Raw genomic sequence first — 278,340 nt, 5'->3', positions numbered from 1 at the left:
TATGACTTTAAGAGGTCTTATGAATAATGCATTATCCTAAAGCGTCCGCGTTCTTATCGTGGACGGAGAGCTGATTTTATTTTTATATTCACGAGGCGTTTGTGTGTCGCCATGGAAACGCCCTGCCCCGGGTCCATGCATAAAACACATATGGAAATGCCTATAAATATTTGGCGTGAATATGGATTCGCTGGGCTTTTCCTGTTTTTCCTTCCAGTGTTTATTTCACACATTTCAAAGCAAAGACGTCTGTAATGATACGAGTGTACAGAGAGTGGACTGTACTGCCCCATAGTGAGGAGGTTCCAGGTTTGATACTCAGACTGTATAAGGCCTTTCAGAGAGGCCTTCCTCAGTCTGACTGGGTTTCAGACAGGTGAAAAATTTGGCTGGGTGCTCCTTGAGGGTGCTCTTAGCGGGTACTGTTTGTGGGCACTTTGTGCTGGTGCACTTTGCAGGTGCTCTTTGTGGGTGCTGTTTGTGGATGCTCTTTGTAGGTGCTCTTTGTAGGTCCTCTTCGTCAGTGCTGTTTGCAGAGCTTTTTGCAAATGCTGTTCATGGGTGCTCTTTGTGGGTGTTGTTTGTAGGTGCTGTTTGCGGGCGCTCTCTGCGGTTGCTTTTTGTTGGTGCTGTTTGCAGGTGCTCTTTGTAGGTTTCATTGCGGGTGCTCTTTGTGGGTGCTCGTTGCAGGTGCTTTTTGTAGGTGCTGTTTGTAGGTGCTCTTTGTGAGTGCTGTTTGTAGGTGCTCTTTGTAGGTACTCTTTGTGAGTGCTGTTTGCAGGTGCTCTGTGCTGGTGCTGTTTGTGGGTGCTCTGTGCTGGTGCTGTTTGTGGGTGCTCATTGTAGGTGTTCTTTGTGGCTGCTCATTGTGGGTGCTCTGTGCGGGTGCTCTTTGGATTCAAGTCTATTTTAATATATTCTTTTTTTTCCAGACCTAGGTTTATTTTGTTTTCATCCCTGACAGTTTGAAGTGCTCTCTAGCGCCTCAGAGTGGTCACATGATGTTACTGCGACATGTGTGATCAGCTGATTTAAACAGGTTTTGGCTCTGTCTTCCTAACAGTGGAGGCAGGACGACAGCGCCATCTACAGTCTGACTTCTTCAGAACAGTATCCCAGGTGTGTGACAGTAAAGAGGCCCCTTGTCTGGGTTTATAGTTTGTGGATTTTAAACGGAGACTTACTGGAGACTCTACTTTATTCCAATATGATAATAAACAACTGAATAAAAATAAAATACAAAAATGGTGGTACATAATAATAAAAAATAAATGTAAACATGGAATTTGAAAATAAAGTGCTTGTATATTTGTCAGAAATATAATGGAGGCTACATCATAAAAATATTTTAGACGCTGAACTTGGCAAGAGGCTGCCATAAATATTTAATTCTCATATATTTCCAAGCTTCTCAAGTTACAAAGGGCAGGAAACGGCAGATGCAATCTAAATAAAACATTATATTTTAAAGGTGCATTATATAACTTTTCTGAGGGAGTCTCCATGGAGATATTATTACTTTGTCTATAATGTCCACAGTTTGGCTTTAAACTATCTCCATCTTGACTTTTAACCTGCAAACAAGCAGGTTACAAGTCAGATCTGGTCAAATTTCATTTAGCAATAATACACCATTTGAAATAAGTTTTAAAGTCATAATGTGGAATATTCTAGACCAAGCCATAGCATCTCCTAGCAGATAGCACACACTCCATTAGAAAAATTACTTAGTGCATAGTTTAATTTCTATTGACCGCACCCATAGACTGTATATATAAATGGATATAGCTAACCTGCTAGCCGCCAAATAGGAAGTGATCAACTCTGGCTCTGATTCACTTTCTATTGAAAAACTGTGGCCCCTCTCTCTGTAACTGCTGCTGTCAGACTCGTCATTTTGTTCTTAAAATGTTCGTATTAACCCGCTCTACATGATCCTGAGGTTTTTATTTTACTATTGTGTCATTAATAACAGAAAAATCAGCTGCCTTCTTTTCCCCGAGGTCGCTCCCATTAGCGTTAGCGTCATGTTTGACTGACAGTGTTGCGGGTGAAATGTAATGTTATGTTAATATAATGTTAACAACAGGTTTGATTGACAGCGTTGCTAACATCCTCGCTCCGGATTGGCTCTTTGGTTGCTATGATACCTTTTCAGGCATATTCACTTGTTCATGTAGCAAAGTCATTTATTTTTATGTCAAAAATGGAAATTGAAGAGTCTAAAGCTGAATAAGTAAAGTTGTTAGCTTTAGTTTGTTTCAGTTTCAGTTCACCAAAAGGAAGGGTGAAGCTACCTGGGGCACCACAGCTGTGTAAGCAAAAACACAGGATACGCCAAGGACATCTGCATTGTAAATTAGTAGCTGAAGCACTGGAGGACCAAACCAGTGTTCTGTCTGTGTAGCATTAAGGGCACAGTACTGTTTGTAGTAGCAGTAGTGGAGTATAATTTTTTAAAGGTCCTATATTACACAAAACTGCCTCTTGTGAGCTTTAAGTCACGTTATAAACATGTGTGAATGAAACAAAACACAACTCCACGTGTTTTGTGATGAGGAAACAACATAAGAATATGAGCCCTTTAAAGCAGCGATCTGTAGAGAAATCCCATTGCTTTATCCTCATCCTTCCATGAATCACTTTTATTGATGCTATCCAGAAAGTATGCGTTTGGGAATTGGGTGTTTGGACAGTAAGCTCTGTATTTCCTGTCTGGAGGGTGAAAAAACAAGCTCATAAATTCATGCTTGTAAAGTAAAATTAGTTCTGCTGTAGAATTTGTGAATCCAACTGCTCGTATTACCTTTTTTTTTTAAACCACACCTGTGTAACTATGATACTACACAACTTAAAGACTTTTCAAATCTTTTAACCATGTTCTAGTCGTTTCTTCTCATTGAGCCTCTGAAGTTGTATTTGGAGTGATTCATGTTTGAGTAATCTTTAATCGACTATTTTCAAGACGCCATTTTGTCGATCTACCCTCGTTTTCAGCTCCACCTGGACACGCCCACTGTGACGTACACACTTCCTTCTCCAGTTTTACTTCCTTAATCCGTGATACTCGTAGGATTCGGCAGCGTCACATAGTCTTTTTGGCACAAAAGAAAAAACAACGGGCTGCTCGCTAGTGTGATGTGCAGCTATCCATAGGGGGCGCCAACAGCATGCGGCGCTTTGTTGTGATGATGTTTACGGTGACGTCAGCTCCCATTGGACACCACCATTTTCTAACGCAAAAGTCAGCAGATCTGTTTCTTTTATTAAGTCGTTTTAGATTAATATTGTGATTTAAAATGTGCAAATTATAACATAATGATCCACAAAGACGGTGGAGCACTTTTGGTTGATTTGCCTAATCAGACTGATGCAGATGTTCTATATGTAACTCTGATGATAAAGGGTCTGCCACTTTTTTTTCCATGGAGCTGTTACTATTTGGCCTGTAATGTCCCACAGTATGGCATTAAACATATGCATCTCCATGAAAACAAGCAGGTGACGGCAACAAACCAATTACAGGTCAGATCTGAAGAGAGAGGCGACCCCACTCACACTAAGAATCCATATTTTAGCTATGAAAAAAAAAGTGAGATATTTCAATTAAAGCAATAACATCTCCATGGAGACAAGCAGGTAGCGTAGCCTCACCAGAAAAGTTTCATAGTGGCCATTTATTGAAAGAAACAAATTACTACACACGCAGGTTTATTTTTTGATAAGGAAACAACAACTATAATCTCACATTAATCTCCGCCTGTAATAATGAACTCTTTCTCCGTGTAGATTCCATTTTGCGCATCTTTCCTCCGTGGCCTCTGTCTCGTTTACAACAGCGAAGGATCTCAAAAGACAAAAGCGTTTCACCACACACTTTAACGCTCACTCTAATCCAATCAGACACCTCTCACAGCGGCGATAATCTGACCCAACCCCCAAAACCACATTATAACAGACATTCTATATCCCATACAACCCATCCTGTCCCATATGATCCTGCTGTTCACTTACACGGGAGGCGGGGGATGGGGGCTGGGATCAAGTCAGAGTTTGTTATTGTTTCATTTAACTTATGAATAAATATATGAAATTTAAGAATAAATATATGGAACAAAACAGCTAAATGATTACAATCAGGTGAAATTTATATTAACTGAGTGAAGTTAGCTGAGAGGTTACTTTGTTTGTTGAGGCTTATATACAAAAATTATATGTTTCAAATAGTACTCAGGTTAAAATATGATCCTGATTTTAGATAATTTTTGACGATTGATGAGTTTCATTTCAGTATTGTGTCAGTAAAATAAAATGTGAACATTAATAACAGACAAATCAGGCATCTCGAGCATCTTTCCCCGAGGTTGCTCCCGTTAGCGTTAGCAACGGGTTTGATTGACAGTGTTGCTAAGCGCCCACTCTCTACTAGGCCAACAATGTGGGTGTAAAGAGGCGTAACCTTCAGCATTGGCTCTTTGGTTGCTATGATACTGAATTCCAAATATGGAACTTGCCCCTCTAACTTTCTGCCTCAATGAGCTTCATTTGACTGGAGCTGACTGGTTAGCTTTAGTTTCTTTTCTTATAAAGACAGACACATAGCAAGTAAGATAATGGCACCTTTATTTGTCCCATAATGAGAAAATTCCATTGTGGATATAAGAATAAGTATGGTCCTAAAACAGACCCCTGAGGAACCCCACTTTTATTTTTTTCATTCAAATGTTTTTGGAAGGAATATTTACCCTACATGAATATTTAAATTGCACATACAAAATATCACAGCATATAATTATAATTTTAGACATTTAAAGTATTGCTGTAAATGACAATACATAGACACATTGTTTGTTTATTATTGTGCTTGTGGTAATTTGATTAAATGTAATTCCTGGATATTTCCTTCCTCCATTAATGTCTATGTGCACGTTCTCAGTGAGACGCTGATATGGATCTTGTTTGGCAGCGTGAAATGTGCTGATCTGCACCGACATGTTGAGTGACAGACCATTAAAGGAGGGGTGCCACTGTGTAATAGCCGCACATACAGAGATTGAATAAGCAACAATTTGTACACAAAGGAATTCAAAGTGCTTTACAGAAGAAGAAAATCACAATACAACAAATCAAAACATACATTTAATAAATAATCATCATGAAATAAACATTAAAACAGAAGAGAGCGGAATAAAACCCTTTCCGTCATACGCACAGCTAAACAGAACCGCTTGGAACCTGGATTTAAACATTCCAGGTTTTTGCTTCGTAAAACTAAAACGTTGATTCCCCAAGTTTAGTCCTGACTCTGCGCACCAGCAGGAGGCCGGTCCCTGAAGTCTAGTGGACTATTACTGTTATCCATTGACAACCCCAAAACACCACCCCCGTCTTTTAAATGAAACCTTTACAAATAAAACCAGACCGTTTTATCTTATAGAATACAATGCAAAATCTATACAGCCAGATCGACTCCATCTCTCCCATGTGTACTACTCTATGACCTCATTCGTGCGCTGCAGCCGGACACGAGCAGGAAGACATTAATGATGAAATACAGTTGTTGTGGTGATATTTCATTAAAAGCCGCATGTCTCGCTAAAAGCTCTTGAGCCCAGAAAGCCATACAAGCAGCAGTTTGATTTATTACACGGGCTCCATGTTGTACTGATTTAGTGACGGCTGATCGAATGTGGGCAGGATTCTCGGTTCCCCTGCGCTGGGCCATGTGTCTGCTGGTACACGTCTAAGGGAACTGAAAAATGTTGCATCGTCAAGTAATTTTTGAAATGGGGAAACTTAACTAGACTATATCTGTCTGTGTGACGTAACATAACAACAGAATAAATCCTACTTTAAAAGGACTTTAAAGTTCTTGAGTAGTGGCAGAGTTTCGGTAATCACATAACCTGATTTAGACAGTGCACTTCATAACACTGTAAGCATCTCAAGTACGTAGTTTGCTGGATCATTCCCATTTAGCCGTGTCACTCCAAGATAAAAATGTTTGAAAATTCCTTAATATAACTTAGAATAATATTATCATTGTTTCTGTACCATTCCTACAAATGGATAAATATATGTACTTAATATAGGGAACTGTTTCAAATCCTTAACTATTTCCCCTTTTAAGTTGTCAAGACTTTTTAAAAATATACTTTTTACAACATTAAATATCTTTAGTATGTTTAATTATGTCTATTATTTGCTAAGTTGCCTTGTTTTTTATTTTTGAAAACAATTATGTCTCCCTCTGCTGGTGACACCTGGGACTGAACAGTGTTGAAAAGGCTAATTAGCAGCAAGGTGAAATATGGATGTTTTATAGTTAAAACAATACAGGTAATGAATGACAAAGGTCCAGTGTAAAGGTTCACACACAAGTTCTTCTCTCAAACTGAAAACGCTCTGTTCCACCTTGTGATGTCATCATGTGGTAATACAGGAAGTGCTCCTCTGTGTTTTTAAACTCCATACACCTTCACTAGAATCATTTGGATAATTTCAGCCCTGAAATTGCTAATCTCTATTGAAATCAAAAGTAAAAGGAGCTGTTAACTTGAAAACTACCACTTCATGACATCACAAGGTGGAACAGAGCATTTTGAGCTTTGGAGATGTAGACAGACTAATAATAAAGTGTTACTCAAACATGTGTGAATGAAACGAAACACAACTCCAGGTCTGTTTTTGAGGAAGTAAGAGCATTATAACATGACTTAAAGCTACAAGAGTCACTTTTGTGTAATATTGGAGCTTCAAACCTAAAAACACTTCATTTTTTGATAGTACATTGTCTTTATAATCTTTACTTTTCACTATAGTGAGCAGAAACACTTCCAATAATTCTTAACTCTTCTAAGAAATTTTATAATCCAATAGTAAACAAGGGAACCCAGGGTCGGGTCGCCTACTTCCATTTTTCCAGGCTTTTTGCGTAATTTCTAAGTATAGCCCGTAATTCTGCTCTTGTCTCTCCCGTCTTCCTCTTTATCTCCGCTCTTCCTCTTGTGTCTTCTTCATCAGCTCTTCTGTCATTGTCTGGTGAAAGTGGGTCAACATGAAAGCTTTTGAGATGTGAGTGGGGCTACAGGGAGCTGGAATACTTGTTTTAATTTCACTCTCTCTCTCCAGTAGACCACTATCAGTGTAATCTTAGCTCGCTGGAAAAAAGTTCAAGGCTTTTAATGGCTCTGCCCTTTGTTAATCAAGTTAACTCCCTATGAGGTACTCAGTTGTTTTTTGTTTTTCTTTGTTTTTATCTATCAGTTATATAAAGAAGTAAATGTGTGACATCTTTTTACTTTTTTCTATATTTTGTAGAGTAATGTTTCAAGCCCAGTCAAACGTCATCGTCCAATCAGATTTGTTTTTTTAGTAACATTACAAATAAAAACTCATTCCTCTCACCTCAGATTAACAGAGTTTAGGCTTCAATCTGCAGAAATTCACCACGTTTTTCAACCCACTGTGATATTTTGTTATATCATTTTATCCTGATATGTACGGACCATGCTTGTCCCTGATTGGCTAATCCACCTGTCAGTCACACCCATTTGAAAACAGAGATTCACCAGTGACCTGACTCACATCTTCAGAAAGTACTGAAGAAGTGTGTGTTCTGGATCACAGACAAGCACTGTGTAACTTTTCTTGGTGGTTTTATTAGCAGGGGATGGGTGCTTAGCAACGCTGTCAATCAAACCTGTTGCTAAGGGGAGCAGGGGAGATTCACTGATGACCAGACTCACATCTTATTGACGTATCCCAGGAAACTTACTTGCAACTTCAACATTAAACTTGCGCTGTGTAACGTCTCTTGTGGAGAGTCAAACACGTACTTGTTTATCTCCATGGAGACAAGACCTAACGAGAGAAGTTACACAGTGCGTCTTTAAGATAATGTATAAGGACCTGTGTCGCTGGAGCCACCTGTCAGGAGTAGTGAGCTACTGCTGTACAGCGCTCAGGGACCCATCTCCAGATGTTAAGCTAATCTTTGAGGAGAACTGTGCATGTTTTTGGGTTGATGTGTTCAGAGTAAACCCACCTAGACACAGGGAGAACAAGCAAACTCTGCACAGAAAGGAGTCGAACACAGAACCTTCTTGCTGTGAGGCATGTGTACTAATCACTCAGCCACTGTACATTAAAAAAAAAGTAAGGTTTTGGGATTCAACTGTTATTATTGATTGTCTTATCTGAAAACACTGCACATTCAAAGTATACCAGTATTCCATAAATATATAAAACAGTACTTGTATATTTATGAATGTCCCTGTACTTGCACACAGCCGGAGCATTAGCAAGTGTCTGTTGTTGACTTTTCATTGCGTGCCATTTCCTCGCATTGATACCTGCAGCGTGGACACCCAGACCAAGGCAAAACGACAAAGCTCAGTTTGTTTCCAGTCAGGGCCACAGGGGAAGTCAACTTTTTACACAATACACCACAGTTTGACCACAATAACTAACTATTCTCCCTGTGTGAGAAGGACACGAATACTGCTACAGTCACAGCAGTACTACGTGTTCTTATGTAAAGGCTTTTTCTGACTGTGGCGCTTGATAAAAACATTACTTAAGAAGATTTAATTCTGTTATAATGTTGTATCGTCAGGAGAATAAACCTAGAGCTGTGTTTTGGGTTGTAACCATAGACTGTATCTATAAATGGACATAGCTAACCTGCTAGCCGCCGCATTCCTAACAGGAAGTCATCATAGGTAAACTTCCGGCTCCATCGACTCTGGCTCCAATTCACTTTCTATTGAAAAACTGTGGCCCCTCTCTCTGTAACTGCTGCTGCCAGACTTGTTATTTTGGTCTTAAAATGTTCATATTAACCCGCTCTACATCATCCTGGGTTTTTTTATTTCACTATTGTGTCTGTAAATCAAGATATGAACATTAATAACAGACAAATCATCTGCCTTCTTTCCCAGAGTTCGCTCCCACTAGCGTTAGCAACAGGTTTGATTAACAGCGTTGCTAAGTACCCACTTTTGGGGATATTACATTGACTTACGTTCACTTCCTAGAGTTTTATCGTAACCTTGTACTTACCAAACCTTAACCATGACCTCATATATTTATTTTTAAACCATGTTGTTGATCTGTTATTGAAGGAGTTAGACTTGTTCTAATCAAAACACAAATTACCTTCACTGTGCCGTTAGCAATTTGCGCAGCTACGTTCTGTTTTCAGGCTAATACAAACAAATTCACTTCTCAATGAGCTACGAAAGGCAGTTTTATCGCCCTCTACTGGCTTATGAGTATAGACACATTTCTTTCCATCCAATGTTTTGAGATATAAATGGTCCCACGTCATATTATAAGAAACACCAAAGCAAAAATACAGAATGATGTATATTTAAAGACATTTAAAGTAGTGTGAACAGAGGCCTTGGACTTAGCCTCTGCCCTGCTGTGATCTGCTGCTCCGACAGTCCGTCACTTATCATGAAAATCATCATTAGCCGAGCCTGAGAAGTGCTTCTGTGCTTTGAAGAGCGGCGCTAAATACAGATAATGTGTTCCTCAAGCTGCAGCGAGTTACAAGTGTAAAACGAGAGCTGCAGGGCCTCTTAACAGACACAAGAACAGAACTGAGGCTTTTGAGGGAAACTGAATTTAAAATATGTGTTTCGAGGTTTTTTGTACGATGTTTTGGGAGATTTCTGGGTCATACTTTTTTTTATATTTAACACTATACGTGCTATAAAAACAAAAAGTGTATTCTGTCAACTGGACATAAGTTTTAGAGTGAAGATGTTTCCATACACCACACTACACACTAAACACTACACACTAAACACTACACACTAAACACTACGCACAAAACACTAAACACTACACACTACACACTACACGCTCTATATGACGCATTGTACTCACCTCATTAGCAGAATGTAATGCGGTGTGCGGTAGCCTGGGATAATATGTAACTACCATAGACTGTATATATAAATGGACATAGCTAACCTGCTAGCCGCCACGTTCCAAACAGGAAGTGATCATGGGTGCGCTTCTGGCTCCCTCAACTCCAATTCACGTTCTATTGAAAAAACTGTAGCCCCTCTCTCTGTAACTGCTGCTGTCAGACTCGTTATTTTGGTCTTAAAATGTTCTTATTAACCCGCTCTACATGATCCTGGTGTTTTTATTTTACTACAGTAGTCCCTCACTATAACGCGGTTCACCTTTCGTGTGTGGAGAGGAGTTTTACAGCTGCAAAACATATATAATAACTGTAAAAAATAAAGCCGACTACTTCGCAGATTTCACCTATTGCGGGTTATTTTTAGAACGTAACCCCCGTAATAAACGAGGGGCCGCTGTATTGTGTCCGTAAATCAAGATATGAACATTAATAATAGACAAATCGTGCACCTTCTTTCGTTGAGGTCACTCCCGCTAGCGTTAGCAACAGTTTTGATTGACAGCATCACTAAACTCCCAGTCCTTGCTAAACCAGTGGTATGGACGCAACAACCTCGCTCAGGACTGGCTCTTCGGTTGCTATGATACTTGCCCTCGAACTGCTAGCCTCTATGGTAACTTCTTGTAATCACCTGTAGTTGCGTAGTACTCTGAGTAAAGTTATAGTTACATATATAGGACATTTGATAAGGCAGTAATTGTATAAAATGAACCGTTTTAGATTTTGGTTTCGTACAGCTGCGTTATAGGAAGATGTGGGATTACTGTGGTCTTACTTTGACCTATTTCTCCAATACCAAAAGGAACAGTTTAACATGCAGAGCCGACTGCTAATGTAAAGATTTGTAGTTCAACCCACATTTTTACTGCTGTTGTATCAGTGAGCAAGACACCTAACATAAAATTCCCCTGTTTTTTCGCAGTTGCAGCTGTCCTGTTCTACGAAAATCAGATGTTTGGGCCAAAATACTGTTAAAATAAGGTAAGTTGATATGTTGCAGTACCAGGATTGTCCAACAGGGGCTACCGCGATCTTTTGTGTTCAGTGCTGTATATTCGATTTGTTTATTACAGGTGTATCTGAAGTTTCCAAAATGCACAGTTTAATCTTCGGATGACACGCGTTTTCTTCTGTGTTTCCTAGGTAGTACTTCCTGAACACTACTCCCCCTGCTGGTCATGTCCGTACTCGCGTTTCCTATGTGCCATGTCAAGCTTATAGAGCCCCTTTAACTGGCAGGAGGGGAGTGGGCTGAGCCATAGGGGGAGGAGGCATCTTGCTTCTCTCATAAAGCCTGTGTATGTCAGAAGATAACCACATCGGGACTGAGAGGCAGAGGAGAGGGAGCGCGCTGCCGGACGGAAAGAGAGAGAGAGAAGAGAGAGAAAGAGAGAGGGAGAGAGAGAGAGGGGGTCAGGAACAGTGAATGAGTGAAGAATAGACAGAGCATTGTGTCGCCGGCCAAGACAGAACCCATGTCCGGACAAAGAGGTAGGTGTAAGCTGCTGCTGCTGTGAGATCGACATATATTTTTAATTAGTTTATACGAGTACAAACGAGATGATGATGAACACGAGAAGGTGAATGAGAGAAGAGAAGGGGTTGGAGGTTTGGACAGGTGGGCAAGCACAGTTTTTTAGTATTTGTAAGTAGTAGTAGTGATGGCAGCTGCAGTAGAAGTTGTAGTTGAAGCAGTGGTAGTAGTGGTTGTAGTAGTAGTACAGAATAATTCAAATTTCCCATATTCATTGGGGAAATACACAGTAATGTAAATATATATTCTTCTGATATACAGCCTGTGTAATCCTACTGACTGTGATGTTTTTGTTAAGAAATACAGTGTTTTGTTGTGGTTTACAGGCAGTAAAATGGGAGTAGTAGTAGTAGTAGTAGTAGTAACTTTCTGTGTTTTTTCATTTATATAATTTCCTAGAGTACATGTGGTAGAGACAGTTAAAGTTGTAGGCAGGTGTCAAGACTCTGTAGTACTACAGAGGGGCAGGTTCGACTGGACTATTATTGAAAGTAGATTAAATATATTGCGGGGAAAAGTTGTGGTAGTAGTAGTAATACTGGATGTAACTACTGTATCATGTAGTAATTTTGACATATAGTAATTGTAGTGGTTATTGAAGTAGTATTTCTAGTAGTAATTGTAGTAGCTATTGTAGTAGTTATTGTAGTAGTATTTGTAGTAATACTGTAAATTAAATTGGATTCTATCTGTTACACGAGTGATGCAAGTGTGAAGTTTTAGTACAACTGTAAAAGCAATAAAAGTAATATGTGGTAGCCAGAAGATATATTGAATACTGGCATGGACCTTCACTAGTAGTAGTAGTAGCAGTAGTAGTAGTAGTAGTAAATCATTGGCATATTTAATTAGATGATGTCAACATATTCTCTCAAATCTGTGTAAATTAATTCCATACCATAGTCACACTGCAGTACAGTGTGACTTTGGAGAGCAAGTGTAGTACTGGTATTACAGGAGACCCTGCGGACTAGAGAGGAGGAACGAGGAGAGACGGGGAGGGGGGCCCACATGGGGTAGAGAGAGGAGAGAGGGGGCAGAGAAAAGAGGGGGGTGACACGGGGTAGAGAAAGGGGCTAGACAGAAGAGGTAGAGAGAGGGGAGAGAGGGGAGAGAGGGGAGAGAGGGGAGAGAGGGGAGTGAGGGGAGTGACATGGGGTAGAAAGAGAGGAAGCAGAGGGAGGAGGTAGAGAAAGGGCAGAGAGAGGAGGTAGAGAGAGGAGAGAAGAGGGGTGGGGGTAGAGGGGTAGTTGCGTTGGGAGTCCCAGGTCAAAGTCATGTGATTTTAAAGCAGGGCGGGAAAACTTTTTGACACAAGGGCCCTCAGTGTGTGGAGGGACCTCAGTGTGTGGAGGGACCTCAGTGTGTGGAGGGACCTCAGTGTGTGCGTGTGTGTGTGTGGGGTGTGTGTGTGTGTGTGGGGGGGGGGGGGGGGGGTGGAGGGGCCTTGGTGTGTGAAGGGACCTCAGTGTGTGGAGGGACCCCAGTGTGTGGAGGGACCCCAGTGTGTGGAGGGACCCCAGTGTGTGGAGGGACCTCAGTGTGTGGAGGGACATCACTGTGTGCGTGTGTGTGTGTGTGTGTGTGCATGGGTGGGGGTGTGTGTGGGGGTGTGTGTGTGGAGGGGTCTTAGTGTATGTAGGGTCCTGGTTTATGTATTTTCAAGAGTGTTTAGACAATATTTGGAATAAAATGTATCTTCCCAGCTGGAGAAATTATGCAACATTGTGAGAAACGTTTGTCCTGTTTGACCTGATTTGAGCTTAGATTAACCCTGATGTGGACTTGGGTTAGTCCTGGATTTAGTCCTGGTTTAGTCCTGGTTTAGTCCTGGTTTAGTCCTGGTTTAGTCCTGGTTTAGTCCTGGTTTAGTCCTGGTTTAGTCCTGGTTTAGTCCTGGTTTATTCTTAGTTTATTTCTGGTTTAGTCTTGGTCTAGTCCAGGTCTAGTCCAGGTTTAGTTTAGGGTACCAGTTTGCATGTATAAACACAAAGATGCTGTTTTGAAAGTTGGCCATGTTGTACTTGTAGTATTTGTTGTACTTGTAGTAATATTTTTTGTAAAAAGATGCTGTTTGTTTTCTAAAAGTTTAAGTCAGTCATAATTTATAATATCTGAATTACACCCAGGAGCGGTGTGGCAGTAGTCGTAGTATTTGTGTCATATTTATTTTTTTGTTTGATTCGCTTTAGGTGACCCCTGACTGACACCTACTGGGGTCATTGAAGTATATTTATATAGATTTAGTAGTAGTAGTAGCAGTAGCAGTAGTAGTAAAAGTACTCCCTTTCAAAATCAAACCTACCCTCTGTGTGTTTTACCTCGGCCCTTTACTACACAACAGTAAAACTCTCATTGGTCTGCTGTTCACATCTTGGTCCACTGGGGTCACTTTAGTCCATGCTCCCCTCAGGGTCAGTAAACTCAGATGCCCTCCCCGTTTGGTCTCAGCCTGTGTACTTCCTGTGTCTTCATCATGTGAGGAGGAAGAAGAGGAGGAGGAGCTGGTTCCTCTTTAGAGAAAATGCAGACGATGGCAAAGTCTTTCAAGTCTGTTTATGACAAAAGAGACGAGAAAGATTAACCCTTTGTTTTACATTTAACGAAATACAACAATTTAACTGCAAAATGATAAGTTTGGCTTTTTACAGTTAAAGAAATGTTTGTTTTTGTTTAAAAGCTTGTCACATTTACATATTATAAATGACTATAAATGACATTATAACATGGTTGAAGCTCACAGGAGTCAGTTTTGTGTAATATAGGGCATTTAATGACAAATACTTGAATAGTGTGTGTGTCTAAGCTACAAATGAAATACTGAATTTGCCCTATAAACAAAGGCCTACAGATTCCTACAATGAATAGCTCCCAGTAAAAAACTAAATTGTCAATATCTTCCATCAGAATCGATCAATGCTTTTAGCTTCAATCAGCTAATTACTGCGTCACTAATGTAGCTCATGTGTTAGCGGCTTTGACAGTGAATGGAGTGAACACAGCCATAGTAACTCCATATAATATAGAGCCAGTGTAACTGTGAAATACGTCCCACACAGAGAGTGTGCATTTTCAGGTGCATTTTAAAGAGACAGTATCTGGTTATTAAATCAGACCTGTGCTTGTGTCTCTATAGTTCTCATCTCTGACACTTGTGGATCATTATGTTATAATTTACACATTTTAAATCACAATATTCATCTAAAACGACTTAATAAAAGAAACAAATCCACTGACTTCCGCGTTAGAAAACTGTGGTGTCCAGTGGGAGCTGACGTCGCCGTAAACGTCATCACAACAAAGCGCCACATGCTGGTGGCGCCCCCTATGGATAGCTGCACATCACACTAGCGAGCAGCACATTTTTTTTTACATTTTTACGAAAATGATCATGCAACGCTGGCAAATCCTACGAGTATCATCGATTGAGACAATAAAACTGGAGAAGGAAGTGCGTACGTCACAGTGGGAGTGTCCAGGTGGAGGTGAAAACGGGGGTTGATCCACAAAATGGTGTCTTAAAATAAATGATTAAAGATTACTCAAACATGAATCATTCAGAGGCTCAGTGAGAAGAAACGACTAGAACATGATTAAAGCTCTGAAAAATCCTGTTTGAAGAATAGGACTGATTTAAATGTGTATTGTGGAACTTTTCTTGTTAGTGGTCCACCACTGGCTCCATAGAGTGTTGTAACGGCAGGTGCAGGAGCGGACCAAGGAATGCAGACTCGGGGCAATTTTACAGTGTTTATTGCCTCCCGTGTGTTCATCAAACACACGGGAGGCAAACCAGGCGGGTGGAGTGGTGAGCAGGAACGGGGAAAACCAGGACCGGACGAGGACAGGTAGGGGAGGGGGAGAGCACACAGGGAGACAGAAAATGCAGGCATCATGACATAGAGGGGTTATTGCTTTGCTTGGAATGTTCCTCAGTATGGCATTAAACTAATCTACATTTTTTATTTTCTTACTTTCTTTCTGTGAGCGGGGCCGCCTTGCCACTCGAACTTGTAACTTCCTCTGGTAGCGCCACCTGCTTGTTTCCATGGAGATAGATACGTTTAATGCCTTATTGTGGAAACATCTTAGTTTTTGGGGTTTTTTTTACTCAAACTGGCTCAAAATTTGATGAAATCTTTATATTAAATGTCATTTAATTGTCATTACATTTTCAAGGCAGACAGTTGTACAATAGGTCACAATTTCACTAACCAATGTTAAAGAGTGTGTAGTTCAAACCTCACCTGCACTTGTGCCCTTTGGCAACACACTTCACTCACTTTGCTCTAGTCTTAGTACGTAGGCATTTAATTTGTGCCTTACTACCATTAATGCCATACTGTATAACATTTCAGACTTAAATAAAACTATTCTCATTGCTCAAAAATATCTTGGAAAAACATTAATTCTTATAACAAACTGGGACGCCTCTCCACAAATCTAACATGTAACTTGCCCCAGTGACGTGAATCCATAGTTTAAGCTTAAAGGCCTTTATACAAGTCTATTTATAGGCTGAAATGTTACGCAGTGGGGCTTTAACTGGTTTTATTGCTTTTACTTTTGCCTTACATTAGAAGCACGGCGGCTCCTGTATTGCATAATGAAGTCTTTATTGTTTCACCTGCTCTGGCTTAAGTTTCAGTCACAGCCTCTTACATTTCCCCTATGACACAAACATTACAACATTAACCACGGCTCGCTCGCATCAGCCCTGTTGTCGTCTGGTTTAAGTGAACACAAAAACACCACCTTAATCTCCACTGACTCATAGTGTGTCTGAGATTGAGAACGCTGACACCACAGACTGTGTAAAGAAGTGGACTGAGTGAGTGCGACGTCATCCATAGTGATCGGTTCAGTTATAAAAGCCAATTTGAGTCGTGTTCTGTATTTGGAATTCCGACCGTGAGTATCATAGCAACCAAAGAACCAATCCGGAGCGAGGTAACACCCCTTTCTCACTCGCACCGCTGGTTTAGCAGAATCGGCACTTAGCAACCCTGTCAATCAAACCTGTTGCTAACATTAACGGGAGTGACCTCGGGGAAAGACGGTGCCTGATTTGTCTGTTATTAATGTTCATATCTTAATTTACAGACACAATAGTGAAATAAAAACACCATGTAGAGCAGGTTAATACGAATATTTTAAGACCAAAATGTTGAGTTTGACAGCAGCAGTTACAGAGAGAGGAGCCACAGTTTTTCAATAAAAACTGAATTGGAGCCAGAGTCGAAGAAGCCAGTAGCACGCACATGATCACTTCCTGTTTGGGATGTGGTGGCTCGCAGGTTTGTTCTGTCTGTTTATATATACAGTCTATGGCAGACACAGTAGGATGTCTAGTCCTCGTAAGTACAGGGCTGTGCACAAATCAAACATTTGAAGCTTTATGAGCTCAGGGTTTATTTGAGCAGGAGGTGGAGAGTCGGTTGTGTCATAAAATCAAACACAGACAAATCTCGGCTCCTCAGCTTGTTAAATTTTAATGTATTTGATAAAGGAGTCCAACAAATTATGCATGTACACACTTAAAGAAGCACTGCGGAACTTTCCTGGTAGAAGGTGCAACACCAGTTTGTCTCCATGGCAACGGTGGAACGTAATGAAGTACAAATAGTAAATTACTATTTGCTATTGTATGTAATCATGTATAAATTTTGAGGTATCTGTACTTTACTTAAGTACGTTTTTAAACAGGAAAAGTAAAAGTATTTTTTGTATTATTGTGTGAGACCTGCAGAAAAGGCTGAGGGTTTGTTTTTAACATGTTCATAACTTGAACATATAAAAATATACAAATAAAAACAGAGAAAAAAAACTGTCGATTCAGCTCAAATCTTTATCAAAATCACCACATCTGGAGCTTTATAAGACTCAAAACCTGTGAGAAATACTTTTACATTTTTAAACGGATACTTCACTTTACTTTTACTCAAGTCGATTTTTTCATGTGAAACTTTTAATTTTACTTGATTATTTTTTTGCTCCGGTCTTTCTACTTTTACTTAAGTAACAGCGTGTAGTACTTGTTCCTCTGCTGAGTGATTGTGTATACTCATGGAGCTTGTTTCTAGTCTTAAACAGCACTTAATACCTATGGTTTTTTCCATCACTATTTCTACTTTCTACATTTATACACACACAGAAAATATCAAATATATGAAGTAAGATATATGGAATTATGTAGTAAAGAAGCAAAAGTAAGTATATTTTTATATTTTATGTTCAAATCCTCAAAATATCCACCCTTTGCTTTGTCGAAAAAATATTTAGTAGAGTTCTTTGCTACAAAACAAGGTCTTTGCACAGCAGCATCACTGTCTCAAAGCTAATGCTAACTTTTATTAAAAACATAAAATGCAAAATAAACCACCAACTGAAATGAAAAATGTATTAATGTAAAAGCTACTCAATTTTTTCTATATGTAGAATTCAATTTGTGGTGCTATTTTAATATTTTTCACCCTTAAGGTTAGCATTAGCATTAGCACTGACACAAACACAGAAGTTTTCACGTCATTTCTTTAATCTTTATTGTGTTATCAGAGCCATAAACCGTCCACTCCTTGTCCACTGTCTTATCTTACATATTTGTTCATTTTAGCAAGACTCAGCGAAAACTTCATAGAGATAAAACTGGACAGGACGTACGCTAATGCTAACGCTAAGGCTATCAGTGAGGATGAGGGCTCTGTTGTGCACACAGCCAGCTCCATAGACTTTCATATATTTGAGGTCTTTTGTGTGTATCTAAAATGTAGAAAGTTGTACAAAATAAATTATTAATATCGCTAAAAAGAAAAATACGCAAATGCAATGATTCATAAAAATAATTACACTTATCTTTTGACCAGGCGCTATTCCCACTTTCTTATTTAAGATTAGATTCTTTAGAGTATCACAAAAAATAGGGAGGACACGTACTCCGCTTATAAATTCTGCTACACTGCCCTAATTCCAATAACCAAAACCACGTGAGAGGTCAAAGGTCATCCCTCCTGCACATAAGTCAAAGGGTTCACTTGCAGTCGGCGATGTCATTTTGGACGTTTCACATGTTATTTCGCCGTGTCCTGACCACAAACACATGTCCATGTTTTGGTCCGGGCTCATAAACCTGGAGTTAAATCCTCTGAGCTCATGTTTTTGTGCCTGGACATGTGTTTTGGGCTGAGTGTGCCAACCCCGGCATCATCCGCGAGCGATCGGAACACGCTCCAACAAGACGATCTTTAGATGTGTGTTTGTCTCCATGGAAACTAATCACAGGTGGAAATAGAGTCAGCCATTCCTATCTGACACCTTATCAGGGAACTGGACCAGAAATTTGGACCCAGAAAAGAAAACAGCGGCAGTTTTTGTGTCGTAAATTTAAAAGATAATATGTGCTTTTATTTGGATGTCATAATTTTGTATATATTTTGTGTGGTGTTATGGGTAATGTTGTACTAGATCAGACCAGAAATCAGTCATGCAAACGTGGGAAGAGTACAGATTCTTCCTTGGACTTAGACTTTTACGTTGAAGTGGAGATGGAGAGTCTGAGGAGGCTTCTGGTTCTGCTGCTGGATTAGTTTTGCTGATAGTTTTGTGTTCTAACATTTAAATATCCAGTTGGAGTTGTGTTTTTGTTTCATTCACACAAGTTCAACACACATACCCTGCAGATTTAGGCTGAGTGTTTCTCCTGAACTGAAACACTCTGTTCCACCTTGTGATGTCATCATGTGGTAATACAGGAAGTGCTCCACTGTGTTTTTAAACTCCACACACCTTCACTAGAATCATTTGGATGATTTCAAGGCTGGAATTGCCAATCAAAGGTAAAAGAAGCTGTTAACTTGAAAACTACCACTTCATGACATCACAAGGTGGAAAAGAGCAACTTAGGTACAACTCCAGGTCTGTTTTTGAGGAGGAAACAGCATTAGAACATGGCATAAAGCTCACAAGAGTCCATTTTGTGTCATGTAGGACCTTTAAGTAGAGATATCAGTGCCATAATGGAGGCAGAGTGCAGTTTTCTTCCTGGGGGAGAGGAGATGGAGAGGCTGAAGAGGATTATGGTTCTGCTGCTGGAATAGTTCTAATGAGAAAATTGTGATGTTGTTTTATCAGCGGTTAATGTAAAGTACTGTACTCCATTTTGTTACTTAAGTAAAATTACAGATACAGAGGTAAAATGTTACTCAAGTAAAAGTATCAACATGAACAAAAATCTACTTTAGTAAACATATTTAAGTACTTGTTTAAAAATGTACTTTAAGAGTAAAAAGTAAAAGTATTTCAGTCAAGGGTTGCTCATTTGTTAAAGTGTAAATGTAGTGATACAGATACAAAAGTGAGGAGTACTTTGGTCAGCAGAAACAGTAGTAACAATCAATTTCTTAGTTTTTCTTCTAAATTTTGTGTATTTTTGTTTGCTCAAAGCCGAAGCTTGAACTGTAAAACTTTAGTCAGGATTTTTCGTACTTTTTTCCCCGCACTTTTTACTTTTCAGACTTGTTCAGAAATGTAGTGGAGTAAAAAGTACAGATACTGCTCTCAAATGTAGTGAAGTAAAAGTAAAAAGTATCCACTGTAAAATGCACTTAAGTAAAGTACAGATACCTAAAGATTCTACTTAAGTACAGCACTTTACTACTTGTACTTCATTACCTTCCACCACTGTGTGTTATAATGTAACAGTTAAAGCGACAGTACCCAACCTCTCCCTTGTAAATGAGTACTTGCCCATAGGATTGTATTTTAAAAGCGACACTGTGACAAAAATAAACTGCAAAATACAGTATTTGATCGATCACAAACCAGAATTAGGAATGAACCATGAAAGCTATGCACATTCTAAAAGTACATGCAAGTAAATACCAGCTCACAGTGGGTTTGTATTATGTACCAACAAGTTTTAAGGAGTTACTTCATATTATTTACCCCTTTTACTGCCAGAACTTTAATTTATCAGACAGCTATTTGGCACTTTAAATTTAGTATTTTTCTTGTTGTAACCTGCCACGCACTATATCAGAATTATACAAAGTGGATAAAGTGTCTTGCCCAAGGACACAACAGCAATGACAAGTCACAGCAAAACCTTTGAGTCAGTGTGTGAACTTCAGTGCTGCTGTATTCTCCCAGAACAGGTCAAATAGGCAGAAATCCTCCAGCAAAGGAAGTTCTCACCAAAACTAGGTCAAATTATAGACTGTATTTATAAACGGACATAGCTAACCCGCTAACCGCCGCGTTCCAAACGGGAAGTGATCATGTGTGCACTTCCGGCTCCATCGAGTCTGGCTCCAATTCACTTTCTATTAAAAAACTGTGGCCCCTCTCTCTGTAACTGCAGCTGTCAGACTCGTCATTTCACTATTGTGTCTGTAAATCAAGATATGAACATTAATAACAGACAAATCAAGCGCCTTCTTTCCTCGAGGTCGCTCCCAGGTTGGCAACAGGTTTGATTGACAGTGTTGCTAGGGCGTTACCTTCAACAGCCTCGCTCCGGATTGGCTCTTTGGTTGCTATGAGGTTGCTATGATACTCGCAGTCGGAATTCCAAGTAAAACTCGGCTCCAAATCGGCCTCTATAACAGCTGCTGCACTGCTGTCCGCCTCTTTATACAGTCTTTGGTTCATATACATTTGCTTGTTGTTGTGAGTCATTTGATTGGAGACAGTGACTTGAGTCTTGATCCCAGATGTTTTTTATGATCACGTAAACACAATCAAACCACTACACTGACAAACAGAAAGCAGGGATAGAACAAGCCAGAAGACATATGTGTGCCCAAACCATGTCTTTTTACACGTCCTGACACATGTCTCTTAAAAAAAAAAGAAAAAGAAAAAAAAAAAAAAACTGGCACAATTCCAGTTGTGCAATAAACCAGCTTGAACTGCTTGAAATTTCAAAATACCTGTATTTAAAGGGAAGGGCCTATGTGATGTTCTGATCTCGGTTCTAATGTTTCCTCTTCACAAACAGACCTGGAGTTGTGTTTTCTTTCACACACAGCACGCTCTGTTAAAACGCTGCCATTTTCGAAAATAATTTTACATTGAGGCTCTTGTGTCTTAACCCACACCTTCAGAGCGTGTCCTTAAAATCCCTTTGCCTCTGTCTGTAATCCTCTTATGGTTTATATAAAGGAGTTGGTGATGTGAGTTTTAATATTTTAGTTCGAAAAATTATATTGGAAGTCTACACTGTTTTGTTCTTTTCTTCAGCACCTTTTTATGCCAGATGCCCTGCCTGACATATGTCTTGCTATTTATCCAGGCTTTCGGCTGACAAAAAATAGGTCTAACCATTATTTCTGGGCTAATCTAATGATATCTTGTTTCATTCACATGTTTAACACATAAACCCTGCATATTTAGGCTGAGTTTTTCTCTCAGATGGAAAACACTCTGTTCCACCTTGTGATGTCATCAAGTGGTAATACAGGAAGTGCTCCACTGTGTTTTTAAACTCCACACACCTTCACTAGAATCATTTGGATCATTTCAGCCCTGGAATTGCCACATCTCTACTGAACTAAAGGTAAAAGGAGCCATTAACTTGAAAACTACCACTGCATGACATCACAAGGTGGAACAGAGCGTTTTGAGCTTTGGAGATGTAGACAGACTAATAATAAAGTGTTACTCAAACATGTGTGAAGGAAAACACAACTCCAGGTCTGTTTTTGAAGAGGTAACATTATAACATGTCTTAAAGCTCACAAGAGTCAATTTTGTGTAATATGGGACCTTTAGTACGTTGTCTTTATAATCTTTACTTTTCACTATAGCGAGCAAAAATCATTTACGGAGTCACAAGAGTAAGTTTTGCGTAATCCAGGATCTTTAAATCATTTTTCTGATTGGCATAGCAAACCCCATTGAGGAATGTTCTCCTCAAAAACATATGTAAACTAGCCAGGATCGGCTTCGGCTTGTCAAAACCTTTAATTAGATAATTAATGGAAGAAGAATAAACTAATGCTTGCTTTGAAGGCCTCATAGCAAAGCACGACATGTCTGCAAAACTGAAATATCCTGTTTGAATTTTACACAAGCTGCAATAAAAAAGTAAAATTTGACTTGAAATATTAGCTGAGCAGTTAGATCTCTGCTAATAATCTGCAGTAGGCTACATTTTGTGGTTCGTAGGTCATTGTGGTTCGTAGCCTTGCACTGTACAATCACAACCACAGCCTCATGTAGCTTAGCAACCACTGAATTAGCACTAGCATCCTTGAAAAGCTAAATCAGCACTATGTAACTTTTCTGATTGGAATCTGCAACCCGTTTGTGTCCATGGATATGTCATTGCTTGGCCTGGAACATTTCTCTCAATATAGGATTAAATTTATCTATGCAGCGTGCACGACTATTCTCCGCAGATCTGACCTGTAACATGGTGACATGGCGGCAGTCACTTTTCTCAATAGACGTAAACACATTTAAAGCCATACTGTGCAACATTCTTAGGTAAGTAGTAACATCCTAATGGAAATTGGCATAAAATGGTAGACCCTACTCCAGAAATGCTACGTAGTGTTCCTTTAAAGGTCCGATATTATGCAAAATGGACTCTTGTGAGCTTTTAGTCGTGTTTTTACGTCGTTATCTCCTCAAAAACATACCTGGAGTTGTGTTTTGTTGATGACATCACAAGGTAGAACATAGGGCATGGGTGTCCAAACTTTTTGTGAAGAGAGCCAAATTTGGTGTGGTGAAAATGCGTGGGGGCCGACCATTGGCCTGATCATTCTTTGAATCATTAATATTAAATGCAAACGAACTATTTATTTATTTTTTTTTACTTTTTATTGCAAATGGCGTTCACCTTTCACAATCAAAATTAATGATACACAGATTATAAATATGAAAAGCGAACATTTAAACTGTGGTTTTGATAATCACAATAAAATAAATTCATTGAGATTTTAGAATTTATTCACCTCAGAATTCGAACAAGTAACTGGCCTGCACTAATGTGAAGGGTGAAACTGAGATCTGGACTGTAGTAAAGCGTGAGAGTCAGTTAGTCTTGTCCTCGCACGTTTCTTATTAAAGCTCATAACCAAAAATGTCTTCTCACATAAATATGTCAAACCAAACAAACTCAGCACTTACGTAGCAAAGGTTTGAATTTCTTTAAACTTGTCTTTATCCAGTTGGCGATAAAAGTCAGTGAGAGCGTGGCCTCGGATTCTGCCATCTTCTGGTAAAATATAATATTGCTTGTACATTTGTATTTTAACACTGGTCAACAGTGCGAGGGGCCACACATAATTATTTTTATTCCAGAGGCTGGGGGCCAGTGGAAATTAGTACACAGGCCGCAAATGGCCCCCGGGCCGGACTTTGGGTATGCCTGACATAGGGTTTTCTGTTTGAGAGAATAACCCAGCTAAATGCTAAAACGTACACTTAAGTTAGCCTAGTTGCTGTACAGTTTTGTGTTTTGATCTACAGCGCTAAAAGGCTAAAAAGATTTCACAACTGCTAGCATTGTAAACGCAGCAGGATGTTTACGCTGGGTGGGTGAATCTGTTTTTACTGGGGAACATGTGCTCTAAACATGTGCTAGCCGCCCCCTAGCACTAATGCGCTAACATATACAAGACTATGGGGGTCCCGGGCATTCCACACCACTCAAGTCGAAAGGAACTCAGCATGGTACAAGTTAATAAGCTAACTTTAGCATTCTTTAGTACCTTATAAATCCATCACTAAAGAAAAAAAGTTTAATTAAAACCTTGTGTATTTAAACAACAGACGGACTGGGTTGAAACGCCCGGCCATTTCATAAACTGATATTGTTCAAGCAATAAACATGTCAGCGATAACTTTTATTTCTTTTTTAATGGCTTGGAACATGATTCAAATTCCACGTAGCCGTAAACAATGTGAAAGGTGAATCTATTGATAAACTAGAACTGGAGGAAGTAGATAATATGTATATAGCTCCATATAATTCTTTGCTTTCTATTGCGTAGCACGTAACCTACTAGCAATCTGTTTAACTGCTACTGACCCACGCAACAAAGCTATTTATAATTGGACTTTAATTTCAGTGTAATTGAATGTAATAAACCTAAGACTGAGTGAAATAAATGTGTCTGAAACATAGACTCTATATATAAACAGATGTAGCTAACCTGCTAGCTGTTGCGTACCAAATAGGAAGTAAGGGCGCACTTCCGGCTGTATCAACTTGTCTCATCCTTGCTCCGGATTGGCTGTTTGGTTGCTATGATACTTACGGTCAGAATTCCAAATATGGAACTCTGCTCCAAATTGGCTGCTATAACTGCTAGCCTCAATTAGCTTTCATTTAACTGGAGTCGAACGCTGTGGGTGACGTCAAACTCACTTAGTCCATTTCTTTATACAGCTTACGGTCTGAAACTTGGGCTAATTTGCAAGATTTTGATCAATCTCAATTTTTAGCTAGCTTATGAGCAGGCCCGTTGACAGATATTTGGGGCCCAGGGCAAGAGGCCTCATATGGGCCCCCCTCTAATTTAAATGAATAGGAAGAGGGTCCAATTCTGGGCCCGCGTTCCTACATCTGTTTCTATGTTTCTATTTAATACTATAAGCTTTTTGCACTGGTTCCAATGTGATTTTATACATGAAATGAAAACAAACCTAAACAAACCTAAAAGATAATTTGATTAATATAAAGGCAAATGAACAAGTACAAAACAAAAGTCAAAGATTATTAAAACAACATTCTATAGAAAACAGTCGTGCTTTCATTGATCTGGTATAATACATTATAGACTTAGTCGCAGAGCCAGAGATTTCACACATGAAACTTGAAAGCTCTGATGGGAAATGACCGGTACATGTCTCTTATAGTACAAAGTGCTGTGCTATAGTTTAAAGGCGTACGACTGGTCATGCGTTTGGTCAGATGTCGTCCTGTAAGTATTATCGTCACACTTATGAATTGCTTTGACCTTTTTAAAATGAACTACAAGGGCCTTTGTTCAGAAGTGGGTAGTACACAGTCACTTTTTTCAGTGGTAAAATTGTACTATTAAGAGCAGAGTTTTGCCATGACTGTAGGTAAAGTTTACAACAACTAACATGCTAACACACAGGCAGACAGTACAAAGCAAACTTATTTTGCTTATTTCTTTTGAGCTGCTTAAAGCTTACATTATATCTGTACTGAGGCAAGACCAAAGACTGTGTAAAGAAGTGGACTAAGTGAGTTTGACGTCACCCACAGCGTTCAGCTCCAGTCAAATGAAGCTCATCGAGGCTAGAGCAGTTATAGCGGCGAATTTGGAGCCAAGTTGCGACCGTGAGCATCATAGCAACCAAAGGGCCAATCTGGAGCAAGGCTGTTGAAGGTAACGCCTCTTTCCACTCGCACCACTGGTTTAGCACGGAGCAGGCAGTTAGCAAAGCTGTCAATCAAACTTAACGACACAGTCCAACACAATGTGGACACAACAGAGAAATAAAAATTTAGTTAAAACTAACATTTTAAAACCAAAATGACGAGCCTGACAGCAGCAGTTAGCGAGAGAGCGACCACAGTTTTTCAAGGTAAAGTGAATTGGAGCCAGAATCGATGGAGCGGGAAGCGCACCCATGCTCATCTCCTATTTGGAACGCGGTGGCTAGCATGCTAACTATATCTTTTTACGTATACAGTGAGTGGACAAGACAAGACGATTTAACTCAAACATATGGGAAAAATGTGTGCAGTGCCTTTGATACACAATTTTTTGTTTATTGTAGAGTGAAGGAGATTGTTTTAAAAAGAGAAACAGTGCCTTAATCTTGAGCTTTTCCCTTTATTGAAAAGCACTTGTAAACTCATCATTGTGAGTAATTAGGATGTTCTGAGTGAATAATGTAAGTGAGGAATAACTTTGTAGCACTGCAAACTGTTTAAAATGAACTAGCTCTGTTTTTTAAGACAGTAAAATCAGGTACAGCGCCTTAACTTCCTTCACACGTTAAAGACTGATATTGCAGAGTGAAGATAAGGAGATTGTTTTAAAAGGAGGAACAGTGGCTTAATCTTGAGCTTTGCCCTTTATTGGAAACCACCACAGCCCAAAGTAACACAATGACAGGATGCTCTGTTAACATGAACGTACTTCCTCCTACTTCTACTGCAGCCAGAGAAGCCACAGTGTGAACGATACTAGCCGAAGGTGACGGTGTGTGACCCTGTATGTGACCCTGGACGCTATCAGGGCGAGGCTATGTTATCTGTTTGTTGTTGTTGGATGAGAACCTTATAGAAACAGCTGCTTTTGAACGGGGTTGTGTTATTGCTATAATCAAACTTTAATGAACATCGGGATACGGCCTTTTCGAATAGCCAGTGATTAGCTTGGGTGTTTTTAATGGCAAGGTCTGTAAAAACATGTGCGTTTGGAGCAAAGTTCAGACTCTTGGAGAAAAACATCTGAATATTTTTGTGTTAAATGTAATGATAAAAAGTCAGTATTGTTTAAGCTCACATTGTGAATTAATATGGAAAAGATAAATAAGGCTGTAACTATAGCTAACCTGCGTTCCATATAGAAAATGATCATGGGCGCGCATCCGGCCCCATTGACTCTGGCTCCAATTCACTTTCTATTGAAAAACCATGGCCCCTCTCTCTGTAACTGCTGCTGTCAGACTCGTCGTTTTGGTCTTAAAATGTTCGTATTAACCCGCTCTACATGATCCTGGGGTTTTTATTTCACTTTTGTGTCCGTAAATCAAGACATGAACATTAATAATAGACAAATCAGATGCCCTTTTTCCCTGAGGTTGCCCCCGCTAGCGTTAGCAACAGGTTTGATTGACAGTGTTGCTAAGCACCCGCTACCTGATAAACTAGCGGTGCAGGTGGGAAAGGGGCGTTACTTTCAACAACCTCTCTCCGGATTGGCTCTTTGGTTGCTATGATACTCAGTTGTAATTCCAAATATGAAACTCTGAAGCTGAACACTGTGGGTGACGTCACACTCACTCAGTCCACTTCTTTACTTAGTCTATGGCCGTATCCCAAGCAAATCGAGATCATCTCCACAGGGACAAGCAGGTGGCGGACTCTGCATCAGAAAAGTTACACATTATGCCTTTAAGTGTTGTGAATATTGTATTTTTGGCGTCTCCAAACACCTGTTTTCTGGACAAACTTCTCAGTCTCTCTCATGAATCGCTGAAGCAAAAAAAAACACAACAAAAAAAACAGTTAAACTGCTCTGAGTGAAAGGCCTCACACATTTACAGGCAGATCAGGTCTGGAGCTGTTCTCTCCATCACACACTGCCTCCCCAGGGGACCTCTCTCTCTCCCCCCTCTGTCCCCCCTCTCTCCTATTCTCTCTCTCTGTCTGTATTTCCCTCCCTTCTGTTTTTTACCTAATCTCCCTCTCTTTCTCCCTATCTCTTCACTCTTTTCTTCTGTCCTTCCCTTTGCCTTCCCTTCTCCGTCTGTTTCTCTCTCTGTCTTAAACTCTCCTCTATATCTTTCTTCCCTCTTCTCCTCCCCTTCTGCCTCTCTAACCCCCTCTCTTTGTTTCCCTCTCTGCCCCTCTCTCCCTCTCTTTACCCCTTCCCTCTCTCTCTTTCTCCCCTCTCTCCTCTCTCTCCATCTCTCTCTCTTCACCCCTTTTTCCCATCCCATTTTCCTCTTCCTATTCCCCATTCCCTCTACTCCTCTCTCTCTCTCACCCCCCTTTCTTGTCACCATTCCTCCTGCTTTCCCCCCTCTCTCTCCTTTTTCTCCCCCTTCCCATTCTCTCTACCTCTCTCTCTCTTTTCCCATCCCTCCCTTTTTCCTCTGTCTCTCCTCTCCACTCTTTTCACCCATCCCTCCTTCTTTCGTCTCTTCTCCTCTCTCTTCTCCAATCTTTCTCTCTTCCCCCCTCTCCCTTTCTCTCTCTCTTCACCTATCCTCTCTTTCGTCTCACTTCTCAAATCCCTCTTTTTTCCTCTCTTTCTCCTGTCTCTCCTCCCATCTCTCCATCCCCCTCTCTCTCTTTTCACCCATTCCTCCCTCTTTTCTCTCTCCTCTCTCTTCTCTCATCTTTCCATCTCCCCCTCTCTCTTTCTCTCTCTCTCCTCTCTGTTCACCCATCTATCCCTCTTTCCTCTCTCTCCTCTTTCTCTCTTCTCCCATCTCTCCCTCTTTCCTCTCTCTTGTTCTTCCTCTCTCCTCTCTCTCTTCACCCATCCCTCTCTTGTTCCTCTCCCTCCTCTCACTTCTCCCATCTCTCCCTCTTTCCCAGTCTCTCTCTCTTTCTCCTCTCACTTCACCCTTCCCTCACTCTTTACTCTCTCTCCTCTCTTCACCCATCCCTCTCTTTCTCTCACTTCACCCATCCCTCCATCTTTCCTCTCTCCTCCCTTTTCCCATCGCTCCCTCTTTCCCAGTCTCCCTCTCTTTCTCCTCTCACTTCACCCATCCCTCCATCTGTCCTCTCTCTCTCCTCCCCTCTCTCTCCACCCCTCCCTCTCTTCCTCTTTTCTTCCATCCCATTCCCTCGTTAGCTCTCTCTCTCTCTCTCTCTCTCTCTCTCTCTCTCTCTCTCTCTCGCAGCAGCCAGGGGATCCCAGTCCGTCACGTATGACATCACAGCCTCCTCCAGGCAAACCGCTCCTAAACGAGGGGAGTCCCCACTTCTCTTTCCCCTCCCACTCCGCTCTTTTTTTTTTTAATCCCACAAGTAAACGAGTGCACGCGCTGTTACCCTGCGTCTCCATGGCAACGCCTCTCGGAAAGGAAATACCACTAGACTGCTTAAGGAGCCCCCAACACAATCTTGTTTTGTTTTTTTTGTTTGTTTTTTTTTCGTTTCGCTGTATATTTGTTCTGTCTTCTCCCTGACTGATTTTTTTCTTTCGCTCCATTGCTCTACTTTCTCTCAACCCCATACCCACCCACTTCTATCTCTCCCTCTCCCTCTCTCTTTCTCTCTCTCCCCTCTCTGTTCCTCTTCTCATCTGTCAGTTTAAGTTCATTGCCAGCTGAGGTAAGCCGCTCTTCCTCTCTCAAAACACATGCATTTGCCCCTTTAGATTTTGCAGTACTTTGAAGTAATTTTGCACTACTACTTCCACTACTATCTTGTGCACTCTTGGACTTTGCCTACTCATTCCTGCTGTAGTTAGTTCAGCGTGTTCTCTCCCGGCTTTTCATGTGTACTTTGTAGTGTGCAGGTTAGCAGTAGTTGGTAATGATCAAACTGGACTGTACTCAGTATTTGTTGTGTGTAACAGTGAGCGCGATTGTATCAGAGGCTGTTCTTTCAATGTTTCGCTGTCACACCCTATATCTATCAGTGTCAAGTTTAAACCGTGTCACGAGTGCCAGTGGAAAATTAAAGAGGCAGTAGGGAATACTTTGGAAAACTGTTGTGTAAATATTGCTTGATTGCATCTGAAGAGTAGAGTACAGCAGCGTGTTGTGAAGGTGTCATTTATAAAAGTATATTTACACTCCGCTGGTCTTTTTTTCCGTTGTGAGGTAACAGTTGCTCAGGTAGTACTATAATTTTCATCGTTCCTGCTCCAACTTGTGCGTGTTTGTGTGTCCTTGGGCAAAACACTTCCCCCACCTGATGGATATCTATATATTTATATGTGTGAATACGGTGTGTGTGGTGTTGGGGACAGATTGGGAGCTTCAAAAAGTTTTATTCTCTGTTTTTTAAAAAATATCATGATCTTTGACGTATTTTGGACTCACATTCAATCTTTCATGTTTATATAAAAAAAAACACACCTCTAAAACCATCTTCACCATTAAGTTCATAAAGAATCTACATGTGGCCAGGTATTGGACTAAACCAATGTAAAGGAAATATGGGGGTGCATAGTTATATCTAAGTGAGCATTATTTTGGTGGAGGGTTCACTTCCTGCTTGTGTCCATACAGATGCTGTTTGTCTGTGTTCTATAGAAATGGTAAATGGTCATATTTATAACACTTTTCCACTTTCAAGGCTTAAAGTGCTTTACATCAAGGAACCACTCACTCATTCACTCACACGTTCATACACCAGTGCACACAGACACTGGGGGCGAAGTGGGTTAAGTGTCTTGCCCAAGGACACAACAACAGTATTCATTTGTGAGATTTGAGCCGCAGACCTTCAGATCAGAGGATGACTGCTCCACTAAAAGTATCTTTAACAATAGAAAGATCTGTTAATATGTGTTAAGTTTAATGCCATACGATGAAGCTCTCTCTTTCTCCTCTCTCTCTTTACCCATCCCTTCCTGTTTCTTCTCTCCTCGCTCTCCACCTTTCCCTCTCTCTCCTCTCTCCTTCTCACTCTTTCGCCTCTCTTTACTCTTCCCTTTCTCTCTCTATTCTCTCTCATCTCCTCATCTCCCATGCCAACCTCTTTCTCTCTGTCTTTCTACTCTCTCCACCCTTCCCTCTTTCTCTCCTCTCTCTTCACCCTTCCCTCCCCCTTTCCTCTCTCTTTTCTCCCATCTCTCCCTCTCCCCCTCTCTCGCTTTCTCCTCTCTCTTTACCTTCCCCCCCTCTCTCTCTCTGTCTCTCCCTCCTCTCTCTGTCTCTCTCTCCCTTCTCTCTCTCTCTCCATCGTTCTCTCTCTCTGTCTCTCTCTCTTTCTCTCTCTCAGCCGTTCTCGCTCTGTCTCTTTCTCGCTCTCTCCACAGTTTTCTCTCTCACTCTCGCCTCCTCTCTCTCCACCGTTCTCTCTCTCTCCCTCCTCTCTCTCCACCGTTCTCTCTCCCTCCTCTCTCTCCACTGTTCTCTCTCTCCCTCCTCTCTCTCCACCGTTCTCTCTCCCTCCTCTCTCTCCACCGTTCTCTCTCCCTCCTCTCTCTCCACCGTTCTTTCTCCCTCCTCTCTCTCACCATTCTTTCACTCTCGCCTCCTCTCTCTCCATCGTTCTCTCTCTCCCTCCTCTCTCTCCACCGTTCTCTCTCCCTCCTCTCTCTCCACCATTCGCTCTCTCTCCCTCCACCTATTTTTAACAATAGAAACAACCGGATTTGATAAAAACATGATCTAAGTTTAATGCCAACACGAGAATAACTCCACGCAGACGATCACCTGCTATAAAAGTCCCGTAGTGCGGCTTTACTACATCGATACACATTTCCACATCACGTTTGTTTGCAGTAGTTTTCACGTTTCAGTCTATAAAACGCGGCCGATCTTGGGACAGGTCTGAAGCGGCTGCAGATACGACCTGGATCTGCAGCTCTGGCTCCAGATGTGATGATGTCATTGTCTTAAGACGTCTGGCTCTTCATCTCGAGGTGCCGCACTCCCTCTGTTGTTGTTTTGTTACCAAGGCCTACAGATGTATTTGAGGCTAATATGTGACTGAACTTATGCCAAAACTCCTCGAGGGTCTCATGTTATGTTAAAGGGGGTATTCCGTTACGTAACAACACAATTATTGAAACAATTTATGGAAATGGAGATGATTAGAGAGAAACAGATTGACGCATCTGGAAATAAAAATAAATCCTTCTGCGTTTGAAAAAGATGTTTATGTAAAGACAGAAGACAATACGTTTTATTGTGGAGGGACTAAGCGTGACTCAGTGTACACAGGTCAGCGGGGATTCAAACTGGCCACATCCTGTATAACAAGGTATTAGTTAAATCCCATTGACTCCTGTGCATCAAACGCACAATGGAAAATCAAACTGCACGTAACTGTTAGTCACACAATGAAACATACAGTACTCAGCATTTGTTATATTTATATTTTCAAATTGTTGCTGAAGTTTATCGTTTTACTTCCTGGTTGGACACGAGCAGCAGTTATGAGCACGTATGAGGTAGTTCTGTAACTGTTACCCATAGACTGTATATGTAAATGGGCGTTACAAATAGGAAGTGCGCTGCCGGCTCCATCAACTTTGGCTCCAATTCACTTTCTATTGAAAAACTGTGGCCCCTCTCTCTGTAACTGCTGCCGTCAGTCTCGTCATTTTGGTCTTAAAATGTTCAGTTTTTATTGCGCTATTGTGTCAAGCTAAACCAGCGTTGCAGGCAGGAAGCGGCGTTACCTTCAACAACCTCGCTCCTGATTGGTTTTTTGGTTGCTATGATACTTGTGGCTGGAATTCCAAATATGGAACTCCAAATTTGCTCTATAACTGCTAGCCTTGTGAATTATTCCTGCATTTTGGATGGAATTTTCAGTGTTCCTGTATTTTTGTACTTTTTTTTTTTTTTTTTTTTTCACAAACGGCCTCTTACCAGGTGTAAAACTTTGATAAATATTAACCAGAGGAACCATCCCGTCAAACCATCCCGTCAGAATTAGAACAACATTAAAAGCTTAAAGCAGATTTCGTTTTAACGTAGTATCTGTTTAGTATTTTATTCTTGCTTACAGGTAAAAATTTATGTTAGAAGTTTTTTGTGTGATCAGAAGATTTTCTTTGTTGATTTGTTAAATTATACTAAACATACATAATAATAAATATGTAGATGATATTGTCAAAAAGGAAAACCAGAAAAGGTAAAGGAGCAGAAGCAGAAGTAGTTGTACTAGTTGAAGAAATAGTGGGAAAAAAAACAAAGAAAAAAAACAAACCCAGATTGCATTAACCTGTAGTTTCTAGCCTGGCAAACCAGACATCTGACTTTCACCATACATTCCTAGTGGTTCTGGCTGACCAGGTAAGTTCCGGCAGTATTTGTATCGGCCGTAAATACATAAGTTTTGTCAGGTTTGAGTAATGCATGAACTTTCTTTTGTCCTTTTGTCTCATCTCTATTATCCTGTAGTAGTAGTATTAGTAGATTAGTCATTTTAGCAGCCATATTTGTTTTGATACAGATTCAGCTAGCGGCTAATCGCTAACTGTATTTTTACCTGGACAGTTACCTTTCTAATTAAAAACAAAAAATCTTTCATTTAGCAATAAAAGTAGAAGTAAGATTATGTAATTTGCCATTTCTGTCCCCCTATCCTGCTTCAAGAAATACTTTAGGCTAGCAGTAGCAGTAGCAGTAGCAGTAGTTGTAGTAGCAGTGGCAGTAGTAGTAGTAATAGTAGCAGTAGTAGTAGTAGTTGGTGGTGTGTAAACTTGCTAACCTGCATGTATTTTTTCTATTTCTCTGCCCCAGATCATAGTAGTCATATAATTGTAGTAGTAGTAGTAGTAGTAGTAGTAGTAGTAGTAGTAGTAGTAGTAGTAGTAGTAGTAGTAGTAGTAGTAGTAGTAGTAGTAGTAGTAGTAGTAGTAGTAGTAATAGTAGTAATAGTAGTAGTAGTAGTAGTAGTAGTAGTAGTAGTAGTAGTAGTAGTAGTAGTAGTCGTCATTTTGGTAGTAAGACTTTGAACAGTTATAACTTGGAGTGAAAGTGGCCTAGTAGAGTGTTCTCTTCTGATCTGAAGGTTGGCGGTTCGAATCCCGCTACTGCTGTGTCATTAGGCAAGACACCTAATGCCCCCTAGTATCTGCGTACACCATTTGATTGTAGTGTCTAGCAACTGTCCACTGTGTGTCCAAGCTGACCCTTCCTCTCTCTCCTCCCCCTCTCCTCCTGTCTGCCCTCTCTCCCTCCCTCCCTCCCTCCTCCCCCTCTCTTCCTGTCTGCTCCCGTCCCGCCCCCGCTCGCCTGACAGAGATGAAAGAGCGGAACCCCTGGCACACGCCCCTCACCATCTTCATCGCTGTCGTCGGCGTCATAGCCATCGTTGCCCTGGTGACCGTCGCTGTGCTGCAGAACAAGCCTCTCATCCCCAAGTATAAGGTAACACATCACAGGATTAGACAGAACAGAGGTCAAAGGTCCTATATTACACAAAATGGACTCTTATGAGCTTTAAGTCATGTTATAATGTTATTACTTCATCAAAAACAGACCTGGAGTTGTGTTTATTATTAGTCTGTCTACATCTCCAAAGCTCAAAATGCTCTGTTCCACCTTGTGATGTCATGAAGTGGTAGTTTTTAAGTTAACAGCTCCTTTCACCTTTAGTTCAGTAGAGTTGGGAATTCCAGAGCTGAAATCATTCAAATGATTCTAGTGAAGGTGTGTGGAGTTTAAAAACACAGTGGAGCACTTCCTGTATTAGCACTTGATGACATCACAAGGTGGAACAGAGTGTTTTTTTCAGTTTGAGAGAAGAACTCAGCCTAAAATATGCAGGGTTTGTGTGTTAAATGTCTGTGAATGAAACAAAACACAACTCCAGGTCTGTTTGTGATGAGGAAACAACATTAGAAGAGGGATAACAAAATAGTGTAATATGAGCTCTTTAAAGTAAACGCCCATAGTTGATTCTAGTTCCTGGTTGCTGTTCCTAATCTTGGATGATATGTGAAATAAAATCAGTGTTTACAAATGTATCTGACAACCACACAACAAAAAAAACAACTTAATAAAAGAAACAAATCCACTGACTTCTGCATTAGAAAACTGTGTTGTCCAGTGGGAGCTGACGTCGCCGTAAACATCATCACAACAAAGCGCCGAATGCTGTTGGCGCCCCCTATGGATAGCTGCACATCACACTAGTGAGCAGCCCGTTATTTTTTCATTTGTGCCAAAAAGACTATGTGACGCTACCGAATCCTACGAGTATCACGGATTAAGGAAGTAAAACTGGAGAGGAAGTGTGTACGTCACAGTGGGCGTGTCCAGGTGGAGGTGAAAATGGGGATAGATCGACAAAATGGCGTCTTGAAAATAGTCGATTAAAGATTACTCAAACATGAATCACTCCAAATACAACTTCAGAGGCTCAATGAGAAGAAACGACTGGAACATGGTTAAAAGATTTGACAAGAACAGTTTGTAGAATAGGTCTGATTTAAAACGTGCTCCTAGTTTCCAAATCAAAATTGTGTAATGTGTAAAACCTGATTTCACAAGGGTATGAATGTGAACTAACAGACCAAAGAACAAATCTTCACTTTCATTTTCCCCTCCACATCTTTCTAAATATTATTTTACACAAATGGAGTAATAACACCGTAAAGCCTCACTGTGGTTTGTTTAATGTCTCAGTGGAGCAGTAGCAATAGAACAGCATGGGAAAATACTGTAGGTTACACAATTCAGAAAACGTACAAGTCTAGTATGCAGCTTTCGTGGGAAGGGGTCCACCACCTGTTTGTCTCCATGGAAACGTTTTTGCTTCTTCTATAATGTTCCACAGTTTGGCTTTAAAGGTCCTATATTACACAAAACTGACTCTTGTGAGCTTTAAGTCATGTTATAATGATGATACTTCCTCAAAAACACACCTGGAGTTGTGTTTTGTTTCATTCACACATGTTTGAGTAACACTTTATTATTAGTCTGTCTACATCTCCAAAGCTCAAAACGCTCTGTTCCACCTTGTGATGTCATGAAGTGGTAGTTTTCAAGTTAACAGCTCCTTTTACCTTTAGTTCAGTAGAGATCAGCAATTCCAGGGCTGAAACCATCTAAATGATTCTAGTGAAGGTGTGTGGAGTTTAAAAACACAGTGGAGCACTTCCTGTATTACCACATGATGACATCACAAGGTGGAACAGAGTGTTTTCAGTTTGAGAACCCAGCCTAAATATGCAGGTTTTGTGTGTTAAACATATGCGAATGAAACAAAACACAACTCCAGGTCTGTTTTTGAGGAGTTAACAACATTATAACATGACTTAAAGCTACAAGAGTGCATTTTGTGTGATATTGGACCTTTAATAGAACTGGTAAAGTGATATTTCACATTTAAACCTTTCGTTGTATAATGCTATCTGTATCTGGGCAACACTTTATATCAAATCTTCTATGTTCTAAAGTTGATTTGGATTTGGAAACATATAAAATTCAAAATCCAGTTCATATTTTCTCTCTTACTCCTGATTCTGTTCACATCTGAGACTTGCGCTCGGTCAAATCTAAGGTGTAGCTGCCTAATGACCTCGAGATCAAAGCAAGTGGTACTTTTTAAAGCCCTCCTCTCTGGACGTGGATCACACACAGGACTCAGACTCCCACAGCTAAACACAGATACAGAACCAAAGTCCACTGCCCAAACATGGAGCTGGGGTAAAACAACCTGAACCTATGACTCTGTGTTCTAACTCACTCCCATATAAGGCCGAGCGAGCACTAATAGTTATAAAGATGATGTCGTCTTTCTGTGAGACGCATAAAATTATAGAAGCCAGTCTGGGATGGATCAAACTGTCAGAGCAAAACAGCACAAGTTAAACAAACCAACCATAGTCTGTATAAAGAAGTGACTAAGTGAGTGTGACGTCAACACAGCGTTCAGTCAAATGAAGCTAATTGAGGCTAGCAGTTATAGGGCAAGTATCATAGCAACCGAAGGAGCCAATCTAAAGCCAGGCTGTTGAAGGTAACGCCCCTTCCCGCCCACACCGTTGGTTTAGCAGGGAGCGGGCGCTTAGCAACGCTGTCAATCAAACCTGTTGCTAAAGCTAGCCGGAGCAACCTCAGGGAAAGAAGGCGCCTGATTTGACTGTTATTAATGTTCATTTTATGATTTACGGATACAATATTGAAATAAAAAACCCAGGATCATGTAGAGCGGGTTAATACAGAGAGGGGGGCCACGATTTTTCAATGTAAAGTGAATTAGAGCCAGAGTCGATGGAAGGGCAGCCCATGATCACTTCCTGTTTGGAACATGGCGGCTAGCAGGTTAGCTACGTTACAGAACTATATGATATAACATATATGATTATAACAGAACTGTATTTATATGTGCAGTCTGTGGGTACACTGTGTAACTTTTTTGTCTCTATGGAGATGTAACTGCTTTCTTTGCTAGAATATATCTGTAGCAGGTGACACCGCTAGGTCAAGTTACATGTCAGACCTGTGGAGAGGCGATATCTCTGCAAGGATTAATGTTTATCAAGGTATTTTGGGGGAAGAAAAAATGTGACTTATTTGGATAAGTTTAATGCCATACTGTGGGACATTTTAGGCAGTGCAGTGACATTTCCACGGAGACAAGCAAATTGTGGAATATGCACCAAAAAAGTTACATATTGCACATTTAAGTCATTTGGTTTGTTTTATCTGCAGTTTGATGAAGAAGATAAAAACTCAGCTCTGAAAGCTTAAAATCTACAGAAATTGAAATAATATCGATGTTGGACCTGTCGGCTGATCACACTTCAAATGCCTGATTTGCATATGATGCATGTGATTTGCATATGATGCATAGTACATTGTAACACTGGGGTTTCACATTTCAGATGTTGCTGTATTTTGGTTCGGAGCCTTTCAATGTGTTGTTTTTGTAATCCCACTTTAGTCATCTGACACTAATGATAAGAAAGTGATGATGTGAGTTTAAGAGGACCAGGAATACTTGAAACTACACAGTGACATCACTCTGGGGGGGTTCTACATGTATCTCTATTGGTGGAATGTTTAGCAGTTACCATGGAGACAGAATGCGCACAAAAGTTTTAAGATCATCTGAAAACTCAAGAAAAATACGAAATGGATTTAAACAGCACATTTTGAGGAGCCTGTGATTAACATGAGCGTTCACGGTCCTGTTTAGAAGTTTGATTTTACACAAAAAGGTGAGAGTGACTGACTGAAAAACTGTTGGCTAATGCTAATGCTAGCTGGTGACTGTAATGTTATTTGAGAGGGACTTGTTTAACAGCACAAATCAGCTCACCTGTTCAGCTCTTTCTGGTCAAATTGTGTTAAAACAAACCTCAGATTAAAGTCTAATAAAGCCTCTGACAGAGCAGTGCCTACAGTTAGCGTCACACCCCCATCTGCAAAGTATCAATAATAATGGGTTGCGTTATGTTATAAAATTCGATGATGTCATGAATTCAGATGGAGGGCGGGGTTTACATAACTCTATGGGAGATTCACTGTTTTTAGAGAAATGTCCAAACTTCTGATGCACAAATGTTGAACCTTCTCATCATTAGTTTGGGATCGGCTCCACAAACTCGTCATATTAATCTTACGGTTTAAAATCCTTTCTTCTGACGACACTCACGTATTTGGGGTTGAAAAATGGCTCCACTTTCTGAAGCGTCTGTAAAAAAACATGTCACTTTTGTTTATTTAAACCGCCAGAGATGACACTGAACGTTGTGCCAGTTTTTGTTCAGTTTTGTAGATTTCTGACCTGTTGTGATGTGGCGTGAAGCTTATATGACCTTTATTGAACCCTTTAGAGGACCTTTGATACTATCCTAGAATCAGGATGTGCGATGTGAGCATGCTAGTTGTTGTTAGCATTACCGTGACAGCAAAACTCATGTCTGAAAGTTGGGAAAAGTGAGGTTTTCCTTTTTGTGTCTAAATGAAATTAATCTTTTTTTTGTTTTGTTTTGTTGTCCTCAGTATGGGATCGTACTGGACGCTGGCTCCTCCCACACGGCCATGTACATTTACGAGTGGCCCGCGGAGAAGGACAACAACACAGGGAGGGTAGAGCAGACCCATTCCTGCAAAGTCAAAGGTACGAACATCCAAATTTATAACATGCACCAACAACATCTGCTTATTTATATAAAGCTGGGGTGTCCAAACATTTCTCATTAAGGACCACATATAAAAACACAGACAAAGCTAAGGGCCGACTGGGGGCCGTAGACTGGTCTCCAATACAGTGAATACTTCAAATCTGCGTTATTATTACAAGTCAGACTGAACCACTAGACTTTTATTCACGCTTACATCCTCAATGGGACACATTAAATACTTGATATGGGCTTGTTAAAGTAGATTTTTACAAATGCACAGTAAAAAGTACTGTTTAAAGTAATATGGGCCAATTCACCTGGAAGCTTGAGGACCTAGAAAAATTGGTCTGAGGGCCGCATTTGGCACCTGGGCCACAGTTTGGGCATGCCTGATTTAAAGGTTTGATCCACGTCTTTTACAAGTGCATCCTAATCTCATAATCTGTATATTAGATGAGAAAAGATTCAAGTTACTCCACATTAAACCAGCTTTGTACCTGTTGTTTAAATTTATAGCATCCTCTACTGTTTTCCACTGCAGTTTCAAGTACTATCCTCTAGGTACTGCCAAAGTTTGCAGCCTTATTTGAAAATAGAGGAGAACTGGTGTTTAGTTTCACTTTAAAGCCCCAGTACGTAACCTTTTTTGCCACAAACTAGACAAAAATGCTTGTTTTGTCAGTTTCATTTTGTTCATTGTACCTTACTCTGAGCAGGCTTGCATTAACACAAACCTGACTGGAGGACCTGCTTCTACTGCTCGTTTCATTGGAAATTGGCTATAATATTCCACAGTATTGCATAAAAAACATCTATTTCCCTGAGGAATGTTCCAAGGTGTGGTTTTAAGCATCTATTTCCATGGCATCATGCAGGTGACGTGCTGCCTCTGGGATGTCAATGCGGCTTTGAATGATACACACTGGGCGTACTTATTTCTAAAGAAACTCACTAAAATTTCACAATAATTCTTATTTAAAAAAAGCTGGGGTTTTCATTAGTAATTCTACAAGTATTAGCAAGGTATTACATAGTGTACATCGATATCTCAAAGCCGCTAACCACTCTTATGAAGGACAGATCTGAACCAAAGAAACAAAATAGTTTAAGAGGAGATTATTGTTTGGAAAGACAATCAATCTTTAAGGAGGAATGAGGCCTTAGACATCACCTATCTCCTATTTATAACTCCACCCTCACACCTAAATCATAAAACGGAAAACAACAGGGTTAGCCAGTATGCTAATAGCCAGTATGCTAATAGCTAGTTTGCTAATATCCAGTATGCTAATAGGTGTGAGAACATCCATTAGGGGCTTGAAGAATTATGTAAAATATGACTCAGACACCGTTCACACTTAGACTGAGCCAACAAACAGAAACTGTAAACAAACAGGTGTGTTAGCTTCAGCGTAGTTAGCTTCAGATAGATACACATGTGGACAAAACTGTTGGTAGCCTTCACAATGGTCACAGAAATAACTTGAATCTGACAAAAGTAATAATAAATAAAAAATCTATGAAATTTAACCAATGAAAGTTAGACATTGCTTTTCAACCACGCTTCAACAGAATTATAAAAAAAAATAATAATAATGAAACCGGCCTGGTTAAAAAACACCCTTAACTTAATATTTTGTTGCGTGTCCAGCAGTAATCTGACCATAAGCAGCCAAACGACTTCACTCTATAACGTTTTGTCCAGCTGACAGATTTAATTTTTCTTTTATTACATAACAAATATACTTAATTTTTATTTTATTTTATTTTATTTTAGTTTAGTTTTTTTTTTTTAATAAGGTGACAATAGATATGTACGTTTCACAGTAACCTGATGCCAAAGATTACATTTCGTCTTTGTAAATGTTTTTTTTCTTTTTCTTTGTGTTTCATTTTTTTTTTCTATTTTGATTTATTTTTTATTTAATTTATTTAATTTATTTTGTATTTATTTACTTATTTATTGTGTTTGGCTGTTCCCAATTTATTTCATTTCAAATTTTTTATTTCAAATTTTTAATTTATTTGAGCACAATTTGTCCTGCCCCAGTACACACACACACTATAAATCCAACCCTTGATATCAAAATGAGACTGTGGTGGACTATTTGCATGCTAATTATAAACCCTATGATATGATCCGAGAATCAGGAAGTGTGTTGTGAGCTTGCTAGTTATTGTCAGCAAAACTCACCTCTGAAAGATCTGAAAAATGAGTAATAACTCTGGACGACTGCAAATGATTTAAAATGAACCAGTTCTGTTGTAAAAATCAGGAGCAGCGTGTTTAATCTGTTGTTTCATAATTAATTTCAGATTGTAATGATTGTAATAGTTATATAATCTAATGACTCCTGAAGCAGTGTTTTGAGCTCATTACACAGATAGGAGTGTTGTTATGGTGCTGCCTTATCACGTACCACAGTTGCTATCTCTGTAACAGGCCATTCAGGTCGACTGAGCCCAAACACTGTAAAAACAACACCTCTGATGTGTTTCTGTTATGGGATGAGGTCAGAATGCCCCAGGACGAGGCAGGACACATTTTCAAAGACAAAATGCCTTTGTTCGTGTTTGGTATCAGATCCAAGGTTGGATCTTTGAGTCACTCCCATAGTCATATCCTGTAATGAGCTGGAGATTTAGAAAATACTTTGCAAATACCAAAATAAAATAACATTGAATTGTGGGAAATTTCATACCTGTTCGATGAGTTTAAATTCTTCTTACAGCGGTGGAAATTCTCAATTGAAGGAGCAGATATAGGAGAAGGAAAATACTCGACTGAAAGTAAAAGTATCACATGAAAAATCTACTTAAATAAAAGTGTTAAAGTGCATGTTTAAAAATGTACTTCAAGAGTAAAAAGTAAAAGTATTTCATGCAGGTTTTGAGTCTTATAAAGCTTCAAATTCAGCTGAATTTTGTTCAACAGAAACAACTGAATCTATATATTTTTTTCTATCGTGTTGAAATTAAACCCTCAGCCTTTTCTGCAGGTCTCAGACAATAATAAAAAATACTTTTACTTTTCAGTCCTGTTCAAAAATGTAGTGGAGTAGAAAGTACAAATACTGGTCTCAAATGTAGTGAAGTAAAAGTAAAGTACAGTACGCTTTTAATTAACATAAACAATTACCATAGACTGTATATATAAATAGACATAGCTAACCTGCTAACCTGGTGCACTTCTGGCTCCAATTCACTTTCTATTGAAAAACTGTGGCCCCTCTCTCTGTAACTGCTGCTGTCAGACTCGTCATTTTGCTCTTAAAATTTTCGTATTAACCCGCTCTACATGATCCTGTTTTTTTTTAATTTCACTATTGTGTCTGTAAATCAAGATATGAACATTAATAACAGACAAATCAGGCGCCTTCTTTCCCTGAGATCGCTCCCACTAACGTTAGCAACAGCTTTTATAAAAGAAAAGCTTGAATTATCTTAAACTGTGATATTTGAATCTTTGCATCTCATTTCTTACAGGTCCTGGCATCTCAAGTTACGCGTCAGATCCTAAAAAGGCGGGTCAGTCTCTGCAGGTGTGTATGAAGGAGGCCGAGAGGTTTGTGCCCAGTGAGAGACACGAGGAAACGCCGCTGTACCTGGGCGCCACGGCCGGGATGAGACTGCTCAAGTACGCTCCTCCCATATACTCCCATATATACAACAAGAACTGTAAAACTGTACAAAAATATACTCTGTCTGTGATCAATCTGAGCATTTATGTGAGTGTAGGTTAGGTGTTTTATTTTCAACAAAAAGGTGAGAGTGACTAAATGATAAACTGTTGGCTAATGCTGGCTAGTTTGTACCTGTAATGGTATTTGAGAGGGACTTGTTTATGGTTTGATCTGTTCTAATGTTGTTTCCTCATCACAAACAGACCTGGAGTTGTGTTTTGTTTCATTCACACGTTTAACGCACAAACCCTACATATTTCTTTTCTCAAACTGAAAACACTCTGTTCCACCTTGTGATGTCATCATGTGGTAATACAGGAAGTGCTCCACTGTGTTTTTATATTCGCCATACACTACTCTACTTTCTCTCACTAGAATCATTTGGAAAATTTCAGATCTGGAGTTGCCAATCTCTGCTGAACTAAAGATAAAAGGAGCTGTTAACTTGAAAACTACCACTTTATGACATCACGAGGTGGAACAGAGCATTTTGAGCTTTGGAGATATAGACAGACTAATAATAAAGTGTTACTCAAACATGTGTGAATGAAACAAAACACAATTCCTGGTACGTTTGTTTCACTCACACATGTTTAACACACAAACCCTACATATTTCTTTTCTCAAACTGAAAACACTCTGTTCCACCTTGTGATGTCATCATGTGGTAATACAGGAAGTGCTCCACTGTGTTTTTAAACTCCACACACCTTCACTAGAATCATTTAGATGAGATTTCAGTCCTGGAATTACCAATCTCTACTGAACTAAAGGTAAAAGGAGCTGTTCACTTGAAAGCTACCACTTCATGACATCACAAGGTGGAACAGAGCATTTTGAGCTTTGGAGATGTAGACAGACTAATGATAAAGTGTTACTCAAACATGTGCGAATGAAACAAAACACAACTCCAGGTCTGTTTTTGAGGAGGTAACAGCATTAGAACATGACTTAAAAATCATAAGAGTCAGTTTTGTGTAATATAGGACCTTTAAAACAAAGCTCAGATTAAAGTGTAATTTGGGTTACAGCACTTCAGACAGAGCAGTGCTTCTAGATAGCTGGTAAAACATTAACATCTTCATCAAAACAAGCAGGCAGCAGCTCAGATTCCCCGTCAGAAAAGTTACATAGTCCATCTTTGCTTTAAATATAAAAAAATATGCAGGACTGCAGCATAATTTCAACTCGTGATATCCTGAGTTTGCAGATTTTGTTCGGTGTTTGACACATTTCCACAGCTCTGGTCTGTGCTGTTCTCCCGATGGTAAACGCCGCTTCATATTAACATAGCTGTGACACAATACAATCGCATTTCCCCTTCTGCCTCCTCCGCCTGCCAAAACGTGATTTATTTTATTCCTATGTCGGCTCCACTGCGACACACAGCTCCACAGCCAATCCATTATGTTCAGAGGTTCAGTAGGTGGAAGAAGTACTCAGTTTTGTTACCTAAGTAAAAATAGCACATGAAAAAATCTATTTAAGTAAAAGTATTAAAGTACCCGGTTAAAAAACTGACTTAAAGAGTAAAAAGTAAAAGTATTTTGCGCAGGTTTTGAGTCTAATAAAGCTTCAAATGTAGTGATTTAGTTAAAGATTTAAGCAGAATTTTGTTCAACAGAAACAATTGAATCAGCCATTTTTTCTGTTTGTTTTTATTTGCATATTTTTTGTTTTATTTAAATTATGAATGTGTTCAAATTTAATCCTCAGCCTTTTCAGCAGGTCTCACACAATAATGAAAAATATTTTTACTTTTCAGTCTTGTTTAAAAATGTAGTAGAGTAGAAAGTACAGATGCTGCTCTCAGATGTAGTGAAGTAAAAGTCAAAAGTACACTCTGTAAAATGTGCTTCAGTAAAGTACAGATACCTAAAATGATATACTTTATTACTTGTACTTCGTTGCGTTCCACCGTTGGTTTGGACCTTTACAAACATGTTCTGAAATGCTTGAGATTCTTGTATTAGAGATTCTTGCAATACTGATTTTTTTTAAAAGTTTCTCCCAGTTTCTCTAACACTGCTCCCTCGTCAAAAACATGAGCAAAAACAGAGCTTTTAAATGTCATTCAAGCATGTTTGAGTAATACTTACGGTTAGTGGTAAAATTCTGTAGAAAGCTCCACCCACAAGCCTACGTCACTCATGCTCCTACAATTCTCCAGAAATATATAAAAATGTGATAAGAAACTGTTTAATAAACTCTTTAATACCCCATAGAAGTCAAATACTCCTCTTTAATACCCCATAGAAGTCAAATACCCCTCTTTAATACCCCATAGAAGTTAAATATCTTCTCTTTAATACCCCATAGAAGTAAAATACCTCCTCTTTAATACCCCATAGAAGTCAAATACCGCTCTTTAATGCCCCATAGAAGTTAAATATCTTCTCTTTAATACCCCATAGAAGTCAAATACCCCTCTTTAATACCCCATAGAAGTTAAATATCTTCTCTTTAATACCCCATAAAAGTAAAATACCTCCTCTTTAATACCCCATAGAAGTCAAATACCCCTCTTTAATACCCCATAGAAGTAAAATGCTCCTCTTTAATGCCCCATAGAAGTAAAATACCCCCTTTTGAATACCCCATAGAAGTAAAATACCCCCTTTTGAATACCCCATAGAAGTCAAATATCCCTCTTTTATACCCCATAGAAGTCAAATATCCCTCTTTTATACCCCATAGAAGTCAAATATCCCTGTTTTATACCCCATAGAAGTCAAATAAACCCTCTTTACTCCCTCTCTGAACAGATATAGCAAATCTACAATTACAACACTTGCATTTTTTCCAAAATGGAGGTCTAGATGTGAATATTTTGACCATATTTGTGTGTTTTCTCGCTGCAGTATTGAGAACAGCACAGCTTCAGATCAGGTGTTCCAGGCTGTGTCGGAGAGTCTGCAGAAGAGCCCGTTCTCGTTCCAGGGAGCGCGGATCCTCAGCGGACAGGAAGAGGGCGCCTTCGGGTGGGTCACCGTCAACTACCTGGACGACCGACTCAAACAGGTGTGTGCTGTGGACATGGACTGTTCAGGTGTTGTAACGTGAGCCAAATGGGACGTAGGTAAAGCAGGTTAAAAAAAAAAAAAAAAAAAAAAAAAGATATACAGTATTTTCCAGACTATAAGTCGCTCCGGAGTAAAAGTTGCACCAGCCAAAAAATGTGTAATAATGAAGAAAAAAACATATGCAGTTGTCCCTCACTATATCGCGGTTCACATTGTGTTAAGGGACTGTAGACCATTGTCAATCAATAAACAGCGAACTGAATATGTGTCTGGTATGTTAGAGTAAGATATTAACAGTTAATCAGATACCTAAAGCGTAAAAAACAAGCTAAACAAGTTTACTCTCAATCTCACTCCAAATCACTAAATCCACTGAATTCTTCTAAGCGCCATCTGAGTATAAATCGAACGCCAAACTATGAAAAAAGAGCAAGTTATAGTCCAGAAAATACAGTCGATTTCCTTGAATGGGATCCAGAACACACACTGAGGTAGCTGTGATTGACAGGTGGATAAGCCAATCAGGAACACACATCGGCTATCTGTACTAAAACAAATATGGCTGCTGAGGAAAAACAAAAGAAATAAAATTCTCACAGGGGGCTGAAAAACATGTCAGATTTCTGTAGAATCAATGAACGAAGAACTAAACTCTGTTAATCTGAGGTGAGATGAACGTGATTTTATTCGTAAATCATAGGTGACCAATGAGCTCCTTCGTTTCACACGTGTCACTGAGATAAACAAATATGATTGGACGATCACTTTTGACCCGGCTTGAATAAAAATACAAAGATATATCAGGCAATAGATTGACCCTACCTTGGGACAGACTGACAGATATGGAGAACAAGCGAAAACGAGTCGAGCAGGTAACCGCAGACGGAGAAATTTCAGGTCTTAACTCCTCCCTTAGAGCAGGACTTATGTAACTCATAGCAGTAAATCCTAGATCCTCAGCCCAGTTCCTTCAGACTGAAAATAACTTCCAGATGGCAGATGTCTCAATTTCAAAAACTTTACCCAGATGACTTCCTTTGAAACCTTACGGATCACTCCTGGATGAATAAGAGATTACACTAGAAAACATGGAAGACACGTCATGCTGTAGGTCGCCAGTATTTACACCATTACAACATTCACCCATCAGGAAATAACAAGAAGCCTCTTAAAACACTACATTACAGTCAGCATGAGTTCACTCGTCTGGACTAAACTGCTTCTGTAGCCTCATCTGCCCTGGGGTAGACCACCGGAAATGGCTGCCAATCTGTACCCATAGGTCAAAGGTCATACATAGGTGAGGTTTTAGTTGAATAAGTTACAAAGAGAAGGCTTTTCATCTGTGTTTCCAAAATAAAATTGTTGGTTCGATCCATTGGGAGAAATGGAGATATATATATATGGACCTCGTGTTAATACCCCATAGAATTAAAATACCTCCCCTTTAATACCCCATAGAAGTTACAAAGATGGAGATACATATGTTAGCAGAAGCTGTAGACGCCTCATAATGCATTTTCAGTTGTGTTTTGTTTCATTCATGTAAACATATTCAGTTTGCCTTCATCTCCATCCATCCATCCATCCATTTTCTTCCGCTTATCTGGGGCCGGGTCGCGGGGGCAGCAGTCTTGCCTTCATCTCAAGTGCTCAAAATGTTCTGTTCCACCTGATGATGTCATGAAGTGGTGCTCTCTATTTTACCTCGGGGAAAGAAGGCGTCTGATTTGTGTGTTATTAATGTTCATACCTTAATTTACAAACACAATAGTGAAATAAAAACCCCAGGATCATGTAGAGTGGGTTAATACGAACATTTAAGACCAAAATAACGAGTCTGACAGCAGCAGGGACAGATAATTGTGTACTTTTCATTTACTTAATCACCTTCCTCTTTCTGTCCCTGCAGGGGCTGGAGACCACAGGAGCGCTGGACCTGGGCGGCGCGTCCACTCAGATCAGTTTTGTCTCGGACGCTTTCGACGGCTCGGAATCTCCCAACAATTCTGTCAATTTCCGTCTCTATGGCAACGACTACAACCTGTACACCCACAGCTTCCTCTGCTACGGAAAAGACCAGGTCCTCCGCATGGCCCTCGCTCACCAGACAAAGGTACACCACAAGCTGGGATCTTAAATTCAGACTTACACTATGAGACAAAAGTTTGGACACATCGTTTCATTCAATGTCAGTGGGAGGTCAGTGAGAGGTCATTGGACGATCAGTAGGAGGTCAGTGGGCGACCGCGACAAAACGGTGAATGATATTTCAAAAAAACATAACACACCATCACTGTGATAATGGATATATTGTTGTTGCAAAAATGTTATTGTCCCTTTGACTCAGTGTTGACTATTACCTGTGAGCAATAATACACCTGCGGGTGCTTGGATACCGTTGTCAAGGCGGGGCGTGTGTGTATTATCATGTAAATACTCGAGCCTGATTTCCAAACATTGAGAATATTATGAGTTATTAATAATTTATCAAGTTTTAGACACATGTTTTGATGATTCTTTCTTTTAAATCACATGTGTCAAACTCAAGGCCCGGGAGCCAAATGCGGTGCGCCATGTCATTTTATGTGGCCCGTGCCGAGGTAAATTTAAATGTATGACTGTCTTAAAATGTCAGTTTATCAGGAGTTATGCAGTTACACAGATATGTTATTTATATCTTCGCAAATTTGAGACGAACCACTTTGCTGATGTGGCCCTCGCTGAAATTGAGTTTGACACCCCTGTTTTAAATCAATGTCTGCGTTGTTTTTTCTCTGGTTTTAAGTAACTCCATTTACTTTTTGCTTTATTTTTCATCTTTTGGGTCTTCACTACCCCTCCTCCTCCTCTGTTTGTGTCAAAACCATTTCCAAAAAGCATGAACTGTCCCTGTTTTGCACTCGTTCTTAATTCTATCCATTTACCTCTGCATCTTCTACCCTTCACACTTCAGACTTCAAACCTGCCCATGGTAATAAAAGGATGAAAAGTGCACATCAGACAGGCACTTCTCAAACGCACTGGAAATGGGTCTATAATGTAAAATGCCATTATGACCCTGAGCATATAATCCAATCCAAACCTGTTTCCACTGGACTCTAAGCTTCTGGCGCCAAGACATCAGCAGCTTTCACTCAGTTAGCCTCAGGTTTTTCACATTTGAATGGAGCCGGTTCTGTGTTAACCTCATGAGAAAGAAGAAAACTTTTGATTGACAACAGAAATGTGGTCCCGTTTCAAGCAAAAATGGACTCTCGTGAGCTTTAAATCATGTTATAATACTGTTAACTCCTCAAAAACATGCCTGGAGTTGTGTTTTATTTCGTTTGCACATGTTTGAATGGTTCGTTCCACCTTGTGATGTCATGAAGTGGTAGTTTTAACATTATAACATATCAGAAAATAGTGTAATAGGGGAACTTTAAGCATTATATTTGACAGAAAATGCACTTTATGCTAACTAAGGCTACACAATTGTTGAAAAATTTTAAAAATCATTGAAATTTGTGCGATTGTGATAAAAATTTCACAATGTATGAAGTTGCGTTGGTGTTAAATTAAAGAAACGTGAACATCTCCAGGAGCCTTGACATTTGACAGAGACTAAAATCTGAACTGATAAGCTAAAACAAGAATGTCATGTGCTTCAGAACAATTTGTGAAGGTCTAAACTACACGTACAGCAAGATTTTTTTTTTATTTGCAGAGGATGTTCCATCATCTAAAAAGTCTAAGTGCTGCGTTTGTGATTGAAAACTCAAATGCAGAGTTTGGATCCATTGTAATCTAATGCTAACGTGCTAAAAAACTGGACTAGCTAATCATATTTCAATAAGTAAAATTTGTTTATTCATTTGTCCTAGTTATTTATGTCCTTTGAACAGGCTCAACAAGCTAGCTACCTCGCTGTGTCTCAAAGCTAATGCTAACTTTGATTAAAAATATAAAATAAACTACCTATTAAAATTTTAATTGATGAATGTAAACACGACCAAGATGTTTTTAAATGTACAGTACTTTAGTTTGTGGTGTAGTAGTAGTAGCAGTAGTAGTAGGAGTAGTAGTAGTGGTAGTAGCAGTAGTAGTGGTAGTAGTAGTGGTAGTAGCTGTAGTAGTGGTAGTAGTGGTGGTAGTAGTAGTAGTAGTAATAGTGGTGGTAGTAGTAGTAGTAGTGATAATAGTAGTAGTAATAGTGGTGGTAGTAGTAGTAGTAGTAGTAGTAGTAGTAATAGTGGTGGTAGTAGTAGTAGTAGTAGTAGTAGTAGTAGTAGTAGTAGTAGTAGTAGGAGTAGGAGTAGGAGTAGGAGTAGTTTTACCTCATTTGTTAAGTCTTTAACATGTTAATGAGTTATGAACCCTCAAGTCACTCTCCACTGCCTGATCCTGACCCCTAATCTCTGACCCCTGGCCCCTAACCCACCTGCAGCTCCCAGTCCACTGTCTGATCTTTAAATATTTATTCATTTTACTTGACTCAGCAAAAACTTCATAGAGATAAAACTAAACAGGAAGTAGCGATGCTAACGCTAACAGTGAGCAGCTAATTGCATCCAGGTAATTCTACTCATATAATTTCTCTCTATTAAATGTTTGTTTCTTTCTCCTAGTCAGGCCCAGGATCCATTTCGGACCCGTGCTTCCACAACGGTTACAGCGAGTCAAAGAACTACATGACTTTATACAACTCTCCGTGTGTGTCTAAACGCAAGCCCGTCTCATCCCCCGCCGACTTCACTCATGTGGGAAAAGGAAACTTCTACCAGTGTCAGGAGCTCGTCAAAAGTGTCTTTGACTTCACACAGTGCAAGTACACGCAGTGCTCCTTCAACGGGGTCTACCAGCCAACACTGCAGGGGCCCTTTGGAGTAAGTATCACTCCACGTATTATTACTATTAGTAGTAGTAATGGTAGTAGTAGTGGTAGTGATTGTGGTAGTAGCAGCAGTCATACTATTTTGTGATGAACTTCTTGAACCTGAGTAGTAGTAGTAGTAGGGGTAGTAATAGTGGAAGTAGTAGTAATGGTAATAGTAGTAGTAGTTGTAGTAGTAGTAGTAGTAGTAATGGTAGTAATGGTAGTAGTAGTAGCAGTCATAGTAGAAGTAGTTGTAGTGGTAGAAGTAGTTGTAGTGGTAGTCATAGTAGTAGTAGTAGTAGTAATGGTAGTAGTAGTTGTAGTAGTAGCAGTAGTAGTAGTAGTAGTAGTGGTAGTCGTAGTAGTAGTAGTAGTAGTGGTAGTCGTAGTAGTAGTAGTAGTAGCAGTAGTAGTAGTAGTAATGGTACTAATGGTAGTCGTAGTAGTAGTACTTGTAGTAGTAGCAGTAGTAGTAGTAGTAGTAGTAGTAGTAGTAGTAGTAGTAGTAGTAATGGTAGCAGTAGAAGTAGTTGTAGTGGTAGTAGTAGCAGTAGTAATGGTAGTAGTAGTAGTAGCTGTAGTGGTAGTCGTAGTAGTAGTAGTAGTGGTAGTAGTAGTAATAGCAGTAGCAGTAGCAGTAGTAGTAGTAGTAGTAGTAATAAGTAGAATGAGTATCTGAATGGGTTTTCACGTCAGGTGACCACTGTTTGACCACATAATGCATCTCTATGGAGACAGTTACATGGCGGATCCTCATAAAAAACAGAAAAGTTACATAGTGCTCCTTTAATTAAATGTAGATTTTATTTTGCTAAATAACTATATTCACATCAGACCAGTCTTTTCTTCTCCACCGTCTTAAATCAACTTTTCGTCTCTATTCTAAACATAGACAGGGCCGTGTTCCTCTGATAAAAGACTGAAGTCTTATCCATCTCTGTTATCTCCTGAGACGGAGGGAAGAGGAGGGGACGACTAAAATACCCTGTGACCTCTGACCTTCCTGTCTGTCCCTTAGGATGGTTCTCAAAATGTGGTCCAGGGACTGCTGATAGATTAAACCTGCCAAATATACAACGTGTGTGTCTGTTATGGATGAAGTACCAAATGGTGAATACCTGCATTAAAATGTACTTTGACTGCCCAGAGCACTGCATTCTGAATACTTTGAATACTTTTACAGCAACTTACATTTAAATTACTGGGTAGAGACGTGACATAGGGCTAAAAACAGCTTTATATTTGTTTCGTTGTTTGTTCTACTTTTATTTATTACAAATTACAGAAGGAAAAATCTTATATGCCTCGTTAAAAGAGCTGAGTTTTATGTTTTTCTCGCTGATTCTGTGCAGTTTGAAGCCTAAATAGTGGGAATACTGCAAAGTAATGGTTTCTGAATACTGCCAAATGAAAAAGTAACTGTACCTGAATACAGATACTCATAATTAGTGCTCTGAACATGTATTCCTGGTACATGTACTGAGTTACTTTAAAAGTCCATATCTTTATCTTTACCGTGTTTAAATAGGTGGTGAGTTCTACTGGTTGACCTGGGTGTCTCCATACAGGTGTATTTGGTTGGCATGGAATGTTCCACAGTGTAACATTAACCCCTCTAACTTCTGACCCCTATTTACTTGATTATGGATGTTTTATTGCTAACAAAATAGACTGAAAAAATATTCATTATACTAGTGGTGTCACCACTCCACAGATCTCACCTGTTACTTAGGCCTGGTGGCGTCACCTAATGGAGAGATAGTTAAGAGAGAGAAGTTAAATGCCATACTCTGGAAAATTCCAGACAAAACTTTAAGATCTGTGTTGAGACAATTACATGGTAGAACCCTCTTTAAAAATAAAAATTAAACAAATTTGAAAAGTTACATAGTGCCACGTTAAGTAAATGTAGCTGGACCTCCTCTCTGTCCTTCAGACGTGTTTCCTCGGTGACCTCTGACCTCCTCTCTGACCTTCAGACGTGTTTCCTCGGTGACCTCTAACCTCCTCTCTGTCCTTCAGGCAGATTTCCTCTGTGACCTTTGACCTTCTCTCTGTCCCTCAGGCGTGTTTCCTCGGTGACCTCTGACCTCCTCTCTGTTCCTCAGGCAGATATCCTCTGTGACCTCTGACCTTCTGTCTGTCCCTAAGGCTGGTTTCCTTTATGACCTCTGACCTCTCTGTCCCTCAGGCCTTCTCTGCGTATTACTTCGTGATGAACTTCCTGAACCTGACTGATACTTCTGTGCCGCTGCAGAGTGTGAAAGAGGCTCTGGCTCGTTACTGCTCCACGCCCTGGGAAACGGTGAGGACACTACCAGCAGAAAAGTTACACAGTGTGACTTTAAAGGTCCTATATTACACAAAACTGACTCTTGTGAAGCTTTAAGTCATGTTATGAAGCTGTTACATACTCAAAAACAGAGCTGGAGTTTGAAACGTGTGAATGAAACAAAACACAACTCCAGGTCTGTTTGTGATGAGGAAACAGAACAAAGATCAGAGAATGGTGTCATATGGGCCCTTTAAGTTTTACAAATGGCTGCAAATTATGTAATAGTAATAATGCAGAGAACCACAAAACCCAAACCAGATTTCTATTTGAAATGTTTTAGTTGAGGGTAAAAGCTCTTCCCATTTAGCCACATAATTTCTACATTAAACGCTGCTGTTTATGTTATTGCGGTGGTTGAGTAACACACACATATACAGGAACCAGGTAACGCTAAGGTTTAAAACACATTCTACTAACTTATTTTTTTACTATTATTATTTATACATACAGTCTATGATACAGAGCCTGTTTGGACACACAATTTCCTTGACTCCTTCTTCTTCTTCTTGGTCTAATTTACAAACGTTTTTTTCTTGTCTCCACAGATAAAAAAGCAGCATCCTGGCATTAAGCTGAAGTACCTGGCGGAGTACTGTTTCTCGGGCACGTACATCCTCACTCTGCTCACCGAAGGATACAACTTCACCTCAGAGACGTTCTCCAAAATCAGGTTCATTAAACAGGTGAGTACAGCGCCCCCTCTGGCCCCTGGCTCACCAACACAGAGGACATCGGCTTCAAACGTGGACTCAGACAAAGGCGACTGGTTCATTTCAGTTTTAGTTTGGTTTACGTTTAGCTTTATGTGTAAACTTTACAGGTGTATTCATCTTAAAGTATCACATGAATATCACTGCTGTTTTTCATAAGGCCCAGATATACTGTTATTCTGAGGTAGTTTGAACAGCCCAATTTCATTGATTTTTTTTTTTTTTACTTTACGATGACCTGTGACCTCTGACCCTCCTCTCTGTCCCTTGGGTGGGTTTCCTCTGTGACCTCTGACCCTCCTCTCTGTCCCTCAGACCTCTGTGACCTCTGACCCTCCTCTCTGTCTCTCCAGCAGGTTTCCTGTGTGACCTCTGACCCTCCTCACTGTCCCTCAGACCTCTGTGACCTCTGACCCTCCTCTCTGTCTCTCCAGCGGGTTTCCTGTGTGACCTCTGACCCACCTCTCTGTTCCTCGGGTGGATTTCCTGTGTGACCTCTGACCCTTCTCACTGTCCCTCAGACCTCTGACCCTCCACTCTGTCCCTCAGACCTCTGTGACCTATGACCCTCTTCTCTGTCCCTCAGGCATGTTTCCTCTGTGACCTCTGACCCTCCTCTTTGTCCCTCAGACATGTTTCCTCTGTGACCGCTGACCCTCCTCTTTGTCCCTCAGGCATGTTTCCTCTGTGACCTATGACCCTCTTCTCTGTCCCTCAGGCATGTTTCCTCTGTGACCTCTGACCCTCCTCTTTGTCCCTCAGGCATGTTTCCTCTGTGACCTATGACCCTCTTCTCTGTCCCTCAGGCATGTTTCCTCTGTGACCTCTGACCCTCCTCTTTGTCCCTCAGGCATGTTTCCTCTGTGACCTCTGACCCTCCTCTTTGTCCCTCAGGCATGTTTCCTCTGTGACCTCTGACCCTCCTCTTTGTCCCTCAGGCATGTTTCCTCTGTGACCTCTGACCCTCCTCTCTGTCTCTCCAGCGGGTTTCCTCTGTGACCTCTGACCCTCCTCTCTGTCCCTCAGACCTCTATGACCTCTGACCCTCCTCTCTGTCCCTCAGACCTCTATGACCTCTGACCCTCCTCTCTGTCCCTCAGACCTCTGTGACCTCTGACCCTCCTCTCTGTCCCTCAGACCTCTGCACTTTCTCTTTATGTTTCATCATTTTATCAAACCCAAACCAGCTCAGTTGTTAAATGACGTCACATTCCTTCTCTGTTCTCAGTCTGATGTTAAAGTGTCACTGGCCTCTATGGCGCTGTTCTGCCATCTAGTGGATACTGGATGTGTTACATGTATTTTTTGGATTTCCAGATAATAAGGTTTATACATAAAGGATCATGACTACTACTTTAGTCTGTGTAAATTTCCTCTCAAAATGGTAAGAAATAATAAATATAATTATATAGTAAAATTACCATACGATATTGCTACATATTTTACCAATACAGTTATTCTTAAATTCAGTTCAATCTCTCCCCGTTTAATCCAAGAGTAGAAGAAGGTAAAAGATACTGCAATAAAAAACAAAAACAAAACTTAAGTAAATGTATCACATGAAAAAAGTAAGTAAACGTATTAAAGTCTCAGGTTTTGAGTCTAGTAAAGCTTCAAATGTAGTGATTTTGATAAAGATTTGAGCTGAATTTTGTTCAACAGAAACAATTGAATTTATATTTTTCTCTGTGTTTTTATTTGTATATTTTTGTTGCTCAAATTATGAACATGTTAAAAATAAACCCTGAGCCTTTTCTGCAGGTCTCACAAAATAATGAAAAATACTTTTACTTTTCAGTCCTGTTCAAAAATGTAGTGGAGTAGAAAGTACAAATACTGCTCTGAAATGTAGTGAAGTAAAAGTAAAAGTATCCACTGTAAAATGTGCTTAAGTAAAGTACAAATACCTAAGATGTGTACTTAAGAGCAGTACTGTACAGCAGTCTGTCTCCTCCCTGTCTCTTGCCTATCTCCTCCTTGTCTCCTCCTGTTTAACCCTGTCTCCTCCTTGTCTCCTCCTTGTCTCCTCCCTGTCTCCTCCTGTCTAACCCTGTCTCCTCCTGTTTAACCCTGTCTCCTCCTTGTCTCCTCCTGTTTAACCCTGTCTCCTCCTTGTCTCCTCCTGTTTATCCCTGTCTCCTCCTTGTCTCCTCCTCGTCTAACCCTGTCTCCTCCTTGTCTCCTCCTCGTCTCCTCCTGTCTAACCCTGTCTCCTCCTTGTCTCCTCCTGTCTAACCCTGTCTCCTCCTCGTCTCCTCTTGTCTAACCCTGTCTCCTCCTTGTCTCCTCCTCGTCTCCTCCTGTCTAACCCTGTCTCCTCCTTGTCTCCTCCTCGTCTCCTCCTGTCTAACCCTGTCTCCTCCTCGTCTCCTCTTGTCTAACCCTGTCTCCTCCTCGTCTCCTCCTCGTCTCCTCCTGTCTAACCCTGTCTCCTCCTTGTCTCTGTCCACAGATTAAAGGCAGTGACGCCGGCTGGACTCTGGGTTATATGTTAAACTTGACAAACATGATCCCGGCTGAAGCTCCGGACACGCCGCTCCTGCCTCACGCGGGATACGTCTCCGTCATCACCGTCATCGCTCTGGTCCTCTTCCTCCTCTTCGTCCTCAGTCTCCGCCCCCTTTGGCCTCGCTGCTCCCAAAAACCTCAGATCGTATAAAACCACTACTGTACACTGTAAAATCAAACGAGTTAGCTTTACTTAAAAACACTAAGTTGGCGATTGGCATATTTTTGTTTTATTCTTACTCATTAGTTTCAATTTATCTCAGATGGGTTGACTACATAAATTATTCAGTTGCTGTCGAATTGTTACAGTAAAATCATATATATATATATTTAATAGACAAACGTTTTTTTTAAAGGGAATTTTGTTCCAACTTTGTAAGCAACTCAGTACAAATCTGAATTTTGAATCATAACTGTAGACTGTATATATAAATGGACATAGCTAACCTGCTAGTTGCTGCGTGACAAATAAGAAGTGATCATGGGCGCGCTTCTGGCTCCATCGACTCTGGCTCCAATTCACTTTCTATTGAAAAACTGTGGCCCCTCTCTCTGTAACTGCAGCTGTCGGACTCGTCATTTTGATCTGAAAATGTTCGTATTAACCCGCTCTACATGATCCTGAGTTTTTTTTATTTCACTATTGTGTCTGTAAATCAAGATATGAAACATTAGTAACAGACAAATCACGTGCCTCTTTCCTCAATTTTGCTCCCGTTAGCATTAGCAACAGCTTTGATTGACAGTGTTGCTAAGCGCCCGCTCCCTGCTAAATCAGCCAGTGTGGGTGGAAAAGGGCGTTACCTTCAACAACCTCGCTCTTTGGTTGCTATGATACTCGCAGTCAGAATTCCAAATATGGAACTCTTCTCCAAATTCGCCGTTATAACTGCTCTAGCCTCGATGAGCTTCATTTGGAGCCGAACGCTGTGGGTGACGTCAAACTCACTTAATCCACTTCTATAAACAGTCTATGATCCTAACCAGATATTTCCAAAGAGTAAAATTAATTCAAAATAATGACTCAAAGAAACTATAAAAAATATAGTTCAAATAAAACAAAAAAAGAATTGGGAAATAAAGCCACAGTACATAACTTTTGAGCCAAAAAATAGACCAAAATGTTTTTTTGTTTTCATTTTAGTTGTGTTTATTGCACTGAAAAACATGCGTCCTTACTCTGAGAGGGCTTGCATCTCCACAAACCTGACTCTCTCCTCCTCCTGCTTGTTTCCATAGAAATGTAGTTCCTATGGCTATAATATTCCACAATATGGCATAAAACATATCTATGTTTATGGAGACTGTTCCATAGTGTTGTTATAACTTTCTATTTCCAGGAAAACAAGCAAGTTTTCAGACAACAGGTTTACAGAAAGTTACATATTGTAGCTTTGATTCAAATCCTATAACTTTATTTAAAATGTTACGACACCTTTTTTCTCTTAAAATTGATACAAAAATGCCCTGATTTATTGAGTTAACCCATCCTAAAACTGTGTCCGTAGTGATTTTTAAGTGGAGCTAACGTGTGCAGTTTTACAGTGTGGTCGTCCCTGCATGTGAGCGCAGTGAATGGACTTTATTATGACATTCCTCAAAGAAAAGTGTCAAAATAAAGGCATTTTATTTCCAGACTCCAGAATTCCAAGGTCAAAGTTCAGTGTGCAGCTGCCAGACCAATCCAGGGACTTTTATTTTGAAGGACAGTTTGATCCTGATTTCACTGAAGGACATTTGTTCTGTTACGTGTGCGTGTATGAGAGTGTGGCTGTAAATATTGTGTGTACCCAAACCAATGCATGTATGTGTCATGAAATACATAATATAATGTGAATAAATAAAGTAATCCAAGTTTATATAAAACACAGCTCTGGTCATGACTCAAACAGGAGAAAACGGGACTGTTGTGTTTGAAATGGTTTATTTAAGTTTATGTACAAAGATATTTACATTTAGAGAGTTTTTAAAGGTGTAATACGTAACTTTTCTGGTGGGGAGGTCTCCATGTTTGGTCTGGAATGTCCCGCTATGACGCTGAATGTATCCATCTTGCATTTGCTCAATAACATGGGTTTTTATTGACCTAAAAACTTGAATTCTTACAGTAAGTCAGCTCGCCTCTTCACAGATCTGATATGTAACTTGGGCCTATGGTGTCACCTGCTGTTTCCGTAAAGACAAGTAAATGTAATGACATACTGTGGAACATCCCAGGTAATATCTTCATGAGTTTACACAGTGTCACCTTTAAATATGAATATATACTTATGGACACCAGGGGGCAGTGCTGGCATGTGTCAAAACTTAATACACATTTCAAGTTAAGTTTGTTGGTTAAATCCTCATTTTTTATACAAAATTTTGAATACTTTTAAGACACTTGTAGACACACACAACTCAAAGTGTAGAATATAACTTAGAAGAACACAGCCTATAGAAAAAGTCATTTATTAAAGCCACAGTATGCAACTTTTTAGCCCCCAAAAAATAAATAAAATAAAAGCATGTTTGTTTTTTGTTTGTTTTTTATCTATTTGGTTCGCTCGCATCTCCACAAACCTGTCTCCTGCTGTGTTTCCATGGAAATCTTGTTCCTTTGGCTATAATATTCCACAGTATGACTTAAAACATCTCCATGGAGAATGTTTTATCTTTCCGTTTCCATGTAATCATGCAGATGACGTGCCAGCTGGAGAAAGTTACAAACTGTAGCTTTAACTATGCCTTTATCACATGGAGAAACAGAAACTTGGCCTGTCTGAATCGATTATGTTCACACTGGTCACTGGGGATGGGACGATATTAAAATTTAGATTAACGATTATTGTGGCGAAAATAATCACGATTAACGATATTATCACGATAATTAATTTGTTAACGTTCCGACGGCCCGGGCCCTTTACAGCAATGTACATACACTTCTGCGTCACCCACACAAACAATGCAATCACCACAGCGCTGACAGGAAAGACGTTTTTACAGAAAAGTCACAAAGTGTGAATCTGGACTTCACTTACCATTGAGCGCTCTGGTTCTGTCAAACATCAACATATTCACACAAAGTTGGTCTCATTCGTTCCGTAAAGGTCCAGAGAATATAATCCAGTCAAGAAATTATGTCCACAAAATAAGATCCTCCATGTCCAATCTGCTGCAGGAAAGTACTCCAAATATGAAATCTGCTCCGTCACTTATTTGCCTTTCTTTAGTCGATTTCAGGCATAATAAACTTCTGACAGCGCCAACTTTGTTCCCCAGTGCTAAACACATGTGTCAGTTTGTGATTGACACCAGTGTTGGCCAATAAGGTGGGGGTTGTGGGTTACTGCGGCCGCAGACAGCGAATCAGTGCTACAGATGACTGAAAGTTTACGCCCCACTCTTCCCCTTGTAGAATCAACCAATTACATCACACACATTTAGTGACGTTTTCCCCTTACAGCCAATGAGCAGCGGGACAGGATGATGTATCGCATGCCATGGTTTTCCGTAAACAGACGTACCCGGAAGAAAATGTGTACTCCTCAATGTAGCCGCCATGTTGCAGAAGTGGGACAGCGCTTGTCGCGCCGGAAGTGACGCAAGTGCCCGTCGACAAACACTGCAAACGATGCAATTAATTCACTTTGGGAATTGGACACGGCCGAAACCGAGTGGATGCAGAAATCTGTGCATAATGGCGCATTTTACGCACTGTTGTTTTGCGTTTTAAACATGACGAAACGGACAAAACAAAGGAAATATGCGATCGAGGACACTGTGGATGTTTGTACAAGTTAAACTAGAGGCATCTCGGACCTGGAGCGGTTCGTAGCAAAGAGTGAAGATCCCACAGTGGACTCAAGAGTAAAGAACCTTATTTTTGGATGGATCAGATGCTGTTCGCGATCGGTAAGCGTGGTTTATTCTGCTATCAGACAGAGATAAGCACAGAAGCTAACAAGTGTCATTGCTATGACAGAGGCCCCCTTGTGGGCAAACACCAGAACTAACATCTAAACGTTGTATTGAAACTGCAAACATGAGACAGTCTGGTGCCGTAAATGCGAATCGTGCGCGGTGATCACGATTATTAAAAAATGCCACGAACGATTAATTGCGGACCTTTTTAAAAAAAATCGCGATTAGTAATATTATCATATATCGTCCCATCCCTACTTGTCACAGCAACACTGTAAACTGAGTGTCACAGATTCCATAGTGGAATTTCTTCAGGAATTTTCCCCTTCAGCCTAAAAACAGGCTTCATACAGGAGCGCTTGACCACGATACTCCCGCAGACCCATGTTTACTGCAGGGTCAAATGCAGAACTTCATATAATACTAAAGTACATATTTACATCTTATCATACAGTAGTCAATGAGAGCCAGTATTGCACAATGTGGGATAACGCTGCCACCTAGAGGTCTAAAGACACTTTTACAAGCCTAGAAGGACTCATCAAAAGTTTTAAGTGATTTCTTCATACATTTGTTAGAATTTTTCACTATGTACATGTAACACAAACTAATATCGTAAGCCTGTATATGGTAAGTCTTGTGCAAGTATCAGGGCCAACTGGAACCATATTTTAAAATTTTGAAGGTAAATTAACTTTAAAGGGCACGTGTTACGAAAATTGTTCTAATGTTGTTTTCTCATCACAGACAGACCCGGAGTTGTGTTTTGCTTCATTCACACATGTTTTTTTAATGCACAAAACCTGCTTATTTAGGCTGTGTTCTTCTCTCAAACTACAAAAAACACTCTGTTCCACCTTGTGATGTCACTGAGTGGTGGTACAGAGCGTTTTGAGCTTTGGAGATGTAGACAGACTAATAATAAAGTGTTACTCAAACATGTGTGAATGAAACAAAACACAACTAAAGGTCTGTTTTTGAGGAGGTAACAGCATTATAACATGACTTAAAGCTCAAAAGAGTCCATTTTGTATAATTTAATGTAGAAGTATTGTCTTGAAACTTGGCTGAACCCTCAGTGAGTTTAGTCTGGACCTGCCCTTTGCTGGTTGTGTTATATCTGCACATGTGTTTTCCATATTCAAAGTCACGGGTGAGAGTTGCAAAATGGAACTGTCACCGCTTGTCTGTCACTGTTAAGTTATAGCATTAGGAAGTGAGGCCACCCAGCCTTTCCTAGAAACCCAACTTTAACCTCGTATCTGCAGGAATAAGGAACAAAAACATCTTTATCTGCATTTTAATCTGTTTTTCTGGTTTAGCCCATTTCTGTTAGTGTTGGCACCATACACTGTGTAAAGGAGTGGACTAAGTGAGTGTGACGTCATCCACAGCTGGTTTAGCAGGGACACAATAGTGAAATAAAAACCCCAGGATCATGTAGAGCAGGTTAATACGAACATTTTAAGACCAAAATGACGAGTCTGACAGCAGCAGATACAGAGAGAGGGGCCACAGTTTTTCAATAGAAAGTGAATTGGAGCCAGAGTCAATGAAGCGCACCCATGATCACTTCCTATTCCTATAAAATGAATAAATATTTAAAGATGAGGTGGGGGTCAGGGAGCTGTGGGTGGATGTCACTGATAACATGTTAAACACTGCCCAAATAAAATGAATACTTCTGTGTTTAGAAAGAGACATGTTTGTGTCCCAGTGCTAACGCTAATGCTAATTTTGAGGCATTATAAATATTAAAACACTACTACAAATTGAAGTATTCTACATATAGAAATAACTGGGTAGTCTTTATTTTAATTAATCTTAATTTGAATAGTTTGTTTACTTTATGTTTTCTGATTTTAATAGAAGTGAGCTAGCTTAGCGTGTTACTGTGCACAGAGCCTATTCTATACAAGTCATTTCGACACAAAAAAATGAAATACATGTCAACTTTTCCCTTTTAAAAATGTTAACAAGTCTTTGCAATCACAAAATCAAAATAATCGATATTAGGATCAGAAATTAAATGAAAAATGTGATGTTTTTTTTAAAAAGCGCACTGGGTCACTATCTGCCACCTGCTAGTCGCCATCTAGATGTTATTACTTTGCCTGGATTGTTTCACAGAACGGCATTTAACATATCTAACTCCGTGACGACAGGTTTGTGTTACGTTAATGAGCTAAAATAAACCCTCTATAAACGAATCGCTGGTATTGCACATTACAACATGAAATAAACATAAATAAACAGGCTGACACATGGTTTTAACACAGAACTGGATTAAAAGTAACAGGTAAATAACTGTAGAAAGAGTGACCTGGTTCACTACTGCATTATTTAAAGAATCTCATCTGACCAGAGGCTGCGGCAATGAAAAATCCAACATACAAAGAAAGACAAAGTATCGAAAAGGCCATTTTTAAAGGGCCCATGTTACACTATGCTCTGATCTCTGCTCTAATGTTGTTTCCTCGACACAAACAAACCTGGAGTTATGTTTTGTTTCATTCACACATGTTTAACACACAAAAACTGCACATTTAGGCTTTGTTCTTCTCTCAAACTGAAAACACTCTGTTCCACCTTGTGATGTCATCATGTTGTAATACTAGAAGAGCTTCACTTTGTTTTTATTTTCTCCATACATTACTCTACTCTCTCTCACTAGAATCATTTGAATGACTTCTGCTCTGGAATTACCGATCTCTACTGAACTAAAGGTAAAAGGAGCTGTTAACTTGAAAACTACCACTTCATGACATCACAAGGTGGAACGGAGCATTTTGAGCTTTGGAGATGTAGACAGACTAATAATAAAGTGTTACTCAAACATGTGTGAATGAAACAAAACACAACTCAAGGTATGATTTTGAGGAAGTAACAGTATTAGAACATGACTTAAAGCTACAAGAGTCAATTTTGTGTAATACAGGACCTTTTAAAGCTGCACTGTGTACCTTTCTGGTAGAGGATCTGTCTCCATGGAGATGTCATTGCTTTGCCAAAAATACACTGTACAGCCTTAAATCAAGCTTGCAGTTTTGTTTAGTTTTTTTCTTTCATGACGTGTATTTTTATTACTTATAAATACCTTAAAAAACAGCCGTTGTTACTGGTCAGATCTGTGAAGAGGCGACTCCGCTGACAGTAACTTAGCCTGGTGGGGTTACCTGCTTGTCTTCATGGAGATAGTTTAATGCCATACTGGGAGAACACTGCAGGAAAAGGCAATAATATCTGCACGGAGACAAACACGTGGCAGACCCTACACAAAAAGTCCCACAGTGTGGCTTTAAATATGGTTAATTACCCAGGCGACGCCAACGTGCCCCATGCGTTTTCATTTTAAATAATCCTAGAAGGTGCATTTAAAACACAGCCTTTTGTATGTCATCATCTGAGTTTTCCACCCAATCCATTCGCCGCCGTATAAGCCAAACTGCTGTCTTTCTTCATAGACGCCGCCTGCTCGGAGACAGAGGGGATTGTGGGTAGGATCGCGGGGAGCGGGTCGGCGGTGTACTGCGGCGTCTCGCTCAGGTGGTCCCGGTCTATGATGGTGGTGGTCTCCGGGTCGAGTTCGTGAACTTTTTCGTTGTAAAATCTTTGTCTTAACCTCCTCATGTGCGGCAGCTCACAGCACGTCTCCAGCATCACCAGGACGCAGATCAGACCCACCAGCAGGTACACTGACAAACAAAACACATACGCACTTTATTTATTTGTTGTCATGGAAATAAAGAAACAGTTTTGCATCTTTACACTTCAAACTTTTACCGTAAGTGTGAAATTATATGTAGAAATGTTATAATACAGCCCCTTAGAATTATAGGCTTTTATCTGACATTTTTGTTGAAATAGTTCACTACTACTACTACTACTACTACTACTACTCCAACTACTACTACTACTACTACTACTACTACTACTACTACTACTACTACTACTACTCCAACTACTACTACTACTCCAACTACTACTACTACTACTACTCCAACTACTCCAACTACTACTACTACTACTACTACTCCAACTACTACTACTACTCCAACTACTACTACTCCAACTACTACTACTACTACTACTCCAACTACTACTACTACTCCAACTACTCCTACTACTACTACTACTCCAACTACTACTACTACTACTACTACTACTCCAACTACTACTACTCCAACTACTACTACTACTACTACTCCAACTACTACTACTACTACTCCAACTACTACTACTACTACTACTACTCCAACTACTCCAACTACTACTACTCCAACTACTACTACTACTACTTCAACCACTCCTACTACTACTACTCCTACTACTCCTAATACTACTACTCCTATTCCTCCCACTACTCCTACTACTCCTACTACTACTACATAAAACACTTTCTGAAATAACTCCTTGTATTTACACTTTATTAAGGCTCATTAAAGGTCAAGATTTTGAAGGAAAATGTAAATGGAAAATTCATATGGTAAAAATTAAATTCAAGTTTATTTCTGTAGCACATTTAAAACGACTTGTGCTTTAGATAAAAGTCAACAAAAACAAATATACTTATAACATGATGCATAGGAACAGAACGTTAAAACACCTGTATTGTCTAGTATTAAATGCCAGGGAGAAGAGGTGGGTTTTCAGTCTAGTCTTACACTTACAGTGTTAAAGACTGAGTGGATCTGACAGGCAGAGGGCGCTGTTCCATAGTCTGGGCGCTACCACAGAAAAGGCTCTGTCACCTCTGGTCTTGAGTCTGGCTTTGGGCACAGCCGCCCTCAGGGCTCTGGGTGGAGGATAGGACTGTAGTAGTATTTCTGCAGTAGTAAAAATACTTTGGGAAATATAGCTTTATGAACTGCTGAATCCTATGTATTTCAGAGCATGTGTGTAAGGGACCAAACTGGACTGACACTAAAATGTCTCCTCAGATGAGTAACTGGCAGTGTTTTTACTACTGCAAAAACACTACTGCTACTACTACTACTACTGCTGCTACTACTTAAAACATAAAACTACGGAGGGACACCATCTGATTCATAGGACTTACTGAACTTAATTTGAACTAAGAAAGAAAACAGAGAGATGCGTGAGGGGAGATATGTTGTTTATGGAATAGAAATAGGAACATTTATGCCAGGAAACATGTGTTATGAAAGTAATTCAGTTTATGTTTATGAATGAAAATACACTCATGATACTTGTATTCACTGTGGTTTCTAATACTGCTTTTACACAGGCCCGTCAACATAAATTTGGGGGCCCTTTAATATAAATTAATGGGCAGAGTTTCCAATTCTGGGCCCCTATGACTCCAGGCCCCTATGACCCCCCTATGGGCCCGGGACAACAGACCAACTGTCAGATTTAGGGATGTGTGTTCACTTAGCAAACAAAGAAATAACCAATTACCAAACGAGCAGAGTCGAGATGTTCTGAGGAGCCGGACTCTGCCGTAATGAATAAAGTGAGTAATGTGTGGAGTTACTTAAGTCAACACGAGCCTGAGGGTGTAACACGGAGTACTACCACACCAATGGAAATATTATTACAGGCAGGACACAAACACACAAGTACAAATATAAGCACAAGTATAAGTACAAGAGATTTTGTGGAAATATTCAACAGGGACAGTATGTCTGGATAGAATGAACAGAAGTACAACACATTTAGATAAGGTAAACAGAAACATCTATATCATTACTACTACCTCAACCATACTACTACTACTACTACTACTACTACTACTACTACTACCTCAACCATACTACTACTACTACCTCTACTACCTCAACCATACTACTACTACCTCAACCATACTACTACTACTACTACTACTACTACTACTACCTCAACCATACTACTACTACTACCTCTACTACCTCAACCATACTACTACTACCTCAACCATACTACTACTACTACTACAGGGTTATGGTTTGGAGTTCGGGTAAATTCTTCAAAAACTTTATGAATTAACTCTTTTACCAATATGTTAAAAATAACATAATAAAATACATTTTAATGTAACTTTTTTTTTTCTTTACTACATAATTCCCTATATATTACTTCATATATTTGATGTTTTCTACGTGTATATAAAATGTAGAAAGTAGTAAAAATAAAGAAAAAAATAGTGTATGTAATGAGAGTTTATATAATATATATAAATATATTGATAATATGCTTTATTTTTACCCTCTGAGTGAATCTCTTTGAGTCATGACCCAGTATCTGAGAATCAGTGTTTTTGTTTTGAGTTTGTGAACTCAAGTGGTGTCAGTTCCACAAAGTGAAAGTCCCTCTTATTGTTCCAGAGCTACAGACTTCAGCAAACACAGAGTCCACAGAGAAACAGATACAGGCGTGGCATCATGGGATTTATCTGCTGTAAATCTGTGTCAACACCAAGGTTCAGATACTGTCAGCTCCTGTTTGGTATCGCTTTGTATTAGGGATGTCAAAAGTATCAAAAATCAGATATTAAAATGATATGGAAACTAGATACTCATTTTTCACAGGTATCGATACTAAAAAAGTCACATTCACAAGACAGAAGTGAACTTTTATAATGATGATCTGTATCTTTCACAAGTATAAGACACATAGACTAGTATACGCCCATGCCCTCTCTTCCCCTCCTCTCTTTCTTCTCTCCCTACATTCCTTCACACCCTTTCTTTCCTCCCCCTCTCCTCATCTACCCTCTATTCCTCCTCTTTCCTCTCATCTCCTTGCCTCGTCTCTCTTTCTCCCCATTGTTTTACCTCGTTCCTCTCCCACTATCTCACTCCTTTCTCTCTCTTCCTCTGTCATTCTCTCTCTCTCATCTCCACTTTCCTCCTTTCTCTCCCTCCCTCTCTCCATTCCTTTACCCACTCTCCTCCCTCCATCCTTTCCTCACATATATACGGCCATGGACCACTATGGAACCTACTGGACGACTGAGGGATTACACAGATATAAGACACATGGGAATAGAACACAAAGTACTCAGATTTAAAGTGTAAAAATCACAGTACATTGTCTTATTATCATTGTGGTATCAGTATCGAGTCTATTCCTTACTATCAAAATCAAGTTTGAACTCTTACTATTGTGACAACAGTAGTTTGATCTGTGTTTGTAGTCAAAACATAAGTACATAGTGGATAAATGGATCCTTTCTCATCCGTGGAGGAAGGGTAAATGCTTTATGTACAAAATACAACTCACAGTTTCATCATGTTATTGTTTGTTGGGATATGGAACCACAAATCTATTCAAATACCTGGAGCTAACTTGAGTTGGACTAGTGGACACTCATCGGTACTACAACGAGAAAATCCCTCCTGCTCAGAACGGACAGACGGGGAACCTACAGCTTTCACAAAGGTCAAATTTTGTGTCGATCTTTACCTATTTTCAAATCATTCACTTTTTCTCAGCTCAAAACCCATCTGTTGTCTTAAAAAACTCTCTTCGGCTACGCTCAATGTCCGCTGTAGCTAATGTCAAGCTCTGATTGGTTAGAGCGGTCATGTAGTACAGCATGAACGAGCCCAACTGTCATAAACGAGCCGCAGGTTTAGACCATGGTTCAGAAGCTCCTAGAAGCACAGACATTAGTATTTATAATTAATTAATTTATTCTTCCCTTGCCTCCTTCATGGCCGCTCTGCTCGCTCTCGTCGCTCAAAGTCTCATGGGGGGAGCTCAACTGTAAATGGTCCACTAAAGGCTAAACTCGCAGCACGGCCCATTGACTTCAGTGGGCCGTTATGTTTGGGCCCCGGGGCTTGTATGGAAACAAATAAAGAATTAACGAATGACGTAGATGACAAATCCTTGAATAGTCATAGTAATGCATCTCTGTTGTGCTCCAGTTCATATACAGGCATACTCATGTCCTACAACAGCTTTTCAAAACAGTAACTTCAGTGGGTTAAATGTTGATGGTTCTTAACTGTCTTAAAGGGCCAGTGTCGGTCTTAAAGGGCCAGTGTCGGTCTTAAAGGGCCAGTGTCGGTCTTAAAGGGCCAGTGCCTGTCTTAAAGGGTCACTGCCTGATTTGAATGTGTTCTGTAAATACTTTTCAAGTATTTACCATCGAGCCTGCTCGTCAGATCTCTGAAGCTAAGCAGGGCTGGGCAGAGCGAGGACCTGGATGGGAGACCGTTTGTGTCTATTTTTTATTAATAGTGATATGACCCGGATGCACTAGGGCCCAGCAAATCCATCCGCCTATAAAAGGGACGCCCGGTGCTGCTCCTCTGGCTCGACTCCACCTGGCCATGCCATCAGCCGATTGCCTACGCACTTTAGCACAATTTGCACATATTTATTGTAGCTTACCAAGTAAACGCTCCAGCAGAGAGCTTAAAACCTTTTCAGTTGTGTCTGCCCCGTAAAGTCATAAAGTATTCCTCTAAACGTTGTTTGTGCATTTTTGTAGTGCGCGCAAGATTCGGCCCTGTTTGCGCCAAGAATCCAGCATAGTGACCTAATTTTGTTTTTGTGAATGGGCGTGACGTAGAAACTGTACTTGCTGGTATGAGGCCGCTGGAGGGCGCATTGATTGGAAGCACGCTGGTGGACGTTGTGGCATTTGTGCGCGCGTTTCAAACGTGAGCGACGTTGTCTCGTGCACATGGTTTTCTTTCGTTTGGCGACCAATGCCTTCTTGTTCGGCTGTAGAGGTGTCGCTCCTTTGGGCGTCACCTGTTTCTTTTTGTAGTGTCGTGTGGAGCAGTTATGCTTTCACTGTTCGCGCAGTGTTCTCGGCGGCACGTCCGCAGGAGCTCGTGGGGTCGTCTGTGACAGATTGCCCTGTGAACCCGTTGGGTCAGGATATACTGAGTACATAAACCGCTGCAGAACCACGTGAAGAGCCAGGTTTTAGTGAATCAGAGTGAGCTCTGGTGAGTTAGGTGCCGTTAGAAGAGTGCATTGGTTTGCTTGGGACTGTGCACTAGTTTGAGTCTTCGCTTCATTTTACCCTGCATTTTCCCAGCTGTTTTTCTGTTTCTGATTGTGTGTTTTTTGGCCGAGGGTGGAGTCGGTCACGAGGAGCCCGTGGAGCGTGTGCACGCACCGTCACACGTGTGCCGCATTTTTCTTGTCTTCACCAGTGTATTAATGTGTGTATTGCAATGCTTCGTAGGCAGTTACTGTGTTTTGCTTGTTCCTTGTTTGGTTTTCTTGTCCTGTGTTTGCTCAGGCTGCAGCCCCGTGCACCTTTGTCCAGGCGTCCAGCCACAATGAGCTCTACGTGGGTTTGGACTGCATAGGTGCGTGTAGTTGGTAGTTGATAACTGTAAGTGCTAGTAAAATGTTTGGAATTTTGGATTTGTAAAATGGGCGTTTTGGATGGGCTATTTGTTTAGTGTGGACAGACATGAGGCAGTGTCCACCAGTAATCTGACCAGAACTGAAGCATTGGCTTGGATGAGCAGCCAGATATCTTCACTCGTAGAATGTTTTGTCCAGTTGACAGATTTAATTTTGGCTTTTACAGTGTCATTGTCACAAGTAGCAACAAAATGTCATTCAGAGCATTAAACAGAGGTGTGGCTCTAGTGCAGACAGTACAAGTCTAATATAGACTCAAGTACTGAAATGTACACATCACTATGGAGGTACTTACAGCAGATCCACTTGTATAAACTATAGATGAGTTTCTCTGGTAATAACACAAAATCTACAGGATCAACTTTTTCATCCAATCAGGCCCCACATCAACTTACTGAAACTATCCCAGACACTTGATTCTCTGTCATGGTGTATTTTTTAAAAGTGACAGAAATCACAAGTATAAGACAGAGAATGGGGAGTTGTTTCCTTGTACTTATGAGGAAACAGCTGCATGACCTGATCTCAGACAGTTGTTTCTGTGTCATTGCCAGGTTTCAGCGACCCAACCCGCATAAGAAAAAACGCCCAAAACCCTCAGACCATATGGCGTGCCCCACCCTCTCCTCTCACAGCTCCACCCCCTCCCGTCTCTCACACAAACACAAGCTCCACTTCAAACTAAAACATGTTTGTGACTAGGGTTTTTTATTTCACTATTGTGTCTGTAAATCAAGATATGAACATTAATGACAGATAAATCAGACACCTTCTTTCCCCAAGGTCGCTCCCGCTAGCGTTACCAGTGGGAAGCGGCATTACCTTCAACAGCCTTGCTCCGGATTGGCTCTTTGGTTTGCTCGTGATCGGAATTCCTAACTTAGTCTACCTCTTTACACAGTCTGTTATAAGACCCAAGTATTCCCAGAAGGACTCACCTGTGATTCCCAGCCTGTAGAGGTGCGGATGTGGGCGTCCTTGTTTATTATGAGTGGACCCAGGAACATAATCCCCCAGGCCGATGGTCGTCAAGGAGATGAAACAAAAATACACCGACTCCAGGAAGTTCCAGTCTTTTTCCATTGTCACAAATATCCAAGACGGGATGATCAGGAACAGTAACGTGAGCAGGATTCCCAAACAGGTCGCATGGATCAAAGCTAGGACGGATTTTGACATAGCCCAACGTCTGTGGAAGTAGGTGATGGGTTGCCGGGTAACAAAGACCATGATCCTTTGCACGACTGCAGACAGGAAGAGCAGGGTGACGGGGATCCCAAAAAGAGAGTAGAAGATGCAGAAGGCTTTTCCTTCATCGGAAAGAGGCACCGTGTGGCCATAACCTGCAATTACACCACCACAAATGACAGTTTAAGTACAGGAGAGGGTATTATTATGCATGCGGTTTCTATGGAGACAGAGAACTTAAATACAAAGACATAATTACATGCTGAAATATTTTAAAAGCACAATATGTAACTTTTTTAGCGGTGTGTGCCATCTTCTTGTCTGTATGGAGATTGTATTGCTTTCCGTGGAATACTTCGCAGTATGGCATTAAACTGATCTATCTCCATGGAGACAAGAACGTAACAGCACTATAGGTAAAGTTACACGTCAGATCTGTGGAGAGGCGACCCCACTCATAGTAAGAATGCATGTTTTTAAAGTATTTTTGAAGAATAAGACACTTGTAATAGGACAATAACAAAACAAGCTCAATAACTTTAAAGCCATACATTTCAGGCAGGCAAATAACATCTCCATGGAGACAAGCAGCTGGTGGACCCTGCATCAAAAAGTTACATAATGCAGCTTTGAATGTAATAAGAGTAAATGTAAATAGAGAACAAAAACAGTTTGAGTGTATATAAAGTTATAGTCTCATGTTATAATGTTGTTTCCTCCTCAAAAACAGACCTGGAGTTGTGTTTTGTTTCATTCACACATGTTTGAGTAACACTTTATTATTAGTCTGTCTACATCTCCAAAGCTCAAAATGCTCTGTTCCAACTTGTGATGTCATGAAGTGGTAGTTTTCACGTTAACAGCTCCTTTTAACTTTAGTTTAGTAGAGTTTGGCAATTCCTGGGCTGAAATGATCCTAATGATTCTAGTGAAGGTGTGTGTAGTTTAAAAACATGGTGGAGCACTTCCTGTATTACCACATGATGACATCACAAGGTGGAGCAGAGTGTTTTCAGTTTGAGAGAAGAACTCAGCCTAAATGTGCAGGGTTTGTGTGTTAAACATGTGTGAAGAAACAAAACACAACTCCAGGTCTGTTTGTGATGAGGAAACAACATTAGAACAGAGAAAATAGAGTAATATGTGCCCTTTTAAAGCAACAATGTAAAAATATGTTGGAATGTCATAACTTTTTGATGTTTTAGAGTCAAATATCTGTATTACTGAGCCATAAAGCTATAGAAGTTATAATTATCTCCTCCACTTATTACAGACTTCAGGCTCAAACATAACCCTGCATTTGTGTGAATTACAGAGCAACTAGGCGCAGTTAAGACAATAAAACGTGTCATGCAAACAGAGCTAACTTACATGGAAATACTGTCACTATCCGTACTGTAATACTTTCCAGAACTTTTGAAAATAACTTTTAAAGAGGTTTTTTGAAACATCCAGACCCTAGAAACTAGTAAAAATCCACTGACTTCCAAACTCGGCCTTGTAATGTAATAAGCTGTAGGTGTCACATTTGAAATAAACACAAAATTAGGTTAAGCTAACGAAAGTCTGGAGTGTGTCTTGGTTTAGAAGAGACGAGACTATTGGACCAAACCAGGACCAAACCAGGACAACGGAAACACAAGTCAAGTGACAGACAGTTCATGGAAATTTAGACTTGTACTAAAGCAGTAGTGGCATAGAAAAGTAACTGTTATAATAATAGGACTAAACCAGGTCTAAACCAGGTCTAAACCAGGACTAAACCAGGACTAAAGCAGGACTGAACCAGGACTAAACCAGGACTAAACCAGGTCTGAACCAGGACTAAACCAGGACTAAAGCAGGACTAAACCAGGGCCAAACCAGGACTGAACCAGGACTAAACCAGGACTAAACCAGGTCTGAACCAGGACTAAACCAGGATTAACCAGGTCTAAACCAGGACCAAACCAGGACCAAACTGGGACTAAACTGGGACTAAACTGGGACTAAACCGGGACTAAACCAGGACTAAAAATTGGGCTTAATCAAATCCAAACTTGGGCTAAACTCGGTGTAAACTGGGACAAAACGAAGACTGAACTTTAACTTAACCAGGAAATCAAGGAACTAATTAGATCCAAAACGTAATATTTAACCAAGACACGGGGCTAAACCAGGACTGAAACAGGTCTAAACTGGCCCGGTCAACTAAAAATACACACTTCTTCCTCTTCAATAGGCTCCTGTCTGTGTGGAAAAACAGAAAAAACACGTCTGGATTCCAGGACAGATCTAATCGGGACTAAACCACGTAGACGCCAAACCCAAATTACGCACGGGACGCACGGGACTCCCCAAACCTGCTCCTGTACCTGTCGTGGTCAGGACGGTGCTGGTGAAGAACAGAGATGAAATGAAGTCCCAGTTTTGATCCGAGTCGTTCCAGTGCACCGTCACCCCGTAGTTACTCGCCTCCAGGACCCGCGCCAGAAGCTTCTCCAGCCGCGCTTCATCCACGCACGGACTCGCGTTCAGAAACTCGCTCCGCGCGTCCTTCAGCTCCTGACGCAGCTCCTGTTCGTACGGCAACTCAATCGCGGAGAAAATCCCAGCTCCGACGATGAGATACAAAACATATCCAAGAACTAAAGCGGTGAAATTCAAGGCTGCGCGATGTCGCTCCACAAAACGAGCGCACCAGCCATTTGCGCCACAACTCATCACTTAAACTTTGACTCTGCGCAATAAGAACCCAGCTGCTGTGAAACAAAGCGTCTACTTTATAGAACTAAACACTAAACCGGGTCTGAATCGGGTCTAGGTCGACTAGGATCATCCGAGAACTGAACCAGCTCTTCAACTAAACTTCTGTGGCTCCTCGTCCTCTCCTCTTCCTCATTCCTCGCGTCTCATTGGTGCGAGCGCGCGGTGACGTTGCGCTTTTACCGGAGCAGGTAGACACGTGCGCACTTTCTCCTCGCTCTGCCCCCCCCTGTCTCTCTCTGTTTCTGTCTGTCTCTCTCCCCCTCTCGTTCTCTCTCTATGCCTATGTCCCCTTCTCTCTTCTCTTTCTCTCTTTCCTCTGTCTCTCTCTCCCTCTTGTTCTCTCTGTCTGTCTTCCTCTCTCTGCTTGCCTCTCTCTCTCCCTCTCGTTCTCTCTCTCTCCCTCTCGTTCTCTCTCTCTCCTCTCTTCCTCTGTCTCCCTCCCTCTCTCGCTCGTTCTCTCTCTGGCTGTCTGTCACCCTCTCTCGGCCTGTCTCTCCCTTCCTCTCGTTCTCTTTCTCTGTCTGTCTCCCTCTCTCTCTCCTCTCGTTCTCTGTCTCTCTCCCTCTCTCTGCCCTCTCTATCTCCTCTCGTTCTCTGTCTCTCTCCCTCTCTCTCTTCTCTCTCTGCCCTCTCTCTCTCCTCGTTCTCTGTCTCCCCCTCTCTTCTCTCTCTGCCCTCTCTCTCTCCTCTCGTTCTCTCTCTCCCTCCCCCTCTCTTCTCTCTGTCTCTCCATGCCCCCCCCTTTCCCTCCCCCTCTTTTCTCCCCCCTTCTCTCTCTCCTGTCTCCCACCCTCTTCTCTCTCTCCTGTCTCTGCCCCTCTTCTCTTCTTCCCTTCCTCTCTCTTTCCCTCTCTCTCTCTCTCTCTCTCCCTCCCTCCCCCTCTCTTCTCTCCCTCCCTCTCTTCTCTCTCTCTCATGTTCAAACTGGTCCAACAGGTTTTAAATGTTGAGAGTTGTACCAAAGGATTTGCGCTGAAACCCTGAGGTCAGGTTTCTCGTCGACTGAACTAAACACAGATTTAAACTGTTGTGTGAGCTTCAAAGCCTCGAGCCTTTTTACGCCGCCTTATTAGACCGTGTAGAATACATACAGTTTACTATCGTAGAAAGGTAAAGTGTCCTCATATTCCCACACCTTTAGGCACAGCACTTTTAAAGATCCTCAGCTGTATCTTAAATAATCCAATAAGTACAGAGTGACATAATGGAGATGAAGAGGACTTTACAGTATTGACACAGCACATAGGTGTGGCCTGTAAAATAGAAAAGTGGTGTGAGGCTGTGTACTTATGTGAACTCAAACTACCATTATATTTCAATTACATAGTAACATACAGTGATTCATATAAAGGAATGAAAAGCCACTGCACATGCGTAAAAGGCCCCATGGGGTTGGAATAGACTAGTGTTAATCAAGTACACGTGGAGCTATTAGTTTGGTTAAAATATAAGGCAAAGGTAGAAATAATAAAAATAGATATACATATTTTAAGTTTAATTAAGTAAAATATGAGCTGGCAATACTTCAATAGTCTTAGTCTGTCAGTCTTAGTCAACTGTCTGTTATTAGGTCTACTCTTTCTATGTTACATTAATGTGTCAATATGTATTTGATTATTTGACTACTCAATGTAATCAAGTGGCGTTGGTTTTTATTGTTATTTACATTAAAGAAGTCATTTTAGAATATCATCTTTATCAAACATCCTGGGTGTAATCTTTAGTTTAGCCACCAGAGGTCACCCAAGACTGTAGTTTCTCTATAGCAGCACAATGCTTCATATACAGTGTTTCATTTTTCTGCAGCTAAAACCTGGAACATTCTTCCTGAAGATGTGACACAGACCTCTACTTTAACAATGTTTAAATCCAGGCTCCAAACGGTTCTGTTTATCTGTGCATGTGACTGAAAGGGTTTTATTCTGCCTCTTCTCTTTTAATGTTCATTTTACTATGATTATTTATGTTTTGATTTGTTTGTATTAGGATTTTAATGTCTTTCTTATTCTGTAAAGCACATTTTTTATTGTTGTGTGCTATACAAGTTAAGTTTATTTGTATAGAATTAAATGCAGTATATGGGCATTCACAATAAGGACTAAACCAGGACCAAACTGGGACCAAACCGGGACTAAACAAGGGCTAAACCAGGAGTAAAACTTTACTAAACTAGATCTAAACCAGGGCTAAAGCGAGACTAAAGCAAGACTAAAGCAGGACTAAACCAGAATCTAAACCAGGATCTAAACCAGCACTAAACTAGGACTAAACCAGGGCTTAAACAAGACTATGAAGAAGACTATGGTGTTTATGAAAAATCATTTATTGATAGAACTTTAAAGAATTTACACAAATCAATGTGTCTTTGTGATAATTTAAAATGTACATCCAGGTACATTGAATAGATCAGGTACAAACAGGGAGGAGACAACGACCGGTGGTTTTGAGACTCTAGAAAGTGATGGCGTCATGCTTCCAGAAGAGGGCGCAAGAAACAGATTTTCCCTATTGATTTCATTGTACTTAGGCATGAAATATCCAAAAGGTAAAGGCACAAATGTTGAACGTGGGTATTTCTATTAATGATTAGACCAAAGACCTCACTGTGTCACAACAGAAACCATTTTAACAATATTCATTTGAGCTGCTCCTCATCTGTGTTAAATAATATTGGCCCATAGAACGTTGTGATGTGGAGTGAAACACAGCGATACTCTACAGTAATCTCCAAAGTATGAACCAGGGATGGCCAGTGGTGGAAGAAGTACTCAATTTTGTCACTTAAATAAAAGCATCAAATGAAAAAATCTACTTGAGTCAAAGTATTTAAGTACCTCTTTAAAACAGATACTGATTAAGTGTTGCTCATTTGTTAAGGTGTTAAATGTGATGAAGATTAAAAATGAGACAGTTTGGTCAACGGTAACAATATGAATCAATTTCTTAACTTTTCAGATGAATTTTGTGTTTATTTTTGTTTGTTCAAAGTCGAAGCTTGAACTCGAAAACTTTAGTCAGTCTGTCACCCCTGTGTTTAGAAAGAGACGTGTTTGTGTCTCAATGCTAACGCTAATGCTAATTTTGAAGCGTAACCATAGACTGTATATATAAATGGACATCGCTAACCTGCTAGTCGCCGCGTTCCAAGTATAAAGTGAGCATGGGAGCACTTCCGGCTTTATCGACTCTGGCGCCAGTTCACTTTACATTGAAAAAGTGTGACCCCTCTCTCTGTAACTGCTGCTGTCAGACTCGTCATTTTGGTCTTAATTTATTTCACTATTGTGTCTGTAAATCAAGATATGAACATTAATAACAGACAAATCAGGCGCCTTCTTTCCCTGAGGCCCACTAGCGTTAGCAACAGGTCACACTCACTTAGTCCACTTCTTTATACAGACTATGGGCATAACTGAAGTATTCTACATGCACAAATAATTGTGTTTATTTTAAGCTTTATTTTAATGAATTTTAATAGGTTGTTTATTTTGTTTTCACACTTTGATAAACGTGACTGTTAGCTTTGAGTTAGCTAGCTAGCATTCCACTGTGTACAGAGCCTATTACTTTGGTTGGAATATTCTGCAGTATGGCATTAAACTTATCCATCTTCAATGAGTCAAGGGAAACCACCAGGCCAAATTACGGGTCAAATCTGTGGAGAGGCGACACCGCTTACAGCTAAAATACATAAGGTCGTTTTCATCAATAAAAACACTTGTATTTGAATAAACAGAGGATGTTTAATGCCATATTGGGGAACTTCTTTTCTGTCAAAGTATTCACTTCTCCCACCACTTGAACCGTTAGTGCACATTTAAGAGGAATACATGTAGTTTGAATGACTGTGTTGCTATGTCGTTTTATTTGATTTACAAAAACATAATCTTGTGTTTTTATGAGATATAATTAATTTGATTTAATGCTTTAGGCCATTTTTAGACGATCATCAATGGATTTATTAGATCTTGACGTTTAAAAAAGTAGACAAAAATGTAAAAAGGGAAAAATACGCCCAGAGTCCAAGAGCGTTGTCCAAAATTCTGGTGTCGGGTTTACGCAGGTCAGAAATTTCAAAGCTGCTCCAAATCTCCATAAAATGAGCTCGTTCCTTCTCCGCTCCAGCCAAAGCAGCAGAAGAAGAATCAGTTATCTGAAAAACAGACAAAACAAAACACATGCGCCGGACACAACGTTTACGAGAGCGACGGGTTCAAATCGGGATATGGGCAAGACAAGAGGGGCTCAAAGTGTAGAAAGGACAGAACTACTAGTACTAAACCAGGACTAAACCAGGACTAAACCAGGACTAAACCAGGACTAAACCAGGACTAAACCAGGGCTAAACCAGGGCTAAACCAGGGCTAAACCAGGGCTAAACCAGGGCTAAACCAGGACTAAACCAGGACTAAACCAATGCTAAACCAGGGCTAAACCAGGGCTAAACCAGGGCTAAACCAGGGCTAAACCAGGGCTAAACCAGGACTAAACCAACGCTAAACCAGGGCTAAACCAGGGCTAAACCAGGGCTAAACCAGGGCTAAACCAGGATCTAAATCAGGATCTAAACCAGGGCTAAACCAGGGCTAAACCAGGGCTAAACCAGGGCTAAACCAGGGCTAAACCAGGGCTAAACCAACACTAAACCAGGATCTAAATCAGGATCTAAACCAGGACTAAACCAGGGCTAAACCAGGAGTAAACCAGGAGTGAACCCGGATTAAATCAGATGTAATCCAGGACTATACCAGCTCTAAACCAGGATTTGATAAAGTCTAAATGATAAGTGATGACTTTATCTGGACTAAGTCAGCCTAAAGCAGGACCAAACTTATGCAGTGATGTCTTTTAAAGTTATGATTCACTCTAATGCCATCAGTTCATTTCAAATGTGTGCAATTTTGACTGGTTCAGTCCTGGCTTAGTCCTGGCTTAGTCCTGGCTTAGTCCTGGTTTAGTCCTGGCTTAGTCCTGGCTTAGTCCTGGCTTAGTCCAGGTTAAGAATAGATTCTTGATTAAGTCTTGGTTAAGTGAAAGTTTTAGATTGGTTTTGGCATGGTGGTTTAGATACATTTTTATCACTCTAAGTTTCAGTGATTTGCCAAAGTAAATAACAATCCAAAACAAAACATTATAACTTTTGACAGGTCTAAAGTCCTCAAAATGGCACCTATTGAAAACTGAAATAGACGTAGTTAGGGATACACCAATCCAGCTTTTTCAGTTCCAGTAGCTTATCTGGACTTGACTATCTACAAATACAATATCAACAAATAACTGTGCTTTTAGAGAAAAAAATGTTTTCAGTCCCCACACTGGTAACTATTTACAAAATGGGTTAAATAGTTTCTTTTGTCATATAAGTAACCATAAAAAGGCTCCATATGAATAAAAATGTAAACATTATGAGATGTTCCTGAGCCTCCATCAGCCAGTAAACAGTCCTATTAAAACCAATTAAAGACTCAACCAGCACATCAGTGCATCCCTAGACGTAGTTTAACTTCTCTTTATTACACCATAGTCTTGAAGTACACATAGTAGTCTCACTTTAGACCTGCTTTGATCCAAGTTTTGTCTTAGTTTAGTCCTGTGGTTTGGATGAACCGTCTAGAACCTGAACTCTTGGATGGCACATATTTTATTGATTTCTCTTTGTTATTTGGACTAAGTGCAAAAACAAAGAATTATCATTTTACTTTATGAGAAAAAAGATGTCCACATATGAGGACATTCGTTCTACGTCATTTTGATAGAACGCAATAAAGTCACATTTGAATCATGATTTGCAAAAACCATTAATTGCCTGAACACAGCAACATTTTTTTCTGAGTAAAAACAAAATGAGAAGCAACAATTTTGCCGCTTGGAACAATGTGGCTCATCTGAAGTGCTGCTGACAGGAGCAGGAAGATATATGCCTTTAAAAAAGTCCATCTTGAATTTAAACTGTAATGTGTTATACTCTTCTGTCCCCACAAAATGACAGTATAATGACCTCATAAGTGGACAGCAGGACCTTGAACAGAAAAAAAAATCATATTGTGGCCTAGACAACCCATTATGTGGATGCCAGGCCCTAGGAGGATAAGTCAATTTATAAATGTTTGCGTCCTAGTTTACACCTATTTTTTATAAAAGTGTATTTTCGATGTGTTTTTCCAGGCTCAGCACTCCACATAAATGTTCATGTTTGGTTTATTCCCAGTAGACCAGTTTAGTCCTGGTACATCCTGGATTAGTCTCACATTTGTGCTGATTCTGTCCTGGTTTACTTTCTGTATCTTAATTAAACACAGTTTCAGAGTTGCTGGCTGTTCTGTGTAGTCTATGTGTTACCTCTGCACTCGTATCTCAGGTCGGAGAAAAGAGCTTGTTCTTGTGAAAACACGAACAGTCCCAGTCTCCCTCCAGACAAAGTGTGATCGTACACGGCCCCAGAGTCGGCCAAGATTAGCCTGCCATCGTACACCACGACCCTGCAAGAAAAAACAAGAGATATACAGCTATGTAGACCAACAATCTTACTTTTAACAGAAATCCATGAAATGTAAAGGTGCACTGTGTAACTTTTTCTGATAAGGGTTTCTCCATGGAGATGTTATAGCTTTGGCTGTATTGTTCCCATAGACTGCATATATAAATGGACATAGCTAACCTGCTAGCCGCCACGTTCCACACAGGAAGTGATCATGGGCGCACTCCCAGCTCCATTGACTCTGGCTCCAATTCACTTTCTATTGAAAAACTGTGGCCTCTCTCTCTGTAACTGCTGCTGTCAGACTCGTCATTTTGGTCTTAAAATGTTCGTATTAATCCGCTCTACATGATCCTGGGGTTTTTATTTCACTATTGTGTCTCTAAATCAAGATATGAACATTAATAACAGACCAATGAGGCACCTCCTTTCCCCGAGGTCACAGAAATCAAGAAATTATGCATGTTCCTCACATCTCCAAATTCAGTGAAGTACTTAACTTGGTTACTTAAGTAAAAGTACAGATACAGAGGTAAAAAGCTATTCAAGTAAAAGTATCACATAAAAAAAATCTTACCCATTTAAAAATGTACTTTAAAAGTAAAAAGTAAAAATACTTCACACAATTGTTGTTTGATAAATGTAGTGATACAGATTAAAAATGAGACATAGTAACAGTAACAATATGAATCAATTTCTTCATTTTTCTAGTGAGTTTTGTGTTTATTTTTGTTTCGTTAAAAGCCGATAACCCTTCAAAATCATATGAAAAGTACTTTTACTTTTCAGTCCAATTCAAAAATGTAATGGAGTAGAAAGTACAGATACTGCTCTCAAAAATAGTGACGTAAAAGTAAAAAGTATCCGCTGTGAAATGTACTTAAGTAGAATCTTAAGCTATCTGTATTTTACTTAAGTACAGTACTTTACTACTTGTACTTCATTACATTCCACCACTGTCCAAATTCCATTCAAGTATCGCACCATGACAACACACTATACCCATAATGCATCTCTGCGCAATTTCAACAGCTTAGCCTCTCTGTTAGAAATCCTTGACATTATTCTCCATCTGTGCTATAAAAACCAGTCGCTTGGGGCGTTTTTCTCGAGCACATTAGTGAGAAGTATCACACGGCTGCAGTAGATGTGGTTTTGTGGGTTTGTGGGTTTGTGAATTCCTGGCGCAAAAGTAAATTATTACACAGGCTTCCATGTAGCAAGTTCTAAAAGATTGATGATATCCCAGAGTCAAAGAACATCTGAGAGCTTCCTACGAGGACGACGGCATGTGATCTGAACAGATTTTTAGATGTTACGTTTCGTGTTGCTTGTCCCTTAAATAGTTATGAGCTCTGGCAGATGAACGCTGAGTACAAAATGAAAACGCATTGCCAATTTTTTATGATTTAAATTAGAAAAACACAAGTGCTCCGAGCAGAGAGACACATGTTTTAAAGATTTTGAATTCAGCACAGAGTAAAGTGGTAAAAGTTGATGTAGAGATGGCAGATTGGTATTTTGTTAAACATATGACATTTTGATAAGTAAAACAACTAAAGATAAGGTTGGGAAATACTGATTTAATAAACTTTTCAATTTGATTTAATTTTGTCTCATGAAAAACCACAGACTGTATAAAGAAGTGGACTAAGTGAGTCTGAAGTCACCCACAGCGTTCGGCTCCAGTCAAATGAAGCTCATCGAGACTAGAGCAGTTATAGCGGCCAATTTGGAGCAGAGTTGCATATCAAGAATTCTGACCGCGAGTATCATAGCAACAAAAAAGCCAATCTGGAGCGAAGCTGTTGAAGGTAATGCTTTTCTCGCCCACACCACTGGTTTAGCAGGGAGCGGGCACTTAGCAACGCTGTCAATCAAATCTGTTGCTTACGCTAACCTCGGGGAAAGAAGGCACCTGATTTGTCTGTTATTAATGTTCATATCTTGATTTACAGACACAAAAGTGAAAAACAAACCCCAGGATTGTATAGAGCGGGTTAATACGAACATTTCAAGGCCAAAATGATGAGTCTGACAGCAGCAGTTACAGAGAGAGGGGCCACAGTTTTTCAATAAAAAGTGAATTGGAGCCAGAGTAGATGAAGCCAGAAGTGCGGCCATGATCACTTCCTATTTGGAACGTGGCGGCTAGTGGGTTAGCTATGTCCATTTATGTTGCTCCTCTCTCTGTAACACGAAACTTGTTATTTTTGGTTTCTTGGTTTAGTTTATTTTTCTTTGTACACTTACATTTTTTAGTCAATTTTTGCTACTTTGCCTTTTACAATCCTGTTCATTAAATTACTTCTTTATTTTAACATTTTTCCATCTGGTTTTTGTTACCTCCCTGACCCTACACAAGCTGGGTTGTAACAATTTGAAACACTTAGATATAAAAATACTAGAAAAATATAAATCCTTTCCTTATTAAACTAAAGTTTCCAGGTTGAGAGCGTGTTTACCTGATGAAGCCAGTCTTGGGTCGGTGAATCAGGTGCATGCGATACGCTGTGAAGTACTTCCAGCCGATTTTATTTGGGTCGTGCCACAAAGTTTTGACCTGGAACAGAAACAGGGAGACTTTTCATGGAATCAAAGAGACAACAATGAGACTTGGGTATTTCCATTGATTTAGTGAAGATTCCTGAGCTAATTTTGTATTTTTTTTTAGATCTATTATTCAAGAGACTCGCTACATAAATAAGAAATAAGGGAAACATATCGGTGAAATACATTTGGGCTCTATATTACACAAAATTGACTCTTTAAATTGATGCTTTAAACCATGTTCTAATGCTGTTACCTCCTCAAAAACACACCTGGAGTTGTGTTTTGTTTCATTCACACATGTTTGAGTAACACTTTATTATTAGTCTGTCACATCTCCAAACCTTGTGATGTCACGAAGTGGTAGTTTTCAAGTTAACAGCTATATTTTACCTTTAGTTCAGCAGAGATTGGCAATTCTCTGTATCTTCTACCCCACCAACTCTTCGATAGATATATTTTTACTATATTTTATCTTATTCTACTTGTAAATGATATGCCAGTCTGTGTATTTGTGCTTTATACCACATACGTCTTTTGCTACTCCGTCCAAGCGATTTTCCTTCTAAGTCTTAGCCAAGTTGAACCCAAGGTATTTGAAGATTACATTTAATTATGCCACGTACAAGCCAATCAAAAATAAAAATAAAAATAAAGAGCTATGTCGACCAAAAATCTTACTTTAAACCAGGCGTCTCAAACTCGAATTATCTGGGGGCCGCAGGAGGAAGAGTCTGGGTGAAGTTGGGCCATATCAGGTATTCCACAAAAAAAACTTTGTTAAAATCTTCTCAAACGTCATCGCTGTTTAACATACATGAGGAAATATGTCAATTATTGTGGATTTTGCAGATATACATTGTTATTTGTTGAATCTTTTGTTACGGGAGTACACAGCGCAAGTGACACGAGTGTTTGGGGTTTATCGATTTGGTGGAACCTTCTACACACAACATGGTAACGCCACACTAACATTAAGCATTCATCTAGTCCTGTGGGCCACAAAATAGCGTCTTGTGGGCCGCAATTGGACACTGGGCCGCGAGTTTGAGACTCCTGCTTTAAACAGATCAAAATGCATGAAATGAAACATTGAAATAAAACAAATTTAAAAGGTGCACTGTAACTTTTGTGATCGATGTATGCCACCTGCTTTCTCTCCATGGAGATGTTATTGCTTTACCTGGATTGTTCCACAGTATGGCATTAAATATATCTATCTCACATTGATTTAATTACAAGTTAAAAGTTGAACCCAAGCATCTATTTGTTATCTGCTTTATTTCAGGTCTGTTTGTGATGAGGAAACAACATTAGAACAGAGATCAGAAAATAGCGTCAGAATATCGGCCCTTTAATTATATGACTCCCATAATGAGAGAATGCAGCAGTAGAAGTAAAATACCTGGTTCCTCGTGTTCCCCGTGTGCCAGAGCGCGTTCCTCAGATACTCCCCAGGCCCTGTAGTGGAGTTGACCAATTTGATGGAGAGTCCTGCTGTGCCGAACGCTTTTGAAGGTCTTTTCTCCCAGTACGCCTGAGAAATCTGCACTCACAAAAAAAATATCAGATCTGCTGAATACGAAAAATATAATACTAAAGTTGTATTTTTCATGACTGTTAGATATGCCTAAAGTAGCTAAGGCAGACATTTTTGTTTTGTTAAGTTTAAATAGTAGAATATGATAAGAAAACTGCACCCACCAAGCAATAACACACAAATCTGTTGAATAAACCCCATATATATTGTGCTAAAGTTGTATTTTTCATGATTGTTAGATATGTCTAAAGTAGCTAAATCTGTCATTTTTGTTTTGTAAAGTTGAAATAGTAGAAGATGGTAAGGAAATAAAAATATAACACCTGAGAAACCAGCACTCCCCAAACAGTAACAACAAAACTGCTGAATAAACCCCATATATATTGTGCTAACGTTGCATTTTTCATGACTGTTAGATATGCCTAAAGTAGCTAAGGCAACCATTTTTGTTTTATGTTTAAATAGTAGAATATGGTAAGTAACCTACACTCACTGAACAAAAATAAACAAATCTGCTGAATAAACCCCCTAAAGTAGCTAAAGCTACCATTTTTATTTTGTAAAGCTATAATAGAATAGTTAGAATATGGTAAGGAAGTAAATATATTACACCTGAGAAACCAGCACTCCCCAAATAATAACAAAACTGCTGAATAAACCCCATATATATTGTGATAGTCGAATGTTCATGCTGTTAGATATGTCTAAGTAGCTAAGACAGTCATTTTTGTTTTGTAAAGTTTAAATAGAGGAAGCAAAGTCAAAAATATTGGCAAAATTTTCATACATTTTAACACCATCCGGGGTTATAGAATACAGTGGGTCCTTGCTATATGGCGGTTCACCTTTAGCCCATTGTGAGACAGGTTAGTTTTACCCGACTGACGATGTGTTTTTGTAATCGTAATCCTTCAGTACTAGAGGATGCGCAGGTTCAGACATTTGGTGCATGTGCTTGACTAAGGCCTCTAAGTCAGAATCCCCCCTAAACGTGATGACACCGTAGCGCTGTGGATCTTTTGAGCGGTCAAGGATAGCCGCCCCTCTCCTATCTCGCACCTCGTGTGTGTGGAGAATTTGAGTTTGTGGAAATCACTTGCAGGCGCCCATGCTCAGTTTCTATTGGGAGTGCAGTGGATACAGTCTATGGTCCAGACCTGTTTCCACATGACCACATAGAAGCGTCGGCTGGACTGATATGAAAACACCACTCCAGCGTAGTCGTCGTCTCTGTCCGTGTTCACGTAAAAGGTCACACTGAAGTCCACTGCACTGAACCGGTCAAAACCTGTGGGAAAAAATATTTAATTATTGATAAATTCTTGTATCAAAATGACAGTAAACACCCATACACCACTTTTTAATACCTAAACCCATTTTTGCTGTAATAAATCATGAAGAACTAAATACAGCTAGTGAAGTGTTTTTGAAATAGCTTCTCTTATAATGTTAGAAAAGTCCTTTTAGTCGGCTCTGTTAACACTGATCTGTATTTCCATGAGGTATCTTGGGCATTTTTGACATAATATTTGAGTAATTTTAAATGTGGAAATGTGGAGTGTGATGTTTGAAATGAAAGAACAGGATAATGCATAGTTTCATTGCAAATGGAGGGATACTTGGATGTATTTTAATTGTTTGTAACCTGCCCGGGGACTGCAGATGGAAACTAAATCTGGTGTAAAGTATCTCTTCTTTTACGAGATTAACGTGTCTGCACATGGTCCCTGTTAAAATAAACCAAATAAACTAAACTAATAAGTCAGACTGCAGATGGTGCTGTCGTCCTGAAGCCCGACTACTTCAGGACAGTATCCCAGGTGTGTGAGAGTAAAAAGACCAAACTAAACCTTGGTCTGAAAAAAGCTATTGACATAAATTATCGGAAGACCAGATGAACCCATAGACTGCATAAAAGTTCACCATCTGCGACTCGTGATTGTGACGTCACCCACAGCGTTCAGCTCCAGTCAAATGAAGCTCATCGACGCTAGAGCAGTTATAGCGGTGAATTTGGTTTTGTCTGTTACTAATGTTCACATCTTGATTTGGAGACAGTTTTGAAATAAAAAGGATCATGTAGAGCGGGTTAATACGAACATTTTAAGATCAAAATGACGAGTCCGACAGCAGCAGTTACAGAGAGAGGAGCCACAGTTTTCCAGTGAATTGGACTCGATGGAGCCAGAATTCAAAACAATGTAATTAAGTTAAATGACTATTGTGAAATTGCTAAATTCATTGAATGAGTCAGATAATGAGATATTGGACTGTCTTTTTCTAATCTGCCCTGACGCTGTACAAAATCAGGTCTTTGATAAACTATTAACTTTGAATCAATTTGTAAATACATATACACTCTATACATTTGTTCCTACATATATTTTATTTACAAAAACATATATTTACTGTGAAAATGTCAGTATATCTGGACTTTTGAGTTTTAAAATGTAAAAATAGCCAACTGTCTTGTTTTTTGATTATACAAATATTCTGAAAATTGCACATTTTGCTACAATAGGAATTCATTATTTACTTTTATAGATTATTAATATGTTGTATTTTGCATTTTTATTCATTTATTTTCATACATGTATTTATTTAAAGCCAGACAGACAAACAAGTTAGGCATTTTTAAATACAACTATATAGGACCAAGACACATTAAGACAAGATGTAATGGGACAGTTTGAAGACAAGCCAAAAAATAATTAAAAAATAAACTATGAGTGAGTGTTTATGCATAGCGTGTGTGTTTTTATATCTTTACCTAAAGCAATACCAGGATCGGAGTTAGCAGTTTGCAGCAGCTCTCTGCCCTGACTCCTGATGAGCCACAGTGGATCGGATTGCGTGGTGCCTTTAGGATCCAACAAAACCACCTGGAATTTTCTGAAGTCCGTAAACCCGATGTCCTGGTTCAACGGACAGGCATCCAACGCATCGGGAATAGTGTCATTATCGAAGTCATCGAAGCAGGCGTCCCCACTGCCGTCTCCTACAGGAAACACACAGGCGATAAACAGTTAGCAGGAGTTAGCATAGCAATAAAAATATACTGCTGAATAGATTACACAGAACGTTATTTATGACATTTTGAAACTCGTGGGAGCTTTAGGTTTTGTATATTCGTGCTAAGAACATATTTTTTATCACTGAAGCATGAGCAGGGCAGATATGGACTCAGTGTTCCTGTATGTTAAATAAATCTGTCGTTAACGATATGTAATATGGATGTAGCTATAAGAAAATGTGTGTCAGGCAGGTAGGTCGCTTGTTAAAAAATGGAAAAAAAAAAAAAGGACAATGAATAACTTCTCCTTTTTATACTTTTGACAGTTTTAAATAATTAATAAGAGGTTGGCCACACGTGAAAAGTACTTAAGGTTAAGGTGGACTTTATTGACCCCATAGGGAAACAGGCTCTGTCTTGGCTAAAACTCCACAGACATAAAACTGGACAGGAAGTAGTGACGTTAACAGTGAGGTAGCCAGGCGTTGTTGTGTACAGAGCCTATTTGTCCACTGCATTTAACCCACTGGGACAACCTGTCAGGAGCAGGGGGACTCATCTCCAGATCTTGAGCTACCCTTGGTCTTAGTAGAGGATTTTGTGAATGTTTGGAGTTCTCGGTGAAAATGAACCCAGAACCTTCTTGTTGTGAAGCGAGTTTGTAATTGTGATCGGGAAAACTATAGCCACACGTACGATCCAAGGGTTTCAGAGTGAGGACAAACTGGAGCCATTGCCATAACAATTCATTCATCTGAAACATACTGTAATATTAAAACTGTGAAACTGAAACTGCAGAGTCAAAGGGAACTCCAGCCTAAAACGCTACGAAGGCATTAACATATTTTTAAGTAGACTGACTAGATTAGACTAGAAAAATTGCCACTCCCACCTGAATTGTTTGTTTTAACCAAGATTAGGGTTAAATAAAGATCTTAGTAGCCCTATATCTCCAACTCATTTTGTAAACAAGATAAAAAAAACATCTATCATCAAGTGTTTTCAAACGCTTAAAGAGCAATTAATACTCAATAGAAGTAAAATATTCCTAACATATTTGGATCACCATGTTACCTCTTCTTTGTTTTGAAAAAGTTTTACAAAATCTGTGGAAAACATTGTATTAACATGTCTTATAAGTTTCACTTTTGTTTTTAACGCTCTGAATCAAAAGTCCCTCACCCATCACAGCACTATCACATTACAATCTGTACATCACATCAGGTTTGTAAAGCTGTAGTGTATTGTTTTGTATCCTGTTTTAGTATATTTATGGAGAAATGTTGTGTGGGAGCATGGACGACGTAGGCTCAAACCATAAAACCTCTTCAAGCATGTTTTTTGACGAGGAAACAACATTATAACATGGTAGAACGCTCCAAAAAGTGGATTCTCCATACTACCCCCTTGTTACCCTACCATCTGAGTCTTGTTGGTCGCGGTTGGGCACCAGTCTGCAGTTGTCTCTGTCGTCAGGGATACCGTCATTGTCGTCGTCATGGTCACAGGCGTCGCCGCGGCCGTCCCGGTCCTGGTCGGCCTGGTTACTGTTGGACACGTAGGGGCAGTTGTCCAAAGAGTTCTGGTGTCCGTCCTCATCGATGTCTGCGTTATCGTCACACATGTCCCCCACTAGGTCATTATCTGAGTCCAGCTGGAAATACAAGATGTTAAGAGGATTTTAAAGTCACAGTATGTAACTTTTTAGCCTAAAAATATACTAAAACAAAACCTTACATTTATTTACATTTTTATTTTGGTTATGTTTATTCTACTGGAAAGCTTACTCTGAGCAGGTTTGCAGCTCCACAAACCTGACTCTTATTTGTCCTGGCCTCCTCCTGCTTGTTTCCATAGAAATGTTGTTCTTTTGGCTATAATATTCCACACTATGGCATAAAACGTAACTGTCTCTATGGAAAATGTATGAAATTTTCAAATGAACTGTCAGTTTCCTTAAAGCATAATCCATTTAATAGCAAAAAAAGTTTAGCATTTTATCCGTACAATTCGTTGCTTCAGATACATGATATATGTATCTGATATATTTGAGTCCTCCTCACCTGTAGGGGGTTGTGTAGCAGAGGGCAGTTGTCGCACTGGTCTCCCACTCCGTCCAAATCTGTGTCCCTCTGGTCTGTGTTGTAGATTAATGGACAGTTGTCACGCTCGTTCAACACTTCTGTAAAAACACAATACAGAAGAGACTTAGACTGGGAATGTACCACCAACTTTTATGTGCCGGAAGGTAAATCAAAATGGCCGACATTGAGTGAGAGAAATAAATAGTTTTACACACTGTATTTTATTAATATGTCTTCCTATTTGTGATATGAGTAACTAGTAATGTATTCCAGTAGCTGACTCTCTCATTTATTCACTATGGGACCACTGAGAGGAGCATTTTGAGCTTTGGAGATGTAATGACTAATAATAAAGTGTTACTCAAACATGTGTGAATGAAACAAAAAAAACTCCAGGTCTGTTTTTGAGGAGATAACAGCATTAGAACATAGTTTAAACATTACAAAAGTCCATTTTGCGTAATATAGGCCCTCCAAGAGTCAAGAGAACCTTTATTTGTCCTCCAAACTTCATTACTCAGTATAAAAAGTATTTTCGCCAAGTTTCATACCATCTCCATCTATATCTATGCTGCATGCGTCCCCCTCTCCATCCTCGTTAGTGTCAGTTTGCAGTGGGTTACTCTCAAAGGGACAGTTATCACATCTGTCCCCAATTCCATCCAGGTCTGAGTCGAACTGACGAGGATTGAACACCAGGGGGCAGTTGTCCTAAAACATGCATACATTTATATAGTATTATACAGTAGATTTACACAAAAATTGACCTTTTTTAATCTAAATGTCTCAATACGCACCCTTCCGTCCATAATCTCATCATTATCATCATCAGGGTCACAGGTGTCTCCCACTCCGTCGTTGTCCCAGTCTTCCTGTCCAGAGTTGGGGATTGTTGGGCAATTGTCCTGCAAAAAAAAAACAACACATAGCTGCTTATGAAATGACATACATTCTATTAAATAAATGTATAATAAATATTGATCACTGGGTTGAAAAACATGTCAGTAGATAACAAGGTACATAATAATATAGTAATAATAATAGACTTTAAAACAGCTCTGCTTGTGAACAAGTCTCCCCATGCCCTAGCACGAAAGTACGTCTCTCACATGTAAGTGCTACATGAACCATTTCACACTCTGAGGACTTCAGGGACCGGCCTCCTGCTGGTGCCCACAGTCAGGACTAAACCAGGACTACACCAAGACTAAACCAGGACTAAACCAGGATTAAACCAGGACTAAACAAAGACTAAATCAAGACGAAATCAGTTGAAACCAGACCTAAACGTGGAATAAACTTGGAATAAACGTGGAATAAACATGGACTAAAGCGGTACTAAACATGGACTATACCAGAACCAAACAAGGACTGACCCAGGACTAAACCAGGACTAAACCAGGACCAAACCAGGACTAAACAAGAACCCTTAATCGTTTAATTTAGAAAACAAAAGTCTATATAAATGTATAATTATATGAAAACAAATCATAAATGGTACCTTCTGACAGTGATAGGTAGCGTTCTGTTTGCAGGGGAGTTGTTGATTGGGCCAGCCGTCCAGATCTGAGTCCTCTCCACACACAAACCCATCTCCAGCAAAGCCCACGGCGCACACACATTTAAACAGCAGCTCTGAGGCCAGCCCCAGGTAAAAACAGTCTGCCGATCTGTGACAGCTGTGACTTCTATCTCTGCATGGATTATGAGGCTCACAAACCTACCAGGAAATAAGAGATTTTAAAGGTCCAATATTACACAAAATTAACTCTTGTGATTTTTAAGTCATGTTCTAATGCTGTTAGCTCCTCAAAAACAAACCTGGAGTTGTGTTTTGTTTCATTCAGGCACTTTATTATTAGTCTGTCTACATCTCCAAAGCTCAAAATGCTCTGTTCCACCTTGTGATGTCATGAAGTGGTAGTTTTCAGCTCCTTTTACCTTTAGTTCAGTAGAGATTGGGAATTCCAGGACTGAAATCATCCAAATGATTCTAGAGAAGGTGTGTGGAGTTTAAAAACACAGTGGAGCACTTCCTGTTTTACCACATGATGACATCAAAATAATAAGTCAGATTTGTAGAGTTTGTTGCTTCTACAGAAACCAGTGCTGTTTCTAAGTCCTTTGTGTTATTTCTTTTGTTTTTACTTGTAAGCTGAAATCTGGAATCAGACCATACAGCGTGCAGAAGACATCTCCTCTCATTCAAAACTAAATATTCTACTTCCTTTACCCCAGATTTACAGTTTGATGCTTTTGCTTTTATCCTGCAGAAATCAGCTCTGTTTCTCCGTGTTATTATTTTTTCCTTTTGCACTTGTAAACTGCCATGTTTTTTTGAGACTTGAGCTGAACATGTGTTAATCTGTCTGTCGGTGATGTCCATCAGAAATCAGGCCGACAGGTTATGTTTCAGATCATGACATCTTGTTGTTAAGTGCTGTAAAAGTGTGTGGTCTTGGCTGTGGCTAGGGACAGGTAACACGGGCAAAGACCAGAGCTGCAGATTCATCGCAATTGAACCTTAATTATTGTGTAAATAATAATAATATGCACGTTTTTTGTCCCAATGAACACAATTGTTTCTCCATATTACACCATTTTTATTTTTTTAATCTCTGTTCTGATGTTGTTTCCTCATCACAAACAGACCTGGAGTTGTTTTGTTTCATTCACACATGTTTGACACAAAAAAACCCTGCATATTTACTTCTTCTCTCAAACTGAAAACGCCCTGTTCCACCTTGTGATGTCATCATGTGGTAATACAGGAAGTGGTCCACTGTGTTTTTAAACTCCACACACCTTCACTAGAATCATTTGGATGATTTCAGTCCTGGAATTCCCAATCTCTACTGAACTAAAGGTAAAAGGAGCTGTTAACTTGAAAACTACCACTTCATGACATCACAAGGTGGAACAGAGCATTTTGAGATTTGGAAATGTAGACAGACTAATAATAAAGTGTTACTCAAACATGTGTGAATGAAACAAAACACAAATCCAGGTCTGTTTTTAAGGAGGTAACAACATTATAACATGGCTTAAAGTTCACGAGAGTCCATTTTGTGTAATATCGGTCCTTACAGTGAGTATGTACCTGTTTGTTGGTCTGAGCCTCTTTTATCCCCAGTCCAAACGGCTGAGTTCCTTTGTATCGAGGAGGACAGGGCAAACAGTAGAACCCAGGATCTGTGTTTATGCAGCCAACCACGCACAGTCCCTCCACTTCACACTGAGGGGAGACAAGGAAAACGTTATTCCCTGTTAATTATATTAGGTCAAATGGATACAGGCCTGTCACAATAATCACTTTATCAACTTATCATTCTATATGTGAAACTTGGAACAATATTTTTTGTTGGTGTCTATATTAATCGTGTGTATTTATTTATTTTTTTAGGCTGTATGATTAGATTTAAGACGTAAAAATTTGAATTAATAACTTCTATGACTCATTACAGACGCAAACTAACAATTTAAGTGTTTCATTCTGCTGTTTATTTAATGATTTCTAACAGTATCGTAGATTTAGAACAGTTTTTGTGGTGTAAATCTGCTCTTGATTTCCAATATTATCGTTTATCGTCTATATTTACTTCAGCGATATATCAAACTTCAAACTATGTGATTGTGACAGGTCTAGCTGGGCAAAAACATGTAAAAACTTTCTCTGTAAACATACTAAATTGTCTGCATTGTGCTTCATGAGTGATGGGTTCCCAATCATCTCCTGATAGTCTTTTCAGAGCAAAATCAAAATGGAGACTTCTTACAAACCCCGTCCCCCTTCGTGAGCCAAAATGGACTCCCTGTAGAGCCCCACTTTGGACACTGCTGCTCTACACAAAATTGTATTTCATCTTTTTGGCTGTGTTAAATTGAGTCAAAAACTTTATGCATAAAGTAAAGCCGTTTTCTATATTTTTCTAAACATGGCCCTTTTGCTGTTATGATGATCAATGTCATTAGAATATCTATTAAAACTAAGCATAGATTCAAACCATAAACTGTATAAAGAAGTGGACTAAGTGAGTGCGACGTCACCCACAGCGTTCGGCTCCAGTCAAATGAAGCTCATCGAGGCTAGAGCAGTTGTAGCGGACAATTTAGACCCAAGTTGCATATTAGAAATTCTGCACGTCAGTATTATAGCAACCAAAGAGCCAGTCCGGAGTGAGGCTGTTTAAGGTAACACCCTTTCCCACTGCGCTTAGCAACGCTGTCAATCAAGCCTGTTGCTAATGCTAACGGGAGTGACCTTGGGGGAAGAAGGCACCTGATTTGTCTGTTATTAATGTTCATATCTTGATTTACGGACACAATAGTGAAAACAATAGCAAAATAAAACCTCAGAATCATGTAGAGTGGGTCAATACGAACATTTTACGACCAAAATGACGAGTCTGACAGCAGCAGTTACAGAGAGAGGGGCCACAGTTTTTCAATAGAAAGTGAATTGGAGCCAGTCGATGGAGTTAGCTACGTCCATTTATATATACAGTCTATGAGGTAAATGGTCAAAATGTTTTACAAATCAACAGGACCAGAATTTGTCCATGAATGTCAGCTTGTTAAGATATATTTAAGTTTACCTCGTTTTCATCCTCACAGTGAGTCCCGTTTCCTTTGAGACCTGGGGGACATGGACCACACTCCCAGGATTCATCAGGGTGAAAGGTGCAGCTCACTCCAGGGAAACAGGGCCTATACTGCACACACACATCTGAAAACATGACACTGTATGAAGAGTAAAGTGGTAATATTGAAAATACTTTGAAAATAAAAGAAGTCTTAACTGTAGGGTTAGCAAGTTTATTCATTTTTTCCCCATAAAAGATAAAATACATAAAGTTGTTTGTTGAGGATATTTTATTATAAATATTTGCAGCCTTTGTCATTTTTTTCTTCAAATCAAATAGTGATTTTGATGTTTGCTGTCAGGGCGATATGACCAAAACACGGACCATGACTTTTTCCCCTCATTTCGATTTGTTTTAAATTTGTCTTATTGAAAATTATTGATCGATAAAACAATAAATAAACAATAAATAAAAATCTTCCTCCAAAGTTTAAATTCCAAACATGCTTTTAGTCCTCATCTCCACTGTCCATGTCTCCTCGCCTCCTCTCTCCTTATTTCTTATCTCCTCATCTTCTCTTCTTGTCTCCTCTCCTCCTCTCTCCTTGTCTTGTCTCTCCCGTCTCCGCTCTCCTCGTCTCCTCTCCTCCTCTCTCCTTGTCTACTCTCTCTTCATCTCCTTTCTCCTCACCTCCTCTCCCTGTCTCCTTCCTCCTTGTCTTCTCTCTCCTCCTCTCCTCTCCTGTCTCCTCCTTTCCTGGTCTCCTCACCTCCTCTCTCCTTATCTTGTCTCTCCTCCTCTCCTGTCTCCGCTCTCCTTGTCTCCTCTCTCTATGTCTCCTCTCCTTTCTCCTTGCCTCCTCTCTCACTGTCTCCCTCCTTGTCTTGTCTCTCCTCCTCTTCTTGTCTTCTCTCTCCTCCTCTCCTCTCTCCTCATCTCCTCCCTCCTTGTCTTCTTTCTCTTCCTCTCCTTTTCTGTCTCTTCTGTCGTCTGCTGTCTCCTCTTTCCTCTTCTCATCTCCTCTGGAGACCTCTCCAAAGACCCAAACTGATCACTGAGATTACAGCCCTACTTGCTATTAATTCCTCTGCCCTATATCCTGCTGTCGTAGCTGTGAAAACTACAATCTAGTTTATAAAGTCAATGAAAAACATGACACCTCCTTTAACACGTGTTTAAAATGAAAGCTTACCTATGGGACATGGCTGTGAGTTGCATGCCTGGTAGTCCACTGTATTCCCTACGCACTTTTTCCCTCCGTGTTTGGGGGCGGGGTCAGAGCACGCCCTCTCTCTACTGGACAGACCCCCTCCACATGAGAGAGAACATGGGGACCACTCCGACCAACCGCTCCAGCCTCCGGCAACTGTCATTTACACAGCAAGAAACCAGTGTTCACTAATGCATGAGTAAAAGGCAGATTTGAGCACACAGGGGTCTATATGAAAACACTATCATTTATGTGAGCTAGCCTGCACTTATGTTACTCACATTTTAGACTGTTTTTTTTTCTCCTGATTCGCTTGGCTAAAAGGGGGGCTTTGGGAATTTCTTGTGCAAACACTGTAGTATTAAAGCTGTACTATGTAACGTTTCTTGTGGAAGGTTTGTGCCTAGAATGTTTCACAATATGGCATTAATGGTAGACAGTCACATTTTTCATATAGCGCCTTTTCCACCTTCAAGCCACTCAAAGAACTTTACATCAAGAAACTGCACACACATTCATACAACAGTGTACACAGACACTGGGGACGAGGTGGGTTAAGCGTCTTGCCCAAGGACACAACGACAGCATTCATCAGTGAGAGCTGGAATTGCACCGCCAACCTGTGGGTCAGTGGACAAACGCGCTACCAACTGAGCTACTGTCGTTAGCTTAAACCTATCTAGCTCCACGGAGAGCGGCTGAAGCCATCACACCAAGTTACAGGTCAGATCTGTGGAGAGACAGCCTCACTCACACCAAGAATGCTACTTTTGCTAATGATAAGAACACTGTAATGGAATACATGTGTACATACTGTGAACAATCCCAGGCAAATCCACGGAGACAAGACAGGTGATGTACCTCCAGAAATGTTACATAATCCACCTTGAAACATAATATAATAAAGACTTTTCCTACATTTTCAAATAAAAAAGCAAAAAAAAAAAAAATCTATATTATTTTTGCTCTTGGTAAATGTAGATGCTAAAATTTTTATATAACGTTTTTCCACTTTCAAGGCTCAAAACACTTTACATCAAGCTATGTAGTATTAAAGCTCCACTAAGTAACTTTTCTGGTTGAAGTTCCGCTACCTGTTTGTGCCTAGAATGTTCCACAATACAGCATTAATGGTAGACAGTCACATTTATATATAGCGCTTTTTCCACCTTCAAGTCACTCAAAGTGCTTTAAATCACGAATACACACATTCACACACCAGTGTACACAGACACTGGGGGTGAGGGGGGTTAAGTGTCTTGCCCGAGGACACAACAACAGCTAGAATTGCCAACCTGTGGGTCAGTGGACAAACGCTCTACCAACTGAGCAACTGTCTTCCTTGATTTGAACTGATAATAGAAGAAATATGCCAACGATAGATAGTTTGGTAGGTAGGACTGGGTAAAGTACACAGATTTGTGAATATCTAATATTTTAAAGTATACTGTTGTTGACCTCCATGTTTTGGCAGTATAATAGTACAGTATGGTGTGTCATGTGTACTCACTCGGACACAGTGGTTTGGTGCAGGTCTCGCTCTCCCTCTCTGCTCCGCTGCAGCCTCTGCCCCCCCTCTGAGGCGGGGGGCTGTTACACAGACGCACCCGAGTCATGTTCCCCTCCCCACAGCTGACCGAGCAGGACGACCAGGGAGACCAGTGCCCCCAGCTGCCATCAGAGTGCACTGCAGGGGTTAAGAGGAATATGTGGTATAGTGTAACAGCAGTAGTAGCAGTAGTAATAGTAGTAGTAGTGATAGTAGGCAACCAGGGCGACCAGTGCCCCCGGCTGCCATCAGAGTGCACTGCAGGGGTTAAGAATAATAGGTGGCTTGGTGTAACAGTAATACTCGTAATAGTAGTTGTAGTAGTAATAGTGTGACCAAAGTGACCATCAGAGTGCACTGCAGGGATAGGAAGTATAAGAAAGAGTAGTAGCAGTGGTAATAGTAGAAATAGTAGTCGTAGTAGTAATAGTACTGGTAGCACTCGAGCAGTCGGTCAGCTGCCACTGTATAAATGTAACAGTAGCAATAGTAGTAGTATTAGCAGTAGTAGTAGTATTGATAGCTGTAAAAAAAGACCATTTATCTGCCAATGGTGGGTTTGGTGATTATAGGTAGTAACTGCACTTACAACATGAAGTACATAAAAATATAGTTGATATAGAAGATTAAGTAGTCAGAGGTGGTAGTAGTAGTAGTAGTAGTAGAAAGTATAGTACTATTTATCAACACAATCGCCAGGGAAACCAGTGATCTACTACAACAGAGCACATTAGAAGAGGTGGAAGTCGTAGCGTGCGGAGAGGGAAAAGTAGCAGTAGTTCATCATAATTACCGGACTCTCCTAATGTGGGACAAATGTGTTTTCCCCTGTGATCTTGGTGTTGTAGACGTCATACCAAAAATAGTACTTGCCACGGCAATTTGAATATGATACTAAGAATAATAGCAGTGGAAATGGTAAAAGACGTAGCAGTAGTAGTACAAAGGACATAAGTGGTCCCAAGTCAAATCAGTATAAACACAACTTGGACGTAGAACAAGCTGATTTTGAATGGAAAACCCTCACGAGCCAGAACAGTGAGAGTCTTCACTTTAGACTTTAAGTTTTAAATTCTGATCTCTATCTCTTTGTGCTTTTGCCATTCACATGTTTATATTCTCTGAGAAATATTACATTTGTTCCATGTTTTGTATAGTTAGAGACATTTGAGATGGTATCTTAATTTTGCGGTCAGACTTCAACAAAAACATAAGTCTGAGCAAGAACTTAAGTTAGTAATACACACATTCATTCACCAGTGTACGCAGACACTGGGGCGAGGCGGGTTATGTGCCTTGCCCGAGGACACAACGGCAGCATTCATGTGTGGGAGCTGGAATCAAATGAAGTTTATTGTCGAAAGCGGGATTCGAACCAGCAAACTTCAGATCATTGGACAAACTGTAGTAGCAAGTGTAGTACTAGTGGTAGTAGTAGCGAAACCAAGAAAAATATAAATTTTTACTGCCATAAGCTACTGAAAACTACATGACACAGGCCACACAAAAGTAGTAGTAAGTAGTAGTAGTAGCAGTTTTAGTAGTAGTGGTAATATTAGTTGTTGTAGTAGTAGTACTAGTAGTAGGATGAAAAGGAGTGAGCACAACACAGTTTACAAAGCACTCAACATGAAACAGATGCAAAAGAAGTAAAGAGTACAAGATTTAAGAAGTATTTGTGGTGTTAGAGGTGATGGTAATAGTAGTTATAGTAGTATTAGTAGTAGTAGTAGTACGTGGAGCATTAGAAAATCCCAGCTGCCATAGACACAGAACAGGGAAGGGAATGAAATGAGGAAGTGAAAGTAGTAGTAGTAGCAGTAGCAGCAGTAGTAATAGTAGTAGTAATAGCTAGCAGTAGTAATAGTAGTGGTTTTAGCAGTAGCAGTAGCAGTAGCAGTAGCAGTAGCAGTAGCAGTAGCAAACCAAAGATCCCAGCTGCCACATGACACAGGGAAGGGAAATGAGATGAGCAAGTAGACATAGAGGTAGTAATAGTAGTAGTAGCAGTAGCAGTAGCAGCAAACCAGGGATCCTAGCTGCCACACAACACAGGAAAAGGAAATAAGAAGGATAAGTAGACGTAGTAATAGTAATAATAGTAGTACATGTAGTAGCGTCTTACTTTTTCTATCACACTTGAGTAACATACAGCTGCGTGTTTGCACTGAAGGCCCAGAGCAGGTGGAGCTGATCCCGTTACAAGAGCGCCCCCTCTGTTGGCCCCCGCGACCGCAGGAAGCAGAGCAGTGAGTCCACTCAGACCAGGCCGTCCAGCCGTCTTCATTCTCTGCGCAGAAGTGTATTTGAACAATATTAGATTCAACTGAGATTCCTGAATTATAGGAGGAATGCAGGAGCTGATCCAGGTGACACTGGGAGTCTATATAAGTTTACAGAGTAGCTGATGCAATGAGGAGAAACTGCAGAAGGTCTTGGCTAATGCGGGGTATCTTCTGGTTATAGGGGGACTTATCAAAAAATTCTTTCCCATGTGCAATAAAACTACACTTCAGTCGAAAGATTTCCTATTTTTTCGCATACATTTTCCCCCCAAAATAAAAAAAATAATATTCATAGATTGTTAGCATCACCGGAGCCAATCAATTGACAATTATTATCCCCTGACATATCTTTACAGTCCACCAGAGGGCCCTGTGTCCTACTTTGGGGAGCAGCAAGTTAAATATTTTACAGTATTAACCTCATGAAATACATTAATTTAAAGTTGCACTACGTAACTTTTCTGCTTGTCTCCACTGAGTTGTTATTACTTCGCCTGCTTTGCTTGTATGGCATTAAACTTATCTATGGACGGAGATGCCACCAGGCCAAGTTACGTAAATAAATGCAAGATAGATCAGATTAATGCCATACTGTGGAACATTCCAGGCAAAGCAATAACTCCTTTTAGACAATCAGGTGACTGACCTCTCACCAAGAAAGTTACGTAATCCACCTTTACTAACATAGCCCCGCCCAGCAATTGTGAAATAAAAGAATCTGATTTTGCTTGAGACAGAGAGGACTGTAGTAGTAGTAATAATAGTAATAGTAGTAGTAGTCATAGTGGTAGTAGTAGTAATAATAATTAAAGGGTTGTGGGCAGAAGACTTTATTTTTCACAATACAATTTCACCTTGATGTACTTGTAAGTTTCTATGAGCTCAAAATACTACAGGAGTAAATAAATGCATACGTAAACAAAATAAATAAATAATAATAATAATAATGATAATAACTATAACTTACCAAGACACACGGGGCAGCACTGGTCTTCTAAAAACGTGGGAGAGACGCAGAACACCGGGGGGCACTCTTCCTGTTGGCAGACCACCTTTCCGTCCTGTCACAAAACAACGCATTTTACAGCCTCTCGTTACCGTGGTAATTAATATCTGCTCATTCAGAGCTCGTTACTCGGCTCCAGATGTTGTGCTAAATGCCTTTTTCCTTCCAGAGGTTTATAATGAGTTTTCTGACAAATATTGACGAGATCATGACAAAGAAAAACAGCTGTAATTGGAAAACAATAATTAAAATGATTGAGATTAAAGTAATTACATCATTTCTGCAGCTGCTGATGTCGGCAGTGATGCATGGAAGAATATGAAACGAAGGTTAATATGGTTCTTAGCATGTTTTTTTATCAAATTAATAGAGATTTAAATTATATTGTCAACTAAAGCAAAACAAATCAGTATTACGTCTATTTCAAAATGTTAAAGACGCACATTTTCAGATGAACATTCAGCCTGTTATCCCCACTGAGATATAATTTTTTTATCTTGAATGTTCTTCTGTATAGTATTAAATCTATCTATCTCCATGGAGACAAGCAGGTCATGCCATTGTTATTTCTTTATTTTCTTTGGAAAGTTCTTCAATATGGCCCTAAACCTATTTATCTCCATGGAGAAAAACAAGTTGCACTGCCAGGGGAAGATTCAGGTCAAATCTGTGGACACTAGAAGAATGCATGTTTTCCAAGGTATTGTTGAGCAAGTAAACAAAGATAAAGATATTTATGGATGATATGAACAGATGTGGAGGCTGGGTAGAGTCCACAGACTGTACAAAGACCGCTGGTTTAGCCGGGAGTGGGCACTTAGCAATGCTGTCAATCAAACCTGTTGCTAAAGCTAGCGGGAGAGACCTCAAGGAAAGAAGGGACCTCATTTTTTCATTTCTGTTATTAATGTTCATCTTGATTTACGGACACAATAGTGAAATAAAAAACCCAGGATGAAGATTTTAAGACCAAAATGATGAGTCTGACAGCAGCAGTTACAAAGAGGGGCCACACTTTTTCAATAGAAAGTGAATTGGAGCCAGAGACGATTGTCCCGGAAGCGCGCCTATGATCACTTCCTGTTTGGAACGCGGCGGCTAGCAGGTTAGCTATGTCCATTTATATATACAGTGTATGGTACAGACTCAGGATGGGGGCTCTGTCTCCAATTCAGGACCCCCATTCACTGGAGACAGGCGATGTTGCCGGGATATGTCTGTATAAATAGGGCTTCTGGGTAATGGTGGAGGTGTGGTGGAGGCGTGGTTGAGGCGTGGTGGAGGCGTGGTAGAGGCGTGGTTGAGGCGAGTTGTGGTTCGCTGGAGAGGAGCAGCAGGAGGAGGTGGAGGTGTGGTCCTGCTCCTGAATCTCAGTTAACTCATTTAAAAGGTGCACTATGGACCTTTTCTGGAAGGGCCACCACCTGCTTGTGACCATAAAATAATTTTGTCTAGAATAATCCATACTATAGCAGGTCAGGAGTTACAAGTCAGATCTGTGGAGAGATGACTCTGCTCATGTGAAAATGCGTATTTTTCTGTGTATTTTGGAGCAACTGGCCCAAGCAAAACAAATATTTTTAAGGCCATATGGTGGAACATTCCAGGCAAAGCAATAACATTTCCATGGCGACGGTGGCAGGGCCTCCACCCAAAATGTTACAAGATGCACCATTAAATAGAATAATGTGTTTGGCCCTAGACCCTTTTCAAAGATGAGAAAAGTGGAATTACTATTATGAACAAACATTTGCAGGGTTCCCAAAGCCTCATTCACTTTGCTTCACAAATATTTCCGGACAAAAGAAACAAAATGAAAAACTTGATTTTAATAAAAAAAATTGAAAAAAATCATATTTTAATATTTTGACCGGTTTCACCAGATCACAATATTTACTCTACAAATATGAACTGCCTAATAAAAAATCTGCCAATCCTTAATAGAATTTCAGCTAAATTATTCTGTTTTGATTTGCAAATATTTTTACCACTATCAACCGATTCTCAGGGATTTTTTTGACGAATATTTACATAACAATGAGACATAAAATGGCCGAAACGTTAATTAAACATCATGAATAACTTCACTTTGTGCCAAGATTCTTAAGACCATCAGAGAGGCATTCTCTTCTCCTCTCAAAATATTTACCAGCCAATAAAAGCAACTATAAAAATGGTCCAAACTTTAATAGAATTTGGTGGAATGAGTTTTTGATTTAGACTCTTTATACGAATAAACAAAGAGAAAGAGCAAAATTTTGATTTGGTTTAATTCAATTTGAAATGTTTTACAAACCAGAATACCAATATTTACAAGTACAAGTGGAAAAAAGGTGCACTATGTCATTTTTTCTATAGGAGGTTCCTTCTTGTTCCCATGGAGACATTGCTTTGACTAAAATGTTCCATAGTACGGCGATTAACTGTCTAAAGCACATGTGTCAAACTCAAGGCCCGCGGGCTAAATGTTGCCCTCCACATCATTTTATGTGACTCTGGACAGGGTAAATTAAAAGGTATGATGGTCTTAAAATGTCAATAAATCAGTTGGCACACAGTTACACAGCCAAATTTTTTTACATCTTTGCAAATCCACATGTAATATTTGTAACCAGAAGAAGTAATAAATACAGAAACACTTAATTAACAACTGGAAAAGTAGTTACATTTATTTTACATCTGGCCCTTTGACGGCAACCATTTTGCTGATGTGGCCCTCGGTGAAAATGGGTTTGACACCCCTGATCTAAACTATGTATCCCCATGGAGAAGAGTAAGATTCCCCAGGCCTAGTTACAGTTCAGATCTGTGGAGAGGTGGCACGCAAGAGTTTGTGTTCAAGTTGCATGTGAGATATAATTCAAGTTAGATACATTTAAAGCCATATTGTGGAATATTCCAGGCAAAGCAGTAACATCTCCATGGAAACAAGCAGAAAAGTAAACTACACCTCCACCAGAAAAGTTACACAGTGCAGCTTTAAACCACAGACTGTATACAGAAGTGGACTGAGTGAGTGTGACGTCACCCACAGCGTTCAGCCCCAGTCAAATGAAGCTCATCAAGGCTAGAGCAGTTATAGACGCGCACCCATGATGAAACGCGGTGGCTAGCAGGTTAGCTATGTCCATTTATGTATACAGTCTTTTGGTATGGACATAAAAAGTTGGTATTACCGAGCAGCCACAGTAGGTGCAGGGGTCTGGGTCCCACTCCTCTCCCTGGACATAGACTCTTCCATCTTTCAGACAGACATCCTCCCAGTTCAGACGTCCTCCCAGATCAGTGGACACCATGTTACTGACATTACGGTCATTACGGTCATTTGTGACATCAGTTCTATTGGGTTTATTCACATTCGTGCTGGTTGTGGTGATGGTGTTGGTGTTGTTCAGCTCTTCCAAAGTGAGACGGATTTCTTCATTCTCTTTGGTCTGAAATTCACCAAAAAACAGGAGGAAAATACTAAGTACAGCTGGGATCCCTGGTTTTCTATTATTGCTGTAACTACTGCTACTGCTGCTACTAATACTCCTACTGCTACTAGTATTACTACAACACAAAAGAAAATACATTATCAGTCAAATTTACATTTTAGTCTAAGATTATATGATATTTGGCTGAATTTTTGAAAGTTTTGTTAGCAAGGATATTAAAGGTATTGGTTCTTGTACACTTTTGGCCCATATACTTGTGTTATATTGTTATATTCCTGTATATTGTTTTGTAATGATCTGATATTTTGTGTTTGGTTCAGAGTTTACATCTCCCACATGTTAGTGCCATATGAACCATCTCACACTCTGAAGACGTCTGGGACCGGCCTCCTGCTGGTGCCCAGAGTCGGGACTAAATCGGGACTAAAAATGGGGAATCAGCATTTGAGTTTTGTGCAGCTAAAACATGGAACTGTCTTCCTGAAGATGTGAGACAGGCCTCTACTTTGACAATGTTTAAATCCAGGCTCCAAACGGTTCTGTTTATCTGTGCATATGAATGAAAAGGTTTTATTCTGCACTCTTCTCTTTTAATGTTAACTTTACAATGATTATTTGCCATTTATATTTTGATTTGTTGCATTGTGACCTTAATGTCTTTCTTATTCTGTAAAGCACTTTGAATTACTTTGTGTATGAATAATGCTCTACAAATAAACCTCGTCTTGTCTTGTCTTTACGTGTTGTTGTTAATATAACTGCTTTTGTTTGTGACACTTGGTTGCTATGCCGACACGTTGATTTGAAGGTTGTATTCATCATTTACTGGTCTGTTTTGGAGACTGGCTCTGCTGAGTTTAGACTGTTGTGGCTTTGCTTTTGTTTTGGCGTGAGTTATGGCAGACAGTATCCTTGTGTCCAGAAAATAAACAAGAAGAAGAAATTTTGGCGTGTTTCCTTATAGCAGAATGCCACAAAATTATCTGTATATTTGTTTTTTTTATGTGGAGCACTTTGGACAGCTGAAGTTTTCTAAATGTGCTATAGAAATACACTTAAATTCAACTGCCTATATACTATAATATATACATTTATGTCTTATTTTGTCCATGAATTCGGATCCTGTTCCTGTCTGACTCTGGACTCACCACTTTCTCCAGGTCTTCCAGAAGGTTGTTGGTGACCAGCCTCAGTCCGTGGATTTCAGTGATGATTCCGAGCAGATCATCACAGGGCTGTCTGCAAACCTCTGCCCCTTCCACTCCTGAAACTACAAACAAGGCTAATTTATCTGTGTAGCACAATTAGCATCCTCACTGTTAGCATCACTTCCTGTCCAGTTTTATCACTGAGGCTTTAGATGAGTCAGACTAAAATGAATAAATATTTAAAAATCAGACAGTGGACAGGGAGCTACAGGAGGATGTCACTGACAACATGTTAAACACTACACAAGTAGTTCATATTATTATTATTAATTCAATTAATATTTCACCAGAGACACTTCTGTGTTTGGAAAGAGACATGTTTGTGTGTCAGTGCTAATGCTAATCTTAATGCTAATTTTGAGGCATAGTAAATACTATAAGGACACCACAAATTGAAGTATTCTAAATAAAAAAATTATTGGGTGGTCATTATTTTAATTAATCCATCCATCCATTTTCTTCCACTTATCTGGGATCGGGTCGTGGGGGCAGCAGACTAAGTAGGCACTCCCAGACTTCCCTCACCCCAGACACTTTCTACAGCTCCTCCGGTGGGACCCCAAGGCCTTCCCAGGCCAGCCGAGAGACATAGTCCCTCCAGTGTGTCATGGGTCTTCCCCGGGGCCTCCACCCAGTGGGACATGCCTGGACAACTCTAAGGCATCCCGAAAAGATGCCCAAGCCACCTCAGCTGACTCCACTCGACATGGAGGAGCAGCAGCTCTACTCCGAGCTCCTCCTGTGTGACTGAGCTCCTCACCCCACATCTAAGAGAGCACCCAGCCACCCTGCGAAGGAAACTAATTTCCACTGCTTGTATCCGCGATCTTGTCCTTTCGGTCATTACCCAAAGTTCATGACCATAGGTGAGGGTAGGAACATAGATTGGCTGATAAATCGAGAGCTTTGCCCCTCGACTCAGCTTCTTCTTTACCACAACAGTCCAATACAGCGACCACATCACTGCAGACGCTGCACCGATCCGCCTGTCAATGTCATGCTCCATCCTTCCCTCATCTTTCCCTATTTGAATTTATTTGAATTTTAATAGGTTGTTTATTTTATATAAAAGTGACTGTTAGCTTTGTGACACGATGAGCTAGCTAGTGTGCTACTATGAATTAAGCCTAATCGTACACGAGGTAATTCAAAGTGTTTTACAGAATAAGAAAAACATTAAAATCATAATACAACAAAACATAAATAATCATCATAACATTAGTATTAAAAGGGAAGAGTGCAGAATAAAAAGCTTTCCGTCACGTGCGCAGCTAAACAGAACCATTTGGAGTCTGGATTTAAACATTGTCAAAGTAGAAGCCTGTCTCACATCTTCAGGAAGACAGTTCCAGGTTTTTGCTGTGTAAAATTGAAAACAAAACAAAAGCAACCATCCAAACTGTGGTCGATATAGTTCTGAGAGATATGAAAATCACAATTTTTTGATTTGGTCTGGTTTTTCCTTTAAAACAAATAAATCTGGTTTCAATATAAACTCTGTGAACATAAACACTACGGGGGTTTTGCCTTTGCCATTTCACAAAATAGTCTAAGTTCTTCCTCCAAAGTCTTGCATCTGTTCCAAACCACACTCTTTTACAGAGGACTGGCTGTGGACCTGTGGATTAAAAAGAGCCAAGCTGATCATTCAGGAGGAGAAATGACTGAATGTCAATCTCAAATTCAAATATGATTCATTGCTCAGCCCCAAGTGAACACATCTGATACTACGAAGCACGAATCCAGGTTTTTCTGTTCCGATACCGATGATGATGATACTTTGGCTTTAAATATCTGCAGATATCTGATATAAACTAACACTAGAGCAGAAAATATAATTAATTTCCTTTAAAAACAAACAGCATAAGGTAAAAATGATCCAAATGTGTTTTATAACTACAGGACAGTTCTGTGAAAATACAAGTTTAATATTATGAGAAGTTTTGGGGTAACATTGGTCAGTAAATGTGTCTTATTACACCAGTTTTTAGACCAAAATGGGGCCAATATCTGACCCACGTGATACCTGATACATGGATATAACACGAGGTCTCAACAATAACTAGGATAAGTAAGAAGGGAAAACTTAATAGAAGAAGAAATAAGTGAAAATGTTTTAATGATTTAAGAAAAGAGTCACAACAGGAGCATCTGCATCGATTTGCTTATAAATTTATACACCCCCAATTAGGGAAATCTGGGACTTTGTGTGAAACATTAATTAATACCTCACAATACTAATGAAATTCCTAACTTGGTATAAATAATTTTGAAATAGAGTTGGCACAATGAAAGTTAGAAATTTAAAAAGTTATTCTCCAAAAAAAGTAAAAAAAAAAAAAAAAAAGTCCAATATTAGGATTTTTTGCACACTTTTTTTTTTACAACAGACTGATATTGGGCAGGTATTTGTCATATTGTGGAAACTAAAAACTCAAACACAAACACATCATGCGACGCTGCCTCCAGTGTGACAACAAACAGGTCCCTGTGTTGTAAATCCTTTTTTTTATTAGATCAACACGATTTAAAATTGAAATATGGCTTAAAACAGGTTAGGATTTAAATAAGGTGAGGCAAATATTAAGCATGGTTAGGATCAGTCTCCAGGACGTCAATGTAATGTCCCCAAGAAGCATGGAAATCCAATGTGTGTTTGAGTGATGGAAATAGTACTCAATTATGATACTTAAGTAAAAGTACACAAAAAAATACTCTAGTAAAAGAAAAAGTATCATATGAAAAATCTACTTGAGTAAAAGTATTAAAATACCTGTTTAAAAATGTACTTAAAGAGTAAGTACAAGTATTTTGTGTAGATTTTGATTGATTTTTTAAATTTTTATAAGGCTTAAAATGTAGTGATTTTGATAAAGATTTAAACAGTTTTTTTATTTGTATATTTTTTTTTACTCAAACTATGAATGTGGTAAAAATAAACCCTCAGCTTTTTCAGCAAGTCTCACATAATAATAAAAAATACTTATTTATACTTATTTGTCAGTCCAGTTCAAAAATGTAGTGGAGTAGAAAGTACAGATACTGCTCTCAAATGTACTGAAGTAAAAGTATCCACTATAAAATCTACTTAAGTGTAAGTTTAGGTATCTGTACTTTGCCTAAGTGTGGTACTTTACTCCTTGTACTTCGTTACATTCCACCACGAGTATGTTTGCATTACGCGTGTGTCCGTGCATGTACCTGCTAACACAGCTGCTCCATAAATAACCATTAAAATCCAGGGGGAACCTCTTGGCTCTGTCATTTCTGTCCACACATAAATCACATAGAGAAATAATGCAACTTCACATAAGGCTAAACGGAACAATCCAACTCCAGCCAGGGAAATTTACAAAACCATTCAAAATTACATACCTGTTTCTGTCTTTTTCTCCATAGGTGTGTGTGTATATCTTTAGGTTGACACGGTTGCCAGGTTGTGATGGAATATCCTTATTTGGCTGCGTTTTTTTCAAATCCAGAAGTCGATCAATTTGCTCATTTAGAAATAGGATCCATGTAGGAGCAAGGCTAGGAGAGAAATATAAAACTGATACTTGCAGAGAGGCGTTTTAATAGTTGTATCTGTAAATGTTGTGCGTAAGGAAAAAAAAATAGCCGTGCGTTACCTTGTGTTTGGCATTGAGCTTGTATATAGAGCAACACAGCTGGGCAGGGAATAGTTTCTTTGGAAGTTTAAAGTTGTTTTTTTCATAGGCACATCACTTCTTCTTGCTCCGTGCTCGCTCCAAACTAAAAGACACACACATAAGTTCTGGCTTTCCAAGCTTTCCGAAATTTGAGAAGCAAAAGGAAATTGGCATCCAAGAAAAATCCCAAGTGTAAATGAGGCATTACAGGCAAAATTAGACGTAGGTTTAGGAGCAGACCGCAAATCAGACTAAGGATAGGGAATTATTTAGTTGTTTTTTTTTGTTGTTGTTAAAAATGTGTTTATTTTTGTGGGGTAAATAAAAAAATTCAGAGAGAATTCAATATAATTTTTATTTTCCTCAAATTATCCACTTAAGAGTGCAGACTTTTAAATCAGACCTTTTCTACAAACTGGACTTTTCAGATGTTTAACCATGTTCTAGTCGTTTCTTCTCATTGAGCCTCTGAAGTTTTATTTAGAGTGATTCATGTTTGTGTAATCTTAAATCTCTTATTTTCAAGACGCCATTTTGCCGATCTTTTATTTTCTTAATTGGTGATACTCATAGGATTCTGCAGCGTCGCGTAGTCATTTTGGTGCAAATTTTTTAAATGTGCTGCTCACTAGTGTGATGTGCAGTTATTTATAGGGGGCGCTATATTGTGTTAACGTTTACGGTGGCGTCAGCTCCCACTGGGCACCGCAGTTTTCTAACGTGGAAGTCAGTGAACTTGTTTCTTTTATTAAATAGTTTTAGATGAATATTGTGATTTAAAATGTCAAAATTATAACGATTATAATTATAATATTACACTGGTCAACACTAAATTTATTGTCTAAGATTTTTTAGCTGATTTAGGATCATTTTGATGTGCTGAATCCAAAAATCACATTGGTTTTGCTCAATCAGGTCAACGTTCTGAACTAAGCTACATATTTGTTTTTGGATGATTTTGTTTACAGTATTTTCACGTCATATGATGCAAAATTCTGTTATATTTCTCACTATAAACAAATTCTGAAGATTTTGCATGTGCCAACTTATGACTATTATTGTTTTTTTGGTTTTTTTTGTTTTTTTTTATATTACAAGTGAATGAAATGGCTTCGACTAGAAGATCTTGCAAAAATAAGCCTGACATATTCTGCTACATCTGCACTGAATACACCAATGTTCCTAACAGGAATCAAGTCACAAGTTTCATAAAGCGTGCTTACCATGCTTATTTTGGTATTAAACTTGGTGACCAAGATGAAGCTTGGGCGCCACACATGGCATGCAAGTCATGCACCGAGTATCTGCGTCAGTGGACTAAAGGCAAGAAGAGTTGTCTGAAGTTTGGAATTCCCATGGTTTGGAGGGAGCCGACATCAATAGCTACTTCTGGGCTATTGATGTGACTGAGATCAACAGAAAGAACCGAAGCAGCCTCAAGTATCCTGACCGTGAATCAGCACGTCGTCCTGTAGCTCACTGTGATCAAATTCCAGTACCTGTCTTTGTAGAAGTTCCTGACATCAGTGACAAAGATTCCTCCAGTGTGGTTTTAATGATGATGCTCCACATCCTTTTTCCCAAAAGGAGCTAAATGTTCAGGTTTCCTGAGAATCTGGGATCACTGAGTGATGAGCAGGTGGAGAGATTCCATCAGGACATAAAAGATGGAGACCAGGTATCAGGGACGCTGGGATGCAGTCATGATGGCTGATTACTGTTGGACTCTGAAGAGAGACATCCCTGCTGCTGAGCATTCAAGGGGCTCATAAAAACAGAAGTTCATGTCCTGAATTTTGCACAATGATAACGTAACGTTCCAATTTACATGTACTTACCTTTATCAATTAACATAACGTAACATTTAATTAATACATTCTGTTAGAAAACTATTTTTTATCTCCTAAAACATTTTTTGGATGAGAAATATTAAAGAAAATCAACTGATAATGTCACAAAATTGTAATCAATTTAGTCAGAAGATCGGATTTTTCAAAATCAAATTAGCATAAAAACCTGACCTGACTGAGAAAAATGTATATCATTTTTGGATTCAGTGGTGCAAAATGGTCCTAATTCAGTTGAAAAAACACAGACAACTTTCAAAAATATTTTTTTGTAACCCAGTGTAATGATCCAACCGTGTCAGAGATTATAACGATAGAGACACGAGCACAATAGCACTGATTTAAAGCTTTGTTTGCTTCACTGATTGCAGATTTTAAAGAGATTTCTGCAAATACAGTTTATTAAAATAAATGGAATAGTTTATGTCAATTAATTAGTTTTCCTGATCTCTACTTTATGGTTAGAGCCGCACTGGTTTGGCAAGAGGCTAATCCAAACCACCATTCGGCACAAGCTTGGATTGGGCAGAGACTATTTCCAAAGATGTTATAGTATTTTGGTTTTTATTTATTATCACATTATGTCTTTAAAGCCCCAGTATGTAACTTTTTAACCAATAAAAAGACTAAATTAAACGCATGTTTTTTTTGTTTTTTTTGGTTGTATTCATTGCACTGAAAAACTCCACTTACTCTGAGAGGGCGTCCATCTCCACAAACCTGACTCTTATTAGACCTGGAGGAGTGTCTGCTTGTTTCCATGGAAATGTTGTTCCTTTGGTTCCATAGTGATAGAAAGTTATAGCCATGTAGGTGACATGCCATCACAAGAGGTTACGTGTTGTGGCTTTAAAGGGAGGATATTATGATATTATACAAATCACTTTTTTGAATGGCCATGTTATAACGTTTTGCCTTCATGAGATTCATTCATATCTAGAAGTATTATTGTAAATGTATGTATTATTCATGCTTTTTTGTTGCCTCTCTCTGAAAACACTTTGCTGTTCTTGGCTCCTCCCACTTGTCCTCCTATTCCCACCCACTCTAGGAAGCACGGACCAATCAGAAAGCCTCCTGTTTTATATATATTTTGATGATTAATTTATTACATAGATTAAAGTTATATGATACAAAACAGTTAGGACAATGTTGATGATTTAATTATGCAACAACACTGCCCTCTGCTACCCTCTACTGGCCTTTTTCTGAATGCATCCAAAAGAGGAATTATTGAAAATGCTATATTACAATCCAGGTGCTACTGTCATGGCCTCTTTTGTGCCGTGTTTTTATTTATCATTAATATTCTGTCTGTTTTTGGAGGTAAAAACGATGCACTAGGACCCAGAGCATCCGTCCGCCTATAAAAAGGGACCCGCTGCCTACGCCCTGTCGCTGCTCCTCGGGCTCGACTCCACCTTCAGCGGATCGCCTTTAACTGAGCGCCCGACTTTAGCACTTTAGCACATATTTATTGTAACTTGTAAACCTTTTTAAGCCGTGTCTGCCAACTTCCTTTCTTGTGGTGATGCTATTTATTTGAAACTTCAAGGTCATTTAGGATATTTTATTCCAAGAACATTGTCAAATTGATTATATTTATAGAAATTACACTAGTTTTCATGTTTGTGTTTGTAGTCATAAGATTTGGATGAGATTTATTATAAAATCTCGGGCTCATTGTGCGACTATTTTATCACTAGAGCGTAATCTTTTTAATCGATATGCTTGGTCCACGTGGTTAGCAGTAGCGTTAGCATTAAGGTGACGGGAGCGGCTCTTTGGGCGAGACCTGTCCCATTTCGGCATGGCCTTTCCAGTGCGTGTAAGAGCAGCCTTCGTTGGCCGGGTCCTTCGAAGGATGCAGCTGCTGAATTGGGACACGGCTTATGATGATTTTGGTTTGGAGACGCCAACAAAAGAATATACTATTTGAAAAAGTGTGTAGTGACAAATGGCTCCTTTTGCAGTACATCCATCACGTAACAGCTTCTGCGTGGTGGACTGAACACCGCCATAATTTCATTTGGATGATAAAGCCAACTAAAGCAAGACTAATGTTAAGAATGAACATAATGGGACCTATAAATTTGCACGTGGACGTAATGGGGAGGGACTGGTCATGTTTTGAAAGTGTTTAAACTAGGTCAGAGCGATGTAACTCATTTGCATGTGTCTTCTTTAAACTCTATGGGATTATTTGGTCCAGCTGATCAAATGACAAAAACATACCACAAAATATCTTTCCCGTTCTGTGGTTCATCACTTTAAGCATTTCCTGCCTCTGTGCACTGGAAAACAATTAAAATGTTAGCGCTAGGAACGGCTCATTGCGCTTTGAGTAGTTTTGACAATCTTTGGTTTTTCTTACTGGTTTCAATAAATTTTCCTTATTTCAAGATACGATCTGTACCAGTGGACTTGGAAGGTTTTCCCACTCACTGGCAGATCATGCGGACTGAAATAAATACAAAACAGCATATATGGAACAAGATATGCTAGGTCAGCTAACTAATAACTAATAAAAATCATTAAAAATGTCTAGAGAGAAGAGAAGAGGAAAAACAGAGGGAGAGAGAATGAGCAGATGAGACAGAAGAGATGGAAGGAAAGAGGAGAGGGAGGGAGAAGAGCATAGACTGTATATATAAATGGACATAGCGAACCTGCTAGCTGCAAATAGGAAGTGATCATGGGCGCGCTTCTGGCTCCATCGACTCTGGCTCCAATTCACTTTCTGTTGAAAAACTGTGGCCCCTCTCTCTGTAACTGCTGCTGTCAGACTCGGCGTTTTGATCTTAAAATGTTCGTATTAACCCGCTCTACATGATCCTGGTGTTTTTATTTCTCTATTGTGTCCATAATTAATATATGAAGATTAATAAAAGACAAATCAGGTCACTCCCGCTAGCGTTAGCAACAGGTTTGATTAACAGCGTTGCTAAGTGCCCACTCCCGGCTAAACCAGCGGTGCGGGCAGAAAGGGGCGTTACCTTAATAAGCCTCACTCCGGATTGGCTCTTTGGTTGCTATGATACTCGCGGTCGGAATTCCAAATAAGGAACTGGGCTGCAGATTGGCCGCTATAACTGCTCTAGCCTCGATGAGCTTAATTTCACTCAGTCCGAACGCTGTGGGTGACGTCACACTCACTCACTTTATACAGTCTGTGGAGGAGAAAGAGGAAAAGGAGGGAAGGGGAAGAGGAGAGAAAGAGAGAGATGGAGAAACAATGGAGAGACAGAGGATGAGAGGAAGAGAGGAGAGAAAGAGGAGAGAAGTGTGTAAAATGTGTATGTGGATTTTGAATCAAAAACAAAACCTATAAAAAGATCTTCCCCAGTACGACATTAAACTTCTCCAATTACTATGCCAAATTACAGGTCAAATCTATGGAGAGGTGATCCCAACACCATTAGGAATGCATGCTTTTCAAGGTATTTTTGAGCAATAAAAACTGTAATTAAAAAGTGCAATATAGGTAAGTTTGACGCCATACTGTGAAACCAGGCAAACATTTCCATGGAGACGAGCAGAACAGTTTCACAGTGTGCCTTTAGAGATTTTTGCAGTGCAGTCTTCTCCTCACTGATTCAAACAGGCCTCATCATCATCAAGTGCCATATTTTCCATTTGTCGACTCACCGCTTGAGAAATAATGAGTTTTTCAGATGACGTTAGTAACCACAAACACACAAACATCCAGAACTCACAAACGTGTCGCAGTTCTTTAATCCTCTGCATCTTAAAACATGGAGGACGGTCGGAAAAATGGCCACGGACACATCTGGTTGGAGATGGTTCAGCGTTGAAGGAACAGGTGCTGTCAGTGTTGAACGTGTTATGACATCGAAAAGCCCAAAGGAAACAAGATCTGTGGAGATACAAATAAATAAACAGCATACTGGATATTAATTATATTGATTATGTAATGTGATTACTGCAGTGTGTGGTGAGGCTGCGTTCACACTTACACACTTAAACTGGGGAACAATTTGGAAGTAAGACAGGACTAGAGCGGGACTAAAGCAGGACTAAAGCAGGACTAAACCAGGACTAAAGCAGGACTAAACCAGGACCGAACCAGGACTGAATCAGGACTGAACCAGGACTGAACCAAGTCTCCATTTGGACTAAACTGAACTCAAACCAGGACTAAACAAGGACTGAACCAGGACTGAACTAGAACTAATCCAGGACTGAACTAAGTCCCCATCTGGACTAAACTAGGCTCAAACCAGGACTGTTTTTAAACTTCCAGTTTTACAAGTTAGTTTAAATGTGTATTATGTAACTTTCTTGGTGGAGAGTCTGCCACCTGCTGTTTCCATAGCGATGTTGCACTTAAACACTGTGCATTATGGGTAAGGATTAGTGATCTTAGACCTTTGTGCTAGGAAGACAATTATGTTGGCTTTAAGTAACAGGATTTACATGGAAGTGAGCCAGTAGGAACAAAGAGGTCACCGAGGTCACAGTCAGGAAAGGCACAGTTAGACAGGAACTAGTGTTAAAACATTAAGAAAGAAAAACAACTATTGCTGAGTTTAGGCCAGCAATAATTTATGGGGAATCAGGGGTAGGCAAATGTTTTATTTTTAATATTCTAATTTTTGTTGTAATAGGCCCATAGTTCAAATCTCTAGAGTGAAATTATCAAATTCATACGTCGTAGATTTTTAAAAATTAGATATTAAGAAATGACCATAGTTTACCATAGAAATTATATTGTACAATCTCCCGTGTGCCATAGGCCATTTAGCCTCACAGTGAACCTGTAGCTTTGACATTTTGATTAAAAGTACCAGACAGATTGTTTACATTATGGTGGCCTCAGTGGGTCAATAGAACACGAGAGTCTTAATCCAGTTAAGAGATCAGAGTGGATCAGCTTTTCTTCTAGAGCCTAAACACACGCACATACAAACACCTAAGCATGCTGGGATATGTAGTACACTCTATAGCTCACTTTACCACTACAATTCAATTATATTCGATTTTAAATATAATGGGCAAATTGGGCATATTAAAATACCTTTTCTGGTGGAGGGTCTGCAAGTGCTTGTCTCCATCGCTTTGCCTCCTATAATGTTCCACAGGATCGCATTACACTTGTCTTGCATGTATTCACCTCTAGAGTGTGCCTTGACATGGAGGGTCTATGTATAAATAAGAAGGCTTCAATTCAGGTCAGGGGGTCAAACCGTGAGCGCGAGGCTGCCAGACAGGAAGTGACGTAGCACCGTGACACCGCAGAGGACCGCACTGAGAGACCTGCACTGAGAGACCTGCACTGAGAGGCCTGCACTGAGAGACCTGCACTGAGAGACCTGCACTGAGAGGCCTGCACTGAGAGGCCTGCACTGAGAGGCCTGCACTGAGAGGCCTGCACTGAGAGGTCCATTCGTCTTGGTCTGGGCACAAACATTGAAGCTGTGTTTATATAGAGCAGTAAAGTACTTAATTAAGACGATTTCAACCGTCGTTAAACAATATTAAGAAAACAATCAGATCTGTTTATCTTTCCACAGTTAAAGAAGGGCAATGAAACAATAACGTGAGAACTTGGAATATTTATGCAACAGTTTGGGTCCATTTGGTCTTTAAAATTATTATTTCGAAGCCTGGTTGTAATTTGTAACGTTTCCAGAAAATTCATGCTATGCTACAGTTGCTATGCTAATTATTTTATGCTAGCGATAATGGAAACATGGGAATCCATAAATCAATGAAGTCCTAATAACCAAATGAAATAAATTAAACTCAAACTAATCCTTAAATTTAACCCGTGATTGTGAGACATTTGTTAGCATAGCCACCAAATCTAAGGAAAAGATTAAGCTAACAGGGTAGTAGCAACACTAAATTTAAGTGTCAAAATAGAACAAATCAAGTGTTTTAGTTTCATTCCCTTTACTCTTAAATGACTGTAATTTGACTATTCTCCTAAAGAGGTTATAATAAACAAATATTTAGTCTAAATCAGTGGTTCTTAACCTGGGTTCGATCGAACCCTAGGGGTTCGGTGAGTCAGCCTCAGGGGTTCTGTGGAGGTCTAGACATGCACCAGACTCATATGATTTGCGGACTGTGAGCGTCTCCAGAAGCCGGCCGTGTCCCAATTTGACAAATGCACCCTTCGATGTGCCTATCGAAGTACCCGCCCGATTTAAATGCGCCGTTCGAACGCAACAAGAGTTTAAGGGCACTTTGGTGAATTGAGACACAGCATGAGACACGGCCAGAGTGATGCCCCAGCATTGACTGGGAGGATCCCGGCGACAATTGCGCTCTGATTGGACATCTTCAAGGGACCATGAAAGCACATTACCGTAATGACAGTAACGTATTTAAAGAGCCTCATGCCTCTGCTTTGACATGCCGTCTGAATTTACACGAGAGCACAATTGGTTGTGGAGTTACGGTGTGTGTTAAAATGTTAAAAATAATAAATAGCATGAATACAATACGTTCATTATTGGAATACATAAGATTAAAAATTAAAATCATTTCAGTGTGGTAGTATTAAAAAAGGTCATGTCTTTGTGAAAAGGTATGTTTGTAATTTGTTGTGAGTTCATGCATTGTATTTATTCTTTGAACACAGTGATGTTAATGCACGGTTCATTTTGTGCACCAGTAAAACACACGTGTCTTGAATTTGAAAAAAATCATATTTTATTTTTCAATAAAAAGGGTTCGGTGAATGTGCATATGAAACTGGTGGGGTTCAGTACCTCCAACAAGGATACGAACCACTGGTCTAAAGATTTGCCAGTGCCACTAAAATCAACCTTGTAGCTGTGTTTGATTGTGTTTGATTATCATTAACCGCAGCGGGGGCAGAGGGGCATGTGCGCGCAGGCTCCAGGTCTGCAGGTTTAAGGGGATTAGCGCCTTGTTCAACTCAATTAGCGTGACATACTTTCCTTCAGTGATCGCCTACCTTCCGCCTTGGACACATTGGATTATGCGCTGCAACTTCCAGCAACAATTTTGCACCAATTTGTACATTTTCCGCAGAGTTGAATGCGCGCAATCAGCTGGAAAGCCGAGTTGGAAATTTGGCGGGAGATGACCATGGCTGTGGACACGGCGCAAACGGACGACACAGAGGCCCAGAAGGAGGGGTTTGTCCCGCAGAAGGAGATCGTGTACAATGCCCTGCTGCCTTACACTGACCGGTTGGACCCCGAGGCCGATGCGCTCCTGGCGGAAATCAAAGCCAATCTGTCCCGGGCCGTGCTGCTGCGGGAGCTGTGGCCCGGGACCGCCTTTTGGTGCAGGAAACTCTTCTCGTAAGTGACATTGGAAACTTGCAACACGTTTGTTTATCAGTTTGTGCAGAGTGTGATCAGTGAAAAACAGAGTGAGACAGGTACAGCTTTGTAGACCCAGCCAGGACTGAACAAGGACTGAGCAAGGACACGAACCGGGAGGAAACCAGGACTGAACCGGGATTCAAACCGGGGCTCAAACCGGGGTTGAACAGGGACTAAACCGGACTCGAACCAAGACTGAAACAGAACTGAACCAGAACCGAACCAGGCCTGAACCAGGACTCGAACCATGTACAAATTCATTAATCTTACAAAAGAAAAGATGACTTACACATTTCATTACAATAACATTATAAGACAAACAGTTCATCATTAACAATAGCAGTTAAATACAATTAAATGTCTCCATGCCCACTACAGTACATTTCCTAAAGTCCAAACTAATATAAACATCATTATGTGTAAGTTTTTACAGTGAAACAGAACAGTACAAATGAACTACACTGATCTGGACATGTTTGATTATCCAACATGGAGGCAGGCCTGACAGCCACAAAAACACATTTTCAAGCATTGCTAATGATATTAAATGCAAATATTGCCACTGGTGCAATGATTCTCTGTGTTTAACAATTCTATATGTGCAGTATTGTTAATGAACACGAGCTGCACTTAATGGAGCACTTAATGGTCATAGAAGTTATTTATTGAAACCTCTAAAGCTCAAGTCTTACCATAGTAGCCTACATAAAAACAACTAAATGTTCCACACTAGCACAAAGTAAAAGCCCCCATGATAAATATTAGCCCCAAATATAATGGTTCCATCTCTCATGTATAGAAAGATAAGAGGATATCGTAGTTCTCATTATGACACGCCTGGTCTGGGTTTCTGGGGGCCACGTACACAAGCCGGAAAGAGTGTACGGAGTGTATTTGACAGTTTGGTTCAACTATGAGGATTTCTGTTTGTTTTGAATACTCTTAATAAAGAAACTTAACACATAAGTGCTACACTGAATTGATAGGAATCTGAATCTGATAGGAATCTGATATCAGTCTCAGTCTTTTACACAGTTTAAGACCAGACTGAAAACCCGCCTCTTCTCCCTGGCATTTAATACTAGCTACACAGGACAGGTGTTTTATTATTCTTTTCCCATGTATCATGTTATTTTGTTGACTTTTATGTGAAGCACTTTGGTCAGCTGAATGTGTTTTAAATGTGCTGTAGAAAAAAGCTGGAAGTGAATTGTAAGATGCAGCCAATACAGAATGATGAACATTTATTAGTTTGTAAAATATTATGTGTGTTGTCTAACCAGCATGGCCTATATATGCATACATAATGTAATTAATGTGAATATATCAGTTAACATAGGCAATATAAGTAAATATAGATGACAAATGATAATATTGAAACCAAATAATAAAGCAGAAATATTTATAAAAATGTATTAGAAATGTACAGTATGTTAAATATTGTTGATCTGTTTAAATGAACAGCAGATTTCAACTAATTAATTAGTTTATGTCATTTTAGTTAATAATTCAAGCTTCTACAGATCACATCTTATCATATTGCAGAAAAAAAAACACAACAAAAATCTCCCACTACTACAAAGCAAAAGGCAGCCCTACCCTACTAAGGCAGCCCTATTTGTAAAGTGTAGTACTGTATATGTACTGTATACTGAGTAGTCTTATTATGTTGTGCTCCGTCTCATTCAGAGCGATACAGAAAAAGCTTAGTCTTGACCTTTAGATGCCGCGTGTTCTGAAACAGGTGAGTTTAATTGGATGTAAAACGGAAATGCTTAGTAATGTTCTCTGAAGCTGACATCGCTCCTTCCTCGACCAAGTCCAGGAAAAATTATGTAATCACATGGTCTACAGCGAAACAAGAACCTAGATCCAACTCGGAGATTAAAAGATAGATGCTACTGCGGCTGTTTTGGAGATATGCTGAATTATATTGTCTATGTCCCAATAGCCCAGTTTGATATATCGCTGAAGTAAATATAGACGATAAACTATAATATTGAAATTAATTTATGGCAGTGAGACAAAAATTCAAGAGCAGATTTAAACCACAAAAAATATTTTAAATCTATGATATTGTTAGAAATCATGAGCTGCAATAAATAAACAGCAAAATAGTTTGAGTCTGTAATAAGTCAGACAAGTTAATAATAACCCAAAATAACATAAAAAACAGCATGATAAATATTGACCCCCAAAAATTATAGATCCAACTGCCAAATGGGTAAGAGAATAAATCCAACCATTACTTTGATGTGATGTAAAATCATTCTTAAACATGCATTTATTTGTAACATTTTCATTTCCATTTCTTACCAAAAGCTTTTGTTTTTACACTGTCATGAGCTTCACATCTTAGTCAGTATGTTGTTTCTCTTTCCTGATAATAGGCTCCTTGCACAGCGGCACGCTAGCTAGCTCACTGTGTCTCAAAGCTAACAAAAAAATCTGAAAACATAAAATAAACAACCTATTAAAATTCAAATGAATGAAGACCACCCAATTATTTTTTACATGTAGAGTACGTCAGTTTGTGGTGCTGTTTTAAAATTTCTTACGCCTCAAGTGAAGTATTCATTTTATTAACATATCAGTGACATCTCTCAGCTCCTTATCCAGTGCCTGAACCTAACCCCTGACCCCTAACCCAACCCCAGCTCCCTGTCCACTGCCTGACCCTCACCCCCTAACATCTGACCCCTGACCCAAACCCATCCATATCTCCCTGTCCAGAGCATGACCCTAACTGCCTAACCTCTGACCCCTGACCTCTAACCCCTAACCCACCCGCAGCTCCCTGTCCCCTGCCTGATCTTTAAATATTTATTCATTTTAGCCACACTCAGTAAAAACCTCATAGAGACAAAACTGGACAGGAAGTAGTGACGCTAACAGTGAGGTAGCTTTGATTTTAGGTTAATTACATATCACTAAAACGAGTCATGACAGCGTTTTTTCTCTCTCCTGCAGGTTTCTGAAGCTGTACGGCCGCCGCTTCAGTAAAGACGACCATATCCTCTTTGTGAAGTTACTGTACAAGTTGGTGACGCTCCCGAATTTGGAGCCGTACATGATGCAAACCTACGCTCGCCTTCTCATCCAGCTCCTCAAGTAAGTTCACTTTAAAACGCTTTTTTATCATTTATGTTTTGTCAACCAGATTTTTGGGGTAGATTATTCTGATCATGTTATAATGTTCAAAAACATACCTGGAGGTGCGTGAACTGGCTCATAGTTTATTAGTAGTTAAATGTTTGTTCTGTCCAAATGTAGTACAGTCCCATTGTTAACCAGCAGGGGGCGCAGACACTAATCTAATGTTTGAATTATGAATTATTGCAAAGAGGGTTTTTTCTTACGTTTGAAATTGTGAAATGCCAATGTTTTCTGGAATATTTTTTTAAAAGCCTACAAGAAAAATGCAAGAACTTAATTAGCATTATTAACCTATCCATAAAGATGCACTATGTAACTTTTCCAGTCCATAACCAGCTTGTTTACATGGAGATGTTACTATTTTCCCTGGATGTTCCACAGTATGGCATTGCACATATACATCACATATACAGGTCAAGTTACAAGGTCAAGTTACAGGTCAGATCTATGGAGAGGCAATCCATCCCGCTCATGGCAAGAATTCACGTTTTTCAAGGACTTAAATCATCTAAATGAATAAATACTTGATAGGTAATGCCATAATGCGGGATATTCCAGGCAAGGCTTTAACATTTTCACAGAGACAAGCAGGTGGCAGATCCTCCACTAAAACAGTTACAAGGTGCGTCTTTAAATCTACTGGGAGTAATGTTTATTATGTTTAAATACATACAGCTGTGTTTTTTTTATTATCAAGGATGACCCAGGATTCTGTCTAAAGAACTTTAAAGGTTCTATATTACAGTCTGTCTACATCTCCAAAGCTCAAAATGCGCCGTTCCACCTTGTGATGTCATGAGCCGCTAGTTTTCAAGTTCACAGCTCCTTTTACATTTACTTCAGTAGAGATTGATAGAGATTCCAGGGCTGAAATGATCCAAATGATTCTAGTGAAGGTGTGTGGAGTTTAAAAACACAGTGGAGCACTTCCTGTATTACCACATGATGACATCACAAGGTGGAACAGAGTGTTTTCAGTTTGAGAGAAGAACTCAGCCTAAATATACAGGGTTTGTGTGTTAAACGTGTGAATGAAACAAAACACAACTCCAGGTCTGTTTGTGACGAGGAAACAACATTGGAACAGAGATCAGAACATTGTGTAAAATGGGGTCTTTAAGGTTAGTTCCCATTGGCCTTGGATGTTTGGAAAGCCCCAGGACAAAAATACAGGTTCATAAAATAGCTTTGAATACTTGCTTCACCTCTCCAGCGAATATAAGTCCACTAAAACACTACAAACAGGAACACTTGGCTTTTGCTCTATGATGTAGTTTATGTTTATGGCTCAAACCTTTCACACTGAGTGCCAATTCATAATATGTGGCTTTCCAAGTGAAGTGAAGACCAGATCGAGACTAAACCAGGTCTAAGATGAATATGACTGTAGATTTATATTGAGTAGGGATGTGATAAAAAGTTTGTGGTAGATTTTGAATAATTGTCACAACCCCCAAAAGAAATAATCAGTATTTTATCACCAGAATGTGCAGAATGAAGATACTTAAAATGGAAAACATCATGTATAAGTATGTGTCTGTATATGCAAGTATTGTTTTCATTTATAACCAGTGGTGGAAGAAGTACTCAATTTTGTTACTTAGGCAAAAGTACAGATACGAAGGTAAAAAGTTAGTCTAAAAGTAAAAATATCACATGAGAAAATCTACTTAAGTAAAAATATGAAAGTACCTGTATTTCACACGTGTTGTTCATATGTTAAATGTAGAGATATAAATTCAAAATGAGACATAGTTTGGTCAAACAGTAACAATATGAATCAATTTCTTAACTTTTCTTATGAATTTTGTGTATTTATTTTTTGCTCAAAGCCAAAGCTTGAACTGGAAAACTTTAGTCAGGATGTTTCCAAGAACATGGTAAAAATAACCCCTCAAATCATATGAAAAGTATTTTTAATTTTCAGCCCTGTTCAAAAATTTTGTGGAGTAGAAAGTACAGATGGTGCTCTCAGATGTAGTGAAGTATAAGTAAAAAGTATCCACTGTAAAATGTACTTAAGTAAAGTACCTTCCACCACTGCTTATAACAAAGTACAAGTAACTGTTTAAAAATGGAACTTATTCATAATATTAACGTTACAAGTTTTCATAACATATTAAACTGACAAACAGCTATTTTAATGTTTATCATGATATTATTTTCTGTTATTTTGGCCATGATAAGTGCGACCCCAAACTGCCTGATTGTGCGAGTCCATTGAGTGTGGCTGCATTCAAACCGATGTGAAATCCTCAGAGCGAGAATTCTCTAGAAGCAGCAGGTTAAGCCGTCGTGCCCGGTCACTCTGCTCTTCATTGTAATGAGATCTGGGACGCAAAGTGGATTGTTCCCCGTTGTCCGTCATTTGGATATCTGCCATAAAAATCCACGACCGCGTTCACGTGTTTGCCTGAGAAGTCCAGAATCATATCTCTACAATTATCACTATGGCAACCTATTGTTCCATATGCTATAAATCATAATGTCCCACTACTTTCTATGTAGTAGTGGGACATTTTTGTGGGGTATTAATTGCTAACACATAACATATTTAGATCACTGTTATCTTATATTGTTTTGAAAATGCTAAATTTGCCTGAAACATTATATTCAGTAAGCATTAATTGTTCTGCAGTTTTAGTCTCTACATTTTACTCAGAGCGGTTGAGTGTTTGTTTACCTGTTGCTATGGTGATGGCCAGAGCAGTGATATAGAATGTGATTTAACTGTTGCCGGAACTACTTGTGCGTTATGCAGAACTAACGCACGGAGTTGAAATTCTCACTGACCGTGGAATGCCATGTTTAATACGTTTCAGTTTAGTTTTTGACCCTCTGAGCCAAAAGTCAGTCGCCCATCACATCGCCATCACATTACAATTACCGTTAATGCAACTACAGCACATCGCATCAGGTTTGTGAAGTTGTAGTGTATTGTTTTGTATCAAGCTTTTGTTTTTTTTATATTTTGGAGAATTGTCGTGTGGAAGCATGGGTGACGTAGGCAATGTGAAATCTTTAGAGCGAGAAGGATTGGGATGATAATGAAATTTAGCGTGACGATTATCATAGCCAAAATAATTGCGATTAACAATTATATCACGATAATGATTAAAGTTGTTAAGGATATTAATTATAACTTTAACAGAGAATATTATGGATAAGCAGAACAGAAATTTGGGGGTCCCGGGGCAATAAGCCTCACATGGCCCCCCTGTAATACCAATTAATAGGAAGATTCTGTTCTGGGCCCCTAAGCTCCTGGGACCTCAGACAACAGACCCCTTTGTCCCCACCGTTGACTCCCCTGTTCATAAGTTCTTTTTTTCTGGCCATTTTGAAGGTATAGTGACGATTTATCTTTGTTGGCGTTTATCCCGATTATATAAAATGTCCCACAAACGATTACTGAAAGCATGATTTTTACTTTTAAACCTTGTGTTGATTATCTTGTGTCTTAAGCATTGAGGTGAACTTGTTTCTCTGTAAGAATGTGACACAAACTTATTTTAGGATGTCTCCACTAGAACCAGAACGGAGCATTGCACAGGATTTTACAGCTAACCGTAAGAAGGATTTGAATAGGGTGTCGGGAGAGAACGCTAAATTACTCAAACATGCATATATTATATAAATGACAACTAAAACAACTTCAGGCATGTTTTTAAATGAAAGAAGAACATTGTAACATGGTAGAAAGCTCCAAAAATCCCCTCTTTTTAATGTTATTACAGCTGTTTACAATGAGCCCCTTTAAACAGGACTCTACTGTCTTATTCTTGCAGTGAACACAGTTAGTAAATCACTCATGAAGCCGCGTGTTGTCACTGTGGAACACTCCAAACAAAATGGGCTAAAACAGTGCCACATTTATCGCCTTTTAAGCTCGCTGGCCCATTTCACGAGTCCCATAGGCTGGTGTGTTTTGATCTGATCTGCCTTTCGTGAAGCATCTGGAGAATACTCAGCCAGACGCAGACTCATTTGTCTTCACTTGTTACCATGATTCCCACATCCATCAGAAAACAACATCTTAATGCCGCAGTCAGTTGTCGGAGCGCTACGTTTTAAATTAAAATAGAAAGATCGGGGCTAAAGCTTATATTAACTCGTCTCTGAAGCGGTGGGGATGAATTTGATACTCTCCAGTACATCAAGCATGAAGCCTCAATAGTACTTTTTTTATATTTTCTCCGCCATTTTCCTGATTGTTTTGCCTTGTCTTCATTTCTCAAACGTCCCAGCTGAGGAGTTAAATGTTCCTTGCCTTTTAGATGGATGTGAGAGGAGCAGACAGGAGGAATGCGGAGCTGGAGGAAAGTGTTCTGTCATAGTTTCTGTGAGGTTTTCCAGTTTTTCAGGCATAAAAATATGAGCAGAGTTCAAACAAAACAAGGTGAATGCAGGATATGAGCCTGAAACATGACTCATCGCTTTTTAAGGTCAATTTGACTTTTTCGGGTTTGTCCTAATGTTACCCACAACATCAGCAGATACACAGCACATACTGGTCTTGTTTCTTGTATTACAAAACTGAACAAAAGACCACGTTATGTCATGCAGTTGTCCCGTCATGTTATGTCCAGTTACGTCATTGAAATTGCAATTAAATTACTAAAGTCTGCATGTAATATTTTAGGTATTACGTTCTCCTTATGTAAACCGGCTTAACTTGTGTTTTAGACCAATGTGTTCTCAAATGCTTGTGAATGTTATATTCTTACTTATTATTATTTGTGTATATATAACACATTTAAAACAATTTCAGCTGACCAAAGTCTTGAGCTTGGCTTTGGGCACAGCAGCAGGAGGTGGTCAGCTGACCTCAGGGCTCTGGGTGGAGGATAGGGACCCATAGAGTGCAGACATTTAAACACAATAACATTTTGAATTGACCCGATATGAAACAGGAGCCAGTGCAGGTCATCTTTTAGTTTTTGCATTCTGAACATTCTGTAAGCGCTGCAGGGAGCCATACAAAAACTTGCAATAATTCAGACGTAACTATATCAGTATAACAGTTCACACACATGTCTTCTCCAGTCCAGACCAAATTGTGCTCTTTCATTCATTTGACACAGCACCTCAGAAGCCTCTTATATCAGGTTTGGTGCTGTCTGCATCTGGGTTCAAACTTCACAGATATGAGTCTGGTCTGAGAGTCATGTTTATAAATTCAAGTAATTTGTTTAATTTAGTCAAATTGTGGTATTAGGTTGTCAACAATAAATAGCATCTGTTCAGGAAACCTCCTGGACACCTCCCTAGGGAGGTGTTCCAGGTACGTCCCATCGGGAGGAGGCCCCGGGGAAGACCCAGGACACGCTGCAGGGAGTATGTCTCTCGACTGTCCTAGGAACACCTTGTGGTGCTACTGGAGGAGCTGGAGGACGTGTCTGCGAATCTGTGCTTAGACTGCTGCCCCCCTAACCCGGCCCCAGATAAATAAAAGAAAACTGATAGATAATAAATAGCACCTGTTGGTATAGTATTTGAAACCTAACTTTGTTAGATGAAGGCAATGTAAATATGCTGTAAATCTGTATTTAGAGATTACCAAAATCTTGTGTAATGTGCATGGTATAACTTGATGAATACTCTTTATATTGCTGTAGTTTTTGTAAGACTCAAATCTGTGATACTTCCCCATGATCCACATTACGGCATGTTATTAACTGACTCATTAGAGCTCTTATAATAACAGAACAACAACCCAAGTCAAGCTAAACTTACACCATGTTTAGTTTATGTCAGGAAACCCAAATTTACCCACGCTCCCACTGCATGATGGGAATCTTTCTACCCCTAAACAGTCCACACCTGCAGATGAATCATGTGTATGTGTCAGTCCTGCTGCGGCTCACTGCTCTCATATGAAACACTGGTCTGTTTGTGGACAGGTCTGAGACGTCTGTCAGACTGTGGCTCACTGGGATTACCAACTCAATCAGCCGTTTCCATCTGCATGTATTACACTCACTTTGTATACAGCTCTTACATTCATATGGGTTTCCTTCATACACTTTGGGGACAAGGTCATTGTAATTTCTGACCAGTGGTGGATGAACTCAATTTTGTTAAGTAAAAGTACAGATACAGAGGTAAAAAGTTACTCAAGTAAAAGTATCATGAAAAAAGTCTACTTAAGTAAAAGTATTTAAAAGTATTTCACAGTCTTGTTAATTTGTTAAAGTGTTAAATGTAGTGATATAAATTAAAAATGAAACATTTTGGTGCAACAATAAAAATACAAATCAATTTCTTTATTTTTCTTCTGAATTGTGTGTATTTATTTTTGTTTTGCTCAAAGCCGAAGCTTGAACTCGAAAACTTGAATCAGGATGTTTCGGTAAAAATAACCCCTTAAATCATATGAAAAGTACTTTTTACTTTTCAATCCAGTTCAAAAATGTAGTGTAATAGAAAGTACAGATACTGCTCTCAAATCTAGTGAAGGAAAAGTAAAAAGTACACATTGTAAAATACAGGTACCTCGAAATTCTACTTAAGTACCTGTAAAGTAGTAAAGTACTTTACTACTTTTACTTTGTTACCTTCCACAACTGTTTCTGACAAGTATTCCTATTAAGCTATTTGTGATCACAGACAGTACTTTTAATTGCAGATTTAAGTATTTCTACCTATGCCTGTCACAATTATCACTATATCAACTTATCGTTCAGTTTATGATGGAACTGTATTTTTTGGGGTCAGTATTTATCATTTGCACATTTTCTTTGCATTACTGGGACATCATTAGTTGAGTGAGGCTCAAGACCAGAGGTGACGGAGCCCAGACTATGGAACAGCGCCCTCTGCTTGTCAGATCCTCTCAGTCTTTAACAGTTTAAAACTAGACTGAAAACCCACCTCTCTTCTCCCTGGCATTTAATAGTAGGCAGGATATATAGGTCTTTTATTGTTTTCCTATCTATCGCGTTATCTATTTGTTTTGTGTTGACTTTTATATGAAGCTTTTTGTTCAGCTGGAGTTGTTTTAAATGTGCTACAGAAATAAACTTGAACTGAAAAGTCTTATTAAAGGTACAGTGACTCTGTCAGAGCTGTGTTAAATGCATCTGAATCCTGCTGTGTTCACCACATATTCTGTGAATATGTTTCTACATCCAGTCCAAAACTGTTTGAAAACCTCTTTGGGACTTGGAGTATCGCTAATTGCGATAAAATAATTAATTTCAATATTGAGTATACTGTTCATTGCCTTTCTGATGTAGTTCAGATTTTATATTTAAAAACATAGGGCTCTTTTTAAAGTGTGGTAGTAACATGCCAGTATAACACAGACACGGTTTACTTCTTTTCTTTTCCACTTTAGTGGAGTTCACCGACTGTAGAATTCAAATTACACTTTGATTTTTAATTAGCAGTTTTTAAACATTGTCAGACTCGCCTGAAGCCATAGCAACGCTCATTAAGTGGACGGACATTTGTTAATTAACGTTCTCTCTTCTCCTCTCCCCTCTCTCCCTTGCAATCTCTCTTTCTTGCTCGCTCACTCTCCCTCCCTCTCTCTTTCTTTCTCTCTTCTCTTCTGTCTCCTTCCCTCTTTCCCCCTCCCTCTTTCTGTCTTCTCTCTCTTTGTCTTTCCCCCTCCCTTTTTTTTCTCTCTCTTCTCTCTCCTTCTCTCTCTCTCCCTCCCTCTCATTTCTCTATCGCTCTCCCCCCTTCTCTCGCTCGCTTTCCCTCTTTTTCTCCCTCTCTCTTCTCTTTCTTCTGTCTCCTTCCCCCTCCCTCTGTCCCCTCCTTCTCTCTCGCGCTCTCTCTTTTGTATCCCTCTTTCCCCTCTCTCTCTCTGTCCCTCTCTTTTCTCTCTCTCTCTCTCTCTTTTCTCTCTCTCCTCTCATATCTTCTCCTCTCTCTCTTCTGTAACCTTCCTTCTCTTCCCCCCTCCCCACCCCTTTCTCCCTCTTCTCTCTTTCTGAAACAGAAAGAAGGAGCTGCTGTCCCGGGATGACCTGCAGTTGCCATGGAGACCGCTGTACGACCTTTACGAGAAGGTGGTCTACTCCAAAACAGAGCACCTCGGGCTCATCTGGTTCCCAAAGTAAGACATTTAATTTTCAAGATATTATTCATGCAGTTGGGCTGGTGTTATTCACAAAAGGAGACACTTTTATTTACAAAAAATTGAGACTAAAACTAGTAACAAATCTAGATACTCATTTGAGCAGGTATCGGTAATGAGAAAAAGAAGAAAAACAAAAACAATGGGACACTTGTATGCAATTTCTCATTAGTTTTACAATGGAATTAACCAATCTTAGTGAAGTATGAACTGTTAGAACAAGCACATGTCTTTGTTAATAATGCCTTTAAGTGGTAAATGTACTAAGTCTACATAAATTACACAAAATGGATTCTTGTGAACTTTAAGTCATGTTATAATGCTGTTACCTCCTCAAAAACACACCTGGAGTTGTGTTTTGTTTCATTCACACATGTTTGAGTTACTCTGTCTACATCTCCAAAGCTCAAAATGCTCTGTTCCACCTTGTGATGTCAGGTAGTGGTAGTTTTGACAGCTCTTTTTTTTATCTTTGGTTCAGCAGAGATGACATTTGATTTGATTACACCGGACACAGAATCTTTATTTGTATGACCCCATTTCACACATTACAAATAGATATTCTGTCCAGTTATTTTCCAGTGTTGTAAATAGAACTACACAACATTTTCCCTGCTGTTTATAATTCAAAAATAACTTGTTGTAATTCCCATGTAAGCCCGTCTTTAGTAAAGTGCCTGTGTGCTTGTTTTGCAGCTCAGTGGACCACATTCTGAAGGCTCTGGTGAAAAGCTGCCGACTGTGAGTGTGATCGTGTCATTTGTGTTATGGGCCATAATCCCTTTACTTTGATGTTTTCTTAAGTTGTGTATCGCATTTCAATAAGGTACATGTACTTCACTCGTGCTTTCCCTCTCCTCTCTTTCTGTTCCTCCTGTTTTCCATCTTCTTTCCCCCTGGCTCTCTTGCTCTCACTCTTGTTCGCTTGCTCGCACTCTCTCTCGCTCTAACTCTCTCTCTTTCTCCCTCTTCCTCCTCTCCTTGTATCTCTCCCTCTCTCACTTTCTCCTTTCTCTCTTCCTCTCCCTCTTTCTCTTGCTTGTTCTTTCACCCTCCCTCTCCTCTTCTTCCTCTCCTTACATCTCCCTTTCCCTCACTCTCTCTCTCCCTCCTCTTCTCCTTGCACTTCTCTCTCTTGTCTCTCCTCTTCTTACGTCTCTCTCTCCTCTATCTCCCCTCTTGTCTTCCCCTCTCCCCTTTCTTCATTTCTCTCCCTCGCTCTGTCTTTCACTTCTCTATCGCTTGCCTCTCTCTTCTTCTCTTCCCCTTTCACTCTCCCTTGTTCCTCCTTCCCTTCATTTCTCTACTCCCTCCGTCTCTCTTCCTCTCCTCACATCCTGTCTCTTCTTTCACTTCTCTCTCTCTCTCCTGTGTCTTTTTTATCCCTCTCTCCCTCCTCCCATTCCCTCATCTCTCTTTCCCTCTTTTCTCTTTCTTCCCCACCTTTCTCAACCCTGTTTCTCTTTACTTTTCTTCTTTTTCACATTTTCTACCCCCTTCTCTCTCTCTCCCTCTTTTCTCCTTCCTCTCTTTCCATTCCTTCTCTATTGCTCTATTCGCTCTTTCTCTTAATCTTCCTCCCTCCCTCCCTCTCTCTCTCTCTCTCTCTCTCTCTCTCCCTCCCTCCCTCCCTCCCTCCGTTTTTCTCTCTCCAGGTATTTCCCTGCCTCTTCCACTCAGGAGATGCTGGACGAGTGGCGCCCCCAGCTGTGCGTGTTTGACGTTGTCATGCAGAAGGCGATAAGTAACATGGAGTTATTCCTGCCCACAATTCTGCCCGTCAAGGAGCACGGCCAGGGCTTCCAGTGAGTCCAGTGTTTAAATATGACCTCATTTATCATTTCTCCACAGAATTTAAGAGACCTGATTTTTAATGTGTTCAAAACTGGCCTTTAGTTGTTAATTCGATTAATCGGTTTATGGAGTCTTAATTTAGTTGAATAATCATTATATATAGATCATAAGGATTTACCATAAATTTTGGACTATAGAGCGCACCTGAATATAAGCCGCACCAGCTACATTTTAGAAGAAAATACATTTTGTACATATATAAGCTGCACTTGAATATAAGCCACAGGTTTTCATATTTTAACATGAGATATTTACACAGAAAGACTGTACACGGAAGTTTTTTTGTTTTAATTTAAGACACACTTTTTTCCAAACTGCGCCTGAAAATTGGCAGTACGGCACTAACACTGCATCAGCACGACATGAACATACCCACATGTTTAGAAAATAAAACAGCACTAACACAGGCCATCTCCTTTATTTATCCTGAAAGCTTTTGTTGTTTTTTTACATTGACTAAGTTCTTCCTGCTTCCACCTCCAACGTCGCACCATCAATTCCTTGATGCCAAATTTGCGTGCAGTGGCTCTATTTCCTTCTTTGATGCCAGATCCATTGCCTTCATCTTTAAAGCTGCATCATATGCTTTTCTTTGTGTGTTTTCCATGAGGAGGGTGTGTGCATGATGGGCAAAATGACAGCTCAAAATCAAAACTAGTATATTCTTCAGCGCACAGTTTTTTTCCACGTCCGTCTCACTGTTGCGTTTACTTCTAGAGAGTGCCCCCGGTGACCATTGGCCAGTAAAAATCAGGCCACACCGTTGTAAAGGCCACAGGGTTCAAGTAGCGGCTTATAGACTGAAATGTACGGTATATTGGACAGCAGCAGAAAGGAGAGGTTTGTTTGTGAGTTGTGAATCATGAGTTTCAATCATCAGTTCAGTTTTTTTGTTAGTAAATACAACAAAATACCAAATCTTCAGCTAACTCACTCAGTTTAATCTATGGACGACAGTGGCTCAGTTGGTTGAGTGTTTGTCCACTGATGCGAAGGTTTGCAGTTTGAATACTGCTCTCGACATCACTGACCCACAGGTTGGCGGTGCGATTCCAGCTCCCACAGATGAATGCAGTCGTTGTGTCCTTAGGCAAGACATTTAACCCATTTCGCTCCCAGTGTCTGTGTACACTTTGAATGTGTGTGAATGAGTGAATGGTTCCTTGATGTAAAGCGCTTTGAGTGCCTTGAAGGTGGAAAAGTGCTATAGAAAAGTGTAACCAATCTGTCTCTCCTAGTTGTTTTTTCTGCATAAATAGTTATTTTTGCATGAACGCCCCCTGCAGGTGTGGTCTCGTGAGTGCAGTTTGGGTCAGATACAGAGATATGTAACAGTTTTGAAATCAGCAGCACGTCTTTAGTGAAACAAGAATTGATTTGACTAAATTTGACTATTAAAAACATGAAAAACAATAGCAGACTAGAGCAGAGGCAGCAGCAACTCTCATACTAATGCGCACTTCCTGATTATCAAACAATTAATTGAATGCAGACGGCACACAGCGGGCTTATTTTGAGAGCTGCTTATTCAATATAGCTGTACTGGGGTAGGACACATTTTGCTCAAATAGGCGGCCTTTAAACTGCCAGTGCCAAAAGTAGCACCAAAAATGACTCATGTAATTTGAGCTTAAAGAATTCTGTGTTTGTTGATTCACGCCGGAAAAGGTAAAGCACTTTGGGAACTAAAGCTTGTTCTCTTCAGTTTTAATCAATTTCTATTTTCATAAGGTGATTGGGTTGGCATTTCCAACCTGTCTGTGCCTCGTCAAAATGGCACCGCTGTAAGAGAGTGTAGTTTAAAATCCAGCCTTATACATGGGAGATTTAGCACCTGAGATGAGAATTACGTGGTTTTTTTTTCTAGCTTTTTCATCAAACTTTGGCTTCGTCAGACTTGGCTTTGAAGCGTGTGCAGAACGACTGGATAATGTGACGTTTTGGTATTACTGCAGTTACATGTATTTAGATGTCAAGGGATTTCTATGACATTATGATTGTCAAAGAACATTTAAGCCAAAGCAGAAGAAGAAGAGTGACAGTGGTTCAGGTGGTTGATGTATAACTGTAAGGTTTTGTAAGGTTTGACCCCAATTTTGAGCCTCCTCTTGCATACTGCTTTGGCGTTCTTGGGCAAATAATAATGTGTTTGAAGCATAGACTGTATAAAGAAGTGGACTAAGTGAATGTGACGTCACCCACAGCGTTCAGCTCCGGTCAAGTAAAGCTCATCGAGGCCAGAGCAGTTCTAGGGGCCAATTTGGAGCTCAATATTTGGAATTCAGACAGCGAGTATCATAGCAACCAAAGAGCCAATCCAGAGCGAGGCTGTTGAAGGTAACGCCCCTTCCCGAAATTGATGATAATGAATTTGCAAGTAATTTCAGTGTGGTTTGATCAAGGGACACGTGTGAGCTGTCCGTGTCAAAACAAATATAGCTGCTTAGGAGGAGAAAAAAACAAGGGAGAGAAATTTGATCTTGTTTATGAATGATAGATGACCAATGAGCTCTTTCGTTTCACATGAGTCACTGAAAAAAACTAATCTGATTGGACGACCATGTTTGGTTCTGGCTTGAGACTCGACGGAGGGAAAAGGGATGAGACTGACATCCCTCTGTATAAAAAGAGACATCATTCTGTATTTATCAGGTGATGAATACAGTTGACAGGGTTAGGACTGTCACAAAAATTACAATATCGAGTTATCGTTCAGTATGTGAAATCTGAAACAATATTTATGTTTTAAGCCTCTATAATTATCATAAGGACTTTTTCTTTGCAAAACTGTGGAGATTTGAGGTATTTTAATTGCTATGTGATAAGATGATTGAGCTGTGGAGGTGTGAATAACGATCTTTTATGGCTAATTTATATGTTGCAGCTCATGTCTTTTAATGAAACAGTCTTTAAAAAATGTTTACTTGGATTAATTTGGTATTATGCAGGTTAGCTATGTCAATTTATATATACAGTCTATGGTTTGAAGCCTACAATGGTAATTTTATAATGGATTAAACCAAGCAGATAGTAATTTTCAGTGAAGAAATTTAAATTACTTGAAAATTTTATAATAATGTGGTTTGTGGTTTTGTGGTTTTATCCAAAGGACACGAATGGTACGTATATTTCGGGCCTTAATATTTAGAGGGCTTTTTCTTTGCAAAGGTGGGGCATTTGGGGTATTTTAGTTGTAACATTTTGAGATTTGAGCTGTTGGAGGGGTGAATAATTCCCTTTTTATGGCTAATTTATCTGTTGCAGCTCAGACCTTTTTAATGAAACAGGCTTTAAAAATGTTCACATGGATTATCTCGCATTATTTAAATCTTAATTGCTAAAGTTGTTTCGGTATTAATGTAAATTCTTATCAAGACAGCTCTAGATAGTAGTTTATGTTGCTCTTAATTAGGGATGGGACGATAAGCAATAATATCCCTTATCGTAATAAAAAGGGTATGCAATAACCATTTGTGGGACATTTTATATAATTGTGATAATCGCCAACAAAGATAATCACCATTATATCTCCAGAATGTGCTGAAAAAGCTACTTATCCACAGGGGAGTTGATGGGGTACAAAGGGATCTATTGTCCCAGGGTCTTAGGGGGCCCAGGATTGCGAGGCTTCTTGACCCGGGCCCCCAAATTTCTGTTGACGGCCCTGTTGATTCATAATATTCTTCGCCAGATTGAAGTTGTTTTCACTAATAACAAAGTACAGTTATATAAAAGTTGTTTAAACACAAAACTCATTAATAAGATTATTCATATCCATAACATTTTTTAAACTGTCAACAACTTTAATTGTTATCGTGATATAATCATTAATCGAAATTATTTTGGCCGTGATAATTGTGACACAAAATTTCAATAGCGTCCCAGGCCTACCCTTAACATCAATGATTTCTGAATGTGTTATTTTGTCAGCGTAAACCTCTGACCAGACTCTAACCGTACAAAGAGATGACAGAAAAAAAAACGACAAAATGAAATGTTGGCTCTGTTTGGGGGTTTTAGATCGTAATGATATTTTTCTTTCCTGGAATCTCTTTTGTACCATTGTGGTTTGGGTCCCGGTGTCTGTGTGTGTTCTTCACTATATTTGCTCTTTCAAAAACCCATTTGTCTGGGTCCACTGTTGGACTCATCAGCAATTTCTGTGAAGTTTCCACAATACATCATTTTATACTGCATTTTCCCATTTCACTTTTTTGAAAATCTACCTGAAAGAGACTAACAAAGAGGCCATGTTGTTTGGATTTGAGATGCTTGGGGCTTATATCATGTAAACTACAACTGTTAGCTTAATCGCTATCAAATTAAAGCAAAATTCAACCATTCATAATGCAATTTTAACTGTATTTCCTCTGCAAAATACTAACTATCTCGTCTTATGTAAAACTCGTTAACCCTGTAGTTTAGATCTGTGCAAACATGTTCTGAAATTAGCAGTTCAATGTTAATGCCAAACACTGTATATATAAACGGACATAGCTAACCTGCTAGCCGCCGTGCTCCAAATAGGAAGTGGACCTGGCAGCGCTTCCGGCTCCATCGACTCTGGCTCCAATTCACTTTCTATTGCTTTCTATTTTTTCAGATTGTGGTTTGATGAATTAATGAATCTGTGGTTGTCGGTGCAAAATCAGCCCAGTTGGGAAGGGGTAAGTGACCCCAAACATTCCTCAGATTTTTTTTTTTTTTCACATTATTGATCAGATGATTCTACAGTATTCACATTTCCAGACTTTATAAATTCTGTGAAACAAAACTTAAAGTGGTATTCCATTGTGGCCCGACACATTTTCTAACATTTCATTGAGGCTGAGACAGAGAAGTTGTAAAGTGCTTCATGTTATTGGCTGTGTCCTCTTCCTCCTCTTCCTCTTCGTCGTGTTCAGATAAGATTTTCCATTTAGTGTGTCCTTTCAGTCCTTAAACTTCATCCCAGAAGAGAAAATGGCTTTGTCTTTTATTATAATACTCTTGTGGCAAACTTTGTAGTAGAAGTAGTAGCAATAGTAGGACTAGTTGTAGTAGCAATAGTAGTAGTAGTAGTGGCAGTAGCAGTAGTTCTGGACTGGTAGTATCTAGCAGTTTTTGTTGTAGTAGTAGCACCAGTTTATTTTTTATTAGTTGTTTTTTACTTTGAGATTTGTTTTATAATGAACAATATATCAGACATTGAAATTTTGCATAATTTCATCAAAATGCACAATAATACTGTAACAGGGTGGTTATGATTCAGAGGTTAGGGGGTTAGGATCAGACAGTGGACAGGGAGCTGCAGGTGGATGTCACAACATGTTAAACATTACACAAATAAAATGAATACTTAACCAGAGACACTTCTGTGTTTAGAAAGAGATGTGTTTGTGTCTCAGTGCTAACGCTAATGCTAATTTGAGTCTTAATGAATATTAAAACAACACCACAAACTGAAGTATTCTACATATAAAGATAATCACATAATCTTTATTTTAATTAATCTGAATTTGAATAGGTTGTTTATTTTATATTTTCTGATTTTAATAAAAGTGACTGTTAGCTTTGAGACATAGTGAGTTAGCTAGCATGCTACTGTGCACAGACCCTAGTTGATATATTTCCCACTACTTCTTAGCATTAGCAGTGGTATTAAGCTGAACTAAAAACAAACGTAATACTTTTTAGCACCTGTATTTCAAAGTAGCTGCGTTTTTTAATCTTTATGTCAAAAACACATTGAGAATATATTTATTTAACTTGCTAATAATAGTTTTTCTTGCAGCATCTTGTGAACCTGTTTGCTCGACTGGCCAACGACAACATCGGATACGTGGACTGGACCCCTTATATCTCCACAGTCAGTCTTACGGTTATTTAAGTATTTTTGGTGTGGTTTTAAGATGAGTTTAATTAATTAATAAAAAAAAAAAATGTTATTATTATGTTCAGATTTTTACAAGAATCCTTCGTAGTTTAAATCTCCCCGTTGGCGTCAGTCGAATGGTGGCTCCTCGATATCTCACCAACTCGTACGACCCTGGGCACCTGGTGTTGTGGATCACAGCCCTACTGGTTTGTCCCTGAAGTTTTATTTTGTAGAACGAAGCAATGTAAGAAGTAACGATATACGTAGAATACACAGAAATGTATATATAATAGGTGTGGGACGATATTGAAATTTTGTGTCACGATTATCACGACCTAAATAATTGCGATTAACGATCATATCACGATAACAATTAAAGTTGTTGAAATTTTATGGATATGAATAATTATAATTTTAATGCTATTAATAAGTTTTATATAATTGTACTTTGTTGTCAGTGAAAACAACTACAATCTAGCAGAAAATATTATGAATAAGCAGGGCCATCGACAGAAAACTGGGGGCCCGGGTCTAGAAGTCTCACAATTCTGGACCCCCCTAACACCCTGGAGCCTGGGACAACAGTGGATAAGTGGATAAGTAGCTTTTTCTGCACATTCTGGAGATAAAATGGTGATCATCTTTGTTGGCGATTACCACAATTGTATAAAATATCCCACGAATTATTGTGTACCCCTTTTATCATGATAAACGATATTATTGCTTACCGTCCCATCCCTAATAAATCCACAGACAACTTTTCAAAATCTTATCCTATTAAAGTCTTTATTACTAATCTATGACTCCACTCTCCCACTCACGTCTATTTTTAGTTCAGTTATTTCTAAACAATGTTCAGTAATTAACACAATTAACACAGTCCAAGACGTTTATATACCACCTGTTCTAACTTCACTTTTACGAGAAGAAAACTTTGGTAAATGGGTCATTAGCGTTTGCGTCTCTCTGCACATTATGTAGGGTTGAATTGAAATTGAATCAAAGTTGAAAGCTCTAATTTTTGAAGTACCCAATTTCCACTATTAACAATACAACATCCTCTCTTATTCTGTGTAAAACTGCCAATCCTGAAGTTTTTACCTACACAAACATGTGATTCTTGTCTTTTGTCAATTCTTCTGGATGTGTTTCAAATTAAATCTTTGAACAGAATCTCAATATTTAACATAAATCATAAATGTAATGCTCGTCAGAAAAGGCACAGTGACACATAATCCTTGTTGTTGCTGTATCTTTGAAATAATCAATCAATCAATTTTATTTTTAGGGTGGTCCAGGAAACCCCGCCCAGAAAGAGCTGACCTGCCTCTTCAACAGCATCGCATCTTTCTACCATCCGTCCAACCACGGGCGCTGGCAGGTAAGTCTCTTTCCTCCCCCTCTTCTTTTTTCTGTCTCCTCCCTCTATCAAACCCCAAACAATGCAGCGGTCTCTTCCTTTTTTTCCAGCCCTATCACCTCTACCTTTTTCCTCTTTTTCTCCCTCCTCCCTTTCTCTCTGCCACCATCTCTCACCCCTCGCCCCATCAAACCCCACTTTGTCCCCCTCTCTCTTCCCCATCTCCCTCTTTCTCTCCTGTCCTCCTCTCCTTCTCGCTCCTCCTCCCCTCTGTTTATCTCTTCCCTCTGTCTCCTCTTTCTTCTCTCTCCTCTCCCGCTTACTCCACCGTCCCTCTTCCCTCCTTCTCTCCTCGCCCGCCCTCCCACTCTCTCTCTCTCTCTTCTCTCCCACCCTCCCTCCCTCCCTCTGTCCCTCTCTTCTCTCCCACCCTCCCTCCCTCCCTCTGTCCCTCTCTTCTCTCCCACCCTCCCTCCCTCCCTCTGTCCCTCTCTTCTCTCCCACCCTCCCTCCCTCTGTCCCTCTCTTCTCTCCCACCCTCCCTCCCTCCCTCTGTCCCTCTCTTCTCTCCCACCCTCCCTCCCTCCATCCCTCTCTTCTCTCCCACCCTCCCTCCCTCTGTCCCTCTCTTCTCTCCCACCCTCCCTCCCTCTGTCCCTCTCTTCTCTCCCACCCTCCCTCCCTCCCTCTGTCCCTCTCTTCTCTCCCACCCTCCCTCCCTCCATCCCTCTCTTCTCTCCCACCCTCCCTCCCTCCATCCCTCTCTTCTCTCCCACCCTCCCTCCCTCTGTCCCTCTCTTCTCTCCCACCCTCCCTCCCTCCCTCCCTCCCTCTGTCCCTCTCTTCTCTCCCACCCTCCCTCCCTCCATCCCTCTCTTCTCTCCCACCCTCCCTCCCTCCGTCCCTCTCTTCTCTCCCACCCTCCCTCTGTCCCCCCTCCATCCCTCCCTCCGTCCCTCTCTTCTCTCCCACCCTCCCTCCCTCCCTCCCTCTCTTCTCTCCCACCCTCCCTCTCTTCTCTCCCACCCTCCCTCCGTCCCTCTCTTCTCTCCCACCCTCCCTCCGTCCCTCTCTTCTCTCCCACCCTCCCTCCCTCCGTCCCTCTCTTCTCCCACCCTCCCTCCCTCCGTCCCTCTCTTCTCTCCCACCCTCCCTCCCACCCTCCCTCTCTTCTCTCCCACCCTCCCTCTCTTCTGTCCCACCCTCCCTCTCTTCTCTCCCACCCTCCCTCTCTTCTCTCCCACCCTCCCTCTCTTCTCTCTCCCTCCCTCTCTCTCCTCTCACTCTCAACCCTCCCTCCCTTCCTCCTCTCTTCCTTCCTCACTCTCTCTATCTTTCAGACCCCACACATTCACCTTCTCATTCCTCCTCCACAGCCCCCCTCTGTCTACACCCTCTTTCCTCTCCTTCTCTCTCCTCTGTCATCCCTCCTCTCCCTCACTCCCTCCTTCTCTCCCTCATCCCACCCTCTCTCAGACCCCACACATTCACCTTCTCATTTCTCCTCCACTCTATCACTTTCCTCTGCCTTTTCTCTGTCCTCTTCCTCTCCCCCCCTCAAACCCAACACATTCACCATCTCATTCCTCTTCCACTCTGTCGCTTTCCTCTGCCTTTTCTCTGTCCTCTACGTTCCCTTCTCCCTCCCTCTCTCCCTCTCTCCCTCAAACCCCACACATTCACCGTCTCATTCCTCCTCTACTTTATCTATCGCTTTCCCTCTGCCTTTTCTCTCTCCTCTGCCACCCTCCCTCCTCCCACTCCCTCTCTCCCTCCCTCTCCATCCCTCTCTCAGACCCCACACATTCATAAAGGCGTTACTTGGAGTGTGTTTTCCGTCGCTTGTTGTCCCATTGCTTTGATTTATAACCTGTCATTCAGAGCTTGGCCGGCGTCTGTGCTGCAGCAGCTCAATAATGAAATGCAACTCCAGGAGAAACGATGATTTCACTGTTAAGTTCAGGTTCAGGTGGACTGTGGTAAAAAATAGAAACTTAAATCAGAAATATATGGTCACTATTTTAAACTTTGTGTTACTATGACTTTAAATCTACAGTATAAACAGGCTATTCAGGGTTAAAAGGTTAGATTTTTAAGAAAGCAGTGATTCTCAGATGGCTGTGTAGCTGTAAGTATTAAATATGTCTAACTGAGCATTTTTAGTAACATTAGCTGGAAGGGAAGGGACTGCATGTATGTCTATGGCAGAATGTTGAGCAGCGACCATGGTGATGCAATGCACACATTAGCGAAAACTGCCTGATAAGTTCTTGAGAAAATGTAAAATGGATGTAAACAGCGGATTTTCAGGAGACTGTGAGAGCGAGTGACAAACTGAAAAACTGTTGTCTAATTTAATTCAGTTAACCAACATTTACAGAAAACAAGCAAATGGATAAATGTCCCAGAGTGCCCCCGTCCTCAGATCCTCCTCCTGCAGGAACAACTCACAAAACCCAGTGGGAAAAGGCGCTAAACCAGGGCTAAACCAGGGCTAAACCAGGGCTAAACCAGGGCTAAACCAGGGCTGAACCAGGGCTAAACCAGGGCTAAACCAGAAGTAAACAAGTACTAAACTAGGACTAAACTAGAATTAAACTAGAATTAAACCAGGACTAAACCAGGACTAAACCAGGGCTAAACCAGAAGTAAACAAGTACTAAAATAGGACTAAACTAGAATTAAACTAGAATTAAACCAGGACTAAACCAGGACTAAACCAGGGCTAAACCAGAATTAAACAAGTACTAAAATAGGACTAAACTAGAATTAAACCAGGGCTAAACCAGGACTAAACCAGGGCCAAACCAGAATTAAACAAGTACTAAAATAGGACTAAAATAGGACTAAACCAGGGCTAAACCAGAATTAAACAAGTACTAAAATAGGACTAAACCAGGGCTAAACCAGGGCTAAACCAGGGCTAAACCAGGGCTAAACCAGAAGTGAACAAGTGCTAAAATAGGACTAAACTAGGATTAAACCAGGGCTAAACCAGAATTAAACAAGTACTAAAATAGGACTAAAATAGGACTAAACCAGGGCTAAACCAGGGCTAAACCAGGGCTAAACCAGAAGTGAACAAGTACTAAAATAGGACTAAACTAGAATTAAACCAGGGCTAAACCAGGACTAAACTAGAATTAAACCAGGGCTAAACCAGGGCTAAACCAGGGCTAAACCAGGGCTAAACCAGGTTGGTCAAACAACATTCAGTTCTGTAGGGCAGAGTCCATTCAGGACATGCTAACTAGCTTGTGACTAATGTTATTTGAGGGGGACTTGTTTAACAGCACACTGCTGTAGTAGTTCTTCATGGTCAGATTTAGCTAAAACAAAGCTCAAATTAAAGAGTAACAAAGCTTCAGACAGAACAGTGCCCCCAGTTAACTTCACACCCCAGAGAATGTTGACGACATCAGCTGTGAAGTATCAGTTTTGCTTCATTTGAGTGTGAATAGGAGGTAATATGTTCCCTTTGTGCAGCGGTGACGGAGACTGATACTGAAGGCTCCAGAACGTCTTTGTCTGCCCACAGTCCTCATTATCAGGGACATAAACACAGATCAGCCGCGTTGTTTTGTTAGTGTTTATTCACTCTTTTCTCCTTAATAAGAACAACAGCACACATGGCGGAGCTCTGAGTGCAGTGTCTAAATCGTGCTTTGGCCCTCCTTCTGCGAGCCAAAGTTTGAAGCGTGCCTGGGCAAACGCAAGGGGCTTTCTACGGTTGGACACGGATCACTTGGTCTAATTTGTCCACAGCCTGAATTTTAACTTTGTTTTTCAAGATTTTAACAGCTAAAATTGAAATAATTGATAATTATGTAAGTATTTCCATACAATTTTGTGAAATCTAGTCTCATTAAAGGGTCCATAATACGCCAATTTCTGATCTGTGTTCTAATGTTGTTTCCTCATCACAAACAGTCCCGGAGTTGTGTTTCATTTCATTCACACGTTTAACACACAAATCCGACTTGGAGTTCTTCTCTCAAACATAAAGTGCTCCGTTCCACCTTGTGATGTCATGTGGTAACACAGGAAGTGCTCCACTGCTTTTAAACTATACACTTTCACTAGAATCATTTGGATAATTTCAGCTCTATAGAAATGTTAATATCTATCAAACACAAGATAAAAGGTTAACTTGAAAACTACCACTTCATGACATCACAAGGTGGAACAGAACATTTTGACCTTTGGAGATGTAGACAGACTAAGACTAATAAAGTGTTACTCAAACATGTGAATGAAACAAAACACAACTCCAGGTCTGTTTTTGAAGAGATAACAGTATTATAACATGACTTAAACCCCACAAGGTCCATTTTGCATAATATAGAGCACGCTGTTAAATATCGACTTGTTCTCGGTATTTTAAATCTCTTTTTTGTGTTTTATGTTTTATTTGTGCATTTTCAGGCTCGTCTAATGCGTCTTCTTCAGCGTTTACCAGCGAGTGTCGTTCGGCGTGTCCACCGAGAGCGCCACGCTGCCCCCTGCTGGATCACACTGGTCCCTGAGTCTCAGAGACTCACAGATGAAGACTTAAGAGAGTTCACTCAGAGTTTACTAGGAGCAGCTCTACTGGCCATGTACAGGTACTGCAGAAACACTGAATTTACTCACTTTTTACTATTACTCAAATAAAATAATAATAATACACCGTCTTAGGCCATTTTTCTCATTAGAGTTAGTTATAAGCTAATAAATATTGACCACCTTCCCTTTTGAACATTTGCATTTGGATAACTTTCTAAATATATTCTATGATATGTAATAGAATGTTCAGACCTTGTTTGTCACCATGGAGATGTTGATACTTTTTCTAGAATGTTCCATAGTATGTCTTTAAATGTTTTTTGTAAAAAGAACACTTGTAACTGAAGACAGACAGACAGTAGATATTTATAAGCAGATAAGAAGAAACATTTTTCAGAAAAGCAATAACATCTCCATTGAAACAAGATCAGGCATTCTCAAGTTGGTGCGGCAGTAAGCTTTTTATTGTTTTATTTTATTAATTTTGTTATTTTGTATGTATTTATTTAATTACATTGTTAATATTATTATTATTTATGTATTATCATTATTATTTTTATTTTTATTTTGGGGGGATCTTGATTTTGTTACCATACAAATATAAAAAAAAAAAAAAATGATGAAAAAATATCTCCATGCAGACAAATGACAAGTAGATTGTAGACCCCCCATCAGAAAAGTTGCATATTGCATCTTTAAAATATTTGGTTAGATTTGTTTACTGTAAGTAATCAGAGTTTGCATTCACACATTAGTGACATTTTGAAGTCCACCCTCACAAACAAAAATACTATGTTATTACAAACCAGATAGAACACCAATTAGCAGATAAACTAGCTGCCAGAATGTAAAAATAGACCCTTTGCTGATCTTATGAAAAGTATTACCACAAATGTGTTGGTGATTTGGCTGCAGCAGAGCGCACAGGTGCCATAGTGGGAGGAGGGTTGTTTTTGTTTCTCAGTGGGGCTTTAGAGTGGGCTTATCGTTTCGAGGATAATGCCAACCATTTATTTATTATTATGCCTGAGTAGCTGCGACCACAAAGATGGTTTTAACGCTACATCCTGAGTGCATATTTCACACCTCCTTTTGGGGTTTGTGACCCTTTTAAACAATGTGTAATTTAGCCTCTCTTTGCACACAATTATACAAAATGGAGCCATTGATTTAGCTGCTTTCTGGAGCGTTCATTACTGTTCTGTACAAGTGGACTCTGAGAGAACATTGCTGTAGTATTTATTGTTTAGAAAGAGTTTTTTTATTCTGTCAGCTGGATAAAGGTGAAGGCGGTTAGCTACTCATCCAACCGGCTTCTGCAGTTCTTCTGCTGTCGTTACTACCTGGACAACGAGGGGCAGGCAAACTTCATGACGCGGGCCACAGTGTATTCTAAAATTTGACGGAGGGGTCGGGCCAGGATATATATATATATATATATATTTATATATATTACATTACAGATTTGGCCTGTAACATGTAGCAAAGCATGAATATGCAAGGATCATTGTACAAATTGTTTTCCAAATGCATTAATTCAATTGATAATTAATTTATTAAATTTCAGTTAAATAAACACAGCAGAAAAACTTTGAACAAGGTTTACCCTTACCTATTTTAATATAATTTGGTCACATTCGGCGGGTCGGATTAATAAACCCAAAGGGCCGTAGTTTGCTCATGTCTGCCATAGTCTGTATAAAGAAGTGGACTAAGGGAGTGTGACCTCACCCACCCGTTCGGCTCCAGTCAAATGAAGCTCATCGAGGCTAGAGCAGTTATAGGGGACAATTTGGAGCCGAGTTCCATATTTGTAATTCCAACCACGAGTATCATAGCAACCAAAGAGCCAATCTGGAGTGAGGCTGTTGAAGATATTGCCCCTTCCCACCCGTACTGCTGGTTTAGCCTGGGGTGGGCGCTTAGCAACACTGTCTATCAAATCTGTTGCTAATGCTAACGCTAATAAGAGCGATATCATGAAAGAAGGTGCCTAATTCCTCTATTATTGATATATACGCTGAATTATAGACACAATAGCAAAATAAAAACTCCTGGATCATGTAGAGCGGGTTAATACGAACATTTTAAGACCAAAATGGTGAGTCTGACAGCAGCAGTTACAGAGAGAGGAGCCACAGTTTTTCAGTGTGAAGGGAATTGGAGCCAGAGTCAATGGAGCTTGAAGCGCGCCCATGATCACTTCATATTTGGATTGCGTCGGCTAGTGCGTTACCCATGTCCATTTATATATACAGTCTGTGGCTTAAATACATGGAGGGGGGGGGGGGGGGTCTGGTATGTAAATTTACTAAATGTACTGGTTAAGTGACAACATTTCAGTTTTGGCTGTAAAAAACTTAAAGTGTACGATTTGAACTGAAAAGTCTTGGATTGCTAAATGAATGTGTTGTTCTGGCTGTATTCACTTGTTCTATTGTGATTTGACCTGGAATGTAAACTAAAAGTCCTGCCAAAGCATTTGATTCACCTGTCGGACAATTTGCCAAAACCACTCTAGCCCCACTCCAATTTCAATGTCATTGGAGTTACTGTGATGTTTGTTTTGTCTGTTTGTGCGCCCCCTGCTGGTGATGCGCAGTAAAACGGGAAGCACTGATGCAGCCTACGCTCTCCAAAACCTGGCCCTCCTCACTCCAGAACTCATCCTACCACCAGTGCTGGAGAAGTAAGTTTGATTTATTATACTGGATTTAAAAAAAAAATATATATATATAGCCACGGGCCCAACCATGTTTCCAAACAATTTTACAATTATTAATATTAACTACTTTGAATGAAGCACAAAAACCTTTTCATATTTTTTTCTGTATTATTGAGGTAAACTTTACAAACTGTATTTATCAGCTTAAACATAATGGTTCTTAAGCATGCCTACTTACTGGAATTTTTTGGTACATTTCCGTATTTCAACCTTATTAAGTAAATAGTGATGTAATCAATATACAATACTTCTTCAATAGATAATCTAGTTTTTATTCAAGTTTTAATATTTTTTTAGTATCTGGGTATAGATTTTTCGACCTCCTTAACCTCTTGTACTCATAGTTTTACACTGTCTTGTTCTAGGACGTATGTTGCCATGGAGACGCTGACTGAGCCCCACACACTCACAGCCACTCTGAGCTGCATGATCGGTATGGCCCGGAGCCTCGTATCAGCCAACAATAATTACCCAGAAGGCCGAGCGCACGTGGTCCCTCTCCTCATGGGCTCCCTGCCTGGTGTCGACCCCAACGACTTCAGCAAGTGTATGGTAAGGGACAGCTGCTTCTCTATAAAACAGTAAATTATGTAGAATTTTCAGTTTTATCCATGTTATAAAGATTAAAGGTGCACTATGTAACTTTTCTAATGGAGCGTCCGCCACCTACTTGTCTTTATGGAGGTGTTATTTATTGCTCTGCTTGGAATGTTCCACAGTATGACATAAAACGTGTCTATCTCCATGGCGACTAGCATAATGCCTCAAGGTCAAATCCCAGCTTTTTGAAAGTCTCACAATAAGAAATAAGATTTTTAAAGTGGTTTTGAGTGGTAAATAAATCCAAGATAGTTTGCTTAATGTTATACAGTGAGACATTTCAGGCAATCTCCATGGCAACAGGCATAATGACGATAAGGATGCATGTGTTTAAGGTTGTTTTTTTTTAAAGATAGTTAGCTCAATGCCATACAGTGGGACATTCCAGGCGGAGCAATAACATCTTTATGGAGACAAGCAAGTGATGGACGCTCCACTAGAAAAGTTACATAGTACGCCTTTAAATTTGCGACTAGTTACTGGATTATAGATTTTTTCTTAGTTTTAGATGATGTCCTCGTTTAGACCTAGTTTAGTCTGAGATGGAACATTCCCTGTTTACTCCCATCATCTTTGAATGCTGTACATTTTGTAGCAAAAGCCCCAAACAGGAACATATTTTTGTGAAGACTTATGGAATGGATTTAACGTTTATATAAATGTGTGTGTTTTGGTGCAGATAACGTTTCAGTTCATTGCCACCTTCACGACTCTGGTGCCTTTAGTCGACTGCTCCTCTGCTCCGTCTGATCACCCAGAGCTCACTGAAGTAAGAACATCCAGAGCTATCTATATGTTATCTATGTATCTAAGTCACATTTATGTAAGCCGGTGATGGAGGAAAAAATATATGATTCATAAGGGTACAACGTCCCAGGATCCTGGTTTAGTTCTGATGTAGACTCAGAAATATCTTGATTTAGACATAGAAATATCTTGATGTAGACTTAGAAGTGTGTAGATGTAGACTTATAAATATCTTAATGCAAACTTAGAAATATCTTGATGTAGACTTAGAAATATCTTGATGTATACTCAGAAGTATCTTTAGTCTTGATGTAGACTTAGAAGTATCTTGATGTAGACTTAGAAGTATCTTGATGTAGACTTAGAAGTATCTTGATGTAGACTTAGAAATATCTTGATGTATACTCAGAAGTATCTTGATGTACCTCAGAAGTATCTTGATGTAGACTTGGAAGTATCTTGATGTAGCATCATGCATCAAACTGCATCATCTGCCCTTAACGCCACCAACACTGGGTGAAGCGTCTTGCCTAATATGACAGAACTTGGTCCAAATGGAAATCAAACCACCAACCTTTGACGAGGTTGGAGGTTTGAGCGCTCCAGCCTTTTGTCATCCAACATGGCTGTATAAAACAGTCAGGCCAGAATGACAAACATGTGTGCATGCGTCAGAAAAAGACACTTCTGTTCACTAAATGTTTTAGACACAGGTTATGTGGATATATTATTGTGTTATGTTATAACGTTGTCCTCCACTAAACTCATGTGGGAGGAGCTCAGGCATAGCGCAGGTTATCGAGGGTGGAGCCAAACCTCACTTGGTTTTAGCGCTGCCGATGAGTGGATTTACATTCAAGTCTGCCGCTCCTCCAGTAAGTAACATGTAAAGCCTGTACACTCACTATAAACCCCCGTCTGCTCCAGACTCCAGCCTCTGACTGAAAGGAAGCGCTAGGGATTAGCTTTGCTTGCGTTTTTTAAGGAGTGGAGGGACCTTTTCCGCTGACCACTGTCCTTTGATACATATTCCCAGTGTCTCCGCAGCTTAGAGCCACATAAACATGAATTGGTTCATAATTAAATAGGAAATTTACCCATAGAGCCTCATTAAAGTGCAAGATGCTGTTACCATGACAGCCATATTGCCCACATCATAGTATATTACCTAATAACAAATTGTTATGCAGTTGCTTGTTTGTTGTCGTTCATTTAAGATGGATATTTCTGTATTGATAGAAGTAAATCATAGTTGTTCCGTGAGACTACCAGGTTAAACTTAATGATGTATTGAACATACCAGTGGATTATATAAGACATTAGGAGTGAGTCACGTCCATAGCTCTGGTCATAATCTCATCAGATGGAGGTCAACTGAAATCGCATATTAAATGAAGTCGTTGATATGCCTCAAGAAAACCCCTCGTCTCACACAGAACAGACCAGTGCCTCCATCGAATATGCATTTATACAATATTATATACTTTATCAAACTATACTATGTATTTTAACAAAGATTTTAAGTCATATCCAATTTTTTTTACTTCTTTTTAAAACTGTTAAGTAATTTGCGCTCAGTAAACACCACTACTTATTTCTTTCACGTTCACATCAGCCTCCAAATTATAGTTTTGAATTTGCTTTGTTAGGCCTGTGTACTTATTCTTTGCATTACTGGGTATTTTTTGGTTATTTTTTGTCTATATGATAAGATTTAAGCCGTAAAAGTTTGAATAAATCACTCGTCTGACTCATTACAGATGCAAACTAACAACTAAAGTGTTTCATTCTGCTGTTTATTTATTGCAGCTTATGATTTTTGACAATATTGTAGATTTAGATATTTTAATCTATACTAATCTATATTTTTGTGACAGGCCCAGCTTTGTTCCAAATGGAAGGATATTTAGATAGAAACTACGTCCCTACCAGCTATACAACAATCTCTTTGTCACTTCAGGGGCAAAAACTTTGACATCTTGATGCCTTCTGCAAAATAATACATAATGATCCTCTTTAGAACCTCTCCAATGCTTTTCCACGGCACAATTCCCGCATAAATTTCCGTAAACGAAACCAAGTTTTAGTCAAACAAATCCACTTATCTCCTTCCCATCCGAACATATTTTGAACCAACAGATGACACATTTCAGCATATTTGAATAACAATACCTTATGTAACTGTGTCCAATTATGTAGATATATGGGTGTAAAGACAAGTGTTGGTATTTTATGTCTAGGTTTTGCTGAAATATCGAAAATAATGAGATTTTGTTAGGTCGAAAATGTACCTCGCTATACTTTCAAATTCCCTTTTTCTCCCCTTTCCACAGATTGAGAGAGATCTTTGCTTTGCTTCGGCGGAATTTGAAGACTTCGTTTTGCAGTTTCTCGACAGGTAACGCAAAAATAAACAAGTCGATCTGCCATTTAGTTCAAAAAACATGTTGTCAATTCTTTGGAGTGTTGTCTCTATCTATTTGAATGTACTGGTCTGCATCACTGCTTCTGCTGCTGCCGCCCAGAGCTCCTGTTCATGATTCAATATTGGAGTGTTGCGCTGACATTTTCACTGCTGACAGGCGTGCGCTGCGTGTTTACATACACGAGAAGCCGAGATATGGATGTATGTTTGTGGTGTAGATCTGGTTTGGTCCTGATTTAGACCTGGTTTAGACCTGGTTTAGAACTTGTTGATTCCTGGTTCAGGTTTTAATCCCTTTTTCTTTTTTTCTTATGATTGAATTTCAGAGTGTGTGTTTGATATTTTCACTGCTCGTTTACACACAAGAGAAGCACAGATATAGATTGGACCTCGCTTAGACCTGGTTTAGTTCTGGTTAAGAATTAGTTTAAACCTGGTTGATTCTTGGTTTAGTCTATAATCCTTTTTCACGATTGAATATTGAAGTATGACATACATAGCCATACTACAGTGGTTTTAGAGCTGATTTAGACCTGGTTTAGTCCTGTTTGGTCTTGGTTTAGTCTTGAATCTAATTGAGACTTGACCAAGACCTGGCTTTAGTCCTGGTTTTGCTCTGTTCAAGATGTGACTAAGGCTTCATTTTAGACCTGGTTAAGAACTTGTTGATTCCTGCTTTAGGTGTACACAGTTCAGTTTGTTTACATACAAGAGAAGCAGAGTTATGTTTGTAGTGTTTGTGTTATAGATCTGACCTGGTTTAGACCTGGTTTAGACCCAGATTAGACCCGGTTAAGAGCTTGTTGATTCCTGGCTTAGTCTATAATCCTTTTTTCTTTTGATTGAATATTGGAGTGGATACTTTCTCTGTGGAGCTTGTTTAAATACAGGCGAAGCAGAGATATAGATGTATTTTTGTAGGTTCCAACCTGGTTTAGTCCCGTTTTAGTCCCGGTTTAGTCTCAGTTTAGGCCCGGTTTAGACCCAGTTGAGACCCGGTTAAAAGCTTGTTGATTCTTGGTTTCGTCTATAGTCCCATTTTATTTTTTTTCCTTATGATTGAATATTGGAGTGTAGCTTGACATTTTCACTGCTGCCAGGCATACAAAGCTTGTTTACATACAGAAGAAGCAGAGATATAGCTGTATGTTTGTAGTTAGACTTGGTTTAGACCTGGTTAGGACCTGGTTTATAACTTGTTGATTCCTGGTTTAGTCTGTAATCCATTTTCATAACTGAATATTGGAGTATGTGTACAAAGCATACAAAGCAGGAGAAGTCGGATGTTTGTGGTTTGGTCCTGGTTTAGTATTCAGGGCTAAACCCGAACCAAACCACAAACACAAACATTCAATACTCGTGAATCTGATTGAGACTTGACCTAGACCTGGCTTTAGACCTTGCTTTTTAGACCTCGCTTTAGACCTGGTTTAGACCTGGTTTAGACCTGGTTTAGACCTGGTTTAGACCTGGTTTAGACCTGGTTTAGACCTTAATCTAATTGAGAGTTGACCAAGACCTGGTTTTAGACCTGGATTTGCGCTGGTCAAGACTGGGTTAAGACTTGAAACCTGGTTTAGTCCTAATTTAACTGATTTAGACCTGGGTAAGAACTGGTGTAGTCTAATATTTAATCATTAAAACAAAGAAAAGGGGATTATAGAGTGTGTGTTTGACATTGTCACTGCTGACAGACATACAAAGCTTGTTTACATACAGGAGAAGCAGAAATATAGATGTATGTTTGTAGTTAACATCTTTGTTTAGACCTGATTTAGTTCTGGCTCAGAACTGGTTTAGACCTGATTTAGTCCATAATCCTTTTTTCATGACTGAGAATTGGAGTGTGTACATGACATTTTCTCCCTGACCTACACAGCTTATTTACTGTTTACATACAGGAGAAGCAGAAATATGGATGTATGTTTGTAGTTAATATCTTTGTTTAGACCTGGTTTAGACCTGGTTTAGACCTGGTTTAGACCTGGTTTAGACCTGGCTTTGAACTTGTTGATTCCTAGCTTAGTCTCCAGTCCATAATTGAATCTTGGAGTATGCGTTAGAGATCAGTCGATATGGGTTTTTTTTCATGGCCAATGCCGGTATGGATTGTTTAGAATACAGAGCAGCCGAGGCGTGTATCTATCTCTAGAGTTTATACAAAGTATACAACGCCAATATAAGAAAGATAAGTAAAAATATAAATGTACGTTTGTGGTTTGGTCCTGACTTGACAAAGATCTGGCTTTCGACCTGTTTTTACTCTGGTCAAGACCTGATTAAGACTTGATTTAGACCTGGTTTAGTCCTGATTTAGAACTAGTTTAGACCTGGTTAAAATGGGTTTAGATCTTCATTCCTGGTTTATGCTATAATCCCTTTTTTTTTTTTTAATGATTGATTATTGGAGTGTGTGTTTGACATTTTCACTGCAGGTGTACACAGCTTGTTTACATACAGGAGAAGCAGAGGTATATGTGTATGTTTGTGGTTCACATTTGGTTTGGTCCTGGTTTAGTTCTGGTTTGGTCTTGGTTTAGACCTGGTTCAGAACTGGTTTAGTCCATAATTTTTTTTTCATGTTTGAAGATTGAAATGTGCACGTCACATTTTCACTCTGGTTCGGTCCTTGTTTAGAACAGGTTTAGAACTCTTTTTGTTCTGGTTAAGACATGGTTAAGACTTAAGACTCAGTTTAGTCTTGCTTTAGACCTGGTTTAGGCCTGGTTTAGACCTGGTTTAGAACTGATTTTGTTCTGGTTAAGACTTGATTTGTACCTGGTTTAGTCCTAGTTTAGACCTGATTTGGACCTGATTTAGACATGATTTGGTCCTGGTTCAGACTTGGTTTGGTCCGAGTTTAGACCTGGTTTGGTCCTGGGTTAGACCTGGTTTGGTCCTGGTTTAGACCTGGTTTGGTCCTGGTTTGGTCCTGGGTTAGACCTGGCTTGGTCCTGGTTTGGACCTGGTTTAGTCCAAGGGTTAGACCTGATTTGGTCCTGGTTTAGACCTGGTTTAGACCTGGTTAAGACTTGATTTGTACCTGGTTTAGTCCTAGTTTAGACCTGATTTAGACCTGATTTAGACATGGTTTGGTCCTGGTTCAGACTTGGTTTGGTCCGAGTTTAGACCTGGTTTGGTCCTGGGTTAGACCTGGTTTGGCCCTGGTTTAGACGTGGTTTGGTCCTGGTTTGGTCCTTGTTTAGACCTGGATTGGTCCTGGGTTAGACCTGGTTTAGTTCTGGGTTAGACCTAGTTTAGATCTGGTTTGGTTCTGACTTAATCCTAACTAACACCTTGTTCAGTACTGATCTCGACCTTTTAAATATTGTCTCATTTAGTCCTGGTTAAGATCTGATTTAGTCCTGTTTTAGTCCTGATTCAGACCTCGCAGACGTTAATTTGTCATAATTTCAAATGTATTAATTAATTCTTGCCTGGAAACTGTCTTGGTTCACACCTGACAACTTCAGACCTGGTTCAGTCCATCTCTAGGTCTCGTCATTGCTAATTGACAATCTGTTTGCCTCTTTGCCATTTCGCAGCTGTCAGGCGTACGCAGCCCCGCACATTTGCATCGTGGGTAATTGTGTTCCATTGAGTTGTTGTGTATTTTGTTTTTTCAGATGTTTTGCGTTGATCGACAGCTCCACTCTGGAACAGACACGAGACGAGACAGAGACGGATACACAGACCCAGCTGGAGAGTCTGGTAGAGCTGGGCCTCTCCTCCACCGTCAGCACCATCCTCACACAGTGCTCCATACAAATATACAAGGTACGGCACTTTCCCAAAAAATGTTCCACAGTATAGCTTTAAACTCGGGGCTGTGTGACATACCAAACAGTAAATCAGGTTTGTTTCTATTCAAATTATATTAAAAAATGTCTGAATTTGGGTTAAACTTAGATATTTCCATGGAGACAAGAAGGTGATACCACAGGGACAAATTACAGGCCAGGTTTGTGAAAGGGCAAGCTTGCTCACTAGGATTGTTGCCATAGTTATCAACGATTTAAAACTAAAAAAAAAGTGTATATTTTGAATGGAGAAAAAAAGGTCAGTGAGGAACAGGAAGCTGGTACCCATGAATAACATTTTGGTCAAAATATTTTCCACAGTATTGCTTTAAAATTGGGGTTGGCTGATATGATATGAAGAGTAAATCAGGGTTGTTTCTATTTAGATTAGATTTTTTTTAAAAGCTGAATTTGGATTATACACAGTATTTCCATGGAGATGAGAAAAGTTTAATGTCATAGGGTGAAACTCCAAAGCTCTCCATGGGTTTCAGAATGATGAGAAGCTAGGACTGTTGCCATAGGGATCAACAATTTAAAACAAAAAAAAGTATGTGAAATACCCATGAATAACATCTTTGTCAAAAAATGTTCCACAGTACTGCTTTAAACTTGAGGCTGGGTGATATGATATGAAGAGCAAAGCAGGTTTGTTTCTATTCAAATTATATTTAACAATGCCTACATTTTGAATACACTCGGATATTTCCATGGAGACAAGAAGGTGACACCACAGGGACAAATTACAGGCCAGGTCTGTGGAGGGGCAAGCTCACTTACTGTAAGAATGCATGTTTTTCAAGGTGTTTTTGAGCAGTAAAAATCTCTAATTGAATAAATGCGGGACTGAAAGTTTAAAGTCATAGGGTGAAACATTTCTAAGCTGTTGATGGGTTTCAGAATGATGAGAATCTAGGACTGTTGCCATAGTGATCAACAATTTTAAAAAAAAGTTATATATTTTGAATGGGAAAAAGTCAGGAAGAACAGGAGGAATAGCATCTCTAGAGAAACAGTTAACAGACCACCCACCAGAAATGTTGCATAGTACAGCTTTAATTAAATTTTTAGTTATCCTAATGTTAAACCAGTGGAGTAATGGCATCGCCATAGAGACAAACCATCGGTATACCAGAAAAGTTACACAGTGTAGCTTTAAATCTGTTGAATATACAATAAAAAAATAACAAATACTTATTTTTATACAGTATTTCATTGTTTTGTTCATTTTCCTTCTAGTTTACTCCGAACCACTCAGTTAACATCATGGGATTTTTCTCCTTCAAAACAAGAGCACTTTTAAGTTAATTATTTCTCTGATCCTGAGGCGAAATCTGACTCCCAACACAGTCTCGCTTCAGTCTGTGGCATCGCTTAAAAAAAGACATTTAATTGGATCACTGTCCTTGTCCCACAATATATGCACATACAGACAGTAGGCTGGGGTAGGTTTAACTGTTTTCATTTGAATATTGGGTTAAACCAAAGAGTGTTTATATAAATGGACATAGCTAACCTGCTAGTCGCCGCGTTCCAAACAAGAAGTGATCATGGGTGCACTTCTGGCTCCACCGACTCCAGTTCATTTCACAAGCCGACGCTGTGGGTGACGTCACGCTCACTCAGTCCATTTCTTTATACTGTCTGTGGGAACACTGAGCATCTCTGATATAAAGGAGACTCTTTTTTTCAATCCTTTTTGACAACAGTGTAAGCTCTGCTCCCTGGACACCTCTCTTGAATTATGAATCACACAAATCAGTTTCTGTTTAAACGTGTGCGAAGCCTAACAATGCATGAGAAATCCACTGTCATACAGATGCAATGCTCCCGGGCGTAGTATAGTAACAGTGTCCTACTCTGACCCATGCAGGCTTATGAAATATAGATACTCTCATTACAGATATAACATCAGAGGAGAATGGGAGTGAATCTTAATGTGTTTTTTTGAATGGGCACATTTGAAGGTGTCAGTGTCAGGTTATGAACAGAGAAAGACCAGGGAAATGGATGAAACGATGATTAAAGTGGATTGGAAAGTAGTAGCAGTAGCAACAAAAGTGGCAGTAGTAGCACAACACAGAATTATGTAGTATATTTGAAACCATATTTGAAGTACCAGTTACTTCCGGATGGATTATGGGCACTTCTTCCATGTCTCCATATAATTTTTGTCAACACACTTGATTCAAATACTTGATGTGAAGTTGTCGACGAGCGGCCTGACCCGGAACGAATTACATGTTTATTGTTGACTTAAGCGATTTGGACAGTTCAGCGAATCGTTAAACACAACTGATTCATGACAGTACTGGTTTGAAACTGCTTCTTCATTAGTGGGAGATATTGATTTTGGTATTGATTTCTCAGCTAATGAACACTCCATACTTCTTCTAATTTTTGCCCTGGTTTGTGCCACTCTTTCTCTCCATTAGGTGGCACTGCAGAAGGTGTATAATTTTGCCACATCTAACATCTTTGAGACGTGTGTGTCTGGAAGGATGGTGGCGGATATGTGCCGAGCAGCAGCCAAGGTACAGTGTGTGGAGTTTTAAAATGAAGAGTTTTTGATATAATACACTGGCAGTAGTAGTAGCAGTAGTACTTAATCTAAACTTTATTTGACAGATCATAATTCTGAATATGTTGTAGATACTTTTAGGTGAAAATCAAAATTTAGTCTTAAAACTTAAGAACAAAAACAAAGGTGAGAGTAACTGACGAAACTGTTGGCTAATGCTAGCTAGCTTGTGATTGTAATGTTATTTGAGAGGGACTTGTTTAGCAGTAAAAATCATCTCACTTGTCGTAGTTCCAACTAAGTCAGTACTTAACAGTGTTACTTGTATTAAATGAAAGATCAAATTAAAGTCTTAACAAAGCCTCAGACAGAATATGCCTACAGTTAGCATCACATCCCAGAGACTGTTGATGACATCATCTGCAAAGTATCAAGAGGCTGGTGCAAAAAAATAAATAAATAAAATTGGGCAATATTTGCTCAGATGAGGCTGTAAATGTCTTTCCTGAGGTTCAGGCATCACACGAATGTGATGAAATTAGCTCCAAAACAGTACAGAGATCTGTCCTCTTCACCGTTTCCTCACAGACACGTTTCCTCTGTGTATGGACTGTACAGCAGCAGCAAAGACACTGATTCATGATTGCCTTCAGTTGCTGGATTTTAGGCAGTGAGCATTCAGAAAAAAATAAAAATTCTATTTACACAAACTGGATTGAAACTGGCAACACAAATGATTCTGCTTTCTGATTGGATAATCATCTTGAGAACCAAAACACCAAATTATAACATTAACATCTTGGCCATTCTACCCAGAGTTTTGTCATTAAGAATAAATCAGAAGTGCAGCTGTTCTCTGTAAAAGTATTGCAAATTTTGATTTGATCAGATTTACCTCATGTCTGGGGACACAGATGGATCAAGTCAAAGCACAGTTTTACAGACAGTGTCTTTAAACGAGCCTGGACGCAGAACCACAGCTCCATTACAGCCCCTCACACTTGAGCAGCCGAACTCTGTTTACTCCTCATCTGCAGCTCTGCTCTGTGTTTTGTTTCTCTAAATTTCTCATTGTTTCCATTATTACAGCAGTCCTGCAATAATGGCTCCTTTTGTTTGTGTCTTGGTGTTTCATGTTACGTGTGTGTTTCAGGTTGCGTGTGTTTCAGGTTTTGTGTGTGTGTTTCATGTTGTGTGCATGTTTCATGTTGTGCGGGTGCGTGTGTGTTTCATGTTGTGTGTGTGTTTCATGTTGTATGTGAGTTTCATGTTGTGTGCATGTGTTTCATGTTGTGTGTGTATTTCATGTTGTGTGCATGTGTTTCATGTTGTGTGTGTATTTCATGTTGTGTGTGTGTGTTTCATCTTGTGTGTATGTTTCATGTTGTGTGTTTCATATTGTGTGTGTGTGTGTGTTTCATGTTTTGTGTATGTGCTTCATGTGGTCTGTGTTTCATCTTGTGTGTGTGTTTCATGTTGTGTGTATGTTTCATGTTGTGTGTATGTGTTTCATGTTGTGTGTGTATGTGTTTCATGTTGTGTGTGTGTGTTTCCTTGTGTGTGTGTTTCATATTGAGTGTGTATGTTTCATGTTGTGTGTGTGTTTCATATTGTGTGTGTGTTTCATATTGTGTGTGTTTTTTCTGTTTGCAGTGTCATCCTTCCGAGTCGCTCCGTCTGTTTGTGCCTCACTGCTGCAGCGTCATCTTCAACATCACCAAAAGTCAGTATTCCCTTCTGTCGTTTATGTGTGTGTGTGTGTGTGTGTGCAGTAAACCTGTCACAATACCACTTATTTAAATGCACAATATCACAGCAAATGAGAATATTGAAGCTGGTTTATATCACTGACACAATAAAACAAACAGACTAATCAACACTTCAACAATAATAATATAGTACAATATTATTAAAGGTCCCATATTACTCAAAATGCACTCTTGTGAGCTTTACCTCCTCAAAAACAGACCTGGAGTTGTGTTTTGTTTCATTCACACGTTTGAGTAACACTTTATTATTAGTCTGTCTACATCTCCAAAGCTCAAAATGCTCTGTTCCACCTTGTGATGTCATGAAGTGGTAGTTTTCATGTTAACAGCTCCTTTTACCTTTAGTTCAGTAGAGATTGGCAAGTCCTGGTCTGAAATTATTCAAATGATTCTAGTGATTAGATTTTCTTTACAAATTCACTGTATTTGCCTTTTCTCCATATAATCCCGCAACTTTTTTGTGAAATTTGAACGGTTTTAAATCTTTTCTGGGGGATTAACTGAGGCTATAAACGCCGTCATAACTGCATTAAATTACTCAGATTACTGAATTGTTAATCTGCGTTTGTTGTGTCTGTCGCTATTCAAATAAACAATAAAACAAAAATAAATAGTTTGTTATCGTGAGTGCGCTGTGGTTACGTGAGTTTGCATCCCTACAGAGAATAGTCTCACCCTTCCCTCAACAGTATCTTATTAGAAACACTATAGGGCAAACAAACAAATGTCCAGATGCCCCGATAAAGGCTTCAGGCTGTTTGTTCTGCTCTGTCTGAAGCACAGACTGAACCCTCATCTGTAAGACGTGCTCAGGACCAGGGCTTTATCAGAGCAGGGCACAGTGCCTAGTCAGGGAAATAAACCCATGGAAAAATATAGACGAAATGCACTGATGTTATTGAAGTGTGGCTTTATAGACTAAAATGCAGTGAAATGCACCAAACCGCACATAGTTTGTCCAAAATCTCCCCGAGGACCACCCTGGACCCCGGATGCAAATGCCACACATTTACAATATTCAATCCAAACACCAACAGAAAAGGCTAGTTAAAAAATATAAATATTACCAATTTGTTTTGCCCGCGAACCAGGTGTTGTCCTGTTGGATAATCCCAATCTGATCACCCTAAGTGATCAGATTGGTATGAGTCATAGGTTGTGCCCAAATGTCCACACTATTCACTACAGAGGGCAGTATTTAGGGATCACATCATTTTTAGTGGTGTCGGAATGTCCAGTTGGTGAGAAAATAGTGCACTCAAAATTTCCTACAATGCCTCTAGAAAAGTAGTGTGCATCTGTGGTCACTAAACCGGTCAGTATGGGTCTTTAACTGGACACAGCACGACTGAATAAAGCTGGTTCATCGCTCTCTTGATCCTGATTATGAATAAAACACTCTTAAATAAACCGTTATAGTGTAAAGTTGCTAGTATCAGCTGCTTATCTTAGCTTGACCTGTTAAAAGAGCGATAATTTACACATCTCAGATTAGAAAAAAGTCCCTCTGTGTGTGTGTCTCTCTCTCTCTCTTTCTCTCTCTCTCTCTCTCTTTCTCTCTCTCTCTTTCTCTCTCTCTCTCTTTCTCTCTCTGTCTATCTCTCTAGCTTTCTCGGTGTCTATCTCTGTCTATCTTTCTCTGTGTCTCTGTCTCTGTGTTTCTCTCGCTCTCTGTTTCTCGCTTGCTCTCTGTCTCTCTCGCTGTCTTTCTCTCTCTCTGTCTTTGTTTGTCTCTGTCTGTCTCTGTCTCTCTCTGTCTGTCTCTCTCGTTCTCTGTCGCGCTGTCTTTCTCGCTCTCCCTGTCTGTTTCTGTCTCTCTTTCTCTGTCTGCCTGTCTCTCCCTCCTCACCTCTCTGTGTCTCTTTGTCTCTCTCTCTCTCTGTCTCTCTCTTTGTCTCTCTCTCTGTCTTTCTCTGTTTCTCTCCTTGTCTATCTCTCTCTTTCTGTCTCTGTGTCTTTCTCTCCCTCTGTTTTATTTAAATATTTGACTTGATAATCTTTGACTAAAACCCTCAAAAATCAGTTTTCTTATTCCAGGCTTGTAATAATAATGTTCACGTTTGCATCATGAGCCAAAAGATTTTCTATTCCTTTTTTTTGTTTTTGTTTACAATAATCATCACAGTTTGCTGTCAAGTCAAATAATATTTTAAGTCAGATTTATTTTCTGAAATTATCTGGTTTGGAGATAACAGAATATAACCAGTTTCACCACATCTCAATTTAAACCATCAGATCTTTAGATTAAACAGTCGAGTCCCACTGTGAAATATTTAACGAGAATTAGGCTTCAAACACCAAATTACAAAGTCAAATCAGACGCGACTCTTGTGTTTATTCTGGGAGACGTTTAGGAGCGATGGGTCCTTAATGATCTCAGTGTGAAGCCGTTTTGCAGTCCGCACGAAGCAATAATTTACCAAATGTTTGTCCAACTGTTTTTCTAATCACTCATAATCAAATCAGCGCGGCGTTTTCAGTGGAGCTCGCGTTCAGTGAAGGACGCACAAATGTTGGAAGTTTAATTACAAAATGACCCAGCTGGTAATAAACTGTACAATTACATTTGAAAGCCTGTGATTTAAGCCTTTTTGGAGTTTGAAGTTTGAAGTGGAGAACTCGATATTTGTACAAAAGTTATATACTAAATGTTCTTTCTGAGAGCGTTCGAGTTCAGCTCAGTTTGTAACAAAATCTATGAAAAGATTTTAGCGAACCAAAAGAATCAGGTCTTTGTAGTAGTAATGTTGGTAGTAGTGATAGTAGCAGTGATAGTGTTAGTGGTAGTAGTAGCAGTAGTAATGGTGGTGTAGTTGTCAATGGGGTGGTAGTTTACTGTAGTAGTTCACAGATTTGTAGTATTAGGGGTATTTCAATCCAGTAGTCCAGCGATCCCCAACTTTAACCATTACTCAAACATGTGTGGATGAAACAAAACACAACTCCAGGTCTGTTTTTGAGGAGGTAACAGCATTAGAACATGACTTAAAGCTACAAGAGACAGTTTTGCGTAATATAGGATCTTTAATTTTGACAGTATAGAAGTAATCATGATTTTCAATTATAAGACCCTGGCATAACCCAAATAATTTGTACTGTTTTGTGAAGTTTTGCTCTGAACATAAACATGTTTGTATTGGTGCTGTGCAGGTGAGGAGCTTAATGAAGAGAATCTGGACAAAGAGCTGCTCTGGAACCTGCAACTGCTGTCAGAGGTGAGAAAAGATAGTTTAAGGACAAAGATTTCTTTCTTTTCTATCTTCTTTACTTTGATTTTTCCTTCATTCCTTCCTTCATTTGTTCCTTCGTTCACTTGTTCTTTCGTTCCTTCATTTGTTCCTTCCATCCTTTGTTCCTTTCTTTGATTCTTCCTTCCTTTGCTCCTTTGTTCTTTCCTTAGTTCCTTCGTTCCTTCCTTTGTTCCTTCCTTCCTTCCTTCCTTCGGGACCATGCACAAATTCATTAATCTTACAAAAGAAAAGAGGATTTGTACCAGATTTTTTTACTGCTACTTTCCATGTGCAGTCCCTGAGCAGGTGAACACACATTAAAAATACACATTTCATTACAATGACATTATAGGACTAACTTAACCCCATTAGCATTAGCAGTAAAATACAATATAATATATATAACTTAAATACATCAAAATTGCTGGGTTTCAGACGACATCACCACATTCTATAGGCCAATAACATTTCATACAGATGAGGGGCAGCTAAAATGAATAGTTAAAATGCAGCTTTGACTTGTCATTTTGGTCTTAAAATGTTCGTATTAAACCACTCTACATGATCATAATGTTTTTATTTCACTTTTCAGTCTGTAAATCAAGATATGAACATTAATAACAGACAAATCAGGCATCTTTTTTGCCTGAGGTCGCTCTCTCCAGCTTTAGCAACAGGTTTAATTGACTGCGTTGCTAAGTGCTCGCTCCCTGCTAAACCAGGGGTGTGTTACTTTCAACTGTCTCACTTCGATTTGGCTCTTTGGTTGCTATAAATCTCACGGTCAAAATTCCTAACATGGAACTGGTCTCCAAATTCACCCCTGTAACTGCTCTAGCCTCGATGAGCTGTGGGTGACGTCACACTCACTTAATCCACTTCTCTATACGTTGTACAGACTAGATTTATACCAAAACTTTACTAATTGGAATAGGCGTATATTTGTAATACAATAAAGTATCTTATATTTGACATTGTGAGTTACTGTCAGAGTATGTCCCATTTCAAAGTTTACCATTTAAAACCTTGTCTTCTATAGTCTATAATACACTATTGAAGCCCATTAAAAACATTTGTAGGACGTATTCCCCATTCATTTTGCTAACGCCTTTTAAATCCCCTGCTCTTTTTACATAAAGCAGAAATGATGGCCGCGTGTGACTTTTCCCTGCACCGCTCCACTCCCTGGTCGTAAATATGGCGTGCTTTGTCGTTAAACAGAACATATTGATACCCTTTCTGTTTTGTTTTATTACTCCTGGGAGTGTAATGTGTGCTCGCCGCGCCCCAGATGCTCAAATTTATAGAGGAGGCTCAGTATTTAAGACACCACTCTGCTCTGCCCTGCTTCTGTGTGTGGCTACAACAGGCCTGTGCTATGTGTATCTGCGAATATCTACTACTAATGGAAGAACTAATATACAAATAACTGTCTTTAAAGGGCCCGTATTACACTGTTTTCTGTTCTGTGTTAGCTATCTAATGTTTCCTCATCACAAACAGACGTGGAGTTGTGTTTTGTTTCCTTCACACACACGTTTAACACACAAACCCTGCATATTTAGGATGAGTTCTGCTCTCAAACGGAAAACGCAACAGAGGAAAATGCCAGTACTAGTAATTCATGAGTGAGAGAAGAAGATATAGAGAATGTAAATTGGGCAAGAAAAAAATAGATTAATTTAGTAAAAGAAATTAAAACAAAAGTAATGATGATAACAATAATATTTTAAAAAAGTAATTAATTAGCTGTTGTGATCAGTGAAGCCCAGTTGTGTGTTTTGTTTTGTTTTTTTTCACTGCTGTTGACAGTTTGACAGCAGCATTGAAGGACCGGTCAAATGCAGAGGACACATTTCCCTACAGAGATTTAAAAACAAATAAAGAAAGTGGACCTCAACCTACTCTGACAGTACTATATTTACCCATATTGTACACATGTATTTGTTTGTTTTGCAGGTGACTCGTGTGGATGGGCAGCATTTGTTGAAATACTGCGCAGAGTTGGAGAAGGTTCTGAGGTTGTGTCTCCGTGTGCAGTGTAAACGAGCCTACACTTTGGCCTGTAGTTTACTGGAACACACCCTGCGCTCGCTCTCCCTCATCTATCCCACAGAATACAGAAGTACTGCAGGAGGATTCGATACAGACCTCCCCATCAGGGTAAATATCACGTTAACGCTGGTACTACAATGACCAGTTTAGCTGATGAGACTCCACCACCTGCTTGTCTCCACGGCGAAATTAGAGATTTTATTGCCTGATGGTCATGTGTGTTCTTAGTATGCTAATTGTTGTTAGCTTTACTGTGCCCGCAAACTCCTCTCTGGTCTCTGAAAGTTGACACAAAAGCTTACAAACTCATCATGGTGAGTCATTAGGATGTTCTGAATGCATAAGGTAAGTGAGGAATAACTTTGGACAACTGCAAACTATTTACAAAATACTAGTTCTGTTTTTCATGCTTTTAAGACAGTAAAAGTCAGGTACAGCATTGTTCAACAGGTAGCGCCACCAGGCAGTCCCAGGTCAAATCTGTGGAGAAGCAAGCCTACTAACAGTAAGAAAGCATGTTTTAAAGGTATTGTTGATTAGTAAATGGATAGTTAATGTTTTACTGTAGAATGATCCAATGTAATAAATCACACCTTCACAACCAAATTGTATGTTTGTGTCAAGCTCTGTGACGTTCTGACATGAATATACTGATTTGAACACAGGATTTCATGATTCTACTCACATAATCTTCAATCTGAGCAGACTGTACAAAACAGACCAATACACACTCAGCCCTATATAAACGGACATGGCTAATCTGCTAGCCGTCGTATTACAAACGGGAAGTGAACATGGGCCTGCTTCCGGCTCCAATTCACTTTCCATTTAAAATTCTTCACTCCTCTCTTTGTAACTGCTGCTGTTAGACTCGTCATTTTGATCTTAAAATGTTCATATTAACCCGCTGTACTCGATTCTAGTGTTTTTATTTCACTATTTATTTCCATAAAGCAAGATATTAACATTAATTACAGGCAAATCAGGCATCTACTTTCCTCAAGGTCGCTCCCGACAGGTTTGATTGACAGTGTTGTTAAGCACCCGCTCCTTGCTAAAAGGAAGGGGCGTTACCTTCAACAGCCTCGCTCCGGATTGGCTCTTTGGTTCCTATGATACTCGAATTCCAAATATGCACCTCTGCTCCAAATTGGCCCCTATAACTGCTCGAGCCTCGATGAGCTTCATTTGACTGGAGCCGAACGCTGTGGATGACGTCACACTCACTTAGTCCACTTCTTTATACAGTCTATGCCCACAACACACTTAAGTTTCAACCTGAGCAAATTGCACAGAACATACCAGTACACACTCAACCCACAACACACAAATTGACTTTACCACAGCGCGCAATAATTACTCCAATTTAGCTTTAAACGCTTCCTCCAACTTTACACAGCTGCTGTTTGCTTTCCTGCCTGTGAAAATGCACTCTTATCGACTCTATTAGCTCCTGTCCTCTTTAGGAATATCTCTGGGACACAAAACAATAAGCCAGGCGGGAGAAAAACAACTTGTAAACTGCTCGTTCTCCTTTGCCGTTTGTTTAAATTGGGAGGTTAAATAGAGGATTTGTCCCCATGTTCGGCAATTTTCAGGGCCATTTGGAAGTTGCTAGAGTAAACACTTTTGTGTAGGGAGGTAAAGATGGTTTAAAGTCGGACTAATTGCACTGAAAGTTAAATAGGCTATAACTCGGTTTCCCTTATGGAGGCCTGACGAGAGAACACATTTTGAAGCACACAACACATTACTACAGAGAAATATTGCGATAATTGTATAATATTAAAACTACTTTATGCCACTGACACAATGCAAGGTAATCCCAGTCAGCCTATTTTTAAATATGGCTGGGTTTCAGATGACATTTAGTTGAGTGGGCTCTGGCACTTCAGTCTTGAACTCTATCTGCATTAGTCCTGGACACATCTGCAGCCGTCCATTGAAGTGTTAGTTTTTCCGTGCTGAGAAGGAGGATCTAAGGACAAGGGTCACTCTGGGACAGTAGATCCTGCAGTAGTAAGGTCTAAGGACAGATGGCGCTCTGGGACAGTGGTTCCTGCAAGAGGAGGGTCTAAGGACAGGGGGCGCTCTGGGACAGTTCTCAATTTGCTTGTTTTCTGTTGTTTAATTTGCTTGTCTGTTTCTCTTTCATTATTGATTTTCTAACTTTCTGTTGGTTAAATTAGTTCCCATGTTCAGCCCTAAGAGGTGACTGCTGTTGTGATTTTGGGCTTTACAAAAATAAATTGAACTGACATCACAACATTCTATGGGCCAATAATATTTAATATGGTCAATAGAAATGGTCATATTCAACATTTGTGAATTTACCTTTTGGATATTTCATGACAAAGTACAATGTATTCAACAGGGAAAACTGGCTCTTTACCTCTGAGTCTTAGAAAATGCATTATTTGAATATTCCCAGGATTGTTGCGTCACAGGTAAAAAATTATTAGCAGTTTTAAGTCCACAAATCATTTCCAGACTTGTTCAAACCATTTTGGCTGTCAAATCACGTTCATCATAACTGCATGCTTACATGTGGAAGCTGGGAAACAATATTTGGTATTTATATTAGCTTATATTAAATTTTATGTTGTAAAACAGAAAATGTCAAAGCCAAGATACTCGAGCATGTTTAAAGGCCAATAACAACACAATGAATGCATAATGTCCTTTAAAAGCATTAACAGAATAAAGAGCTAACTGGAGATACTGCTCTGTTACTCAAGTTAGACGTTAATCTGAGCCATAAAGAACTGACTTGGTTGGAGCTACAACAGGTGAGACGATTTATGCTATTAAATAAGTCTATCTCAAATAACATTAGTCAAAAGCTAGCTAGAATGAGCCAGCAATTTTTCAGTTAGTCACACTCACTTTTTTTGTTGAAACACCTAAGTGGGACCATGAAGGCTCGTATTAATTATGGGTTCCTGAAAATTAGTAGTAAAAATCCATTTTATTAGACCATCAAAAAACCCATCAGGCTGTGTTTGCGAATGTGATAACTCTACCCTTTTGTGGTTAGTTCTATGGTCCATTCACTTTACACGTAGTTAAATCTTAACCTTGACATTTCTGTGTCTATTAGCGTATTTAGAATGCATTGCAAAAGTATCACCTGAATATTGTTATCAAGATAATCCCAAAAAATATATAGAATTTTGTCATTAGTACCTATGTTTACTACTTACATTTCAACTTATCAGGGATGGCACAAAAATCTGAGTATTGTTATGAAGATAATCCCCAAAAATATATACATTTTTGCCAATATTGCTTACTTTTCTTGGGTATTTATGCATCTTTCCATTTTAAATTTAACACAGATTACAAGTTAAATTACATTAACACAGATTATTTTGTCACCATTACCTACATTTATTTGGCCTTTTTATGCATCCTTACCATTTCAAACTTATTAGGGATGGCAAAAATATCATCTGAATATTGTTATCAAGACAATCCTAAAAATTATACACATTTTTGTTAGTATTTGGCCTATATATGCATCCTTACCATTTCAATTTATCAGGGATAGCACAAATATCTGTGTATTGTTATCAAGATAACCCCCAAAAATATATACATTTTTGTCAATATTACTTACTTTACTTTGGTATTTATGCATTTTTCTATTTCAAATTTAACACAGATTACAAAAATATAATCTGAATTTTTTTATCATTATAATCCCCCAAAATATATAGACTTTTGTCAGCATTGCCTACGTTTATTTGGCCTTTATTTGCATCCTTCCATTTCAATTTATCAGGGATGACAAAAATATCATTTGAATATCATCAAAATAATCCTCAAAATTACATACATTTTTGTCAGTGTTGCCTACTTGGGTCTATACCTGCATTCATTTGAAACATATCACATTTTTCACGCTCATATTTGCCTGTATCTATGTTGTAGGACTGGGGCAGGGACGGAGACGTGTCGGCTCTGGGCGTCTGTTGGCACGTGCCCAGTGAAGAGGAGCAGAGCTTTGTCTTTGAGCTGCTGCAGAGCCTTTTGAAACCCGAGCTTCGGCGAATTCAAGAGCACGTCTCCGGAGGGCACCCCATGAGCAGGTGCGTTCTTTCACCTGCCAATTTGTGCCTCGTCAACACGTCCAAAACGGGCTCCATATTTGTAACGGTATTATGTACTCCAACAGCACGTGCATTTGAATGTCAGTCTGTCCCCTGTGGTAATGGCCGATACATTAACGGGCTTAGAGTTATATTAAAGACATGTGTTTTAGGGGATATTGACGTTGTTTTACATTACACTGCATTACACTGTATTTAATGAGGTAGGCAGCATGTTGGCCGAGTGGTTAACAGTCTCACCTCGCTGCAAGAAGATGCAGGAAGAAGTGGGAGTGACCTCGGGAAAAGAAGCCGCTTGACTCTGTTATTAATGTTCATGTCTTGATTTACTGACACAATTGTGAAATAGACACCAAGATCATGTAGAGCGGATTAATATAAACAAAATGAAGAGTCTGACAACAGCAATTACACAGAGAGGGGCCACAGTTTTTCAATAGGAAGTGAATTGGAGCCAGAGTCGATGGAGCTGGAAGTGCGCCAATTCTCACTTCCTGTTTAGAACATGGTGGCTAGCAAGTTAGCTATGTCCATTTATGGTAGAGGCATAGTCGAAATTGTTTTGTACCTGTGAGTAACCAGTTCAAATCTCATCTGAAGCACATACTGTTTGTTACTCATTGGTCTCTTGCTCTTCACCGATTGCCTACTCTACGCGAAAGGGCATCTGACGCAAAAAATGCAAATACATTAAAAATATGGCTCACATTTTAGCCATTTATTAGCTTGGAGAATTTGAGATGGGAGTGTGAGGAAGGCCATCTTACATAAAACAAAGTCAACAACCAAATGATGTATTAAGAAAGTCACGTATTAGCTATTAAACCATTACCTGTCTTTAAAATTACATCTGTATTTGGTATTTTAACCTGAACAAACCCGTTGAAATAACCAAAGTGGGTGTTTATGCTATGGCAGTACAGTGTAGGAGAGATTTGGATCCAACAGTTGAGCTAGAAGTTGTTTCTTGCTGTGTTTACTTGTTGTATTCCTCCAATTAGGAGATGTCATGCTAACCAGAGTGTGGGTTGTTTACTCTGCCTTCTGCTGTCTGGGCAAGCATTTATTAAGTTGATAGTAGGCAGCGAGCAGGACACGAAAATCAAGGAAACTCAGGGCTTATTTATGTTGTTTTTAGAACTGCATTTTTGTACAACAGAAAAGTGTATACTGAACGTTTTGCTTGATAACAAAACCAAAGATGAGATGCAGTGTTTAGTGCAACGATACCTGAGAATGGCTTTAGGCTCTTTCGATTATAATGCTAGAATTACTATTACTATATGGTTTTTTCATGGCCGATATGGGTATTTACAATCCGGAGAAGCCAGTAAGATCTGCCGATATTTTTGGGGCCAATATATAGGGTAGATTTTGATCATTTTCCCCAAATTATCCAAATATAATGTATTACAACTCAATCACAACCTTGTTTTACTACAAACTGTGTAGAGAGCAGTGTATAGACCTGTCACAGTAACTAATTTTGAAGCTACAGAGGAATATTGCGATAAACGATAATATTGAAACTACTTTATGCCATGCGTAAGATTTCATTACTGCAAGATAATCCCAGTGAACCATTTTTAAATAGACTGTTTCATTAAAAGACATGAGCTGCAACAAATAAACAGCAGAATGCGCCAATAATTAGCCATAAAAGGGACTTATTCACCCTTCCACAGCTCAGATCTTACTGTATTACAACAAAAATACACAAAGTCTCACATTTTTGCAAAGAAAAACTCCTCATTATAAATACAAAGGTCAAAATATACAGTGGATATAGTAGTTATTACAACCGACCTAGCAGTGTAGTCACATTTTTGCAGTACAATATTTGGACTATTTTTATGCACATTGCAGCTGGTCGGGCCAAACAAAATATCAGCCTCTTTCTCAAACTATTATCACTACAAATGCAGGTTTTCATAACAGTTCATATGAGCGACTAAGGGTGGAAAATAGCTTTAGTTAGACATTCACATTTATAGTAACATGTATTTGTATTTACATTTACAATTACAAAACAAAATTCAATTGACCTGCCATGTTAAAGCCGCATTATGTAACTTTTCAGCTGTTTGACTCTATCATAAATATTACAGCTTTTCCTGAAATGTTCTACAATATGGCATTAAATGTGTCTGTTGCCAAGGAAACAAGCAGACAGGCGATGCTATGAGGTCAAGTTACAGGTGATACCACTTACCAAAAAAGTTGCATAGTGCAGCTTTAAATTTTTAGCTGATAAAATGTTTGTTGTTAATTTGCAATTTTTTTTCCCCCCTTTTCAGTTCCATTTCCTATATATACATGATCTAAATACTCAAATAGCCTTAGTTACCGATGATTGAATCCAGTGAATTAAATTGGTAACTAAGACTATTAATTATGACACTTTAACATAAAAATACAGTTTTGGTTTCGGTCAATTACATAACGTATACACTGACCTCACAATCTAACAAAAACACCATAATGGAGCCTTTCAATTCACCATTAATCGTGTACCAGATGTTACTCTCCTCCCAGCTTTTTACCCAGACCTGTAATCTGTTTTCTGACCACAGGGAGGAGCTGTTGCAGAGCCTGGCCATCGTGCAACACAGTTTATTGGGAGCTGGGAGCCTTCTGCGGCTGCTGGACGGACCGCGTGTCTCTGACCTGTGAGCCCAATACAAAAGCTGTCTTAAGAACACACACACGGCCCTATAGTGTATATATACATCTGTGTGTGCGTGTGTATGTGTGTGTGTGTGTGTGTGTGTATATATATATGTGTGTGTGTGTATATACTGGCCCAATGCTACTACAGTCTGCTCACGTCTCTCCACTCCACTCTTTGTCTGCAGTGTGCCCTCCATGGTGAAGCTGGGGGAGATCAGGCTGCACATAGGGGTGGACTATGGTAAGGAAGCAAGGAAAAGAAAGAAAAGAAACTACCGGTACATGTAAAGGTAGAAGTAAAGAGAGTGGTGAGGTTTAAGGTGCTGTAAATTATATCATTATTAATAACTATACTATTTACAGTCTTAAATGTGAAGAAAGACATATAGTTTATTAAATCAGACCTATTGTGTTTGTGTCTCTATTGTCATAATCTCTGATACCTGGATCATTGTGTTATAATTTGCACATTTTAAATCACAATATTCATCTAAAACGACTTAATTAAAGAAACAAGTCCGCCGAGTGCCGTGTTAGAAAACTGCGGTGCCCAATGGGAGCTGACGTCGCCATAAACGTCATCACAACAAAGCGCCGTATGCTGTTGGCGCCCCCTATGGATAGCTGCACGTCACACTAGCGAGCATCTGATTTTTTTGGTCATTTGTACCAAAATGACTGCAGCGCTGCTAAATCCTACGAGTATCACCAATTAAGAAAGTAAAACTGGAGAAGGAAGTGCGTACATCCCAGTGGGCGTGTAAACAGTAGATCAGAGCAATGACGTCTTGAATGTGGGAGAATAGCGATTACTCAAATACAACTCCAAGTCTACTTTGCATAATCGGTGTCATTTCAGGCTAATTAAGATGTAGTTATTATAAAGTGGTCCTAAACACTTAAGTAAAGCTAATTACAATGGTGGAATTTCTTCAGATATTGAAGTAAACATGACTAAATAAGCCAGATGCCTCTCCACCTCTGCCTACTGCCTACAGTCCTGGTGCTGGTGTGCTTGCCTCTGCTCAGTATGCTCTGTGTGTCCCTTGTGTCTCCTCCCATCCAGATGATTCACAGGAGAACTACAGAGAGTCCATCTGCCAAACTCTGCGTCTGCTGCTACGTGAGTGCAGATTTTAAACCCTACACCTCACAGTCTTTCAAACCAGATTCAAAAATGCACAATAGCCCTGTTCAGACCTGTCAATCAAAACTGAACGCCCGATGAAATCATTACAAGTGATCGACATGATGGTTTAGAATGTTCTGTATCTACAAGAGGCTGTGTGCACACATGTCCTGGTCTAGTCCTGGTCTAGTCCTGGTCTAGTCCTGGTCTAGTCCTGGTCTAGTCCTGGTCTAGTCCTGGTCTAATCCTGGTCTAGTCCTGGTCTAGTCCCGGTCGAGTTCTTTGTTTAGTCCTGATCTACTCATTTTTTAGTCCTGATTTAATCATGATCTAGTCCTGATCTAGTCCTTTTTTTTAGTCCTGGTCTAGTCCTAGTTTAGTCCTGAGCTAGTTGGGGTTTTTTTGTGTCCTGATCTTGTCCTGATCTTGTCCTGATCTAGTTATTTTTTTAGTCCTGGCTTAGTCCCGGTCTAGTCCTGATCAAGCTCTGATCTAGTCCTGATCTAGTCCTTTTTTTAGCCCTGGCCTAGATCTAGTCCTGACCTAGTCCTAATCTAGTCCTGATTTTAGTCCTGATCTAGTTTTTTTTTTGGTCCAGGTTGACTCCCGGTTTAGTCCTGATGTAGACTTGGTGTGATCCTGTTCTAATAGTGTTGTTTTAATAATAGGTTCGTTCACATTTTAAACATGTCCAGAAGAATTTACAAAAAGACTGAAATCTGAACTGACACATTAATACAAGAATCACATTTCAGAACATGTTTGTACAGATCGAAACTACTGGGTCAGACGTTTTAATGCAGCCTATGATCCAAAACACACACTTTAAGATAATGTGAGACTGGTCACCAGTGAATCTCCCTGTTTTCAAATGAGTGTGATTGAAGTGTGATTGACAGGTGGATCAGCCAATCAGGGACAGACAGGACTGTTGCATCAGAAAAATCAGGCTAAAAACTTGGTGGATTTTTGCAGAAGCAGTGAGCAAAGCCTAAACTCTGTTAATCTGAGGCGAGAGTAATTTTATTGTAAATCACAGACCAATGAGCTCCTTCATTTCATATGTGTCACTGAGACAAACGGATCTGATTGGACGATCACGTTTGACCGGGTTTGAGACGCAACGGAGGGAGAGAGGATCAAACTGATATGAATCTATATAAAAATACAGAGATGTCATTCTGAAGTGTATATGAGGAATAAGACAAGATATATTGTATTTGGAGGAAATTTCAGTTTGATTTTTTTGTTGCGTCCATTCAAACTGCATTTTTGTTCATCTTTAATCCTACAGCCCTGAGTCCTGGTTTAGTCCAGATCTAGTCCAGGTTTAGTCCTAGTTTGATGTGTGTGCAAACATTAATGCAGCCTTGTTTTCAAACATGGAGTTAGGGCTGTGCAGTGAAACTAATTTGAAACGATCGAGATTCAGTCATGTTTAATCAAATGGCTGTTAATGTTTTGTTTTATTAATAAGTGCACAGCCAATCCGCAGTTAGTAAAAGCATTTGGTTTGTAGCAGCGTTCAGACTTAAGAGGAAGTAATTGGGCAATTTTTGTGTTAAACAGCAATAATTAAAAGTCTACATGAAACACACACAACACACACAGCCGTTAAGAGCTCCTAGCTTTTCATATTTCATTTCTCACGTAATATTTCAAACTCAAAATTAACATGACGCAGGTTTAAGATGTATTTGGATTTCTTTTTCATTTATAATAAAAAGTCATTTATGTTTTTTATGTTCATTAAATCAGTACTGGAAACAATATTATTATTGATCAATCAATTACGGATGGTATATTCAGTTATTGATGATGTCGAAATATAATATCAAAATATAACATCAGTATCAGTCCAATATTGAAAATTTAGCCAATATTTGGCACCGATATATGTATATACAGGTTATCAATCACAACAGCAAGACAAATACCAGATATTGTATTGGCCATAGACTGTATATATAAATGGACATAGCTAACCTGCTAGCCGGTGTGTTCTGAATAGGAAGTGATCATGAGTGTGTTTCCGGTTCCATTGACTCTGGCTCCAATTCACTTTACATTGAAAAACTGTGGCCCCTCTCTCTGTAACTGCTGCTGTCAGACTCATAATTTTGGCCTTAAAATGTTTGTATTGACCCCTCTACATGATCCTGGTGTTGTCATTTTGCTTTTTTCTCCATTAATCAAGATATGAACATTAATAACAGACAAATCGGGGGCCTTCTTTCCCCGCTAGAGTTAGCAACAGCTTTGATAGACAGAGTTGCTAAGCGTCCACTCCCTGCTAAACCGGTGGTGCAGAAGGGAAGAGGCGTTGCCTTCAACAGCCTCACTGTGGATTGGCTCTTTAGTTGCTATATCACGATCGTAATTCCGAATATGGAACTCGGCTCCATTTGAACTTCATTTGATTGGAGCCAAACGCTATGGGAGATGTCACACTCACTTTATACATTCTGTGGTTACTACATGTGTAAATTGGTTTGTATTTCTATTATAAATTAAGCTTATAAACTCTATGTATTATTCAGTTGGTTTCTGACATTCAGTGAGTTCTCCAGGCTGCTCATTAATCTACACTGTTACACCAACTAAAGACTGGAAGTAAACTCAAAACTGAACTGAAATATTTAAATTACAGAAAAAGATCATGTAATGAAATTAGCATAAAGGGAGTTTTCTTTTGCCATGGGCTGCTTCAGACGTTGTGTTTTTGATGAATAAGAAGCAGTATTCTTTGCCTGTGATGATCTAAAAGCACAAACTAATTGCATTTTAAAACTTGGAAATGTCAAATTTACATATAATCCCTTTAGTTAGTGTGCCACCAGTATGAGTTAACAGCCCACTGCAGGAAACGTCTCAGAGAAGATGGGGTAGTTTCAAACTGGCTTTCCACATAATTAGAAAGTGATTTTAAAGATTCAGAGCTGAAGTTGTGTAATATAGTTTACTTTCACATTATGCTCCTGGAATTAACTGTAATCGATGTTAAAGGTACACTGTGTAACTTTTCTGGTGGAGTGTCTGAATCTCATTTGAAATTTTCTGCCAATTTTTGCCAAAGTGATTAGATTTGTGATATGTTTAAAACGCAGCATTCTGTTCCGAGTGCACCTTCATATCTGAGGGAAATCTAAAACATGAACTGATTAACTAATACAAGAATACCAGGAATTTCAGAACATGTCCTCAAACTACAGATACTACAAGATTTTTCTGTATAAAAACATTATATTTTCTTCTATGGCGAAAACATTCCATTATCTAAATAACTGCAGCGTTTGCGGTTTGACATTTTCACCAACTCAAGTTCTGATATTGATTTTATTAGAACCATAGACTGTATAAAGAAGTCGACTAAGTGAGTGCGACTTCACCCACAGTGTTGACTCCAAATTCACCCCTATAACTGCTAATCTGAGTTCCACATTTGGAATTCCGACCGCGAGTATATATTTCAATAGAATATAGCAGCCACAGAGCTAATCTGAAGCGAGGCTGTTGAACACAATCATGTAGAGCGGGTTAATACGAACATTTTAAGACCAAAATGACAAGTCTGACAGCAGCAGTTACAGAGAGAGGGGCCACAGTTTTTCAATAGAAAGTGAATTATAGCCAGAGTTGATGGAGCTGGAAGCGCGCCTGTGATCACTTTTTATTTGAAACGTGGCGGCTAGCAGGTTAGCGATGTCCATTTATATATAGTCTGTGATTACATTATATACAAAGCGCGATATAAATCCAATGCTTTACTATTATTATTTTTGCACTATGTCTGAACCAACTATTTATTTTTTTAAATTTAGATCACATTTTGGAGCACTCAGAAGACGACACCAAGTCACTTTTTGTCATCATTAAGGTACACGACTTCTACCTGCCCCATAGTAACTCTATTATTTATAAGGGACATGCCATTACACTGTCCCCTCACACTGTCCCCTTCGCCACTTCCTCTGCCGCTCTGACACCTCATTCTCTCCATCTCCATCTGCAGATCATCAGCGACCTCATGTTTTTCCGAGGCACTCACAAAAAGGAGTTTGATTCGCGTTGGAAGAGCTTCACACTGGTCAAAAAGTCCATGGAAAATCGGGTAAAGGCGGCAGCGCTGATTGACCGTTTCAATCAGGCCTCTGTGATTTAAATATATTTTTTCATTTTTCTGCAGCTTCTGGGCAGAAAGAAGCACATACGAGCCCTGCTCATCGACCGCGTACTACTGCAACATGAGGTCAGGTTCACTACAATGGGGGGTAGTAGCAATAGTAGTAGTAAGGGTAGCAGTGGTAGTCATTGCAGTAGGGATAGTAGTAGGAGTAGTAGCAGTAGTAGCATTTGATATTGTAGGACAGTCAATACTACACTTGCTAGTAGTATTTGTATTTTGATAACACTCGATAGTAGTACGAGTATTGTGATAACTCAGTAGTAGTACTAGTATTGTGATAACACTCAGTAGTAGTACTAGTATTGTGATAACACTCAGTAGTAGTACTAGTATTGGCACATTCAGGTCTTCATATCGACCAGCACTGTAATATTATCTCAGTCTGACAAAAGTAAAAAATAGTAGTCATTATAGAAGTAGGTATAGCACTAAAAGTAAAGATAAAAGTAGGAGTAGTAGTAATGGTAATAGTGGTGACAGTTTTCATGTTTTTATTGTAGTAATACTTGTAGTAATAATAGTAATTTCTTATTTCATAGTAGTAGTAACTATCCAGTGGTATTAGCAGCAGTATTAGCAGTAGCATTTAAGAAAGTAATAAAGTGGGGTTTTTTTTGTTTTTTTTATGATATTATAAGGGTTCACGAGGCAGTAGTGCAAGTAGTGATCATAGTAAAAGTACGAGTAGTAGTAGTAGTATGCCATTTCAACCTGTCTTTGTGTATTAATGTAGATTCTTTGATTGACAAAACACATTCAAAGTCCATTTTTATATTCTGCAACTTGTGAACTTCTTGAGAAGTGACTCATGTTTAGCTTTTGGCTTTAAACATAAATTTAACATCAACTAACGTCATCAAGAGAGAAAAATCAGGCTGGGAAATTATCCTATTGAAAAGAAACCACTAGAGATGTGAACAGGTTTACTTCAGAACACTTCCACATGAATAACACAAGGTTAGCCACATATTTATCTGCGCACTTCTCTCACTAGAATAAGTTGAATATTTTACTTTTGAATGTTATTTTAACTCAATAAACTGATGTGTGCAGTGTTTGAATAGGACACTGGTATTGTGGCCTTGAGAACAGCCAAGTTTAGTAAAAGTGTGAAATAACGTTATAGGGTTGTTAAAAGTATGAATACTAAAACTAATATAGAAACTAGATTCACATCTGAGCAAGTATCAATACTGCAAAAATCACATTTATAAGAGGACAGAATTTGAGCTTTCCTGAACCGTTTTAGTGTCGTTTTTGAGCTTTATTAGAGCCATAGACTGTATAAAGAAGCAATTTAGCAACGCTGTCAATCAAAGCTGTTTCTAACGCTAACAGGAGTGTCCTTGGGGAAAGAAGATGTCGGATTTGTCTGTTATTAATGTTCATATCATCAGTCATGGACACAATAGTGAAATAAAAACACCAGGATCATATAGAGCGGGTTAATACGAACATTTTAAGACCAAAATGACGAGTCTGACAGCAGCAGTTACAGAGAGAGGGGCCACAGTTTTTCAATAGAAAGTGAATTGGAGTCAACCAAACTTCAGAATTACAAAATAACACTATTCTGATGTATAACTAACTATATAACAAATGTATATGATTTTCCTCTAACTATTGATTATCCTTATTAAATTAGTCCAGCTTTTCTTCCCATTTTTTATTTTTTATTTTTTTTGTTTTGTTGAAAACCAGTGTTATGTTGCGTTCTACTGATTTAAACCAATTAACTGTACTGTGCGTATGTCGCTATTAGATGAGGAACTTGGTGGTCGAAGGCTGCGAGTACAAAGTGATCCATCAAGATCTGCTCTGTGATCTGCTGCTCCTGTCTACAAGCACGTACAGCCAGGTAAAAACATCGAACATCGCCAAACTAAAGATGACCAGCAGCACTGACTAAAACACACAACATGATCATTTTTACGACTCCCCTCATAACGATAATCAGATCATGTTTCTCAGTCTGAATTTTTGAAAAGTGCCAGTAAATGTTTTTGTGTAGGTTCAAATATTGCACAAAAATATAGAGATAAAAGTAACCACAAAATCTCAGAAATGTTGACTTGTGTTGTGTTTGGAAGTATTTGTTGATTCATTTGTTTATACGTAGACACATTAATAACTCAGCAGTGGAGCTCAACAGTAACTGCCTACTCTGTTTCCAGAAGTAAACTTTAAAAAAAATTCTAATATTAAGAGTTCAAAGGCATCGCAGAGGCTAACCAGCTACATGCTAACTAATATCCATAGCGCCATCATTTTAAACCCAAAAAGCACATTTAAAACACAATATTCTGCGAAATATTTTAATAACTTTGCTGTTTTTAAAGTTTCAAAAGCAGATTTTACCACATAGCTGATTATCTCTGAGCAAGCTTTGGAACTTTTAATATAATTTTTTTTGGAAAGTCAATGAGAAGAATGAATGAGAAATTTTGTTACACTGTTGAGCTCCATAAGCTGGATGTTCTCATTTTGCACATCTTAAAACCGTGATATCAGTCTGGTATAGTCAATATGTTATCACCTGAACAGTATTTTGAACAGTAAAACAAAAATACATAGAAATAATTACCCTCACCACATTGTTTCCTGAATGAACCTGATTTATATTTTACATATTCTGTTTTTTGTTCATGAAGGTTCGGAGTCGTGCTCAGAATGTCCTCATGACTGCTTTAGGGACCTACAGTTTTTCATACAGAGACATAATTCCACGAGTCGTACAGCTGCTGGTGCCTGAACACATCACGGCATCACAACACCAGTTCAAGGTAAGGCAGATAATGACACTGAGAAAACAATATGAGACTGAAAAGTATCTGTTAATCATTAATCAATAGTGGTTTAAATGATCACTTCGTTTTTACCAGCTAAATATGTATAAAGTATGGCTAATTTCGTTCATTTGATGGTTCGGAATCAGAAATAAAACATTTTTAAAGGGCCCATATTATGCTAACCTGAGTTCTTCTCTCAAACTGAACACACTCTGTTCCACCTGGTGATGTCATCATGTGGTGAGACAGGAAGTGCTCCACTGTGTTTTTAACCTCCATAAACCTTCATTCGAATCATTTGGATCATTTCAGTCCTGGAATTGCCAATCTCTACTGAACTAAAGGTAAAAGGAGCTGTTAACGTGAAAACTACCACTTCATGACATCACAAGGTGGAACAGAGCATTTTGAGCTTTGGAGATGTAGGCAGATTTTTAATAAAGTGTTACTCAAACGTGTGAATGAAACTAAACACAACTTAAGGTATGTTTTTGAGGAGGGAACAGCATTATGACATGGATTAAAGCTACAAGAGTCAATTTAGTGTAATATCACACCTTTAAGTCTTAAAAAACAACTGAAACTAGCAAATTTAAGACAATATGCAACAGCTTAATAAAAATCCTTTCCACAAACAGACCTTGCTGCAGGTGCGTTACGGAAATAAAACATTACCAGAAATTAAAAAACCTTCTTTCTTAAACAGAAGCACTAAATTGGAGCGAGGTGATGTCCTTGGTTTGTTGATGAGGCTCTACAAACTTAAACACACACATACTTTCATTGATACAGAAATCCAACCTGAGTGACTCTTGAGACAACTTCTCTAAAAATATGAACTAATAAATAAAACATATTTCTATGGATGAAATTAAAAGTAAACGGTGTAGTGCACCAATAATACAGGGTGTCCATTATGTCTCTTTACAATAAAAACAAAAATTATTACAAAGGCAGTTGATCAGATTTCTTACTCAGACTTTTTCTATTGTACTCAGTGGTTTCCAAAGGTTTTTTTTTACCTCATTGTAATACACCTCTTATATTTTAATGTTCATTTTATGATGATTATTTATGTTTTGATTTGTTGTTTGTATTGTGATTTTTATGTCTTTCTTATTCTGTAAAGCACTTTAAATTACTTTGTGTATGAATCGTGCTGTTCAAATAAACCTTCCTTGCCTCTAAATGGGCGCTGTCAGTGGCACGAAACACTGGATTTCTTGCCATGTTCTTGTGTAGGACCTTGTTGAACATGGTAGCTCTGTCTGGCAGCAGTATGGATGGACTTTGTGGGAGAACGAGAAAAGGTTTTGATGCTTTCTTCAGATGTTCTTGTCCAACTTCTCTTTCTCTCAAACACTGTCTCTGTCTCCAGACATTTCTTGTGCCATGCTTGAATAGTCAGACATAATGGTGGGTCTCTTCCATACTCTGTTCTGTAGTTTTGTTGAGTCTGCAGATCCAATTTTGTCTCAATAAATCATGATGCACACGGTGCCTTCTCTTGAGGAGACTTAAAGGTTCATTCAAAAAGACGCCTCTTTATTCAACAGGATGCTTGTTTTTTCCTGTTCTAATGTTAAATTTGAGCTTTAGAGAGTTGAATAAATAACTTCTATGATTCATTATAGATACAAACTAATTATAAAGTGATTAGATTACCGGTAGCTGTTTATTTACTAATCCAGTTCATGTTTTTTATACTGTGGTACATTTTGAATATGTTTTATGATAATCCTGGTTTAGTTGTTGTGTCAGTAGAACATTGTACTTTCAATATTATCGTTTATCATCTATATTTTCTTCAGCGATATATCGACAGGCCAAGCCAATCCTCTTCAGTTATTATTTAGAGCAACACTGACATGGCAGTCGACTTTGAACTAGAGCTGAACAGTTTTACAAACATATGTATTTCCAATTTTTCTTAGCTTTGTGAATTACTTTTAACTTTACATTTTAAGAAGGTTTTAAACATTCAGTAGCAGAGTAAATGGAAAAAGAAAATTAACTGCTAAACTCAAACTGGAAACTCAAGCATTTCATAATTTACAGGGCAAAAAAGACCAGACCAACTTTACACACCAAGAAGCACTTATGAAAATATTTGACCTTCTGAGTACCACCAGGTCTAAACCAGGTCTAAACCAGGTCTAAACCAGGTCTAAACCAGGTCTAATCCAGGTCTAAACCAGGTCTAAACCAGGTCTAAACCAGGTCTAAACCAGGTCTAAACCAGGTCTAAACCAGGTCTAAACCAGGTCTAAACCAGGTCTAAACCAGGTCTAAACCAGGTCTAAACCAGGTCTAAACCAGGTCTAAACCAGGTCTAAACTCGGATCACACACTGTTGTAGTAGTTTTAAAGAAGACATTTTGTGCTTGTGTCTGCTATAAAGTGATAATCTGTGACACCTGTGGATCATGTTGTATTTTGAACACATTAAATCTCCACATTCCTTTTACGGTATGTCGGGTGTAGCACCAAATTCTGGGCCCTAGGTAAAAATCATCTTGGGGGCCCACACTGTATACTGCCTTATGAAAAATGCACATTACAAACTTTGTGAGGGACCCCTTCTCTGGGTTAACAGTATCCTTTACCCCCCCATTCCAACATGCCTGTGATATGTGATCACCAAAACAGCTACTAGACACTGCAAATTCTGTGTATCACCGATTAAGAAAATGAAATTGAAGAAACAAAGTACCTGTTGCGCGTACCAGTGGCACTGAAAATGGGGGTAGATAGAAGCCATAATGTTTTCAATACAGGAGGATAAAGATTACTCAAACATGCAGGAATCACTTTGAAATACGACTTTGAGTGGGTAAATTGGAAAGAAACCAATTATTACATGATTAAAAGCTCTATAAAGTTGGTTTTGCCAATGATGTCTCCTTTAAACATAGACTAATCTAGAGGACCAAATGTCGGAGGTGTTCTACATAATGGGCGACAGTAGCTCAGCTGGTTGAGTGTTTGTCCAGTGATCCGAAGGTTGGCATTGCGATTCCAGGTCCCCCAGATGAATGCTGTCATTGTGTCCTTGGGCAAGACACTTAACCCATCTCACCCCCAGTGTCTGCATACTCTGGTGTTTGAATGTGTGTGTGAATGGGTTAATGGTTGCTTGATGTAAGGTGCTCTGAGTGCCTTGAATGTGGAAAAGCGTTATATAAAATGTGACCATTTACCATAATAAAACAAGATTATTTCCAACTTTCTGCCTTTGCGATAAATACATAGAACTGGATATGAAAGTCTTCCATTTTCCAACATGTGTCCTTCTTTGCTGGTAAATGTGGCCTCTCTCACCCCTCCTCAGGGTGCCCTCTACTGTCTGCTGGGTGCGCAGAGCGGACTGTGCCTGTCCAGTGTTCGGGATTGGGATGGGATTGGTGAAGTTTGGCCAGCTTTGGTGCGCTGTGGTCTCTCTCCAACCATGACCCTGGAAAAACCCTCCATCGGGCGACTTCTGGACGATATAATCGATCGAATCCACAGACAACATGAGACAGTCGGGATTTTCTTTGTTGTGAGTAAAATGTGACTTCAATAGAGGAGGTAATGCTTTTCAAATGGGCTTTTTGTTAGGTTTGAAATTTGTATTTAAATTATGACCTCACCAAACTAGGGATGTCACAATATAAATTAGATTTTTTTATTGTTAAATCGTGAGAATTACAAAAACCCTTCATTTTCATTGCCATGTTTCGAATATGTGAACTCTATGAAATCAAACCTTCTGAATAATGAAGTGAAGTCATTGTGACATAAACATAAACTGACTGTAAAATTCTTAAGATTATCATTTTTATTAGATGTTATGATTATATTTGGACCTGAATAATCAGTATTATGAATAATTTTACATACACAAGACATATTATTTTCTGGTCATATACACTGTAGTCACAGCTTACTAAATATTACCTTTTAGCATTAAGTTTTGACCATAGACTGTATGTATAAGTGGACATTGCTAACCTGCTAGCCACGTACCAAATAGGTGAGCATGGGCGCCCCTCTCTCTGTAATTGCCGCTGTCAGTCTCTTAATTTTGGTTTTAAAATGTTTGTATTAACCCGCTCTACATGATGCTGGGGTTTTTATTTCGCTATTGTGTCTGTAAATCAAAATATGAACATTAATAACAGACTTTCTCTGAGGTCACTTCCGCTAGCGTTAGTAACAAGTCTGACTGACAACGTTGCAAAGCACCCGCTCCATGTTAAACCAGCGGTGCGGGCAGGAAGGAGTAATACTTTCAACAACCTTGCTCCGGATTGGTTCTTTGGTTGCTATGATACTTGCGTTTGAAATTCCAAATAAAACCAGTCGCTCATAACAACCACAGGTGACATAACAGTACAGATTCTCTCTTTACTGTGGTATATGTGTATTAGCATAAAAAGTGTGAGAATGTGTTTTTCTATCTTCAAATTGAGATTGCAAAAGAAATATATTTACTAACAACACATATTCAACACTTGGACAGCGCAAATGAAAGTGAAATTTTGGTCAGTAATCCATCCATCTTTTCAATTTTCTTCTACTTATCTGGGGCCAATCGCAGGGGCAGTAGTGTACGCAGGGACTCCCAAACCTCCCTCACCCCAGACACTTACTTCAGCTCCTCCGGTGGGACCCCAAGGCGCTCCCGGTAATAATAAAACATGTAGACTTTCTCACAATCACAAACAAAACTGTTTAACTCTGTGGCATGGCATCCCTAACGGTGAACATATATATATAGATAGGAAAGTAGCCATAATGTTAAACCCGGTAAATACTGAATGGGATTTTACAGATTCAAAAGCCAACACTATCTACATTATTATATTACATTTATTCTTAATATTGCTCAGTATTTTGTTTTCCATTTTTATTCTATCTGCACTGAAGCAAACTCAATCTGTCTGCTCAATTGCCTGGCTTTATAAGAAAAATCCAAATCACAAATTTCATCTGATGGTTTCATATCCTGTTGTGTGTTTTTCATCGCCGGGCAGGTCTCGGAGGAGTGTGTGGAAATTGCCAATCAAATCGCTCAGTCCAGAAACCCAGCTCCTGCCTTTGACGTTCCCATAGTGGAAGAGCTGAAGGAGGGACTGCAGCGGCAACGCATCAGGAACGTCGTCAACTCCAGGTAAAACAAAACTTGAGAAGACTTGGCATTTAAATATAAACTATTAAAGGTGTACTGTGTAACGTTTTTGTACCATTTTATAATAACTGCACCTTAATTAGCCTTATTAAAGCACGAAGAAAGACTTGGACACTAATTAAGGGGTTATGGTTTGGAGTCACTGTATAAAGAAGTTCGACTCCAGTCAATTGATGCTCGTCGAAGTCCCAATTTGGAGCTGAGTTCGATATTTCCAGTATCATAGCAACCAAAGAGCCAATCTAGAGCGAGGCTGTTGAAAGTAGCAGACACTACTTTCAACAGCCTCGTTGCTGGTTTAGCAGGGAGAAAACCTGTTGTTAACTCTAACAGGAGCAACCTCAGGGAAAGAAGGCGCCTGATGTGTCCGTTATTAATGTTCATATCTTGATTTACAGACATGATAGCGAAATAAAAACACCAGGATCATGTAGAGTGGGTGGGTCTGACAGCAACAGTTAGAGAGAGGGGCCACAGTTTTTCAATAGAAAATTAATTGGTAGCCGATGGACGTGGAAGCGAGTGCCTATGATCACTTCTATGCTATGTCCATTTATATATACAGTCTATGGATTTTTTTTTTTTTTACCATTGAGCTGCATTGAACAAAAAGCAGAGAATTTCAATATAAAACATATAAAAATAGTCTGACCCTGTATCAGACCAGTCCTCCTGTATCTGACCAACACAAATACATATGGCCCTCATATAACAACACAAAAACACATAACACTTTTGCATGGGAAAGTGCAAAAGAGGACTTTATATTTAGTCTAATACCTCTTGAAAATGTAAGAGAAAAGTACAAAAATTTGAATGAGCGAACTCGAACTGTTTCTGTTCTCAGACTCCAGTAAGGTCACTAACATGGATTCATAGATAAAACCATGATTGTACATTATTGCATAAACGTTTAATTAAAATGTATTCTCTGCCTCACAGGAAGTACGAAAAGCTCGTGAACGACCTTTTGGATTGCCTTGAAGACCGAGACCTGTAAGTATTTATGTAATGTTCACCCATCAATGTAAAGTGACAAGAGTCTTTTAAGGTTAGGCCTTTTAGACATAGAGCAGTGCTATTGAGTTTCACTATGCTATTATATGCCTCATTTAAAACATGGGGAGGAGGCATTAACTTCCTTGGCCAAAGTCACATAAACCTTGAAGGCCCTTTAAGAAGAAGTTTGACTCTTCACCAGATTCTCCTTGAGGATCTGGTTTAAAATAACAGTGAATATTCAAATTTTGGCCAGTGCAATTGAAAGTGAAATCATTTAAGTTTGTTTGGTGAATAATTTTGAATATTTTGTAAAATGGCCATCTCACAATCATTCCCAAGGTCTCTAACAAAGTAGGTAGGTAGATATATTTATAGATTAAAAAGTAGCCATAATGTTATACCTGATTGGTAAAAACTTAATCTAACTAACTAAAATTATCTGTATTGTTATATTTATATTTCTTTTTAATTCACCTTGAGAATACTATACATTTATGTAAACAAAAAGATCTGTATATTTTGTCGATTCACATGTTGCTCTCATAGTTTTAAGATTTCAAATTAGATTTTTTTATTATGTTTGAGTAATGAAATTTCTTTTTTATGAATAGTAGAAAGCACTCCTGTGTTTGCTTCTATACCTGCATCTGACTTTTCTTAACAACGATCTGTCTTCTTGATTCACGTCTTAATGTTGCCAAGAGGGGGCGTAGACACACAGAAAAAGTCCCACTTTTGACAACTCTAGTATCTAAAAAATCTGTATATTTAGATGATTCACATGGGTAAGAGATGTTTCAAGATTTCAAATTAGATTTTTTATTAATGCATAAAGAATAACATTTTTTTTTAATGAACAGTAGAAAACACTGCTCTGTGTTTGAGTTTATACCTGGATCTGACTACCCTTAACAACAATCTATCACAAAAGATGACTGCAGTAACATTGACACCAGGTGCACTCACAACTTTTAGCTTGTGGTGTGCGGTCTCTTGGCTGCTGTCTTTGGTCCCTGACATTTAAAATCTCATCCAGTTCTCCTTGTGTGTGTGGTCTGTACAGCTTTTCACATATTTAATAATCATTTAAGACTGAAAAATCCTGTAGCGTGTGGCAGCTTTATTTAACAACCCTATAATAAACCTTAAAATTTCTCGATTCAAATACATGTATTGTTTTTTCCAGTCCATGGAAGTTTGAGCACATGTGCGCAGACCTCCTCTCCCTCCTCCTTCGGGACGACCACCCTCTGCCCCCTGATGCAGTGCTGTACTTCACCCAGGGCCTGGTACATGACTCCATCAGCATAAGAAAGGTCTGTCTATCTCTTTGTATTGCTGTATTTTTGTGGTTGACTGGTTTCTGTATTTACCTTTATCTTATCTCTTCACTGTGATAGGTTGCCATTTTGGCTGTGGCTGGGATTCTTAAACAGCAGAAGCGGCCCAGACTGAAAATAACAGTGAAGCCTTCAGATATAAGTGAGTCCAGTACTTTAGGCTTACGTTTGGTGTTTACTTTAATGTACAAGTACTTTTATAAGCCATGCCTGTGTTTATATGTGCTATCTACTTGCATTATTCTTAAAGTTGCATCATGTAACCTTTTGCTTCAGGGTCCACCACCTGCTTGTCTCCATGGAGATGTTATTGCTTTGCCTCACACTTAAACATCTTGCATTTATTTAATACATGTTAGATTCTTACTGTGGGAGATTCTCAGCTGTTTGTCTCAGTGGAAATGGATAAGTTTAATGCTATACTGTGGAACATTAAATGACAAGCAGTAACGTATTTATTACATGTCAAACTGTCTACTTCTCATGAGAATCTATGGGTTTCAGAATGATTAAACGTACACAGATGTCAAATTTTAATAATTCAATAATTTCAAATGTGGAAAAGTCCTCAAAATGGCACCTATTGGGATAATGTGAGTTCAGACAATACCCGCCAGTCTTAGTAGATCATGAGATGTGTTGACAAACAGAGCAAATGGGGTTAGACTTAAAATCTGTTGGCACAATGAAAAAACGAAGCTCGCAAGAAAAAGTTGACAACTAAAATATTTTTGTTAAAGATTTTGTCAATATTTTATTTTTGCAAAGAAATGAGTCACAGAATTATTACAACATATTGGGTGAAGATGATTGGATTTTTAAAACCCAAAGGAGAACTCTGGAGTTTTAGCTATGTCACAACTAAAAAGGCAAAATGTGAATGGTTTTTGATAAAGGGACAACAGTATAACATGGGTAAAAGTCCTATGTTACGCAAAATTAACTCCTATGAGATTTAAACCATGTTATAAAGTTGTTACCTCCTCAAAACCATAACTGGAATTGGGGCTGAAATTATCCAAGTGACGAAGGTGTATGGAGTTTAAAAACACAGTGGAGCACTTCCTGTATTACCACATGACATCACAAGGTGGAACAGAGTGTTTTCTGTTTGAGAGAAACACAACTCCAGGTCTGTTTGTGATGAGGAAACGGCTCAAAAGCTTTAAAAGCTCAAAAGTTACATAGTGCTAACTTTGGTGTTTTAGTTTCTAATTAGTATTTTGTGTTCTGTGCACAGGTGGTATAGAGGACCCAGAGGGAGTGTGTGCGGGGGACAGGGAGTCAAACCGCTGGCTGCAGTACAACAGCTCCCAAGTCCCTCTAACAGAGCAGCAATGGGACACTCAGCCCTATGTGGAGAAAACCCATCTGGGATATTACTCCTGGCCCAGGTAACTCTACAACACTGTATGTGAGTGACGCTATGTTTATACTTAATGCGGAGTGGGGTTCAGCCAGGCCTGTCACAATAATACATTTTGAAGTACGATATGTCGATACAGAAAAATATCAAGACAAGACAATCCCAGTAAACCGTATCATTACAAGGCCTGAGCTGCAACCTTCGACTGTATATATAAATGGACGTAGCTAACCTGCTAGCCACCGCATTTCATATAGGAAGTGATCATGGGCACGCTTCCGGCTCCAATTCACTTTACATTAGAAAACTGTGGCCCCTCTCTCTGTAACTGCTGCTGTCAGACTCGTCATTTTGGTCTTAAAATGTTCGTATTAACCCGCACTAAGAGAAGGGGCATTACTTTCAACAGCCTTGCTCCGAATTGGCTCTTTGGTTGCTATGATACTCGCAGTCGGAATTCCAAATATGAAACTCTGCTCCAAATTCTCCCCTATAACTGCTAACGTCGATAAGCTTCATTTGACTGGAGCCAAACTCTGTGGGTGACGTCACAATCACTTAGTCTACTTCTTCATATAGTCTATGGCACATGTGTCAAACTCAAGGCCCGTGGGCTAAATATGGCCCTCCACATAATTTTATGTGGCTCTCGACAGGGTAAATTAAAAGGTATGATGGTCTTAAAATGTCATCTTACCAGAAGATACAGTTACACAGCCATATTTTTACATCCAGGCAAATTCATATGCAATATTTGTAACTTGAATAAGTAAAAAATACAGAAACAGTTGAGTAGCAAGTTAAAAAATTAGTTTTAAGTAGATTTATTTTACATCTGGCCCTTTGAGAGCAGCCATTTTGCTAATGTGGCCGACGGTGAAAATGTGTTTGACACGCCTGGTCTATGGTAAGAATTGACATTTTGACAAGCAGGTGGCGGACTCCTCACCCAAACTGACTCTTGTAAATAATGTTCTATTCTTAGTGATTTTGTTATAGTGAATCCTAATAGTCGCATAAAACATTTTCCAAACTATCCTATTAACATTTGTACTATACCTCATACTTTAATTTTATAGCATGTCCTAACGGTCCCCTAAAAATATATTCCAAATTATTCTATTAACATTTGTCCTATAACAACACATTTTATATCTCATCTGGGCCACATCTCCTTTGTGCTGTTTTGACTGATCCCGTTGGCTATATAAATGGCACGATGTTGCTTTGCTCTTACAGTGGGCCTGGCCTAGATAAGGTTGACTGAACGACTTCCTGTCTGCCCTAAATAAAAGAATTGATGTATGGGCGTGCAGCTGCTTGAATCTTGGCACAGTCTTGACGGGGACCTGCTGACTAACTGACTTTTTAATCACGCATTCATCCTTGCTACTTATTTGAAGGCGGCGTTTGTGTGTGTGTGCGTGTTCTGTTATCTATAAATCACACGACTTTCTCCTCTTTGTCTCCCGCTCCATACAGAGAAATGATGATCTATGCAGGTTGTGAAAAGGCAAAAGAAGACCTGTCCTATGACGATATGAGTGAGGTATGGGCCCGCAACTGCAGAGGTGTAAAAAGTACATCAGTTACTCTGTAAAGGTCGCAGATTTAAATAAAATTGATATTAAAGGTCCTATATTGAGCAAAATTAATCTTGTGAGCTTTAGGCAATGTTTTACTGTTGTTACCTTGTCAAAAACAGACCTGGTGTTGTGTTTTGTTTCATTCACACATGTTTGAGTAACACTTTATTATCAGTCTGTCTACATCTCCAAAGCTGAAAAAGCTGTTCCACCTTGTGATGGCATCAAGTTGTAGTTTTCAACATATGAAATATTCCACATATGAAAATCCCTGGATCAAAACTACACCAGATATTTCTCATTTCAAACAAATTAAAGATTGGAAGAATCCGAACAGCACAATTTTTAGATAAGTAACTTGATTATGTGTGTAAAACATCAATCTATTGCCATTACCTACTAAATTACTAAGACATTTCTTCAGCTAGATTTAGTTGACCTAAAATGGAAAATTTGGAAATGGAATTTGAAAACACTTACAATTTATGCAACAAATCTTGTAATACTTGAGCAAATCTTGTAAACTCTTCATGACAGCTTTGGACCTCATCACAAAGGTAAACACCATGTTGAGGTAAGAAATTTTTAAGATCAAGCTCCAAGGTACTTGTGAGAAAGACAAATTTCTAGCCCTTAAATCAACTATTCAAGCTGCGATGCTTGAAAATAAAGAACTACAAGATGAACTCCTGCAGACACGAGACATGAGGAAAATACAATACAGCCAATCAAAACATAAATAACCACAACAAAATTAACATTGAAAGAGAAGAGTGCGGTATAAAACCCTTTCAGTCATATGCACAGCTAAATAGAACGGTTTGGAGCCTGGATTTAAACATTGTCAAAGTAGAGGCCTGTCTCATATCTCCAGAAAGATTGTTCCAGGTTTTAGCTGCACAAAACTCAAACACTGATTCCCCATGTTTAGTCTTGGTTTGGTCCTGATTTAGTTCTGATTTAGTTCTGATTTAGTCCTGATTTAGTCCTGATTTAGTCTGGGTTTAATCCTGGTTTAGTCCCGATTTTAGTCTTGATTTAGTCCTGGTTTAGTCCTGACTGTGGGCACCAGCAGGCGGCCGGTCCCTAGTAACTAGTATAGAGACAGTTTAGGAAGAAATAATAAAACTGGTGGGTGAATTGAAATCATTGAAAGAAGAGAATAGCATTTTGAAATCAGTTTGTCCAGTCGGCTTTTGGGCTTTTGGTTTTCCCATAGGCTTTCACCCAACCATGATTTAGCTACTTGTAACGAGTAGCATAAATCTTGGCTTCCTAAGGCTGTGTTAGCTTGGCAGCGTGACAATAGGTCAAGTTAGATATTAGCTACCTGCAGCTACTAGCATTAACGATGGTCCGTAGTGGATATTTTGTTTAACAGATACGAAAATAATTACAGAGCTCAGCTGGTAGAGACTTTGTCCACTATCCGAAGGTTGACAGTTCGACTCCCTCTCTCGACATAAAATATCATTGGTTGAGCATCAGATCCACTGACCACATGTTGGCGATGCGTTTCCAGCTCCCACAGATAAATACTGTCATTGTGTCCTTGGGCAAGACACTTAACTCACCTTTCCCCTAGTGTCCGCTATATAAAAATATGACCATTGACCAAAATGTTTTAATCTGGGCTGTAATATATATTTTGTTGTTATTTTTAAGACCGTGTGACCTCTTCAAGCTTGTGTAATCCCTCATTCGGCTTCGGGGGAGAGATGGTGCAATCCTGGCCATATTACTGTTCACCTCACATTGAACTTTTGGCTGTGGGGATGTGCCCATATTATTATTATTACAGTTTACCTCTGTCCTCCCCCCACCTCTGCTGTTTGGACACCTCCCAGATGGCCATTTATAAGCTCTCCACCCCTCCTTTCCTTTTTTAATTAAAACAAACGGCCCTGACATAGGATGGATTGACAAACTAATCCGAAAAAGACACTCCAAAATCCAGGTTTGACTGTCCACAGGAGCAGTTTCGAGCCGTTGCTATAAGCCCGAGAAAGTTTTGACCTGTCCTCTTAATTTGATGTTGGTGTCACTGTTTTCTTGTCAGGCAAAGTAAGTTTATTTGTATAGTGCAATTAATACACAAAGTAATTCAAAGTGCTTTACAGAATAAGAAAGACGTTAAAATCACAATACAACAAATCAGAACATCAATAATCATCATAAAATTAACATTGAGAGGGTTTTACTCTGCACTCTGCTCTTTTAGTCATGTGAATCTCACATCTTCAGGAAGACTGTTTCAGGGCTGCCTACAACTGAAACGCTGATTCCCCATGATTAGTCCTGGTTTATTTCTGGTTTAGTCCAGGCTCTCGGCACCAGCAGAAGGCCGGTCCCTGAAGTCCTCAGGTTCAAAACACAAATTGAAGTAATAAAACTGCTGCCATCCACCACTGCTTTCTTTCGAAGTGTATTTACTGTAATAAAATTTAGAGTTTTGATTATCCAGAATTAGTTCAAGAAAATAAGTCATCAATTGTTTCAATATAAGGAGGTTAGACTACTTATTTCACAAAAACATTACTAGAAAAAATACATCTTATAACTGGACAAAGGTTTTAGAGTGAAGACGTTTGGCTGCTCATCCAAGTCGCTTCTTCAGTTCTGGTCAGATTTCTGCTGGACACTGCCTTTATATCTATTTGAAGGAAGGAGCTAACTACACTGAAACTAACACACCTGTTTGTTTGCAGTTTCTGTTTGTTGGCTCGGTCTCTTGAACTACACTAAGTGTGTAATGTGCCTGAGTCATATTTAGCATAATCATTCAGGCCCCTAATGGATGCTGTCACACCGAGCATACTGGCTATTAGCATACTGGCTAGCACTATTGTTTTCCTTGTTTAAATGTAGGTGTGCGGATGGACTTATAAATAGGAGATAGATGATGTCTAATGTGTCTATTCATGTTCAAACATGGATTGTCTAACTCCCCTCTCAGTCCATTTATTTTCTTTGGCTAAGATCTGTACCTCACCATCTTCAAAGGAGTGGTTAGGGGCTTTGAGATGGAGATCAACAGCAGATTGTGGTCCCGAGCTGCTCTCTTGATGGTGTTGGTACATTCTCTTATGGAGTGGTTGTTTAGTTTCACCAGTGTGACGCTCACTGCACTCTTGACTACACTCAATGGAGTCAACCACATTGCTTTGTTTGTGGCTCAGAGTTTTGTCCTTTGGGTGAACCAGTTTCTGTCTTAAAGTGTTTGTAGGTTTGAAATAGACTGGAGGTTAAAAATTCTCTAAAGCTTTTCAGACACACCAACTGTCTAAGGAATGGTTACACCTTTTGTTCTAGGTTCTGGTTCTCTATTTTCGTTTGTTGTTTGTTTTTTTTAGCTCTCTTAGATCTATTAAAGGCCCATTTTTGGATATCCACAAGCAGAGAGGAATTTCTGCTTGTGGTGTTCTTTCACTTTTCCCCTCTGTGTTTGTAGGTATCACTTGAGCTCTGTGTTGTAAAGTTTGAATAACTCCAAGTTTGTGCTGCAGTGGATGGTGTGAATCTGCCGTACATCTCCATGTCAAAGCCCCTAACCACTCCTTTGAAGATAGTGAGGTACAGATCTTAGCCAAGGAAAAGACATGGTTTGAGAGGGGAGTTAAAGAGGTGATTTTTTTTTTTTTTTTTTTTTTGGAAAGACAATCCATCTTTGAAGAGGAATGGAGCCTTAGACATCATTTATCTCCCATATATAACTCCTTCCTCAGACCTAAATCTTAAAAAAGAAAACAATGGAGCTAGCCAGTATGCTAATGGATGTGAAAGCGCCCATTTGGGACCTGAACGATTATGCAAAACATGACACAGACACAGTTCACACTTAGACCTAGCCAACAAACAGAAGCTGCAAACAAACAGGTGTGTTAGTTTCAGTGTAGTTAGCTCCTCCCTTCAGACAGATATCAGGCAGTGTCCAGCAGTAATCTGACCAGAACTGAAGAAGCAGCTTAGATGAGCAGTCCAACGTCTTCTCTCAGTCGTCCAGGAATGATCCGTAGTGAAAGAAAAATTCAGTTCTGTCACTTGGACAAAAGTTTTAGAGTGATTACACAGATTAGTAACTAGAACCAATATGAAAGCAAGTGCCAAAAAAACCTATAATTATATAAGATATGAGAACCTGATAAGATTTTGTCTCAAATTGGGGAAATTGCAGTGTTGCAGCAGCAAAGGACAAAAACAGTATCAGTTGGACAGCCATGCCAAAAGGAGCCAAGACATCCAAGATAATTAAAGGTTTAAAAATGGGTTTGATTTTATGTTTTATATGTAAAGTTAACTATTTGAAGCCTGCACATAACATCAATATTCAGACACATTAGTAATGTACCAAATAACATAAAATAATATACAGTCTGGTAGTATGTACTGTTATAACTACTATAATCAGATTTATAAATGAATACTTCAATAATGACTGACCAAGAAAAATTTTAAAAATATATTTGTATAAGTTGTACATTTTTGGACACATGCAGCAGATCTGACTTAAATACAGGTAATGCCATAACAGTTACCTTGCAACCATAATGTAAAAAAGTATCAAAACTTGTATAAATTGAACAGTAGATGTGATTACACTAATAAAATAAATTATCAATGCCTCTGTTTTGTTAAATTAGTGTTTGATTTGTCAGAAAAATGCTGTCCTTGCAAATTATCCAACCTTTTTTCCACAAATGTCTACGTAACTCTAATATTTCCAACATGAACAATATAACGGAATGTACAGAAGTGCATTTGACAAACAGAAAATTATAAAGTAATGGGGAAACAGTGGCTCAGTTGGTAGAGCATTTGTCCAATGATTTGAAGGTTGGTGGTTTGAATCCTGCTCTCGACATAAAATATCATTGGTAGAACAGTCAAATCCACTGACCCACAGGTTGCCGGTGCGATTCCAGCTCACGAAAATGAATGTTGTTGTTGTGTCCTTGGGCAAAACACTTAACCCACCTCGCCCCCCCCAGTGCCTGTGAAAAAAGTGCTATATAAAAACATGACCATTTACTGCAAAAAAAAAAAAAGATCTTAAATACTTTCTACACCTCCAAATTTAAATTAAAAAAAAAACAAACCTTTGACGTCTAATTGTTTCTGTATTTCATTTGTTTTCTGCTTTTGTCCTCTCAGGGTGAAAAGATCATTTACGAGTACTTCACAGACTCTGAGTTCATTGACCAACTGATTGAGTTTCTTTCACTGGAGGAACGCAAAGGCAAAGACAGCTTCAACCCCCGACGCTTCTGTCTCTTCAAGGTTTTCAAAATCTCATTCATTTTACAGAATCACAGTATTTCTTTGGGATCAATTGTTCGGTTTTTTTTTGCTCACACCACACAGGGCAGTCAGATGACGCATAGATACCAAGGCATTTAGCGCTATACTGGGTCTATCATCAGTTTTTCTTTGGATTTTCATAAACTTTAATGAGAAGAGACGTCATGAATCGAGGAACAGAACAGCTCAGAATTACATATGATCTAAGGATGGCTGATATATCGGTTCCAGTATCGGTATTTTACAAAAGTGAGATGTTCATTTGAGATCTTTACTACAATTTAACATAAACTTATGGGACTTGGTATGGATTTTAAAAGCTAAATATCACTTATCGGCTACAGCAGCGGACCAAATATCAGATCTCTGTATTGTTTAAATAAATCTATATCAGCCCATCCCTAATATAATCTCGTTTAATAGTGATATTTGGGAAGTTAATGCACGTTTCCTGTGGAGTTTACATTTGTTTACATTAACAGCTAGAACCAATATGGCGCCAAGCTAAAAAAAAAAAGGTAAACGCATTTTTGCAGCAACAAAGTACAACAACAGTAGCAATTTCCAAAAGAAGGCAAAATATTAGATAAAAAAAAGTTTCAAAATTGGTCTTGGATTTTTATGTTTTATATGTAAAGTGAGATATACAGTCGTGTAGAAAATACGAGAGATTTTTGTAATTAGGCCTGACGATCGACTCAATTTTATTTTCCCTTAAAAAACAAAGGAGTTTAAGATTCATTAATAAGATGCGTCTTAATAATTTCCATTTACCAACATAAAAAGCCTAATTTCTTCTGCTCTGCTCTCTGCTCTAAACCACATGCTTTGTACTGACCTCGATTAAAAAGACCCCGGCTGATTATTCACAATTAGAAATAACTGAATCTTGATTAAAACTCCAGTAATTTGGAATATTTGGTCTTGTTTTTTTTCTTCTTTTAAAATTGCCGTTTATCAGGGTAATCATTTAAACAGCCTCATCACTGCAATAGTAGTTCCAATAATAGACGTACCTCTCCTGTACAACCACCATGTTTTTATTTCTCTGACGGACAGGGCCTCTTCCGTAACTATGGCGACGCCTTCCTCCCGTTGCTATGGCCACACCTGGAGAGTCTTTCGGCCGACCCCCACGAGAGCTCGCAACGCTGTGTGTGTGAGATCACTGCTGGGCTGATCCGAGGAAGCAAACTCTGGAGCTTTGGCAAGGTACCTCCGCTCACCACTAGGGCGGGGCAATGTCAAAACATTTCTCTGGTATAGGAGCAAATAAATTATAAAGAAATACTGGTTTTATCTTATTGAAGTTATGTTTTTTTTCTCTGTCTGCAAGTTGACAATGACAGCCCATGTTCAACTGTGATTGTAGTACATGTTTTAAACCAGTGAGGGCGCTGGCTACATGCTCTACCTTTAACAAGACAATATATGTAAAACACATGATAATAACACAACCTGCGATGACATGCAGTTACACATTTGTATCTTGTTTTGTTTAACCAAAGCCTTTCAAGTAAAAATCAGCCTTATTCCACTGGCAAATGTAGAACAGTCTTTTTCAATCTTTTTTGAGTCACGACACACACTAAAATACTACCAAAATACATCATTTAGAAATGTGCAGATATTTTTATTACCTGAAACTAAAAAGTTGAAAGTTAGTGGTGTAGAAATGACCCTTTTTAGTGTGTAACTTTAATGTTTTTTTATTAATATTATTACTGTTTACAAGTCCTAGACAAAGCGCACTGACTTTTCACATCTTGAAACTCACCATTCTCAATTGCAATATCTTTTAAAGTCTAAAAAACTACAGTTTACTTTACACAAAAGATGCCAAACTCCCAGTAGGCCACAAAATAATGCACAGTTCTCCATATCGCACCTTTAATTCCAAACCTAAGAATCATTTTGCAGTTACTTACTTTTGCCCTGATCTGTACAAACCAATTCACAGAGGTTGGATCTTTTTGATAAGAAAAGTCAATATTAATAAAAAGTTTCATTATTTCTGTGGGTCTTTGTGCAGGTGGAGAGGCTGTGGCAGCTCCTGTGTCCTATGATCAGGACGGCTCTGGCGAACATCACTGTGGAAACGTACACGGACTGGGGAACAGCAATCGCTACTGCATGTGTAAGTCAAAACAACACAGTAGTAGTAGTAGCAGTAACAGTAGTAGTAATGGCAATAGTTAACGGGTTATTTGCTGTAACTGGTCTTGACAGGCTGACCAAATGTACTTATTGGGACAATAAAGTCCCATAATAATAAAGCAGCAGTTGCAGCAGTAATGGTAGTAGCAGGTTAGCTCTGTATAGCTCTTTTTGACAGGCTGTAACTGTAGGAGTAGGAGTAATGGCAGTAGAACTGTTCTGTACAGGTTGCCCACATTTACGTATAGGAATGATGAAATCTACCTAATCCCACCTACAAGTATATTTGAGAAGTATTAGTATTGAAACCTTTTAATTGTGCTAGTGCTATAGTTAAAAGGTTTCAACTACTACTACTGTAGTACTAGTACTACAGTTAAACCATAGGTAAATCCTCCAGTTAGGGTCCTCCTGACTCTTGACCAAGACCAGCTCCAGATCTGGTGTCAAACATCCTATGCCAATGGAATGGTGAATTTATAATATTTAAGACTTTTAAAAATGTATTTTAATGCATAATGTGTATTTTAAAATGTAGTTTTTCTAGAGAATACCATGATCTTGGTTTTAAAACAAGTCTAAAATATTTTTACTCAGCTAAAAATAATGGGAGTCCTAATAAATAAGCAAATAAATGAGCTGTTGTTATGTTATGGGTGTAAGAAAACTTAATCTACATGACCAAAAGTTTGGACACGCCCTCTCATTCAATGTTTTTTTTTTAAATTATTTTTACTACTTCCTACGTTTTATATGCACACAGAAGACATGAAATATATGAAACAAGATATGAAAAAAAACTCTACATTTAACGACATTTTTTTATGTTCACATTCACCTTTTGCTTTGAAAAATATATTTAGTAGAGTTATTTTACTTTTTTTCTTTACTACATAATTCCATATATCTAGAAAGTAATAAACACAAAAAAAAAAACATTGAACGAGAGGGCATGTCCAAATTTTTTGACTGATTGTGTACATTAGATTACATTCCTATATTTCACATCCCAAAAATGGCAGCACTAACAATGTTTGGCTTAAAAAAATGGGCAAGTTTATTTGTATAGCACAATTCATACACAAAGTAATTCAAAGTGCTTTACAGAACAAGAAATGCATTAAAATCACAATACAACAAAACATAAATAATCATCACAAAATTAACATTAAAAGAGTAGAGTACAGAATAAAACCCTTTCAGTCACATGCACAGATAAACAGAACAGTTTAGAGCCTGGATTTAAACATTGTCAAAGTAGAGGCCTGTCTCACGTCTTCAGAAAGATTGTTCCAGGTAACAGGTTCCAAACAATAATAATAATAATAATAGAAATGTATTCAGTCCTCAAAGTATAATTAGTATATGAAAGAGTCATTACCAATAGTGCTCACTGAAGAACCAATTAATTATGACTGACTGAGTGGCGGGCGTGTCTCTGATCCTCGCCTAAGTCCACATCAAAACAAAACAGACGCCACACTGTGTTTTTTCTTCTGTCTGAAAACCCAGCTGAGCTCTCTCACCATTACAGCCTCGACTATTACTCAATCAACTTAAAATGTCTGAAAAAGTCCAAGGTGACATCAAAAGAATCACAAATGTTCCCACAATCCCCCCCAAAGGAGCGCTGCTGTGCCGGGCCAAACACATTAGAGTGTGTGTGATGAATCGCTTCAAAACCAGTTCACTTTTGTAGAGGAAAGGTGGATTGATTTGTCGTGCATTGTTTAATTAGACTTTTCAGAACATTTCAGATGTGATTTACTTAAAAAAGGAACATATTTTTGTTCAGGATATAACAATTTCTACAGTAATCACGTGTTATCATTGAATTAGTTACATAGTGCAAAGTGTTTGTAAAAGCGATATACGACATTAGTGATATATGACTACTACTGCTACTACTGCTAATGCTACTACTACTAATGCTACTGCTACTACCACTGCTACTACCACTTTTACTAGTACTACTGCCACTGCTACTACTACTACTAGTACTACTACTGTTACTACCACTACTACTGCTACCACTACTACCACTGCTACGACAACTACTGCCACTGCCACTACTACTGCTACTATTGCTGCTACTGCTATTGCTACTACTACTATGCTGCTGCTATTACTAGCAGTATTGCTTTGCCTGGAATGTTTCACAGTATGGTATTAAATTTGGAGACGAGCAGTTGGCTCTACCCAGCCAAGTTACAGGCCATATTTTCACACCTCAAATGTTTTTCAAGGTATTTCAGAGCAAGAAGAACTTTTAATGGAAAAAAAGATAGTTTAATGCCATACTGTGGAACATTCTAAGCAAAACAATATCATCTCCACTATAGGAGTTACACAGTGCACAGTTAAGATGCATAAGCCAGTGTTAAAACATACGGTGAGCTGTATTTTGCTTAGCCCATTTTTGCAAACACATTTGTCATATTGTCTTTTGGTGTATACAGTGAGTTATTCTAGTTCAGGCTCAGAGACAGAAAAACACGAGGCTGCAGTCTCCTGACATTTCCCTTATAGTTCAACAGTAATGTGTTTTTTAAGAGTCGCACCTGAAACTCTTATACTATAACTCTAAAGTATAAAGGAATGCGGAGTACAAATACCACTACAGTCTACATGCACTTGTACACAGGCTGTCAGTGGAGTTTGCATATTCTCCCAGTGTACCTCACATTTCCTCCATCAACCTAAAATATAAATTATATCTTCCAGCTATAGGCCCTGACCATAGACTATTTATAAATGGACATAGCTAACCTGCTAGCTGCCATGTTCCAACTAGGAAGTGATCATCCACGTGCTTCCGGCTCCATCTACTCTGGCTCCAGTTCACTTTCTGTTGAAAAACTGTGTCCCCTCTCTCTGTTTAACTGCTGCTGCCAGACTTGTCTACATGATCCTGGTGTTTTTATTTCACTATTTTGTCTGTAAATCAACATATGAACATTAATAACAAACAAAACAGGCGCCTTCTTTCCTCAAGGTCGCTCTGTTAGCGTTAGCAACAGGTTTGATTGTCAGTGTTGCTAAGCTCCCTCTCCTTGCTAAACCAGCGGTGTGGGTGGGAAGGGGCGCGAGCTTCAACAGCCTTGCTCCGGGTTGGCTCTTTGGTTGCTATGATACTTGTGGTCGTTATGGGTGCTGTCATGCTCACAGTTAAGTCAGTTATGCAGATGACAGGGCAGCACTTTGTTTGAGATGTTTGAAGTCTTAAGTGTGAATAGTTCTAATCGCAGTATGTAGCAGTTATACTGTGCAATGACTAGTAAGTGCTCCCAATAACTACTACTTAAAGGCCTTATATTACACAAAACTGACTCTTGTAGCTTTAAGTCATGTTAAAATGCTGTTACCTCCTTAAAAACAGACCTGGAATTGTGGTTTGTTTCATTCACACATGTTTGAGTAACAATTTATTATTACTCTGTTTACATCTCCAAAGCTCAAAACGGTCTGTTCCACCTTGTGATGTCATGAAGTGGTAGTTTTCAAGTTAACAGCTCCTTTTACCATTTGTTCAGTAGAGATTCGCAAATTCAAGGGTTAAAACTATCCAAATGATTCTAGTGAAGGTGTATGAAGTTTAAAAACACAGTGGAGCACTTCCTGTATCACCACATGACATCACAAGGTGGAACAGAGTGTTTTCAGTTTGAGAGAAGAACTAAACACAACTCCAGGTATGTTTGTGATGTGGGAACATTATAACACAGATCAGACAATAGAGTAATATGGGCACGTCAAGTTCATTATTTAACTCTAGTTGTGGGTTCTGCCATTGGCTTGATGTTTTTGCTTTGCCTGGAATGTTCCACAATATGGCATTAAAGATGATATATCTATATTAGCTCCAATCCAATAGTTTTATTTGCAGAAAACATGCATTCTTACTGTGTCTATCTGTCTAACTTGGCCTGTTGGCATCGCGTGCTCATCTCCACGGGGATTGTGGAACATTAAATAGTAAAGGAATAACGTCTCCATGGAGACAAGTATGAAATAGGCTTGTAGCTTTTCACAAGACTTAGATTTTGATACACTGAGATAAGATTGCTCAAAAGTATAATAAATCTTAAACATCTATATACATGAAAGCCCATCATCCCCTTGTGTCTGTAGAGATGTTATTGTTATTCCTGAAATGTTCCACAGTATGGCATTAAACACATCTGGCATTTACCCAGTTACATGTGATTTTATTGCGTTAATTTTAGATAATGTTTAAAGCTTGATTCCTATTCCACAATACTGTATAGAATAGTATTACATTGAGTAGAATCAAAACACTTTCTTATCACATTTTGTGCGTTATAAATGGTCCCTGTGTTTGCTCTGAGCCCTTGTTTAGCAGAGGTCAAAGGTCATGTCTGTGACGTTGCTGCTGTTGTCTGAGTGTGACCCGAGTTATTTTTATTCTTGGTCCCACAGGAGGGACGCGACCCCAGGAAGCTGCACTGGCTGTTGGAGCTGCTGATGGAGAGCCCCCTGAGTGGAGAGTGCGGCTCCTTCAGGGACGCCAGGTAATTATGTCCGTCACAGGCCACCATACCTCCACCACACTGATCTTCTACTGTTTCTATTGGTCTAAAAGTTTGTTTTAATATTGTTTTGTTGTTTTTTTGTTGTTGTTTCTTTGAGAAACCGTCTTATAGTTTGGCCATGTCCATGTTCTCTGGTGTTTGGAAGTAAGATGATCACAAACTAATAGAAACTGAAATTAATTTAAAGCTACAGTATGTAACTTTTTAGCCATAAAATAAACTAAAATAAAAGCTCTTGTTTATTTCAAAAATATAAATGTATAAACATGTAAAAAACATCCGTTCTTGCTATTAGCAGGCTTGCATCTCCACAAACCTGACTCTTAATTGGCCTGGAGAAGGGCCATCACTAGCTTGTTTCCATAGAAATGCTAATCTTCCACATTAGTCTGTCATAAATCCCATCTGTCTCTAAGTAGGATGTCCCAAAATATAGTTGTACTTTTCCATTTCTGTGGAAACATACAGGGACGTGCCACCTCCAAGAAGTTACATACTACACCTTTAACATTAGACTCTTGACTCAGTGTTTCTAAACAAACGTCTGTATTCTAAAGGCTGCTACTGTTCCATTGTCTACAATGCATTTTCAATGGGAAAGTTAGCGTTAGCCACCAAGCACAGCACATTATGAAAAACCAGGGCTGTTCTGGGAGTTGACAACGATTCGACACCAGAGTCTCATTAGAAAACATTATGTTGTAGCGCTGTTGTGCAGTTTATTGATGTAGCTATTAGCACAAAAATTAGCATAGATGCTAACAACCACATAATTAAACATTTCTTAAATTCAGTTGTGGAAGAAGTACTGAATTTTGTTACTTACTCTAGTAAAAGAATCACTTGAAAAAAATCTACTTAAGTAAAAGTATTAAAGTACCTGTTTAATGTGGAGTAAAAGTATTCTGTGTAGATTTTGAGATGTAATAAAGCCTCAAATGTAGTAGATGTTGGTCGTTTTTAATAATAGAAAAGTACAGATAGTTAAAACTTTAGGTATTTGTAGTTTACATAAGTACAGTACTTTACTACTTTTACTTACCTTTCACCGCAGCTTATATTTAACATCCAACAATGAAAAAATAATTGTTGTGTAGTTTATTACTAAAATATCATTATGCGTCACTTGAGGGTGATTGTTGAGAGCCGAAGCTATGAAGACATGATTGACGATATGTGATGTGCTTGTAGCAGCCATAGACTTGAAATAAGACGTGGACACTTTCTTTATCGAGACACAAACTGCTGACTCACTTACATACAAGGCCAGAGCGCTATATTTTTAATACCTTCCATTTTGTACAGTCTCGTTGTTAGAGTAGCATTACATGAATAGAATAACGTGCATGATATTGTAATTTTAACGAGTGTGGCGAGCAGCCTTTAATCTGACGCACATTTGAATGATGAGAGTGCCTTCCCTTCACAACATAATGCAATCAGTGTGTGATCTGTGTGTGTGTGAGGGTCATGTTTCTGAGGCGTCGCTGCAGTTGTAACCTGAGCTGACATGTGCTGAGCCTGCATCCTGTTCAGACACCCACAATGCACCACCCCATCGCCCCCTGCTTTCTCTCCACCTCCCTCCCTCTCTCTCTCCATCTGTACATCCATCGCTCCATCCTCACCCCATCGCCCCCTGCTTTCTCTCCACCTCCCTCCCTCTCTCTCTCTCCATCTCTCTATCCTCACCCCATCACCCCCTGCTTTCTCTCCACCTCCCTCCCTCTCTCTCTCCATCTGTACATCTATCGCTCTATCCTCACCCCATCACCCCCTGCTTTCTCTCCACCTCCCTCCCTCTCTCCATCTCTCCATCCTCACCCCCCTCCCTGCCTCCTGCTCTTGTGTGTGTCTGTGTGTCTGTAACTCTGTTTAATTAGGTGAAAACTATTATGTCATATTTTGCGATGTCATTAAGTGGTAAGCTTGGAAATGTTTCGTGTTATCCAAGTTCCTACACCTCCACCAAGCTCATTGTGATTAGTCCAACATATAGTTGAGATGCTAATTTTGAAGCTAGCAGCTATTGTTTTTAGCTTCTCTTAAACTGCTACACTTTTAATTATTAAAGATCATATGTTACGTAAAATTTACTCTTGTAGCTTTAAGTCATCTGTTCTAATGTTGTTACCTCCTCAAAAACAGACCTGGAGTTGTGTTTTGTTTCATTCACACATGTTCGAGTAACACTTTATTATTAGTCTGTCTACATCTCCAAAGCTCAAAATGCTCTGTTCCAACTTGTGATGTCATGAAGTGGTAGTTTTCAAGTTAACAGCTCATTTTACCTTTTGTTTTGTAGAAATTAGCAATTCCAAATCTGAAATTATCCAAATGATTCTAGTGAAGGTGTGTGGAGTTTAAAAACACAGTGGAGCACTTCCTGTATTACCACATGATGACATCACAAGGTGGAACAGAGTGTTTTCTGTTTGAGAGAAGAACTCAGCCTAAATATGGAGGGTTTGTGTGTTGAACATGTGTGAATGAAACAAAACACAACTCTGTTTTGTGATCAGGAAACATTAGAACGGATCAGAAAATAGAGTAATGTGTCGTTTCTACTCACAATAATGATATGACCGTTTTAACTGTTGTTACCTCAGCACTTTCCATTTTTGTTGTATGTTAGGAAGCAAATTGTGACTGTGGTCTATGAAAGATGCTGTACAGATAAACTTTACTAACTTACTTTACACCAATCGTGACTCTAAAATGATTGACACTTTGACCTCCCTGTGGCAGCCTGCTCTACGTTCTCCAGGGAGGACTGGCTCAGCAGCAGTGGAGAGTGTCCGAGTTACTGCATCGTCTCCTTGGTTACCTGGAGCCCAAACTCACCCAGGTGTATAAGGACGTGAGGGAGCGCATCGGCAGGTAATGCAGAAACTCTGACTCTGTAACTCATTCAAAATAATAAAGAGTAGTAACAGCAGTAGAGCCGATTGTATTAGAAGCGAGATTAGCATGTAGTTTTTTTGGAGTTTTTTTGGAGTTTTGGAGGGTTTTTTTTTTGTCAGAATCTACAACATCCTCTTATTTCTATTGGGTATTTTCTGAGGAAATCTAATCGATACCGGTGCAGAAAATGAAAAATTGGCTGGATCGGTTCAGTCGATATCCTGGTTGGACATTTAAATTATTGTTATGAGACTATTTACAGGTCATAGTCAGTCCAGAAAGTCATAATGTTTGAACTTTTATTTATACAAAGTTGCTCTGTCGTTGCTTGAGAGAAAAGTAGCATAACACATTTGGATCCATTTTGTCTTATTTTCTTATATTGTCTTATGTTTAAATGAAATAAATGATGTTTTAGTCTCTGCTCCAGTAGTTTTGACACCAGTCGGATTAATTTATGGCTGATAAACTCTGCCGATATTTTTTGGCTGATATGTGCGACCTATTTGAATTATTTTTTGCCAAATTCACCCACAGCCACAGCCCTGTTTTACCACAAACACATAAGAGAGCTCTAGTCATGTTTTGTGCACTTCTTTTCATGTTAAACTGTTAATATAAAGCTTTGTGCGCATTTTCTAGGCCAACCAAAATATCGGCCTGCGCTGGAGATTTAAGCCCGATATTGCATACGCTAAAAAGTCCAAATATCAGCCAAACGATTCATCTGTGTGTCTCTAGTCCAGACTCACCCAGGTGTACGGGGACACGAGGGCTCACGTTGGCAGGTATCAGACTCTCGCTGTCTCATCCACTTTGGTATAATCACGTTCAAATGGGCTAATCTCATCAGGCCAATTTCTGTGTTTATAATCTTAGAGAGACAGCTGTAATACTTCCGCTCACCTGCCTTCAAATAGGAAAGACATTACAATTTAGTTTGGGTTTATAGAACTAGCCTTTTTATGTTACTTCTGAAATATAAATACACGTTGTGGGTGATATCCAATAGGGAAGGGGGGTCCTTGTCGTAGCTTTTGTTTGCCTTTAAGTTGTCTTCGTTCCAACGCTTTCTTACAAGAAGGCCAAGTCACAATGGCTGTGTCTGAATGTCTCCCCTAACCCCTAACCCCTAACCCCTCATTCACTACAGAGCCTTGCACTCTTTAGCAGACTCTATAGAGCCTCATTTACAGAGCAGTTTGGACACTCAGGTCATGTGAAACTAGCTAAACTTTGATAAAACTTCATTTCTGTCATAACTAATGATCAGGCTGGACAGGCACAAGTATTTATGGACGAATAATAATCATTTACATTTTTGTCAAACTGAATCTCACATAAACGGACTGGATTATTAATTTTTGTATCTGATGCGGAGCTGATTGCTTTTTTAACAGCTCAAGCTAAGATAAGCGACTAATGTTAACAAATTTACACCATAACGGTTTATTTAAGAGTATTTTATTCATAATCAGCATCCACAGTGTGATGAGCCAACGCTTCTCTTTGCTTCATTCAGTCGTGTTGTGTCCAGTTAAAGACTCGTCGCCATGCTGTTTTTCCAACTCTTGCAATGCATTGTGGTCTATATTGACGAGTCTAGGGACCACAAATGCCCACTTCTTTTCAAGGTGCATTGTGGATTGTACATTTTGAGTGCACTATTTTCTCACTAACTGGACTTCCGGACACCACTAAAAATGGCATGACCCCTGTAGGAAATAATGTGGACATTCATAAACAGCCAGTGTTACTTCATATTTTCATATTGTCCACCTCTGCCAATTAGTTAACTCTCCCTCTGTTGCATCTCGAGCCCTGTCAAATGTGTTCGTCCAATCAGATTTGGTTATTTCAGTGACACATGTGAAGCGAGTTCATTGGTCACCTATGATTTACAAATAAAATCACGTCTCTCGCCTTGATTGTACAGAAATCCACCATGTTTTTCAGTTCGTGTGATTTATTTTTTTTTGTTGATACAGTTGACCATGTGTGTCCCTGATTGGCTAATCCACCTGTCAATCATGCTCATCTAAAAATGGTGTGAGTCTGACCAGACGTCTTTGTAAAATATTGAAAAAGTGTGTGTTATGGATCCCAGGAAAATACAAAGTCATGTTTATCAGTTACAAGACTGAACAAAAACAAAATGGCATCGATCAGTGAGATGTGATTAATTTTATCACCATACTGTGCATCATTACATATCGATCTCTCCAGATTTGCTGATTGTTACATGGTCCAATCACTGTTGAATTTAAGTAATTTTGCCCACCCACCCCTACCAGTCTGTGAAGTGACTTTGAGCGTCTAGAAGTACCATCTACGCCTAATGCATTTTTCAGGTCAACAAAACCCTTACTATTATTGACCCTTGCATCTCTCTCCTCCTCTTCCTCCTCTTCTCCTCCACCCCTCCTCCTCCTCCTCTCCAGTGTCCTGACCTACATCTTCATGATAGACGTCGCTCTGCCCCACACACACCCCACCTCCTCCCCCCACGTCGCCGAGTTTGTCGCCCGGGTCCTGGACAGGCTCAAGCCCCTCACGTCCGAACCCGAAATCCACAACCACGTCCACGAAGAGAACACCCAGGGGAGCAACGACGAGCGAACCCAAGCTGTCAAACTGCTGAAGACGGGTGGGTTTGCAAACGCAAGCATTTCACTGTGAGCTGTGAAGTAGTGAGACTATAAAGGGCATCTGAGGACGAAGCTTGTGCCGTATTAATTATAGACATGGGGTGTTTATATATTCAGTGTTTGTTATCGCAAAAGAAGTGGAAATCTGTAAACTGGATAAAGGTTTGGAGAGAATACATTTCGCCAAACATCCAAGTAGTGGCGTCATAATAGTAAAATTTCAAACTTGATTCTAATATTAAGGTAAAGTCCTGTTACCAATTTAAATAGACACTGACACACAAACATGTCTCTTTCTAAACACACAGGTATTCATTTTATTTGCGTAGTGTTTAACATGTTGTCAGTGACATCCTCCCGCAGCTCCCTGTCCCCCGCTTAATCTTTAAATATTTATTCATTTTACCGTGACTCTGCTAAAACCTCAGAGATACAACTGGACAGAAAGTAGTGACGCTAACAGTGAGGATGCCAGCGAGGTCAGAGAGCCTGTATCAGAATGATGATACATAAAATCTCTCTTTTTTTTAAATGATAGAGTAATTATCAACCCAAATTAATAGTACTAATAGTAGTGGTCTTACATTAGTTTTAATAAAGTTCAAGATCATTCTAAAACTCTTCAGGAAAGGTCAAATGTGTCGATACTTCAATGAGTATCTAGTTTGAATACTAGTGTTAATATCAATTACCAACTGACTTAAGATATTTTACAACCCACATCCAAGTAGCAGTTCAGATGTTCTCTAGTACCATTAAGTAGTAGAAAATTACTTGACAGTTCACACCTTAGGGTAGTTCAGTGGAGGTGAACAAACCAAACTCCTTATTGTAAACAACTAGGGTGTGTAGTTTGTGTGTAGAAAACCAGAGCAGCATTATCACTGAAGAAGATACTTGAATGACTGGCAAAATGTGTTCACTCTAAAAATGTTGTCTATAGAATCAAAATTTTGCCATGAACCCGACCAGGGCCACTCAGGGATTACACCGTAGACTGTGTATATAAATGGACATCGCTAACCTGCTAGCCGCTACGTTCCAAATGGGCGAGCATGAGCATTCCAGCTCCATCGACTCTGGTTCCAATTCACTTTACATTGAAAAACTGTGGCTCCTCTCTCTGTAAGTGCTGCTGTCAGACTCATCATTTTGGTCTTAAAATGTTCGTATTAACCCCCTGATGTTTTTATTTCACTATTGTGTCTGTTAATCAAGATATGAACATTAATAACAGACAAATCAGCTGCCTTCTTTCCCCGAGGTCACTCCCACTAACGTTCCCTGCCCGCCCGCTCTCGGCTAAACCAGTGGTCGGGGAGGAGGGAGTGTTACTTTCATCAGCCTCACTCCGGATTGGCTCTTTGTCGTGGTCAGAATTCCAAATATGGAACTCGGCTCCAAATTGGCCCCTATAACTGCTTCAGCCTTGACCAGCTTCATTTGACTGGAGCTGAACGCTGTGTTTGACGTTACACTCACTCAATCCACTTCTTTATACAGGCTATGGATTACACAGATTTATAAAACTTCCTAACTATTTTCTTAAGACAATAGAGATAAAAATAATTTGAAGTAAAGTATGAAGTTAAGTTTGTACTCACACAAGAGTAATTTGAACTAAACTGGAGCTAAACTAGGACTAGAACAAGACTAAACCAAGTCTACATCAGGACTAAACCGGGATCAAACCAAAACTAGGACACATCTACAATAGTTCAAATCAAAAAAATAAGAACAGAACAGATTAAATACATTAGTTGAGCCCATTTTAATCCAATACAATTCAAGGTTGAATTTCCACCGGCCTAAAAATACCCACCTCTGAATCACTGTTTGAAGAGCGCCTCAAATATTGACATTTTCATGGGTCACAAATTACCCATTAAATTAGTCCGAGGAGCAGCGAGGTGCATCCACAAAATGTCTGCTGCTGTTTTTAAGGCGGACTTAATGGTTAATGCCCCAATCTCTTATTAGTCACTTTGAATATAGGCCATGACCTGTGATGGGCAGTTTGGTCTGAGCACCGAAGCAGAAACACATCATGTATGGGCTATGGGGCATTCTCAAGGCTCACAGAAGTCAAATTTATCTTAAAGAGGGAGTATTATGCAAAATTGACAGTTTGGAGCTTTCTACCATGTCAAAACGTTTATCCCTCATTACAAACACCCCTGAGGAATTTTTAGACGTCATCCATGCATGTTTAAGTAATCTAGCAATCTTTCCCGGGCCCTCTTCAAACCCGCCTCAGCCATTCCTCAAACCTCAACATCTTTGTATTTTCACAAGAAGTGGACTAAGTGAGTGTGTTCAATAAGCTCATCGAGACTCGCAGTTTTAGGGGCGAATTTGGGGCCGAGTTCCATCTTTGGAATTCTGACCACTTCCTATTTGGAACGCAAAGGCTAGCAGATTAGGTATTTTCATTTATATATACAGTCTATGGCCTCAGCCCACATGCTTACGTCACCTATACTCCCACAAGGCAATTCTCCATAAATCATGACACACAACAATGTACTACAACTTCACAAACCTGACACAGTGTTCTGTAGTTGCATTAGCGAAAAGCACAGCAAATGTGTTGTGATAGCTCTGAAGGAGGAGTATTATAAAACCATGTAGAACTAAATTTTCCATAATATGCCCTGTTTAATAATACTTTTGTTCTATATTTCTACAACTAGCAAACTAGAAAACACTAGCCTTTGTTTCAGCATCTACAAAACTACAGCACCATATCACACTAACCAGATAATTGCTATTTTATATTTGTGTATCCTGTTTGACTCATATTACAAACGGCATAAATAGCTTCTCCCTGGACTATCTCTCTTAATTAGTTGTTATCACTGCTCAGGAAATAATAATTAATTCAACAACATTTGAAACCCGGCTCTGTCAAACTCTCTATAATGTCCCTGTATTTTATGAGCTGACGTTACATGCATAATTTTCTAACGGTGCAATTCTTGGCACACTCACCTTCGCCATCTGCTCCCGTGTCATTAGCATGTTCATACACGGTTGGGTCTCTCCCATGCGAACACAAATGTACGTACACTCAGCCTATTTAATCTCCGTACTTAACATAAACGCTTAATATAGACGTCATCTTCGCCATTAAACTTTCCACTTACGTTATGTACCCAGCGTTATGTAGATAAATGTGTAGCTATGAAATTACCCATGTCATTAGACGCTAGATTAAGACAGATTGCGTTTTTCTAGCAAGGTCAGAAAGCCAATATTTGTTTTTATTCCTTATGATTAAAATGTATGTGTGTGTGTTATTTTGTAGTTTTAAAATGGTTGATGGCGAGCGCGGGGCGTACCTTTACCACTCCGGTTCAACAACAGCTGCAGCTCCTGCCTTTGCTTTTCAAGGTAACACATAAACACGCACATAAACACACACACACATAAACACACACAAACACACACACACACACTGCACTGCATAGGTCCCAGCACAGCAACAATATTACCCACTCAATCTTACTTGGCCATTAAACTCAATTTCTCTCTTCATTTACTCAAAATGGTTGTGTGGCTGCGTGTTTCTTGCCCTCCTCCTCTCTCCCTCTCTCTCTATCTCTTTCCCTCTTTATCTCCATCCCTGTGTATCTCTCCCTCCTGTTTTCTTCCTCACCTTCTCTCTCCCTGCCTATGTTTTTTCTCTTCCTGTTTTTTTCCCTTCATCTCTTTCCCACTCTCTCCCCTCTCTCTCTATCCTCCCTCCTTCTCCCTTTCTCTCTACCCCCCCTCCTCACCATTTCTCTCGCTCTCCCTTTCCTGACTGTCTACCTCTCCTACCCGCTCTTTCTTCCTTCTTCCTCCTTCTCTGCCCTCACTTCCTCCCTTTCTCTCTCTGTCCATCTCTCTCTCTCGCTCTCCCTCCCTCCCACCGTTACCCACTCTCTTCTTCCTACCTCCCCCTCTCTACCTCCTTCTCTCTTTCTCTGTCTTTCCTTTTCCTCCTCTCTCCCTTTCTCTCTCTTCTTCCCCACCCCACCTGCTCCTTCCTCCTCCCTCCTTCTCACCTCCCTGCTCCTTCCTCCTTCTCTCCCTCTTTCTCTCTCACTCCCTATCTCCTTCTCTCTCCCTCTCTTTTCATCTTTCCCTCTTTGTCTCTCTCTCCCTTTCCTTCCCTCATTCTCTCGCTCCCTCTCTCACTGTCTCTCTCCCTTTGCACCCTCCCTCTCTCTCCTTCACTCCCTCTCTCTCCCCCTTTGTCCCTCCCTCCTTCTCTCTCTCCCTCTCCTTCCCTTCCCTTCTCTTCTCTCTCTCCCTCTCTTTCTCTCCCTCCCTCTCCTTCCCTTCTCTCTCTCCCTCCCTCCTTCCCTCCCTCCTTCTTTCTCTCTCTCCCTTCATCCATCCCTCTTTCTCTCTCTCCCTCCCTCTCTCCCTCCCCCTCTCTCCTTCCCTCCTTCCTTCCCTTTCTGTCCCTCCCTCCTTCCTTCTCTCTCTCTCTCCCTCTCTCCCTCACTCCTTCCTTCTCTCTCTCTCTGTCTCCCTCCTTCCTTCTCTCCCTCTCTCCCTCCCTCCCCCTCTCTTTCCCTCCTTTCTTCCCCCTTTCTCTCTCTCCCTCCCTCCTTCCTTCTCTCTCTCTCTGTCTCCCTCCCTCCTTCCTTCTCTCTCTCTCTGTCTCCCTCCCTCCTTCCTTCTCTCTCTCTCCCTCTCTCTCTCTCTCTCTCTCTCCATCCCTCCCTCCTTCTCTCTCCAGATTGCCCCAGTGGAGATTGATGAAAGCTATGATGAGATGAAACAGGATGCGCGCACGTGTCTGTCGCTCATGTCTCAGGGCCTGCTGTACCCGGAGCACGTCCCGTTGGTTTTGGCTGCGCTGGAAGAGGTAACAAACGCACCCTTCTAACACTTTTACATATATGCATGCACACGTCTCAGGTCCCACCCGCCTCAGCGTTCTCTCCGAATAAACAAGAGGCGTTTTAAGGTTTTACAGAAGCCAGTTTTAAAAATAGATTTGATTTCTTGGTGTAAAATCGACACTAGTTACCCAACAACAAAGGAAGGGATTGATTCAGGGACTGATCCAGTTTTTTGCCTCTTGATCTAATACCGATTTTTCGATATTTACAAATGCTGATACCATGTCTGCATTTGCAAATACCATTTAAGTTGGCCTCTTTACCATCCAAAAATGTAAATTTAAAAATATACTAATCATTTGTAGTAATACTGTTAAAATTTTGTGTTCAGCTTTTCCACAGCGGCTTCACAACACACAGACAGACGAAGTTAGGCGAAGTTTAATGTCTCTAATGTGTTTTTTTATATCACCATATTGTTTACGTTTGAAGCTTGATGCGCGTTTAGCTCTGCTCCTCCACCAATTTGTCCAGAGTTTTGTTTTCAGTCTTAAGGCTCCGTGACAACATCGCAGACCTAAAACGAATACTATCTCTGTCATTAATAATGTTTTAAGTGGATTTAGATTCTCTTCAGAGTGTTTTAAGCCGCTCTCGTTGTTAGCTACAGCATTAGCAGCGATATTAACATGTGAAGGATGCTATCACCAAATCCAATCGATGCCAATACTCAACACAAAAAAAAACACTAGAGATGTGCTAAAATACGCTACATTTGGTGAAACAGTGCTGATATTGTCGGCGCTTGTCTCATATCAAACAGAGAGAGCCCGATTCCCCGCTCTACCTAACATCAAGTAGTGCTGTCACCAGGGGAGTCGACAGGGAGGGACAAAGGGGTCTGTTGTCCCGGGCCTCAGAGTCTTAGGGGCCCAGAATTGGAACCTCTACCTGTTATTTAATATTAGAGGGGGCTATGTGAGCCTTCTTGCCCCAGGCCCCCAATCTTCTATTGACGGGCCTGGATGTCACGGTACTAAAATTTCAAACTTGATATTTTTGATACTAATGAAAATTTCAATGCCATAATAATTATATATTTTTAAATATATATGTACAATAGAATGTGAATTACAACATTTAATAGTAGTTCTTTTAATATTACCATGTGTTCTTATGCCAGTGCCGATACAGATCAAGACTTTTCTGACACTAAAACTATTTTGTCAGTATTAATAGGCCGTACCTGTTTCTGATGTAGCACTGTTGTTTATAAAAAAAAGGGGCTGTTACAAAAAAACAGAACAGAAATAAGTTGTATTCTATTATATCAAATGTTCAGTTCACGTTGCATGTTAGCTCACCCATAAAACATATGATGATAAATATATACTTAATAAAATGCTAAGTTAAAAATACAATGAGCCTTTTTAATTAGCTCAAAAACACCTGGAGTTGTGTTTTGTTTCATTCACATTGAGTAACTCTTTATTATTCGTCTGTCTACATCTCCACTGCTCCTTTTACTTTAACTCAGTAGAGATTGGCAATTCCAGGGCTGAAATTATCCGAATGATTCTAGTGAAAGTGCATGGAGTTTAAAAACACATTGTAGCTAACACCCATAAACTTTTAGCATTTGAGCTTTTTTTTTAAGTCTATGAATGTAAAAAATAAATGGGTATTTTTCTACCTTACCCAGAAGTCCCTACCGACTGAGCTCCATTCTCACCTGTTACTATGGGAATGAATAAGTAAATAAATGTGTTTTTGTTTTTTGTTTTTCCAAATCCTCAAAGGAAAACAGCTAGCATTGTACCATCCTCGTAGCACCTTATGTAGAGTGCCACTTCTGCTGCTGCTCTCTGTGAAAGTCATGAACAATGTGTTATCTTAAGCCCCATTCGCACCGGATTTAATTCTCCAGAGGAAGTGGGGTAATTTTTATATTTCCTGCCCCTCGCTCCGGTTTAATCCATTTGGGAGCTCGTACGTGGACAGTTTTTTACCTGTCTCCCAATAAGAATTAAGTCTCCGACAATGAACTATCATTTTTTTCTCAGTTGCTTTGGGGTGTTTCCTTCTTGCAGCATATTTCCAAAAGAAATAAAATAAAATACTTCTTATTTCTCCTATACTACTCAAAATTGACTCTTGTGAGCGTTAAGTCGTGTTAAAATGCTGTGACCTCCTCAAAAACAGACCTGGAGTTGTGTTTTGTTTCATTCACATGTTTGAGTAACACTTTATTATTAGTTTGTCTACATCTCCAAAGCTTAAAACGCTCTGTTCCACCTTGTGATGTCATGAAGTGATAGTTTTTAAGTTACCAACTCCTTTTACTTTTTGTTCAGTAGAAATGGGCAATTCCAGGTCTGAAGTAATCCAAATGATTCTAGTGAACGTGTATTGAGTTTATAAACAGAGTGGCACATTTCCTGTATCACCACATGATGACATCACAAGGTGGAACAGAGTGTTTTCTGTTCGAGAGAAGAACTCAGCCTAAATAAGCAGGATTTGTCTGTTAAAACATAAATAAATGACAAAACACAACTCCAGGTACGCAACAAGCATGATCCTGGTGTTTATATTTTGCCATTTTGTCCATGAATCAACATATAAACATTAATAACAGACAAATCAGGCGCCTTCTTTCCCCTGGGTCGCTCCTGCTAGCGTTAGCAACAGGCTTGATTGACAGCTTAGCTAAACGCCCATTCCCTGCTAAACCAGCGGTGCAGACGGGAAGAGATGGTACAGCCTTGCTCCCGATTGGCTCTTTGGTTGCTATGATACTCGTGGTGGGAATTCCTAATATGGAACTGGGCTTCAAATTGGCCGCTCTAACTGCTCTAGCCTCGACGAGCTTCATATGACTGGAGCCGAACGCTGTGGGTGACGTCACATTGTCCACTTCTTCATACAGTCTGTGGGTAGAGTGAAAATACTAGGATGCTGAGGTTTGAGGTATGTTTTGGGGAAGACCAAATAGGAGATTTGTGGATCGGTTTTACAAATATCACATAAAAGTAAACTGAAGGGAATCTGAAGTTGGTTTTCCCAGTGTCTCCCTCTCATTAAACCTCTTTCTTCTGTTAAACAAGCCTACTCATACAAAGGCAGAAATGTACAGAAGGAAACATTGGCAGTTGTTACAGCACTTAAGTATTTCTGTAGTCTACACAAAATGGTGCAGGGATGAGGTTAATTCACTTTTCAAACTCCTCACAGATGTTGAGTTTACACCTCGGCTCCTCCGGCGATTATTCTGCGTTTTCTATGGGAGAATGTATTTAGATGCAGGTGCGCTGTCTGCTTTGCCATAGCCTCTTCTCTTTTGAAATATGAAAGTAGCATGAGCCAAGAGGAAATTAACCAGATGCAGAACTGAAATGCATCTGACGTGGGAGACTTCAATTAACTCTTTATGATAAGTAGCTTTTTAAAGCTCCTATATTACACAAAATGTATTCTTGTGAGGTTTAAGTCATGTTCTAAGTTATTGTTCTTCATGTTCTTGAGTAACACTTCATTATTAGTCTGTTTACATCTCCAAAGCTCAAAATGCCCTGTTCCACCTTATGATGTCATGAAGTGGTAGTTTTCACGTTTACAGCTCCTTTTACCTTTAGTTCAGTAGAAGTTCGGCCCTTTAATAAGTAGTTTATTAAAAAGGAGTCATGCTTAGTAACTTACTTAATATATACATACATACATAAGATTTATATAAATACCAAGGATATGAGAAATTACTACAGAAGATACTACATGCTATGAGTTTGTGTGAGTTGGCGGTGCGAATCCAGCTTCCACAGATGATTACTGCAGTTGTGTCCTTGGGCAAGACACTTAACCCACCTTGTCGCCAGTGTCTGTGTACACTGGTGTATGAAAGTGTATGTGAATGGCTGAGTGGTCCCTTGATGTAAAGCGCTTTGAAGTGCCTTGAAGGTGGAAAAGCGCAGTATAAAAATGTGTGTGACCAAGATGCCAAGGCCCATTAAAGCTGCACTATGTGATTTTATTTTTTAGTGGAGTGCCTGCCACCTGCTTTTCTCCACACAGGTGCTGTTACTTTACCTGGAATATTACAGTGTTTTGTTACATTCACACATGTTTAACACACAAACCCTGTTTATTTAGGCTGAGTTCTTTTCTCAAACGGAAAATGCCCTGTTCAACCTTATGATGTCATGTGGTGATAAAGGAAATGTGCCACTCTGTTTTTAAACTCCATACGTGTTCACTATAATCATTTGGATAATTACAGACCTGGAATTGCCAATCTCTAGTGAACTAAAGGTTAAAGGGGCTGTGGACTTGAAAACTACAACTTCATGACATCACAAGGTGGAACAGAGCATTTTGAGCTTTGGAGATGTAGACAGACTAATAATAAAGTGTTACTCAAACATGTGTGAATGAAACAAAACACAACTCCAGGTCTGTTTTTGAGGAGGTAACAGCATTAGAACATGTTTCAAAGCTCATAAAAGTCAATTTAGCATAATATAGGACCTTTAAGTCATATCAATACACACATTACTGCATAGGCCACTTTTAAAATAACATTTATAAAGTCGTCATTCTGAGTTTTAGGAAAGCTAAAACAACTTTTTCCTGGACATATTAGAAACTAAGAATACAATTTCCACAGTACATTCAGCTATTAAGCCCCAAATTTTGTAAATGGACTTGAACATGTGCAAATTGTACTTAGGAAATGTAGAAAAACTAAGAAAATGGCTTCCATGGTAACTCAGCCGTGTAATTCTGCCCAAATGATCAAAACATAATGTGTCTCACTACTTAAGCTGTCGCAGAGAATGGACTAAATGGGAAAAGTCTGGTCTGTGTTTTGTCCTAAAAAGATTTGATTTAATTTATGCATGAGCACATTCGACTTTTTTATGTTTCATGTGGAAAATCTGCAGAAGCTGTTTTACTTTATATAATTTCTACCATTTAAGTTAAAGTCTGGTTTGATCTGGTCGTTAGGGACATCTGTGCATAGGTAACATTGGTCTTACTCATAGCCTGTATAAAGCTGTTGAAGGTAGCGCCCGGGTTTAGCAGTGAGTGGAAGCTTAACAACGCTGTCAATCAAACCTGTTGCTAACGCTAGTGGGAGCGACCTCAGGGAAAGAAGGCGCCTGCTCCGTCTGTTATTAAAGTTCATATGTTGATTTACAGACACAATAGCGAAATAAAAACACCAGGATCATGTAGAGCGGGTTAATACAAAAATTTTAAGACCAAAATGACGAGTTTGACAGCAGCAGTTACAGAGAGAGGGGCCACAGTTTTTCAATAGAAAGTGAATTGAAGCCATTGGAGTTGATGGAGCTGGAAGCGCAACCATGATCACTTCATATTTGGAACGTGGCGGCAGCTACCGTGTTAGCTATGTCCATTTATATATACAGTCTATGCTCTAATATGCTCCAAATTAGCCGCTATACCTGCTCTAGCCTTGATGAGCTTCATTTGACTGGAACCGACCGCTGTGGGTGATGTATCTAAGAATATATTGTTGACATGTTTGAACATTTATTTACTTTCACACATTAGACAGTGTGAAGCTGTTTCCTCATTCTTGTGTTTTGTTCATTAGCAGCCCTATATTTCATCACTTTGCATTGAATACTAACACATTTCATTTCACTTATCTTTATTCTCACAGGGAGAGCTCAATGAGAGGAGCAGACTCTTTTTCATGAGCGCCCTGTTAAAATAAATACAGAATACAAACAAAAACAAAACAAACACATAACTGCATAGATCTATTTAAAACATTAAAAACAGGAGCAGGTGTGATTTATACATTTTTATCACCAGATTATTAAAGTGCATTAGTGGCACCAATCTGTCCAGTTTTGCTTGTTCTTGAAATGTTTTCCATTCCCGTTGCAGATGGCAGTGAACCGGTCGTGGCACGCTCGGTTCTCCGTCCTCACTTACCTCCAGATCATGGTCTTTTATAACCTCTTCACACTGCTCAGCCTCCCCAAAGAAGTGCTCCGCCTCAAGGCAATGGTCATGCAGCTGCTCCTGGATGAACAGCTCGAGGTAAGAAACAGTTAAATCAGCCCTATTGTGTCTCTATAGTTCTCATCTCTGACACACGTGGATCATTGTTATAATTTACACATTTTAAATCACAATATTCATCTAAAACGACTTGATAAAAGAAACTATTCCACTGACTTCGACCTTAGAAAACCAGGGCCCAGTGGGAGCTGACGTCGCCGTAAACGTCATCACAACAAAGCGCCGCATTTTGTTTTCATTTGTACCAAAATAACTACGTATCGCTGCCGAATCCTGTGAGTATCACTAATTAAGTAAATAAAACTCGAGAAGGAAGTGTGTATGTCACAGTGGGCGTGTACAAGTGGAGGTGAAAACGGGGGTAGATCGACAAAATGGCGTCTTTATAATAACAGATTAAAGATTACTCAAACGTGAATCACCTCAAATACAACTTCAGTGGCTCAATGAGGGCTCAAACTACAGGGTTAGCAGTTTTTATGCAGAAGAAGACAGAAGATTTTATGTTTGCAGGAGAAATTATTGTACTTAAAAAATCTGCCCATTCAAATTGAGATTAGTTTTACAACCCTGCTCTTAATCCTTGTATTAATAGCAGTGTATTGTACATGTGTCTGCTCTCAAATAGAAGTTTATGAGAAGTTTTGTTTTGTGTTGTCTGGTGAATATATTCATCTGTGGAAACCTGATTATCAATAAAATTCAATAATTCATGGATCACCATCTTGGCGTGGCACCGGGGCCGTGACCCCCCAGAGCTACTGGCACGAGTCTCACAGGTCGTACTGGCCAAACAGCTGCAGGAAAATCTGTGTCTCAAAGATTACTTCTCTTGGGAAATAAGTAAAGTCAGGGGTCCAAAAGTAGTTAATTTATGTTAGAACCTTTTTGGTAGAGGAGGGATAGTGAATATATGGTACAGAGGAAGAGCAGTGGCTTTATATGTGGTATAGAGGACGTACAGTGAATATATGTAGAATAATAGAATGACAAAATGGATATAAATATTGCCGTAACAATATTACTATTTCAAGACTAAGAAAAAGTCTCAATGCCAGTTTCAATAGTGCAGTTATTATTAAATCAGTCCTATTGTGCTTCTGTCTCTACAGTTCAAATCTCTGACAAATTACTTAATAAAAGAAACAAGTCCACTGAGTTCAGAAAACTGCGGCGCCCAATGGGACCTGACGTTGCCATTGAATGTCACCCCCTATGGATAGCTGCACATCACATTAGCGAGCACCCCATTTTTTTTTTACATTTGTACCAAAATGACTACGCGACGCTGCCAAATCCTACGAATATCACCGTCACAGTGGGCGTGTACAGGTGGAGGAGAAAACATGGGTAGATCGACAAAATGACATCTTGAAAATAAAAGGATTAAACAAACATGAATCACTCCAAATACAACTTCAGAGGCTCAATGAGAAGAAACAACTAGAACGACATGGTTAAATGTATAAAAAAGTTGAGTTTGTAAATGTTTTTAAGTTTTAAAATCAAAACTATTCTACAAACAAAATAGTACTTTTTCTGTTTTTCCTCTTATGTTCAGGAAAGGTCCCACTCAGTATTTCTTCAGTATTGATTCATGTTGATTATCTAATTCTGATACTAGTTTTAAAATTAGTATCTGGCTAATGCCCCTGTTAAATATATTGTGATGTATTTTTGGCAGCATGCTCGTCATTCTTTCTAATTAAATACTTTAATTAGGCAGATTGCTCATTTGGCAAAGTTCTGGACTTGGCAGCGACAACTAAAAGAACTAAAAGTACTCTAACGCAACTTTAATTGTCCCACTGTTTATAAACCTTTATCACCACTATCCTTACATTTCATGCCAAATTTATAAATAGTTTTGTTTCTATCTTTTGGTTCTGATATTTCACAAAGCAACGAGCCAGGTTGCCATACGCGTTTCTGCTTTGTTTTATAATCTTTGCTCTAAAAATAACTGAAGTGTTTATCTAGATGTATCGGGCCTGTCATGTTTTATTATTGATGCCGCGGACCTTCCTGCGTCTTTATGCAACACTATTTCTTCATCGGCCCTTTATAAAATTGACGACTGGCGGCCATTTTGGGTCGAATGGGTGTCTTACTTGTAACGGTGCGTTTAGAAGCGTTTTTAAAGAGCTGGTTCTCATTGATTTTGGAGACGCAGGGCAAAATCGATGAGGGTTAGAAAAGTGCTGCAGCTTTTGTTTTGGTTTTATCTACCGACTGGTTCAACGCTGTGAAGGGGTTTTAATATTAATGTGACACCTGTTTGACATGGTTATAACACGATAGCTACGGCATCGCAAAGAAAACATTTAACATTTAATGATGGAAGGTAAGAGAAAATAAAACTAAACGAGTTCAAGTGAGGTTAGGCTGCCAATTGCTTTGCGTAAGAAATTGATTTACATCGCAAAAGTAAAATAAAATCTGTCAACTGGATAAAACGCTGAAGGAATGAAGACGTTTGGCTGCTCATCCAAGTCGCTTCTTCAGTTCTGGTCAGATTACTGCTGGACACTGCCTCATATCTGTCTGAAGAGAGGAGCTAACTACACTGAAACTGTAGGCTAGGTCTAGTTTTGTCCAGTTGGCAGATTTTGTATTTTTCTTTTGCTGATTCTCTAAGGCTCAAATTTAATCGTAGAACAGGAAAAATAACAAAGTTCTCCAACAGAACTCAGCATAAATATTTTCCATAATCGTCTCTGTTTGTAGCCTTCTATTTGTCAAAAAGGCTTTATTAGTTAAAGTTAAAAAGGCAAAGAGCATGTTATGGATGTAGTGTCTTGCCAAACAACACCACAAACATCATACACTGACCTGAGAACCCACCGCCTCCTGTCCCGTCACATAACCCTGATTCAACCTCATGTAAAAGTCCCACAGTATTAATAGTATCTCACTTAAGACCCATTACATTATGCATTTTAAATAGAAAGTACATAGTCTTATCTGCAGACGTGTGCGATCGGTTCTACTCCCTCATAAAGAAAACTCAGAGGTTTGTACGGTGTTAGAAGTGGTGCAAATCGTGTCCTTGTCATGTCTTGTACTTTTCAAACAACATTGATAAATATTTGCTGAGACATAACCATGTATTTCTCCCATACTGTAGGCGTATACTGTAACCTCAACAACATAGTGTTCACAATGTCATATACACCGCGTGAAAACGGAGACTAAAGCAGGACTAAAGCAGGACTAAAGCAGGACTAAAGCAGGACTAAAGCAGGACTAAAGCAGGACTAAAGCAAGACTAAAGCAGGACTAAAGCAGGACTAAAACAGGACTAAAACAGGACTAGATCAGGACTAGAGCACAATGCAAGAGGTGTTCACAATGCCTTATACACCGCATTGAAACTGGGACTAAACCTGGACTAAACTGGGAACAATCAGGGACAAAACGGGACTAAAACGGGACTAAAGGGGGACTAAAGGGGGACTAAAGGGGGACTAAAGGGAGACTAAAGGGAGACGGGAGACTGAATGGGGACTGAATGGAGACTAAAGGGGGACTAATGGGAGGCTAAAGAAGGCTAAAGGGAGACTAAAGAGAGACTAAAGGGAGACTAAAGAGAGACTAAATGGGAACTGAATGGAGACTAAAGGGGGACTAAAGGGAGGCTAAAAGAGGGCTAAAGGGAGACTACAGGGGGACTAAAGGGAGACAAAAGGGGGACTAAATGGAGACTAAATGGGGACTAAAGGGAGACTAAATGGGGACTAAAGGGAGACTAAATGGGGACTAAAGGGAGACTAAATGGGGACTAAAGGGAGACTAAATGGGGACTGAATGGAGACTAAAGGGGGACTAATGGGAGGCTAAAGAAGACTAAAGGGAGGCTAAAGAGGGCTAAAAGGGAGACTAAAGGGGGACTAAAGGGAGACAAAAGGGGGACTAAAGGGAGACTAAATGGGGACTAAAGGGTGACTAAATGGAATGGAAAAACACAGAACATCATGAATACTTGAATCTGATTGGTCGAAGCATCACAACAGAGGAACAAGACAAAGAATCTAAACTTTTACAGCCATCTTCCCACTCCACAAATGCACACAGCTCTGACCTTCTGCACGGTTTTCACAAATAAAATAGTTCCACTGAAGTACATCAGTCGGCCATGTTTGTTTTGGTTCACTTGGGGGCTTCACCTTTGAATGCTGCTCTGTGATTGGTCCATCCGCTGCTGGGCCATTTTGAACCTTACAGTGGGAGTGTCTCAAGATGGATTCTGGGAGTTTGGGAGAATCAATCCTGCTGTACAAAGTTCGTGTTTTTCAATTCAATTTTATTTCTATAGCACATTTAAAATTCAACTTAAACTGCCCAAACTGCTTCACACAAAGTCAATAAAACACCAAGGTATCCTGTCAAGCTAGAAACAAACGCCAGGGAGGAGGTGGTATGGAATGTTTAATGCCATACTGTGGAACATTTAAGTCAAAGTTGCAACCTCTCCTTTGAAACAAGCAGGTAGCAGACCCTCCATCAGAAAAGTTACATAGTGTATTTTGTTCCATCCGTAATAAACTTGAACTGAATTGGCAGATACTTTTACTTGCCAAGTCAAATTATTGCTCAAATTGTTCTAAGTTCTTGATTCAAAATTATGCCAATCAATAAAAATGTGCTAAAACGTGTCTATAAAAATGATGGCTCAGTTTAAGTGTCAGACAAATGTGAAATTACTTTAAAATTACCCAAAAATCTGCAGAAATATCACTTCATCTCCCCTTTGGATTTTTATATTTTCTTTTTTTTCAGGTCTTTTTTCATATTTTGTAAATCAAAATATGAAAATTAATAACAGATAAATCAGGTGCATTCTTTCCCGGAGGTTGCTCCCGCTAGAGTTACCAAAAGGTTTGATTGACAGCATTTCTAAACCAGCGGTGCGGGTGGGAACGGGTGTTACCTTCAATAGCCTCACTCCTGATTGGCTCTTTGGTTGCTATGATACTTGCAGTCAGAATTCCAAATATGGAACTTTGCTCCAAATTGGCCCCTATAAACTGCTCTAGCCTCGATGAGCTTCATTTGACTGGAGCTGAACGCTGTGGGTGACGTCACACTCACTTAGTCCACTTCTTTATACAGTCTATGTTTCCATGACAGTTTATCTCAGTCTAATGTCCTGGAAGAACCCGAAGCAAAGATCCTTTTGATTCATTATTTATGTATTAACCTGAATTATTTAATATCCCTCATTTAGTCCTGGTTTTAAATAAGTTTTTTATTCCTGGATAGACTTGGTTTAATCCCATTTTAGACCAGGTTTAGTCCTTTTTAGACCGGGCTTAGTCCCGTTTTAGACCGGGCTTGGTCCCGTTTTAGACCGGGCTTAGTCCCGTTTTAGACCGGGCTTAGTCCCGTTTTAGACCGGGCTTAGTCCCGTTTTAGACCGGGCTTAGTCCCGTTTTAGACCGGGCTTAGTCCCGTTTTAGACCGGGCTTAATCCCGTTTTAGACCGGGCTTAGTTCCATTTTAGACCTGGTTCGCTCCCTTTTTAGACCGGGTTTGGTCCCATTTTATACTGGGCTTAGTCCCGTTTTAGAGCTGGGTTTGTCCTATTTTAGACCTGGTTTGGTCCCGTTTTAGACCAGGTTTAGTCTCGTTTTAGACCTGGTTTGGTCCCGTTTTAGACCTGGTTTGGTCCCGTTTTAGACCGGGTTCAGTCATAGCTGTAGACCTGGTTTAGTTCGGCTTTAGTCCAGACTCGGTCTTTGAACCTGGTTTTGTCCAAAATTATAGTCCATGTCTTGTCCTGGTTTAATACATTTGTAACATGTTTTGTAATGGTATTCACAGTCCTACACATACCACACACTGTATAAACTGGGACTGAACCTGGACTAAACCAGAACCAGAATTCAAACCCTCCCAAGTCTGGACCGGTCTCAAACCAGAACCAAACCAGAGCAAGTGCCTGGTGACACTCACAGAATGACACATTCACAATATTAATGTTTAAATAATTCAGACTACATTTTTATGAGTCCTGGTTTTGAGTCCCATTTCAGTTTTTATTTACTCCCCTAAGTATGTTAATTATAATTGCTCGTTAGACTGGCCCATTATTGGACATGGGCCGTGTTCGATCTGGGTGATGTCACTAATGTTAATATCCTGGAAGTCTCTCTAGGAAAAGATTTGGATCCTTTTGAATTTATTATTTCTCTAAATTATGCAGGAAGACGCCATGTTTTTGTGAGGAGGACTTTACCTTAGCTAAACTCTGCATCTTTTCACTCCTCTCTCTCTTTTCCCCTCTTTCACTCTATCCTCTTTCTCTCTCTTTCCTCCTCCTCCACCCTGTCCCGAAACACCCTTCCCTCCGCTCACACCATCCCTTATTTGTCGGTTTTGATTCTTCTCACTGCGTTTGACTCGGTTTGCCCTCCTCCTCTCCCTCTCTTCACCCTCTTATCCTGCTCCCTCTTCTTCTCTCCTCCTCCCTTCATCTTTTCTCTCTCTCCCTCTTCTACCCCTGATCTCCTCTTCTCTGCTCCTTCTACCGTGCTCATCTCTCCCATCCTCCCGCTCCTCCTCTCGCACCCTCTCTTCTTACCCCCTCTCATACTCCGTCCTATCTGCTCTCTTTCCTCCCCTCTTCTCCACCTCTCCCCCTTCCTCTATCCTCTACCACCTCTCTCCATCTCAACATCTCTCCCTCTCTCTCCCCTGTCTTCCCACCCCACCCCTCTACACCCTCTGTCTCACCTGCCCTCCTCTCTCCACCTATTCTCTCCCTCTCCTTCTCTTCCCCTCTTAATTCCCTCATTCTCTAACTCATCCCCTCCCTCTTCCTTCCTCCCTCTTCCTCTCTCCTTTCTTCTGTCACTCCTCCCTCTCTCCTCCTTCCCCTCCTCTTCCCTCCACCCCCCCTTCTCTCTCCCCCTCTCTTTTCCCCTCTCCTCCCTCTCCTTCCTCTCCTCACCTGCCTCCTTCCCCCTCTCGCTCTTTTCCCCTCCCTCGCTGCTATATAAAAATGTGACCATTTACCTCCTCTTTCTCCCCTCCATCTTCCCTCTCCCTTCTCCCTCTCCCTTCTTCCTCTTTCTTCGCTCCTTCTCCCCTCTTCCCTCACCCCCCCTTTCTCCCCTCCCTCTTCCCGCTCTTCTCCATCTTCTCCTCTCTTTTTCCTCTCCCTCCCCCCTCTCTCCTCCATCTTTTCCCCTCCCTCCCCTCTTTCATCCTTCCCTTTTCTCCTCTCCCTCCTCCCTCTCTTCTCCTTCTCTCTCCTTTTTTCTCCACTCCCTCCTCTCTCACCTCCCCTCTTTCTCCCTTCCCTCCTCCCTCTCGCCTCCATCTTCTCCCCTCCCTGTTCTCTTTATCCCCCTCCCTCCCCTCTTTCACCCCTTCCTCCCCTCCCCGTCCTCTCCTCTCCCCCGTACTCCCCCGCCCTCCCCTGCTCCTCCATCTCCTCCCCTCCCTCCTTCCCTCCTCCCTCTCTCTCTGTCCCCGTGTAGGTGCGGGACATGGCGGGCACCACCCTGAGTGGCTTACTGCAGTGCCACTTCTTCCCTCTGGACTGTGGTCTGCACTCGGAGCTGCAGACGCTGAGTCAGACCTCGGTCCCCAGAGCTCGCGGGGAGCTCGCCTCCACAGGTAACGGCGCTCACACTTTGGGGTATAAATAAAGGGAGGTTTGCACAAGCACAAGCCGCGAGTGTGACAACAGAACTGTTCATCTGCAGCTCTGTATACAGCACATGCACCACTCTGCACATATCTGCTGGAAATACTGGTGTTAGCAGCATATTTCTGATAAGACAGCTGCATTATTATAGTATTATCACTCAATTTACATAACATGAAGGAGTGGTTTATTTCAGATATTCATTTCTTTGAGCGGATACAGATATCGATGTCTTTACCGTCTCTTTAAAACACACACTACAGTTATATGGCTACAGTATTTAAGTAGTAAAGGGAGGAGGAGAGAGAGGGGTGAGAGAATAGACAGAGGAGGAGGGAGGAAGGAAGAGGGAGGGGATGAGGGAGAGAATAAGGGGAGGAGAAGGAGAGGGAAGGGAGAGACTGGGTAGAGAGAGGTGGAAGGAGAGGAGGGCAGGTGAGACAGAAGGGGTAGAGGGGCGGGGTGGAAAGACAGGGGAGAGGGAGAGATGTTGAAGTGGAGAGGGTGGGTAGGGGAGGAGAGGGGGTAAGAAGAGAGGGAGGTTGGAAGAGATGAGCAGGGTAGAAGGGACAGAGAGGAGGTATATGGGCATGTGACGTTTGGAGGTGTAACGTCTTTTTTCTGTCCTGCACACGCCTTGAGTTTGTAGCAAAATCCAAAAATTATTATCAAAAACAAATCAGTTCTACAACAGTTATAAGGAAACCATATCACAAACATTATAGCATTTTTGTGTAACTCTTTTAATCTGAGACATTTGAACCTGCCCTGTGTCGTGACCTCAGCTGAGAATATATTTTCACAATGAGAATGGTATTTTTCAGGGGAAATTGGTGGTTTCAGACGTTAGAATGTGATGATGTGATGCTCTCAGATGGGGGCGAAAGACAAGAGTGTTTCCACATTGATTACCTTGTACTTTGTCATGAAATATTCAAAAGGTAAATTCACAAATCTTGAACCTGATCATTTCTATCAGTGACTGGACCCAAGAAGTGCAATCCTCAGAGTGTGAGATGGTTCATATGGCTCTAACATGTGGGAGATGTACTTTGATGCTCATAAAAGTTGAGTTTTATAAAAATAAGAAAATGATCATTATTAATTTTGACCTGTATCTTAAACCTTTAACCCCAGAGCGCCCCCTGCTGCATAAATGCCAGATGTTTTTGTGTTTTTGTGTAACTGTCTTTTTAAATATGTGATTTTTCCTGTCAGATTGCAAAACACAGAAACATGAAACATTATGTTGTTTACAGATTTAAACTAGAGATAATTTTATTAAGTAATATTCACATGTTTCTGTTTATGCCAACATTTTTATGAACTGAGTTTTTTTAAATAAAAGCGACACAGACATTTTACTGTATGTTGTTAAAGCGCCCATATTATGTCATTTTCTGATGTGTTATAATGTCGTTTCCTCATCATAAACAGGAGTTGTGTTCTGTTTCATTCACACATGTTTAACACACAAACCCTGCATATGTACGCTGAGTTCTTTTCTCAAACTGAAAACACTCTGTTCCACCTTGTGATGTCGTCATGTGGTGATACAGGAAGTGCTCCACTGTGTTTTTAAACTCCATTCACCTTCACTAGAATCATTTGGTTAATTTCAGCCCTGCAATTGCCAAGCTCTACTGAACTAAAGGTAAAAGGTAGATGCTAACTTAAACTACCACTTCATGACATCACAAGGTGGAACAGAGCATGTGAATGAAACAAAACACAACTCCAGGTCTGTTTTTGAGGAGGTAACAACATTTTAATGTGTTTTAAAGCTCACAAGAGTCAATTTTGCGTAACATAAGACCTTTTAAAATGCTAAAAAAAATGAAACTCGACTTCTTTCTAAAACGATAGGTAATTTAAAGAATATGTATTTGTGCAGTTAGTTGAATTTTGGAGGAATGAATCTCACTGAAATGAATCAGTAAAAAGTATCTCACTGAAACGTCCATAATTAGTATCTCTGCTCTCTCCCTGAAACCTCGAGTCTGTGAATACGTGAATGGACTAACCTAATCTTTAAGGGACAGATTCATTTCAACATCTACCAGCAGCCACCTCAGAATCAAAATAGATTAATTAACCTTGAAAACCTTGTCGAGTTGTTGTACTTTTTCATATCTTTGTTGCTAAGCTCTGTAAACCTGTGTGCATTGTTTCTACGGATGATGTCGTTGGTTTCAGACCTGGTGCGGCGCCATGCTGGAGTGTTGGGCCTGAGCGCCTGCATCCTGTCCAGTCCCTACGACGTCCCAGACTGGATGCCTCAGATCCTGATGGAGCTGAGCGAGCACCTCAACGACCCACAGCCCATAGAGGTACTCACTCACTATATAAAACTACAGAGGTACTCATCTCTATTTATATAACTCAAGAGGTACTCACTGTGACCAGAGAGAAGGTGTATATAACTCGAGAGTGACCCACAGCCCATAGAGGTACTCACTCACTATACACAATTCTAGAGGTACTCATCTCAATATATACAACTCAAGAGTGATCCAGCGTCTATAGAGTTACTCACTATGACCAGAGAGAGGGTTTGTATAACTAGAGTGACCCACAGCCCATAGGGTAATATGTAACTTTAGAGCTGCTCACTCACATCAGTGAGAATATGTATATGTATATCTATAGAGGTACTCGCACAAACAAATACAGTATATACAATTTTTAGACACAGCCCCTATAAGTAACACTCTAGAGCCGGCGTGTCAAACATATTTTCACCAAGGGCCACAAAAGCAAAATGCCTGCTGTCAAAGGGTCAGAATTAAAATAAATGTAGCTACTTTTTAAACTTGTTAATTAACTGTTTCCGTATTTATTACTTATTCAAGTTACAAATATTGCATATGCGTTTGCAAAGATGTAAAAATATGGCTGTGTAACTGTGTATCTCCTGATAAAATGACATTTTAAGACCATCATACCTTTTAATTTACCCTGTCGAGGGCCACATAAAATGATGTGGAGGGCCACATTTGGCTCGCGGGCCTTGAGTTTGACACATGTGCTCTAGAGCAGGGGTGTCCAAACTGTGGCCCTCAGACCAATTTTCATTGGCCCTCAGGCCTTAAGTTGAACTGACCCAATTGATCATAATCAGTACTTTTACGGCAAATTTGAGTAATCCTACCAATATAACTTAAATCACATCACATTGCATTGTCATACAGACTTAATATTATTATTTAAAGCCTTATTTAAAGTTTGAAGTCAAAACTATGTTAAATGCACCCATCTGAATTATCCACTGTATTGAGCACTGGCCCTCCGTGTTGAATATTTTTCAAGATATGGCCCTCGGTGAAAAGAGTTTGGGCGCCCCTGCTCTAGAGGTACTCAGTATGACAAGAGAGTATATACAGCTCTACAGTGATGGAGGTATACACACAACCAGATACAGAAACTAGAGTGACCTATAGTTAATATAGGTACTTGCAGCCACAGCGAGGGTACATAACTCTAGAGGTACAACACAACAGTATTTCCAGGAAAAATTAAGTTTGTTATATAAATAGTCCTGGTTAATGTATTAAAATATATGATGGTCTCAGACAACCAGACAGTGTGTATAAAACTCTAGATTAGTGGTTCAAAATGTGTGAATCTTTAGGCTTTGGCTTTGGCACTACTCTATACCCTAAAGGAAGTCGGCCATATTTAGGTGGTACATGGGTCGAACTAAAACATACCTCCCATAGTTTTTGATATCTCCAGCTCAAATGTTAATCCAAAAAGCACCAAACCTGGGTGAAATACTATAAACCAAACCACATGAGTCTGACCCAATGGAATATCTGTGCACGACAACAACCTGAACTCAATCAAATACAATTTACAGCGCTATTATGTAAAAGTACTCAACAGCACCCTTTAGAAAATGTAGGCTTTGAAAAAACTAAACTTGCCATACACATTCTCCTTCATATTCTAAACAAAAAACCCAATGAGGACTTACTCTGTCCAACCAAAGCAACTTCTGAATGAAATCAATAGTAGTATATAATGTACTTTTTGGGGAGGGGAATGCAGGTGATAAAGGCAGGAGGCACGTCGTGGTTGCACGTACCCTTTGATCAGAGAGTGGAGAGGGGCCAATAACCCTGCTTGTGGCTTTAATTCGTCATTATCATTAACTTATATCCCTTGTTTTACGTTATTTCCTCATCAAATTTGGTTTATCCTACAGTCAGGGCTGCACCAAATTCTGGGATCTGAGCACAAATCATCTTAGAGGCCCTACATGTTGTCTAATAAAAAATGCACATTACAGACGTTGTGAGGGGCCCCTCTCATCACTGGGCCCTGGGTAAACAGCCCACTTTACCCCCCACACTCCAACGCCCCTGCCTACAGTCCCAAGATGGCTGCCGTAGTTGCCAGTTCCCATGACCCCTTTAGAGTCTCCCACTGTTTCTTACTACTCCAGTCATACAAACATCCCACTGACTGAACACACAGCGAGCCCAAAGAACACAATTTGCCCGTCCAATTGAGGGGAAAATTGCATCTTTTTGGCGTCACCTCGAGCTTGAAGAAGAAGTACAATGTAATCCATAGCCCTGAGATTTTCAATAAAACATTACACTGACAGAGAGCCAAAAAAACGAGGATAATTTGGGAGTTCTCGTGTTGCAGAGTGTGAAGAAATTGGAAAGGGAATACACATGCGTACAGTAAGACGGAATTATAAAACACATCAATTACTCAGCGGTTTGTAATGGAGCCGGAGCAGGATCAGTTTGAGCAGAAAGATGGAGAAACGTGAGAGCTTTGGTTCGGTGCAAGTTTTCAAATAAAGATGGAACATGTTTTGAGGAAATCTGGGGTAATTATGGAACAGAGGTAGTTTTAGGGTTTTGAGGAATTGTATTCTTTGCAAAACAATTCGCTTTTTAAGGAGAAAAAACAAATCCGTACCTATTCAGCGTGAGCTCATCACAAGATCGTACTGTTCGATATTTAAAGGCGGGATTTTTAGCGTCTTTAAAACATGAAAAACTGAAATAGTTCAAAGTTATTCCTCACTTGCCTTATGCATTCAGAGCATTCTAATCATTCACCACGATGAGTTTATTTTTTGCTGTGACGGTAAAGCTAACAATAACTAGCATGCTAACACGCACTTTTAATGCTCGGACAATAAAAACCTGTTGTCATTAGGTGTAGACAACAGACGTATTTTGGGATACAGTGCATTTTAATAATATTTACAAAAGTTACTTGGTGTGTGCTACTTTAAAAGAAGTATATTTTAATTGGAGTAGGAATGTTGAGACATCACTAGCATAGAGTGTATAGAGAGGTGGAGTAACAAGGCGCCTGATTTGTCTGTTATTAATGTTCATATCTTGATTTATGGACACAAAAGTGAAATATATACTCCAAGATCATGTAGAGCGGGTTAATACGAACATTTTAAGACCAAAATGACGAGTCTGACAGCAGCAGTTACAGAGAGAGGAGACACGGTTTTTCAATAGAAAGTGAATTGGAGCCAGAGTTGATGGACCCGGAAGTGCGCCCATGATCACTTCCTGTTTGGAACGTGGCAGCTAGCAGGTTAGCAACGTCCATTTATATATATACAGTCTATGGGCTCTATACAAATATTCAATCAGGAGTTTGTGTATGTTTTATGGACAATCGTGACTTCATTAAAATATTTGCTCCAAAAATGATGTATTTTGTGGCATCTGGTCACTTCGTGTTAGGCACAGTAATTATTAAGGATTTCACTTGTAGTTTGTCCATTATGTAAATTAAAGTTATACTTGTCACCTGTTCCTGTCCACAGTGAAATGTCCCGTCTCAGGCCTCTCCCGTCTCCAAAAATGTTCAGTGTTAAGTGAATTTAAATAGTTGCACTTGACATTTGGACATGCATTAATTACTTTTACAGCGTTAGTTATTCATGAGTGTAAACAGATGAGATCACGGCTGAGGAGACGGTGGATCCTGTCGCCAAGAACACTCTGCAAACTGCATTTTAATTACACTGGGGCCGGAGGATTTCACAACTCACTCACATAGTTTTATTTTATTTGAAATTTTACATTTTATATATGCAAAAATAATTGGCATTGCACTAACCTTCTAATGGGTACAACTTCAACTTGTATTTTTACCATACTAGTTAAGTTACTACTACTAATGCAACTACTACTACTAATACCACTACTAATGCTACTACTACTACTACTTCAATTCTTCCACATTACATTAGATATATACATACATTTAACTAGATCAGAACGGGTAAGTGATTTGGCTTACTAGTACTACTTCTACTTTTCAGTGGTGAAAGTAATGAAGTACAAGTAGTAAAGTACTGTACTTGAGTTGAATTTTTGTGTATCTGTACTTTACTTAAGTACATTTTACAGTGGATACTTTTTACTTCACTACATTTGAGAGCAGTATCTGTGCTTTCTACTCCACTACGTTTTTTTTACTGGACTGAAAAGTAAAAGTACTTTTCATATGATTTGAGGGGTTATTTTTACCATGTTCGTGGAAACATCCTGACGAATGTTTTCCAGTTCAAGCTTTGAGCAAAACAAAAATAAACACACAAAATTCAGAAGAAATTAAGAAATTGATTTCATATTGTTACTGTTTGACTAAAATGTCTCATTTTGAGTATATATATCTCTATATTTACACTTTAACAAATTAACAATACTTTTACTTTTTACTCTTAAAGTACATTTTTAAACAGGTACTTAAATACTCTTAAGTAGATTTTTTCATAATATTGTGTTACTTCTACTAGTACCAATACTACTATCAATACAGTGCTTGTTGAAAACATGGGTAGTCCTACAGCTAGGTACTCCCTTGCAAAATACAGGCTTCAAGTTCCTTATGAAACCAAAGTTATTTTATATAAATGGAATCTTATTTCTGAAAAAATGTTCTATACAGATAATGTCCACGTCTAACACTGAGTCGGTCGAATAAATGACCCAAAATGACGATGTCTCACTTGTCCTGGTAAAATACTTTGACAACAAGTATAATTTTATGTTCAGTAGCTCAGTCATTTCAAAAGTAACGGTCCGTCAGTCGTGTGTAAATCTCGGTGCGATCAGGAGCACTCTAATGACTGAAACGTGAGTCCTCGGGTTAAAGTCTCTGTACCAGATTTTTACTGTTTTAAAACGTTACAAACAGAACTAGTTTCAAACAGTTTGCAGTGGTCCAGAGTTACTCCTCACTGACCTCATGCATTCAGAACATCCTAATTCACAGAGATGAGTTTATAAGCACTTTTCACAACTCCAGAGAGAGGGAGACCAGAGCGGAGTTCTGCGATCACAGTAAAGCTATCAACAACTCGCAAGTTAACAGTGCTCTTCCTGATTCTCTGACATTACAATCCTTTATAATTAGATGCAGACAGCACACAGTGGACTTGTATTATTTAAGCAGCTTTTGCAGTCAAAATACCTGCACTGTGGAGAGGCAAATAGCATCGGCAAACCATTTCATGATTTATATATATATATATATATATATATATATAAATTTGGCTATTTTATAATCTCTTTTTTCCAAAATTACTTATTGGTGTCCTCAGATACTGAAGTAAACATGCTTGCATGAAATATTTGTTTTACTGAGAGCAACTGAAATGTCGATTCATTCACAATTTTACATTTTGTGTTTTGTTTCTCAAACTGATCATCCAATCATAAACCTTTGCAGATCCTACAACTAAAACCAGTTTGCAGTGCCACACAAAAAAGCTCTATATGCGTCCTCCGTTTATTAGAGCGTTTGGCATTTCAGATCAAGCTATGAATGCACTGCTGTTATTAAACCGTCCCGTATCACAAAAAATGGACTCTTGTGTTTTAATGCTGTTACCTCCTCAAAATCCCCAAAGCTCAAAATGCTCTGTTCCACTTTGTGATGTCATGAAGTGGTAGCTTTCAAGTTAACAGTTACGTTTTACCTTCAGTTCAGTTGAGATTTGGGCTGAAATCATCCAAATGATTCTACTGAAGGTGTATGGAGTTTAAAAACACAGTGGAGCATTTCCTGTATTACCACATGACATCACAAGGTGGAACAGAGTGTTTTCAGTTTGAGAGAAGAACTCAGCCTAAATATACAGGGTTTGTGTGTTAAACAATGAAACAAAACACAACTCCAGGTCTGTTTGTGATGAGGAAACATTAGAACATAGAAACAGTGTAACACGAGCCCTTTAACCCTCTGATATCACCTCAGTTGCTATGACGATTACATTGCGTTACTAGTCATATCTAATCGTGTGTACATGTGTCTCCACAGATGACGGTGAAGAAGACTTTATCCGAGTTCAGACGCACTCATCATGATAACTGGCAGGAGCATCGACAGAGCTTCACTGACGACCAACTGTTGGTGCTCACGGACCTGCTGGTGTCCCCCTGCTACTACGCCTGATGCCCTCCCATTACTAAGCATGACTGTGTCTGATTATACAGCAGTAGAACTCACCTCCTCACGCAGCTGGGAGATGTGCAGAGCTTTACCTGCAGCTCACGTTGAACTATGGGCTTTTAGTAGTGACAGAGGCAGATTTGGACTTGGTTTGTGAGTTGCCAAGTAGTTTACGGCCCCAACGGCGGCTTCATAGACTGAAAACAGGTGAGGATTTTAACTATATATACATGGACATAGCTGACCTGCTAGCCGCCGCCCTCGCTACATGATCCTGGTGTTTTTATCCTGCTATTGTGTCCGTAAATCAAGATATAACCATTAATAACAGACACATCAGGCGCCTTGTTTCCCCGAGGTCGCCCCCGCTAGCTTTAGCAACTGTTTTGATTGACAGCGTTGCTAAGCGCCGCTGTAACCGCTAGCCTCGATGAGCTTCATTTGACTGGAGCAGAACGCTGTGGGTGACGTCGCACTCACTTATTCCACTTCCTTTTTCAAACTATGTTACATTTTCCACCATAATTTTAATGGGGTAATGTACATAGTTTTGTTTTACACTTGCAGACAGTAAATCCATTTTAGAAATATTAATCAACATCATTAATCATTTCGTAACACAGAAATGTAAAGTTGTGTTACGTCAGTTTTAAAGTATTAATACTACGGGCTGTAAATGATCCCGTTATTTGAATTATATAAACACTATATTTTTCCTAAATATTTAAACTCTAATATTATAAATTATTGTTGATGAACTAGAATAACTTTGCATTATAATATATTACGCAAACTTATCCTCACCTGATCTGATTCCACTGATACAAAACTATAAAACATTCATAGTAGCAGATTCAGCTTCTGGCAACACAAGACGAGTCGAGTGCAGCCGATTTACTGACTTTTGCATCATTTCAAAAGTTGAATTGACAAAAGGAGGAAAGATTTTAAGCCCTGCAGACCTGACTAAAGTACACACTATCTCTCATTACTGCACAGAGGAAGTACTGTCTATATGTTATAATAATGTGTTCTATTTAAAATATCTATAAGAGTTAATGTAATGAGCTAACCTGTGTATACCTCAACGTTCACTACAGGGGTGGGCGACGCAGAGGTCAGACTTCACTGTGATTGGTCAAATCCACCTGTCACACACAGGATGACCAATAGGGGGAGTGGGTGTTTCAGAGGAGCAATTGATCACAATATGACACAGTAAAAAACATTATGGATGGAGGATGTTTAAAATTCTGATCAGTATTTTGGGGGGAATAGCTTGAGAATTAGAAAGAGGCCAACATAGAGCTAAAATGTGTCTTTAAATGTAATAGTTCAGGTGTAAGTATCAGACAAATGTGATTATTGATCATTTGCGGCTGACGTCATCAACGTTCCCTGGGTGGATGATGCTAACTGAAGGAACTGCTCTGTCTGAAGCTCTGATAGACTTTAATCTGAGCTTTATTTTTACACAATCTGACCAGAAAGAGCTGAACTACAACAGGTGAGCTGATTTGTGCTGTTATACAAATCTCTCTCACGTAACATCACAGTCACAAGCTAGCATTAGCATTAGCCAACAGTTTTTCAGTCAGTCACTCTCACGTTTTGGTGTAAAATCAAACTTCTAAACAGGACCATGAACGCTCAGATTGTTCACAGGTTCCTGAAAATGTGCTGTTTAAATCCATTTTGTATATTTTCTTGAGATTTTAAAAACATTTTTGGAAGTGTTTGTTAATGTGTGCATCGTGTCACCATGGTAACTACTGAACAGTCCGTCATAGACATAATTACAGAACACTCCCAGCGTGATGTCAGTGCAAAGTATCAATTAAATTACCCTCAGTAATCAAATTGTGCATATCTTCAAAATTACATTAATATTATGAATAAGAATAGATTTTTGTTCTGTTAAATAGTTTTACTTTTTTTTTATATTTAACTGAACCAACAATAATTTCATACATTGCCCACCTCTAAGTACTGTTATGGCTTTGTTTAGCATGGGAAATTTGTATTGTTATGGATCTCTTCGACCTAACTCTCATAATACCATCTGTTATGTTGTTATGTCTTTTCTGTGTGTCTAGCGGCCTCCAGCCACTTCGATTAGACTAAACTGGCAAGATTGTTTTGATGGTATAAATACTCTGTGTGTATTTTCTTTCTCAGCTGAGGGCGAGACGACGCTGCTAGGGACACAGCTCTTTGACAATTGTGCACAATTAATTCAATAAACCAGACTTTTGATTCAAGACAACTTCTCTGTTGATTTTTATAGCTTTAAGATTTTTTTTACTATTAGAAATTCCACAACAGTACTGTTCAAAATCTCCTTTCATCACAGTCTGTATGGTGTCGCCCAGCCCTGCTCCAAATGCATTTTATTCTCATTGATTGCTGGTTAAATAAATGTTCTGTGACTTGTAAAGAGTCTGTTTCTTCTTCTGGAATCTCGAAGTTTGGGGTTTGTGCTTCACTGTGATTGGTTAAAGGTCCTATATTACACAAAATGGACTCTTGTAGCTTGAAGTCATGTTTTAATGCTGTTACCGCCTCAAAAACAGACCTGGAATTGTGTTTTGCTTCATTCACATGTTTGAGTAACACTTTATTATTAGTCTGTTACATCTCCAAAGCTCAAAATGCTCTATTCCACCTTGTGATGTCATGAAGTGGTAGTTTTCAAGTTAACAGCTCCTTTTACCTTTAGTTCAGTAGAGATTGGAAATTCCAGAGCTGAAGGTGTGTGGAGTTTAAAAACACAGTGGAGCACTTCCTGTATTACCACTTGATGACATCACAAGGTGGAACAGAGTGTTTTCAGTTTGAGAGAAGAACTCAGCCTAAATATGCAGGGTTTGTGTGTTAAACATGTGTGAATGAACAAAAGAACACAACTCCAGGTCTGTTTGTGATGAGGAAACGACATTATCACACAGATCAGAGAATAGTGTGATATGGGCCCTTTAAATCCACTTGTCACTCGCTCGGAGCACGACACAGCATCACCAGTAGGAGGAGTGAGCGAGGGAAGAGCTGGATATAACAGAATTTCAATATGATGAGATCAAAAACCCATTAGAGGTCGGTGATATTGTATTTCATTATTTTTGGAGTGTCCTCACAATGACATTTAGAAGATGTATGTAAATTTATAAGCGATATTCACAATTCTCATAAACCAGAGTAGAGTTTTACCGTCACAGTAAAACTAAGAATAACTAGCATGCTAACAGCACACTTCCTGGTTCTCAGACGATAAAATGCTTTATAATAAGATTCCGTTAGCACACAGCGGTTTCTGCTTTTACAATGTATAAAGTTTGTACTGGGGCCAAACTAATTTTTCTTAAATACATGGACAAAAATCGGAAATGGACGCTTTAAGTATTAGACAAATGTGAAAAAAATTACCTACAAGATTGTATATATAAACTGACATATCTAACCTGTTAGCCAAACAGGAGGTGCACTTCCAGCTTCATCGACTCTGGCTCCAATTCTCTTTCTATTGAAAAGCTGTGGCCCCTCTCTCTGTAACTGCTGCTGTCAGACTCGATATTTTGGTCTTAAATTGTTCATATTAACCCGCTCTACATGATCCTGGTGTTTTTGTTTCACTATTGTGTCTGTAAATCAAGATATGGACATTAATAACAGACAAATCAAAAACCGCTAGCCTCGATGAGCTTCATTTGACCGGAGCTGAACGCTGTGAAAGACGTCACGCTCACTTAGTCCACTTCTTTAAACAGTCTATGAATATACCCAATCTTCAAATTTTGTACGTCTTCAAAACATTTAAAATATTATCCAAAACGTCACATATTTCCACGTCTAAATACCGTACAAACAGCATCACATCAGTTTGTTTGGTGCGGCCCAGCTCTGCTCCAAATGCACTTTATTCTCGTTGATTGATGGTTAAATAAACGCTCTGTCTATGTGTCTGTTTCTTGTTCTGGAGCCAGTGGAGGTGTAATATATGTGTGTGGTTTATCCCCATCTCTCTGTCTGCGCAGTGTAGAGCCAAGTGCAGTGTCGGGATGCTACGATAAATCAAAACTGAAGAACTGTAAATTGGTTGACGACAGCTTTCCTGACGCGGAGCTTGTTGACTTTGATATTCTAACGCTGTCGAAACACGCCCAACGAAATGAAGGAGCTGGAACGACGGCAGGCGCCAAGTTTGGTGTTTCAGGTTTGATCAGAGAAATAATTGATAAGTTACTTTAGCTCAAGTTTTAGTTTATTTTGTGCTGACAGTAACAGTCTCACTTTATATTGTAAGCATTGGATGAAACTCAAATGAATGTTTAATGTGTTCTAAGACTAGGAGCAGTTTTCTTCAGTGCGATTATGTCACAAGCAAAAAATATATAATTAGGGCTATCAAAAGTATCTAAAATCGGATACTAATCAATTCTAAAACTAGTATCGAAACTAGATACTCATTTGAGCAGGTATCGATACTGAAAAAGTCACATTGACAGGACTGAGCTGTATCTTTCACAAGTATAAGACCCAGACTAGTACACACACATGGACCACGATGGAACCGACCTGCACCACTGAGCACTGTTCTCTCTCCTTTCTCTTTCCTCTCTTCCCCTCCTCTCCCTTTTCTCTCCCTACATTCCTTTATCCTCTTTCTTTCCTCACCCTCTCCTCATCTTCGCTCTCTCTCCTCTCTTTTTCCCCATTCTTTTACCTCCTTCCTCTCCCATTATCCCTCTATTCCTCCTCTATCCTTCCTCTCTCCTCCCTCACCCTCCTTCCTCTCCTCTCTTCTTCCTCTTCTTCTGAGAACAAGTATAAGACACAGACTAGTACACGCCGCTGAGCACTGTTCTCTCGCTTCTCTTTCCTCTCTTCTCCTCTCTTTCTTCTTTCTCTTTCTTCTCTCTACATTCCTTTACCCTCTTTCTTTCCTCCTCCTCCTCATCTTCCCTGTATCCCTCCTCCTTCCTCTCCTCCCACATCCTCTTTCCTCTCTCCTCCCCCTCCCTTCTCTCTTTCTCCCCATTGTTTTACCCCCTCCCTCTCCCACTATCCCTCTGTTCCTCCTCTCTCCTCCCTTGTCCTCCTTCCTCTACTCTTCCTCTTTTCTGAGATCTTTCAGAAGTATAAGACACACAGACCTACATGGAGCCTACCTGGACACTGAGGGATTACACAGACATAAGGCCACATGGGAATAGAACACAAAGTACTACAATTTAATGTGGAAAACTACATTATATTACATGTGGTCTTTTTTTATGATCATTGCGGAATCAGAATCCGTATTGCGTATCAAGTCTATTCCTTAGTATCAACATTTTTTTGAGTTTGAAATGTTAGTATTATGACGATTGTTATATCCACATTTCGTTTAGTGTTTTTTACTATGAGGATTCATTTAACAATTTGGGCCGTTATAAGCTCAAGAGGAGTTACGGTACATGGCTAAATACTTACTTACTTAAATACTTTGAAATAAGAATACAGCATCTATACACATATCTAATTGTCTTTTCAAAATATCGCACTATATATTTTATAAAGCTGCTCCTCAATGGTTCATCAAATGTTTTACTTATAATTAGCTCTGTGCACAGTAGCATCACCAACCTCGCTGTTAGCATCACTACTTCCTGTTCAATTGTGTATATGAGGTTTTGGCGAGTCACGGTAAAATGAATAAATATTTAAAGATGAGGCAGTGGACAAGGAGCTGCAGGTGGATGTAACTGACAAAATGTTAAACACTACACAAATAAAATACTTCACCAGAGACACTTCTGTCTTTAGAAAGAAACATGTTTGTGTCGCAATGCTAACGCTAATGCTAATATTTGAGGTATAATAAATATTAAAACAACAAAACAGAAGTATTCTACATTTGAAATGATTGGGTAGTCTTTATTTTAATAGGTTAATTATTTTATGTTTTCTGGTTTTAATAAAAGTGACTGTTAGCTTTGAAACGCAGTGAGCTAGCTAGCATGCTACTGTGCACAGAGCCTATTAAAAGACTATTTGTTTATTAAACTTGGGCATTTTGTGGCCTGTAGTAGTACTTTTGTTTGAAATACATTTATTGTCACAGATAAGTTGATGGTGGATTTTTACCCTCAACTAAAAATGCTGGTAATAAGTGTTGTGTTTATGAGAGGAAAGAAAACACAAAATAAACTAATATTTTTATCTCAATTTTAACATTTATTTGAACATCTGTAGACATGAGATTCATTTCCTCAATGGAAGACACACAAATACAATTGGCCAGTGTAGTAGTATTAGCAGTCATTGATGAACCACATTTTGTAAGATGAAACCACAGACTGTATAAAGAAGTGGACGGTTAATATGAACAAGTCTGACAGCAGCAGTTACAGAGAGAGGGCCACAGTTTTTCAATAAAAAGCTGATTGGAGCCAGAGTCGATGAAGCCAAAAGCACATCTATGCTCACTTCCTGTTTGGAACGCCGCGGCTAGCAGGTTAGCTATGTCCATTTATATATACAGTATGGTTGAAACACTTAATACAATTAGAGGTCAACTTTTGACTATTTTGGCAATTTCTTTGGAAACCATTGAAGTTTTAAAATGTGAGATGTTTTGCCATTTTATTTTACATTTTTTCAGTTTGTAACTAGATTATTACAACAGATCAAACTGAGCATATAGTTCTCAAATGGCAGGAAAAAATAGCTAAATCTGAAAATAATTTAAAAGCAACTGAAACTTGCTTTTTTTTACTAAACAAAAATAATTTAAACTGGGTCCAAATGTTTCCATAAGTTACATTCGTTGTTCATGTAGTGTAACGTTACAGTTCCATGTTAAAACAAACATGCATGTTAAAAATTTCCCTTCTGACGCTCCGTAGTAGCTTCCTCATCACCCCATCTGAATGAGCTTACTCTTCTGTAGCTTCTCCCTCACCAATCTTTCCAAAGAAAATAAGTGAGGATCAAAATCGTCCGGCGCTATCGTCCTGACCGCGTCCGCCAGCTCGAAAAGATACTCCGTGTTCCTCCCGCTCGGGCCAGTGCTTTCCACGATCTGATTGGCTATCTCCTCCAGGGGGGCGGGGCCGAGGTAGTTGGGGTTGTCCTGGGAGCCGATGTACAGTAAGGTTTGGCTGGGTTTGATCTCGGGGGAGGGAGGGTGGGGGTGAAAGGTCACGGTGATGACCTGGTAACCGCCTTTTTCGCGGTAGTCGAGGTAGCGCTTCACTTCCTCCTCGCGGCCCGTCGGCAGCTTGTAGGCCACGCCCCAAACGCAGCCCTGTGGAAAGACAATAGAGAACTTTAAGTATTCATAAATCCATTCATAAAAAATGTACCTGGATGACAATTAATCTGAATAATTATGACTCATTTAGCATTAAAATCGACTAAATACCCCGTCTTATTTTGCATACAATTTGTACAAACACATTCTGAAATGCATGTGGGTCTTGTATTAGTTTGTGTAAAATATGAACTCTGAGCACTTAAAATAAATAGAAAAAATAAATCTAACCGTAATCACAAAAAGTCTTAATTAGCCCTAATCTGCACTATACAAACTGAATGCTAAAAGACAGCAACATCATCAAAGTCACCATGTGTTGATACTAAGGAAAAGGCCTGATACGTGACGCTGATTTTGATACTACAATAATATAACTCGCTGTTAAATAAGATGAAATGTAATTTTCAACACAAAAAAGTAGTTTCTGTAAAATTACCACGTCTAGTTCTGATCAAAACTGTTCAAAATCTATCCAGAAATGGCACAATTATTCAAGTTTATTTCTATAACACATTTAAAACGACTTGAGCTGAGCCAACAAATAGTCAACAAAAAAAACAACAAAAAATAAAACAATAAAACACTCGTATATCCTGTTAAATACCAGGGAAAAGAGGTGGGTTTTCAGTCTAGTCTTAAACTGCCTTAAAGACTGAGAGGATCTGACAGGTAGAGGGCGCTGTTCCATAGTCTAGAGCTGCAGTAACTCCCTAAAATAAAGAGGACCCACAGAGTGCAGACGGGACCCATAGAGTGGAGACATTTAAGACAATTATATCCAATTCAACAGACTTTTTCTTCAGTATTGATACATCAACTCTAAGATTAAGTGTAGGTTAAGATACCCTTCACTTTATTGTCCTCTGCATTTGACCCGTCCTTTAATACAGCAGCACCGTGTCCAGGGACCCATCTCCACATCTTGTTCTAGTCTTGGTCAGGATTCAGGAGGAGCTGGAGGATTTGATCTTTGTGCGTGTTTTGGGTTGATATGGGAAACAGGAAGAAACCCACGCAGAAACATGCAAGCTCCACCCGGACACAGGGAGAACGTGCAAAGTCGGAACGTTCTTGTTGTGAGTCTCGGGTGAAGCTGGCTTTGCTCCCAGATTGCGCCCCCTCTTGGCCTCTGGTGTGTTGTGCTTTGCTGAATCATTCTCAGACTAAACTCTCTTTTTCTAAACCAAATCTCACCTTTATCCTGATCCCGAGCGCCGCCTCCATCCATCAGTGGCACAAACACACTTCTGGCTTCCTCACTGTACTCGTCTGTTCCCTCGCTCTCTCCCTCTTTCTCTATCTCTATCTTTACATCTGTATCTCCACGGTGATGACAGAGATACATTTTCCAAAGCGCCAAGGTCGGACGACAATGCAGCGTCCTTTTGCTTTTGTTGAACTAGATCCTCCTCCTCTCCGTCTCCTCTCCACTTCCTCCGTCTCTTTACTACTACTCCCTCCTCTCCTCCTTTCGTTTGCTTCTCCTCCTCTCCTCCCCTCCTCTTCCCCTGCTCTTCTTCCAACTCCTCTATTCCTTTCTCTCTGTTCTCCTCTCCTTTCTCCCCTCCCCCTCCTCCTCTTTCTCTCCCATTGTCCTCCTCTTCTCTTCCTCCTCTGCTCCCCTTCCACTCCTCTCCCACTTCTCCCCTCTCCCCTTCTGCTCCTTCTCCTCTACTCCTTTTATTTTCCTCCTCTCCTCCTCCTCTTCTATGCTCCTCTTCTCCTCTCTCATTCTTTTGCTCCTCTTCTCCTCCTCTTCCATGCTCCTCTCCTCCGCTCCTCTCCTGTTCCTCTCCTCTTTTCTCCTCCTCCTCCTGTCTCAGTTCTATACACGTCGTTAGTCGTTTCACAATGGTCCATAGTGAGTTTGAAGCGTTGCTGATCAGAGCCGTGTTGTTGAGTCTCATTTTAGACAGAGGGAGCTGCATCAAAGAATGTAACGCTAAAACACTAAAACTACAAGTAAAATGTAATGTAACTGTAATCTAACTGTAATCCAACTCTAATGTAACTGTAATCTAACTGTAATGTAACTGTAATCTAACTCTAATCTAACTGTAATCTAACTGTTTTACCTTTATCCAAAACAAACTAAAACTAAAATAAAAAACATGTATCTGAATTCAAACTGGAGTCTTAATGGCTTAAAGCTCCAGTAGTATCATTTATTCTGTTTTTTTAAAGGGCCCACCGCCACCACCTGCTTGTCTCCTTGGAGATGTGGCCTGGAATGTTCCGCAGTATGGTATTAGACATGGCTATCTCCAACTCGAGCTGCAGGTTAGATCTCTGGAGAGGCGAGTCCACTCACAGTAAGGGGTCTTTTTTAGTGATAAAATAAAACCACATGTAATTGGATACATGCCAGATAGATGCGTTTAATGCTGTACTGTGGAACATTCCAGGTATAACAATTGCATCTCTATGGAGACAAGTAGATGACAGACACTGGCTTATTTCAGCTTTTGAAAGATAATGAAGAGTCCACCACCAGCTTCTCTCCATATAGATATGCCCTGGAATGTTCCACATTATGGCATTAAACATATCTATTCCCAATGGAGAAAAGCCACATAGATGAGTTTAATGCCATACTGCGGAACATTTCAGGAATAACAGTCACATCTCTATAGAGACAAGCGGATAACGGACACTCCAGCGAGAAAGTTACATAGTGCACCTTTAAAGTTCCTATATTATGTTTATTCTGTCTTTTGAAGAATAATGATGGGTCCACCACCTCCTTGTCTCCATGGAGTTGTGGCCTGGATTGCTCCACAGTATGGCATTAAACATATCTGTCTCCATGGAAAAAAGCAGCTGAAGTTACAGATCAGTGAAGAGGCGAGCACACGGTAAGAATGTATGTTTTTTAAGGTATTTTTGAGCAATAAAAACACTTGTAATAGAAATAAAGCAAGACGGACGTGTAAAGCCCTACTGTGGAATATTCCAGTTTTGTTTTTTAACTCTCCAGTTGCTGTTCAGTTTGTAAAATCAGAATTGTACCTCTCAAAAAGCCTAAAATCCTCCTAAAATAAGTTATCTCTTTGGCCTTGTAGCAGCTCGTTCCACATTCATTCTACAGGTTTTATGAAAGGCTGGAAACAGACTTTTTTGGTATTCAGAAAAGCAAATATTAATGAGATTTTTCAAGCCAAATGGTGAGTGAGTGGAGGCAGAGGGTCCCAAGGTCACGGACTTGAATCTGGAATCGGCTGTGACAAAAAACCCTTTAGAAAGTTGTTAAACAGCTTGAGATGTCACTGGGTTTAAGGTCTGAGGTTTGGCCTTTAGCAGGTCACTTCTGGTCACTCTACAAATGTACGAGCCGAACAAGAAGGAACAAACATGGATGCCGTCAAAGATGAATACAGTCAAAGATGAATACAATGGTCGTCGCTAATGGGGACGTTTACACAGCCAGGAAAAAAAGAGGGAACTAGAAGGAGCAGGTAACTCAGTCAGATCTGATTTTTGATGCAGGTAAACCATAGACTATATGTAAATGGACATAGCTAATCTGCTAGCCACTACGTTCAAAATAGGAAGTGAGCATGGGCGTATTACAAGTTGTAGTGTCCAAGTTGGTATTGGTACTGAAAAAGCTGGATCAGTGTATGCGTCACTACTTTTAAAACAAAATTGTCTTGCTTAGACATCTACAAATGACATACATGTGCTTCTTGTGTTAGTTTATCAGTTCATAATCCAGTCTCTCTCAAACTTAATGCCGCTGGGGTTGTTTCAAATGGGCTCTAAACGTATATTGCAAATCTAATTATAATCCAACACGCAGCATCAACCAACTGTTATGGCTTTTTTTAGCATAAATCTTTATTTGTATTATTATGGATCATTTTGACCTAACCTTCATAATACCATCTGTTATGTATGTTATGTTGTTATGTCTTTTCTGTGTGTCTAGCAGCCTCCAGCCACTTTGATTAGACTAAACTGGCAAGATTCTTTTGGTGGTATAAATACTCTGTATTGTTTACATTTGTCAGCTGAGGGCGAGACGACACTGCTAGGGACACAGCTCTTTGACAATTGTGCACAGTTGATTCAATAAACCAGACTTTTGATTCGAGACAACTTCTATGTTGATTTTTATATCTTTAAGGCTTTTTGACTATTAGAAATTCCACAACACAACTCTTACCAATATTTCTCCTGTTTTTGATTCAGTGCTGACCAACAGCCTGTACAAACACTTCACTGTGTTCGTCATCGGTTAAGTCGAATTCATTTTAAGACACTCGCTGAACTGAAGGGAGCAGCTGACAACTACCTGCTTAATACTTACCGTCCTTTAAGAACAAAAACAAAAATCAAACAGGTGTGATTCATAACAAAAGTCTCACCTCTGGGTCTTCCACCAACGTCACGACTCGCCCGGGCTGAAAAACAAGAAACAGGGATGTTACTAGCAGTCGATAAGGAACACACACATAAACATTTTGAAGTTTGATATATTTCTGAAGTAAGACTGTATATTTACATATTGTGGTAATAGTGAGTGGGTTTATTTACAAATTAAGAATAATTATAATTTGTTTGTGTGTCCATATAAATGAAGTCACAGATTACGAATATATTTTAAGGCTTATTCTTCATAAAAAATCTCACATTGGTTCATGTCAAAGTCATCATGATTCAGCAATTTTTCACAATACACAGTAGAAATATAGGTGCTGTGTGTTCGCTCAGCAAATCAAAACAACTATTTATCCTCGAGGGGCGATTTTAAGCAGTTAAAACAATAATAATCATTTTCAGAGCAGTTTAAGACAAGAAATGAGCAGGTAGGGTCTAATGTCAGGTCGCAAATGGGAGTAAAAGCCCCCTAAGTATAATTTAGTAATAATAAAACAGCTAAAATATGAATTTAAACATCACTGAAATAATAACAGTGTGATACCTGTATTTAGATTTCTATAAGTAGTTTAGGGCCCATATTACGTTGTTTTCTGATCTATGTTATAATGCCGTACATACCTGGAGTTGTGTTTTGTTTAATTCACACGTTTAACACACAAACCCTGCATATTTAAGCTGAATTCTTCTCTCAAACTGAAAACACTGTTCCACTTTGTGATGTTATGTGGTAGTACAGGTGGTTTTAAACTCCATACACCTTCACTAGAATCATTTGGGTCATTTCAGCCCTGGAATTCTCAATCTCTAGTGAACTTTACTTTAAAACTACCACTTCATGACATCACAAGGTGGAACTGAGCATTTTGAGCATTTTGAATAATAAACTTTTATTCAAACATGTGTGAATAAAACAAAACACCACTCCAGGTGTATTTTTGAGGAGGTAACAGCATTAGAACATGACTTGCAGCTTACAAGAGTCAATTTTGTGTAATACAGGACCTTCTAAGATCAACTCATAGTGATTATTGCAGTGTACGAGCAATACTATTACACGACCAAGCTGCTGACAATAACCCCAAACAAAATAAATGAGTAATATTTCGTTCAAAAATAACACAAATCTGACTAATACGAGTGAATGTGCGTCAATAGCATTATGGGCATTACTCACTTTGCCTGGCACGCCTCTGTGATCCGTGCTGCCTTGCCAAAACCTCCGACTAAAGCCTTTTATGAACCCGATTTGCTTTTCTTCATATGGAAAATCCACTTTCCAAATGAGTGATCCGTAACCAAAAACCCACATGGTTCAATGTGTAAACCCGCTGCACATACGCTCCAAGCTAACAGCAGCCTTCAAGCTAACGGACCCTTCAAAGGCTTAAAAATACATCTAAAGCTATAAATATTAACGCCGATGTCATCCCCGAACAAAATTAGTCAGCTGTTAGTAAAATAAATGCGTAAACGTAGATAAAACGAGTGGAAATACGCGTTATTTGACATGTTAGCTAAGTCCACAGATCAAATCATATGTAAAGGACGGTATCTTATCACTTTAAACGAACATCCGCTTTGTTGCTTTCAAAATAAAGCACCCTTCAATACATTTTCAAAATTATCAAAATAAAAAGTGGCTTTGTTAAGTTTAAATAACTTTAAAAATAATGACTAAATAGTTATATACACTATACGACTTTATATCCACCTTACTACTTATATTTGTTAATATTTGCTTTTATTGTGACAGTAAAAATGTATTCCGGATATCAAACAGGTGTCATAGACAGATGTTTTGAGAATTAGAATAAGGAAATACTTGTTTAGCAGGTGGTGTTTAAACCCCAGATACGTAGATATTAAAATATAATTATCCCACATACTATATAGGCCTTTACGTTTAGCTTTGTGTTTTATTTTGTCATTTCTTGCTAGTCTAGTTCATGTGTCAATGGGATTAACTTTGTTTGTTCACCTGTGATATCTTTGTGCTCGCTAGACATGACCTTCACCTCTTTTTCCAGGGAGTTTGCAGTTCTAACAGAAAAGATCTATTATAAACTTAATCTAATCAACTATAAACTTTTATAAATCCATGAGAATCCAAACAGAAACGCACTGAGAAAGAGGGTGGCGATATTTTCCACGACCCCTTAACATCACATGAGACAAATAAAGTCTGTTCACAATTTTAAAATTTAATCACAAAGGCAGTTGATAGCATATATTAATTATATTTGTTCTATTGTACTCTGTGGTTATAAAAGTTTTTGATCACATTGCATTTTTGTATGTCAGTCATCTTGTTCATTAAAGAGGTGTCTTTTTGAACAAACCTCTAAGAAATGTCTCCTCCTCAAGAGAAAGCACAATGTGGATCATGGGTTATGTGGAACTATGTTGAAGATATCATGTATGGAACAAAGATACGGGACATTACTGAACTAAAACGAACGGCAAGAAATTCAGTGTTGTCTTGATGTGCTTCATGGGACTACTGGAACCCATATAGAGGTGGATTAAATGAGGTAAGAACTTTGGAAACCACTGAGTACAATGGAACAAGGCTGATTAAAATATCTTATCAACTGCCTTTGTCGCACATTTCTTCATGGACGCCCTGTACAATGGAAGAATAGGAACGAATAGCTTAGTGAGAGCATAGGCCATTATTAAAACAAGTGCAACATGAAAAAATTGGCATATTTATCAATACTGTCACCTTTAATAATCTGGAATTACAATTAAAATCTATTTCAAGATATGACAAGTGTCTTGGTTGAAGTCTGTTGTGGAGTGAAAACTACTTTCAGCTGATTTCTTTTCACATATATGTTTGAAGCGCGGATATAGTTTAGGATAATGAAAATTTTAGATCTAGCGTGACAAAAGGACATTATATTCCATTGACGAACTGTTCAGAAATACAGAATGGATTAGGGTTGCACCGAATCCGATACGACACTGGTTTCAGATATCAGTGCCTATACTGAAAATTTTACTGGATCGAATATCAACTTCCAAATATCGGTTCTGTCGATATCTTGGTTGGTTATATGCACTGATGTAATGAGACTATTTACTTTTTGTATTCGGCCCAGAAAATCTCATAATATTTGAACTTTTATTTACACAAAGTTGTTCTGTCATTACTTGAGACATAAGAAAAACTGCACATATTTGGATTGTTTTAGACGTATTGTATTTTAGTTTAAAGGAAAGAAATACTGTGTTCAGTCTCTGCTCTGGTATTGGTTGATATCGGGTATTAGCCGTAGACTGTATATACAAATGGGCATAGTTAACCTGCTAACCAACATGTTCCAAACAGGAAGTGAGCATGGGCGCGCTTCTGACTCCATTGACTCTGGCTCCAATTCACTTTCTATTGAAAAACTGTGGCCCCTCTCTCTGTAACTGCTGCCGTCAGACTCGTCATTTTGGTCTTAAATTATTCATTTTAACCCGCTCTACCTCAACCCTGGTGTTTTTATTTCACCATTTTGACAAAACAGGCGCTTTCTTTCCCCGAGGTCACTTCCAATAGCGTTAGCAACAGGTTTGATTGACAGCGTTGCTAAGGGAAGGGATGTTACTGTCAGCAGCCTCGCTCTGAATTGGCTCTTTAGAACGGATCATGTTACTTATGTGAGGCATTTGACATAAGCCTCATATATACAGTACATGTTCTGTATATTTTTGTGGGGCTGTAGCTAACCTCATGACATCACTGATTATGTATAAGCCTAAAGCTGCATGTATTTACCATGTTTTTCCACTCCTCTGTCCTCTACCTGCTGTTCTACCTCTAAAATGTCATCTCCGTCACTCAGACACCACCCTGACCTGGATAATTGGCACCTTATGCAACACAATTTTTTTTTTTTTTTTTTTTTAAATAACATTTTTTTTAAAGAGCCCCAGTTTTACAAGCGTACTGGGAGGTTGAGGTTGTTGTATATTTTCTCGTTAAACCCTCACAAATCCCCGATGAGCGATGGCATTTCGACGATCAGTAAAGCCTCCCTCTGTTTGAAGCAGGTGGAGCGGCGTAACCTTAAATGGCTTCCACAAACGCAGCGGTTCTCAAACTGTGGGGCAGGGACCAATCACAGAGCGGCTTAAAGTACATTTAGACTTGGACGTGTGGAATATTAAGTTGGACACAGCTCACAGTTTACAACAGACTGGATCTTAGAAGAGCTAATATCTGCTTTGTTCCTTTAAAAATAAAACAAGTGTCAGAGCATTTTTAAAGTGATCAAAATTAAAAATAGTGTTGTTACATTTAAATTGGTATAAAAGTGATTCATAAATAGTCAAATACATTATTACGACTTTATAACGTTACTGCTTAAATCTGTTAAGATGTGCTTTTATTTTGAAAGAAAAAAATATTTAAAAAATTAAACTGGAGTTATAGATGTTTTGAGATTTTTAATGAGGAAATAAATAATAAAATAATAATAATAATGATGATGATAATAATAATACTTAAAAATGCTTAATGATAATCATGATAATGAATAATAATAAAAATTATAATAAACTAACTACACATATTAATGTCATATTGTGGAACGTTCCAACCAGGAAAGTTACATAGTACACCTTTAAAGCTCCTATATTATGTTTATTCTGGCTTTAGAAACATAATGAAGGATCCACTATTTGCTTGTTTCCATGGAGATGTTGCTTGGAATGTTCCACAGTTAGTGTTAAACTCTTTTTCAAATACTTCTCTGAGTAGTTTTCTAGCACCATATACTTTAACTTAAGTAACAGTAAATACTACTATAGTGTGAAACTGTACATCATTTTGTATTTGCAGTGATTCTGGTGATGGTTTTGCTGTGGTTCCCAGGACGACTGAGGGATTACAGAGAGTTTCTTTTTACACTACATATTACAATAATATTACAATATGCTTAATATGCTTTTTATTACTCATTAGGCTTTCTAGTTAAGAGGTAAAGGTATAGATATAATTAGTCGGGTGAAATTGTTAATGGGGATACATAAAACTCAGAAGAAGAACCACAGTCTGTATAAAGAAGTGGATTAAGTGAGTGTGACGTCACCCACAGCGTTCAGCTTCAGTCAAATGAAGCTCATCGAGGCTAGAGCAGTTATAGAGTTTTATATTATAACGCTAGTGGGAGTGATTTCAAGGGAAAGAAGGCACCTTATTTGTCTGTTATTAATGTTCATATCTTGATTTATGGACACTATAATGAAATAAAAACCCCAGGATCATGTAGAGCGGGTTAATACGAACATTTTAAGACCAAAATGACGAGTCTGACAGCAGCAGTTACAGAGGGGCCACAGTTTTTCAATAGAAAGTGAATTGCAGCCAAACTTGCTACAGCCGGAAGTGCGCCCATGATCACTTCTTATTTGGAACGCGACGGCTAGCAAGTTAGCTACATCCATTTATATATACAGTCTATGTTAAACTCTTATAATACAGATTTGAGCGCTTCATGCCCCTCCTCCTCCTCTTCCTCCTCTTCCCCCTCCTCCTCCTCTTGCTCCTCCTCCTCTCGTCTCTCAGTGAGGACAGCCCTCCCTCAGTCCATGTCCAGAGCAGAGACAGATGGGCAGAGGCAGCAGTGAACGAAGCCATCTTCTGGAACGAACATTTGTCACCTTAGGGACACTGCAGCCTGACTACACCAGCACCCATCATCTCACACACACACACACACATACACACACACACACACACACACACACACATGTATACACGACTCTCAGCTCATTCACACAATCACACAGGCTGAAGGACACTTAGAAAATCAGGTTCAGGGATTTAGAAAGTGGGACATTACTGCTCAAGAGATTTGTGTAAATATGTGTGTTTTAAGGCTGTCAGAAGTATCAAAAAACAGATGCTAATACATACTAAAACTATATCGAAACTACGTACTCATTTAGGCAGGTATCGATACTAAAGTCACATTCTCTGGACAGAAATAAAGTTTACTGAATATCTTTATAATGATGTTGAGCTGTATCTTTCACAAGTATAAGACACATAGCGTAGTGTACACCCATGGACCACTGTGAACCTACTGGACGACTGAGGGATTACACAGATATAAGACACATGGGAATTGAACACAAAGTACTGCCATAATGAGGAAAATCACATTCTATTGTCTGAAGAAACAGTTTTCCATAATTTTCAACATATTCCTTAGTATTGAAATCAACTTGAACATTGACTTTTCAAATCTTTAACCGTGTTCTAGTCGTTTCTTCTCATTGAGCCTCTGAAGTTGTATTTGGAGTGATTCATGTTTGAGTAATCTGTAATCGCTTATTTTGAAGATGCCATTTTGCCGATCTGCCCCCGTTTTCACCTCCACCTGGACACGCCCACTGTGACATAAGTACTTGCTTCTCCAGTTTTATTATCTTAATCGGTGATACTCGTAGGATTCGGCAGCGTCACGTAGTCATTTTAGTACAAATGAATAAAAAAAGGTCTGCTCACTAGTGTGATGTGCAGCTATCCATAGGGGGCGCCAACAGTATTTGGCGCTTTGTTGTGATGACAATTACAGCGACGTCAGCTCCCATTGGACACCACAGTTTTCTAACGCGGGAGTCAGCGGATTTGTTTCTTTTAAGTCGTTTTAGATGAATATTGTGATTTAAAATGTGCAAATTGTAACATAATGATCCACAGTTGCAGAGACACGAGCTCAATAGGGCTGAGGATCTACCACTTGTTTGTCTCCATGGAGATATTGTTGTTTCTGAAATGTTTCACAGTACGACATTAAAATAAAAATCAGGTCCAGAAAAGTTACATACATTTATTTTAGTTTTCCCAATGCAAATCTAATACTTGTTTAAAACTCAGAGTTGTTTTTGCAGACGGCTCAGTGGGTGTAGTTGTTCTTAATGTCTGCTAACTTTTGCACTCACATAAGGGGATATTTTATTGTACAAGGAAAACGCCTCCCGGGTTTACCATTTAGTTTAATATTTGAAGAGATTTTAATATGAAAGAACAGGGGGGTAACAGACTTTTTAAGCCTATATTTGCATAGAAATAAGCAACTGTTTGTGAAATGGAAGAGGTGGCTTAAGGGCTTAAAGTGTCTGGAAGCAAAGACATCTGAAAAGAATCGAAAGAATCACAAAAACAAAAACACAGATGTAAATATCTAAAGGGAACTGTCAGGGAGAAGTTGTATGAAGTTGATTTGAAAGAACATTTACCCCTGAACTACTTTTCCAGCCCAATACTGAATCCTGCTCTGTTTTTATTTCACTCTTCTAATGAGAACTTTAAAAATGTTGAACAAAAAAAAAAAAAGATATAGTCTCAAACTACCTAAATAATGGGGGACAGGGGAGAGAAAGGGGTCTGTTGTCCCAGGCCCCAGGGTCTTAGGGGCCCAGAATTGGACCCTTTACCTATATTTTTAATTTATATCAGAGGTAGTCCTGCTAAAATAACGCACTTTAAGTAAGAAAACATAGAAAAACGATATTGAAAACCAATTTATGCCCCTGATATAATGACGTTTAAGTAAGATTATCCCCAAATTAACTGTTTGAAATGTAAAAAAAAATGCAATAAATAAATAAACAGCAGAATGAAACGCTTTAGTACTTAGTTTGTATCTGTAATGAACCATAGAAATGATTTGTTCAACCATTTACACGTCTGACTAAAGGGGGCCGACATGAGGCTTTTTGTCCCAGCCCCCCAAATTTCTGCGTACGGCCCTGCTCATAAGGTTCAAATTTTATATATAATTTTATACATTTTAACATGTAAAAACTGTAACGCAAACACATTTTCCATTCTGTTTAGTTCAATGAATTTAAATCTGTCCGTTAATGAAACGCTTCAAGCCAAAAAACAGAGCAATCCTAGCAAAACGTTTCCTACATGTACCACTGTTTTACACTGCACCACGTTGATAAAACCCATATGTAATGGCCGTCACCAGCAATAGCGTGACCTCGATCGATAAAACCACCTCGACACCCTTCCCCCTTCTACCTCCTCTCGTTCCCCTTCTTCTTCCCCCTCCCCCTCTTCCTCACTTCCTGGATTAGGCTCCTTAAACGACCCTCAGGGGAACGGCAGAATTACAGTGACAGATTTGAATTGCATGGTGGTCCTTATTGGTCAACAGCCTCTTAGATGAGAGACAAGGAGGGCTAACCACTCTGCCACCTTCACTCTGTCGGTTAAATGGTTTCACCAGCGTAGATATATAGATACATATATTTATTTACCCAGTGTTGTGGAGAGTTCTTATGTGGTATGACTTGTATATTTCATTTAACCTCAGATTCTAGTGTCTCAGTAAAGAAGCAACAGAGGCTGAGGCGGGACAGAGTGGATGCCTCGTAACTGCAGTGTTGTTGGTTCAATCCATAGACTGTATATATAAATGAACATAGCTAATCCGGTAGCTGCCGCGTGCCAAATAAGCAATGATCATGAGCGCGCTTCCGGCTCCATCGGCTCCAATTCACTTTCTATTGAAAAACTGTGGCTCCTCTCTCTGTAACTGCTGCTGTCAGACTCATCATTTTAGGTTTAAAATGTTCGTATTAACCCGCTCTACATGATCCTGATGCTTTTATTTCACTATTGTGTCTGTAAATGAAGATATGAACATTAATAACAGACCAATCAGACGTCTTCGTTCCATGAGATCGGTCCTTCTAGTGTTAGCAACAGGTTTGATTGACAATGTTTGCTATGCGTCCGCTCCGTGCTAAACCAGTGGTGTGGGCGGGAAGGGGCGTTACCTTCAACATCCTTGCTCTGGATTGGCTCTTTGGTTGCTATGATACTTGTGGTCGGAATTCTAAATATGGAACTGGGCTGCAAATTGGCCCCTATACCTGCTCTAGCCTCAATGAGCTTTATTTGACTGGAGTCGAACGCTGTGGGTGACGTCGCACTCACTTAGTTCACTTTTTTATACAGTTTATGGTTATAACTCTTGTTGTGTCCTTGGGCAAGACACTTCACCCAACTTTCCTATGTATGGATGTGTTTTGCAAAGGTGTGATTCTTGATGATCAGAGAGGGCTTTGGTGCAGATCGGCTGTTAGCACATTAGCATTATGGTCACATTTTTAATTAGGGCTTTTCCACCTTCGAGTCTCAAAACGCTGCCCAAATGTCTTGCCCAAGGACACAATGACAGTATTAATTTGTGGGAGCCAGAATCGCACCACCAGCCGTCAGATCAGTAGACAAACCCTCGCCCTTACATACAGTCGGCGATTTTTAAAGCCTTTTTTTTGAACAATTTCAAAATAAAGTATTGAACCAGAAATCAACAGACCAGATCTATTTTTATTAAGTTGTTTTAGATTAATATTACTATTTAAAGCTACACAATGTAACTTCTGGAGGAGGATTTACCACTTGTTTGTCTCCATGGAGATGATATTGCTTTGCTAAGAATGTTCTCCAGCATGACTTTAAACATCTATCTTACATGCATTAAATCACCTGCACTTTTATTGCTTAAAAATACCTTGGTAAAACTCTAAGTTGGCTCGCCTCTCCACAGATCTGCCCTTTAACTTGGCCTGCTGACGTCACCTTGTCTGTGTGCAGATAAGTCCAAGGCCTGAAAAAAACAATAACGTTTCTACAAGCAAAGAGACAAGCAAAAAAAAGTTGCGTAGTGCAGCTTTAAAATGAACCAAAAGAAAATGAATAATTGTCTTTCATTAATTAAAACAAAATACCAGAAAAAAGCCCAAGTCTTTTAAAAAGTTTTAGTGGAAATACCAAGCCCAAACTGTCCAAAGTCGTTTGAAAACCCCCAAAATGCAACAAATGACCTTTCACAAGTTTAATTTAACTGAATCTCATTACCATTGTCGGCTTTATTTCACACAACCTATTTTTACATATTCACTCCTCCCCAGCGCTCCTCCTCTCTTTGTAATCTCTGTCCAACTCTCCCTTTGTTCCCACACTCTCTCCTCCTCCACTTTTCCACGCTGTTTATTCATCAGGGAGGTGGCCAACATTGTTTTCTTGTATTTCCTTGTTCTTGTCATTAAAACAGTCCATAGAACACGGAATGGGCTTGAGCTATTTTCAAATCTTCTCGTACGTCATCGAGTTTGGGTTACGGCGTTGAGTTGTTGAGGCGTTAAGTCGTTCTCGTGCTTGGTGTTGAGTGGGTTTCTGTGTAAAGTCAAAACTATGTGTCAGTTCAACTCATTTTCTTGCGTTTGATCCAGAGCCAAGCCATTGTTGTCAGTAACCCAGTTTAATTGAAGCAGAAAGATGCAACTGGGAGAGTCAAAATGGGTGTAATTGTTCCTCAAGATGGTGGATGTCCAGGTGTGTGTTTGGGCAGGATTACGAATGAGTACAGGACACTTAAAGGTGCAGTTTGTAACTTTTCAGGTGATAGCTCTGCCACCTGCTTGTCTCCATGGAGATGGTATTGGCTCTGTGCACAACAGCGCCCGGCAACTTCACTGTTAGCGTCACTACTTCCTGCCCAGTTTTATCTCTATGAGGTTTTTGCCGAATCACGCTAAAATGAATAAATATTTAAATATGAGGCAGTGACAGAGAGTTGGGGGAGGGTTTGGGGTCAGGGGTCAGAGGTTAGGGGGTTAGGGTTAAGTTGCGGACAGGAATCTTCCACTGACAACATGTTAAACACTACACAAATAAAATTAATGCTTCACCAGAGACACTTGTTTAGTAAGAGACATGTTTATGCCAATGCTAATGCTAATGCTAATTTTGAAGCATAATAAATATGAAAACAACATCACAAACTGAAGTATTCCACATTTTAAAATAACTGCATAGACTTTAGTTTAGTTCATTTGAATTATAATTGATTGTTAATTTTGTGTTTTCAGATTTTAATAAAAGTGATTGTTAGCTTTGAGATACAGTGAGCTAGCTAGCGTGCTACTGTGCAGAGAGCCTATGGCGTAATATTCCACAGTATATCATTTAACTTATCTAATTCCATGGAGACAAGTAAGTGATGCCATCAGACAGAGTTACAGATCAGATTTGTGGAGAGGCGATGCTGCTTACACTAAGAATGTATGTTTTTTCAAGTTTTTTTTTTTTTTTTTTTTTTTTTAGGTTAAAAACACTTTTAATTGAAAATGCTAAACAGATTAGCAGACAGTAGAATAGTTATATATTGCACCTTGTGACCAGCTCATACATGTATCACACATTGGTTTTGTCTGGGCTCACCTGGTAAGTACATTTTTTGATTATTTGTTGAAACTTTGTGAAGAAATACAAATTGCTTACAAAATGTTCTGTTTCCCATGTAACAGTGTCATTTCTTGTAATCACAGAAAACTCAGACGTCACATTACATTTTGGCCAAGGTCACATTTCACACTTCTTCACAATAGATTCTTTCATACAGGATCCACACCCACGCTGGGAGGATTAAAACACTGGTGTAATCTCAATTTGTTAGACTCTACATAGACTCTGCATTTGATTCTGCTTTGAATTTTACTGCCTTTAACCCGACTGTACAATAAAGATCTACAGACCGATTCCCGAACCTTTGCGCCTGTTCTTCATACAACAGAACAGAAACCGACATCTTTTCTCTTCATGGTAAATTTTTTTATCTGAAATGTTCCACTGTATGGCATTAAAATTATCTTTTTTTCCATAGAGACAATGCGGTGACACTACCAGGCCAAGTTACAGGTAAGATGCACGGAAAAGCAAGCCCACTCATAGTAACAATACATGCTTAACAATACAGCTTCCTGCTTATAGGTGACATTTTACCATTCACAAGATGTATTATTTAGTTTGATTACTACTGTGGAGGACTCAAGGGAATAACATCTCTCTTTAGATACATGGCAGACAGACAAAAAAGTTTCATAGTGTAGCTTTAATTGTATTGTAGATGTAGATGGGGTCAGATGAAGACCTGGAGGAGCAGACAGTGAAATCATAGCCGGGCTGTTCTGTACAAGGGGAAAGTGCTTAATGAAGCTCTGCTGTCAGGAGATCCTTTGAGCCGTGAGTGTGTGAGCTTCTGCACACGGCACTAATAACATATGTGTCTGCTCTGAGGAGGGGTGGAGGTGTGGAGCTGTTGAGATGTGGAGGGGTGGAGGTGTAGGGATGTGGAGATATGAAGATGTAGAGATGTGGAGTTGTAAAGATGTAAAGATATGGAGATGTAGAGTTGTAAAGATGTGGGGTTGTAAAGTTGTGGAGATGTGGAGTTGTTGGGATGTGGAGATGTAGGATTCGGCAGCGTTGCGTAGTCATTTTGGTACAAATGAAAAAAAAAAATGGGCTGCTTGCTAGTGTGGTGAAAAGCTGTCTATAGGGGGTGCCTGGGGCTTCCTTGGGGCCTCTTCCCGGTGGGACATGCCTAGAACACCTCCCTAGGGAGGCGTCCAGGAGGCATCTTGACCAGATGCCCGAGCCACCTCAGCTGGCTCCACTCGACATGGAGGAGCTGCAGCTCTGCTCTGAGCTCCTCCCATGTGATCGAGCTCCTCACCCCATCTTTAAGGGAGCGCCCAGCCACCACGTGAAGGAAACCCATTTCGGCTGTTTGTACCCATAATCTTGTCCTTTTTTGTCATTACCCAAAGCTCATGACCATAGTTGAGGGTAGGAACTGGTAAAGTGAGAGCTTTGCCTTTCGACTCAGCTCCAAAGAGGCGTTTTGTTGTGATGACGTTTACGGCGGCGTCAGCTCCCACTGGGCAGTCAGTGGACTTGTTTCTTTTATTAAGGCGTTTTAGATGAATATTGTGATTTAAAATGTGCAAATTATAACATAAAGATCCACAGGTGTCAGAGATTAGACTATAGAAGCACAAGCACAATAGGACTGATTTAAAATGATTGGCCTATATAGAACGTGATGTCATCTGAAACCCAGCGAAACACGAGTCTGCTGTGAAAACTCTGATATTTTGTCTATTTTCTCTCACAAAGGTGTAGTTATTTGGACCATGTACCTATTTGGCTCCTCATTCTTTACCTGCTCCTGTCTCATTCAAAGGCCGTTTCAGTCCTTTGTGAGACTGTCGACTTGTGTGTTCATGACCCCTAATACCAGAAGGTCTTCAAACCCTTCCTTCGTCTATTGACTCTATCTAGTTCTTTTTGCTTGTGCACAAAATGCCACTCCGACTCCTGACTCATACGAGTACATGGGTCCATTTTCCAGCCTGCTCATAATAGTGCATTTTCAGAGAGCTGGTGGAGTGGAGAGGGCCATTTTGGGTTGCCAGGTCTGAACTGTTTGATCCTAAAATCCTCAAATGGCTTGGGAGGTTTTTCTCAGAGCTGCAGTAAAAGCAGTGTGTGTCTGGGGGCGCTGGGGGCATGTCTGTCATATGAATGGGTTTAAGAAGGTGAGAATGAATCAAGTCATTTTGCTCATCATATAAAAGTGAATCTGTGGAATATTTCAATAGGACAGAGTCGGCACAGCGGCACTTTGGAGTACTCCAGGCATTTAAATGTGGCTTCCAAAACTTTCACTATGTTACTACTACTACTATTACTACTGCTGCTATAGTACTACTACTACTACTACTACCACCTTGTGATGTCATGTGATCATACAGGAAGTGCTCCATTGTGATTTTAAACTACATACACCTTCACTAGAATCATCTGGATCATTTCAACCCTGGAATTTCCAGTCTCTACTAACAAAACTTGAAAACTACCACTTCATGACATCACAAGGTGGAACAGAGCATTTTGAGCTTTGGAGATGTTACAGACTAATAATAAAGTGTTACTCAAACATGTGTGAGTGAAAAAAACACAACTCCAGGTCTGTTTTCGAGGAGGTAACAACATTATAACATGACTTAAACCTACAAGAGTCCATTTTGTGTAATATAGGACCTTTAAAGACACTATGTTAGCTTTGTTAGCTCCTCTGCATTACATTATCATATTTTCCCAGTCCCTCCGTCCTTAGACTAGAATCACTTGCCTAAACCGTTTTATTAGCAAACTGACAGACTTATTACATTATGACGATGGGTGTCAAGTTCATTTTGGTGTGAAGTATTGTACATCTTTGTCTCTGCTCTCAAACACTGAACACAATAGAAATGGTGATAGATTCTGTCTGTCGTCTTTTCTTCTGTGGCATAAATTTTAAAGATAATGTGATGACAGAGGCTGTAATCGGCGCAGACGTTTGGAAACCCACCACAATCCTACACTTTTATTCGGATATAAGTGAGACTTGTAAAACTATAATTTTGCTTTCAACTTCCATGACAATTGTATTTATTTATTTATTGTTAACTGACGCTAATGCACATAAAAATGGTACTAAATAAACAACAGGAAATGCTCCATTGTGTTTTTAAACTCCATACATTTTCATTAGAATAATTTGGATTATTTTCATCCCTGGAATTGCCAGTCTCCAGTGAACTAGAGGTAAAAGGAGCTGTTAAGTTGAAAACTGCCACTTCATGACATCACAAGGTGGAACAGAGCATATTGAGCTTTGATGTAGATGAACTTTGATTTGAGATGTAGACTGACTAATAGTAAACTCCAACTCCAGGTCTGTTTTTGAGGAGGTAATAACATTATAACATCACTAAAAGTTAACATGTCTGACACATCAGTTTTGCATAATAAATGCTTTAAGGTAATTTTACTTAAAGATGTTTTTACTCAATTTGAAAGATAAGATCATGGCCCAAATGAACACAAGGCAACCCCAACACCAGTTACAGAGGTGAAGTGAAGGTACCATCTGAAGTCTCCTAAAAGATGTGAATGCAGCATTGAGAGTGATCCCTACTTCAACCATCACAGAAACCAAGGAGCTGATATACACTTCAGTAGCAGTGACCCTAGAGATGCTTGGCTATAAGAGCAACACACCGTGGAAATGACAGTTAGAGGCTAAAATCAACAGAGAAGTGAGCCAACTGTCAGAGGCCCAGAGAGGTGCAATGAAAAAAACAAGTACAGAAAAGGTACAGCCAGATGCCCATACCTGAAGCACTGGAAACTAAACAAAAGCTCCAAGAGGTACATGGGAGATAAGGTCCATGAATAAACCATCTGTTTGCGACACAACCTCCCAAAGAGTATGCTCAATGGCAGGGTAATAACACCAGAGCAGACCCACCAAGGCTGGAAACCGAACAGTATTGTAAAGGCATAAGGGAGAAGGAGGCAGCACATAACAGCGATGTACAGGGGCTGGTGGCAGACATCAGCTCATGCTAGACCGAACAGTCACCTGAGACTGCAGAACCCGTAAGACCAACCTGTGCACTGCCTGGATTGATGCCACACACATGGATCACTGAATTCCTGGAGCTGTACAACATCAACAGGACTCTAAGAGCCTTCATTGCAAACTCAATGAGGTTGGCTGAGGCCAATGGCAAGACACTTGCACAAGTGACCATCAAATGTGGCATATCCCAAGGAGACGCACTGTCCCCACTGCTGTTCTGCATAGGTCTGGAGCCCCTTAGAATGGGGGACAAGACCCAAGGTGTAGGCTGTGCAGAGGCCCCTGATACAATCCAGCACATAACTGCAGGGTGTAAGATGCTGCAGGGAAAGCACACATGGAGCAGCATAACCAAGTGGAGCCATAGTGTACAGAAACATCTGTGCAGAGTACGGACTGGAGACCCCAAGGTCAAGGTGGGAAACACCTAAGGTAGTAGAGAATGATCGAGCAAAGATCTTGTGGGACTTTCAGATACAGACTGACAGAATGGTGATGGCGAACTAACCGGACATTGTGGTGGTGGATAAACAACTGAGCAAAGCCGTTGTGGTGGACATCGCAGAACCAAGTGATGGGAACATCAGGAAAAAGGAAACATGAGAAACTAGAGAAATACCAGAGGCTCAAAGAAGACCTGGAGAAGGTCTGGAAGGTGAAGGTATCAGTGGTGCCCGTGGTCATGGGAGCACTCGAGGCAGTGACCTCCAAGCTCCTAGGACCTGAGTGTGGGGGAAAAAAAGTGTGTGTTTATGTGTCCTATGTCATGATCCGCACCGTCCTGCTCCTTCCCTCCCTCACCTGCCGGAGCTGGGCTGAGCTCCTGGCTCCTCCTGCGTGCACCTGCAGCTCATCAGCGCAATTACCTCCACCTGCTGCGGAGCATAAGAGGAGCTGAGGCCAGACACTCGGCGGCGAGATCGACTGCGTGTCCACACCCTGTCTGTGCTGTCGTTGTCATCGTTCCTCCGTTCTGTCATTCCTGTCCTTGTCTGTGGGATCCTACGTGTGTCTTCGCCTCCTGTCCTGTCTTGGTCTCCGGCTTGTTTCCCGTCACCTGCCCTGGCTCCTGCTTGCTGGATTACTCCTGCTCAGCCCTTCCTGTTTCCGCGTCTTGTCCTGTCGTGCTCCGGCCCTGGATGTCTCCTGCCCGTCTGGTCTGCCTCCTGCTACCTTCGTCCCGTGTGAGATAAATGAACTGTCTGAACTGTCTTGTGCACTAATTGTAAATAAACACTGTAAATCTGCCCCGAGTCTGCACTCTTTGGTCCGCTAGTGTACACAGACACTGGGGGTGAAGTGGGTTAAGTGTCTTGCCCAAGGACACAACAACAACATTCATCTGTGGGAGCTCAATGAATGATGTTTATGTCAAGAGTGGGATTCAAACTACCAACCTTCACATCAGTGGGCAAACACTCAACCAACTGAGCCTCTCTTTTGAATAAAAATACTTCTTACTAATTCTTACTCATCTAGAGATATCAATGTATTGTTTTGTATTATTATTTCAGCTCGACTGTGTAACTCCTGGTTGAGGATCTACTACCCGCCAGTTGAACTCATCTATCTCCATGGAAACAAGCAGGCGACCAGAACAAGTCACAGGTCAGGTCTGTGGAGAGGTGAGTTCACTCAAGCAAACACATCTTAATAGTCACTTCGGGTAACACTTTATAATTTTCAGCTCTCGTGTGGCCAGTTTTTAGACATAGACAATCATGAGATCCTGCATTAAAAGTTCTTCACCTCTTCTCTTCCTCCACTCCCCAATTCTCTTCTTCCTCTCTCCTCCTCCTCCTGGCTGAGTGAAAAAGTGAATCTACAGGTTTAAAGTCGAGGCTGAAGTCTGTGTGTGGATTATATCTCCATAATCCAGGACATAAACTAAGGCTTTTCTGTACTTCAATGGGACACAAGATTTGTTTCTATAATAAAACAGTCATTTTCATTAAAACTGTTACATAATTCTGAGATATGTATTTTAAGGATACATTTTCGTCGAGCCGTTTTGATTCTGTCCGTAAACAGTGTCCTTATTATAAAGCGTTGCGATATACTTTCCCTTTCAGTTTGAATCACTTGAATCTTTCTCCACTCCTCCGTCTGCATCGGTCTCCGTTTTGACACGCTGTAAAGATGTTGTGTTCTGTTGCGTCTCTGAACTGACAGAGCTGAGGGGATTTGCGATATTTTCCTCTAAAATTGGTCTAAATTAGGCTTAAGTCCAGTCACAGCAGACCCATAATGCTCTGAGCTCTGAGGCTTAAGAACAGACTGTGGGGAGGGAGAGTCGTGACGTGCTCGTCTGACAGCACATATGCAGAAGAGGGTACTTACATTTACTCGCATTACATTTACGTTACATTTATTTGAGTAACTTTTGATGCTAGCCAGAGCGACTTCGAGGAAAGAAGGCGCCTGATTTGTCTGATATTAATGTTCATATCTTGAGTTACGGACATAATAGTGAAATAAAAACCCCAGGATCATGTAGAGCGGGTTAATACGAACATTTTAAGACCAAAATGATGAGTCTGACAGCAGCAGTTACAGAGAGAGGGGCCACAGTTTTTCAATAAAAAGTGAATTGGAACCAGAGTTGAAGCGCTCCCATGTTCACGTCCTGTTTGGAAAGCGGCGGCTAGCAGGTTAGCTATGTCCGTTTATATATACAGTCTATGGTCTGGGGGTGTTCTGCTTGTATTTTTATGGCAGAATGCTAAACAGTTACCACACATTAGCAAACACTACCCAAAAAGTTTTAAGATCATCTGAAAACTGCAGACAAAATGCAAAATGGATTTAAACTGCACATTCTGAGGAGCCTGTGATCAACATGAGCGTTCATGGTCCTGTTTAGAAGTTTGATTTTACACAATAAAGTGAGAGTGACTGACCAAAAAACTGTTGGCTAATGCTAGCTAGCTTGTCACTGTGATGTAATTTGAGAGAGGCTCGTTTAACAGCACAAATCAGCTCATCTGTTGTAGTTCAGGTAAGTCAGGTCTTTCTGGTCAGATTGTGTTAAAACAAAGATCAGATTAAAGTCTAACTTGAGTAACAAAGGTTCAGACTGAGTAGTGCCTCCAGTTAGCAATGGGACTATTGATAACATCAGCTGCAAATTATCAATATAAAGTTTTTTTGTTTTGTTCTTTTTTTTGCAAATTATCAATATAAAGTTTTTTTGTTTTGTTCTTTTTTTTTTAATGCTTTGTCATTCCAATTATATTAACTTAAAATTATAAATCAGATGTTGTGTCCCGACAGTTACCGTACTCTTTAAGTTACTCTTACCTGAGTATTTGGGAAAAGTACCCAAATACTTTTACTTTTCTTGGACCACTACTTTGTACTTTCGCTGGAGTAATATTATCGTGAAATAATGTTACTCTTATTTGAGTAGAATTTTTGGCTGTTCTACCCACCTATGTATCTTATTTTAAATATCAAATGCTCAAATATCTGCCATCTGCTCGACCCAATGAGAAGTTACTGCTGTGCTTGGAATGTTCCGCAGTGTGACATTTAATCAGTCTTTAATTAGTTACTCTTAAACTTAAGTTAAATTCGAATGAAGAAAAATTGGCAGCAACAAAAACTTTAATTGATACCGTAACTCCAACACAAACCCCATGAAGACAAACCCCCCACCAGAAAAGTTACATAGTGCAGCTTTAAAAACAAACAGTAAATAGAATAATTGTAAAATAACTGAAATAAGGAACAGACTTTTCTATGTACATATAAAATACAGCAGATGTAGCCTGTGTACAAGAGGAACAGAAGCAACACTGAGGTGCAGCAGAGAGCGTCCTCCACAGACCAGTGAACATGGAAATAAGCCCGGATCCCCATACACCAACCCTCCCTCCAACACCACCAGCAACCAGCACCAACCACCATCAACCACCACCACCACCACCAACCACCAGCCCCAACCACCATCAACCAGCACCAACCACCAGCACCAATCACCAGCACCAACCCCCACCACCACCAACCACCAGCACCAACCACAGGCACCAACCACCATCACTAACCACCAGCACCAACCACCATCACCAACCCCCACCAGCACCAACCACCAGCACCAACCACCAGCACCAACCACAGGCACCAACCACCATGACCAACCACCAGCACCAATCACCAGCACCAACCACCATCACCAACCACCATGACCAACCCCCACCAGCACCAACCACCAGCACCAACCACCATCACCAACCACCAGCACCAACCACAGGCACCAACCACCATCACCAACCACCATCACCAACCACCAGCACCAATCACCAGCACCAACCACCATCACCAACCACAGGCACCATCCACCATCACCAACCACCAGCACCAATCACCAGCACCAACCACCAGCACCAACCACCATCAACCACCACCATCATGGGTATGGGATTATAGGATCGCAAAACTCTAAATATTTTTACGTTTATCTCCATGGAGATATTATTTTCTATTTCTTTGTTTGGAATGTTACGCAGCAAGACATTAAACTTATAGATAAAGATTAGATCCGTGGAAAGGCAAGCCCACAGTAAGAATGCCTTTGAATACCTGCCTTTAGTTCTGGATTAATCCCGGAACTAAACCTGGACTAAACCTGGACTAGAACAGGACTAAACCAGGACTAAACTATGACTAGAATAGAACCAAACCAAGTCTACATCAGAACTAAAATAGAATTCATTTAAGATCAAACTATGCCAAACTTAAACACAGTCTTAACGCCATACTGCGGAACATCTCAGAGAAAGAAATCACTTCAGTTTGAAAAAATATCAAACAATTACCTTATAATAAAAACGATTTAGGTTACTTTTTGATAGTTTCGGCCTGACGTTAAACTCCACAAACGCGCCCACTCCAGCGAACACAGGAAGTAGAACAGGTTTAAGGAAACGCACTCGCACGCCTACACTGAACCGAGTGCGTTTCCATAGTAACCCGGGATCATTTGGAGCAGGTCGCTTCTTACGCGGCTCTGAAGAGGACAATTAACCAGCTAAGTGTGAGGATGCCATTTCCCTGCCAAGCGCTACTCCAACACGGCTCTGTACATAATGCCACAATAGCCTCCATCACAGGTGAAGCGTCTGCGCGGGTGAAGCAGCTGTGTGGAGAAGAGGAGTGGAGCAATTGGACCTGGTTTAGTCCTGGTTTAGGCCATTTTAATTTGGTTTTGTTGGGCCTGGTTTAGTCCTGGATTAGTTCTGGTTTAGTCCTGGCACATTTTAGTTTTCTTGGTAAAATATGTAACTTTATTTAAGCTTTAAACCTATATTTTAGATCAAGTTTGTCCCCTGGTTTACACACAGTTAAGTTAGGATTTAGTCCTGGTTTAGTCCGGGTTTATTCCGGCTTTACTCTGGCTTTAGTCTCTTTTAAACTGGTTGTATTGAACATGGTTTTGTACTCGTTTAGTCCTTGTTTAGTCCTGGATTAGTTCTGGTTTGGTCCTGGTTTACGCTGGGTTTAGTCCTGGTTTAGTGCTGGATTAGTTCTGGTTTACTCTGGGTTTAGTCCTGAATTAATCCTGGTTTAATCCTGGTTCAGCCCTGAATTTGTTCTGGTTTAGTCCTGGTTTTAGTCCTGGTTTAGTCCCTGGTTTAGTCCTGGTTTAGTTCTGGTTTAGTCCCTGGTTTAGTCCTGGTTTAGTCCCGGTTTAGTCCCTGGTTTAGTCCTGGTTTAGTCCTGGTTTAGTCCTGTTTTAGTTCTGGTTTTAGTCCTGGTTTAGTCCTGGTTTAGTCCTGGTTTAGTCCTGGTTTAGTCCTGGTTTAGTCCTGGTTTTAGTCCTGGTTTAGTCCTGTTTTAGTCCTGGTTTTAGTCCTGGTTTAGTCCCTGGTTTAGTCCTGGTTTAGTTCTGGTTTAGTCCCTGGTTTAGTTTTTGGTTGAAAAGTCATTATTAGGTTGAACTTGTTGTGAAAAATTTATGAATCTAGAATTTGACCAAGTAGATTTGTTAGTAAAATGTGTAATTATAATATTTGGAATTCAATTTTGTTAATTGTGAAAAGCCAAAATCCAATGTAAAAATGAAATGGCTGAAATCAACTGAAGCACATTCTCACAGAAGTATTTTCATTTTAAGAGTTGATTTTTCAGTCTTTTTGAGTTTGAACACAATCTAATATGGCAAACACTGCAGTTCACTGATGTAAGTTTTTTAAGAACGCTTCTAAAAAAGATTTCAACATGGAGTGTGTTTTGGAGTTTGAGTCGTCTACAGTATATGAAGTTTAAATATGTTTTGAATTTTAATTTATTTATTTGAAGTTTGTTGGATGGATTACATCACAACTGTTACTGTTAGTGCAGCAGAGCCACAGAAGCCCCAGTTTAAACAGGCGCTGTGTAACTTTACGACAAGTTTAAATCAGAGATATTCTACAAACTGTTCTTTTCAGATCTTTAACCATGTTCTAGTCGTTTCTTTTCATGGAGCCTCTGAAGTTGTATTTGGAGTGATTCATATTTGAGTAATCTTTAATCGACCCCGTTTTCACCTTCACCTGTCCACGCCCACTGTGAAGTACACACTTCCTTTTCCAGTTTTATTTTCTTAATTGTGATACTCGTAGGATTTGGCAGCGTTGTGTAGTCATTTTGGTACAAATGAAAAAAAAAAAAGTGCTGCTCGCTAGTGTGACGTGTAACTATCCATAGGGGGCGCTGACAGCTCCCTTTGCACAGTTTTCTAATGTGGAAATCAGTGGATTTGTTTCTTTTATGAAGTCATTTTAGATGAATATTGTGATGTGCAAATGATAAAATAATGATCCACAGTGTCAGAGATTAGATGTATAGAGACACAGGGACTACACACTTTTCAGAATCAGAATCAGAATCTGATTCTTTTACTTCATAATATATATATAAATAAAATGTTAGTTCTTTCGTATCTAATGACCTCTACTGGAAAACACATACTTTGATGAGTACTTTTTTGCGCCTCCTGGAGGAATACTGTTTAAAGTAAAGTTTTAAAGACTCTTTTACTTGAATAACATTATGTAATACTCTGCTATCAAAGCCATTAGACAATGCCTTCATGACAATGTGGAAAGAATGAGATTTGCTCAGACTGAACAAAAATAAATAAATAAAGAAGAGAAAGAAACAGAAGAGAAATGAAAGAGATGAGTGGGAGGGAGGACGCCGGAACAGGGCTTGTTTCTGTTCAACGTCTTTTTATGGAGGATGACGGAGAAGAGAAAAGAGAGAGAGACACAGAGAGAGAGCTGCGTCAGCAGGGAGCCAGGCTCATAATTATTGAAAAAGAGCCACGATGGAGGAACGGGAGGGAGGGGGGGGGGGGGGGGCAGGAGGGAGAGGAGGAGAAGAAAGAGGGAGAGAGGGGAAGAGGGAGGTGAAGGGAGAGGAAGAGAAGGGGGTAAGAGAGAAGGAGAGGGAGGGGGAATGGAGATAGGGAGAAAGAGAATAAAGGAGAGAGAGGGAAGGAGAGGGGGAGTGACAAAGCAGAAACAAAGGGAAAGAGGGGGATAGAGGGAGGGAGAGGAAAGAAGAGGAGCGATGGAGGAGGAGAAGGAGGTGTGAAGAGCTGATATAAACCTGTGCTCATATGACTGGCGACACGTCACTGTTTCTGCTGAAATGTGAAAATTAACATTTGAAACAGAGAAAGAAAACACATGAACGCAAACATAACAAAAATAGTATTGTTTAGGCTGAGTTCTTCTCTCAAATAGAAAACACTCTGTTCCACCTTGTGATGTCATCATATGGTAATACAGGAAGTGCTCCACTGTGTTTTTAAACTCCACACACCTTCACTAGAATCATGTGGGTAATATCAGGTCTGGAATTCAAGTTCAATCTCTACTGAACTAAAGGTAAAATGAGCTGTTAACTTGAAAACTACCACTTCATGACATCACAAGGTGGAACAGAGCATTTTGAGCTTTGGAGATGTAGACAGACTAATAATAAAGTGTTACTCAAACATATGTGAATGAAACAAAACACAACTCCAGGTCTGTTTTTGAGGAGGGAACAGCATTAGAACATGACTTGAGTTGAGAACATGAGTTCACAAAAGTCCATTTTGTGTCATATAGGACCTTTAAAGTGACAATATGTAACTTCAGCTGTACGTTTCCATGGAAATAAAAAGTTAAAGTCATAATTCGGAACATTCTCCATGGAGACATATATGTTTAATACTATACTGTGCAATACGGGAGTCCTCCAGGTCAAGTATGAATCAGGTTTGTGGAGATGCAAGCCCTCTCAGAGTAAACATGTATGCTTTTCTACTTCTATCAGTGCAATAAACACATCCATATTGAAAAAAAAACACGTTAAAAAGCTTTTATTTTAGTTTATTTTGGGCTAAAAAGTTACACACTGGGGCTTTAGTAAGTTGTTTTAGAGCAATATTAACAATGTAATAGAAATATGTAATTCTAACATAACAGACCAAGGTTAATGTGTGTTTTTATACCTCAGAATAATCTCTAGTGAATGACGTCCACACACTGCGCACACATCTTCTGCTTTTCATTAGATTTTTGTTCTCATTCACAGTTACACAATCTCCAATTCATTGTGCCATCTCTCAGAAACCGGAGACAAGGTGAGCTGCAGTGTCTTGCCCAAGGACACGCTGGCACCGCTCTCATTATCGCTCACCCACTCTCCTCCACGCCGTCCTGGTGTCACCTCCGATAACTGTGCTGTAGCTCTGCCTTATCGAGAAAACACAGCAATCAGGAATAACATGAGGTCACTGACAATGGAGAGTGTGTCTGTGAGTTGCCAGGTTGTGTTGAAATATTACAGTAAAAATAACGCAATAATGAAAGTGAAGTTTGCCCAAGTTCATTTAAAGTCTTTGTATCTGATTTTAACTGTCTGAAAAACATGAAAAAGGGAAATAGTCAAAATTTTATATAGCGTTTTTCCACTTTCAAGTCTCTCAAAGCGCTTTACATCAGGGAAACACTCACCTATTCGCACACACATTCATACACCAGTGCACAAAGACACTGGGGGCAAGGTGGGTTGAGTGTCTTGCCCAACGACACAACGGCAGTGTTCATTTGTGGAGGCTGTAATTGCACCGTCAACCTTCAAAACAGCTAGTTCATTTAAAACGTTTTGCAGTTATTTCTCACTTACTTTATGCATTGTTAACATTCTAATTAGTCACCACGATGAGTTCATACGCTCTCAGAGACCAGAGGGGAGTTTTGCCATGACAGTAAAGCTAAAACAACTAGCATGCTAACACGCACTTCCTAATTATCACACTGTAAAATGATTACAATGAATTTCTAATTAGATGCAGATGCACGTAGACTTAGGCCACAATCACATTAGGACTTTTGAACAGTGCTTTGCTCAAGTAGAATCTAAGTCCCACACTCACGCTTTTTTTCTTCTTCTTTTAATTCCAATATAAAATGGTATAAACAAGAGCATTTCAAGAGGCTTAAGCGTTTACATTTACATTCACAGGACATGAGTAATATTTTCATTATGTATTAAACAAATGTAGAAAAATAAATAAATACAATAGTGCATTTTATATTTAAAATCTGTACAAAGTGCTTTTGTTTTCAGGACTTTTGGATTTGCACAATAATTTGGAGAATTTATATAGGATTGAAATACAACAAATTTGGGTTTCTGGTTAAACAATTTACAGCTATGGATATGATATTTTGATAGGAGCTCACACCTGCACTTTTTACAATTAATTTTTATTTATTTTATTATATATATATATATATATATATATTTTTTTTTTTGCTCACACCTGCACTTTTTCTTTCTTTCTTTGTCAGGGACTGTGTACAAATTCATTAATCTAACAAAAGAAGAGATGATTTATACCAGATTTAGCTACTGCTACTTTCCACGTACAGTCCCTGGGCAGGTGAACACACATTAAAATACACATTTCATTATTTTATTATTTATTTTTATTTATTTATTTTACTCATGCTTGCACTAGAGCCACAGCCCTGTGACGTCATCACACGGCGCCGTTTGTTTACACGTGACGCAGCGCAGCTAACGCTTTAGCAAAGGAAGTAAGACCAGGGCCATGAAATATGTCTTAAACAGTGAGTCAGGAATAAGTTCTGCTTTGAGACTCCTCTGTGAGTTTATGGATTAAACAACAGCGTGGAGCAGCGAGGATTAAACAGGAAACGAAGACGAGGAACTTCTGTCTGTCCCGGGTCAACTGAAGCAGAGTGCGGGTTACACGTGAGTTTGAACCGTGCTTTGGCGCACCTCCTCCAACCGGACTCTAGTTTGAAAAGTGCTGTGCCTGGGCCGGTTCGTTTGCTTCATAGATCTCTTAAAATAAATATAAAAATAAAATAAAATTGGCACTCACTGTACAAACACAGCTCGTTTTAGGGGCTAACGCTGCGTGTGCACGGCTAGTTTGGGCAGCGTGAGCGCGCCCTTATTTTGACCTCAAGAGCTGCTTATTTCATTTAAACCTTGTTAACATAATTATATAAATGTTTATGCTAAAGATTTGACGTACTTTTGACTAATTTAATAATTTAGACTTTTTTTTTTTACTTCCTGAAAAAAAAATTAAAAAAAATTGGACACCGGAAGCAGATAGAGTCCGTAACTGTTACCTAGCAACCGTAATGTAAACAAGACAAACACGTGTCTAATTTAGGCTGATGTAGTTTTTATTTGATGAGTCAAAACTAAAACACTATTATTAAAAGTATAGTAAAATAACTGTCTTTAACTGAAATAAAACTAAACCTAGGATACTAAATTGTAAAAATAATAATAAACTTTAATTTCACCTGGACAATTTTAATAAATCTCATGCTAAAGACTTCTCATCCTGTTTAGATAGCCTTGGTTTACAACAATACATTCACTTTCCCACTCACTGCAAAGGTCACATTCTGGACTTAGTATGTTGCTCTGGTTTCATTCCCACTGACTGCACACCTCACACACTCCCATTCACTGACCATATGCTCATCACCTTCAGTCTCAAACTCACACTATCCAAACTCCTCCTCCCCCGCACCATATCTTTCCGTAAGATAAAGGACATTAACATCAATACTTTTTCTTCTGACATTAATAACTTTCCCAGTACAGATCCGAACACGCCACCTGATGACCTGATTTCTCATTACAACAACAACCTACATACACTTCTGGACACTCACGCTCCCCTCAACACAAGATCAGTCTCCTTCTCCCGCTCTGCACCCTGGTTCACTTCCGCTCTACGACAACTTAAAGCCAAAGGACGACAACTGGAACGACTTAAAAACAAAACTGGACTTACAATACCCTTGGACATGTACAATAACCACATTCAACACTACAAAGACTCAATTTCCACTGCTAAATCCACCTACTACTCCAGCCTCATTCACTCCAACAAACACAACTCTAGGACCCTTTTCTCACTTCTCTCCAACATAACAAAACCCCCTGACTCTCTCCCCAATCACCTGTATTCCTTTGATTTCTGTAACTCACTAATGTCATTTTTTGTTTCCAAGATCACAACCATCCATCAACACCCGATAAGTGGAGCTGCAGTTTCTGGAGTGGACACCTTCTCTCCCCACTTTTCAACAACATTTTCAAGCTTTTCTCTTCCCTCTGTTCTAGCTGTCTCTGAGTACATTCTTAACTCCAAACCCTCTACCTCCCAACTTGACCCTATTCCTACAGCTCTTGTTAAATCCTGTCTCTCTTCTCTTGCCCCCTTCATTACTAACACCATTCACTCCTCCCTGACTACTGGTTCGGTTCCTTCATCTCTCAAAACTGCTTCTGTTACCCCTATTCTGAAAAAACCTGGTCTAGATCCTAATAATTTCAATAACCTTCATCCTATTTCCAACCTGCCCTTTATCTCCAAAATTCTTCAATAAAATGTTGCTTCTCAACTCCACACCCATCTTGCCACTAATGGCATCTATGGACAGTTTCAATCCGGTTTCCCGCCCACTCCATAGCACAGAAACAGCACTTCTTAGAATCACCAATGACCTCCTTCTAGCCTCTGACTCCGGTTTACTCTCCATTCTCACCCTCCTTGATTTAACAGCTGCCTTTGACACCAGCTCCCACAACATGAGAATGTTGTGGGAGCTGGTGACTTCAATCGATTGGTAATCCATTGGTATTTCCCACACTCCTCTCTCCTGGTTCACCTCATATCTCTCTGATCGTAGTCAATTCATTCATCTCAAATCCTACAAATCCAACACTCTCCCTGTCTCTGCTGGTGTTCCCCAAGGCTCTGTCCTAGGTCCCTTTCTCTTCATCATCTATATTCTCCCCCTTGGTCTTCTGTTCCGTAAACACAAAAATTCATTCGAAATTCATTCCTGGTTCTCCTCCAACTTCCTCCAACTTAACAGTTCTAAAACCGAAGTCCTCCTAGTAGGCACCCCTCTACTATCTCCAAATCCAACAGCTTCTCCATCTCCATCCATGATTCCACTGTCCTTCCTTCCCCTCAGGTCAAGAGTCTGGGTGTCATCGTCAACAGTACGCTTTCTTTCCACTCCCACATCAATAACATCACCCGCTCTGCCTATTGTCACCTCCGCAATATCTCTCGTCTCCATCCCTCTCTCACTCCTCACACCTCTGCCATACTTGTTCACAGTCTTGTCACCTCCCGGATTGACTACTGTAACTCCCTTCTCTATGGTTTCCCCAACAAATCCCTCCAGAAACTGCAGCTTCTCCAAAACTCCGCAGCCCGCATCATCACCAAGACCCCATCTTCCCACCACATCACCCCCATCCTCCAAGAACTACACTGGCTTCCCATAAAACAGAGAATCCACTTCAAAATCCTCCTCACCACCTTCAAAGCTATCCATAACCTGGCCCCACCTTACATCTCTCACCTCTTCCACATCTCCATTCCCTCTCGCTCCCTCCGCTCCTCTTCCTCTCTCCAGCTCTCTGTCCCCTCTGCCCGTCTCATCACCATGGGAGGTAGAGCCTTCAACTGGTCTGCTCCCCAGCTCTGGAACTCTCTCCCTCCTGACCTCCGCAACATTGACTCTCTTCCACTTTTCAAATCCAGACTCAAAACCCACCTGTTCACACAATCCTACACCACATAATCAGTCACTCTCATCATCATCCAGTTTTGTATCTCTGTTTTATCTGTAAATATGTGTTTTTAACTTTAATAATAATAATAATAATAATACATTTTATTTATAACGCACTTTACATTTGAACAGCAAATCTCAAAGTGCTACAGTGCAAAAAAAGACATTAAAAACAGAAGTCAATTAAAATCAGTGTAAAAGCAATAAAACAATAGCCCTTTATTTATCTGTAGGCCAAGGTAAAAAGGTACGTTTTTAGTCGTGTAGTAGTTTTTAGTTGTCTTGTACAGTGTCCTTGAGTATGCTGAAAGGCGCTTTCAAATAAAATGTATTATTATTATAAAATAAAAAATATATATATCAGGCTTACTACTACTACTACTACTACTACATTTTATAGATATAAAACTAGAATAAATATTTACTAAATGGTATAAATAAAAGCTACTACTACTACTAATATTACTTGTAACTGATATATAAATCTAGGATACTAATTTGTAAAAAAAATAATAATAATAAAGTAAAAAAAAATACTTGGCCTACTACTACTGTTGCTGCTACTACTACTGCATTTAATTGACATAAAACTAGAATAAATATTTACAAGAGTTTTGCTGCTACCCCCCAAAATAAGTAATAGTTTCATTAGAAAAACATACATATAAGTTGTCATATGCAAATATTTACTCTATTTATTAAGTATTACTTGAACAAACTCAGATGTCGGAGCGTTGTCTTTTTCTCAAATAAATATCTGTTATTATAAAGTGTTACCAATGTAAAACAGCCAGAAGTCCGATGTCCTTATATGGGGCTAAATAACGTTGTCAAAACAGTGAGTAGTGTGATTGACAACTGCAGGGGGCGGATGTGTCACTGGAATCTGACACACAACATTTTGTGTGCAGCCTGCCCCCGGTGGCCACTCACATGACGTGTCTCTATTGTCATCCACTGCTCATCTGTCAGCGCACACAGAGCCGAGAAGGGAGTCTGTGAGGACGTGTGGAAGAAATGATATAATGTAGTGTTAGAGAGACCTCTGCAAATGCAAGACGCCGATCTCATGATGACAAAATAGTTCAGGGGTAAATGCTCTCCATATTATACAGGTGTGATTGGGATTTGTCAGGTAGTTAAATGTCTAGATACAAGCAAAACTGAAAAAGTAGGGTCCTTTAATTAGGAATATTGTGAAAAAGTTGTATTTTTTTGTATAGTTTGTTAAAAATAAAAAAATAAAAATAAAAAAACTTTAAAAATGTACAATACTTTTGAGTCTTAGTGTTATAATTCCTATCTCCATTTTTGATTTGTACATAGTGGAGTAAATGCGTTTTCAATTAAAGCTGTACTATGTAACTTTTCTTGTGGAGAGATGACCCCACTAACATTAAGAATACATGTTTCCTGAGGTTTCTTTAGCCATAAAACTCCAGTATCTGAATAAATGCAAAATAAAGAAAAGTTCTGTATTGCTGTTCTTCCAGGCAGGGACTCCCAGACGTCCCTCACCCCAGACACTTCCTCCAACTCGTTCAGTGAGACCTCAGAGGAGCTGGAGTGAGGGAACTGTTGCTTCTTCAGGTTACAAAATGGTAGACGTTTACAATTCTATTAAAAATACCAATTTATAACCGATATTGGATCCCGGTCTTTCCTCTCACACAGCACTGTATTTGTAAATGAGTCTACGTTGCCAGTTAAGCCTAATGTAATGACTGTGATCCATATGCTGTGATGGGAGGATGGCAGTTTTATTTCAAATCTTTGGAGAGAGAGATGAGTCTACAGGGGCCTCTCTAACTGCTCTATTGTCCTTTTGTCCTTTACACTCTCCTCCTCCTCCTCTTCCTCCTCATCCCCATCCTCTTCTGTCAATCTACCACCTATCAACACATGCACTGCAATTAAGACGTGTTCTCTCCTTTCTGTCATAGCAGGAGATAGAGAGGAGAAGAGGAGGAGGAAGGAGAGGAGGAGAGATGTAAGGGGTGAAAGTGTAAGATCGATACGGTTTGTTCAGGCAGTTTGGGGCTTTCTTTCTTTCGTTATTCTTTATTTGTCAGGGAGCATTTACAAATTCATTAATCTTACAAAAGAAAAGATGATTTGTACCAGATTTAGCTTCTGCTTTCCATGTGCAGTCCTTGGGCAGGTGAACACACATTAAAAATACACATTTCATTACAATTACATTATAAAACTATCAGTTCATCATTATCATTAGCAGTTAAATACAATAAAATGTCTCCATGTCTAGTACAGTATGTTTCCGACAGTCCAAACCAATATAAACATCATGATGTGCAAGGTTTTACAGTTAAACAGAACAATACAAATGAACTACACTGATGTGGACATACTTGATTATCTAAAATGTACTCAAAATTTCTAGTAAAATTATTCAAATCTATGGACAATTTCAGTCTGCCAGGAGCTGATTCCACTGTCTGATGGTTTGAAAAGAAAAAGCTGCCTGAGCAAAGGTCGAGGATCTGTTTGGAACTAAGCAGCTTTGGTTCACAGACACCGGGTGGATCGTGTAGTTTGGGACAATACACTGATAGAGGAGCTTAAATCTTAAATCAAACTCAGTCGTTCTTAAAGGTAGATTACATAACGTTTCAATAAAGGCTGAGGACAAACAAATTTTGCGTTTGTTCAATTATAGGCTTTCTAATTATAAAACCTTAGGAACATTCGTACTGTCAGCGGTCTTGCCTCTCCACAGATCTGACCAGTAACTTGGTGTAATTGGTGCCATCACCTGCAAATCTCCATGGAGACGCGTGCACAATAGTGATGCGACGTTCCGATTCTCTAACATGAACGTTTGGACCCGGATCTAATATTTTAAAAGAATCTAATATTTTTCTTTTTAATTTCTGTGCATTTTTATCCTGATTAAGCCTAAACGCCCAGAAGCAGAGCAGGCGGCATGAGCGAGAGATTTGTACCCAAAAAAACAGATTTGGCAAGTTATTTTTTTATTATTATTTTAGTTCAAAGTTTTATTTAGACACTCCCACTCTCAGTTTGAACCATTTTAATGTGATCTGATTTGAGCCTTGGTTGTGTCTCTCTGTGATTAGTTTGTAGATAAAATGAGTTCTCACATTGGCTTCTCATGTAAATAAATGTAAAAAGAGCCGGTCTTATGAACATTTCTTTGAACTGAGTCAAAAGATTCAGATCCAAGAGCCAAAAGTCCCATCACAAGTGCACAGTAATATTCAGCTGCTTTGAGTAAATGTATTGGCTGGATACTGACAAAATAACTTTATTACTGAGTTAAATTTACAAATACAATACAATTATTATACAAATGCTACTACTTATAGATAACTACATCATAGGGACACACCGATCCAGCTTTTTCGATTTTGATACGATACTACAGCTTTAAGTATCTGCCGATATCAACCGATACCAGAGCAGAGACTGAAAACAGTATTTATTTCCTTTAAACAAACAAAAAACAAGTCTAAACCAGTCCAAATGTGTTACAGAACTGTTACTTATCTCTCAAGTAACAACAGAACAACTTCAAATAAATAAAAGTTCAAACATTATGAGACTTTCGGGGCCAACGGCAACTAGTGAATCGTCTTATTACATCACATCACGTTATATGTCCAACCAGGATATCAACAACCGATACTTGAAATCTAATAGCCGATCCAGCAAAACTTAGTGTCAGCGCTGATACTACTACTACTACTACTACTATCACTATCACTACTACTCGTACTAGTAATGCTACCACTACTACAACAACCACTACTACTACACCAGCTCTATCATTACTACTACTACTACTACCACCACTAATATTAGTACTCCTACTACTACCACCACTAGTATCACTAATATTACTACTACTACTGCCACTACTACTACTACTACTACTACTACTGCCACTACTACTACTACTACTACTATCACCACTAATATTAGTACTCCTACTACTACCACTAGTATCACTAATATTACTACTACTACTGCCACTACTACTACTACTACTGCCACTACTACTACTACTACTACTGCCACTACTACTACTACTACTACTACTACTACCACCACTAATATTAGTACTCCTACTGCTACCACTAGTATCACTAATATTACTACTACTACTACTACTACTACTACTACTGCCACTACTACTACTACTACTACTACTACTACTACTACTACTACTACTACTACTACCACCACTAATATTAGTACTCCTACTACTACCACTAGTATCACTAATATTACGACTACTACTGCCACTCGTACTATTACTGCCACTACTACTACTGCCACTACTACTACTGCCACTACTACTACTGCCACTACTACTACTACTACTACTACCACCACTAATATTAGTACTCCGACTACTACCACTAGTATCACTAATATTTCTACTACTACTGCCACTACTACTACTACTACTACTACTACTACTACTACTACTACTACTGCCACTACTACTACTACTACTACTACTGCCACTACTACTACTACTACTACTACTGCCACTACTACTACTACTACTACTACTGCCACTACTACTACTACTACTACTACTACTGCCACTACTACTACTACCACCACTAATATTAGTACTCCTACTACTACCACTACTGCCACTACTACTACTACTACTACTGCCACTACTACTACTACTACTACTACTGCCACTACTACTACTACTACTACTGCCACTACTACTACTACTACTACTACCACCACTAATATTAGTACTCCTACTACTACCACTAGTATCACTAATATTACTACTACTACTGCCACTACTACTACTACTACTACTACTACTGCCACTACTACTACTACTACTACTACTACTACTACTACTACTACTACCACCACTAATATTAGTACTCCTACTACTACCACTAGTATCACTAATATTACGACTACTACTGCCACTCGTACTATTACTGCCACTACTACTACTGCCACTACTACTACTGCCACTACTACTACTACTACTACTACCACCACTAATATTAGTACTCCGACTACTACCACTAGTATCACTAATATTTCTACTACTACTGCCACTACTACTACTACTACTACTACTACTACTACTACTACTACTACTACTACTGCCACTACTACTACTACTACTGCCACTACTACTACTACTACTGCCACTACTACTACTACTACTGCCACTACTACTATTACTACCACCACTAATATTAGTACTCCTACTACTACCACCACTAATATTAGTACTCCTACTACTACCACTAGTATCACTAATATTACTACTACTACTACTACTACTACTACTGCCACTACTACTATTACTACCACCACTAATATTAGTACTCCTACTACTACCACCACTAATATTAGTACTCCTACTACTACCACTAGTATCACTAATATTACTACTACTACTACTACTACTACTACTACTACTGCCACTACTACTATTACTACCACCACTAATATTAGTACTCCTACTACTACCACCACTAATATTAGTACTCCTACTACTACCACTAGTATCACTAATATTACTACTACTACTACTACTACTACTACTACTACTGCCACTACTACTATTACTACCACCACTAATATTAGTACTCCTACTACTACCACCACTAATATTAGTACTCCTACTACTACCACTAGTATCACTAATATTACTACTACTACTGCCACTACTACTACTACTACTACTACTGCCACTACTACTACTACTACTACTACTACTACTACCACCACCACTAATATTAGTACTCCTACTACTACCACTAGTATCACTAATATTACTACTACTACTACTACTACTACTACTGCCACTACTACTACTACTACTACTACTGCCACTACTACTACTACTACTACTACCACCACTAATATTAGTACTCCTACTACTACCACCACTAATATTAGTACTCCTACTACTACCACTAGTATCACTAATATTACTACTACTATTACTGCCACTACTACTACTACTACTACTACTGTTACTACCCTTTTAACCTGCACAATCTTTAATCACTGATCTACACAGCTCAGTAAAACTCTAGTGGTTACCAAGGAAAAGACTTAAAGTGTAGCTGGTGTCCATTGACTTCCATTCAATAAGAACATACGAGTCAGGTCTATGGATTTTTGGTTCATTACATTTTAGGAGTAACGGAGTAGGACTGTCACATCCCCAATACAAAAGCCCATTGTAAACAGCTCACCTATAGACTTCCAATACTCTTCATTTTTTCCATCATTGTAAGTATCAGTGTAGTGACAAAATGCACAATTTATACGTTAAATATATCTACAAATATATAAACAGAATCCATCACTCAACCTGTTCAACTTTGAAATAGTTCCTAATTTTATCTACGTTTTCAATTTTAGTTTTAATTTTCTGGGCTGGAAAAAACAGACTATAACTTGGTAATATTCGAGTGAAAAAGCAGTAGTCTCCTGCAATTAAAGCAACAATATGTAACTTTCTGGGGGTCACCTGTATGTTTCCATGGAAGTAGAAAGTTAAAGCCATACTTAAGAACATTCTTCACAGAGGTGGATAAGAAACATGATGGGGCTTATGCGAAATAGATGTTTAATGCCATACTGTGGAACGT

The 278,340-nt window shown here is 39.5% G+C and overlaps 5 protein-coding genes across 6 annotated transcripts; 2 read left to right on the top strand and 3 right to left on the bottom strand.

Annotated features, from left to right (window-relative positions):
• The first annotated feature begins 11,192 nt into the window (after window positions 1-11,192).
• On the top strand, window positions 11,193-57,894 carry entpd1 (ectonucleoside triphosphate diphosphohydrolase 1). Of its 2 annotated transcripts, none has more exons than XM_033984989.2 (10): window positions 11,193-11,434; window positions 34,078-34,205; window positions 38,793-38,910; window positions 42,401-42,551; window positions 45,459-45,618; window positions 47,533-47,736; window positions 50,231-50,488; window positions 52,670-52,783; window positions 53,359-53,496; window positions 55,976-57,894. In XM_033984989.2, exons 1-10 carry the CDS (start codon window positions 11,419-11,421, stop codon window positions 56,180-56,182), a joined length of 1,494 nt encoding a protein of 497 aa, XP_033840880.1. In that variant the 5' UTR covers window positions 11,193-11,418; the 3' UTR covers window positions 56,183-57,894. The 2 variants fall into 2 exon arrangements, with proteins under 2 accessions (XP_033840880.1, XP_033840881.1); XM_033984990.2 differs by lacking the exon at window positions 11,193-11,434 and adding an exon at window positions 29,418-29,478.
• Window positions 57,895-57,942: 48 nt separating this feature from the next.
• Window positions 57,943-73,360, bottom strand: LOC117387339 (potassium channel subfamily K member 1-like). Its single transcript, XM_033984836.2, has 3 exons — window positions 72,816-73,360; window positions 70,212-70,616; window positions 57,943-63,629 (listed from the first exon to the last, which is right to left on the bottom strand). Exons 1-3 carry the CDS (start codon window positions 73,162-73,164, stop codon window positions 63,334-63,336), a joined length of 1,050 nt encoding a protein of 349 aa, XP_033840727.1. The 5' UTR covers window positions 73,165-73,360; the 3' UTR covers window positions 57,943-63,333.
• Window positions 73,361-77,338: 3,978 nt separating this feature from the next.
• On the bottom strand, window positions 77,339-107,699 carry LOC117386887 (thrombospondin-2-like). Its single transcript, XM_055229371.1, has 21 exons — window positions 107,528-107,699; window positions 107,354-107,419; window positions 104,093-104,214; window positions 102,684-102,941; window positions 99,469-99,562; window positions 98,342-98,506; window positions 96,178-96,354; window positions 94,650-94,823; window positions 93,470-93,600; window positions 91,975-92,109; window positions 90,376-90,594; window positions 89,672-89,779; window positions 89,426-89,585; window positions 88,854-88,972; window positions 88,210-88,444; window positions 86,548-86,775; window positions 84,935-85,065; window positions 83,643-83,783; window positions 82,153-82,250; window positions 79,549-79,688; window positions 77,339-77,362 (listed from the first exon to the last, which is right to left on the bottom strand). Exons 1-21 carry the CDS (start codon window positions 107,547-107,549, stop codon window positions 77,355-77,357), a joined length of 2,931 nt encoding a protein of 976 aa, XP_055085346.1. The 5' UTR covers window positions 107,550-107,699; the 3' UTR covers window positions 77,339-77,354.
• Window positions 107,700-116,702: 9,003 nt separating this feature from the next.
• psme4b (proteasome activator subunit 4b) lies at window positions 116,703-231,620 on the top strand. The gene is made up of 47 exons (XM_033984261.2): window positions 116,703-116,950; window positions 119,945-120,085; window positions 128,082-128,198; window positions 128,916-128,960; window positions 129,875-130,024; window positions 134,677-134,740; window positions 135,847-135,921; window positions 136,014-136,136; window positions 137,219-137,311; window positions 141,716-141,894; window positions 144,438-144,524; window positions 144,926-145,112; window positions 145,840-145,929; window positions 148,241-148,305; window positions 151,959-152,109; window positions 154,568-154,666; window positions 156,307-156,376; window positions 159,573-159,637; window positions 161,612-161,815; window positions 165,641-165,798; window positions 168,393-168,488; window positions 168,675-168,730; window positions 169,556-169,612; window positions 173,440-173,495; window positions 173,631-173,729; window positions 173,805-173,867; window positions 175,567-175,662; window positions 176,456-176,587; window positions 179,925-180,134; window positions 181,612-181,748; window positions 182,709-182,762; window positions 183,955-184,084; window positions 184,169-184,250; window positions 185,349-185,502; window positions 186,957-187,023; window positions 192,212-192,337; window positions 193,418-193,570; window positions 194,391-194,495; window positions 198,956-199,047; window positions 201,817-201,948; window positions 204,414-204,619; window positions 207,928-208,013; window positions 209,353-209,481; window positions 215,375-215,530; window positions 222,997-223,135; window positions 225,363-225,496; window positions 231,486-231,620. The coding sequence occupies exons 1-47, from the start codon at window positions 116,727-116,729 to the stop codon at window positions 231,618-231,620; spliced, it is 5,469 nt and encodes a 1,822-aa protein (XP_033840152.1). The 5' UTR covers window positions 116,703-116,726.
• Window positions 231,621-237,814: 6,194 nt separating this feature from the next.
• Window positions 237,815-244,861, bottom strand: chac2 (ChaC, cation transport regulator homolog 2 (E. coli)). The gene is made up of 3 exons (XM_033984754.2): window positions 244,469-244,861; window positions 243,279-243,314; window positions 237,815-238,902 (listed from the first exon to the last, which is right to left on the bottom strand). Exons 1-3 carry the CDS (start codon window positions 244,601-244,603, stop codon window positions 238,513-238,515), a joined length of 561 nt encoding a protein of 186 aa, XP_033840645.1. The 5' UTR covers window positions 244,604-244,861; the 3' UTR covers window positions 237,815-238,512.
• Between the last annotated feature and the right edge of the window lie 33,479 nt (window positions 244,862-278,340).

Source organism: Periophthalmus magnuspinnatus, chromosome 19 (assembly GCF_009829125.3).
Source record: "Periophthalmus magnuspinnatus isolate fPerMag1 chromosome 19, fPerMag1.2.pri, whole genome shotgun sequence".
Lineage (NCBI taxonomy): Eukaryota > Metazoa > Chordata > Actinopteri > Gobiiformes > Gobiidae > Periophthalmus > Periophthalmus magnuspinnatus.
The sequence above is the reverse complement of the archived record's forward strand: the minus strand, read 5'-3'. Positions and strand labels throughout refer to the sequence as shown.

Excerpts from the sequence above, each read along its gene's own strand:
- entpd1 (XM_033984989.2), top strand. Across the intron at positions 38,911-42,400 it reads CCATTCCTGCAAAGTCAAAG|GTCCTGGCATCTCAAGTTAC; the intron begins GTACGAACATCC and ends CATTTCTTACAG. Across the intron at positions 45,619-47,532 it reads TGGACGACCGACTCAAACAG|GGGCTGGAGACCACAGGAGC; the intron begins GTGTGTGCTGTG and ends CTGTCCCTGCAG.
- chac2 (XM_033984754.2), bottom strand. The coding sequence starts at position 244,603 with ATGTGGGTTTTTGGTTACGGATCACTCATTTGGAAAGTGGATTTTCCA. Across the intron at positions 243,315-244,468 it reads ACAGAGGCGTGCCAGGCAAA|CCCGGGCGAGTCGTGACGTT; the intron begins GTGAGTAATGCC and ends CTTGTTTTTCAG. Across the intron at positions 238,903-243,278 it reads CGTTGGTGGAAGACCCAGAG|GGCTGCGTTTGGGGCGTGGC; the intron begins GTGAGACTTTTG and ends GTCTTTCCACAG.
- psme4b (XM_033984261.2), top strand. The coding sequence starts at position 116,727 with ATGACCATGGCTGTGGACACGGCGCAAACGGACGACACAGAGGCCCAG. Across the intron at positions 165,799-168,392 it reads GGAGGGCACCCCATGAGCAG|GGAGGAGCTGTTGCAGAGCC; the intron begins GTGCGTTCTTTC and ends TTCTGACCACAG. Across the intron at positions 176,588-179,924 it reads CATCACAACACCAGTTCAAG|GGTGCCCTCTACTGTCTGCT; the intron begins GTAAGGCAGATA and ends ACCCCTCCTCAG.
- LOC117387339 (XM_033984836.2), bottom strand. The coding sequence starts at position 73,164 with ATGAGTTGTGGCGCAAATGGCTGGTGCGCTCGTTTTGTGGAGCGACAT. Across the intron at positions 70,617-72,815 it reads CACCGTCCTGACCACGACAG|GTTATGGCCACACGGTGCCT; the intron begins GTACAGGAGCAG and ends GTGTAATTGCAG. Across the intron at positions 63,630-70,211 it reads CTACAGGCTGGGAATCACAG|TGTACCTGCTGGTGGGTCTG; the intron begins GTGAGTCCTTCT and ends TTTGTTTGTCAG.
- LOC117386887 (XM_055229371.1), bottom strand. The coding sequence starts at position 107,549 with ATGGAGAAAAAGACAGAAACAG. Across the intron at positions 86,776-88,209 it reads CGACCAACAAGACTCAGATG|GAGACGGCAGTGGGGACGCC; the intron begins GTAGGGTAACAA and ends TGTTTCCTGTAG. Across the intron at positions 79,689-82,152 it reads CCCAAGACTGGCTTCATCAG|GGTCGTGGTGTACGATGGCA; the intron begins GTAAACACGCTC and ends TTTTTCTTGCAG.